Here is a 288358-nt window from a genome sequence, read left to right as displayed (position 1 = left end):
GTACGCACCTTACCTTCGCTACATTTTCAATTTATTAAGCCATTGTACCGCTACTCTCTCAACTGTAGTCTATTAGAAAAGGTATTTTATTTTATATTTATGCCGTTGCCTCTGCATGTGTGCGTAAATGTGTGTATGTATGTGTGTGTAGTGAAAAAAGTTATGAACGTGGCGAAAATCTAAAACTTTGTAATTTAATTTCGAGAAGATGCAACAAAACTTTTTGATTGATGTGCCACTCAGCATTGTATGAATGGGTGAGTGATAACTGCAGGTAATAAATAGGCTGAATGGCAGACATTAAATTGTTAGCTTTCAACGTTTAACTGTAGCTCATCAACCACTCTGCAAACATACATACATACATACGCGTATGCCTTCACATTTACCCTACTCAAAGGTTTTTGTAGTGAACTTTGTATGATATTTCTTGTTAAAGGAAACAGTGTGAAAGGTGGCAAAGTGCGTTGAGCAAAGAAATATGTAAGCTTTGAATGAAATTTGCTTTAAAGATTTAAGGGAATTGGGACGCGGTTTTTAAAGCTGGGATTTTTTTTTAATATTTGGTGCAGAGAGATCAGATTCAGTTTCTTCTATATAAGATTATCAGAGACTTTTTCCTAAAAAGTTGCCAAACAACAGTTTCGTATTATGTTACAATTTTTAGAATATATTTTGTGGCTTACAAAGAAATCATTGCGACACAATTATTTTCAAAAACACAAGCCTACGAGTGGTACAAAGCCTTCAAAGACAGTCGATCGTTAAAGACATGCCTGGACTTCTCTCTCCTTCCACTGATGAAAATATTAAAAAAGTGATGAATTGCAAGAGCGTTCGACAGCTCTTGAGAGTCCGTTCGAATGATTTTGATGGATATTTTGGGTTCTTGCTCGACTCGTCCCGATAAAGCTGTATTTTTTTAAAAAATGTACAATTGTGATCGAATTTGAAGCGAAAAACGCAATGAATACCACGAAGCCAGTAAAGAAGAAGAAGAAGTTTAAATTTTGAATGTAAAAAAATCGAAATTTTATGTTTTTATAAGCTTTATAGCAGTCTTCTTTTGAGTCAATATTAAGTTTAGTATATTCTATATACTCAGCGTAGTCTTCAGTTCCTTTAGAGTGTAGTTTTTTTACAATCACTCAATTGATTCCCACCGTGGATATTTGAGTTTAGAGAGCTAATAAGTCCATTCTGGCAAACTTTGGGTGACTTTTGTTTATATTTCTTTGATGATGTTTCTTTTTTTTCTTTTTTCATAAAATGTAAGTTACTTCTCAAAATCTCTCAAATCTATCAAAAGATACTAAATTCACTCAAAAAAAATGTGGAGAACCAGGAGAGAGATAGCAGATTTCTCTAATTCATTGCTTACGGTTTTGGAGCAGGACTTTCTTCCTGTTTTCAATGTCATTAACAGAAAAGATGGACCAATATTTGTTAGTCCAATTTACTACGTGCTTACAAAGCTAAATCTACGTCCTAATATACTCCAAATACTTTAAAAAAAAAAAAAAAAAAAGATGCCAACAAAACATATTCGGTTATAGCCGAGATATATTTACATTGTAAACTCACAACGGCATGCTAGTCGTTTTTCCTTTTCGCTGTTTGGCGCCAATTGGAGATTCCAAATATAGCCAGGTCGTTCTCCACCTGCTCTTTCTAACGGAGTGGAGGTCTTTTTCTGCTTCCTCCGGCGGGTACTGCGTCGAAAACTCTCAGAGCTGTCTCTTAATTCGCTGAACTATGTCAATATCGTATATCTCGCACAGCTCATCGTTCCATCGATTGCGGTATTTGCCAATGCGCAAAGAACCATAAATCTTCCGCTGAACCTTTCTCTCGAAAGTTCGTATTGCCGACTCAAGAGAAGACTTTACTTCTTACTTCTTCGCTCGAAAATTCGTATTGCCGAATCAAGAGAAGACTTTAATCGCCTTGATGAATTTTCCTATAACGGAATCTAGTAATCCGATCAAAACCAAGTTCTTGTATCGTAAACTTTTTTATTTACAATTTATATTCTAGAAATAGTATGTAATTTACGACTGAATTTTGATCGAAAAGACTATAAGTGTGAGTAGTTAATTTTCCTTATCGTAGAAACAGCTCAGTGGACTCAGTGTTATTTGTAATATTTTATCATCCTAACTTTTTACATAATTTTTTGTTTGCCCTCTCACATCAAAATGCAAACTATTTTTGCATCATAGTCCATAGCTTTCGCTACCATGAAGCAGTTAATTAAATAATCACTCAAATTATCGTTTCACAATCAACTATCTGGCATCTCTCGCTTGCAGCTTCGGGCATGATAAAAACGGCATAAATTATGTTTCACTGGTGATTGTTGTTGTAAAAAATTAATTTTAGTTTTTTAACCCCTGTTTCCTAGCAAATGCACTTTTTATTAATGCGAAGTGCAAATCAATGACCTCCGTTCGCTGTTTATGAAAGTCGTAATCCCCAGTGGTATTATTTTAGACACTTAACGCTTTACTATCTGCTTTAGCGCTCTTACACCTTTCTAAGCGCGCTTATTTACATACTTGCTTTCTTTAGGTGCAATGATTTTTATGAGATTTTTATGCTAGTTTTTTGTTGTTTTTTTATTATTATTTTTTTTTTGTTATTTTTATTTTTTGTTATTTAATTTTATCGCCGCTTCGCTTAGTCATTGCTCATTGTATGCTCGCTGGCATTCGTCTGTTATTTATGTCATTTATGCGCTTTGCGTTTCTTCATGATTTTGTGAATGCTACATGCGCATTATGTATTTATGTAGATCTGCCTGTCGTTATGTGTTTGTGTGTGTCTTACAACAGTTAACAATAGTCATCAAGAGCGATTGTGTGCATTGTAGCGCTGCGCATGCGCTGAGTTGCCTTAATTATATGGCACTGTTATATGTCTATCTAGATACACGTAAGCAGTTGTTAAAAATCCGTTAACTTTATCATTTAACAGCCGTTGATCAGTTACAACACCGTTACACAAATGACTGCAGACGCTTAGTATTTTAAGTTTCATTCCAATTTACAGTTACAAAATTTGATCGTTTGTGTATTTTTTATGTTTAACTGAGATCAGTTTAGAGATGACATATCATTTGTTAAAATAAATATCCAAAGTCTTCTTAATCAATCTGTGGAGATTTGGTTAGGGCGCCAAAATGTAGGCAACACTTTCTCATACTAGTTTCGGAGATATGTAATTTTTCATTACAAACCAATTTTTAGTCGATATGAATTGATTATAAAGGGTGATCCATTTCGCGGTTTCCTAATTTTTTAAAGAAAAGACACAAAGACTTCAAATTAAATAAGGAATGTATTTTTTTCATTCAAAAGAACAGTCTTTGATATTTATTTTTTGAAGATTATGTCTTTCAAATGTTGGCTGCGGCTACGTCTTAGATGGTTAGTCTGTTAAGTGCAATTTTCAATGACTCGTTTGAGCATTTCGACTGGTAACTGGCGAGTGACACGCTTGATGTTTCGCTCCAAGGTCTGAATCGAAGTGGGATTGTCCGCATAGACCTTAAACTTTACATATCCCCACAGGAAAAAGTCTAACGGTGTGATATCACAGGGTCTTGGTGGCCAATCGACCGACCTAAAATCCACTGATTGATTCGATGTGTGGGTAGTGGTACCGTCTTGTTGAAACAAAATGTCGTCGAGACCAGGAGCTTCAATTTCAGGCATCAAATAGTCGGCACGATAACAGTCGCCATTGACGATTGTGTTTTCACCGTTATCAGTTTTGAAGAAATATAGACTGGTGATTCAACCGGCCTACAAACCACACCAAACCGTCGATCTTCATGATGAAATGGTGGCGCTTGCGTTTTACTTGTTTACATATCCATACAGGCAGAAATGAGCCTCATCGCTGAACAAAATTTGACTCGAAAACGTCAGATCTTCGAGGTTTTTTTCAAGAGCCCATAGAGCGAAGCAATGTCGCTTGGGATGGTCGAGAGACCTTAGTTCTTGCACAAACTCTATTTTGTACGTTTTCAATTTAAGGTCCAGGCGTATTATTGCCGAATATTGCTGAATGCACTCTCCACGGTCTTCTTGTACCCTCTCAGCTACGGCTGCTATATTTTCTTCACTGCGTGCTGGACCTGGTCTATTCGGTCGAATATTATGCAATACTGAATGCTGGGTCTCAAGATGGGTGATGGTGTTGCCAATAATAAGCTCATTGACTGATTATGTTGACCATAAGTTGAACGAAGAGCGAAACATTCTTTACAGAACGTGAATTTTCGTAATAAAGTTGAACGATTTGTAAACGTTTTTCAGGCGTCTTTCCCTGACGCTAAGGGAAAACGTGATAAAAAAAAAAGAAAATAAAATAAATAACATGACAGTTTGACACGACTCACGCATGATCTGTCAAAAAAAGCTGTTAAAAAAGTACCTCTGAAAATTTTTAGTCCGGGTCAAATTTGATCAGATGGAATACCTTTTACAAACTAGTAATGGATTATAAACATTCCCCATTAAATTTGAAGTTACTGTTCTCTACGCAACGCGCCTCATACTGAAAACTCTAACTGAAAGATGATGATTTTTAAGCACCGTTTCCTTACCATTTTCGATGCTATGAACAGAGGTGGCTGGACGTCTAGAATGAGACAAGTTTTCGATATCGCTATCATAACATTTATAATTTTTATGATTTTTGTACAATCGAATCTTTAATACTTCAAACACTCTTATGGGTCTTCTTCACTATTTTTCATTCTAGACGCGCTTCTATTCTTCTGCTATTCTATTTTTTTAAAATATATGAAATAATTGCTGCCTCGAGAAAAACTTGACTTAATTAAACGCAATTTAACGGATCTTGAATTGTTGTAAATATTAATTTTCATTGCCTCACAGTCTGTGAGATTCAATTAACCGATCGCTTAGAGCCACCGGCTAGCCCACAAGCAAGCACACACAACAACATGAAAGCGAATATTTGCAGCATTGAAAAATTATGATCTCTCATAAGCAAATTCATAAGCGCTCCACATTCGCTGCGTGCCACATTTTCTTCATTTTCTTTTGCTTTTTTCTCGTTTTTATTACGAACTATGAAAATACAGTTACAACGTTGATCATTTGCTGTGGCCCGCCTGCCATTAGTCGCCTGTCTAGCCCCCACGGCTGACATAAATTCTTGGATGCGTTTATTATGATTGTGCACAGCGTCTGTTCTACGAAAGGCAGAATGTGGAAGAAATGACAAGTAAAAGAGAAATACAAATTAGCTGCTTAAAAGTCAGTAAGGTAGAGCTTGCATACAAATAAACGCGCGTGTGTGTGTGTATGTAAGCGGGCATAAGTGGATAAGAAAGTGAGAGAGAGGTCGAACAATGACGAAAATAGCGCCCAGACATCATAATAATAATAATAATTCTCAAAGTGCTTTAGAGCTTTGGATACTCACACATACATACAAACATACAGAATGAAATAGTTACAAATCTCCGTTTGGAGTTTACGTTTTGAAAGCATTAAAAATATGTTTTTTTATTATGCTCGTTATTACTATGCTATTTTTTCCGATGTTTTCGTGATGTATGTTTGTGTGTATGTATGTGTGTGCGTGTAGTTCCCTCAGCATGCTTATTAAGCGGCATCAACCTAGTTATTTGGATTTTCTATGCTAGCGCGTCTTTTCGTAGAATTGAGTATAATTGGAGCAAAGTGTTGCTGGTATTGTTGTTGTTGCTAATATTCTTGTTGTGGGTTTGACGATCATTGGGCGCTTGTTAATTTAACTAGCTTATTTATGAGCGTGAAAATTTTGCTCCAGTAACCTTAAATGCCTCATAATTGCGGTCTGCTGACGTCTGTCTATTTTTTTTTTTAACTATTTTGATTCTTTCGAGTTTCTATTGGCACTAGATTTGTATGAATAAAGTTAACAATAATGTTTTTGGTCACTAAGTTGATTTGTGTTATGCGAAATATCGCGCGTTAGCTAACGGTAGTTTCGTTAGTTAATTATTCAAGCAGCTACCGGCTCTCTTCAAGCTGTATGTTTTATGATGAGCCGCTTTACAAATGGACTTTCACTGAAGACATTAACATAAATTAACATTTTTGTTTCTATTTCAAGCTTCAAATAGCGGTTGTAACATTTTTTGCTATTTATTTATGCAAAAAAAAAGATGTTTCTATTATTAGCTCAAAAGTGTTGCGGTGCATAAGTGACTTTATTATTATGTCTTCAGCGCCATCTATCGAGTTGTATTTATTTTTTTTTTTTGGTTGCTTGACATTGAAGTCCCACTTATTTTTTGATGTATGCTTAATGTTTCCTCACTTTTAACTACCAATACGGAAAAGGCCTCACTTGTCCTCTATTGAATAAAAATTAATGATTTCGTTTTTTGAAAAAAAAAATTTATTAAGTGCTTACATGCGTTTACGGGTTTCAAAAAATCGATTTTTTTATTGTTTTATTAAATTCTAAAACACCTCTAGAATATTGTCCTAAATTTTCAAGTTGGTCCGAGTAAAATTTTCGGAGATACAGCCTTGAGAACTTGTGCGTTCGAGATAGCCTAAGCTAAGTGCGCCGTCTTTGAACGCGTTTTTCTCTAGACTGTGTTTTTGAAGTCGGTTGGCAAGATTTCTCGAGAACAACTCAACCGATCTTCATGAAATTTTACACAGGTCTTTGAGATACAATACTTAAAGCCTTCGACGCAGGATTTTTTTCGATTGCAACTATTTGAAGAAAAATTTCTGCCAAAAATCCAATTTTCATTTTTTTTCCTTCGTTCGACTTTTTTGACTTTTTTTGTGTTTTGACTAAAACACGTATTTAGTTCTTTCAACGAATTTTATCTAACTTGTAAAACGACGGCCCTTTGAGGTTCCCTTTTTTTGGTATTAAGAAAAAGTCAAACGGATCCATTTCTGGCGAAAATCGAGGCTGGGACGTCGTTACAGTATTGGTTTTGAACAAGAACTCACGAACAAGATACGAAATGTGAGCTTTTAATAAAGGAAAATCGCCAAGCTCATAAAAACACGCTTAACCTCAGCGGCTCCTGCAGACAAAGTAAGCAATGTATATGTATATGTAGATGAAAATGTTATCGCACTTCAGAGGCACGTATATCATATATTATATATCAAAATCTGCGAAATAATATTTAAAATATTAAAATTCGCGTGATTTTCTGAACGCACATCGTACAGCTAGAAAGAAAATTTGACTTTAGTCAGCTATGAAGCTGTTGAACGTCAATAAGACTCTCTGGTTTCATTTGGTTTTACGAAATAATAACAAATCCAGAAGGTGCTTTATTTCAAAATCTGCAAACAGTTACTGAGAAAACTTTTTTGTACCTGCTATATGATCAACTTTGTCCCCAGACTGACAAAACAAAATTATGTATTTTATTACAAATCCTTATTATCGCCTTCAAAATATGCTCTTATTGAGCCAACGCTCAAACCAATTTTTCATACACTTGATGTAAGCCTCGGCTGGGATAACGTTCAGTGTCTTCAGCGAGTTTTGCTTTCTGGGTTTGGTTTCGCTTATTTTTAGAGCGCCATTCGCTAGATTGTTGGACAGTTTCGACAACATGTTCATTACTCAGTCACCAGTAATGATGCGGGTCCTCAGCTACGTTGTCAAGCATCTCTCTACACCACGTAGTTTTTACAAATTATTTAGGGTTTTCTTTCTACAAGTCTAGCACTGACCGGCTTCATATGTACGTACATAGGTTGTGTTTTCGGGATTTGGCCACCCTAGCGTTGCAATCTGGCAAATCACCGTTTTATTGTGAAGTTTGATATTTTTGATGGGATGCATACTCAGAACGTTTTGACATACGAGCGCTATTTGTATTTTTTACAGTTACTTAAAATATTCCTCTCGGTAAACAAACGGAATTAAATCGCAAAGAGTTTAACTTAGCAACAGTTCATCGATGAACGTGTTTCAATTTTTGTTGATGAAGTTTCATCAAGGACCAGTGCTTATCGATGGTATGGTGAGTTCAATGGAGGTCGTAGATCACTCTAAGACGAATTTCGGGAAGGTCGTCCAAAATCAGCTGTTGTTCCGGAAACTATTGAGTACTCAAAACAGCAATTTGATGTCATCCAATAATTAATCAAAATGTATTTTTTAATATGTTGAATGCTAAACCAATATGATTTTCAACGTTTTTCGTTTCCTAAAGAGCCTTTTCGATACGAATCATTAGCACGCATGTTTTGAAGATACCTCAATCAGAGTGGCAAAAGTGCTTCGAATCTTGGTTCAAAAGTATATAGATAATAATGGTGAATATTTTGAAAAACACTAAAGCCTTTGCCGTTTAAATTCGGCTTTTCTCTCAGTTTAAATGGACCATATGTTACCAATGGAATTAATCAAAATTCCAAGTTCCATAATAGATGTTGAGATCATCACTAACATTTCAAAGTATGTTTCCTAAAATTTTATACTATAATCATTATCGTAGATGGACGACCCGTGTAAGCGGTTTCTACGCCAGTAAAGAATAAGAAGATGGACGACTCGCTGAAACACCTCTGCAACATTTTCAAGACTTCCGTTGCCGATTCGGCTTGCACGCTCAGTTTAAATGGACCATATGGATATACCAATGGCTGCTATATTTCGCATTCCAAGTCAACCAGACACCATCATCACAAACATCTCAAAATATGTTTAATAAATTATACTGACTGAGCGTAGCCTCATGTCTTTCTAACTTAAGCTGAGGGACCTACTTTTGTCGTCAGTTAAACTACATACGTCAAAAAAACTATTTTAATAGCCAATAAAGTCCTATCTATTTGAATCTTGAACTAATATACTCAGCCTTTTACATTGATACTAAACAGCGTTCGTCAATATCCGATTTCTAAGAGGATCGATATTCAGCTCTTCAGAATACTGCCATGTGGTCTCCATACTAGTCAAGTAGGATAAATAGTGAAGTTAATTTTCTCCTCGAGAACCCAAAAGTAGCAGACAGACTTTAAAAAGAACTTAAAAGCATTCTTTACTAAGCATCCGTTTTCATACTCAAACTATTTGCTGTAATTCCGAAATGAAAGTACGCCATTTAAGGTTTGGGAAAGTAAATGGAGTACGAGAGAGAGACAATACGTTGGTTTTTTTATCAACTTATACATCCATCAAAACCAAAGATCGACCAAATCTATATCTTAAATTTTCTACTAATTATGTAGATGTCTGTCGAGTCACCGTTCTGTAATAACATTAATATTTTTATTCTTAAGATATTATCGTCCAATCCATGCCAGAGATCACCTTTTTCGCCTCAAAACAAACTTTATAAATGCGTGGAATTGTTTTCAATATTCGTTTTGCTTTTGTTAATAACGGTACTTTAAATTTTCCGAATTAGAATACATGCCGTGGAATTTAGAAACTGTAACTTAATTCTTTAATATTATTATTCTTCACATGTCTTTTATTCCTTTTCGCTTCTGTTCTCATAATTATGCACGACCATTGAAATTCCTTTTAGCCACAATCAAACATACATACATACACGCATACAGACGACGCATGAAAATGCCTTCAGATATGCCTTGGTGTCAAGCCGATTTGCTTATTAAGTGAAAGAACACGCACGCGCAGTATAAATGAGGCAACACCTTGATTGCAATGCCAGAACAACGCCTCAACCCACCCACCCGCGTTAGGCAAGTCGCCGCCGCCACCATGCCAACCATTTAGTGGGGCGTCATTTGGCAACGCGGCCGCATTTGCGCCTTCAAATGGGCCAGCAAACGTAATTCAAGTAAATGCGAACACATTTCTTCACAGCACACACACACACACATGTCGTTCGCGCTAATTCACATGCTTCTACATATGCATGGGCGAGTATGTGTGTGCGTGTATGTGTGCTTGAGGAAGTTTTATTTTCGCTGTGCGACAAATAATGCGCTGCGCTGTGGGAAATAGAGGAATTGATTTAAAAAACTGCAATTTGAAAATTTGTTACAACAATCAGCGTTTGACACGTTTTTCCGCATAAGCGAAAAACTACATGCAAATATACCAACATATGTACATATGTACATATGTACGTATTGCCCATTACATTAAATGTGTTGGCAAAAAAGACGGTGACTCTGCATTTTGTATATTTCTACACATTAGGGTGGGTTGATTTTGTTTGTTGCTCATTATAGAAATTAAAATAAAATAATTAGATATTTCATCAGCTTGAGGGAAGAGTCTTAATATTTCAGTTATTTCCGGTCTGGTTAGAATCAAATCTGTTAAAATGTTGTAATTTTTAAGATTTTTAGCTTATTGTGATAAATATTGATCGATAAAGATCTTACTGTTTATTAGAGCACATTTTTCCGACTAAAAAAATTATTATGGAAACTTCCATGTCATTCTATTGATATTAGCTGCATATTTTTAATAATATTTTGTTGAAAATTCACAGGAAATTGAATACCTGTTGTTAATGGTGATATATTTCGAGGTTCCCTACTTTTTTAAAGAAAAAAACGCAGAAACTTGAAATTTAATGGATAATGTTTATTATCATTCGAAAAAACATTCTTTGGCATTTCGCTTTTGAAGTTTATCTCTTTCAAATATTGGCCACAGTTACGTCTCAGATGGTTCATCCATTGAGTCCAATTCGCGATGACTCGTTCGAGCGTGAGGTTTTGCTCCAGCACCTGATTTGAAGCGGGATTGTTCACAAAGACCTTAGACTTTACATATCCTCACAGGAATAAGTCTTAATGGTGTGATATCACACGATCTTGGTGGCCAATCGACCGGCCCAAAACGTGCAATTTTCTGCTCAACGAAGTGTTCTCTCAATAAATCTATTGATTGATGCGATGTGTGGGAAGTGGCACCGACTTATTAAAACCAAATGTCGCCGAAATCACAAGCTTCAATTTCAGGCAGCAAATAGTCGGTTATCATGGCGCGACAACGGTCGCCATTGACGACTATGTGCTCACCGGCATCATTTTTGAAGAAATATGGACTGATAATTCCACTGGCCTACAAACCTCACCAAACCGTTGTTTTTTCTGGATGAAATGGTAGCTCTCGAATCTCTTCAGGTTGCTCTTCGTTCCAAATGCGGCTCCGAATCGACTGTCCGCGGTCTTCATATACGCTCTCAGCTACGGTTGGCGTATTTTCTTCACTGCATGTTGGACGTTTGGCCTCAGCCACGTTTTCATGCGGTGAAGTCGAAAAGGGGCGTTCAGAGCGTCCTTGCATGCGTCATAGGCAGTGTGCAGAATACTCGTATGCGAAAAAAACTATGAATATATGGTGTATACTTGTAACTTGTTGTCTTTTGACTTTTGCCTCTGCCCCCGAATTGCACTGCCAGTAATCAAATTCAACTTTTAAGCTTCAAACATCGCACGACGTTGTCATTATCCAAAAGACCTTTTAATTTATCTATCAAGCAGTCAATAAGACTTTCCATTTCTTTAGTTTTCAAAACACATACTTTTTCTAGAAGCAGCAAACTCAGTTGAAATACATCCAATACTTCTCTGGAAAAGCGCATCTTCAAATCTTCGCCGATTGTATCCAACAGAGGAATATACACTGAGACCTTGTAGTATTCTTCGAAAGTTCTCACGCAGAAATTTTCGCGTTTTATTTGTTGGCCGCAGATTCTTCATTTTTCTTCGTCAACTTTCAATTCTACCGCTCCACATTCCGCCCATTTCCTCACTTTGAATCCGCCACTGCTATATTTGTGAAACATTTTTATTTCTGCCCTACTTACTATAAACCGTAGTCTACTTTTAGGGTTGAATTCAATTCGTAACGCTGCCTACCTTTAGGGTTAACTAAAATTTTGATAGACGCTTTCAGAGTTTCATATTTATACCATTTCTTTATTTTTTTTAAGTCTTGAAAGCAGTTTTTCTAACATTCTAAAAAATCTTAAAAAAAATTTTATTTAAAAAAATTTATTTTGAAAAAATTGTCCCACCCTAGCAGTTAGAAGTAATTACATACTATGTATGCATATAGCACTGCAGCTGGGTCCTTACCATTTGCCACACTCATTTTCTGCACATTAAAAGTTTTCCACGTTTGCATGTTTTTCATTTACATTTATAAAAATACATACATACTCACACAAATGTGAGAATGTATGTATGTAACCATGTAACGGTAAGTTGGGCGCTGGCAGCAAATGAATTTGTTACGAAAACAGACGGTTAACACATTGGCGCCCTTATTCGCTACTCGTTTTTTGCCAGCAACATTAGTATTGTTGCTTTTATTGGCCGCCTTTGTGCCGCTGATTGCTGCAGCAACAGTGGCAACGCTTGTGCTCGCACAACAAACAGCAACAAACGTGTTATCAACGTGTCGCCAGCCACAAATCGTCAGTCATTTTGGGCTGTTGTGATGTGGCTTGGCTTGACGCCGCGTTCGCTGGTCTTGCGCGGCCTTTGCGTGTCTACGTGGCAAAAGCGTTATTACTGTCATTTAGAGCGGTGAATAAAATTTTAGAAAAAGAGGGCGAGGGGAAAGCGCTACTAACTCCGTTTGCTGTTTCACTGCCATACGAACGGCGAAGTCTGTGTGTTCGCCTGAAATAAAGGTTGTAATCACAAGCGCGCAATGTAAATTAATTTTGTGGCATGCAGCAGGCGACAACAGACATGCAAACCTACAGTTTTCGACAGATAAATAATACATTTCGTGTTAAATAATAAAATCGCATTTTTTAATTCATGTGTAGCGTTAAGCTGTACAGATTTGGTGTTTATGCATGCGAATGTTGCTGAAATGAGTATAAACACGACTTGAAGTGGTTATATATAAATAAATGATTTGCTTTCCTCATCATAAATAAGATGTGTATCCTTCTTTTCTGAATTTTATATTCTTTTTCTCCCATCTCTTCTTTCAGCCTCTGATTTTTTCAACTCTCTTAAATTATTCTAAGTAAAAATTATGTGTCTAGATCACGGTTGCAAATAATTTTTTCGGTTTATTATCTTTCCCCCAATCTCCACATCAACAGATACAGTCGCAAACGAGTCGAATATACCGTTGAGTTATGTTCTATGACGATCCCCAGGCTGGGAATCACATTTGGACTGCCTAAAAACAATCCATTGTGAAGCCATCTTTTCTACCTGGATCTTATATATCGATAAAACGTCTTGTAGCCATCTCAGATCGACTAAGACTTTTCATTTATAGTCTCCTTTATGGCTGAAAGTGAGAAAACCAAGATGTTTAGCATTAGTTTGGCAAGACGGGACATTTAAGAATGAAATGTGGAATGGATTCTACCTATCCTCGTCTTCTTTCATACAACTACAGCGACTCCAGTAGGATAATGATCTGTTAAAAACCATACAACCGGAGAAAAATGAATGTTGCTAGGAGCAGACCAGCGCTAGGCAAGCTTACGTGTGGCTAAGCCATCCAGTAAGAAACGTCTTTGGGTAGCGAAACTCCAACCGATCGGACATTGATCAGTTAAAACCCCTATAACCGGTCAAAGACGAATGTTGCTGTGAACATTCAGCTCACTAGACGTCTTACGTACATATTACCTTGTTCTTACCAGTCCAAAAGTGCTAGTAGCTGACCAGCGTTAGACAAGCTTACGTGAGGCTAAGCCATCTAGTAGACAACGCTACTATGGATAGCGAAGATCCAACATCTTCCTATTCTACTGATAGTGGCTTATGATACTACCAGCTCATTAGCTATAAAATTTCCTGCGAATCCGCTGTAGCCAGACTTATAATAGTCTAGTCTTAGCTAGAAGTAGTTTGATGTCATTGATAGCAAGGCTAGGCATTCCTTAACTAAACTTGAGCGCTCGGTTGGCGAAATCTGATCTTAGATATTAGCATTCCTCAAGTAATCTTAAACCATGGCCATCGAGCTCAAGGCTGAGATCTGGTCCTAGATGTCTCTGAAGCAGAGTGTGTGCTGTCGACATACACTTCTGCTTAAAATAGGGCAGGAAGCCTAAGGGTAGAGCTTATAGGCAGTTTCCGATCATTCGGATGGATCAAATGATAATACGTCGAAATCGGTTTACAATTGCAGTGCCACTTATGGAACTATCTTAGTAAATGTCAACTTTAGTGTTGAGCTGTTTGGTCGAAGAGACCGAAATTCATATCGGCGCCTTCCACGGACTCCGACTCCTCCTTTTTGGCTTCTTCCTTCTTTTCGACAGCAGCGCCCGCACCAGCACCAGCACCAGCACCAACTAGTTTACTGTGGTCCTTGATGAACTCCTTGCAGGTAGCAGGTTGCTTGAAATCCATAATTGTGTCGCTTCGCAGCGCCATCTTCCAAGAACACCCTCTCCTTTTGCTTCCAAAGTGCTTCTTTCCGAATAGAACCGTTTCTTCAGATGCTTGTTTTGAATATTATAATGTTTAAACTTCCAAGATTTCTGTGAAAAATCCGATTCTGGAATCTAAAATTAATTTTAAACAAATCAAAAACTCAAAAATATTTCTAATCCCACCAATTTACAGCTACATAACCATATATTTCAGCCATTTCATAGTTCCAACACAATCTTCTCAAGCCATTTGTGCTAAAATGCTAAATAAAATCCACAAATAGTACATTTACTGCTTGCCGCTGGCAATCTTCAACATTAACGCCACTCGCCAGCGCAACAGCGGCATCGTAACAGCAACAGTGTGTGCGAACTTGGAGGTCAATTGCACCGGAACGCGCGAGTTCAACTCTTCATTACGCAGCAATTTACGCTGCGTTGTTGCTATTGTCTGTGTTGTTGCGTTGCCAACTTCATTTCAATTCAACGAAAACAAATTGTAGTTCAAAGGTTATTAACGCTACTGCTAATCAACCGTTAGTTGCTACTGTAAATGTTGAGAGTGAGCCTTTGCTTTATTTGCATTTCCTCACACACGCTTCGCTACCCCCCTTACCAGCTAACGGGCGCAGTTTGCTTTATAATCTCCATTTTGGTTTATTACTTGCGCTCATGTTATTGGTTATTGTTATTGTTATAGTCATGGTTATTGCTATTTTTGTATTTGCATTGGCTTAAGTATTTCTCATTTGAGGAGCTGCAAGAACTCTTCTCCAGCTTCAACTTCAGCGAAAGACTGCTATCTGCATGCAAGTTGCTTAGTTTGTGTTATTTTCCTTTTTTTTCTGATTTTCTTTTATCACTTCTCGTTGCATCAACATCACTCCCCCTCGGCGCTATTAAATCGCTCATTTGGCGATGTTCGCAATTAATTTTTATTACTCCAAATGAAAGCAAATTGTGAAAGCTGCAAACTAGCGCAGTGTTAAGTTGAATGCAAAAACAACAACAAGCAAGTAATGCGCAAAAGAAGGGTCTGCGTTTGGAGTCGTCCCTCTCTGTGTCGAAGTACTTTTATTTTTATTGTCATTATATTGGTTATCGGTGTTGTTGTCTTTCTGCTTGTCGTCTGTCTGCCATGTAATTGCAACAATTAACTGTTGAATGTACAATAGATAGCGTAAACAGATCGTTAGTTGGGCAAAAGAAACAGACAGACCACAATTAGTGGTCAGTCAACTGACCGCACATCCGCCGCTGGTACGGCGACATCGACGGCGCAACACCCTCACGGTTTTTACAAATGTTTTTTGCATTATTTCGAATTAAGTTTTATGCAGTTCTCCTTCTTTTGCGTTCTTTAAAGGTAGTGCAGCATTCTTCTTTGTTTCACTTGTGTTATCTCAAATAACAGTGACCAAAGTTTTGCTCTGCGTTTCGGAAATTTCTAACTATTATTTTGAGGTGTTATGTTCCGCTCAAGTTTTATAGTCCGTTTGAGATCTATCCACTTTTATATGCATTTGAACCGATTTTCGAAGCACTTTTGCCACTTAGATTGAGGTCAAAACAAGAGTTCAGAACACCGAAAATCATTGACCTCTTAGTTTTTTTTTAGGAGAATAAAAAGAAGTCGTTGCCAAGTCAGAACTAAACAGGGGATGACTCATCAAATCGATGTTTTGAGTGCTCAGAACTGCTGTTGTTGCAGTCGATGTGTTGCGAAAAGCAAACCGTCTTCCGCCGTTTGTTTTCCTGATTTCTGGAAAGACAACTGACAACCAAATAGTTGTCTACTACTCAGAATTTACTTTCTGCGTTGTTCTAGTTGCAGTTGCGACATAGTTGGCCAGTTTTTCCAAAAAAAAAAAATTGTTTGGGATTCGGCTCATTTTGAAACACCCATACTACTGTTTACTTCCGGGCTCATACGTATAAACGATCCACGATGCATCGCCTGTCACGTTGAAGCACCGTCATCGAGTTTTTCAAGATTTCTCTCGACTAATGCACACCGATCGACAAATTGTATGGGTTCCAATTCTATAATATTATATATACTATATGTTCATGTAAATTTGAATTTTTGGAAATTAAGCTCTATGAAGGTCCAGTTGTATCAAGGTGGTAGGATAAGGTGCGTCTAATCGACTTCGTAGATCATACATGATCCCACTAATGCCTATAGTTGTCTCAACCTCACGATAACGATCTTACATTATTAGTTTGTTCGCAGCATCAATAGTTTCCGGAAAAACAACTGCTTTTGGACAACCTTTACGGAATTCGTCTTGGTGTAATCTACGACCTCGATTAAATTCACAATACCATCGATAAAAACTAGTTCTTGATGGAGCTTTGCTGCTCTATTGCTGGGTTAATCCACTTCGAAAGTTGTAGAAAATAATCGCGTGAATATGTTTGCGATTTAATACCATTTTGTGGTCGAGATGAATATTTTAAGTGACTGTACACAACACAAGTAGCACTCGTATGTAAAATCGTTCTGAGTACGATAAAGTTCTGAATTGCCAGATCCCAACACTACGGAACACTAAGAGGAAAAAACTTTTTAGAAAACTGGCAATTTTGTGTCTAAATTTAACCAAGTTAAAAACTTCTTGCATATTTTTAAAAAGACTTGCTTAAAAGCTATGCAAAAAACTTCTCGAATACTTTCGAAGACTGTTCTTGAGCTGTGTGTTGTCAAACAATTGATAATATTCTAATAAGCTTAAATTTTTTCGATATGTGGCAACACTATGCCAAAACAAATGCATATGTACGCATCAAATGAAGCTTTCCTTAACTTAAAAGAAGGATCTCTTAAATATCCCATGTTTCTTACCTACTTCACAATATTCAAAATTGATTTTTGTGGTATGTACATACATAGGTGGCAACTCTATTCCAAAATTTTCTAAATGTATAAGTTGAAGATTTCTTTAGGTTAAAAAAAGGATCTCTTGTCTTTTGTTTCTCACGTGCTTCAAAATAATTTCAGTTCTATTTTTGCTGTAGGTGGCAACTCTATTTCGAAATATATTTTAGCGTTTCTGTAATGACTTTCCGAAAGCTTTTTTTACACTCTTAGAACACCTTTTACAATTATATTTCTTACATACTTCACAATAGTTGCAGTTTTCATTTTTGAGATATGTATGTATGTAGGTGGCAACTCTATTCCTAAAATTAAAAGAATAAGTGAACACCGCTTTCGGTTGAAGGAAGGATCTCTTGTCGTTTTTTTCTCACGTTCTTCTAAATAGCTTCTGTTTTATTTTTTGCTGTAGGTGGCAACACTATTTTGGAATATGTTTGAGCGCTCCTGTAATGACTTTCGCAAGCTATTTTTCGCACTTTTAAAACACCTTTTTAATGTATTTATATTTTTATTATTGGTGGAAGGTGGCAACCCTATACTAAAACATATCAAAATCAACCATATTGTATAAAAGTTTTGCTGAATTGGAACAAAAGTAGACATTTTATTTTATTAATTTTTATTTATAATTTTTGGAAGCCTTGGAACAGACATTATTAACGGTTTGTTAAAACTTATGATAACGGTTTATAACGGTTTGTTCGAACTTATGATATAACAGTAATCCTTATTGTCTGGAGAATTTGTTTGGGTCATCATACGTTACCGTTATTAAGTCTCCAGATATCTTAAAATGTATTGGAACCTAACCTAATCTTCTTTGATAAAATATTCGAGTTATTTTAATTGAGCCACATGACGTCGGTACTTGTATCCTTACTTTGCATCCTTAGGTGGTGGAAATTTTCCTTATGTGGTGGATACAAGTACCGGTGTCATTTGGGTCTGAAACTCTCCAACCATCTATCTAACACTGAGTTATTTTAACGTGCATTAAGTATAACTGTACTTAATAAGCTCAAAAGTAGCTCTATTGTGGGAGAAAAGAGTTGTACAGTGCGTATGAGTAATTTTTTTACCTACCAAATTCTTCCAAACTTTTGAGTGGTTATGAAAAAAACAACAAAAATATCGTATAATATTTACAAACGCTGGTTACAACTGGTTTAAACAGTCTGTCAGCCACTTCTAGCAATTAAAAGTTATTAAAATTTTTTTTATTTACTTCCAAGGACATCGCATTCGTACTGTTGTGCTTTGTAAATAACAGTGATCACTCGCCTTGCCTTACTTAATAACTACAAGCTTTCTTTTAATTGCATTAATTGGTTTTGCACGACAAACAGAGTACAACAAAAAGCAAAAGCTAAAGCAAAGACACCAAAAATTAAATTGAAGTAATCTATCCATTATCTCCGAGTGGCTTTACTCTTGTCAAAACAATTTTATTTATGTACTTCTATGTAAATGTAAGTCAAGCTGACAAACATAAAAGACACCACTGTGGTGACTTATGAATTTATGTGCCATTTACATGTGTGTGTGTGTGCATGTTTGTTTGTAAAGTACGGCAAGTACGCGCTTTTTGTGAGCGACCAACTGCTGCGGAAAGAACAGACGAACAGAGTGTGCCGCGAATGACGATGGCGATGACGACAAAGCCGAATGGATGCATAAATATAATTTATGTTAAGCTTCTTTAATTCCTGTCTGCTCCACAATGAGTAGCGGCGCGCAACAGACGCCATTACTATTTACACGCTACTACTTTCGGTGTGTCAAGCATGTGGTTGTTGTTGCTGGCTATACAGATAGCAGTAGTTAACTGAGTGCGTTTCTTTTCTGTTGCTTCCTCTTTCATTTGTTTTTTTCGCTTCTTTTTTTCGCATGCTGCGTGGCGTTTGTAGGTGGAAAAAAATGTGTAATGAAACTCTTACGAGCCAAAGCAGATTGCTTTAATGAATCAGTTTCTAAAATGAGGATTTATATGTGTGTGAGCCTATATACTTACTGCCATATAAACGAAGATATGTTGGCAAAAATATAGCAGTGCGAGCAACTTCATTTGAGCACTCTCTAGCAGCCTGCCTTGGCGCCTAAAAATGTCATAGTTTGTTGCTGGAATTTAAGGATTAACGCTAATTTCCATTTGCTTTTAAAAACATCTGTTTTAATGAGCGCAAATACGATTTGCTGCAAACATTTTTTAAACGCATTAGAAATAGCGGAGTTTCTTGTTTTGCAATCATTTTCATTTTTAATGGATTTTCCATTATCAACGGTAGGATAAGGGAATTTTGTGGAATTTTTCCGAAAATTTTAATTTGTTACTTATTTTATTTTATTATATTTTTTTTATTTTATTTATTTTTTTTTTTATTTTTTTTTTTTTTTTATTTTATTTATTTTTTTTTATTTATTATATTTTTTATTATATTTTTTTTTGTAACCTTTTCTGAAAACAATTTGTCAGTAGTCCTACTTAGATTTTTTGATTTAAGTTTTGCAGTTTTTTCTATTTTTTATTTTTATTTTTTAATTTTTACATAATTTTAGTTTTGTTGTTTTAATTTTATTTTTTTGTTTTTATAATTTTTTTTGTTGAATTTCTGATTTTTTTATTTTTTTGTTATTAATTTTTACATATTTTTAGTTTTATTGTTTTTTTTATTTTAATTTATTTTATTTACATATGTACATACATATATTTTTTTAATTATTTTGTTTTATTTTTTTTTAAACTTATTTTATTTTATTTATTTTTAATATGATTATTTTTATTTTGACATTAACTACAAAACACTTAAATTTTATATTGTTGTTTTTTTTTAATTTATTTCAATATTTTAAAAAAATTTGTATCAATATTATTATTAGATAATTTTTTATTATTTTAATTTTATTTTGTATTATTTTTTTAATTAATTTATTTTATTTATGTTTAATATGACTAATTTTGACATTAACTAAAAAAAACTTAAATTTTTTGTATATTTTTTGTATTTATCGCATAATTATTATTTTTTTATTGTTTTTTATATAGTATGTATATATTTTTTCAATATTTAAAAAATATATTAAAAAAAATCAATATCATTTGTTCTTTTTACTTTATATTTTAATTTTTTTATATGTATTTTTTTTTTATTTTTTTAATTGTAATTTTTTTTTTTTTAATTTTAATTTTTATTTGTTTATTAATTTTAAATGTAAATTTTTAAATTATTTTTAATTTTTGCAACCAAAAATCAGATTTTTAAACTTTCCCCAGTTTTTTAAAGCAGTTTTTATTATTATTGTTTTTTTTTTTTAATTTCGACAGTGACCTCTAAGATTTTAAGTAACTACAAATTTTGTTTGCTTGTTAATAATATTATTTATTTATTTAGTTTTTTAATATGACTATTTTAATTTTGACATTAACTACAAAAAAACTTGATTTTTTTTTATTTTTTACATGTTTCTCATAATTATTATTTTTTGTGTTGTTTTTTTATTTCAATATTTTTAAATTTTTTTAAATATATACATACATTTGGTTTTCTTTTACTTTTATTTTAAATTTTGAATTATTTAAATTTAATTTTTTTTTTAATTTTTGAAACCAAAAATTAGATTTTTAAAGTTTCTCTAGATTTTAAAAGCTTTTTGTATTATTTATAATTTTTTTTATATTTTTTTTGTTGTTTTTATATTATTTAAATTTTTTAAAATCTTTTTAATTAAACAAAATTTTTTTTTTTTTTGCAACCAAAAATCAGATTTTTAAACCTTCCCCAGTTTCTAAAAGCATGCACAAACATTTCTAACTACAACAAAAACATTTTACCCAAGCACATAATCTTATCACTGTGACATCGCGATTTTTGCATTTATATACCCGCAACCATACATGCACAATCACTCTTATACACTGGGCGCCATGTTTTCCATTTTAATAAGTAAATATCCCTGCCGCATTTGATGATTTTCGCTTTGAAACTCGTCTCCGCTGCCTCTACAATGCAAACTCTCCACTTTTGAAGAGCCCTTTGGGTATACCGAGCCTCGTTTTGCTACACTCAACTTCCACCGTGCTGTCGCCAGTTGAGTCCGTGTCAACGTATATACTTACAAAAGCATACATATGTACACCGATTTGTGCAGCAAGACTAGTCTTGTTTGTGGCAACATAAGAAATTATGCATACAAGTAATTTTGCTTTTAATTTGTACCAATGCCTGGCATGCCGACAACACCCACTTGACGGCGGCGCACAGGTGCACACGTGCATATCTCTGCAGTGGTGTGTGTGTATTTACTCGGCGTATGCCATGTAAGTGTGTATGCTTATGTACTATGTACCTCGAGTGGTCTAACCCCTTCGCCAATATGGGTTTTGTGTCGCAATGTTAGATTTACTCGTTACATTTGGCGCACTTATTTTCTTCGTCGACATTTTGTATGTTTATATGTTTTGCGAAAAAATACTGTAGAAATGTTTTGTGTATAATTTTTTTTATTTTTAGATTTTATATATATTTTTTTAAATTTTATTTTATAAAGGCAGGCAAAGGGTTCTTGTTATGCAGAATGGCACCGTTTTTCTGCTATCTAGGGTTCAAGCTCTGCTGCACTTGGTCTTTCCGGCCATCTCTGGCATTTACTTGCAGTCTCCCGTTTCAAAAGTTCATATAATTTGTGCTTTAATAGTTTTCTGTATATGCCGAGAGAAATATGAATTTCAAGTAAAGATAAACTTATAATAAAAGTTATTTTTGTTATCTTGTATGACAGTTATGATCTAAAATATTACGATGCTCTGCGAAACATTGAGAAAAACTGTCATTTCCTCTCTCTTAACTATTATTATTTATAAGAGATATGCTCCAAATGTTCAAAAACATGCCCTCAGCATTCAGAATACGAAATCAAAGCGCCATCTATGTTCCTCTGGCTTTAAACCTTCTTACAGAATAGGATATGGAGAAGATCCCTAAATAAATATAAACAATTCTGCTGGAAAATTTGTTGCCGTTTAGGTTAGCTCTTAGATATGATAACCTACCTTAGTTCCATATCCATTTTATTAATGGAATAATATATCGCTTATAAGTTGAATAAGTGCTGAGAGCCAAATCCCCATAAAAATCCAGCAAGAATATGCTCTTTTACTATTTGGAAAGTTAATACCTTTTAGAAAAGCAAATTCTTCTCTTTAAATTTGCTTACCCTTTGAGACCATCAATTTTGAAATATTCTTTGGCAGCACTGCCATCAAAAATTTAATAGTGCATCTCATAAAATGCCACTGCTGTACACAACGTTGAAAGAAATAACACATTTCTATATTCTATATTCATATGCTGTTATAAACATACATTTCAGCGCATAAACCGTTAAGTTCTCACAACTTTTGCCGATGCCGCTGGCAACAGAGAAGGCACTCTTGTGCAACATGCCTTTGGTGACCCTTGTCACCAGCCGGCGCTCTTATGTACTTATCTAGAATTGCAACAAATTCGCAAACAACAACAATAATAATAATAACAAGAAGAACATGCCACAATTTATGCAATGAACACAAAAGTCGTTTTCCAATTGTTGTTCTTGCATATATGTTCGTTTTAAATATATACCACATGGCAACCCTGTGGGAAAATGCAGCTGTTTCAGACAAGTTTGGTTTTTTGTTGTTTTTTTGAAAAATAAGTAGCGAATTTAATGTAACTTGTGCTAGGAAATGTCATATGCATAACTTTTATGTAGTTTCGAGTTGATACGAAGTGGTCAAATAGTCGGTTGTCGAAGAGTCGCGCCAAAAATGTAGGCATCTAGCTTTTTTGTGTGACTCCGTTGAAGTTGCTGAAAGCATTGTTAACCCAAAGCGAGTCTCGTTGATGCTACACTCCTAGTATGAAGAATTTTCACGACAACACATTCGGTTTACGTGAGTGTCGAGATTTCGAAAACTGGGGAACATCTTCAGAACTGAGAAAGTTCGGGCTGGAGCATTTTTATACATTAAACAGGGTAGCTTAAGTTTGCCACGAAGTTTGTTACACCCAGAAGGAAATGTCAGAGACCCTAAAATATAAAATATATATAAATGATCAGCGGTATGAGTTCAGTCTATATCTCTATCTCTCTGTATATGAACGAACTAGGCCCTCAGTATTTGAGATATCGCAATGAAATTTTGCACGCGTCTTTTCCTCGCCAGGAAGCTGCTCATTTGTTGGATTCGCCGATATCGAAACACTATAGCATATAGCTGTCATACAAATTGATCGATCCAAATAGAGTTCTTGTATGGAAAACTTTTTTATTTGAGAAAATATTTTTACGAAATTTAGCGGAGACTATTGCCTAAGGCAGCGCTAAAATCTTCGAAGAAATTGTTCAGATCGGACTACTATATCATATAGCTGTCATACAAACTGATCGATCAAAATCAATCCCTTCTATGAAAACTTTTTAATTTGACAAGATATTTTTACGAAATTTGGCATGGATTATTGTTTAAGGCAACGGTACAATCTCCAAAGAAATTGTTCAGATCGGACGACTATATCATATAGCTGCCATACAAACTGTTTGATCAAACTTAAATACTTTTAGGAAAAATTTGTTATTTGAGCAAATATTATTATGAAATTTGGCATGGATTCTTGTTCAAGGCAACGGTAAAGGTATTTGTTCGAACAGTTCGAGTTTTCCCTGCAAGCATACTTCAAGCTTATGCAACTATGATATGTAGCTGCGAATGCGCGCCATATTTATGCGCTTAAGAAGAGTGCAAATGTTCTACTTGCAAGTGGAGGAGAGCGTCTATGACATGCTTTCCCCAAGGCTGACTGGCTGGTGGCTTAGCTGACTTGGCTTCTAAGTGGAGGACACTCCCACACACACACACACACACATAGCTATATATAATTTAATTATGGTCTTACATAGGGCAATGCTTACAATTTTAATTTTTTTCCAATACCATTGCATACTTTTAAGCTGCACATATAATAAAGAACAAAGTGATCACCAAAATTTGTTGCAAAGAAAGTTATAATTGAAATTTGTATTTAACAACAAAAAGACTCGGGTTTATTGCTTCATTTAAGCCACCTACGAACACTTGAAAACAGTTTAGGCTGCATACCAATTTAAACGTAACGGTAATGAGTTTATCTGTGGGCTCGTAAAAAAAATGGCGCACGACCACACTTTAACCCACAAAAAATTTAACCGAAGCCGGGTACGTGTGTACGTGCGCCAGAGCCCCAATTACGTAAGCAATGAAGTGGGTAAATATAATATTTGCCTAGCACACATACGCAGACGAGCTCTAGTCTATTTCACACACACATACACATGTACCTTTATTTAAATTGCACACCGAGGACATTTTGTGTGCCAATGCTGGCACGAACACGAAGAAAAACAAGAACTTTCGTGTGTTAGAGGGGAAAAATATTTTATTTGAGCGGTATAACGGTTTATTTAGCCTCATTGTCTATTGTCTATCCGCTTTAGCGCTGTTCAGATTATACGCTTATTGTATGCCGAGCACAAGTATATATTCGAATATAGGCACACATACACACGCGCACTTGGCAACATAAGTGGTATAATATTGTTCAAACGCCCAAAAGTATGCTTTCACACAATTTGCTTTGTAACATTTTACTTATTAACAAATGACTGTGTTTACTTGCCGTGAGTTCCCTTGATATTGTTGCCAGTGAAATTAGTCTAATTGCTTTGCACCTTACAAACACACACACACACACACATACACTAATACATGCCCACCCATATATATTTCTATCAACACTAGAAGGCTCATATATAATATACACATACAAAAATACATAACGCCATCAACCCTTTCGCCACCTGTACTCACACACTCACACCCACACACCCACTAATATGTATATTTATTGCCTCTCACAGGCCTAAATCCACTGGCGCACACAAAATATACAAGTAATTCCAATTCATTTTGCATATACATGCATACATTTAGGCGCACCACATGTCATTGTCCACCGTTACACGTGCCGTTAGTCTATTTGTGCTTGCTTTTGTACATATTTCGCCATTGGGAATCCCAAAGTCGAGTGTTGTGAATGCCGTTCAGTGTACATATATACATTTGTAGCATACATTTCGGCGCTGAAGCGTGTTTACACTTTAGCTATGTGCGCTGTAGTCGCCTTTTAAAGTGGCAGCACGCACATATGTGGGCTTTCAGAATTAGCTACATTTAATGTAATGGCAGACTCATCAGTAAATCACATCACGTGCTTCCATAAAAGTGTGCGCACTCAAATGCATACACCATACATACCATACATATACACAGTGCACATGTGTTCGTTAGCATTCAGTGGTGGATTATGCAGTTTTAAGCGCTTTCAACGATTTTTGTTAAGCAGCAAGTGCTTAAAACTCAAAAGTAAGCATTCGAAAGTTTTCAACTCGCACAAAACAAATAAACTTTGAAGTTTAAGAAATGAATATGAAAATGGAAACGAGAAAGACACATGCATTAATTCCGTCGTATTAAATTGGATATTTATTTATAATTTGTTGAGTTTATAATTCTCATTTTTAATCTTTACTTTTGTAATGATATAGTTTAAGCTGGGATAAAATCGTTTCTAAAGTCAAAAATCGAACCTTTTAAGCTAAACCTTTAGAAATATATGAATATATGATGTTGAGACCACTCTCTGCTGTTTCTAGGATATGAGATTATGAGATAATAATATAGAAATATAAATAATTAAGGTCTCAGGTCTTAAAAGTTTCTTAAACTGCAAACAGAGTATAGTATGCATGAGTTCAAATGCAAAAAAACCCATAATTTTTGTGTAAATGTATTATATATTACTCTCTGTCTTCATTTGACTAAATTCTTTATTTTTTCCTTTCCAGGTAAGCGAATTACACTTTCACTTTTAACGCACAATTTCCGTAAGTCAATAAATATATATAATAAAAATATTCCAAATATGGCTGAGATAAAGGGTGATCCCTACTTTCTTAAAGAAAAAAACCTAGAAACTTCCAATATTTATTATCATTCGAAAGAAACTTTCTTTGCCATTTATTGTTTCAAGATTATCTCTTTCAAAAAATGGCCGCGGCAACGTCTCAAATGCTCCATCCGTAGGTCCAATATTCGATGACTCGTTTAAGTATTTCTCAGACCTGAATCGAAGCGAAATTATCCGCATAGACCTTAGACTTTACATATTGCCACAGGATAAAATATAACGGTGTGATATCCCACGATATTGGTGACCAATCGACCGGCCCAAAACGTGAAATTATCTGCTCACCGAAGTGTTCTCTCAATAAACCAATGGATTTAGGCGATGTGTGGGAAGTGGCACCGTCTTGCTGAAATCAAATGTCGCCGAGATGTCGAGCTTTAATTTCAGACTTCAAATAGTCGGTTATCATGGCGCGATAACGGTCGCCATTGCCAGTTACGTTTTCACCGACATCATTTTTGAAGAAATATTGAAGATTCCACCGGCCAACAAACCACACCAAACCGTTTTTTTCTGGATGACCTTCAGCTCCTTCAGCGAATTTTTTTATCTCTTCGGTTGACTGAAAACGTGTCTATATAGCGGCAAATCCAGTTAGAGTATCAAGAAAAAATAACATGAATAAGGTGGTTTTCAAAATCTTTGAATACGGTGGTTGATAACGAGAGTATTCATAGTTTTGTTCACATAACGGTTCCGTCACCTAATTATGTCGATGCGATGGTGCATTGTCATCGATAAAAATCCGGATGTCTGTCTGTCCACAATCCGTCCGTCCGTCGGCAAGCTTCTTGAGTAAAAATTGAGATATCATGATGAAACTTGGTACACGTATTCCTTGGCTCCATAAGAAGGTTAAGTTCGAAGATGGGCAAAATCGGTATCATAACTAAGCCATGAATAAAGATATTAAAGTGAAATTTGGCACAAAGGATCGCATTAAGGAGGGACATATTTGGACGTAATTTTTTTGGTTTTTGTACATATCTCGGAAACTACTATAGCTATGTCAACCAAAGTCTACAGAGTCGTTTTCTTCAGGTATTTCCATATACAGTTCAAAAATGGAAGAAATCGGATAATAACCACGCCCACCTCCCATACAAAGGTTATGTTCGGAACACTAAAAAAGTGCGTTAACCGACTAATGAAAAACGTCAGAAACACTAAATTTTACGGAAGAAGTGGCAGAAGGAAGCCACCCAAATCTTTTTTTTAAAATTGAAAATGGGCGTGGCCTCGCCCACTTATGGACCAAACACCATATCTCAGGAACTACTAGACGGATTTCAATGAAATTCGGTATATAATATTTTCTGACCCTGATGACATGTACGAAATATGGGTGAAATCGGTTCACAACCACGCCTTCTTCCAATATAACGCTATTTTGATTCCATCTGATGCCTTCTCTGTATAATACGAGTATAAACATTAGGAACCAATGATGATAGCGGAATAAAACTTTACAAAAATACGGTATTTGAAAAATATGTAAATGACGTATTATGAAATCTCGATTATCACTTTACCATGCGAGAGTATAAAATGTTCGGTGACACCCGAACTTAGCCCTTCCTTACTTGTTGGGTTTAAATTCGGTCACAATCGTGGCTCGATGCGATTACAAGCGTCGTTTAAAATCCATGAATGGTTTTTCAAATTCGATTTTCGTTGGATGTTCTCAGCAAACGCCTCAATTTGACCACATAATCATTGACCGACTGTATCTCCGGAACAAATTAATGATGTTTTTCGAAAAAAACAATCGAAAAATCGATCAACGAAGTCTATTTGGAAAAAAAACAGCTGATCAGAACATGTCGAGAAAGGAGTTGCTGCAAACAAACAAAATAATTCCAACAAACTCGCGAGAGATGTCTATCAAGCTCTCTGCCATATTTTACACAAGCAAAGATGAAATATCGTTCCCTCTTATATTTTAATCAGTTGAAGAGGTCAAAAAGGTTCAGAGAGTCTTCAACGATCGCTCGACCGTTTTTGAAAGCTTTGTATCGTATGCTTATGTTTTTCATAAAACTGAATTACCGTAAGCCTTTTCCAACATTCGCATCGATTCCGCACACGAAATTTGGTTAGAAATATGAAATTTGAGACAAATTCTTTGTTCGATGTTTTTATCCATGGAAAATATCACTGTTAGTTAGATATGGAGCATATAGTGGATACTCGATCGCAAATCATGCAATTTTGTCATCGATTTCACTGACTTGTGAAACCGTGAGCTTTGACCAAAGCTTTCTTTTGCCCAAATATTCATGAACGATATTTCTTCAATCCTTGCACAATCATTCAAAATCATTTATCATAATAGTGTCGCTGTTATTGGGGGCGTTCGGTGCTTCTATGAACTGGAATTTAGAACAAAAAAAATAAAAATTTGTTCGCCTAATGCAGAACCCTGTTAACATTAAAAAAACTCCATTTTATAGTTTTTCCTCAATAATTTTCTATCATCAAAATACCAAAACTAGCGTCACTAAAAATACTATAGCTTCCGAAGCAACTGGCTGAAAGCTGTGAAGTTTTGAATTATATTTTTTTTTGGGTTCTACATATTTTAGTTCACAATATTATGGAATTAAATTTTCACATACTCTATCACTCTCTTTTCGAAATACTGTCAGATAAAATTTTACCAGTTTCATATCTAAAACTTTAACCAAAATATGTTGAGTCGATCCATAAGAGACGTTGAGATCCACTGCTATTTCTCTCTGATGCCAGTCAAATATTTTTGTTCGTGATAAAGTAGAATTATCAAAACATTTCTGCAAAATTTTTAACGGTTCCGCAGCCATGGTTTGAATCTAGGAAAACAATTCTAGTCCGGAAAAGTTTAAGCCGTGTTCAAATGAACGAAAACTAAATATTCTTAATATCTTTAAGTGTACAATACTCTTCATACGTACTATATGTATACTATTATCAAATTAAAATGTGAATTTGGTCCATTTCATTTCCTTCAAAGTAATCCCCTACCGCTGCAATACCCTTATGTCAACGAATTTTCCAGTCATCATAGCACTTTGAAAAATCCTCCGTCGTGATGGCCATCGCGCTTTCTTCGATTCAGCTTTTATATCCTCAATTGAGTCAAAACGGTGTCCTGAATTTGCTGAATAGCCAGAACTTATACGAAGGTAAATCAGGCGAATGCGGTGATATTATAATTTTGTACTTGCAACTCAAAATACTTTTCTTCGCAGAATGTCACTTATGATAGAAATAATGTATAATTTTGAACTTTTTGGTTTTTTGTGGAGATATACTAGCTGACCGAGCTCACCGATTCCTACAAATGATTGACAGAATATAAAAATGCACTTACGTGTTAAATTTCATACGGATATCTCAAAACCTGACGAAGAAACTTTTATGATCCCTAAAAATCGCCGGTTTTCGAGCCATAGTCTCTTGTTTTTGTTTAAAATTATCCAAAAAACCATAGTCCTGAAGAAAAGTTGTTAAGAATGATCCGTAGAATATTTCCCGCATACGCGACTTCTCCGTTCTTTGGCTTCCTGTAAATCGAACTGCCCTGATATACACATATAGCAAGCTTTTAGGTTATGGTTACGCAAATTAGTCACCTCTCAGCAACTAACTACAAGTATAAGCGTGCCAATCACGAATTTCACTAATGGCTGTTGAAGTCATGAAACAAAAATTTAATGACTGAATATTCTAAATTACACAACGCTTAGCTAAACGCTTAAAGTCGTTTTGTGGTAGAAATCTGTTTCTGGTGTTAAACAAGTTTTATTTCTTTGCAAATTTTTTTTTTTATAATAAAATTGTAATTATTGAACGCATTAATTGAGTCATTGTTTCGGCGTGAAGAGCACGTTGTCGGTTTATTTATAGCACGAAGCAGACAACAATTAACAAAAGAACAAAAATGCCAAACAGATAAAACCAGAAAACAATGAGTGTACGTGAATTATGTCCGCATATGTGCGTTTCCCATTAAAATTGTTTTATTGTTTTTTAATATTAATGTACTTTACCTTTTATTTACCACAATTGCTTATTTGAGGCGCTACAATGATCGGTTAAATATTATTGAATGTGCATTGTTTATTTATGACTACTTTTAAAATTTTTATGGCAACGACTATGTCTACGCTTTCCTCGGTCTTTAAAATAGTTTAAATTGTTTGAAAGTTTTCTGAAAGTAGTATTTTTTATTGACAGAAGCAAATAAATTTAATATTAACATAATTTTTTACTATTGGAAAACAAAAAGTTCCAGAAGTTCAAGCCTTAGAATCCTCGAACTTTGTAGAATGTCGAAACGAACCAGCACCTGGTATAAATAAATAATAATAATCATGATGTCGAGCAATGAAATCGATGGCATCTGCTCAAATCTAAAGAGCTATCTCTCAGACCTTTCTCGCTTCCTCGACGTACGGAACTTAACACTCTCAACCACTAAATCGACAATGATCACAATTACAAACTGGACGACTAAATCGACAATGATCACAATAACAAACTGGACGAAGCAGTACAGACTTGACATTAATATTGCAGTCGATGGCATTAAAATTCTGTTAATAACCCTAAGATTTTATGTGTGATATTCGATAGCCTGTGCTTCTTCACTCCTCATACGACCTCGATTATTGTCAAAGTACAGAGCCGCAACAAAATCCTAAAGTCGCTAACCGATAGCACAAGGGAAGAGACAAGACAAAGAAACGTTGTTGGCAACATACAAGGCAATCGGACAGCCGGTCCTTAACCACGACACACCTCGATACAGTAACACGCTGACGAGGAAGCTATACACATATCAGAATACTGCACTCCGGACTACAATAGGATTCCTTTTGATGTCTCCCATCGAACACCTGAATAGTGAGGCTTGTATGCTCCCACTTAAGGAACAAAATTAACTCCTCTCCAAGCAGTTTCTGCTGGGGTGCTTTCTCAGAAATCATCCCTGCAGTCACCTGCTTGGAGCGGAACCGTTTCCTAAAAGCATCCGAAAGTTCTTCCTCAACTACGTCGACGACATAAAACAATACGTCGGTCAGACTTCGGACGCAACAAATTTCAGACATGCTCTGACCGCCATTAACATCATCTTCACCGTCTCCCTCTCAGTGAAAGGCGTACTTGGAGTCAAACCACCACCCATTGCAGACGAAAAGCTCGAAATGTTGCGAGTATCGAGAGTGACTCTTGCGCAGCTTTGTTCTGGATACGTTAGCAGATTAAACTCCTCCATATGGACCGACCACGTCGAAACAGCACGTTTCCTGGGCCTACCTTTGGATGATCTCGATGACAAGCTATCTAATCCTTATCATCCTAACGAGAACTAGGTACCTGTTACAACAACAAAATGCACAATCGATTTTAAACCCAGTTGAGACCATTTGATTCTGTGTAGTGTTATATTTTCGGAATCAGTACTTGGAGATGATTCTCATCTAGATCCTGATACGTTAATTAGAGGTATTAATCACTGATAAGGATTGAACAGGTGAGCTGTTATCACAAAAACAAGGAAAAGTACAGTTTTCACTATTGTACCCTTTGTTTTCATTCAAAGTAAGGACGTATGGGACCGGGCGGAACCAAACCAACTGGATGAGTTAGTGGACACTTGGGATACTTGTATATATATATACATATATATATTTTCAGTTCAGAGCTGGGATTACATAGTGATTTTGCTATATCTTCGGAATCCTGGGTGGCAGCCTGAGGGCGGATTGAAAACTTTAAAAAAATACTTCGCTGCCAGTTTGACTAGGTGTTTCTGCATTAGCTGAATATGTCGATGGCACTTGCTCTTACTGTGGATCTGTGGAATGATAAATAAATCATTAGTGTCGTTCGCTCGTCTGCAAGACAAGTGGCTGCAGATGAAAAATCGGCTCGGATTTTGGGTAGCATAACGCAGGGAAGTTTATGAACTTTGGAAATTTGAGTTCGGCTTTTCGAGTTGGTTTTGTTTAGAGAATAGTTTTTTAAATGATGTTTTGATTTAGGTAAGTTTATGATCTTCCGAAACTTCGTTCAGTATTTCAATTTGATTTTCTATAGGGAATAGTTTGGTCAATGTTTTGTTATGAGTATTATGATGGCAGTTTATGATGAATAACTGAGGGGCCATGGTTGCAAACATTGAAGATCTCGTTCCGCCGAGCAAAGCATGCTTTCGAAAGAGTATGTGCTATGGTGATGTTCCTTTAACAGTTGCCTGAGACGTTCTGATAGAGCTGACCATTTTGCAAAACAGAAAGCGATTCTAAAGACTTGTCAATTTTGATATTAAGAAAATGGGGTACGACTTTACTTAGGGCAAGTTGCAGCAGCAAATGGTTCTATTTAATTACCGTTAATTTTTGAACCATTTTACAATCGACGCAAGTACTGGCGACGGCACTAAAACCCGCCAAAGTAACATCTTACATAAGCAAAGTCGCTTCGAAGACATCGCTTTATGTAGGCACATATGTTGTATTTGGTGCTTGTGTAATAAAGTAAGTGATTTGTTGTTGTAGGCTGGCATGTGCAGCGAATAGAGCGCATATTAGCAGCTGTTGCTTGGGCTATCGCCATTGTTTTGTGGTTTTCTATTATATATTTGCTTTTTACATACACACACCCATGCATGCAAGCATTCATTTATATGTATGTACATATGTAAATACACCACTTTTAATTCATGCACATGAAATGCGTGCAGTTTGTATTTTTTTATGTAGCGATATGAAGTTGTGCGACTGCTTGCTCCATGTCGTCGGCTGATACCTGCGAGTGGCTATGTAACATGTGCGACTCCGGCGGTACACTTGATGTGCTTCTTCGCTGCCGCTGACGGGAGTCTATAAACATGCGGTACATACATATGTATATGTATATGCACACTGGGGCGTGCTAGCTTTTATTTCATTTAATTTTGTTCACTTATTGTTGTTGGTTTTTTATGCACTTCTTCGCTTTGCTTTTGCGCCATCACCATGTAATGCACAGGTATTTTCTTTGGCATTTCCCTCAGCGCTCGCTTTTGTGGCGCGAAGTAATCGCATTTGCATAAAACTTCCGCATTATAATTCGTCGCTGCCACTTGCCACAACGCCGTAGCGTCTTGTGTATTCCCTTACACAAAAAAGTATATATATTTGAAAATAATATTAAACTATAAAAAATAATATAAAAAAATTTAAAAAAAATATATGTATATTAAAAATAAAATAAAAATTGAGATAAAACGTTAACTTCGGCTGCAATGCAGCTATTATATCCTTCACAGCTGCATTTCTTAGACCATAAAAGGGTATAAAAACAACTTTATCTTGATTTTGAGCGTTCAGTTTGTATGGCAGCTATATGCTATAGTGGACCGATCCCAACGATTTCTTCGGAGATTGTAGCTTTGCCTTGCATAATAATTCATGCCAAATTTCTTGAAGATATCGCGGCAAATAAAAAAATTTTCCATACAAATACTGAATTTTGATCGCTTAGTTTGTATGACAGCTATATGCTATAGGAGTTCGTTCTGAAAAATTTGTACGCCAAGTTATAGCGTTGTTTTGGTTAGTAATCCTCACAGAATTTCATGAAGATATCTCGTCAAACAAAAAAGTTGTCCATACAAGAACTACGCCAAGTTATGCTAGTGGTCGTTGTTTTGAATAATTACTCATGTTGGTAATCCTCAAATACAATTTTGATCGCTTAGTTTCTATGAAAATATCTCGTGAAACAAAAAAGTTGTCCATACAAGAACTTGCTTGAGATCGGTCCATTTGTATGACAGCTATATGCTACAGTGGTCTGATCCAAACTGTTTCTTCGGAGATTGTAGCTTTGGCTTCCAGAGTAACATATGCCAAATTTTGTTAAGTTAGCTTGTCTGATAAAAAAGTTTTTCATACAAGGACTTCGTTTGGATCATATACATTGCATGGCAACTGTATGCCATAGTGGTCCGATACCAGCGATTCCGACAAATGTGCGGCTTTCCGGAGTGCAAAGTATATGTGCAAAATTTCGGATCGATATCTCAAGAACTGAGCGAGTATTTTGCTCCCTATTTATTTAAGTAAAAGTATATAGTCTCCGACGTTTCCTTTTGGGTGTTACGGGGCGGATAAAAGTATAAAAATAAAGAATATAAAAAATGGAAAAATCACAAAAAGCATAATAATAATAATAAAAGAAAAGCGCACAACAAACCTTTAAGAGCTAAGCTGCCTTTTGATATTCTCATTTTCTCGAATTTGCTTGCACAAATTGAGTCGGGTTGATTTTCGAGAGTGCTGCAGAGCTAAACCCAGCAAGAACGGGAAACGATATGTGGGTGGAGACGTCACTTGATGACGTAAACTGTATTAGTATGCGCATTTTCATTTAAACGCCTTAAGGTATGCTTCTGTTCTACTTGTTGTTTAGCCAAAGTAGAAGAAAATGAAGCGCAAAAAGCAAAAACAACAACCAACTGACGCAACGCAACGGCATTAGAGGGTATTTATGGCAAAGTAGCTTTGGAAAGGAGGACAGAGTAATTCAATATTTGCTTGAAAACTTTCACTTGCTGCGTGGCATAAAAGCGCTGTGCTGGAAATTAAAAATATATGTGGTGCATTATATGTAACTGTAAAACACTTGCAGCGTCCAGCACGGTTATTATACACCATTTAGCAAATACTTTATGCCCTTTATGCTATAAATTTGCTGAATCCGTATTTTTTATATGAACACACACACACATTCACATACATATATATGTATGTAGAAATGCGGATGCTGCAACTGCTTGGGAAAACTGGCGCAGGCTCAAAAGCTACAAACATATTTTACCGTTTTACTATGTGCCACAATATTGTATGACGTAGTTTTATATGTTGGAGCTCAGGCACTCAGCCGTATGGCAACGATTAGGTCGACATGTTGAATCGTTTTCTCTTCGTTTCTTGTTTTTTTTTTTTGCCAAAGAAACAAGTCTGTTGTGGAAATAAAAACAAATAAATGGAAAGGACATGAAAAATTGCGCTTTGATGTCAGATGTCGCTTTAGCTCAGCAAAGGTCCAACGCTGAGGGAAACATAAATACACTTTTATCCTAGAGGTCAGAGTGTGAGTTGTCACGTGTATGCCCCACAACGGTACACAATTGTCACGAGCCTTTCTATTTTCCTGCTGTAATTTCACTTTTTTGTTACACGAGTTCAGATGCCTCTCCAACCAGTGGCTTTTTCGTTTGATACTTGCCAATATTTCTCCGCCGGACAGCTGTCAAATGAATGTCAACTTTTGGGGCATAAAACGTTTTCATTTGTTGCCGGCGGTTTATTTGAAGTCAAGCTATTTCTGTTATGTGAAAAAATAACGAAAAAAATATTAAAATCATTTTTGAGTTAAATTGTTTTGAGACAAAGTTTTATTAAATTAAAGTGGGAAATTCTGTGACTTATTAAGTGTGCTCCATTTCGTGGTTCCCAATTTTTTAAAGAAAAAACACTGAAACTTGAAATTTAATGGAGAATGTTTATTATCATTCGAAAGAACAGTCTTTGGCATTGATTTTTTGAAGATTATCTCTTTCAAATGTTGATCGCGGCTACATCTCAGATGGTCCATCCATAGAGTCCAATTTTCGATGACTCGTTCGCGCATATCGACTGGTAACTGGCGAATGACACGCGTAATGTTTTTCACCAAGGCCTGAATCCAAGCGGGATTGTTCGCATAAACTTTAAGCTTTACATATCCCCACAGGAAAAAGTCTCACGGTGTGATATCACACGATCTTGGTGACCAATCGACCGGCACAAAACGTGAAATTATTGCTTCCCGAAGAGTTCTCTCAATAAATCCATTGATGGATGCGATGTGTGGCAAGTAGCACCGTCTTATTGAAACAAAATGTCGCCGAGATCACGAGCTTCAGTTTCAGTCATCAAATAGTCGGATTTCATGGTCGTCTATATTCAACGAGAACGTACGCTTTTTATGTCATTAACTGAAAAGAAATGAAGTTGTTGATGCTAAATTAAGAACTTCCGAATGACAAACACGATGAAATTATTTGTTGCTTAATTAGCTCAGCTAATTAACTGAATCTTGTTCTCAATTCCTACTTAAGTCACCTTGAAAACTATAGTTAGAAGACATATTGCTTTCGATGGCTTTTACTAAATTGTTCAGAAGAAAATTTTACTCGACGAATTTAAATCTTGCTCCTACCCAAATACCTTATTAGAGGGATTTTCGATATGAAGTAATTTTATTTGGTTTAAGGCGTTATAGCCACCTGCAAATCAGAAAAACGCGTATTTTTGTGATTTTTTAGTCATTTTATTTGATACTAAATAAATAAAAAAAATGCTAGCCTCAGCCTTTTGAGTTAGCCCATCTCCAGAAAGATCTCCGAAGTAAGGTTTCTGGTAGTGGCAAGAGATATATACTTAAAATTATCGGAAGTCCAAAAACTACACAAATTTATTATTATTACAGACAAATGAAGATAATGATCGAAGAACTAGTCAAAGTTTTGAATTTTCACAAAAAAAAGTCGGTTTTTATCTTGCACTTCTTGGCTTAAAAAAACGAAGGTACTTTAAAAACCTGATTCCTTCAACCATAATCTGACTAATATGTAGTTATATCTAAGAAAGTCGTGTGAAAATGGCAAGCCAATCGGTCCAGCCTTTCGCAGAAATTTCCCTGAACGACTCTGAAAACAGCGTTTCGAGAAAAAAAGTTTTGTTTTGGTTGCCGATTATACTAAATAAAAAAAATTGTTCAAAATACGCTGGAATCAACTTCATGATTTTGGAAAGTATTCTCAAATTTTTATTCAAAAACATGCGTAGGTTGCCTTTTATACATATTTCGAGATTCAAGAACAAAAACAAATTTTAATAATCGAAAATCGCTTTATTGTTTTACAAACTATTCTCCATTAAGATCTATACACTTTTGCATGCGTTTGAACCAATTGTCAAAGCACTTTTGCCACTCAGATTGAGGTATCTCGAAAATATACCTTTTTAACGCATCAAACGCCTCTTAAGGTGTAGAAAAACGATGAGAGTGATCCATCTTCGGCGGTTGGTTTTCCTAATTTCTTGAAAGACAACTGGCAAACAAATTGTTGAATACCCTGTCTTGTTCCAGAGGTATGAATGCGACATGGTCAGTTTTTCCAACGGCAACAGGCAACAATTAGCTTGGAAGTTGTTGAAATCGGCACATTTTGAAACACGATGTCGATATCGACTGTTGTTTACTTTCACTTTACATTCGTTTTGGAGTGATCTACAACTTCGATTGAATTCACCATACCATCGATAAACCTGGTCGTTGATGGAGCTTCATCGTTAAAAATTAAATTAAGTGCATCGATGCACGCGCAAAAATGTTCGCGATTTAATTCCATTTTTTGGTCAAGATGAATATTTTAAGTTACTGTAATCAACGCAAATAGCGCTCTTATGTCAAAATGTGCTGAGTATGCATAGCATCAAAAATGTCAGATTGCAACACTAGGGTTGCCAAATCCCGAAATATAAAAAGCAACCTACGTATATGCAGAAAAATCGATTTTTTTTATTTCAAAATTGATTATAAGCCCTAAACTCCGAATAAATAATCTTCAAATTGTTGCATTTTATGCATAAAATAAATCTGCATACTTCAACTGATATTCAAAAAAAAATTTTATTAAATGTGTAAGCTCAATACAAAGACGCATCTATAAACTTCTTCTTTTGTGAGGAATCAGTACTTCTGAACCAGCCTGATGTTCTATGAAGATTTTAATATAGCTTTGTTTCAACAGCCCCATTCTGTATTTATCAGACAGCTGCATTTGTGGACTAAGGGTAACCATATAGAGAAACGACCTTAAAGGAACAAGAATATTAGAACTACATTTTTGATTATATTTTCGAAAAACCTGGCATAATAAGGGAAACCAAAGCTATTCTCGGGTATTTGGCCAGAGAAGGCTTCCTATATCACATACATAACTATTGTCCAGGCTATGAAACATTGGTCGATTCTGAAAAAATGCTTTCTAATTTCAATGTTTCGTAACTTCACATGTGTATATTAATATACGAGGTGTGTTCAAAAAGTATCGCGACAGTTTGCTGACAGTTTTCTTCGATTGCAGGGGCGTGGTGCATCATGAGTTCTTGTCACAGGGAAGAACGGTCAATAAGGATTATTACCTGCAAGTTATGCGCAATTTGCGCGAAGCAATCCGCCAGAAACGCCCGGATTTGTGGAAGAACAAAAATTGGCTTTTGCACCACGATAACGCCCCTGCTCACACATCGTTGCTTGTGCGCGACTTTTTGGCCAAAAAAAAAACACACTAATGATGCCGCAGCCACCGCATTCCCCAGATCTGGCCCCCTGTAACTTTTTCTTGTTCCCTAAACTGAAGAGGCCCATGAAAGGACGACGTTACGCTTCTCTTGACGAGATAAAGACGGCATCGAAGGAGGAGCTGAAGAAGATAAAAAAAAATGATTTTTTGAAGTGCTTCGAAGATTGGAAAAACCGTTGGCACAAGTGTATAATATCTCATGGGGATTACTTTGAAGGGGACAAAATAGATATTCATGAATAAATAAATAATTTTTGAAAAAACACAAAATTCGCGATACTTTTTGAACACACCTCGTACATATACTTGTATGTAATACTTGATATTACTCGACCTTTTGTTTACTGTTTATGTAAACGGCATTTACCATTTGCGGGCTCCGTATAGTTTAATTTTCCTTATGATCTATCAACACGTACATTTGTTTACTTCAGTGTTATTACACAATTTCGCGCATTTACTTTTGAAAATAATTGCTCGTATTTCATATTATCTCACAGCCATGGACGCTTCCGTTTGGCCATATTGCCTTTGGCGAATTTTCACGCTTTCAAGTTCGCCATTAGAGGTAGAGCGCACGCACGTATTGTGCATTATGTGATGATATAATTGCATTTATATATAAATGTTTGTATGTGTATTTCTAAATAATAAATGTGCACTTAATATTGCGTTACGTATGATATTTATAACGGTTCTTTAACCATGAAATTTGAAAATGCGTTTTGCATTGAAAATCCTCTAATGAAAGGGTTGCCATGCTCATTTACATTCATCTTCAGGCTTCGCGCTGGTGAAAGTGAAAATTTTGTAAACGATCGGCAAGAGCGTGGAATAAAATTGGCTTAACGAAAGAATTATTAAAAGTGGCTCTAAAAAATATATAAAGAAATACATTTATGGAAGAAAAACTGTAATATAACAGGTTTTTCAATAGGGACGCTACAAAAGTGGATCCATAAGGACATCAAACGACGCCATATTTTTCCCGCTCTTTTGAAATTTCTCTTCTGTGAGTCGAAATTATTAAAATTTACTACCGAAATTCGGAGTCAGTGGCCTCAACTTTAAGAGCGCTACGTTCAATTTATGGTCGTCATAATCGTCCTGTCAGATTAACAATTGAGCGTCTAGTGGAAAAATTTGAATCCACGGGCACAGTACAAAATTTTCCCTTCCCAGTGAGACAAAGAAATGCCCGTAGTGTCGATAATGTTGCTGCCACTAGCGCATCAGTTGAGAAAGACCCAAATTACACGTCGTTCTCAAGCGTTGGGCATCTCTGTGATGTTGTTGTGGCGAATTTTGCGAAAAGATCTTGGCCTACATCCTTACAAGGTCAAATTGATCCGATTGAAAAATGATCCGGATTTTCATCGAAAAATCATCTTCAGCGATGAGGCCCTTTTCTGGCTGAATAGCTTCGTCAATAAGCAAAATATACGTTCCTGCTCAGGCAGCAATCCACACGTACCCATGGGTCGACGGCGTCATTGGGCCGTACTTCTTCCATGATGATCAAGATCGGCGCGTTACTGTGAATGGGAATCGCTACCGCTAAATTATAACCGAATATCTTTGACCCGAATTCGATGATATGGACTTGGACAATATGTGGTTCCAACAGGACGGGGCCACAAGCCACACAGCGAATGTCGCAATCGATTTATTGAAAACCAAGTTTGGTGAACGTGTTATCTCCCGAAATGGACCAGCCAGTTGGCCGCTTCGATCGTGCGATTTGACGTCGTTAGACTATTTCCCGTGGAGCTACGTCAAATCTATGGTCTTTGCCAACAAGCCAGCGATGATTAATGAACTTCGTACAAATATCGAACGTGAAATTGCAGCAGTATCGGTCGATTTATGCTTGAAAACCGTCGAAAATTGGGTTCAGCGTGTGGACTTCTGCAAGCGTGCTCGTGGTGGCCATAGAGAAGAAATCGAGTTCCATACATAATAGCATCGAATATACTTTCACTGGAATTAAGAATTTCATTGATATCCCAAACCTTTTGTAGCGCTCATTTTGAAAAACCCGTGTGATGTGTTTTCTCTTTGCTGTTGTCCGTCTTTGATATGTGCTCAAACAATACTAAGTCAAGCAATCACAAAACTGTCTGCAGAGTGATTTAGTAGCGAAACGCGAACGCACTTATTCAACAAGAGATATACCATAGATTACTAAAACCATCGATTGGAAAAATAATGAATTTTCTATTTATTAGACCTTATATGCATGTAGATGCCTCCCTCATTCCTTCACTCCATGAAAGCTCGCCAGATCATAATCAATCTAAACTAATAAAGCAGTACAGATCTCTGAAGCCATTGAGCCAATAGCAAACCGGATTAGTGTCTATATTGGCGAGTGTAATGCCAAAAATTAGCTTCAGAAATGAGATCTCTGTCAATTCAATAAGTATAAGAAACCACCACCTCAATACTGCAGAAAAATGAGATGCCAAAAATAGTAAGACACAATTTAATATTTCACTTAACTTGATAAATACCAACTTATCCAAATATTGGAAGTTCTTTATAATCCAAACTTGCTTTCTTTTACGCCGTCCATTCATTTTTGACGCCCTTCAAATGTTTAACTCCAACTCAACTTTGCTGAAAAAGTGTACACATAACTTGGCAAGCGCTGTAGAACTTTTTTCGACCACTCAATTCCCGTTAGTAGTTATTCAACACCTTTGTTGCAAAGTTTCGCACTTTACCTACACCGCACCCCACTAAAAGAAATGCTTTCGAAGCAACTATGTCCAAGTCCATTATGAAGAACTTATTGCCGCTGCTGCTCAGTTTTGCTGCAAACGCATTTCATATTATTTATATTTTCTTTATTTTCTCTTGACTCTTAAAAAATACTATAGTTTCATCCTACAACTCAACCATTCCAAAGTGCAGTGCCGTTACTCAGCTCGCTTCGGCTTCTACATGAATCTGTTTCTGTTTCTGTTTGTATTTTGTGTATCAAACTTTGTGCACTCGCACTTTTTTCCGTTCTTATATAATTTACGTTTGCTTTTTTATGTGTTACATGCTGCTTTTCCTTATTTACTTCACTCCAGTATTTACTCCCAGTACTGGCCCGTACTTCGCGTTTTGGCATCTGTTATCAAATTTATACGCTATTATGCTTTGCTCCCACTTTCGTTATTGAAAATGTGGAAAATTTTATGAAAGTTGCATTCTTCATTGTTGCTTGGGTGTTGTTTTGTTGCTGTTGCCAGAGTCACAGTTAGCTGACTTTGTTTTCAACTGGCTTATAATGGTCGCCAATTTAATGCCATTTCCAAAACTTTCTAACGAAAATTGACACAGAGAGTGTATTGGGGGAAATTATGTAGTGATAAGCAGAACTTTTCTATTTGTAGCTCGTTTTTTGAAAATATACCGGGGGGAGAACAATCTCTAGAATTGATTCCTTGTTTGTCGCTAATTTTTTTTTGTGAATTATGAGTACGAAGAGCTTGTCAAGCTGGCGAACAGGAGTATTGCTCGAGAACTCGACGAAAAGTTGCGGCGTCTAACAGAAGGTTACAAGACCGGAGCATACGCTTGTAGAGCCTCCAGAGATGATCTAGTGACTGATACCCAGAGCATACTAAAATTATAGAGGGAACACGTCTCCAGCCCGCTGAATGGCAGTGAAAGCATAAGGCCAGGAGATGGTGAACCCGATTCTCAATTGCTGACGATGGAGCGGACGTTCCATTGCCCGACCATGAAGAAGTTCGAATAGCAATTAGCCGTTTGAAGAACACCAAACCGGCGGAGGCCGATGGATTGCCGGACGAGCTATTCAAATACAGCGGCAAAGAACTCTTTGGAGAAAATGGTCGTTAAGTGTGCTTTGCCCAATCCACAAAAAAGAAGACCTACAATCTGCGCCAACTACCGTGGGATAAGCCTCCTCAACATTGCTTATAAGTTTCTAACCAGCATTTTGTCTGAAATATTAAAGCCCACCGTTAGTAAACTGGTTAGACCTAATCAGTGTAGCTTTAGACCTAGAAAATCAACAATTGACCAGATATTCACCATGCTCCAAATCCTGGAAAAGACTCGTGAAAAGAGGTTGGATACGCACCACCTCTTCGTCGATTTCAAAGCTGCTTTTGACAGCACAAAAAGGAGCTGCCTTTATGCCGCTATGTCTGAATTTGGTATCTCCGCAAAACTAATACGGCTGTGTAAACTGACGTTAAGCAATACCAAAAGCTCCGTCAGGATCGGGAAGGACCTCTCCGAGTCGTTCGATACCAAACGAGGTTTCAGACAAGGCGACTCCCTATCGTGCGACTTCTTCAATCTACTGCTGGAGAAAATAATTCGATCTGCAGAGCTGCATAGAAAAAGTACAATCTTCTGCAAGAGTGTACAAACTGTTCGCGTAAGCCGATGACATCGATATCATTAACCATAGCAACCGCCGCGGTAGTACTGCTTTCTCCAGGTTGGTCTGATAGTGATCGAGAAATATCTCCCGTCATCAAACAAACAGTCGTCGCACTCGCGACTTGGCTCCCACGTCACTGTTGACAGTCATAATTTCGAAGTCGTAGATAATTTCGTCTATCTTGGAACCAGTATTAAGACCAAGAACAATGTCAGCCTCGAAAGTCAACGCAAAATAACTCTTGTCAACGGGTGCTATTTCGGACTGAGTAGGCAATTGAGAAGTAAAGTCCTCTCTCGACGAATAAAGACCAAACTCTATACGTATCTCATTATTCTCGACCTGCTATATGGTGCAGAGGCATGAACGATGATAACATGCGATGAGTCGGCATTACGAGTTTTCGAGGAAAAGGTTTTGCGCATTGAGACAGAGAGTGTAAAGCTCTCTGTTGCTTAAGTTTTTTCTTTAAAAGTGATACTTTCAAAATTTAAGTGTGCCATACCACGGCAGTCGGGCTTAGGTAACCGGAACGAACCCGAATTTTTATCCGGTCAAGGACCTCTAACACGGCAGCTTCTCTAAAATTTTTTTCAAAAAAGTTTTCTGCGCTTATAACATCAACAAACACAAAATGTTTGTTCGTAAAACCTTCAAGCACACTTCTGCTATAGGAGGCTTTCCCCTTGCACTGTAATATGAGTATTTCACTTCATTTCCCTACATTTATTTTTAAGTGATTATTTAAATTAAAATTGACAATATTTATTACGCATGTAGTCCTTTTCGATTGCATGTTGCGCTCATTACTGTCTGAACCAATGGCTTTAATTTACTTTCTGCATTAACTTCGAGCTGCGAGTGTGTCATGTCTGCCACCTATGTATAAATTTAATTATGCATGCGGTATTTATTACTGCGTGCCTTGACATGTGCTCTCTCTCGCGTATGAGCGCAAATTCGTTTTGAATTTGTAGAATGGAATTTCAATTCACTTAACAAACTCACGCGTCACTTCATTAAAGCCCAATCGAACGCCGGGTCCATTAAACACGTAGAGGCCTCTAACAACACAACGGCGCTTGATCACCCTTTTTGGGGCGTAAATACGTAACTCGTTGTGCCAATGACCTTACCGTAGTGACCAGGTGGGCTGGACCACTCGACTCCGCAACTCCACAGCTTTCATTCTATACGAGTGTAGGTATGCATGTGCGTGGATAGATTTGTCTGGGAGTCAGTCATGAATAATTGATGCCCCCAGGTGGCAGCGAGTCGGGCGTAAATTAGAAAATATTACCACATTTTGTACGGTTGATTGGAAAATGTTGGTGACATTGGCAACCAATGTTATTTCTTCCCCCTTTTTGCCGTCCGTTATATGTATATACGCTTTGCCGATACACTTTGTGCGCTACAAGTGAAATATGAGCGCTACCAGCGGCTGGATGAACACGTACTCCACTTGCGTTGACATGCAATGTGGAAGGGATGGCGTGCTGTAGAGCAGGGAGAGTTGGCGATTGCGAAAATTGTAATGGCAATGTTGTAGCAAATATGAAAAAGTAATATAAAAATGGAGTTTCATACGCGTTGGTGTGTTGTAACGGTTTGTGTGCATGTGTGTGTGTGTGTTCGTAGTTGGAGGTCATTACATCGACTCCCGTCCGTCAATCTGCATTGGCATTTAGGGGAGCTTTGTTGTCGTCTCGAACGAGAGCATTAACATTGACGTTTCGACGTTAGACGTTGCATAAGCATGACCGCAATTTGCTTTAGTGGGGTGCTATTTCAGGCAGTATGGGCTAAAGGGAGTGAGTGGACTGTACACAGCATAATTGGCTGTTTGATTGCTTGCAACCGAGCAGTTGGTAGTGGAGGGGCTTACGTGAAGTGGTGCGCACACAAGCTTGCATACCTAATTGCGAGTGGAAGTTGATGTCAGCACAAAGTACTGTTAGTTGGGGAATTTCGGTGGTATTGGGTATCAGCTGATCGTATATATACAAATTTGTGCTATAAATTATATACACAGAGCTAATATTGAAATCAACTGTGCAAAAATAGCAATAAATCAGTAGCCAACCAATGCTGCTGCTGTAAATGTGAGTAAATTAATTTGAAGAAGAACGCGAGTCGGAAGATACGTAAGATGCGTTGCATACAATATACGTAATTTGGATAGATTTGTATTAAAAATATTGGAAATTTGTGACAGGACCATGTTTGAAACTCAAGCTTTTCCAATATTTTGGCTCTTAAGACGTATTCAGCTTAGCTGAATTGTTACGGAATGCTGAATGTCTAGATTACTAGATCGAGACTTGCATCAAGCCTCAAAAAACCCTACGACCTGTCGGGATTATAACAATATAAACGAGATAATTATTACTGAATAAAGATATTTTGGCTCTTAAGACATATTCAGCTTAAGCTGAATTATTGCTGAATGCTGAATGTCTTGTTTACTTGATCTAGACTTGCTTTAAGCTCCAAAAAAATACTACGAATTATTGCTGAATGCTGAATAATATATTTTGCTTTTATGATTACTTTGATCTAATGACTTGATTACTTGATCTAGACTTGCTTCAAGCTCCAAAAAAATACTACGAACCGTTGACCTGTCGGGGTTATAACAGTATAAGCGAGATAATTATTGCTGAATAAAAATATTTTGGCTCTTATGACGTATTCAGCTTGAGCTGAATTATTGCTGAATGCTGAATGTCTTGATTAGTGGAACTAGACTTGTTTCAAGCTGCAAAAAAGCAGTACGAATCATCGACCTGTCGGGATTATAACAGTATAAACGAGATAATTTTTGCTGAATAAAGCGCTGAATGCCACAGTGCCTAAATTATATTGTTTGGACTTGTACTCAAACTCCAAGTATCGTTGATCTGTAAAGAATATAACGATATAAACGAGTTTAACATGGCTGTTTTATTAAATCCAACACGTTTTTCAGACTTTTCGGCCTTAATACGTATTAAGCTTAAGATAATAACTATTGCTGAATTAAGCGCTAAAGGCGAAATTTCGAAAATACTGGGTCTACACTTGCATTCAATCCCTCAAAGAACAAGGTATAGGGGACTGGCCGAGAGTATAACGGTACATAGAAGTTAAAGGTCGCTATATTTAAAGGTCACGGTTACATGTAGTATAGGATCGCACTCTAAATTCGAAAAGACACCAGGTTTGTTGTTTTTTTTTTATGTAGAGAACACCTGCCATACATAAAATAGTTTAATCCCGATGTTTTGAATATTACTATGGCTTCTGGATTTCTTTAATGTGTGGGCATTTTATGTGACGTAGAATCGAACACACTCATAACGATGTAAACTCTAAATTCGTCAAACGAATCTCTATAATGATTATGTTTTCGTCTTATAAGAGCTCCTTATAAAGAATACCATCTGATCAAATTTGACCCGGACTTAACAAAAAAATAACAAAATCAACGAATGACTTTCAATAGCTTCAGTGGACTCATGGCACGTTCTCCGAAGCGGATTTTTCAGTTCCGAGTACCCCAAAAAGGCACAGGGAGTCATATTTGGCGAATACGTTGACTAAGCGATGATTCTCGTATCGTGCCAAAAGGTCAGTTAGAATCCATGACAATCTCACTGTCTACACTTGAATCGATATGATATATCTATTTATTTCTGGTTTCTATGAAAATCGTCCGTTCTGAAGGGTTGTATTTCGGAATATAACTTGATTGACGGTAACTACATTTTTATGACTCTGTCCTAGTCTTAATACCGAAATTTACAATCAAAAAGCCGAATAATAGTAATATATAAATATTTCCTCGAAAAAGAACCGACGGAATCATATAAGGTCATCAACGAGCTCTAACAATTTGAAAGTTGAAACAATTGTGAATTACACCACAAAAAAAAAAAAAATAAACAACTCTCTACAATGCGGTCATTTTGTTTTGAAAAATTACTTGTGAAATCCTCGTGAATTTCAAATTTATTTACCAAAACCGCATTGCAATGAGACAATCGATTTTTTCTCCTTCAATTTCGAAAGTAAACATGGAAAGGTGCCAGCAAAGCACATACTAGGCAACAGTGTAATTATGTACTGAGTAAGTTTTAGAAACGCTTGCCGGCGTAAGAAAGCTACAAAACAAACACTGTTAGGCAAGCAGCCAGCCGCGTCGCTTCGGGTACACACAGATGCAGGTGTGTTGTGTGGTTGCATGGGCGTGTGCTTTGGCTGTGTGATGTTGTGGAAACTAACAGTAAAACTAACTGTTAATGCGCCAGAGGAGCTACGTATGCGGTCTACAATAAACTGCGACACGCACCGACGCCCAAACAGCCATGAACTCGGAGTCAGTCGCTCTTCGCCAACATGCCACAAACAGCGTAGCGCAAATGGCAGCTACACATAAAAACACTCCGAGCGAATTAATATTAAAGAGTTGCAACAAATCTCTATCTCCCACTAATGTACCTTCAACTACTGGCACACTCGCCACTCTCCGCTGTTGAGCACACAAAGTAATGAAATCTGCATAATTTTGTTGAATACTTTCAGTTGGGAATGTTTGTTTGCGCTCATAAGCAAATGAAATGAGGTTAGTAATGTTGGCTGAACTCAATAGAATTACAAATTCGCTGTATGACCTCGCTTCGAGGCTTTTGTTTAACCCCGCTAACGATCTCACTCTCTCTCTGTTTCTTAACGAGGTACATTTTAAATCGGATTGCCAAGTTGTAAATTGTGCTAAGGATATATGGAGTAATTTATCAAAGGATTTTTATATATTTAATTCATTGGCATAGTTTCCCTTTAATTCTTACTCTAGTATGTATGTATGTATGTATGAGTAGATATACTATTGTATATTGTAGGGCATTGTTCCGAAGTGCAACTTCTTTCAGGGAGATGAGCATTCACACCGACAGCAGAGCGATAATATTAGCTTTGAGCTTACTCACTGTGCGCTCAAAGTTAGTCAAGGAGTGTCTGTCCTCACTATCCATAGCATTAAGCTGCTTCATAATCAGGCTCGTTTGATTGTCTGGTCATAACGGGGAATCGCTTGGAACTTCAAAGCCGATGAACCAGCAATAGAAAGTACGCTTGTCCCGATTACATTTGGGAACGAGTTAGGTCTCCGTTGTCCCCTTCCGTTCATGGACTGGACCGCTGGACTTCGGCTAAGCTTAACAGCCGCTGGTACACTACTAGCTCCTATGCTACTGTAAGATCTTTGCAACCAAATTTGTGAAAAGCTCAGAGCGCTTGGTTGACTTTTAAGGGTTTTCGATCAGTACTTAAGATCACCGTCCTCAGCAGTCCAGATGGGATTTGCTTTTGGATCGATTTTCTAACCTAAAATACTTCTGCTTTAGTGGGTATATATCTTGGTTTCTTCGGTTACTGAAGGAACAGAACCGTTAATATCATAGTAAATACATTATTCGAAAACATAAAGTATGCAAATTCTGTTATACCCAGCAAATAGTAAATTTAGTAGTATTTCCATGTCAGAGCTTTGTAGCAGGTGGAACAAGCATTCCTCAGTTAAATTAGAAATTTTAGTATGTGAAAACTCGATGAAAAGTGAGTGGCTTTTGAGTTCTTAAACAATCGATCCACTGTGCATCAAATCAATCAAAATACTTTCTCCTCCCCAGGGTTGTGTGCTGGGTTTGGAACCCGTCACATAAAAAAAACTACCAATTAAAAGAAGAAAACAGTCTCGGGGAGACACCTCCTTTTGCTGACGACCTCTGAAAACGTGTTAGTGAACCAGGGCAAGACGAAATATCTCCTGTCATCAAACAAACCGTCGTCGCACACGTGACATGACACCATCTCGCTGTTGACAGTCATAACATCGAAGTCATAGATAATTTCGACTATCTTGGAGCTAAATTAACACCAACAACAACGTCAGATTGTAAATCCAACGCAGAATAAGTCTTGCCAACGGTTCTACTTCTTTTCTCCACCTAGTAAAGACCAAACTCTACAAGTCACTCATCATCCCCGTCCTGCTATATGGTGCAAAGGCATAGACGATTAAAACATCTGATAAGTCGGCGTTACGAGTTTTTATACTCTCGCAACAAAGTTGCCAAAGAGAGTATTATAGTTTTGTTCACATAACGGTTGTTTGTAAGTCCTAAAACTAAAAGAGTCAGATATAGGGTTATATATACCAAAGTGAACAGGGTGACGAGTAGAGTTGAAATCCGGATGTCTGTCTGTCCGTCTGTCCGTCCGTCCGTGCAAGCTGTAACTTGAGTAAAAATTGAGATATCATGATGAAACTTGGTACACGTATTTCTTGGTTCCATAAGAAGGTTAAGTTCGAAGATGGGCAAAATCGGCCCACTGCCACGCCCACAAAATGGCGGAAACCGAAAACCTATAAAGTGTCATAACTAAGCCATAAATAAAGATATTAAAGTGAAATTTGGCACAAAGGATCGCATTATGGAGGGACATATTTGGCCGTAATTTTTTTGGGAAAGTGAGCGTGGCCCGCCCCCTACTAAGTTTTTTGTACATATCTCGGAAACTACTATAGATATGTCAACCAAACTCTATAGAGTCGTTTTCTTCAGACATTTCCATATACAGTTCAAAAATGGAAGAAATCGGATAGTAACCACGCCCACCTCCCATACAAAGGTTATGTTGAGAATCACTAAAAGTGCGTTAACCGACTAACAAAAAACGTCAGAAACACTAAATTTTACGGAAGAAATGGCAGAAAGAAGCTGCAAACAGGCGTTTTTTTAAAAAATGGGCGTGAACGTCCACTTAACCAAAAACCATATCTCAGGAACTACTAGACCGATTTCAATGAAATTCGGTATATAATATTTTCTTAACACCCTGATGACATGTACGAAATATGGGTGAAATCGGTTCACAACCACGCCTTCTTCCAATATAACGCTATTTTGATTTCCATCTGATGCCTTCTCTGTATAATATATACATTAGGAACCAATGATGATAGCGGAATAAAACTTTACACAAATACGGTATTTGAAAAATATGTAAATGACGGATAATGAAATCTCGATTATCACTTTATCATGCGAGAGTATAAAATGTTCGGTGACACCCGAACTTAGCCCTTCCTTACTTGTTTTTTTTATAATGTAGGAACAACTTCCGAAATTGTTCCGGTTTAAACTATCAAAGGCAAAACTATAAAAGAAAAAGTATAAGCTTAACTATAATCATATTGCTGTCTGGAACTCACGCAATCTCACGACTGGTAGGAGAAGTTTCTCAAAATGAACAATTTCGTTTTAATAAAATTTATCAAAGGCAATTTTCGACGCATTTCAATTATTAATTCTGTTACGAATCACGCTCGTTGCATAGCACATTAAAACAGCAATACGAGTTTAGTAAAACCTTTTTGCCTCAAATAGCCGCTTAAGGCAACAAAATCACTGCTGCGCCTTTTGCTGCAGCACTTAATGCCAACCATTAAGTTCCAAATAAGTATGTACTTAAAACAATTTGATTTTAAATTGGCATATTTTCGTCATTTTCTTTTGCACTACATTTTGGCAATTGAATTACTTTCTTTTTGTTGCTTTGCGCTGGCATCCTTCTATGTATGCAGCTCATCCAAGCTAAGAAGGCTGCATTGCCTTATATTTAGTATTCTTTTATTTTAGAAATTTTGGTGAATTTTGGTCTTTGATTTTTTTGTGGCGAAAATTTTTAAACATTATTTTTGCTTTTTTGTTGTTGTATTTCTTTTGCATTTTTATTTTATTTTTTTGTATTTTTTGTCGTATTTTTTTGTTTACATTACAATTTTTTTTTGTTATATTTTGCTATTTTCGGCATTTGTGCGCACTTTTTGCCGTGTGCTGCAGTTTTCGCTTTGCTCGCTCGTTCCCATCACTGCTCTAATTCTTTTCTTGCTCCGCCTCGATTAGCCTTTTACGTTCTTTGCCTACTTTTAACGGCAAATGCAGGAAAACAACTAAGCAGTTCTTTGACAGGCAGTTGTTGGAGCTTCAACTTGCTCTAGTAGGTAATGGTTTTTGCTGCCACAACTCCATTTGGCAAGTTGCAACGCTGTTGCTGACCTTATTTTTCACTTATGTACAGAAACTGAGTTACCAAATGACATTATGCGCCGGCAAATACATATTTACATATACATATATGAATATATAAGTATATCGTTACCTAAAATGCAAAACAACGTATCATCAAATAAATCGAAATTGAGTTTTATGTATATGCACAAAATTTTAAACTTCTGCTTTGAGGTATAAATAACCAATATATAAGTTATAATAACCATTTTATAACCATTAAAATAACCATAACCACTTTTATAACCATCAAAATAACCATTTTATAACCAAAAATCAAATTTTGTTTCAATATCAATGGTTTCTTTTATATCACTTATCCTTCACCGTACACTTATGAAAAGTGATGTTACGCAGTTTCCCATTTTAGCTGACAATATATTGAATCTGTATCCTATAAAGGTATGAGCAGCAAGGCCTGGTATTTAGATTTTTTCTTGGAAGCAATGGAAGTTGCGCTGTATTAGTGCAACATAGACGAACAATTAGGGTTTTATGGACCCAAAGTCTCAAAAATTATGGCGTCTTGACATCCCTTTTAGTTAATTATTGCTTACAATTTTTCACTGACTAAAATAACTATGGTATACTTGTACCAATTCAGAGTCACAACTCTATACTAAGTCATTTTATTGTTAGTGCAAGTATAGTCCTTTTCGGACTAGTACTTTATCAGTTGAAAAAAGTCTACTTATAACTAATCTTTTTACGAGTAGACCGATTTTAGTCAATAATTTTCTAGTTGCGCGGTCGCAAAATTGCACCTCTAAATGAACTAGTCTTGTTACGACTAGTCCGATTTCACCTTCGAATGTACTAGTCTTTTTACGACTAGTCGGGTTACCGGCAATAATTTCAAGCTGCACACTCGAAAATTCCACTTCTGAATGAACTAGTCCTTTAACGACTAGTCCGACTTCAGTCAACAAAATCTAGTTGTATGCTCGCAAAAATCCGCCTCTGTCAGATTTCACTGTATAATTATTATTTAGAATGTGGTATGTATGTATGTCTATTAATTCTACTTACCACCTCATCCCCCTTCGACTTATGTATGCGACTTTGGCTTGCTAGCGCCTTACTAATTCTGTGCGTCCTAACGTCAATGCAACCGATCTAACGACTGCCTAGCGATATGCTGCATTAGTCAGCTTCGAATGGTCAAGAGACGACGTCCGACAACTAAGGACAGACAGACAGTCGGACGCACAGACGAATGGACATTTTCTCGCAATGCTTTGCGAACGTTGAAGGCCAAAGTCGTATATTTCTGTTCGACTTGACTTTGTTGCGGACACACAGTGACGCATACACTACCTTACATACATACATATACATATATATGAATGCAGCTGTGTGGATATATGCATCCGTGTGTATATATCTATGTGTGCATAGGAATGTATTATGGCCAGCCGCCAGCTCGTTTGATCATCTGCCAGCTGCTCTTGGCCGCTCGTTCTTCGCTCTCTGTTGTGATTCTTATAGATTTCGCAGCTTGTTGGTCACTTCGATTTGTTTTCCCCGCTGCAGCAGCAGCTTTCACAATTATTTCTAGGCGCATCTGTGCAGCTGTGTGTGTGTGCCTCGTTTTGTTATCGCAAGAATTGTCATTGCTTTGTTATTGCCGCTACCGGGCGATGTCATAAAGTGACTTACTAGCAACAGCAACGTAAAACACACACAACAAATACAAATACAAACACAAACACAAATAGAAAAACAAAAGCAAATACATTTGCCAAACGTAATCCGTCCTGAACGACAACTGGATTTTGCCTGTTTGCTGAGCCGGTACTAGATGGCTTAGTTACTCATGGCAAATATAAATGCGAAAGTACCTGGCGCAGCACTCGTGACACACATACACACCTTTGTGCATGTCTATACGTACAAATATGTATGTGTGTGTGTTGTTGCAGCTCCATTCGTAGGCAGCGTAGTATTTAGTTGTTAGCCGGCGGTTGGTACGTGTGCTCCTCCTTTGGTAGAAGTGGGTCCCAGCTGTTGTTGTTGACTTGTTGTTGCTTGTGATTGCTAACTCTATTTGTGGACAACTGTAAACACACTGTTGTGCTAGTGCTGGTGTTGTGTGTTGTTTTTTCGGCTGCACGCTTCGATTGCCGTTCGGCTTTGGCAAATGCGGCAGCAACGCGCTGGCGGATACATGCCTGCTATTGCAATTCCTGCTGCAACACATTACACCTCCCCCTCCCCTTATAAAAGCTGTGTATGCGACTTGTTGTTTACTTTTCTTTGTTTTTTACGTTTGTTTTCTTTTTCGTGTTTTCGGTCCCGGAATTTTGTTGTTCTCGATTGCATATCGATGCCCACATAGTCAACCCTCTGTTTGCGTAGCCGTCTTGTTCTCTTGCCTTTATTGGTTTGGTTTGACTTGCAGCTAGCATAATTTTGGTTTCTGCTTTGTAATCGTTATCACTGCTTTGCAAAATTTTCGTGTAGGAAAGTGTTTTCCGGAAAAGTGTTATGCAAATACGTAATGTGTGGCTGGTGCTGAATGTTTTGCCGATTTTTGCAATTTTGTTTTTGTATATCTCTTGTTGCTATTCGGCAAAGAAAAGTTGTAACAAGCTTAGAGCCATAACCGAGAAGCATTTGGGTCTTATGCGAAATTTCTTCAAGTTAAATATAAACGCGCTGTTTATGAGTTGTCTATAGAGACACGTTAAAAACAACTCCTTCTATTATTTTAGGTTTTTTCCACTTCAGTTAAGGGGTTACATGGGTTTCCTCAGGTTAAAAACAGCCTTTTTCAACAGTTTTTTTTTGTAAAAAATTAAATATTTTATTGGAATTTTGTGTTGTTGTAAACATAAGCTATTAACAAAAAAATTCTGAAATTTTGAAAAAAAAGAAATTTTAAACTCGGATGTCCGTTGACCCTTCGGAAAAATTTCTATCTCCTCACAGTTCTAAATTGAAAAAATACATTTACAAAAAAATTAAAATTTCAGTACAAATTTCGCCACATTTTTTTCTCGAATAGTTGTAATCGAAAAAAAGTCGTTCGTCCAAGTCTTTAACAATTGTATCTCAAAGACCTCTCGAGAAATCTTGCCAACCGACTTCAAAAACACAGTTTCGAGAAAAACGCATTTAAAGACGGCGCACTTAGCCTAGCTAGCCTCAAGCGTACGAGTTCTCAATGCTGTATCTCCGAAACTATTACACGGATCAACTTGAAAATTTAGGAAAATATTCTAGAGGTGTTGTAGAAGAAACCCGTAAACCCGTAAACCCATGTAACCCCTTAATAAATCGCTTGATTCCATTTGGACTGAAATGATGAGATCAGAATTTCTCTCGTTGGAACACAATTTAGCAGAAGAGGTCCTTATAAAATAGAAACTTAAATGAACAGCATATTGAACTGAGTCGATTTAGCCATATTCGCTTTTCTGTTTATACGTGAACTAGTTAGTCCCTCAGTTTTTAAGATATATGTAGATCTAAAATTTTGAACACATCCCTTTCTCTCCAAAAAACTGTTCATTGTAACATATAGTTGCCGTGCAAACTGAACGATCGTCATAAGTTCTGGTAAGGAATCTTTTGTAAATGCGAAGGCTATTATAAAGGGTGCTTCATCTCGAGGTTTTCTGGATGAAATGGCAGCTCTTGAATCTCTTCAAGTACCTCTTCGTCCCAAATGCGCCAATTTTGCTTGTATACATACCCATTGAGTCAGAAATGAGTGTCATCGCTGAACAAAGTTTGGTTCGGAAACGTTGGATCTTCTTGGAACTTTTAAAGAGCCCATAGAGTGAAGTGCTGTCGCTGTTTGTTTCGTCGAAAAAAGACCTTTTTTCGTGAATTTTTTTAGAAAAAATTATTGCTGTTGGTTTATTTTACTTATTATTATATGAAAGTACAACATTTGAAGGATACTTAAAAAAAGTTTTATCGAAAAATAGCGAGGAATAACGGATTTATCGTCGATCTCTGCAGGCACTTCGAAAAAAAGTTGTTGTACGGTGACCAGCCTACAGCATCACTGGATCATCTGAAACCAAAAAGCTAAAATGCTTTCTTTAGTTTATTAGTTTATCTTTCAATTGACGTCGAGTTTTTTTAATTTTTCAATTTTTGGTACCATTTTCAAGTCAAAATGACGATTTTGGACGAAAAAATCGTCCTATTTGTTATTGTAAAATTCTTAGAAATTAAAATTTTTGGAAAAACTCGACGTCATTCGAGAGCTATATATGTGTAGAATATTTGTACAAAATTTCAAAACGATCGATGCAGTAGTTTTTTCTGTAGGCTGGTCACCGACTTTAAAAATGACATATTTGGGAAAATCGATTCAAAGTTTTGTACACTCAGCGCAGGTAGTTAGAGGTACCGTTATTCAACCTGCTGTAACTTCGTTAGTTTTTCTCCGAATGACCTAAAACTTTAACACAATATTCTTGAGATGTTGATGGTTCAGAAAAAAAAATTTAAAAAAAATGGAAAAAAAAGTTGTCAAACCTTACCCAACAACGCCAAAAAAACTGTTTGGTTCATCTACACAAAAATAGCCATAACAGAAAACTGAAAAACGGTCATCAGTGTTACTATAAAACCACCGAACACCGAAGTAGAGTGAAGCGCCTAAAAACCAAACTAGTCCATGTTTCTTAACTTACCTCTCAATTTTATATTGCATTTTAGTACAAAAACAAAGCAGAACGCCGCTAATTTGAAGTAACAACTAATAAAGTCAAAGTTCGGCGGTAGCAAAGCAACAAAACAAGCTGTAAAAAATTGGGTGACGAATGGTATTTAGTTTACCATAAAACTGTGGCATTTGCAGTGCTGTAAAGCGACTTGTTTGTTTGTTTATTGGTTTCACCAAAAATGTTCGAGTGACCACAACAGAAAGGAGCAGGCGAGAAGTGCGCGAAAAAGCATATTTCTATTAAAAGCAACAACTTCGCCGCAAAAACAATTTCTCGTGTCAAAAGTTTGCGAAGTGACGTCGAATACTTTGGTGCATAGAAAGTATATAGTAGTATGTATACATATATATATATATATATTTATGTATTGGCCAGTTCACGCTAAATGTCTGCAAAGGGCGACCAAAGACCGACCGACCGACCGACCGCATTGCAAGTGAACTAAAAATATGCGAATTCGCTTCTGCCCTCAGCAATAGAGTTGTTCATGTTGTCGTCGTTATATTTCCCTTCCATTTTCTTTTTCTTCCCCCCGTTCCAGCCCCAGGAGCGTTGGGGCGGTATAATTAAAATTGCTTGCATAGTGTCAAAGTGGTAAAGAAATTAAATTGCGGGCAAATGTTATTAAAAGAAATGCGCACAAATTTATAAGAATGAGCGTGTGTGGGTGTATGTATGTGTAAGTGTGTATATGTATTTGCAACAACTATTGGTATGCATACATTTTTCCAACAACTATTAGCAAGAAAGCGCCCAAACAGCCATACAACCACCCACAAAAGCTAGAAGAAAGTGACGTTTTGGCTAGATCTTGGGGAAACTCCCAGCTCGCTCTTAGCAAAGAACACACTAACACACACACTCTCTCACTTTCTCGCACAACACCAATTGTAAGCGTTGCCTTTGGCTTTAATATTTACACCGACAAGTTGTTACTAAAAGTACGAGCACAACTAACTTCACCGCCTTAGCCAGTCTAGTGGTTGAGCGCTTTCTATAAAATCAAGCAGGAATTTTAATTACGGTAATGGAAATTCATGCGGACGGAAATGCAAGACAACTGCGACTACGACTATGACAACAACAACCATGACTACGACCACAAGTTCTGGAGTGGTCGGGGCATGCTGTGAACTTCCTCAGCTTTCACACTGCGGTGGCTGCCAAGCGTTTACATAGACAAAGAGAGATTGAGAAGGAGAGCGATAGGGAGAGCGGCGCACGCCCATCCTCCAGGATTTAATTAAATTCGAAGTTTCAGTGTAGTTAATGTAGTCGAAAAATGTTTGTGCAAAATAAACATGAACAGCTTAAGTTATCAAACAAACTTGTAAAACCGCTTAATAACTTAAAAGAAGCGGAGGAGCGAGAATGGAGCGCAATAACGCGCAATAAAATGCATATGACCGTTAACATATGCAACTCTGCATGAAATGATTGCATTTGTTATTACTCAGCGACAGCTTTGGGAAGTAAATGGGTGACAGTATCTTTTGCAAATGTCACATTATGAGAGCAGATATTGAGAGGAAAAGGAAATCTTAATAAACATTTACTTGAAATGAATGAAGATTTTTATATTAGATATAGTAGTCTTTATATGTGACCTGGTCTACGAAAAGGGAGCTGACGTGCGAAAACTAGTTTTCTGGGAAACACCGTTATCACGTTATTTCTCCGTTCACCGTTATTTCTCGTTATCTCATTAATTTTGACACCTAAGCCCCCAGGTCACATATAGTGACATAATACTGTAGTCAGTTCGTGTAATGAATGGAAAAATTTCACAAAACAAAGCGTTGTGGGTCGAGTTTTGTGAATCTTTCGAGAACTTCTTCTACAGTGACATCAATGTCATGATGCGTGTGCAGCAACGCCAGCCCGATCTATCTATCTTTAAGCATGTTCGTCCTCAGCCATGTTTTCATGCAGCGAAGTTGTGAAAGAGAGCGTTCAGAGCTCGCATTCGTCACAGGAAGTATGCAAAATATGCAAAAAACACTATATGGGATATACATAGATCTACATCGCTGTTCTTCAACGTTTTCAATACACTAGTCGGTAGCTTGTGTTGTCTTTTGACTTTTGATGCTGGCTCCAAAGGCACTGCTAGTCAGCAAGTCCTCCTTTGAGCTTCAAACGTCGCTTTGAATCTAACTTTGTCTGAATCTATTTATCAAACAGTCAGTAAGATTTTCAATTTTTTTTTGTTTTCAAAGCACATACTATACTTTTTCTGGCAGCAGCAAACTTAGTTGAAATCCATCTAGTACTTCTCTAGAAAAGCGCGTCTTCAAATCATCGCCGATTGTATCCAACAGAGGAATGTACATTGAGATCATGTAGTACTCTTTGCAAGTTCTCACGCAAAAATTTTCGTTATGTTTGTCGACCGCGATTCTTGGCGTTTCTTCGTCAACTTTCAGTTCTGTTGCGTTTTTTTCGTGTACGAATAAATTGATCGAAAATGTGCCTCAGCTTTTTGACTTCGATTTCAGAACGTTGCAAGCGTAGGATCTATCATATTTGATGCCTTTGCCAGATCGATCGATTCTTTTTGAAGAATCACGCTGAGTGAATGAGTTAGAGATAGAATATCACATAGGCAAAAAATCACAATTATAAATTGAAAGTATGTTGAGTATTGTTGCTTTTCCTCCATTTTCCACTCTGAAACCGCCACTGATTATACCATATATTTTTCACTTATTAAAGTCTAATACATTTTCATAAAACTTTTACTAAACAAATTTTTTTTTTATTTTACAGGTAAGCAACCAAATAATGCTGATTTTATGAACACTATAAGTAAGTTGACATATAACTCAAAATTTTTGAAGTATTTATTATATAGATAAATGCTAGTTTTGCATTCATAAATAATCAAACTGTTTTTTGATTATTTTGACTCAGTTGCCTTCAGTATAATTTTTCCAAAACCTTATACTGTATTGAGTTGGACTTTATTTTTTTTATTCACATATAGGTTAGATTAGGTAAATAGGATGATTTTTCGTGCGGTCACATATAATCCCACTTCTACAGCTAGAGACGCCTGTCCGTTGTGATGTGTAGAACCACTAGATATGGATCAAAAAGCATATGGACTAAGCGCTCAGAACCAGCCACAAATTTATTGAGGCAGTTAATATCTATAGTATATATTATTACGGTGATGTGAATGATGGAATATCCAATTGGCGCCACGTAGCGAAAAGAAGAAACGACTGGCCAGTAAAGAAAGTGTCTACGCCAGTAAAGCTGAAGATGTGAATCTTGCTAAGAGCGAGTAGTTCAATGGACCTTTTATGTTCCACTCTGAACCAGAAGGCTTTCGCAATTCCACAAGTACTGGTTGCTAACCAACGCTTGCTAAGTTCACGCAAATAGATCCAATGCTCGAATATACGAAGACAGCGGAACACTTGCTGATCAATTTTTTGCTTGGATTGATATTTTTATACTCTCGCAACAAAGTTGCTAAAGAGAGTATTATAGATTTGTTCACATAACGGTTGTTTGTAAGTCCTAAAACTAAAAGAGTCAGATATAGGGTTATATATACCAAAGTGATCAGGGTGACGAGTAGAGTTGAAATCCGGATGTCTGTCTGTCCGTCCGTCCGTCTGTCCTTCCGTCCGTGCAAGCTGTAACTTGAGTAAAAATTGAGATATCTTGATGAAACTTGGTACACGTATTTCTTGGCTCCATAAGAAGGTTAAGTTCGAAGATGGGCAAAATCGGCCCACTGCCACGCCCACAAATGGCGGAAACCGAAAACCTATAAAGTGTCATAACTAAGCCATAAATAAAGATATTAAAGTAAAATTTGGCACAAAGGATCGCATTAGAGGGGCATGATGGACGTAATATCCCCTACTAAGTTTTTGTACATATCTCGGAAACTACTACAGCTATGTCAACCAAACTCTACAGAGTCGTTTTCTTCAGGCATTTCCATATACAGTTCAAAAATGGAAGATAATAACCACGCCCACCTCCCATACAAAGGTTATGTTGAAAATCACTAAAAGTGCGTTAACGGACTAACAAAAAACGTCAGAAACACAAAATTTTACGGAAGAAATTGCAGAAGGAAGCTGCACCCAGGCGTTTTTTAAAAATTGAAAATGGGCGTGGCCTCGCCCACTTTATGTTCCACCATATCTCAGAACTACTAGACCGATTTCAATGAAATTCGGTATATAAAATTTTCTTAACACCCTGATGACATGTACGAAATATGGGTGAAATCGGTTCACAACCAACGCTATTTTGAATTCCATCTGATGCCTTCTCTGTATAATATATACATTAGGAGCCAATGATGATAGCGGAATAAAACTTTACAAAAATACGATTTGAAAAATATGTAAATGACGTATAATGAAATCTCGATTATCACTTTATCATGCGTATAAAATTTTGACACCCGAACTTGATATTTTTGTTCTTTTAATCGTTACCAATAACCTATTTAATTCCAAAAAGTCAGTTATTATCGTCGAGGTTATCTAAGGGAATGTTGAAAGAACGTGACGTCTCAAACCACGGCGAGTCTTAGGTATGTTGGATGAGCGATGGTTCAACGTGGACTCATAGACATATGTTTAGTAAGCCGAAATCATGTTCGGATAGCGATGATCTGATATAATCCTTATTTCCATATGTATTTTCATATCTTGTAAGTATAATAAACTTGTGAATTGGGGCAGGAACAGAGCTTTCTCTGATAGATGGGCCTATGTAGCTGGAATGGACTCGGATCTTTATCCGATTAGCAGAATATTTCGAAACTTATTTCCGTCTATAACAACAACAACAAAGCAAGCCAAATAATTTTTCTGCTAGATGATGCTAGAATCAAATATCTGGATACTAAATATTTTGCTGGCCACTAAAGGCTCCCTCGTCTCTTAAAAGTGTTTCGCAAATTATTTTTAAATAATTATAAATAATAATAATTAATATTAAATATAAATACATAACTAATTATTTTTCGAAAAATCTCTGCTTCGGAAAAATCTAGAAACTTTTGTTCATTGTGGCGACGGTGCCGTGGCCAAGGCACCCTAATATACAGATGTACAAATATTAAATATTCTGTAAATGAATAAGACATTACAAATAATTGCAGCAACGAGGAAATCAAAACTAAAATTGACCATAAATATTAATATACCGTTATATATGTACATACACACATACCTATAAGTATATACTTATATATAAACACTTTTCGACCGATAAAATTAGCAAAATTACATATTATTATTTCTTAGTGGCGGCCATTGCAAGCAGCTAACGCTTACGCTATGTGGCAGAGTGTGATTTTAAAACAATTTGACCCTGAAAAGGACAAATTGTGGCGCCAACGAATCAAAATACAACCGAACTTGCGAGCAATCGAAGGCAAAAGCGACCACAAATCAGTGTCACGGTGGGGATAAAGCAAACTTAGACAATTTTATTACACAAAGAAGACGACATGAAAATGAATACACACACATACAGATATATATTTTATATATTACGGTATATAAGTCTGTATGTATGTATGTGCTTGCGTAATGCTGTAATATAAATTGAATAGAAATGGGGCATTAAAAGACAAACCTCATTCTTGCTGTGTAAGAGTATTTTATTTAATTCAATGTAGATACATATGTATATATGTATTTATAACTGTAAATATGTATGTAGCACTGCGGCATTCATTGCGCGTGGCACATTGTAAAAAATCAATAATTGGCATACTCTGTCTGTGGCAAGGCTGTCATTCAATGTGTATGCGCTTGTGTAGTCAATTTTAGCATAAACTTATACACATAGGCATGCACACACATACATACATACATGCATACATATTTACATACATACATACATACAGGCATTTACAAGCATTCTATTTACAAAGCGCCGCACACTAACCTTTATCTGCCATTCCATTATGACCGCGTTCCGCTATAAAATTAATTTGTTTGCCTCTCGGCCAGTAAAAATTTGTTTAATTAAAAGAAAAATTAATGATTTAATGATATGCCTGCAAATAAATTTCCAGCAACGAGTGGCAATTTGAACTTGAAAGGCCATGGAGCTTTTGATTCTTTTCTTGTTGTTGCTATTTATATAGAATTTTTAAGAAAACAATGTGTAAAGAGTCTCAAAGGGAATATCTTTGGTGCACACTCATGCAAATTTTATTGCTTAAATAAAAATTGTAACGGTAGTTAGTGCTATGATACTTATGCCCGCAGGTTTTAGGTTGCTTTATTATTTGATTTTATGATTTCTTTATTGCTTTGAGTTCAAATTTAATTTGCTCTACAATATTTAATTTTATTTTTTCACAAATTGTATGGAGGCTTTTGAAATATTTCATTAAATTATTTTTTTGTTTTACTTTCTTATTTTCTTTTCTATTCAAATTGAATAAAATAATTTGAAATCTTGCTTTCAAACATATTACCCAAAGTATAATAATTCAGCTAACGGTTGTTCTCAAAATCTTAAAATAATCATACATATATATACATCAAAGGATTTACAGGAAAATATATACATATACATATGCAGTTTTTTTTGTCAAAGTTACATCTACTCAGTATCAAATTTGACCCGGACAATTCAAACTTCTCACTAACATAATAAAAGGTTTTACTAATCCAGAAAAATTCAGTCTGGGTCAAATTAGCTCTTTAGTATTATCAGGTAATGAATCCCCATCGTGATGACTTTTTATTCTTAGATTTATCTAGCTGTTAGTACAACACTTCGAATAAAAAATATATGTATTTTACTGAAATTCCTAAAAAAAAATAAAATTGTCCATTACAAAAAAATCGATTTTTTAAACTAAAATATTTTATTTGAAAAATTTATTTTAAAATTGAAAAATTTATTTTTACTGAAATTCCGTTACAAAAATTCGATTTTTTAAGCTAAAATATTTTATTTGAAAAATTTATTTTAGATTTGAAAATTTTAGATTTGAGAAAATATTTTTTATTGAAAATCGTCGAATAAAATTTTCCGTTACAGAAAATTCGAATATTTTATTTTAAAAATTTATTTTAGATTTGAAAATTTATTTATTACAGAAATTCCGTTCGATTTTTTTAACTAAATTATTATTTTTTTTAAATTATTTTGAGATTTGAAAAATTATTTTTTAATAAAATTCGTCCAATAAAATTGTCAATTAAGAAAATTCGATTTTAAAACTAAATTTTTTTTTCTAATTTATTTTAAATTTGAAAAATTATTTTATTCGTCGAATAAAATTGTCCGTTGCAAAAATTCGATTTTTTAAACTAAAATATTTTATTTGAAAAATTTATTTTAAAATTGAAAAATTTATTTTTACTGAAATTCCGTTACAAAAATTCGATTTTTTAAGCTAAAATATTTTTTTTGAAAAATTTATTTTAGATTTGACAAAAATCGTCGAATAAAATTTTAAAAAAATTCGATTTTTATTTAAAAAAATTATTTTAAAATTAGAAAAAAAAAAAAAACGATTTTAAATTTGAAATTATTTTATTATTTTTTTGAAACAAACGAATAAAACTGTCTGTTACAAAAATTCGATTTTTGTAAACTAAAATATTTTATTTGAAAATTTTATTTTTGATTTGAAAATGGAAGAAGAACCCAAGAATTATGTTTTCTTAATAAAAATTTTTATATTTCCGGAACCCCGTCCATTAGTGCTTTTTTGGCAGTATCCGATAATCTTTTAGCTGCCGAAGATCACTCTCTTTCAAAGTCTGGAGAGTTTTTGGAATTTTTTTTTTGTTGCCTTCACCTCTCTTTTACTAAAGTCGATTATCTCTCAATCGGCTTTAATTCGGAACAGTTAGGTGGATTCGTTTCTCTAGATACTAAATCATTCCATTCCGTTGGAACCATTCTAAGGCTGTTTTGCTATAGTGACACGAAGCGAGGACCAAAAAAAATGACCTTGACATATGTATATTGCACTGTTGATTGTGGCCGATGTAACGAATGAGCTGCCTCCAAGTAATTTTTATGGACATTTTTCACTTTCCTGATTTTTAACTTTTCTACAACATTTTCTTGAGAATCGGCTATATAAAATTCCAGTTCATTATGCAGCATTCGCATTTTTTAGCAAAATCTTTCATCAGCTTCTTTGCTTGTTGTTTTGCGGTTTCGTTCTAGACGGCGTTTCCAGAGCTTTCTGTACCTTGTACGACCTTAGCCCAGCTTCTTTCTGCGTCCTGCGAACAAAAGATTCTGTTTACCCAGTCTTCTTCGCCAATTTCTTTCGCGAAATACTTGGGTATTTCTTGAGAATGATCACAACATTCTTCGCCTTCCTACGATCATGTGGCCCTTTATATTTACCAGAACATTTTTCCTATCAATACCTACATTTGCCTTAAAGCGTTTAATAACGCAAAAAATGCTTTTAGGGTTAGCCCCTGCCTCTTTTGCATTTTCTGTCGAGAAATAGTCAAGTCGGTCCATGTCTTTATTTCATTCCTCCAATTGAGCATCTAGCCTAAAGCATCTAAAACTGAGAAATATTCTTGAAAGTCAGTGGACATGTTTACAGGTCTTTTCATAAGATATAAGAGAGAAGTCTTTAGATAAAGAATATTATTTTACAGATATCTCGAAATATGTCACACGCTTCTAGTTTTTTAAATAAGCCATTTTAAAGTATATCTTTTTTAACGAGCAGAGCAGAGGCTCTCGACAGCTTTTATGGAAGCTTTTATTGACTCAAAGCTTATTTCGGAGGCGTCATGTTATTTGAAAATCTTTAAGTCATTAAGAACTAACTATATCCGCATATGTTAACATGTATATACTTGTAGAATTGTTATGCAATGTATGGTATGTAAATGTCTCTACATACACATACGGTCTACCCTTCCGACCGCCGGTCTTAATGACCTGTAAAGTGCCATAACATTAAAAGTCACACATACATATATGGCGAAATTCTCCGAGTTTATTTGAATTATTGCAAGTACTATGAATTTGAGTTTATTTACCTCTTCCTATGCGGTGCTTTACTTGATACATTCATCAATGCGCTGCTGCTCCCCTTTTTTTAAATTTGCCGCAACGCTAGACCTCAAGTGTGTCGTCTACTAGAGTACGTGTGGTTTCTTGTGAGCCAACGTGTTCTTTTTTTCGATTTCATATGATAACCAACCGAATTTCGTCAGGTTGACAGACAGACTAGCTGAGGCAAACAAGTAAGCCGCCAAACAACCCTCAACGCAACTTAGCGATAGACCGCAAAATGTAATTCAATCCGTTTGCGGTGGCAGATTTAGGAAATAAGGTTAGCTGCTCAGCGTCGGCTAGGCGGTGTTGCCACACATTCAAGTACACACAACGGTGCACACGTTTTGGTTGATTCACATGCCTGCCGCTAACTTCAACACCATTACTTTTATGCCTGCTACATATTTACACGCAAGTAAAGCAGACACAAAGTGTATGAGAGCGCTTGAAAAAATGCCTAAAGTACGCCGAATTCGTTGTGGAAGGGTTAAAACTGCGTGTTAAGGTTTACTCGCATTATTTATACACATAAGTGTGCGTATATATGAAGGCTTTGTGCGATTTATGCCTTCCGAAGGTGTTGCAGAATGCCTAATGTGCGTGTGCGAGGGCGTATGAGTAACCTGAAACGCGACATGTACGACCTAGCGAACTTTTTACGGTTGGCGCAAGTTTCGGTTAATATCATTCGAAACTTTGCTCGTGCAGCATATGATTAATGCGTGTTAATGTCCAAAAGATGAATAGTTTAAAAATATATGTATGCGTTTAATGTCAAGGCGAGCAGTATGTTTGTGGCTTACAAGGCATTAATGCTGCACTCATACACACGCAGTTATCATTTTATCTGCTTATAAAGGCTTAAAGGGGAGTCAATGTGGCGCAAAAGTCCTTTATTCTTCATTTTCAAATTCTAAAGATTTCAAGTGACATAAGCGTATATTTATATTTCATATAAGTAGAGAAAAGCAACTGACCTGGTCCTGTAGGAAATTGAGTGCTGCGTGTTTGAGTTGGTGGCCGGTTATAATTTTTTGTAAATATAAAAATTATTTATAGAATTGTTATTAAAAAAATTGAAAATTCTTTATTAATCTTTCAAATTTTTTTTTTTAATTTATTACAAAAAAAGTTTTTAATAATGACTTAACATACAAATTTGCTAAATAAAAAATAAAATAATATGATAAAATAAAAAAATATATGTATATATACATATATATATATAAAAAATAAAAAAAAAAATAATAAAAAATAAAATCGTGATTTACTTATTTTTCAAAAAAAAATTCTAAAATTTAAAACAAACTATGTTTTTTATGAAGATTTAACACACAAATTTGTTAGTTATTTTTTATTTTGTGAAAAACTAGAAATAAAAAAAATTTTGTTTATTTAATTAGTGTGATAATTACAAAAAATAGGTTAAGATCTTACAAATGTAAAAGAAAATTAATAATTTACTAATTTTTTTTGCATAGACTGTGAAAAAAAAAAATTTTAAACTTTTTACTAGTGACATTATTAAAAAAAAATTAAGCTAACGGTTAGAAAAATGTTAAAGGAATTAATTTAATTACTTAAAAATGTTTTTTATTTAATTTTGATTACTTTCGAGCATAAAAAACTGTGACATATGCTAAAATAACGGTTTAAAAACTGAAAATAAAATCTATTTGTTAAAAATTATGAGTAAAATGATTATTTAATTTAAATCTTAAAAATGTTAGGAAAGAAAATAGGCAAACTGTTGAAAAATTGTATAGAAAATTGTTAATAATTTCCTTCAATATAATTATTTAAAATTTTTTGTAAAAATAATAAGTTTTTGTAAATACAAAAATAATTAAATTTTTTGTTTTTGTAAAAATAAAATTTTGTAAATACAAAAATAGTTTATATATTTTTTTTTTGTTTTTTTTTTCTTTGTTTTTTTTATTTTTTTTTTTAATTTGATAGAATATTGTTAATAATTTCCTCCAATATAAATATTTTATATTTTTTGTAAAAATAATAAGTTTTTGTAAATAGAAAAATAATTTAATTTTTTTGTTTTTGTAAAAATAAGTTTTTTTTAAATACAAAAATAGTTTATATGTATTATTATTTTTTTTTTAATTTAATAGTATATTGTTATTAATTTCCTCCAATATAAATATTTTATATTTTTTGTAAAAATTATAAGTTTTTGTAAATACAAAAATAATTAAAATTTTTTTTATATTTTTAATTTTTTTTTAAAAATAATTTTTTTTTTGTAAAAATAATAAGTTTTTTTAAATACAAAAATAATAATAAGTTTTTGTGAACACAAAAATAAAGAAAATTGTAATCTTCTTTGTTTCGAAAAAATTTGAAATTTGACGCAAAACTTGCACATCACTTCAGATTTTTCTCACAGGCCACATACAGAAGTAATTTTTACACGCACACCCATGCATTTACATCCACTGTTATTTGCATATTTCGCTTCAAATGAAAAGGATACAATACATTATAAACAAAAACAACAACAAACAAACACTTCAACCATAGCGCGCATTATATCACGCTCCGCCGCCAAGGATATCAGCGTGAAGACACATAAAGCTTGTAATGGATCTGACACAGTGTATGTTAATGTTAATGACAGCAATGCAAGCATAAATTGCGTACATGAAATCTGCGGGAAGTAATTTAAATAAAAGAATATAAAATGTAAATATATGCTACATCATAACTGTTGGCTGGTATATATACGCCTCTTTGTGCCTTTGTAATAATTTAACCCCCTTCATTAACCGTATAATTCTATACTTTTCGTGGAGACTGCTCATTGCCACATCCCTTCCACTGTCTATCAGCCTTTTCCCCTTGATATTTGCACTCGGCATTTGATTCCTGCTTTTCGTTCATCTTCGTTGTCGATTTGTAGCACTCATTGTTGTTACAAATGCACTCAATATCGTGGCAAACTACTCGTAGTTCTTTCGAGTGGCTCAGATGTGAATATTAGTGTTCATTTGAAGCGCTTAGTATTTTAATGATGAAGAAGTAAATATTGATTGATGTATAATATTGATCATATTTTATTTACCGATTTAAAACAAGGTCAAAGTGCACAGCACCAATTTGATAATTTTTATACCCTGAACAGGGCTTATTAAGAAGGTTCATCCAGAGGTATGAATAGGTATGAATTTCAAGTAATGTTTGAATTGTCGTAAAAAAGCAAGTTAATATTTTTACTTTCCATTTTTAATCAGTTTTTTACTAACAATACAAGAAATACAGGAAAGAATAAAAAAATAAAAATTTCAAAAATTGGCAGGTGGTGGTCTCAAAAATTGGGATTAGATCTGAAACTATAAAAAAATTGTTTATATGGAATAATGTTCTACAGCTGCTACCTGAAACATAAGTTTTGTTCCACGATTTTTGATGAATAGTTCCCGTCATACATATGTAGACATTATTCAGTTAAATCGGTCCAGTATAATCTGAGAAATCGTTGGTATCGTTTTTCGAGAAAAGCGTGTTTAAAGTCTCGCGTAAAGTTCTCGCAGCCTAAGTTCTGGCTGAACCAGTTTGGATACCGGTTCAACCAAATACTTGTACATGTCCGAAAATAATTTGAATTAAAAAAAATCTTTTGTACACATATTCTTGAATAGTTATGTAAACTTCGAAAATATAAAAAAGAATAGCCGCTTAAGTTTGTTTCAAAGTTTGTAATCTCTAGAAAAAAACGTAGGAGACCTTATATAGGTTAGGTTAGGTTAGCCTGGTAGGCCAATAAGCCACGCATAGACCAATTATGGTCCTTTGCGATACCAGATGGAGTTTAGTTTCCAGATGCCTTATTGTAGACATTTTCTGCAGTCTCGATCTGCCATCCCTATTCTGCGGGCGTGTGTCGCCACCAGACAGTCCCTAAACTCTATATAACTATCCCTTTGTCTAGTTTCTCAGTTTTTCAGATATCGATCTGACGTTCTTTTCGCTCATTTCTCGGAACACAATAGCATCTACTAGAACCACATTCGCCTTTTTCACAACTTAATTTCGATTTTTTTTTTAGCACCCTATAGAGTTGTTCGAACATAACCCAAAATGTTTTCAGGCAATTTAATGTGTACCCTTCATGTTCCAAAGCAAAAATTCGACACGGTTCACCTCTAAACTGTATGAACTTAATGGTTAAAGGGCATAGCATACTCTAAACTCGGCTAACCAAATATACAAAATTTTAGAAACTTATTCTCCAGGGCTAAATTCAAAAACAACCATATATCACAAACAACAACACTCTTCCACACAAGGATACTCAAAAAATTCACTGTAAACAAGCTGGTGCATGTGTTAAACTTATGCAAGGATACTCAATTGATAATTCCACCACCCACACACACATACACACACATCCATTTACATTTACATATGCAAGCATTTACTGCCCTGCGTGTGTGTGAGTATACCGAGGTGTCGTCTGACATAACCTCTACAGTGCAGCATCAACGAAAACAAGTGTATGCAACGAAAACATCAACAGCAAAAGAAAAAAAACATCAACAACAACAAATAAACTTAAACAAAAGTGTAAAAAAACAAACAGCAACAACTCAACACAACAACAAAAGAACTAAACAAAATAATTTACAAGTGCAAATTTTAATAGGTCAAGGACTTTGGCCATGAATCACCACCTACGAGCTACGAGCATGAGTACATGCAATTTTGCGTAAACAACAGCAGCAGGGCCAGGTAAACAATTACGACGGCATTGATTGAATAAAGTAGGTGTAGACTGCAGGTTGCTGCGTTGCTGTAAAGTGGCGGCTTGGGAGAATAGCCCTTACATCCTTTTTATACATAATACTATCATTGTAGTTGTGGCTGCTATTTTTCACGATCTCACCGCACACTCAATTATTAATGCGACAATAAAGCTTGTCTAATCCAACCAGGCCGCAGACAGCGTTATAAGCAGTTATAATAATGGTTTTAAAATTAATTATACGACATCGCACTAGAGAACTAGTTTAAATTAAAGTTCGACTGACTTACATAGTTGGCAATCCTAATTTTAATTTATTTAAATGGGTGGCAACTTTCCAACTCTGTCTCAAAAACCTTTTGGCTACTCTACATGTCGCAGGATTTGATTTGAAATAGCAACTGAAAATTATTAATTATTTTTTTTTTGCTAAAGTGGCAACTCTGTTTGAAACATTTCTTTATGGAAATGTTTGTAAATGTTCTTCTAAACCAACTGTAATTTTTTTTAATTTATGCTACAACTACACACGGAAATAAATTTTATTTTTAAAATACGTGGCAACGCTGTAAAAATTGTAAACGTTCTTTTAAGCTTCGTATACTTGACTTCTCCCCATATTGCAAGATTTGACGTGAAAAAGCAATTGAAAATTTTTAATCTTTTTTTGAAAATTGTTTTTTAATTATTTTTATTACACACTGAAATAAATTTTATTTTTAAAATATGTGGCAACTCTGGTTCTGGTGTGATGTGAATTGCAGGATTTTATAAACAAATGGTTAATTAATTTTTTTAAGGTGGCTCTGGTTGAAAATTTTTTATGAAAATATTTGTAAATGTACTTCTGAACCACATCGAATTATTTATATTTATGCCACAATTTCAAATTGAAATAAATTTTATTTTTAAAATATGTGACAACTCTGCAAAAATTTAAAACATTCTGCTAAGCTTCTAATTGATATTCCGAAAATTTCAAAAATATCGGTTGAATGGTTTCGTAATCAATGGAAGACATATTCCATTTATAAGGTAATTTTTTAGAGGTTTAATTTTTCCTATCGGGTAAGTTGTACCATACCAAAAATTTGACTTTTTAAAAAACCAAAATATTGGATTTGACATTTATTTTCTGAATTTTCTTAGAAATTACAGTTTAAGATCTCAAAAATTTTATTTTTGAAATACGTGGCAACTCTGTAAAAATTGAAAACATTTTCCTAAACTTCTTATAGATATTCCGAAAATTTTAACAATAACGGTTCAGAGGTTTCGTAATCAATAGAAGACTGTTAACATATATAGGGTGGTTTTTCAGAGGTTTAATATTTTCTATCGGATAAGTTGTACCATATCATAAACTTAACAAAGTCAAAATATTGAACTTTAAATTTGTTTTCTGTACTTTACTAAAAATTAAAGTTCAAGATCTCTAAAAAAACACCCTATAACTCGAAAAAAGGCAAGACCATTATTTTTATTTATATATAAAGTGTATTTAATTACATTCTATAAAATTAATATATTTATTTTTATAAGCGCGATTCATTAATCCATTGCTACAGTGTACCTTTCCGCTCCATTATACCACCTTCATTTGACTACCTTTCCGCTTTACTGTTATCTTTTATAACGTCAAAAGTAATGAAATCGCATTGCTCCGCACTTCAGCGCTTTTGGCTTTTCATCGGTCGCACCCAAGCCATAAATAATATTTATTTTACTTGCAACATAAACCTGTTAATGCGTTCGCTGTTATTGCGCTTATTTTTCATATGATTTTCGTTGCTTTTATTTTCGTTTTTTTTGTTTTTGTTTTTATTTTCGTTTTTATTTTATTTTTCATTCTTTTTATTTTTGTCAACCAATATTTTATCTGTGCTTTTATTCTGCACTATGCTTTTTGTATTATTTCCTTCTGATCTATTTTCCCTCACTTTTTGTCAAACTTTGCTCCGCAGTCACACACACATCACACACACACTCTCAACTCCTCCAACAACATTTCTGCACAATTTTCACTTGCAGCAATCACAATCACGCACAAGTTTCGCATTTATTCCATGCTCGACTCCAATTTCGGCGTTGCCTTTCGGTTTCGTGCCTCCAGTTCACCAAACTAAAGTTACTTATCCTTCAGTGGCGCTCATCACTTTATTTGGCTGCTTGCTGCACTCATACATACCTGCATGCATGTGTGTGTGGATGTTTGTGTGCAGCAATGTTTTGCACAAATGTACTCGGCACTTGCGAGCGCTCCTCAGTTAGCTTCACTTATACTTGAGCTACTTATTATTTACGCCGTCAAAAACTATTGTATTAGTGACTCCTGTCGCCCCCCAATCCACTCCGCCTTCTCATGCTTCCTGCGTTCCACCCGCTTTGGCTTAGGCTTGGCGTGCGCATTAAACGCGAAATTCCCTTGGGTGTAAAATTCTATTATTCTTTTTCTGTTTTTCCTTTTTTTCTGTGCTCGAACAATGGCGCAGAGAAAATAAAACAAGAACGAAAGGAAAAGTGTGCGACACTTTCTTTGCACATCCTTAATCTGTTTGAAGCATCTAATACGACTGACAGTCGTATTCTTTGCTTTTTATTGACTTTACGTGTTTTTTTCTGGCGAACTTTTGTGCGTACTTAAGTGTATATGTGTGTGTATGTATTAAGTTGCATGATTATTTGGCAACAGACACCCTTTTTGTTTCGCCTATTTTCCTTCTATATTCTTATTTAATTTTCTTTTTTTTTTTTGATAAAGTAGTTCGTGTTATACTTTTTTGTTGCTGTTGCTTTTATCTGACAATTTCGTGTGCTTACTGCTTCACTGGGTTGGACTAACTTTTACGGCGTTAACAAGGTAGGATTTAGTAGAGACACACACATGCATACACGCATACATATACTTTTCAGACCTAGATATACTTATAGGTAAATTTGTAGTTGTTTGCGTGCAACTTGTTCGCACATACATATATTTGTTGTTGTTTTGCTATCCTTTAGATAGCGACTTCTAATTCTTGACATTATAATTAGGCCTTTTGGGCCGGAAAATATTAAATAGAAACCCTAATTATTTATTTTTAATTTCTGCTGTGAGTTCGTGGGCGCTTGTTCATCGGCTAGGTTAAAGAGTAAATGCGAAATTTAAAGGAAAGTCCTTGAAAATAAGAACTAATGATTAAAAATTATATATTGTGTTTAAAAAGAGAGTAAGGAGACTAACTGGGGATGAAACTGAAATTAACACAACAATGTTATTCGAAAAAGTTGAGTGATTTTGGCACCCACCTGCTTTCACTTTTCTTAGGGCTACATGATCTTTCAAAATGGTTTTCACTGATCCATTCGGTATTCCAACGATACCAGTAAGATCTATGACTGCTAATCGTAGGTTCTTAAGCACCAATTCCTCTATTTTATTGACGTTGATTTTGATGACCGTCCTGGACGTGGTTCGTCGTCAACGCGTTCTCGACCCTCCTTGAATAATTTGTACCAATCGAAAACACTTGCTCGTGACAGTTATCACCGCAGGCCTTTTCAAACAATTTGAACATTTCGGCACCAGATCAAATTTCTTTTCTCACATAAAATTTAATGGAACTTCTTTGCTGAACAATTTATATACTTAAGAAAAACAAGCATAATATTATACTAAACACTAATTATTATTTTGATATGGCATTTGGCACAGATGTCGCCGAAAATCATACCTGGAAAAAAATTGGTTGTTTGGCGCCAATTGGAGATTCCAAGCGTAACCAGTTCTTTTCCCACCCGGTCTTTCCAACGGAGTGGAGGTCTTCCTCTCCTCTACTTCCTACTTCGACGCAGTACTCTCAGAGCTGTCAGATTGTTTTCAATGTCAATGTCATCGTATATCTCGTACAGCTGATCGTTCCACACAGCGGTATTCGCCGTTGCCTAAGCGCAAAGGACCATAAATCTTCCGCAGAACCTTTATCTCGAAAATTCGTAACGCCGACTCATCAGATGTTGTCATCGTCCATGCCTCATATAGCAGGACGAGATGATGAATTACTGGTAGAGTTTGGTCTTTGTTCTTCGAGAGAGGACTTTACTTCTCAATTGCCAACTCGGTCCAAAGTAGCACCCGTTAACAAAAGTCATTCTGTGTTGGATTTCGAGGTTGACGTTGTTGTTGGTGTTAAAGCTGGTTCTAAGATAGACGAAATTATCTACGACTTCGAAGTCAACACTGTCAACAGGGACGTGAGAGCCAAGTAGTGAATTCGAGGACTGTTTGTTTGATGTCAGGAGATATTTCGTCTTGCCCTCATTCACTATCAGACCCATTTGCCTCGCTTCTTTTTCCAACCTGAAGAAAGCAGAATTAACTGCGAGGTTGTTATGGCCAGTGATGTCGACGTCATTGCCCGGTTGTACTAGCTTGTAGAAGATTGTTCCTTCTCGATTCACTGACGAAGTCGCGCGATAGAGAGTCGCTTTGTCTGAAACCTCGTTTTGTATCGAAAGGCTCGGAAAGGTCCTTTCAAGGTCCTTTCCCGATCCTTACTGGGCTTTTGGTTTACACAGCCGTATTAGTTTTGCTCTGATACGAAATTCAGACAAAGCGGCATAAAAGCAGATCCTTTTCGTGCTGTCAAAAGCAGCTTTGAATCGACGAGGAGGTGGTATGTGTCGATCCTCATTCACGGATTTTTGCCAAGATTGGGCGCATTAGTTAATTTACTCTAAATTCAACAGAAAAGGTGAGATACCGCCTACTCCTTTGACCTGCTTGCTTTGAAAAACACATTCAATTTTCATGGGAACAGAGAAGGAATAAATTTTCTGATAAGATGGATGGTTGAATCGAAACGTGTCTCCACAATTTAACCAGCTAGTCGCCATAACAATCAACAAAGGGTCTCTGTGGTCCTGCAAACAATTCCATTATTCTTTTTCGACAGCAATTCACTCGTTTCAACAGTTTGTTCTGCATCTGATAATCACGTGTGAAGAAGCTGACGTCAGTAAAAGCTTTTGTTACGCTTCTCTGACCTTGCCAAACGTGTCCCCCAACATCAGCGTTTTTTTTTTCATGTTTCCGTCACCTTCGACGCCCATTAATGCAAACAAAGTGATTTCAAGTGCGCGAGCGCGAGATTTATATGCCTGAAAGTCGGCGAAAGCATCAACATTTCTAATGCAACCCACAGCCGAGAACACTTGGCGGCTGGCTATATTTTATAGGCGTACACATAATATATGTACATGCATATACTTATGTATGTACAAAGAAAAGATATTTATATAAAATGTGCATGCATGCACTTAAAATTATAAAAAAGTATATGTGTGTGAGGTTTCAAGCGGTGGTAACTAGGTGTTGCTGTGCTGGTACAAAAGTTCTCAGTGGCATGCTTGATGAATTTTTGCTGAGTTTTGTTATTAAGATCTGAGTGTTGAAATTTTATGAAAGTATGGATGATGCTGAGCAGTCTAAAATAGCGTATTTTCTTTAGGGTATAAGAAAATCCACCTTCAACACTTCCAATGATGGAAACTAAAAACATAACTCTCTTTTTTAACATGTCATAAAAGCATTCGAAATTAAGTTGAATCAGTTAAGAATCAATAACAAGCGATATCTTTCAAAATCGTTCTCAAATGATCCCAGCAAGGTATAATAAGCTTAAGGGAGCAAATTTGTTCAGATGGATCAAGTCAAACTCTCCCAAAAGGGGAACACAAGGATGCTGTAAGAAATATACATATGTATACCCAAAAATCACTATTGAGATCAGTAGTAGACATATTAGAAGGCCGGATGAAAGTTTGGAACCAAATTACAAGGTGCGTTCCAAAGTAAACAGGACTTTTTAATTCTAGTGCCCCCTGGTGGCGTCATCTATATGTCGACTGGTGCGTTAGAGTCTGTTATCTTTATCGATTGTCCAGTGAGATTTTCATAACATTTCATTGATTGGAAGTGAAGTTATTGCGTTTTAAATGTCAGTATGTTTGTGTTATCGGTGCGAAAATGAGCTTCGAACAAAGAGCCAACATTAAATTTTGTTTTAAAATGGTAAAGCTTTTACCGAAGGGTTTCAATCGATGAAACAAGTTAATGGCAATGATTGCTTATCCTATAGCAGAGTGCACGAGTGGTTTCAACGTTTTCAAAATGGTAGTCAGGACATAAATGATGATCAACATGTGGGCCAATCAAAATCCGTGATCACCGGAAATTCCATCGAAATCAGCCGAAATCATCATTGAAGTGCATAGAAATGGAATTGAACATCTCCAAAACATCGATTTATCGCATTTTCAAGCGTTTGGTGCGCCGTATTCGACGTATTCGGCCCGAATATCGCGAAGATGAAAGTTGGCGTTTGTTGCACGATAATACGCCGTCTCATCGATCGACGCTTGTGACCGATTATTTGATCAAAAATCACATTTCAACCATTAACCACTCCCCGTATTCACCGGGTATGGCACCGTGCGAATTCTTCATTTTCAGAAAAATGCATTTGCTCATGAAAGGAAAGCGTTATGCAGACGTAGAGGCCATTCAAAAGGCTTGCACCGGCATACTGGCGGCCATACCGGCCAACGAGCTAAAACACTCCTTCGACATGATTTTGGACCGTGCAAAAAGCTGTATTGAAGCAGACGGAGACTATTTTGAATAAAATAAATTAATTTTGCCAGAAAAAACCATTTGTTCTGTTTTTTTTTTTTAAGTCCTGTTCACTTTGGAACGTGGTTGTATTTTGGCTTTCTCTCTGTTTCTCTCTTTTAATCTTCTGCTTCCTCCCTCTCTCTACTAAAACTTTTCGTTCCTTTTTGTTTTTTTCTGTCTCCAAATTCCTCTCTTTTTCTGTCTTATTACTAACTGTAAACACTGAGAGCTCATAATAAAGAAATAACGCTTGTTCTCAGTCGTAGTCGAAAGGAATTCAAGGCACTTTCATTCAAAGTCTGTTCAAATCAGGCATATATAATCCTGTCTCTCTCATAAGTCGAACACAAAGAGAGATATACCCTAAAAATCACTATTGAGTTCACTAGTGGACATATTGTAAGGCCAGATGAAAGTTTGGCACGAACCCTGTTTTTTCGGTTTCTCTCTCCATCTCTTTCCACGTCTCTTTATTTCAAATGTTTGCCTTATTCTCTCCATCTTTTTCTCTCTCTCTATTTCAATCCCTCTTCGTCTTCGTTTTCTTTCTTTTTGTCTCGCTTCCTCTCTTTTTTGTCTTATTACTAACTAAAAACTCTGAGAGCTCATAATGAACAAATCTCGCCTGTTTTCAGTTCTACCGAAAGAAATTCAAAGCACCTTCTTTTAAAATCAGAATCTCCCAGCCATTAAAAAAAAAGAAATAATGCCAAAATAAATCAAAATTCTCCTGACCTAAGTCCAGCTTCATAAACCCCTATTAATTCAACTCCTCCCCCAACGCCTCTGCTCTTACCACCATTTCCAGTGCACAGCCCACGCAGCAGCCGTGCATCAACTATTCAACGCAATGAAATAAATCCTTTTCCCTTTTCATTCGTTGTGTTTACACTCTTTTATATTATAGTAGTTGTTGTTTTTGGCTTTTGCATTGTTCTACCAATTGTTTGTATAAATCAGTGGCATGTGGCACTGAATTTTAATATACCGCTGGCTGAATGCACTTCGTGAGAAAACTACACGAACGCGTTAATATTGAGGAAAGCCATGCACACGCACACACACACACACACATACATACATGAAGCTTATATTGGAATGAAAGGAAAATATAAATCTGCAGATAAGTTTACATTATGATCATTAAATTAAGTGCAGCCAACTGGCAGACAACACAAAGCAGGAGAGTCCACCAACGACACCGCTCCCGCAACACAGCTACACAGCTCAAATGGGTTGGGTGGCAACCTTCAAAGTGCGCCTGGCTGTTGATGACGTTATCTATCGACGCACTCACGCTACAAACGTCCGTGCGATGGACCTGCCATGATGCGTAGGCGGCACTGAGCTGTTGGCGTACGTGGCGTCGGCGGCGCCACTAATAGCAAGTTATTGTCGAATGCTGGCGTCTTCTGCTGCTGGCTCTTCTACTTTTTCCTCTTCTTCTCTTGCTTGCTCTTCTTCTTCTTCTTCTTCTTCTTCTTGAATGATAGAGTGGAAATCTAAGTTCAATGCAGCGTTTTGCTGGCGATTTTCGATAAAGCTTTTATTGGTTTTGCCTTTGCCGCGCACCCTGCGCTTTGTTTCATTTTTCTTTTCAACACTTTCATTCACTTGAAATCGATGGAAGTGTTTTTGCCAACTACACACTCGTTGAACGCATCAGGGCCGCTGCAAATAGAGGAAGCACGCCTTGCCACCCGCTGATTTCTGCCTACGCTCGACGCTCAGTGCTTACTCCCTCACTATTTGCCAGCTTTTAAGTGTTACGTGTGCAACTAACTGCGCGTATATAGTGCGAATATCGCACGCACACATATACACATACATATATTTGCATGTGCGCGCGTGTGCAAATAAACTCGTCGGCTACAATTGCTGGTGGCCCATTGCAAATTTCCTTACCAAGAATGCCGCACGTACGCACACTGCCTCGCCATGGTCTCATTTTGCTTCCTCTTCTTCTTCATATATACACGCTTAGCCGCCCGCCACCCTCTACACCACCTTAATGCAGCCACTAACCGCTGCGTCGCTTTAACGCCTGGTTGGCTCACCGACTGACTGACTGGCGCGTTGCCGGGTCTTTGTCGACTCTCTGAAAGTGTAGCGGTCGAGTGCTTGAATGCCTGTTTTATTAATGACTTTGACCCATGACTATGCATATTGCACATAAACTAGTTTTCCTCCATTTTGATCGCAATACACACTCGTACACACACACACACATACACACGCATGCTTTGTGCCCGAGTATTCATTCTCAAAACAATTTCAAAGAAGGTAGTGCAAAAAATTACAAAAAGAGTTGTACGCTTTAGCTAACAATATAGCTAAGTATACAGTGTGCGTGCTTAAATTGCCACTTAATGCATAAATAACATGGATGCCTAACTACATACCATAGGTACTACATATATGTAGGTGTTGGTACCCCTTATAGAAGCGCACCAGTTCAGAGTGGTTCTGGACCGAGTGAATTGTGGGCCTAATAACCGTTTGTTTTCAATTGAATCCTGAATATTTAGACAAGAAATAAGAACTAGAAGATTTAATGGTGAAACAAAAAGACGAAGTATTCCAGCGATATAAGTCCAAATTTTTATGGATTCCAAAAAACATACATATCTGAAACTGAAATCTCAAGTTTTCAACAGCGCGCCAGTCGCTCTTCATTTTCTCCGCTTAGCGCCAATTGGAGATTCCAAGTTTAGCCAGGTGTTTCTTCACTTGGCCTTTCCAACGGAGTGAAGGTCTTCCTCCTACTCTGCTTCCCCCGGCGGGTACTGCCTCAAACACTCTCAGTGCCATAGTGTTTTCATTCATTCGGACGACATGATCTAGACAGCGTAGCCGCTGTCTCTTAATTCGCTTAACTATGTCAAGGTCGTCATATATGTATATCGTTCCATCGACTACGTTATTCGCCGTTGCCAATGCGCAAAGGTCCATAAATTCTGCAGAATCTTTCTCTCGAAAACTCTTAGTGCCGACTCATCAGATTTTGCCATCGTCCACGCCTTTACATTATATAGCAGGCCGGAGATGATGAGTGACTTGTAGAGTTTGGTCTTTGTTCGGAGGATGGAGTCATGTGTAGAAGTGCATGCAAGTGAGAAACTTTCTCTGAGCGCCATTCAGTTGGAAGTGGCCAGAAACGTTTCCTTTACATAAGGCTCAAGCAGCTCTCGACTTCCGGTCTTAGAGCAAGTATCCTCTGGGTAGCCAAAGAACATCCATTTGAAGGTGAGCTAAAGTAACAAGGCGAACCATCCCTCCCCAGGGTTGTGCGCTAGGTTTGGGACTTGCCACCTAAAAGAAACGCTTTCAATGAAAAGGAAACAGTCTTAATGTCATCTATATTAAGTTCAAGCCAACCTATAGCAAAGACCTAAACTCACCTACCTAAAGCACGAAGTTTGTAAAGGCTCTTCAGTTTTCATGTATGTTTCATAGGGAGCCTTCTGAAGAAGATACGCGAATTCAAAGGACGGGGGATGAGAAGATGTACTCCATGCTACTCCGCGTAGACTACCTTTCCAGATTTGAAGAAACTATAACCTTAATACCATGTTTATGATAGTTTTTAAGACCACAAAATAAGATTGAGTGGGAAAAACGTTGTGCTCTATTTCAAAAGCCAACATTTAGAAAGGCTTTATGTTCCATGAACTTAGGGTTCAAAGCTTGTAAAAGCTCTTCTGTTCTAATGTAAGTTTTACAAGGAGCTTTTTGAAGGAGTTATATGATTTCAATGGTAGGATTATCTAAAGTAAACCCCAAAAATTCTATATCCTCAATTCTAGCGACCACTTTAACTAAAATTAAGAACTAGATTACACTGAATAAAACCGAACTTTTTTTAACCGTTAGAACAAATATCTCGTAGACCACAATATAAAAAGTGCATGTGGTCCTTAAAGCACTAGTTCTTCCAAGATCTGTCTCAATTTTCGTGTCAGACATATTTCATATGTATGTATGTATGTATGCAAGCAAACTCATAGGACATACTAAAGGTAATCATATGCCCGCGTGTGTCTTCAATGTAATTATATGGGTACGGACACATTCAACGCTTCCCAATTAAGGGCATATTAAAGCTCTTTTCGTTTTTCTCTTTATTCGCATTTTTTTCTCGTTTCATTCTGCTTAACAACTTTACAGTAGACTGCACATATAATTTATATTTTGAGTTCATAATTTTGCTTGCATGTGCTTGTGCATTACGAAAGGGATTATGTCTTGGCCATCATAATTTTAAATGACCTAAAAAAAGTTTAAATACTGGCGATTTAATAATGATGCAAAATAGTGCCTAGATTAAGCTGTAGCACGATGGCAAACAAATGAATTTAACTCACGGTCGGTCGCACGACTGTTTACGCAACTGCGTTTAATGCGCCTTATGAGTGAATTTCGTGGATTATGAAAATGAAATGAGGTTGAAGTATTTATAATAATCTGTTTGATTTTCGATTTAATTTTGATCACATATGTTCGTGTGTGTTCTTGATTGAGTTTTGATCTTTGTTTATATAGGTATGTTCTGTTGATAGATTAGTTTTGTAATTCTAATTAAGAACTTGAAATCTATATTTATATATATGGACCTATATATATGTACATTAGGGTGTTTTTTTGAACTATTAATTTTTTTCAGTCCCGTCACGAAATTTCCTTGAAAATACCCTAAAAAAAATTCCCCGAAAATTTTAGCCCTTAATATTAACATTAAGAACTGGACCAAGGCCTGTAAAAATTTTCCATAGAAAATACACTACAATCGTGAGTTTTTATCTTTAAATTCCTACAGATCAGAGGTATTTTATGGCATCGCTTTGACTTTAGACGCATATTTCTCAGAATTGTTCACTCTACAAAAGTGTCCAGTGCAACAAAGTCGTAACTCGCACCGGCGAGGTAGTACGGGGCTCTAAACCCGATTTTTCCAAGAATTTCGCATTTTTTTGTATATATCTCGTAAATGACAGGAGCTATAGAAAAAATGTACATGACAAACTTGTAGGAAAATTTTATTTGCTATAAAAAAGGTTCGAGGTCAAAATCGCCATCATTAATACTTCTCGAGTTATTCAGCTTTTTAAGTAAGGCTGAATGCAACAACACCGCGCCAGTTGTTTCTTCTTTTCGCTATTTGGCGTCGCCAATTTGAGATACCAAGTGCAGCCAAGTCCTTCTCCACATGATCTCTTCAACGGAGTCGAGTGCTTCCACCAGCGGGTACTGAATCGAAAACCTTCAAAGCTGGAGTGTTCTCTTCCATCAGCTCATCATTCCAACGACTGCAGTGCTCTACATTGCCAAGGCGCAGAGATCTCTTAATCTTCCGCACAACCTTTCTCCCGAACACTCCTACGGTCGACTCATCAGATATTGACATTGTCAATCCCTCCGCACCAAATCTAGTCTACAGATAACCATATTTCGGACTCCGGCGAAATCGATCAAAACATTTTTCAACTTATTTTGCGATGTTTCATTATGGAGGCTGCATTTACCGACCGTTGTGCCAAAGATAGCTTCTTTGCCCACCCTGGCGTTAAAGTCGCCAAGCGCTCATAGAAGACATCTTTGGTCACATCGTTCATCTCTTCCGCTGGAGCGTGGGCGCAAATCAGTGATATGATGTGGATTGTGGCTAAATGCTCTTCCACCGGGGTGAATGCCAGTACTCGCCCCATCACGAATTTGCGCTCCCTTATATGGCCTCTGTAGTAAATGCCAAAATGACCTACTCGTCTCAGTCCTCGTCCCTTCCATCGCACTTCTTGGAAGGTCGCGATGTCAGCCTTTACTCTAGCGTGGACATCAACCAGCTGGGCAGCGGCACCTCCCCAATTAAGGGACCGGACATTCCAGGTGCATGCCCTCAGATCGTAATACTTAATGCGTTTGCCGAGTTGTTTTCTTTTCATTGGGTCCCAATCTCTGGGTAGGAATGGTTCGCCTTCAAACGGATGTTTGGCTACCCAGAGAATACTTGGTCTGAGCCTGGAAAGTCGTGTGCTGCTTGAGCCTTATGTAAAGGAAATGTTTCTGGCCACTTCCAACTGAATGGTGCTTGAGCCATATATAAAATAATCGTTTCTGGCCACTCCTAAGTGAATGGCGCTCAGAGAACTTTCCTCACTTGCGTGAATTCCTATACATATGACTCCATCCTCCATAGATGCTAAGCTTATTTCGAGTATTTTCAAAAACCGCTGTCAACTTCGCAGCATTTTCCAAATTTCCAACAAACATTGCTTTTGACATTTAAAATGTTTCCAGTAAAAATAAAGACCTGCTGGAGAAATTTTATTACAGCTCGTAATTGCACTAGTTCCTCCTTACAAAAAAGAACACCTCTAATATTAATAACTCTAATTATATACATGTGTATTTCTAAACCCCTTGTCCGATAAATGCGCCATTTAATTAATTCGAAAAAAAAGAAGGAAACTGTCTTCGACTTAAGTTGTCATAATCATGTGACGCTCGAGCATTATTTCAAGCAAAATCATGTCAATTAATTTCAACACATCTTTACGCGCTATTTATCACTTTCAAAACTCGCACAAGTCATAGGTATAAATTCATGTCACAAATCATGCTTCCGCAAAGGAAAAAAACGAACATTGAAAAATCGCATAAAATCCCTCAGCATTCTCTAAGTAGCGCATTTATAAGGTCACACCGCCTGCAGCAAAGCAGCATAAAATACATATTTGTCTTATATTCGAAAAGAAAGAAAAAGAGAATGACATGACATTTCATGTTGCAACGCCCGATTCCACCGATTCCAACGAAGCCGTCACATTAGTACCCTTGTGGTTGCGCTTACAGCAATAATACGCTAATAGAATTTCTGTGTCGCTATTATTTTTCATTTTTTCTATTTTTTTTTTTCTGAATTTTCTTTGCTCTCAATTTCTTTGGCGCATTTGTGTGCCACTGCTGCTTCTTCTTCTTCTAGTGCACTAAATTGCCATATATTATCTAGTATTTGTCATGGCGTGCAAATGCAACAACAATATACCGAAAATGTATGACAACAAAAACAATAGCAATGATGACTGTCACACTTTCGTAACTATTTTTAGAAAATAATATTCTTTTTTTTTGTGAAAAATATGAAATGATTCGCTCTTTAAATACATAAGCATGCAAGTGTTTCGTAAATCGTCGTCAACAGGAAAAAAGATTTTGGTATTTGAGTGGTGATGCAATTCAATAAAGTATAATAGATTACTTGAGAAAATATATCTATGTTATATTTGAGTGTAAGTTTGAGAGCTGTGACTACAATACCGAAATTTGGAAGGTTGGCGGGGTAATTTACGGTCTTTGTGAACTAATTTAAAGTAGATAGGATCGGTTGTTTTATATATTTATTTATATTTAGCCGCATCTTTTGGTAGAATTTTCGAGCAGTACCCCTGTCTACCAGCTTGCAAGCTCTTCGTACTCACACATTTCGGTCTCTCTTTTTTTTGTCTGCAAATGTGTCTCGCTTCCTTCTTCAATTCTCGGTATATATCACACCCCGCACGTGTTGTGGTCTATTGTAACGTTGCGAGGTAGGCAATCTGCTTTTTATCCACTGCGACACGGCACTCCTCATCGTACCGGCTGTTCTTTTGCATGTTCCGAAAACCGTTTGGAGCTGTACGTAAGGAGCTTGAAATGCCATCCCACAGTTCCCTTATACCGAGTTGCTGGTGAGTGCTTTCAGAGAGCAGGAGTGCAAGTCGAGTTGAAAATCGTTCGGCCGTCTGTTGTAATTACAGCTTTTCGAGGTCGAACATTCCTTGTGTTTGTTGACGTGCGTTTTTTGCTGCACAGAGGCGGGTGCGTATCTTGCCTGCAACAAGATAGTGGTCCGAGTCGATGTTAGGACCTCGGAGCGTACGCACGTCTAAAACACTGGGGACGTGTCTTCCGTCTATCACAACATGATCAATTTGGTTGATGGCTTTTCGATCCGGAGACATTGATTAATTTTTCTGTGCTAGAATCTAGTACTACAGATAACCATATTTCAGGCTCGCCGATCAACCTCAATCCATTTGAGGATGTTTCTTCGAGAAGGCTGAATTTACCGACCGTTGTGCCAAAGATACCTTCTACCTTCACCCTGTCGCTAAAATCGCCAAGCACGAGTTTGTCATCGTAATGGGGGTAGTTCTCATAGGTGCGCTTATAGTAAATATATTTCGTCGAGGCCTAGGCGATATGTTGAAGAACTTCGCTTTGATGCAAATTGTGGCTAGACGTTTATCCACTGGGCTGAATGCCAGGACTCGGCGACAGAGTCTTTCTCCCACCGAATTTGCGTTCCTTTATATGGCCTCTGTAGTAAATGCCACAAGGACACAACGCATTTCTTGGACGGCGGTGATGTCAGCCTTTAAATTTACGATAACATCAACCAGCTGGGCAGCGGCACCTTCACAACGCACAGTCCTGGAGAGGGAAGGTTCGCCTTCTCACTTTAGCTCGTCTTCAAATGGATATTCTTTGGCAACCCAGAGAATACTTGGTGTAAGACCGAAAGTCGTCAGCTGCTTGAGCCATATGTAAAAGAATCGTTTCGGGTCACTCTCAAGTGAATGACGCTCAGAGAACTTTCCTCACTTCAGTAAACTTCTACAAATGATTCCATCCGCAGAAGTCTTAGTATCGCCTTTTAATCAGAAACTGTATGTGTTAGAGTATATTTCAACTTTCTGAGCTTGATGACCATCTTCCTGTGATTTACGCAGTTTTTGAGTTCAATGTGGCAACACTTAGCATTAAACTATTAAAATTTGTTTTATAAAAACAGTCTCCTCAATTAATATATTCAGCTTTCTATTTTATGTTTGTGTCATATTGTTGTAATTAATTTCGTTTAACAATTTAGCCAAATTAATTGTTTTTATATTGTTGGCAACTCTACTCAAAAGTATATTTTTTACATCATGCTTTGTAAATTTTCTGTCTTCTATTATCCATTTCTTAATTTGTTCTTACCTTATCAGTATCAATATTTTCTTATCTTATTATTTTAAATTTTCGAACAGCTGGCAACACCGTTTGCAACATACTTTAAAATGTAGGATGTGAGAAATTTCTATAATTTGATGTCCATTGTTATTAAGTTAAAACTTTTTCTTGTTAAAAAATTTAAAATTTTAAATAGGTGGCAACCTTCAAACTCTTTTTTAAATGATATGGGTATAACAGCGAACAATGTCAAGATAATTCAAATTGGTTGAGATTTTAAAGTATATGAGCGTGACGAAATTTCGTTGTGTCACACAATTTCGTTGCATGCCTTAAATTTCAATTTAATTTAAATTAAATTATTATTTATCGCATTACCGTAATGTCGGCAACATAACCTCAAGATTTCGGGATCCCGAAAACGCTATTCACATTGACAATAGTTACATACTTATATAAGTATGTAAATTCAATCAATAAAGATGTATGAGAGCCTTGCTGTGTAAATGCATTCCAACGCTGCACACAGTCGCAAGACATACTATGAAAATCCGCCACATCGCATGGACGAAGGAAAAACTATTAAAACACCGCTGCACTTGCTTGGCATGACCGAAGTGTGGAGAGGAGGAGTAGAAGAAGGTGGAGGAGGCGGAAAGTGATTGGCGGATGTGTATGATATGAATAAAAAAGTGAAGAGCGCAAAATTAATGATGTTCAATATATTTGACCTATTTTTACCCAGTAAACAGCGCCATCAACACGATAAGTTTTCGTTCTTATTTTTCGGTCCGTTGGCTTTTTTTTATAATTTTGTGTTTTTTTTTCAACACAATGCATTTGTGCATAATTTATATGTAAATTGGAACTCAACGCATCAAATATGTAAATATAAATGTGAAAATATATGCGTCTGCACACACACACACACACACTGACAATGTGTTAAATAACTGCATCCGCATACGCTACGCACACACACACACACACACACGTGTCAGCACTCGAATTGCATTATTCGACAATCGACATGTGAATTAAGTGCGATCAAAGACTGCACCATAACAACAAAAAGCTATAACAATATTAATATGCACACACGCATACATACATATACTTCTTTACACACATATGTGCATACATACATACATACATACATAGTATATACTCTGTTTTCATTCCGAAAATAATCAGCATTATGCAGCGCGTGTAATTATTGAAAGCAAATATCCGAAATGATATGCACGAACAATCAAATATCAAGCGGAAATATAAACTTACAGTTATCGCTTACTTTGAAGAAAAACGCAAACAGCCAAAACAAATAAAAGCCAAGTGTAAGGGCCAATGCACCACAAACAGTTGGAGTTCACAGCAGCTCCTCGAATTATTACATGCAGATGTACATATGTATATACATATATATAAATATATATATATATGAATATTATGTAATTTTTTGTCTTGTCGTACTTTTTTTTGCTGGTTTTACGACTTTCGGCATTGTTAAGTTTTGAAAGCCACAATCATTAAAAATATGGTCATAAAATCGCCACACAAGGGAAATGAGTTCCAAATGTTTACGCTTTTGTTGCGCGGCTTTTACATACTATGTACGATGTACATACCTACATATGTATATATATACAGATAGACATATTTTAATTGCGCTTATCATTTAAGTGCCGAATTAATTAAGCCCAATTGCAACATTTCAAAATATTGAAACTAAAATGTGATAAATATTTGAGTGTGAAGGGAACCCAGAAATCTTTGATTTTGTGACGGCAATAAAAGTGAAGCTGGAATTTGAGCATCTTGTTTGTATTTGGATTTGGAAATATTGTACCCATTATCGTCAAATTTATTTTACGCATACTAATTTTAAAGATTCTTTGAGGTCTTCGGTATAGTTTTAAATGTTAAAACCATAATCAACATGTTCCCTCTCAAAAAAATACATATATTCTTCTTCCTGCGACCTAGTAAAAACTACTAATTCCAAAAATGAAGAGTAAGAAAGTGGAAATTAATATTATATATTAATATATATAATAGATTTTTGTTAAAAATCAAGTCCAGGTGCAACGCCACATGCCACACTTCTTCTTATAATCGAGTTGAAACTGGAGTGCATATCTGCGGGTTGTTGTCCAGGCATTACAATTGGTGGTTTGCTTTGGTAAAACAGCGATTAGCTGATGAGTTTTAATCATCAGAAAAAATGCAGATGAAAAACACAAGCAAGTATAACAACTAATTAGCAAAGGAGCCTATCATTAATCGAATAGCCGGCTGTGTGAATGACAAAAACTGGTTTTCGCAATTGTAATGTTACTAAAATAATTGTAGTCTTCGAAAAGGCTATAAGACTGGTTGATCATATTAGCGACAGATCATTTCAAGATCTTTTTCTCTTATTTCGTAAATCTTTCGTTACAAATCTCAATTAGTACATAACATCAAATTTTCTATTCCAATGATTGTGATGATAGAAACAATGATGTGACCATTCTTATTCCAATTTGGTGTCTAAGTTCAGTTGCCAATATCAAAAACAAATCGTATTGGAGCCGACACAGATTATATGTACTATAGACTCTTGGAGGTTTCTTATCATGCCGTAACAAAATTTCTGAATGAGTAATTTTTATCATTTGAATTGAGTTCAGTTTTTCAAAGTTAGAGATAGAGTTATATATGTATATATAAATGATCAGGATGATGAGACGAGCTGAAATCCAAGTGACTGTCCGTCTGTCCGTCCGTCCCTCCGTGTAAGCTGTAACTTGAGTAAAAATTAAGATATCTGTATGAAGCACATGTTCCTAGAATGTTCCAAAAAAGTAAGGCGGAGTTCGTAGATGCGCGAAATCGGATCACTGCCACGCCCACAAACCGCCATTACAGTAAAACCTTTATAGTGCCATAACTATTTACTTAATTAAGCTAATAAACTGCAATTTTGTACAGGAGATTGCAGTAGTAAGGGGCACATGTGGGCTAAAAATTTTTAATAAGTGAGCGTTGCCCCGCCTTCTAATAGGCTTAATGTACATATCTCTCAAACTGTTCAAGCCAAAATAACCAAATTCGCCCAAGATAAATCTTATAAGAACCTCTACCGATATTATGAAAATTAGTGAAACCGGACCATAACCCCGCTCACTACCCTAATAACGTCACAGTCAAAAACTGTTAAAAGTGCGATAAATCTATACGCCAGAGACATAAAATGTTACACTCGAGTTGATATGAGAGGGCTCAATAGGTGCCAGTGTAAAAACGAAAAACTTAACGGTCCGATTTCAACCAAAATCGGTACGTGATATTCTCCTCATATTCCTATGTAATGGTGCAAAAATGGGCGATTGGGCCACTTGCTACATAACACAATTTTAAATTCCATTTGATTCTTTCAATTTTCAGTGTACAAATCAAGAAGCAATCAATAAAACGGAATAAAACTTAGCATAAAGAATGTATGTATGCTAAATAGGCTAAAGTAGCCTATGCCACCTTATGACCAAATATTGTTCAAATCCAACAAATATAAGTATATATAGTACATATGTATATTATATACACATATAATTGCTTGGATACCTAAGGTATTCCCCTGGCTTTGATTCTTGTAAGTTGCAAGAGTATAAAATGTTCGGTTGCACCCGAAATTAGCTCCATCTTACTTATTTTTCAAATAAAAAAGGGCACTGCCATTAAGAAACCCAAAAGCACCTTGGGTTCTTACTTTATACTACTTGACTATTAGCAAATAAAACTTCGAGACTGTAGATCATCTGGACTCTGTTAGGACTAAAGATTAAATTAACTTATCAACTTGCCTTGACTTGTCAAAAGTACTATCTCGGACTGTGAAGGTTTTTTTAGATTTAAAATTCTCTAGTATACTGTTTTTGCTTTTCTTGTTGTAGGAACATAAAATAGGTTTCAAATATGGTAGTTTTGTGTAAAATTAATGTATTTACCACCAAGAAACCCACAAAAAAACGGACGTTGCAATTACATAGACCCAGACTTTCGTAAGAACGTCCACGTTCGCATAATACTTATATTTTTAAAAGTATGAAGCACCAGCAATATCCGAAAAAGCTTTCAGTCGTGTTTTCAAGTCGAGGTTCTCTCTATACATTTATGGACGTTTATTACATCTGTAATACAAACTACGATATCAACATTTTCACTTAAATTTTTAAAGAGTAAGGGTAGATTATGTAGCTTTACGCGTATTTTGGGGGTCTTAGGTGGTGATAGAGGCATAAGCTATGTTAAGAGAAAAACTTTCCGACTGTAAAACAGAACACAAAGTTGCGTAAATAAGATCTTCTCTCTACCGTTGGCTTGTAAAAAAAGAATTATGTATGTAAAATTGTTATTGTGAACTCAGTAAAATCGTTTATAATGTTCTAGTCTCGTCAAGGAAAAACGAGAAAATTTGGTCTTTCATACTTGCTTAACGCTGTGATGCCCATAATTAAGGCTCACTTTTTTTGGGTTTTAATAAATGCCCCTCACTTACCTTTTTAATACTCGGTTTTCTTTGGAATTCATATAAGAGTAATATTTTATTGAAAGTGGTTGGTGATTTGTGCTCTAAGAACCGTTTTCTCAATGTCTGGTTATTTATCGAAATAACGAGTTAGCTGACACACGGCTGCTAACTAGACATTGAGCAAACAGCCTTAAGGGGATATTCTGGTCTAGAAGCATGAATTTCAGGTAATTTTTAAAGTGTCATAAAAAAGGCAATCAATATTTTTATTATCCATTTTTTTTAGTACTTATTTGTTAATTTTAGAAGAGTACAGAAAAAAATTAAAAACTAAAAAAAGTAAAAAATTTCAAAAATTATGAGCTGACGAAGTGGGGGTCTCTAAAAACTTCCACGTGACCATACCCATGATTTCAACCCTCCTAGTTATCTTAAATCAAAAAAAAAAAAAGATTATTAATCTAGAATAATGTCGCAATGGCCGGAACTACGGAAAAGTGGGAAACATTTTTTTCACAAAATGGCGACTGCCTGAAAAACAAGTTTTTTTGGATCACTTTTTCTGACTATTTCGAATTTTTTAAAAATAATAAAAATAAAAATTTTTTGTGGCTAGTTCCAACCATAGATAAGCCTATAAAGAAGACTCTATAAAAATTTCAAGTAAATCGGTCCAGTAGAACCTGAGAAATCGTGGGAATCGTTCCGAAAAAGTCAGTTTTGCGAAAAACGCGTTTAAAGTTTCGCGTAAAGTCTTTTGTTCGATTAGTTCCGGCCGAACCAGTTTGGATGCCGGTTCAGAAAAATGCCTATATCTCCGAAAATAATTTGAATTTTGAAAAATCCTCTTGTACACATATTCTTGAATAGTTAAACTTTGAAAATATAAAAAAAATTTCGATTTTTTTAAATTTCGAGACCAGAATACCCCCTTAAGTCAACTTGCGAAAGCTTTGTTATGATTACTAAATCCTATATACTTCCTTTTTAAATTTCACTAAGTCGATTATGAGATCATAGCCACTAGTGGATCGCAGTTTTTATGCTCTTGAACCAAGGTGTGAACAGAGTGTGACTCAACACAGGAAGGACGGACGAAATTTTCTCGGAAATATATAAAACAGTTAATGCAATTAAAATATATACTAGATATACCAAATACCTGTATTTTTATTTAATTATAAAAGCTAATAATTTAACGGTATTTCCCCTTGAATACAAATACAAATTACTTTTAAAAAATGTTTTCATATTGCCTATATATACGTACATAAGTATATATACTATATGTACCCAAAGTCATATGTAAATATATAATAGAAAAATCCGCGGATATACCGTTTTATTAGGTATTCAAAAACAATGTAGGCGCAATAATATAAGCAAATATTTGCTTTTGATTGCTTGCTTAATATAATTTTATTTTTCTGGTTTTATTTTTGTGGCATTTTTGGTTGGGCGTAAGCATGCTTGTGTGTGTATGCGTGTGTGTTTTTGTGTAGACATGATTGTCTCTCAGGCCAATTAATGTTGCCACAATATTTCAGTGTCACTTTCAATGACTAATAAAGCAACAATGTCAAAACTACTACACACTCATATGTACATACATACATATATACTTAAGTATGTGTGTACATAGTACTCGCACATTAATTTGTCGCGTTCACCACCCGCGGACTGTCACGATGGTACACTTGCTGAGCAATCCACTTGCACGGAAGGAACTCAAGAAGACTAAGTCCAAGTGTACACCCCAAATCTGTTTGTTTGTATGTCCGTCTGCAATGATTGTGGGAATGCGAGGCTAATGCGTACAAATAAAATAAATCTGTGAGCATTAAAAAGCGATTTATTATTATATAAATGAAAGGCTCCCAGCGCTGCGCATGAATACAAACACGCAGAGAGGCACAAAAAAAATAAAAACAACAACATTATAAAGAAATTATCAAGACGAAAATAAGTAAAAAGAACACGAAAATATAGTGCGTCAGTTCAGAAAACTTTTCAACATCCTCACATGAAATTCAAATGGCTCTTCGCGGCATTCAAAAGTCACATGTGTATTTACACTCATCTACATAAATACTTGCCGTACATATACATACTTACTTATATGTATATGCTTGACATGTGTTGATAAGCATAAGTTCGTGTACTTCTGGTTTACGCATGAGCAAAGTCTGGTCAATGAACAGGCACACGTGTAGCTTGTAAATACTTGTACATATGTATGTATGTACGTGATTATACGCTGCTTGAAAACTTTACCCCCCGTTGAGTCTCATGTGTTGGCAACACGTGTTCCGCTGCTGCTAATCCCCCTCCATCAATTGCCACAAATCCATTAATAACAACATTTTTATTAGTAATTACTTTCTGCTTTTATTGTATAGGCTAGATTTCATTCATAATTTGTGTTTTTACTGCTAGTTTAGTTAGTTTATGCTGACGTCTCTCATTAACGTCGACTTCGATTCGTCTCTTGTCGAAATATTTGCATTTGAAAGCAGCAACAAAGTTCAGCAGTTGAATGAATAAAATCGTATAATCCCAGGGTATTTTTATACTCTGGACGGGGTATATTAAGGTTGCCTCGGAGCTTGGGAACAGGGAAGTCTACTTAACGAGCTAAGTCGATTTAGCCATGTCCGCCTGTTTATACGCGACCTAATCTCACAGTTTTTGAGATATCGGTCTCTAATTTGGCCAGGTCCTTTACTCCCCAAGAAGCTACTAATTTGTTGGAACCGCCGATATTGGACCACTATAGCATATATGTAGCTGCCATACAAACTGACCAATCAACCTCAAGTTAAAGATCTTTTTATACTCCTTATTTTTTCTTGTTTTGTATTAGATTATATTAATCTAACTTATACCTGTTGTTCTTTCGATGCACGGCTCTCCAAAATTCAGCGAGTCTAATTTTCACAATGATTTTCGGTCGAAAAAGTAATACGAATAATAAGTCGATAAAGATTAGGTTAGGTTAATCTGGTAGGCCAATAAGACACGCATAGACCAGTTTTGGTTCTTTGCGATACCAGATGGAGTTTAGTTGCTAGGTCCAAGAGGAGTAGTCATCCTTTAGGAGTTTTAACAGCTTCTGTAGCCTCACTACCAATATCTCGTCCAATGTATCATACCATGGGGACCCCAGATGCTTACTACGAGTCTTGTGGGACAAGTGCACAAGCTCTAGACATTTCCTGGAGTCTTCTCGATCTGTTAGCCCCATCCTACGGACGTGTGTCGCCACCAGACAGTGACCATTTAGTATTCCCACCATGTTCCTATAGTCTCTTCTAACGAGTGAGTCGCTTAAAGGGCTACCTTACTAACTTAGGTTTTCTTCATTGATTTTATATTGATTATGTTATGATTAGTTCTTAGAACGTTATGAGGGTATCATCGCTGCTCCAATAGCTGTGTATCTGGTGTATACCATGACATCTATTCTTCGTCGGCGACCATGAAATGAAGCGGAAACTCTTCGAAATTCGCTTAATTGGCGCCAAACATAGCTTTGAAGTGGTTTCACACCGTTTGTTGTCCGGAGTGAGCAAACGTGACTCTAGCGCGGTCTTTTGAGATTACTATTGTCTCAGCTATCTCGCAGACCTTCAATCAGGGGTTTGTCACTGCGAGGTCGTGAACTCGTTCCGTTTTCAGCCGATATCTGGTCATCTGTGGGTGGCTAATCAAAAACCGACGTGTGACCACTTTGACATTAGTTAAGCTATGTATGTACTTTTTGACAAACGTCAACGATGGAGAAGAGTTAACGTATATATTATTGAAGAGCTCATCGATTTCACAAGATTGCCAAAAACAGGAACTGAATTTTCGACCGATACTGGTAATTTTACTTTTTTCTGAAATCGCAAGCACGCCAACTTATGCACGTGGTCAAAATAAAACGACTAGTCCGATTCGTCGACTACGAGAGTGGAGCTACATCCTTGCAGTTTATAGAACTATTATACCATTATTGGAGGTATCTCGATCATACTGTAGAGGTATCTCGAGATCAAATATTACACTTTCATACAGTTTACTTTTGAATGAAGACTGTGGACTCCAGCGTTATAACAGTATCTCTGCCAGACTGTCGACTAGTGGCAGCTTTTTACGATTTTCTGCTGAAATTTCTTCACCACAAAATCGCAAGAAACATTTGGCAGCTTTAATCTCATGCCACCCTATGTGCTCGCTGCCAAAGCTATGTCATAACAATATAGTACATTTTGTCTTTATGTAATTTGACAATTGATCCACACGCTTGTACTTACAACACAGGCACATGCACACACACACACACACACATGACAGTGTCGATATGTCGCCCGTCTGACAATGTCGTAAATGTAAAATATGATACTGCTGGCATGCGGTTTCTGATGGGGTATTGGCAGTGTAACGGTTTCGATTACCGGATTTCTTGCATTCAACTCGCTTCCACTTTATTTAAGCTGAGAAAACATTTTTATTTGCAGTTTAAGTATTTCCACAAAACAAAAAAAAAAAAGTGAAAACCCAAATGATTGCTAAACCACTTGGCACTCGAATTACGTGCATGAGAAGGGGACAACACACACAAAAGCACACATATGCTATAGGTGTATTTCTGCTAAAATTGCTGGAAAGAAAGCAACATCTAATTACAGTTCTCAGGCAATCGGAAAGTATGGGTACAACAACAACAACGTAAAAATAAATACCAAAATGCAAAAGTGCAATAAATAAGAAATGAGTTTGTGCACTCAACAATTAACAGTTATTGCTGATAGCTTTGTGTAATCACGCTTGGTCATGGGAGCGGTCATATTCAGGGTGGCGAGCAACAAACTTCTCTCTCATATCTATTCACTGCATGCAACAGTGTGAGCGTGTGTCGTTGAAAGGTTGTAAATGCATAAATTATAGTTTAATGATTGATCCCTCATGGCTAGGGTGATATGCCATTATACTAGGTATACCGTTATACTAATCATTTGTATATTTTAGCTGGACTATTATGATATTCGAAATGAAAGTAAGAATTTTAAATTAACCTTGTACAAATGCGAAAACTAATTTCAAGCGGAAAGGATATTCTAAGCATCCATTTCTTGGTACCTAATTGTGGCATGTTAGAAATATATTCTATATATCGTCAGCTAAAATGTAAAACAAAGTCACATCACTTTTCACAAGGCGAAGGAAAAATTGTAATAGAAGCTACTCATATTGAAACAATTTCTGAGTTTTGGTTACAAAATGGTTACATCACATAGCGGTAGCTTGAAATTTATATATTGGGTAGTCGAAAAAGTCTTTTCGTATTTCTAATCAAATTTAAACTTTTTTCTTATATTTAAAAATAAACAAATATGTACCAATTTGGTCGAACACTTTTTGCCATTTTTCCGCTAGAGACATTATTCCATCAGTGTTAAACTTTCATCAGTGTAAATCGAAATATTGAAATTTCCAGAAGGGAAGCGAGCGGACCATTGTTATGCTACACGAACTGATAGAGCATCGTCTCCGTAAACTTCACAAATTTCATTCGTGGCTTGTGTGGTCAACGAATCACTATCAGCATTGTTACATGTGTAATGTTTTGTAGTCGTTGTTGTAGTTTCAGTTAGCTATTGTAAAGTAAATTAAGCTCTTGACATCTGATTAAAAATAACGTCATAGAGGAAGTTGTTGTACCGTATTGCATTCCGATTTTGAACGACTTTCCAACTTCACCTGCTCAAGTTTTATATTGATTTCCTATCAGTCATCCACATGCATTTAAAGTGGATCCCATAGATCGATATTCCAGTGTGGAATGGACACACTAACCACTTTGGTAGGGTTCGAGGCCCAACTAAAACCTTTACCGAACTTTGGGTCCGGAAACTCCACATTCAACTGACAAAGTGTCAGTTCTTCCCGGGTTTTAACTACAACAACCACGATACTCCCCGAGGGGCCAGTCGGCATAAGCAGGTTAGAGCGAACTCCAAGAGCTCCTGCTCCCTTTGGTACCAGAAATAAGTCTCTGGTCAGACCTCGTAGACGAAATTACTACCAGTTGAGCTTCCATACTGCTCTGTACTGGTGACTAGGAGTTGAACCCCATACGCATATACCATTCACACAAGAATCTAACCCTAATACTCAGTTAAACGCATTTGCCGCCTAAACAATTCACGCGCAAACGACCCTATATCTTCGGCATTCCGACTAGTGGAGATCACAACGCTAACATCTAAACGTCCATCAGACGAGCTAATCCCCATACCACTAAGATCCCTAATGTCCGAGTACATCGGGCATTCTGCAATTACATGCACCCAGTCCTCTAACCCCGCCCCACAAAAACAATTCGACTTTTCAGATAGTTGCCTCTGCTGCAAAATCCTCTGAATGCATTTTTATGCTCCGTAAGCAGAAAACCTAGACTCAGACAAAATCTGAAGGCTTGGTTACCCTCAACAAATCTAACGTCCTGAATGTACTCATAAGTCACTCGACCGTTAGGACTATTGTCCCAGCGGTCTTGCTACTTACATCTGACCCTATCATCAAGAAACTCACCGCTCCCTAAATATCCCTACCTCTCCACATCATCGTCGGAAATCCAGTCATGCCGCAGCAATCACACCTCACTCAAGTCCCCTCTTAACCTGAATGAACAACACGCTGTACGACAATTAGCAAAGGAGGAGAGGGGTGCACCCAACAGAGCCTGCATATTATCCGTTGAGACTGTGAGACATTCAGGCAAACAGGCAAGCATCATACAACGCTGTATTGAGAGGAGTTTTTGAGACCCCAAGAAACTGACGTGGCTGTTTCCCACAATACAGGGGCTCCATAAGTGGCACAGACCACAAACAACAAGCCACGATGTTTGTTATCTGCCCTTAAGCATCATTGTCACCATTTTTTTCATCGATGTCCACCCCCACACTTAAACCCCAAGTATTTACAATCTTTAAGAGTTGCCCTTCCGCCCGCTCTTATTCAGACCGCGAGCGACCCTTCGGCTCCTTGTGGAATCGATACAACCGACCTCAGCTTCAATATCCTATCCATTTTTTGAATATTTAAACCCAAAAACAAAAAAGTCATCACTATGCCAATTTATTCGACAGATTTGTTTCCTTGTGATATTTTTCTATGACCTATTCTAAAAAATAAAGTACTAGTATTGAAACTGTTATACGCACTATGAGCCCATTTAAAGCATAAAAGGAAATTCACAATATCTAAACATTTCTTGAGTTGGAAACAAACATTTTCTTGTAACCAAGTTTTTCAATAAATTTTCGAACATTTTCGTCTTATAATATTCGAAATAATTCCTCATTTAAACTGGAAATTTCATAATATCCACGAATATTTACATTAATATCTTATTGATTTGATTCACATCGACTTTAATAACTCTGAAAACCGCATTTGTAAAAACGTATTTGTGCGAAGCGAGCATTTGCGCTTCCACGTGTTTTCCGATATTCTGAGTTCATTAGACATGCCACGAACGTATGAATCATGTGATTTTAATGAATGGCGAATGAAATTAAATAACATTTATTTGCGCACGTACATATGTATGTACGTATTTAAATATGTGTACATGTGTGTAGGCATTTGCATATTTTTAAGTACATCATTAACTCAGATTTAACGCATAGGAAAATACACGTCCCTAGAACATTTCAATTACGCGTGAAGTTTGTAATGACCCTGTAAAGAAATTAATAAGGTGTAAACTACAAACCGCAAACTCAATGAATCAGTCGATTATTTTTTTTTATAGTTTGCCACGTAGTTTAAAACACTTGAAATGAAACGTCGGAGACCCTATAAATTATATATAATTATATCTGTACGCAAGTGATCAGCGTGACGAGCTGAGTGTAGTTCATCAGTTTTTGAGATATCGGTCTGATTGCGTACGTCCTTTTCCCCAATGAAGCTGAACTTTTGTTTGAAGGAGTCAGTAGGGTAATATTTTTAAATTTTTTTTTTTTTGGTTTTTTTTGCATTTTCTGTTCCCTTATACCTTATTAATGTAGAAACCCATTTTACCATTGTTTAATACCGCTCGACGTTCGAAGACCACCTAAACTTTAAACACGTTTTTCTCAAAACACACTTTTTGAAACTGGCGGACATCATTCCGGTCTAACTACTCAACCGATTTGCTTATTTTTTTTAAATGTTCACAAAACGCCTGTCTATCGTCCCTACTAGATTCATAATTTTTTATAATTTATTGAGAATGTTATGACAAAATTTATGTAATAAAACATGGGGAAAAATTAAATAAAAGAGTACAAAATATCAATTACTTTTTTATCTATCATAATTTTTTCATGATTCTAGTAGGGACGATAACCATTCACGTATGTTTTAAGAATAAATTGGGTTTTTGTGTTTCAAATGATCCAAACATGAGAAATCGTGTCCGCCAGTGAAAAAACGCATCTCATTCACCCAGCCATTTCTCCGACAGATGTCATAAAAAAATTCCGAAAAAAATTTGTTTATACACTCCACGATATACCTCATGATAAAGTTCTATTATAGAATAAAAATTTCTATGAAAAAAAAATGTCAAAAAAGGCCAGATTACCTTACTGACCCCTTGAACCACCGACATCGAACCACTATAGCATATAGCTGTCATAAAAACTGAACGATCGGACTGAAGTGTTTGTACGGAAAGCTTTGTCATTTGATGATATCTCTTCAAGAAATTTGATATAAAATAGTTTCAAAGGCAATGTTACAATATCCCAATGACTGTTCTGATCCGACTACTGGTCGATAAAACGCTCTCACAAGTTGATTGAACAAAAAAAGTACTTCTATGGAAAACTTTTTTTAGACAAGATATCTTCAATTTGGCATGAATTATTGTAAGACAACGATATAATCTCCGAACAAGTTGTTCACATTAGGCCACAACGGTATATAGCTGTCATTCCAACTGACAAATCAAAACAAAGGGCTTCATAAAATAATGTTTCCCTGTTAAGCAACTTTAATATTATTTGGAAGATTTGTCTATTTTTTGTATTTTTATTTAAAAAAAAACTTGTTGCTTCCATCTGACTCTGCTCTCTTCAGAACTAGGCTAGGTTAGATTAAAAGGTCAGTCCTAAGAAGTATCTCACCTGAACAGCTTAGAACGTCGGTCTGTTGTTGTACCTGTAAACTCCTAAATGCTGTATCAAAAGACCCTTGCGCAAATTTTTTGAGACGACTAATGTCGGTTTCAATTTTGTCTTCTGGTTCACCAAAGATAAAACTACCGATATGTTTCAGCCTCAGTCTTGCAAAGGCTGGACAAAACAGTAGATAATGCCGGAATGTTTCTACCTCACCCTTCTGCTTACAACTTTGATAACTAGCGTCCGACAAGATTTTAAGCCTTACCGAATGTATGCCTGCTGCCATTGGACATTTGTAGTGTAAGAACTTCTACCATTGCGGTTAGATGAACTTTGCTAGATCCATTGGTCCCGTGCTAATCTCAAGACGCCAATGAAGATCCACTCGGACTTCTTCCGATGTGAGCGGGGGAAGAGTGCACCCTCTGGCTACCTCATTGGCTTTGCAGTTGCCAGCGATTCTGCTTTGATCTGGGATCCAAAATATCCTGATGTTAAAGTATTTTGATGTTATTTCTAGAGAGGACAGATACTCATTGACTAGTTTTGAACGCTCAATTAGCGAGCAAGTATTACCGCTTTGCTGTCGGAGTTAATGCTCACCTCCCAGAAAGGGGCTGCACTTCGTAGATGTACGTCTACCGCTACCTTGGTACCAACCACTTCTGCCTAAAAAACACTACAGGGATCCGTTAGTCTAAAGCTAAGATAAATAGAGAGTTCACTACAACAAACTCCATCTCCAACCTTCCCTCCTATCTTCGAGCCAACCATGAAAAAGCTCACTGCGGCTCTTCTCCGGCGAATTCTCCCCACCTACATCCATTCTCAGAACTAGATCATCTAAAACATGAGTTCAATTTTAGTCATTGAACTGCTATTTTTTATAGACTAGCTTGTTGCTTCATTGGAAAATCAAGTTACTAATATAAGTACGTATGTGTGCTTACAGAATCTTCTGTGTTTATGCTGAATTAAGTAGGTGTAGCAGCCACGTTCGTCGCTTCGCCTTTTTGACTGTCGTAACTTTGAAGCGAAAAGCACATAACCGCAAATAAGTGAGCTCTAAAATCGCCACAAACTTTTGACACGTACTGTATACAAACATACATGCATATATACGAAGATGTGTCATTGTCTCTTACTTGCATTTGTGTGTTTTAGATTTTTTCTGTATCTAAACGTACCGATCATAATGACGGTATCATCAATGGCATCATTATTGTGGCATATCATCAGCCACCGCAAGTTTGTCAACGCCTTTCAACTAGCTCGTTTACATACATACATACATATATGTATATCATACAATATAATACATGAGCATGATTGTTTTCGTTTTCTATTATTTTTTTTTTTTGTTTGGTTTTCGATTTTAGTTCGCTAGCATATGCTAATCTGCGAAATTTATTCGATTACATACATACATTCATATACATATACATATATGTATATATACATACATACATAAACACTACGATGTTTAACTCTTTGTTTATTTGCTTTTCAAATTTAGTGCCTCCTCCATTTCTTGCGATTGACTTTAGCATTTGCCTTTTGCTTTATTTTGTTTGCGTTTTATGCACATTTATGTATGTATTTATTTTGGTTTTTATTTGATTTAGTTTTGTTTGTCTTGAATCCATCACACCTGCTTTGTATTCCACTTGCTCAGAGTCACACCCGTTGAGCTTCTTTTGTTTTGACGTAGGCTTCAACTTGATAGTCATCGATCTATGTTTGTATGTATGTATTATATGTACTCTGTGGCTGTGTCTTTATAGTCCGCACATGTCGCATGTAACGTGAAGACTTCGGTTACAAATTTTTTTGCTTGTCATTTTCACTTGGCATTACACTTCACTTGAAAGTTCTTGCACGTGGTGCGAGCACTTTGATTTTTAAATGGCAATTCACTGTGCCGCAAACTGTCAACTGGCAATTGATTTGCATGTCATTACCAACACATATGTTTGTCTAACTTTTTTTGTACATATTTCACTGCCTTTGTCTATGTTTTGAAATAAAAAACATTAAAGAAAGTGATATACATACTTCATTTATTATAAATAGTCTGTCTAGATTGCGATTCGTTTTTTTTCCATGTTAACAGCTTGTAAAGTATGTACTTATATATGGTTCTATGAGGAAACCGTTGACGGAGAGATGGAAAACTAACCATCAACTGTATCTTCAAGGTTCCTGGCCACTGCAATGTTTTCCAAAGAAACGTGGCTGCCATTATGGTAAAGACAGATCTTCTGCTTCGAAACCCAACCTACTACAGAGGAGTGACTATATACATACATACATACATATTAGGTAGCAGGGCGATGATAATACTAGCCTTGAGTTCACTGACATACCACTTGAGTTACTTAATGATTAGACCAATTTCAGCGCTAGGTCACAGCGTATTCGCAAGGAATTGTGAGACAAAAGAGCACACGATGAAAGGATGTTTCATTAACAGTGGAATGGAAAGAATTCCGAGCACTACTGTGCTTGCGATTCACTGTGTATGTTCAAGATCTGGTCAACTATGTGACTAGTGCTCTTAATACTTAGCCCAGCTCACCGTTCTCTAATTGTAAGAATTCTAATTGATCATTGTCCAATCAAGGTTCAGGCGGTAAAATTTAAGATTTTATCAGGTGCCAGTTGTGGAAGTTTGCTTGAAAGAGTACGATGTATAATCATTCAATAACTTATAACTACTTGACCGCCCTTGCGTGATCAATGCTGGAATACCTTGGATTTCATACCTTCAGACAACCAGATGAAATGCCTAAACAGATTTCTGATTGGTTCACAGTGCCCTGTTGATACTGGAAATCCAAGAAGGTAATAGGACTGATTTTCTTTCGCCGCGACTGTACTTCGGAGCATGCGCGCACCGACTGGATTCGGTAGCGGGCGGTAGCTAACTAACGAGCGGCTGTTCAGTTGTCTCCGAGCTCCTGAATGGATCGCTGATGAAGACCGGAAGAATGAGTAAATCCAAAATGAAAACGATGCTCATTGTCTTTTTTGACATCAAAAGCATCGTCCACCATGAATTTATTCCTCCTTGAAGACCGTCAACGTCAAGTTTTACGTGGAAGTCCTCAAGAGACTCAAACGAACGGTCAATCGTGTCCGACAAGACATCGCAGCCGATTGGATGTTGCACCACGACAGCGCCCCTCACACCGCCTTTCTTGTAAACAGCTACTTAAGCAAGGCCGGCAGACCAACGCTTCCACAGCCGCCCTACAGCCCAGATGTAGCCCCCCGGACTTTTTTTGTTTTCTTGCCTGAAAAAAAACAAGCATTTTGAGACGACAGAGGGTATCCAAGTAGTATGCAACTCGGCTCTCATGGCTATTCCGGAGAATGCCTTCCGTGACGGCTTCAATGCTTGGAAATCGCGCTGGCAGCGCTGCATCGCCGCAGAAGGAGCCTATTTTGAAAGTTTTAAAGAATTGTAACGATTGGTTAAATAATTTTTTTTTAAATCGACTCAGTCCTATTACTTTCCGGACAAACCCATTTTAGGAGCTCGCTTTACAAAAGACTGTCCTCAATTCAACCAAGTTTGAAAAACCTTTGTCTTTGTGAAATGTTGATAGACAAGGTATTTACTTGAATCGGTCTTTCGAAAAATTTCATTTAATTCATTGAGAAATACTGTTTTCATAACCCGAAAAGGAGCTAACTAAGGATCTTTCAATTTTGGCAAGCATCGCTCGGCCTTTATTTCAAGCTCTTCATGCAAAAAGCTCTGATCTTTTAATATTAGTCGGTCGACAGCGTACCTCTTAGACAAAACATCAACTGAAATGTATTGAATCCACGTTTATAAGATATTTATAGGTTAGTGTGGTGTTATATAATGTGAAAACGAAGATTTTCAACAGAGAATATCAGAGAGATAAATCTGAGAAAAATTACAGTCTCTGTGCGGGATTTGAGTAGATTAAGTTCTTGAAGATGATCGAAGAACTCCGAGTTTTGGATGATTTTGGGTAAATTTTCATATTTTGAATCTTCACACTTTTTCAAACAATTGCATTTTCATCGTTTTCCACTTTTATTACCAATACAATCTTATGAAGTTGTCTCAACGAAGGTAATATAAATCTTAATATCGGTGCAATTGCAGCGATAGTCACTCCATCAAAAATGCAAACAGCAAAAAAAAAAAAAAAAACAAACAAAATCGCGCTTACCAACCATTCTTCAGCCATTTTGCACAATGTAAAATCTCTCAATTTTTCATGACAACAATCATCAATAAAGTGCACAGAAGATCCGCTCTTAAATGGCTGCTACGGCTGGTGGCAACGGTATGAAGACGAAATCTGTTGCGTGCGCTGCATTGTTTGGACATTTGAAAAATAGACTGCCTGAGCATTAACTCAATCCCCCGTTGTCGGCTACTACGTTTTTCATGTTTGCCATTATTCTTGCACTTCCTCTCATGCCTTACTTCTCTTCTCCGCTGCTCTCCTTCCCAATTTGTTAGCTACAGTTGTCGGCATGTAAAAGGCGGTTTGTTTTTAGAGCGGTGCTGGCACCTCCCACCTACTCCATCTTTCAGCTGTTGTGCCCTGACGGCCAACAAAGGGAAAGGTAAGTGCAGAGTGGAGGCAGCAAAAAATAGGCCAATTCGTGCATTCGCATGCGTTTGTGTGTTGTAATTGTTGGCCTGAGTGTTAACAAGTGTATGCGGCTGCCTCACCTAGGCACGAATCGAACCTAGATTATGTGGCCTATTAGTCGGCCTACACTATTTTGCACTTACATTACTGTCCGTATATGTATTTATGTTTGTATGTTCTGTTGAAGCGTTTGCATGAGCTATGAGCACTCTTTTATGTTTGTTTATGAAGTTTTTGCGTGAATTTTCAAGTAATTTCAAGTAATTTGTATTTTGTTGAATCGACAGTAGGTGTAGGTCTATTTTCTCTTATAATTTGTATAACTGTCAGTACTTTCACTTCACAGTTTGCAAAAATAAAAACCATAATTTTGTTCAATTACATTTGACTTTCGAAAACAAATTATGTCAGTGATTATTTAGTAATTTCCAAAAAAATATGGACTTATGAAGCCTATGGAACTATTGTAAGGGAAAAGAAAGTAAATATTGATTTCAATGTTTTGTACTTAATAGAGAAAGAGTGGAAGATGAATGGTATATAACGAACCAATTATTGTGCCGAGTAATCTGTCACTCCCCGTTTCGTTCTCGAAGCTTAAGGGGGACACCTAGTGTGACACTCTAAAAAACGTAATTTTTTAGGAATTTTCAAAAACTGTCCTATCTATTATTTTGAAATTTGAAAGGTTGTATTTATGCATGCTTCAAGCATCAAAAATATTAAATGTTTTTCGAGTTGTACGAGATCTTCGACGGCGCTAAAAAATGTCCTGTACCGCTGCAGTGATTCCGGCTTTCTCCATAGATGAATCCTAAACATAAAATTTCTGGTTAAAGTAAAATAAAAAATTGTCAAAATTGCGGGGTTATTACATATAGTTGAGTTGAATTTTACTCCAAATTTTAACCAAAAGCTTGAACAGATCAAAAAACCGATAGCTTATTGTTTGTAGAATTATATAGAATAGGCAGAATTTTCATGATGATCGAAACATTTGCCCTCGAGTTATCACTTCAGAAAACTGGGAAAATGCTTTTCGAGCAAAACGCTTTTAAGATAAACTGATGGAGCTGATTGAACTGGGCGGCCTAACTCAAGAACTAATTGAAATGTCGTTTGAAATTTTATATTCCAATTTAAAAGTATAAACTAGCTCCGAAACGGCTGGACTGATCAACTGGAAATTTTCACACGACTTTCATAGATATATTTGCCAAGCAATGAGCGAAGGTAGTAAGGTAGAAGGGAGTTTTAAGGTTATAAGGTATAACTACCTTCCTTATACCTTATAGCTACGATCGAAGGTATTTTTGATAATAACTTTGACAGTTTAAGTTACTCTGAAGTGTAACATTTTTCATAAAAACTCATTTTTTGGGAATCCCCTATTTCAAAGTTTGACTAGTCCCTGGATCATTACCTGTATTTATCTACAGTAATAATCAATATTTTTTGTTAGTTTTTAGATTTGTTAAGCAGAAAAATCTTCCTTACTGCCAGACACCTTTTTCAGTGATCCTCCTTGAGACTGGACACGGAATCAAGGGAATTCAAAATTTTTCAAAAGGAATCGCCAATTAATAAAGTACATTAAATTCTGTAAATATACAGGGTGATCCACTTCGAGCTTCTCTACTTTTTTAAAGAAAAACAAGAAAAAACGTTAACTTCGGCTGCACCGAAGCTAATATACCCTTCACACGTGCATTTCTTTTAGTAACTATGTGTTCAGTTTATATGGAAGCTATATGCTATAGTAATCCGATCTGAACAATTTTTTCGGAGATAATATTATTACCTTAAGCAGTAATCCATGTCAAATTTCGTGAAGATACCACGTCAATGCAAAAGTTTTCCATACAAGAACTTGATTCCGATCGTTCAGTTTGTATGGCAGCTTTATGTTATAGTGGTCCGATATCGGCAGTTCCGACAAATGAGCAGCTTCTTGAAGAGAAAATGACGTTTGCAAAATTTCAAAACGATATCTTAAAAACTGAGGGATTAGTTCGTATATATACAGACAGACGGACGGACATGGCTAAATCGACTCAGCTCAACATACTGATCATTTATATACATATATACTTTATAGGGTCTCCGACGCTTACTTCTGGGTGTTACAAACTTCGTGACAAACATAATATACCCTGTTCACGGTATAAAAAACACAGAAGCTTCAAATTTAATAGGGAATGTTTATTATCATTCGAAAGAACATTCTTTGGCATTTATTCATTGAAGATTATAGCTTTCATATGTTGGCCGCGGCTACGACCTTGCTCAGTACGCCGATTATCTTGACCTTAAGTTGAGAGAAGCTCGCGAAACACAATATTTATAGAACGTGAATTTTCGTAATAAAGTTGAAAAATTTGTAAACGTTGTTCAGGCGTAAGTATTTCTTGGATCATCCGTTATATCCAGTGATACGTTATGGGAATACTTTGGTCTTGTAATTCTCAAATAATTTGCAATTTAGCTCATGCTTTTTGATATTCATGTTCTGTAGAATAAGATAATATAATCTCAAGTAATAAATGAAATATCAAAGATTCATTCTTCAACGGTATAAGTTTATAATTACAAACATATGTATGTACATACATATATACATATGTAATAGGTAAAGTCATAACTTTCAATCGAATACATCACCATCTAATTGCGTGGGCTGTTTCTACTGTCAAAATAACGGTGTTCGGCTTTCTCAACTGTCACACCAGAAATGGTAAACGATTTTCTCGAATGCAACAAAAGGAAGATATCTATTTGAATACATGTAGAATCTTAAATCTAAAGTACACATATATAAACATATTTACATATGTATCTACAATACATATTTGGATAACAATCTGCTAGCGCATCAACGGAAAGAAGAGCAATCCGACAAATGATTTGACAGTTTGTTTACCGCATTGTCGCTTGTGATTGACAGCATGAGCAAGCTTTTTGTAACACTTAACCCGCATAGCTGCACAGATACGCCGCAAATATGTGCATATGTAAGTATGTAACATGCAAATGCAAAAACAATATATTGTATTCATTGAAAGTCGGTGTGTGTGTGTGCATGTGAAGATATGAGTCAAAAGTCATTTGTAATTATCGCTAATGACTTTTGCTAACGGCATTTGAGGTCATCACTGAGGTGAGTGAAAGTCAAATTGATTTTTGTAAAATTAATTATATATATATGCATTTATATTTGCTCATTTCATCACGTGCAATAATTGTAAAATATTGTAAATTAATTCCATTAGCACTTAATCTTCAATAATTTTATTCTTCTTCTTGTTCTCCTTGCAGATAAATTTACGTTTAATACTCGTTAGTGGCAAAACAAAAGAATTCCTATTTAATCCATCAGATTCTGCTGGTGATATCGCACAAACAGTATTCGATAATTGGCCTGAAGGTGAGTGACACATCAATATACACTTAGGTATTTTCCAAAGTAGCTGCGCTGATTATAAATTAGTCCGAATTTAAGATTTTACTTTATTGCTGATAACCATAAACTGACTTTTAGGTATGGTATATTATTATGAGTTTAGATTTATATTGGTAATAATTTCTGAGTGAGTTCTGACGTTGAAGGTTCGGTGTTTGCCTTAGATTATTATAAGCTATCAAGGTTATCTGCATTCAATGATCTTCGTTGTGTTTGCAATCGATGTTATGAAAACAAATTCGACGACCTTACGTTTCTTATAAGTTTTTGATAGAGAATAATGATTTTTTCTAAGATATGGAATCGAAATACCTATAACATAACCCTATTTACAAAGAGTAACCTAAATAACAGAAGTTATAAGTAAAACGAACAGAGGGCATTAATTTCTTCCGAAACGGTAATCAGTCCCAAATATATCTATATATAACTCCCTTGCTCAATTCCAGTAGATGTACTCGAAACTTAAAAAAAAATTCTAACCAACCAATTCCTAGGCTAGGTTAGATGGCTGATGTATAGAGATCACACGAGACTGCTGTACGTAGCACTTTGTGAAACCATATAAAATAAGAACTCCTGTGTTCGAACTTATAAATTAGCAACCAATACAAATTTGCACAAGCGTTTAATTTCCATTCCCGCCAGTTCGGTTAGATGTCTGAAGGTATGCGTCCCGAAGTGTCGTAAGTATTGGCCTCCCAAACGCGGGACATTTAAGAAGGAAGTATTACGTTGTTTCCACCTCATCTTCTTCCATACAGCTTCTGCAGATGGCGTCCGGTAAGATTTCCATCTTTATAGCATGGACGCCAATAGAGCAATGGCCTGTTAAAAGCCCCACAACTAAGAAGACGCTGGCTTTATTGAAGATGAAGAGATCACTAGATCTCTTGCGATCGATCTTGGGCCAAAAGGCTTTTGCAACAGCGCATGTACCGATGCGAAGCCCAGCTATCTAGTAGTAGAACAGAAAAGGATACGGGAGCACCAACCCGCTCCCATTCTACTGATAGCGGTTCTTGGGTCCTTTTCTTGCTAGCTCATCAGCTTTACAATTTCCTGCGATTCCGCTGTGCCCAGGCACCCATACCAGTCTTATCACAAAGACACACGATGCTATTGAAAGCGAGGTTAGGCACTCCTTGACCAACTCTGAACCTGAAGTGGATGGTCACTTATCTAAAGGAAGCTGCACTCCGTGGCAGTAAATCCACTGATACCTTAATGACTGCAATCTCCACTTAAAAAAACACTGCAATAGTCTGAAGCTAAAGTTGATAGAGAGCTCCTGACGGTAAACCCCTTCACCAACCTCCGTAAAGAAGCTCACTGCCGCTCTGCTCTAACAGTTTCTTCCCACCCACAACTCCCTCGTCGGTATGTGGACAGAGAAAGAGCCGCCAGAGTTCGGTTTGGACCTTAGTGCAACACACATGCTGATGAGCGCCGCGCGTTGAACGTTTTCTAGCCACTTTGAAAGTGTAGTATTTTCTAGAGCCCTCCACCACATAAAGACTCCATAGAACATAATGGGCTTGACTATGGTGTCGTAGAGCCAGAGGACCACTTTTGGTGAGACACCCCACCTTTTGCCAAAGGCATCTCTACAGCGGTATAAGGCAGTCGATATCATTTTTGTTCTTTCTTCGATATTCTTCGTATTCGCCGATTGCAGACGGATGACTCCCATTTGTGGCAGCGGTGCCACCGGGGTCTTGCATCTTCTAACTGATTCCTCCTCTGATACAAACATTTAAGTATGTATGTATGTATGTATAACGATCCAGTGTCGAAACTCTTGATTTGGACCTATACTGTCAGAAACTGAACTGTCCGAAATATGGAATTGCTCAGATGGGCAACAAGAGGGGAATTGTGATCCGTGAGGATATCGCCAGACTACTCACATAGTGGGCGTTGCTATGAGAGAGCTATTAGTTTCTTCTTAATATCACAACAATACTGGTAGCAAAGGAGTACATTTGCACTCAACTTTTTTATAAAATAAGCACGTCCGTACATGCTTACTTATTTCTAGCAGCACTATGAATAAAAATGGTTTAAGTTTTTTGTTTCCCGCTTTCGCCAACAATCGTCTGTACCGCACTATTATTCATTGAATCAACAACCGAGCAACGAGGACGAACAAAGACACTCGCAATTATTTATAATCTTAACACAAATTAATTGACGCACTTTGCTGTCCAGCAGCTGCGACAGGAGGCAGCAACAACACGCATTTACAACTGTTATAGCTTCAAAATGATTGTCTACTGCAGACGCCCTATATGTCGGGCGCTCTTTCGCTCTCTTCTCCTGTATTATGCTGCGGAGCAGACGATTGATTGCTGTGGGACATGAACTTATACTCGTATGACAGCAAAAACAACAAACAAAGAAATTGCATCAATTGCCACTATAAGCACCAACACTTCTACATGTCCGCCACATGTAAGCGTGTGTGTTTGTGGGGTAAAGCTGCAGTAGCTAGGTCAAAGTAGAGCACAAATGCGTAAAATGCAATAAAGTGCTGCGAATGGCCGTTCGGTCGGTCGGTCATCTTCGTTGCGCTGGACACTGCTGCTGCATCAAATTCAATTAGCATGCATAACTCGAAGAATGAAAATGTGCTACGTTGCAACAGCCGGCGAGCGCCTGACATGAATTATTGAAGATGCAATGAAATGTGCACAGTGTGTGATGATATGACCACTTAGGCTCTTAAATTTTAAACTGTTCAATTGATGAACCCTTCTGTTGTTTACAAAGAAAGTACTCTGGAGTTCTAAGTTGTTAGTGACTTTACAAATCTCGTAAATGTGCCAAATATAAAATTTTCAACAAATTGGGGTTTCTCTTCCGAAGCTGTTGATAATTTTTTATTGGGGTGTTTTTTACGTGGCGGGTCCCAAACCCAGCGCACAATCCTTAGGAGGGATGGTTCGCCGTCTCTCTTTATCTCGCCTTCAAACGGATGTTCTTTGGCTACCCAGAGGATACTTGGTCTAAGACCGGAAGTCATAGGCTGCTTGAGCCATATGTAAAAGAATCATTTCTGGCCACTTCGAAGTGAGTGGCAATCAGAGAACTTAAAAAGTCATTTTACCCTTAATGAAGCTTAATGTATTAAATTTATGCACTGAACAAGACATACGGACAGACCATATATATTTAAAATCGCTAATAATGCTCTAGTAGATCTCCCAGCCCCAATTAATGTATCAGCTTGATGAAATTTCGGGCCTCTATTAGGTCTATGTTTAATCATTCCTCGGTTTTTGTAATCACGATTTGAAATTTGCTCACGTATTTTCCTTCCAAGAAGTTGTTTGTTCGCCAGAACCACCAATATCGTACTATTAAAGAATATAGCTGCTATACAAGCTGATCGAGCAAAATGAATTTCTTCACCAAGTTTGGCCAGATATTATCTAAGAAAGTGACACAATTTCTGAACAAATTCTTCATTCGGTCCACTATAGCCTATAACTTCTATATAAAGTGACTTATCAAAATCAAGTCCGTTTATGAAAAATTGATTTATTTGATATTGATCATGAATATAAAATTTGACAAAGATTATTATCGAAGACAAAGCTACAATCTCCAAAGATCGGACTACTATATACAGCTTTAGATATACGTTGCCATAAATATATTTTACACCCTTTTAAGCTGAAGTATTGTTGTTGTTGTTATAACGATAGAAAACATTCCTAAAGAATTTCGAGGAATGGTGCCGAGTTACAGTCTTCGGCAGTATAAAAATTCTGGTCCATTCCAGTTACTTAGACGTGATAGCCGTGGTAACGGAATATTATATATTATGGTTAGGCTGGGTTAAGAGGTTGATTCTAACAGGGATCTCACTTCGATAGCTCAGAACGCCGGTCCGTTGTGTTACCTAAACTACCTATATAATAGATAATAAGAGCCTTACAATTGACAAATTGGCCTATCACAAATTCGTTGAGACGGTTAATGTCAGCTTCGGTTATGTCACTTGGTTCGCCGGCGGTAATACTGCTGAGTTGCTTCATATTCTGCTTTGCAAAGACTGGACAATGGCTCCATGCAACTTTGACGACTTGTTTCCGTTAAAATTATTAGCCTTACCGCATGAAAGCCTATGGGATAATGCCTGGCGATGAAGTAACTTGATGTCATTACTAGTGAGGACAGAGATTACTTGACCTTTAAACGCATAGTTAGCGAGCTCAGCTTTAATATTGCGACTCTGCTGTCTGAGTAAATGCTCATTTGCCTGAAAGAGGCTTCACTTTGTAGCAGTACGTATACAACCACATTAATAACAGTCACTTCTGCCTGAGAGCCATTGCAGTGGGCCGGTGGCATAAAGCATATATTTACGGAGACCTTCTTACAGAAAACTCTCCTTCCAACTTTCCCTCCTAGCTGCGACCTATCCATGAAAAGGCTCAATAATCCTCTTCTGCAGCTAATCTTCCCATTCACATGTCTCTCTTCGGTATGTGAAAAGCGAGAAACTGCCAATATTAGCCTCTGGGACGCAATGATCCAAGTCTTCAGAAATGTAGTTGAAGAAGGAGAGAATTTCTACGTGAATTTTCTTGTTCGGACCCCTTCATATGGTCAGCTTCCTTGACTTAAAATTTGAAGAATAAATATGCCACATGTGGACCCATTCAATCTGGCGACAATGAACTTTTTCTCGCACGGTTGTCAGTTTATGACTGCCCAGTGTTATATAATAATTCTGACCCTATTTATAAGTGCACTACACATACAATGTATGCTGACCACTTTTAATTTATGTAGAAATATATAAAGGTGTAGATGTTTGCATTGAGCATCTGTGAGTTATTGGTAAATGCGCCAGCAAGCTGAATTTAATTGAACTCGATTGAGTGGCAACACAAAAAAAATGTTTTTATTTTATAAATAGCATACAATAAGTGCACATATCTGTATATATGTATATACTAAAACAACGTTCTATATACATATGATCCGTACAACAGCAGTTGCATTGCATCAATCACTGTACACAGCCACAGCCATATCTGCTATGTAGCCACTGTCCGTCCGCCTCTATGCACCTCGGCGACTTGCTGCGGCCAAGACCGTGAATTTCCTGCACAATATGTTTTTATGAGTACAACTTTGTTCGCTCCCTGCCATTATTGACAATTTATTTCTGATTTATTGTCACCATAGTAATGCTTTATTGCACACACACACGCTCATACAAACATACACCCATTTAGAGAAACTATTTATTAGATTTTTTCTGATTGCACCTGAAATTGATTTTGCTGCAATTGTTATTTGTTACCACATATTTGTTGTTGTTGCACTTGCTTTGAGTAACTGTTGCTGTCTACAAATAAAAATTACAAATGTTTGTACATATGTATATGTATATACATGGAGTGTGTGTGTGTGCAGTAGTTAACTATTGGAAATTTTCAAAACAAATACGAAGGTGACGTTTATTGTTAATTGCTGGTCTCAATTTATTACTAAACAAATAAACAAATGTAAGTGTATATGTATGTGTATACATTTGTACCTGTTTTGATTTATGTCAATATTTACCGAGTAAGTGAACTTGAAATGTGTTCCTTGATATTGTGCCGTTATATATTCATAGAACTCAAGTTGATACTTTCCGGTGTAAAAAAGCGCATATTACCTAATAACATAATTGCGGTTGTTATTGTTTTACAATAATAAGTTTTTGTGCCGGCCGCCGCATTGAGCGACTAATCGGTTTTATGAACTTCAGTGTCATAATCAATTAATAAAAGCAAACACTTGCATAATTTGTTCCAGAGACTGGTGGTCTTAAATGCCTATAGGCAGTATCTTAAGCTTTTTATACTCTCTCGATTATAATAGTTATTTTCACCAATTAGTGCTTTGTAAAACCTAGAGCTGAACGAGATATGCAAGGTCTGTCGCAAAAGAAATAGGACTGTTAAAAAAAACAACAAAAAATTAATATTTTTCAAAAGTTATATTTTTTTATTCAAAGTAGTTTCCTTGTGCTTCGATACAGCGTTTAGCCCGGTCAATTAGCATTTCAAATGAGTGTTTAAGGTCATTTTTCGGAATGCTCTTGAGAATATCGGTTGTCGCCTTTTGGACAGCTGAAATGTCCTGAAACCAGTATCCTTTCTTGGGCAAATGAAGCTTTCCAAATAGGTAAAAATCACAGGGTGCCAGATCAGGTGAGTGGGGTGAGTGATTAATGGTTAATATGGAGTTTTTTGTCAAAAAATCAGTGACAAGCGTCGACCGATGACACGGCGCATTATCGTGCAACAAGCGCCAGAACCCTGCCTCACTCTATTGTGGTCGAGCGCGACGAATGCGTGACAAAAGACGCTTCATAACACCAAGGTAAAACACAGCATTAATCGTTTGGCCAGGTGGGACGAACTCTCGGTGTACAATACCCTCGGAATCGTAAAAACAAATCAGCATTGTCTTTATTTTTGACTTCTGAAGACGATCGACTTCTGATCGTCACAGAGGTCCTCACGACCTTCTTGGAATCGCTTAAACCACTCATGCACATTACTACGGGATAGGCACTGATCACCATAAACTTTTTTAATCATTTGAAATGTTTCAGTAAACGTTTTCCCAAGTTTAAAACAAAACTTAATATTTGCTCTTTGCATTTTACGACCGATGACCAAAAGCTGCTGTCACTTTTTGATCGATAATATCGATTGTAGTTATCCAATTGTCTTAAAATTTTTACGAAATGTCAACAACAAGAGATCAAATTTTTTATTTCATATACCCACCAATAGGTGGCGCCACCAGAAACAGTTATATTTAAAAAGTTCTGTTTCTTTTGCGACAGACCTTGTATGTATATGTATATATATACAAAACGATAAACCTTCACAGGTGCATTTCTTGTTTGTATGGCAACAATATGCTATGGTAATCTAATATGGACGATTCCGAGCAGCTTATTAGAGAGAGAAAGACGCGTTCAAAATTTCATATCTCAAAAACTGGTAGATTAGTTCTCGTGTATACAGACAGACGGACATACGGACATGGTAATGATATTCAACTCGTCATGCATTATATAAAGATTTGTGCTTGGGTACAAATAAAACTCATCTTCGATCTTCAGTTTAACACTTAGCTTAATGTTTTGACGTACTATGGTGTAGGTTTCCAGTACCATCACCTGCCATTCGGCCCCTTACCATGATGGATCCGTCTCCGTGCTTCATACTGAAAGTAAGATTTTGCGGTTGAAGATCGTAGTTTTTTTTCCGCCAAACCATTTGTTCAGATGCTCTGAGCCAAATAAATTATATTTACTTTCATCAGTTAATAAAACCAAAAAAATAATATTAGAAACCATTCAAACCGTGCTTTCTGGGGACTATTCTTATTGTTTTGAGATTGACTTGGATATTCAGTTGATTTCGAACGGTATCGGTCAGTTTTGGAGCACTGAAAAGAGCATTTTTCTTAGTTTCCCGAACGATAAATGCATCAGCTCTCTCGGAAACGCGTTGCTTTTACTCGTTTTCTGTTTGCTTGCAATTCTTTCTTCTCTAATAAAATGACGAATTATATGCTGCACAGTTCCCCCACTTTTTTTAATGATATTCTGCTATATTCTTGGGAAATTTATCGTCTTGGTACAGTTCAATCACTCGTCTAATTTCTACACTTGTTTGTCGACCCATCTAATCATCAAAAATATCTAACAAGATTAGACAAAAATGCATATTCTTTAAAAAAAAATACCGCTATTTCAGCAAAAAAACACTTGTTTTCGTTTTTGAAGCTTTTTGAACCGTTATTGACTACAACAATAACAGCTCACCTTACAAACAAACCAAAAAATAAAGTGTGTCATAAAGGTTTGAAGTTGGCAATGTGAAGATATATTTTTGAATAAAAATTGGCTCACTTTCAGCGTGACTCACTGTATATATGTAAGTATGTTATAGGGTTCCCCTACGTTTCCTTATGGGTGTTACAAGCTTCGTGGCAAACTTAATATACCCTATTCAGTTTATAAAATTTGAATTAGGTACAAAGCTCATAATTGCAACAACAACGATATGTGCTGTAAAATTTTCGAAAAGTAGGCTTACTATTAGAAGTATAACACCAAAAATATTAATTAAATTATAACTTTATATTACAATCAGTCTATAAACTAGTTAGTCAGGGAGATACCTAACTCAAAAACGACTTGGCGGTAATGAAATTTGGTTCGGGTCATTTGTATATTATATTATACATCATCCTAATAATATATGTACAGTGAAACTTCGATAATTCGTATTTGCAAGGGACCACAATTTAAATACGAGTTATGGAGTTTTTCAAGTTATCAAGTTATACAACATATAGAATATACGAATTATAGAGTTTTTTTTATTTATTTTTTCAATTTTACATAAAAAACAAGAAATGATTGTACATATGTACTATGTTTTCGTCACGTACGGTTTTTTGTGAAAAAAAATACGAATTGTAGAGGCTTTTGAGGAAAAAATACATACACATTTTTCAATTTTTGTCTCAAGAAAAATACGAGTTATCAAAGGGACCGAAATACATGCATTTTTCGCGAATTTTTCTAGGGACCGAAGAAATACTATGAAATATCAAGGTTTTTCGCTTATCGAGGTTACGACTTATCGAAGTTTCACTGTAGTTCAAATTTTTTCCGACATCAGACCACACCCACATCTACTTTTCTTATTAAACTAATCCAGATTTATTTTGATTTTTTTACTTTTTTAAAAATATCTGCGGCGTCGAAAAATACTTCATAAAATAATCCTTCTAACACGATAGGGGTAAAGTATCAGTTAAATTTGACAATTTTTCGGTCGGTTTAAACACTTTCTAGCCCTCATTTACCAAATAGAAGGATCCCTGTGCTACCAATTGGCTTTGCGTCGAATAAAGCGATTAATTTGTTAGATGTTCCAATGAGGCATATATTTCTGACTACAATGTGATTTAATGTCAAAATGGTCAAGATCAGTTAGCGCCTTCTCCTTGCCCCAATATACCAAATATTATAGTTTTCTCCCTTCAGATTGATATTATACAGAATGTAACGTATTACCATATACAATATCGCAGGACTCAGGATCACATATCATAATAAGGAAAAAAGAAGTGAATATATTTCCAAAAATATATTGCAAGGATCCACTACTTTCCTAGCATTCAAATGATGAACATAGATTACACAATATTTAGATAAATATTTCGACCGTAAAACAACACAACAAAGCGCCTAGAAGTAGACATCTGAGTCAAATAGCAATTGTCTTTGAAAAATATTTCAACCTATATTTGTGACCTGTTGATACCTGCTTAGCAAATATATTGCCATTTGCAAGTTTTCTAGTTGCTAAATAGTAAATTACATAAGCTTATAAAGGAAACTATAATCATTAGCCTCAATTTTAACCTAAATAATATCGAATATCACTAAATTGTAAGTGAAAACTTCGACTAACTTATGCTTCCTGCATATAACATACAATTGTACATTTTAGTGCCCCATAATAAATGTGTAATGATTCGAAAGCATTCTTGAGTAGCCCTCAAATGGTGACAAATGCTACCAGTTAGTCAACAAATGGTTATAAAATGGTTATAAAGCTTTCAACTGTACCAATTTTTACAGTTTATGGACTGATCCAAATTGGAACAGAAAATTATTTAAAAATAAGAAGTCTTATTAGCAAATCCATAATTTATTTTTATTTCAGGGGTCACATAGGTTTCCTCTGGTAAAAAACAGTCTTTTTCAACAATTTTTTTCTCATGTAAAAAATTAAAATATTTTATTAGAATTTTTTATTGCTACAAACATACAATATTAACAAAGAAATTCTGAAATTTTTGGAAAAAAATATTTTAAACTCGGCCACTGCGACGCCATTTCCGGTGACCCCTTGGAAAAAAGATACGTCCGCCTTGGCAGGATAACTCCTTACAGGATCATCTAAAGTGAAAAAATACGTGTTTTAGTTAAAACCTTAACTTAGAACTTGGACGAAGGAAAAAAACTGAAAATTGGATTTTTGGCAGAAATTTTTACAAAAAAGGGAGAATTTCGCGAAAAAAAACCAATTCTTCGTCCAAGTCTTTAAGAATTGTATTTCAAAGACCTGTGTTAAAATTTCATGAAGATCGGTTGAATAGTTCTCAAGAAATCTTGGCAATCAACTTCAAAAACACAGTTTCGAGAAAAATGCGTTTAAAGACGGCGCACTTAGTCTAGCTAGCCTTGAGCGCACAAGTTCTCAAGGCTGTCTCTCCGAAACTATTACTCGGATCAACTTGATAATTTAGGACAATATTCTAGAGAGAATATAGAGAGAATATATAGAGAATAAGACAATAAAAAAATTAGACTTTTTGAAACCCGTTAACCCATTTTAACCACTAAATCTCGAATAGAGTTTGTTTGGTTAGATTTGCTATCTGAAGTTCTTAAAGAAGGCTACTTTTTAATATCTTAAGCAAAACATATTTGTGAAAAGAATCTATAAAGTTGCTATATATTTCTTCTCCGTATAGCATATGTGAATTTTTTAACTCCAGATCCTGAAAACTAAATATTTTAATCATCTTATCTGCTAGAATCTCGTAACCACCTTCGCTTTGTTTCACCTTCGTCCTGAAACAGTTGGAATTTCTGCTGGGTATACCCACAACTACAAACGTACATTAATATAATGTAGTCCTGTGCATATTTGCTGCTTAAAATTAGTATTCCGTCAGCGCAATCACATTGAAAAATGCCACTTAGTGTGTCCTGGCCATAGAGACTACACAGCCAACTGCCCACTGCGGGTCAACGGTGTTAAATTGACCGTCCGCGGGCAAAGCGAAAATTCGTGCTGACACCCAACGCGCGCAGCAATAGTGTTACAAGTATATTTATATATACAGATTGTGCTACATACACACTACATATGTACATTGGCACATATTGTTGAATTACTTTGATCACTGGACACGCGCTTTGTGTCGGTCACGCCTACATGCAGTGATACAGACATACCTATGTATATGTATATGTAAGTCTACATATGTATTTACCATACCTATGGGCTTACATATATTAATTCGTAGTGATATCCTGCTGCTTATCCCTTTCTGCGTCCCCTCTGCATCCTACCCTCCCACCTTAATAAACTCAAATGGATGTCAGCAACCAATTAATGTTGTTGTTGCCGCTTAACTACATTGACTCTCGGCTATCCCTCGTGTAACTGCTGTGTCTGTGTATGTACATGTGTCCATATGTATGCGTATTTGTTGCCGCATAGTTGCTGTTGCTTGGTGTGCAGGCGCCGCAGTGCAGCCAACGGCTCTGTTGTGCGAATTGGAGCGACTGATATTCGCCAACTGTTGTTGTTGTTGTTGTTGTGCGTAGAGACTATTTAATATTCATTTGTCGTTTGCTAATGAAGGCGCTGCATTTGTCGCTAACTTATCCTGATTTATTTACCACTAGCAAACAGCCGAACTCACGTACGCGCACGCATTGCTGTGTGCGTAACAGCACAGCAGCAGAGGCAGCAACATTTTGCCTTTGCCGTCGCCTTCGCGTAGTGGTTGGCAACAACAATGAATAGTTACAATACAATACATGTAACATTTACAATATAACAGTGGATTGTGTGCAGTCGGTCGGTCGGTCTGACATCCTTTTATCACTTTCAAAGAACCCAGTCTGCACTGTGGTAAAGTTTCGGACTTATCCTGGACGGGGTTAAAGTTAGTTTTCCATACAAGAACTTGAGCTTGATCGGTCAATTTATATGACATATGACAGTTATATGCTATAGTTGTCCGATATTTTTGCTCCGACAAATGAGCAGCTTCTTAGAATGAAAATGACGTGTGCCAAATTTCAGATTGATATCTCAAAAACTGAGAGACTAGTTCGCATATATAAGGATAGACAGATGGGCATGGCTGAATCCACTAAGCTCGTCCCATCATTCTGGCAAACTGAAAAACGGGGTTTTCAATAGGGACGCTACAGAAGTAGACCGATAGGAACAGCAAACGACGCCATGTTTTTACCCGCTCTTTTAACATTTCTCTACAGTAAGGTTTGCTATTTCATCATGGAAAGATATACGATCCAACAACGAGTCGAAATCATTCAAATTTTCTACCGGAATTTGGAATCAGTGGCCTCAAATTTAAGAACGCTACGTCCAATTTGTGGTCGTCATAATCGTTCTGTCAGATCAACAACTGAGCGTCTAGTGGAAAAAATTTGAATCCACAGACACAGTACAAAATGAAAAAACAAAGAAGTGCCCGTAAGGTACGTACTCCATGAGTCACCATTGCGTCCCGAAAAAATTACGATTTGGTGCAGTTTATGGGCCGGCGGCGTCATTGGCCGTACTTCTTCCGTAATTATGAAGACCAGCACGTTACTGTGAAGAGGAATCGCTACCGCTCAATGATAACCGAACTGATGATAAAGGTTGGACAATATGTGGTTCCAACAGGACGGCGCCACAAGCCTCACAGCGAATGTCACTATCGATTTAATAAAACCCAAGTTTGGTAAACGTGTGATCTCAAGAAATAGGACAGTCAATTGGCCGCCTCGGTCGTACAATTTGGCGACTTTACACTATATCCTGTGGGGCTACGTCAAGTCTATGGTCTATGCCAAAAAGGAAGCGACGATTGATGAACTTCGTACGGATATCGAACGTGAAATTGCTGCAGTATCGGCCGATTTATGCTTGAAAACCGTCAAAAATTGGGTACAGCGTCTGGACTTCTGCAAGCGGGCCCGTTGTGGCCATGCAAAAGAAATCCACATCCCAAACCGTTTTTGTTTTATTAAAAAAAAAAACTTTGTATCGCTCTTGCTGAAAAACCCTATACATATAAAATGTATTTAACGAATAACAGCGTTTGGGCTGATCATAAGGCCTCTAGATACACCCGAATGTGACTGTATGGCTATGCGGTTGTGTGACCATGTAGCTCCATTTCTGCCCGCATCATAATCAAAATAGTAAAATTTCGTGCAACCATGTGACTCATAGTCAACAACAACAACAATAAAGCGATAATGAAGGTCCAATAATGCGCGCACGGTCCCTGCAAAGTTCTGCATGCACATAGGAATGTAATGCACTCCATAATCGAACAATGCACTTGCGGAAAGTGAGTCCCACAGCATAAAAGCGACCATATATATGTATGTGTATGTATGTGATTAGTGCGAGGTGTGTGTGTGAAGAGGAAGTGCGGCCGAGGCGTGGGTTCTTTGTTGACGGCGTCAAAGCCCTGCCCTGTGCGTGAGTCAGTGTGGCTGGAGCTGCGTTGTTGTTGCATGTGTTGCGTTGCATTTTGTTGTTATCTGTATTATATTAAACCAACAACAACTACAAACTTCGAAATGCGAAATTTAAACAAATTAAGTCAAATATTTATCATAGTTTAGTGTATTTGCTCGAAAATGAATTCGGAGAATGTAACACCTAACACACACACACACGCACCACATACCAAAAGTGCGGGTATCTACTATTTGGTCATAATAATTCTAATTTTGTTGTTACACTTGTTTCTGTATTTGCAGATTGGGAGCGTGAAGCCGTCTCCAAGGCCGAAATATTACGTCTCATATATCAAGGTAGATTTCTACATTGCAATGTAACTTTAGGCGCACTGGGACTTCCGCTGGGCAAAACGACTGTTATGCATTTAGTGCCGCGTGATAATTTGCCAGAACCCAATTCGCAAGGTAAGTGATAATAATGCCAACAAAAATAAATATATATTACGGTTATTTAGGAAAGTTATAGTAGAGAAGTGTGTTATTAGAAAGAATGGTCGTATACGAGCTTATTGAGTATTATTGTAGCCAATTACATCAAATGTATGTCAGAATGAACCCCAACATATTCAGAATTCGAGTTAAAGTCTATAATATTTACAAAAATTGAGTTCATGTTAATATTGTACTCAGAGACGTATAATAAGATTTTCGAAAAATTATCTGTATTTTATATTTGAGTAACTTTGATAACTTTTCATCGATAATTTCCTCAGACTGCTTTTAATTGAGAAGTTTAAGGTTAAAGTCATATTATGGCTGAAAACTCATATATTTTTAACTTTCATGATGATCATGGTATCTTGACTTTTTCAGTACCTAGTTGAGAGACTCCAAACAATCTATAAATGATCGATAAAGAAAAGATTTTTAGAACATAGTGCTAAAATGCCATAAGTAAATTTTTAGCTAGAAATTTTTTCAGAATGTTAAGTTTCACAAATCCTCAACTTGTTTTGGCAACGGCAGCTCTTTCGGTCTCTATTGGAGAAGCAAAGAATTGTAAACAAAAATAGGGTATTTTTGTATGAGATAAAATTTCAGCTTAAGAGAAATACATATACTTCTCAACTTATGCTCAAAAGTGAATCTTCAATTGATCACAAGTATTGTTATTTCACTTTGAGAAGTAAATTGGTGGTGCCACGTATTCTTATAATGAAAACCAATTTTAGATCGAATTAAACTAATTTTCGAAACACTTTTCCACTACAAGTGTTGTTTTTTCATTGCTATTTACGAAATAATTGTAAACTCGTTATGTTCTTAATCGGAAGCGAACGGTCCTTGCTGTGTAAGTGTTCGAAACATCAAGAGACATCCTATATTTGTACGGAGTGCAGTTTTCTGGTACGCCTTAAGATTCTTCGGCTTCGTTTCACTACATCCAATGGACCATATCGGCGCGATGTAGCTTAAGACCAACCGACCGATTGCCATTTATGTTGCGGAAGCCATTCTGGTGGTCTGCTAGACTCCGTCGCCTTTTTTTGGCGGGTTTACCAGGTATCAGTAGTGGGATCACTCATCCGACTTTCCAGAAATCGGATATTTGAAGAGTAATCAGCGACAAGTTGAGAACCTAGGTTAGGAAGCTTACTGCTGTCGAGCGTATGTGCTTTAGCATCAGCATTTTTATTCCTTCTGGGTCAATGGACTAGGAAGATTTAGCATTGTTAATTACACTCCGAATAAAGAAAAGTAAAATAAAGTCAGAGACTGTACTTGGTATTTTGCGCAACCGTCGGGTAACACATCCTTCCGCCTTGTCTATAGAAGGGTACAGCGTGAACTACCGTCTAAAATAGCTCACGGGCTTCTTCGGATTCGAAAAAGTATGGACCTCGAAATTAGTTTAAATCCGGTCATCATGTCTCTTTCAGACTTCAGGTGCTCTACCCATTTTGTTCGCTGATGCTGATTTACCATTTGCCGAATCTCCAAATTGAGATCCCTTATTTGGGATCGTTATGGCGTAAGGTATGCGCTCCTTATCTAAAACTGCTAATTCGGCTGGGAAACAGGTACGATTCCCAAAACAGCCTGTTTATGCAAGTTGTTCCTACAATAGCACCAATTCTAATCCAACCCATGTATCAGGACGATTTCAGAAAACATATGATTATTATACTTCTATGAATTAAAAATAGGACGACCTTGTTCATAATTTTAAAATTCTTAATTTATCCTTCAAAATTTATGGTTTGAGCCTAAACCGCCTTGTCCCCAACAGTTGTTAAAGTCAAAACCTTCAATGCTTGTAGCGACGCACGTTTAATGTCTTCAATTGACTCAAAACGGTTTCGCCGAAGCGGTCGTTTGAGTTTGCTGAAAAGCGAGAAGTCACATGGAGCTAAATCAAGCGAACACGGTGGTTGCGGCATGATATGGATTGAAATTTTGGCGAAAAACTCATGAAGAATTAATGCAGTATGCGACGGTGAGTTGTCGGCCCATAATTCCGGTCTCTTTTCACGAATTGCTTCGCGCAAACGGTGCATAGCAATTAAATAGTATTCCTTGTTGACAATTTGACCAGTCGGAAGGTATTCGCAGTGCACTAGACCTCAATAATCGAAGAAAACTGTCAACATAATCGTGATTTTTAACGAATGATCGTCTGCTTCCGGTTCGTAAGCATAGAACTAAGACTTGTCGCCAGTTGTTGCTCATCAGTTGATGCTGATGCCGTCCTGGACGTGATTCGTCGTCAACACGTTCTCTACCATCTTTGAGTAATTGGTATCAATCAAAAACACTTGCTAGGGACAATTATCACCGAAGGTCTTTTTCAATATTCTGATTTTTTCGGCACCAAAAATCTGATTCCACACACAAAATTTAATGGAACGAAAAAATCGCCGAATGCACCTTATGTACTTCAGACAGACCTGCGTTTACTAAATACCAATGATTATTTTGATGTGACATTTGGCACAGATGTCAGCAACGGTAATACCAACCTAGAAAAAAATATTTCGGCGAATGGGTTTTCGCACGAAATTTAAATTAAAAAGTCTTACTATTACAGTCGTATAATTTTTCCCAATATGAGTAATAAATTTTTGGATGTTTCTTAAATTTATATAAATTTTTTATATAACAATTTTTAATATAATTACTTAAAATAAAATGTAAAATAGTACTTTCACACTGACAATCGAAAAACTTTTATTTCTCTCTATCCTCCGAAAATATGTACAGATCAAAGGCAGAAAAGTAAAGGCGGTTCCAGTAGATGCTGTTCAACGACATGCTGTATTTTGTAACTAAATTAGCTCATAGTAAATAAATTAATTTAAATATATATATATTATAATAATTATAATACATACATACATACAAAAATACAAAAAAAAAACAGAAACGGAGGAAAAATATATTTTCTAATAAATGAAATAAATATAACACAAATAACCGAGCATAGTTTTAAAATCAAAACTAAATAATAAACTTAACTAAAATAAAATTGATATAAAAGCGAAGACGTGAATTTAGTGGACAGTTTCCAAATGTGAAGCTTGTGCAAACGAGAAACGTAGCTGGCAAATTTTTAAAACAATAGTGAAAATTAATAAAAAAAAAATTACTTATATATGTATATCTAAAATTTACTGAGAAAACTGAAAAATCGCAGCACGACTCAAAAATAAAAATGAAAACCAAAAGATAATAATTAAAAAAAAAGAAAAGCAACAACAAATTATAAGCAACAGTTATGTAAGTGGGTAGATACGAGTAAGTGTAGGATGCTAAGGGAACTTAGAGGTTTACAGTTGCCGACCGGTGAACTCTTCGTGCAGAACGGTTATAATATTTATATGATAACACAATATTATATACTAACTTGTAATATTTAAACACTTCTATTTATGTATGTATGACATGTAATTGTAGATATAATATTTATGTTAATAAAAGTAGTGAATTACAAAGAGAGCCGAGAGCCGAGAGCAGAGTTTAAGATATGCGATGAAGAAGAAGGCGCAAGCTGTTTTAAAATAACAAAATGTAACGGGGTTATGGCAAACGGTGAATGCAAATTTACAAATGTATAAATGCTAACTGCTGAATAACGGTGTTGTGTGACAGTCGAAGAAGTGGAAAGTAGGCGGAAAAGAGAGCTAGGCGGGGAGGGGAGGGGAGTAAAGGTGGCGTGTCGAGGTGAAATTGAATTTAGACATTGCGTTATTCCTTCCATTTTCATTGAGTTGTTATTGTAAAGTGTTTGCTAGCTAAATTTTACTTTAAATTTACATTTAAAATATATAAATATATATATCTACGATTTACCGTTACAATCGAGCTGTATGTGATTGATGATTGTTTGATTGATTGTCTGCTTTATAAATGCTATGCCGCTGCGAAACAAAAGCGTGAGATGCAAATTTTAAAATAAAAGGAAAAATAACAAAAAAAAAAAAATAAATAAATAAAAACGGAAACACAACAGCGGTCAATAGTGAATGCGAAAAGGGATTATAGAAAATGCAGAATATGTAATAAAAGGCAAATGAGAAGCATGAAAACCGTTATGTATGTATTTAGTATAGAATTTGCGCTGGCAACTGTTTTGTGTAGCTGATTTATATAAATATATATTATATGTATGTATGTAATTAAAAGTGTTATTTGTAAATTCTGTTAAGTCGACGTTTTTTTTCGGATGCAAAAACAAAGAAAAAAGTGAAACAAAAAAGTAACACTAAAGCAATTCTCGCAGCATGTCTTTCACATATACACATATGTACATACATACATGCAAAAACATGCACATGGTTGGGTGCTCATATGTATGTGTGTCATATGCAAAGAAATTATTAAACAAATTAAAATATTACAAACAAAAAACAAAAAATAATTTAGAAATACAAAGCATACTAGCCACGGGTAATAAAATGCAGCCGCGTCAAACAAAAATAAAACGTAATATACCAAAAAAAATATGGCACTCACACACATACACACAATGAAAAATTTACAATATGATGCATAAAACACAAAAATGCTCTATATACATACATATGTATGTATTTTGCATTACAAAAAATCAGGAACTTACCAAACAGCAAAATAAAAGCGTAAAACAAAAACAATAAAATAAAAGGCATAATTAAAAACATTAAAACAAAATGCATAATTAAAAACAATTGAACAAAATTATATATATTATATTACAAATCAAATAAACAATAGTCAAAAATGCTAATTTAGTGTTCATTGCCGTGTTTATAGTTACCAACATCAAAATAATTTTTATGAAAAACAAAACAAGCATAAAAGATTGCATACAAACAGAAAAACTAACAGTTATGTGGAAAACTTATAAAAAAAATATTTGTAAAAATGTTATTATTAATTTAAAAAATATTTTTTGTTCAATTAATTTCGCCCAATTCATAACCTTAAAATAACAAAAAGAAAAGCTTTTGTTTTAACAAATTCTATAAGTTGCTTCTATCCGAATACTTTACCAAAAAAAGTTGAAAGGCTACATCTTTGAGGGTTTGCTTGCCCATTAGTATTTTGCTGAATATTAAGGGCTTACATAAGTTTACTGGATTCAAAAAATCGATTTTTTTCATTGTCTTATTAAATTCTACAACACCTCTAGAATATTGTGTTGTTTTCTAGTTGATCCGAGTAATAGTTTCGGAGATACAGCCTTGAGAACTTGTGCGCTCAAGGCTAGTTAGGCTAAGCGCGCCGTCTTTAAGACACACTTCTTTGAGATACAATTCTTAAAGTCTTGAACGAAGGAATTTTTTCGATCACAGCTATTTGGAAAAAAAAAATTCCCGAAATGGGAAACATGTCTGCCAAAAATCCAAATTTTCAATTTTTTCCCTTCATCCAAGTTCTAAGATAATGTTTTAACTAAATAAAACACGTATTTTTTTACTTTAAATGATCTTGTAAGAAGTTTTCCTGCCAACGCAGGCACATATTTTTTCCTAGGGGTCACCGGAAATGGCGTCGCAATGGCCAAGTTTCAAAAAAATACTTTATTTTTTTCAAAAAATTTCAGTAGAACCAATAAAAAATTCTAATAAAATATTTCATTTTTTATTTGCAAAAAAAAAAATTGAAAAATGCTGTTTTTACCCGAGGAAACCTATGTAAACCTTAACTTTTTTTCCTACTTATATCGATAGCTATCTATAGGCTTTAATTTTCGAGCTTGAAATTATCCATCAAAATCAAAAGTATCATAAAAGTCATTTCAATCTCGACGAAAATTTCCTAACCCCAAAATAATTCTCATTGTAGTAGTTGTCTACTCCAATAAAGAAGAAGAAGTGGTTATTTCAACAAATACATATATATGCATATTAGGGTACAACAACAAAAAATTTATGTATTTATTAAAACCTATCTCCGAAAATGTCTCTATTTGATGTAAAAAAGACCAGTATCGCTCAGCTCTAACGGATCGGGTTTAGTTTCTGATATAATTAGCTTAGGAAAGATAACGCAAGTTTTTAAAAAGGTTTTTATATTCTAAAAATTGAGTCTTTGAGCATTCATAAAGTCTATGGCACAATATGATTATATTTACCGGAAGCGAAGGAGCCACTTAAAAATTACTAAATTCGAAAATTTGAGGAGGGAATTTTGTACATGAAATAAGAACAACTGAGATGGTGGGAATCAAAAACAAAATTATAAGAAAAATTGGAACACCCTAATATATATTGAAACGTGTAATTTCTCTAAAATATATATTGAAATTTCCTCAAACGCTGAAAAGGTCTACAAAGTTTCGCCTCTCGCTCTTTAATTATTCAGAAAACCGTTAAAAAAGTTTCTAAGGCAACAAGTATTATAAAAAAAATATTTTTGAAAGACGCTTACGATCCAAAATTGTCCCTTGAATATTTTCTAACATTTTCTGTTAATGAAACCTGAAAGCAACCTTTCCTGAAAATACCTAATACCGTTTCACCTACTCTTACAACGGAATAAGGAGTCAATAGACCTCAGATCACGGTGCAATCCTCATCTATTTATCTTATAACGGGATATTTAGATATGAACTTTGAGCACCCTTTTCGATTTTTAGTCCGTCATTGGGTCCAGTCTAAGAAATATCTTTGCATAATTCTGAAGAAAGTATTATTTCCGAATATTTATCGATGGTTTCGCGGGCAATATAGTGCGATATCTTACTGAAACTAAAATAAATGATAGCCTTAAACCATATTCTTAATAATCTTCCGATTACTTGCTAATTTCAATTAATTTTTCGTAATTTAACTTTTTGAGAGAAATTCTTACAAACCTCCATTAATATTGTTATTGCCGAAAAAGCTGAGCGAAAAATGTGAATCGAATTGCAAACAGCTGTTCGAAAGTACTCAGTAGAATTTAACTGAGAGAGCACAATTCTTGAGCATAAATAAATTCGACATTCTTTCTTCCTTTTAAATTGTTTTCATGAAGTATTCTCTTCTTATACAGGCTTATCACAGTCTCGAACGAAAAATCATCTATATACTTATTCTCAATTCTAATTTTTACGGCATAAAAATACCGTTTTCGTTAATATTCTCAAAAATAAGCAATTTCCTCTTACTGTTTTTAAGTCTAACGGTGTAAATTAGTATCGAAAAAATGTAAAGAAATCAAACTCCGCGCTCGAAAAATTATAAAAAAAACCCAAAGCTTTCACACCAAAATTTATTTACATATTTTTTCAATTATTTCAATCTCACGCTCTCGCTCCGTGCGGAAGTTCAAGCACCCCCTTTTTCTCAACTTTTATATTACTGCATACAAACTTACATGGGATTTTTATTCGAAATTACTCGGTCGCAACTCCAACCTCTGACTGATTAGTTTAATTGCTGTATATTATATGATATCCCAAGCTTTGACTCGTTTCTTATATATTTATGTATGTATGTATTTTTGTTTTGTTTTACCATAAGATATATACTTAATTTAAAGTTCATTGCCAAGTAATTTATGTACATGCAAACTCGTTCATTTGCATGTACATTTGTTTGTATGCATTTTTGTTAAATTGTAAGATAATTATTATTTTTAACGTCGTTTTCTTCATTTTTGTCCCATTTCCTATTTTATGTATGTATGTAAATTTTTAAATGTGTAGCAAGTAGTAAATCTGTTAAAATATGTAAAATTTTATTATATGGAAAAAATGGCAAACTTATTGACTAAATAAATAAATATGTAAATCAAAATTGTAAAATATATTAAATTTAATGAAAAAATATAAAAATAATTGTTTTTGTTTAATTTGTGGTATTTTCGATTAGAAACATTATTAACTTTTTTATATAATATTTTTATTTAAACATGTATTTAGTTTATTTTTATTAGAAAAATTTCTGAATTTTTTTATTATTATTTATCTATTTTTATTATTATCTATCTATTTTTCAGTTATTGTTTTTTTTAATATTTTTATTTTAACATTTATTTTGTTTTTTATTTAATTTCTATTAGAAAATATTAATAATTTTTTTGTTTTTATTTTTTTACGCTATTTTGTAATTTGTAACATTTAATTAAATTTTTTTAATTGTATTTTTTTAATTGTATTTTTTATTATTTGATGATAAAATTGTTTTTGTTTAATTTCTAATATTTTCCTTTAGAAAAATTTAGTAAAATTGTTTTTTATAGTAATTATATTTTTATTTAAACATTTATATTGTTTTTTTTTTATTTTAAATTAGAAAAATTTATTAATTTTATTTTTCTTTCGACTTTTTTTTATTTTTTAATATTTTTATTTGAAATTTTTTTTGGTTGTATGTTTTTATTATTTTATGGTAAAACAGTTTTTGCTTAATTTCTAATCTTTTCTTTTAGAAAAATTTAGTAATTTTTTTTAATATTAATTATATTTTTATTTAAACATTTATTTTTTTTTATTTACTTTCTATAAAAAAAGGTTTTAATTCTATTTTTCTTTCCACTTTTTTTAGTTTTTAATATTTTATTTTGATTGTATGTTTTTATTATTTTATGGTAAACTTGTTTTTGTTTTATTTCTGATATTTTATATTAGAAAATATATTAGAAAAGTTGTTTATTTTTTATGTTTTTGTATTAATTATTTTTTCAATTTTTTTGTTTAAGAATTTTGTTTTTTATATTTAACTATTAGAAAAATGTTTTAATTTTTTATTTTTTCGATTATTTTTCAATATTTTAATTTTAACATTTTTTTTAACTCTTTATATAGTTTATATATTTTTTTGAGTTGTTTTTATATAAGAGTTTTATTAAGTATTTCATGGCCGATTTTAAGTGCAAAATATATTTTTATTTATTTATTAATTTTTTTTAATCTTATAATAATATTTCTTTTTATTTTTTTCTCACATTTTTTTATTGGTTTCATTTTTTTGTTATTTTTTTAATTAATTTTTTGTTAAATATACCATTATTAATTTAATAATTGTTAAATATTTAATTTTCCAAAATTTTTATTTAAATAATTTTATATGATGGTTTCTTTTTTTTTTTATTTGTTATTGATTTTTTGTTAAATATTCTAATGATTTTTGTTTCTTGAGAGATTTTTAAATATATAATGTATTTTTCTATAGTAAATTTATTATTTTTGATTTTTGGTCCATGAGACTGGATTATTTTTTATTAGTTTAAAATATTTTGTTATTCTTTGTTATGTAAAATTAATATTTTTTTTAACATTTCAAAGTTTATGCCCTTTAGATAAATTCAAAAAATATATCCTCGGATTTTGATAGAGGGACATATTTATGTATCTTTATTTTATTTTATGAAAACTATGTATTTTGAGTTTATGTATTTTATAATGTGACTTTATTAATTTGTTTTAAAAATTCATATTATTTATTTTTAAATTCTTTAAAACAAAAAATTTAATTAAATTATTTAATTTTTAATTTTTTTAAATTTATTTTTTTTTAATTAAATAATTTTTAAAATAATTGTTTTAATTAAATAATTAAATTAATTAAAAAAATTGTAAAATTTAATTTATAAAAAAATATTTTTTTAATTTAAAAATTAATTAAGTAAATTATATTTTATTTTAAAATTTAATTAAATAAATTAATTTTTTTAAGTTATAATTTATTATTTCTCTATATTTTCTAAACGCAATGCTAAGTATTAATGAAAAAAATATATTAAAAATTGTGAGATTCTTATGCTTATAGGTGTATTAGTATGTTAGTAAGAAAATGATATTAAAAATTAAATATTTAAATATACTAAGAAATGGTTTTTACCGAGTTGTTAAATGTATTTCGAATTTAATGATTTTTTGATTTCCTATGAACTATGAAAAATATTTATGTAAATTCACAAAAAAAAAAATAATATTACAAAAACAAAAAACAAAAACAAATAAAAATGCAAACAAGGTTTATGTAGATGTTTACTAGAACGTTTAAGTATTCCGATCTAAAGAAGCCGTGGGTGCTAACACAGAAGCGAGCTAGCACCTTAGTGGAGAATAGTAGGTAAATATATACATATACTTATATATATGTATATATAAATATATAGTATAGTACATAATATACGAGTATATAAATACTTATGTTATAATTTAATTAAAGCAACTATGATGATAATAAATACATATGCACATGCATATATATATAGTATATGGTATATGATATATATAAGTGAATATCTAGAGTGATGAAACTGTGTTTGTAATATTTCTTTTCAATACAACTGATTTGGCAACATTGTACGCAAAGTACATGGAAATAAGGTTTACTTAGCGTAGTTTTTTTCTTCCCCTTCTAATAAAATGATTAAGTATTAAATTATTACAAAAAAAGAGAGAAATAAATGCAAAAAAACAGAACAGACAAAAGCCACAACAAAAAAGAAAAGAACACAAAAAAAAACTCGAGCAAAGTGTGTAAACTTACGCAAAGCAACATGTAAATGTCACTTAATTTAATGAATACGATTAAATTAATTGAAGAAACAATAAACGTGATCATAAGCATAGAATAAATTAAACTTAAATACAAAATCAATAAATGCAAGCATTGTTTTATTTGGCATTTTTACCTTGAGATCAAATTTGACCCGGACTGACGAAAACTCGAAACGAATTCTTATATTCGTGTGAAGTTTTATTTCGAGAAGTCAATTAGTGAGTATTTGATAGCTGTTTATTGACGAGGTGAAAGATTTGTCTGGCGATTTTTATAGTATATTGGGTCAATGGACTCTCACTTTCAAAATCAGAAAAAAAGGGCACAGGGAACCAAATCTAGCGATTTCGATGGCTCGTTTCGCGTTTTTCAAATTGGCGAAAGCTTTTGAGCTGTCACTATGTCATATGAGTGTAAGGCTTTGAGCTTTAGCGCATAATAACGGAAAGTTTAAAAAACGGATGAAAGTCCCTTAAGTTCTTAAAGTTCAGGTCAAATACATACATACATACAGATATATTGGAGCTGTGAAAGTTCAAGTATTTGTCTAACCTAAACTCAATTGCATACTGAACCACCCAAAAATTATGAAAAAAGCTTTAAATTCACAAAAAATTATCGAATAGAATCTGGAAAAAGTTTTCAAATAATGTTAAGGCCAAAATATTTTTCTAACAAACATTTTTTAATTTGTGGTTCAAATTGAATCTGAAGAGGTTGTAACTCTATCTTAAGGGGTTACATGGGTTTCCTCATGTAAAAACAGCCCTTTTCAACAATTTTTTCTCATATAAAAACTGAAATATTTTATTATAATTTTTTATGTTAATATTGGAACATGTAACAACTCCTCTAAAACATTATTATATCAATATAAAATAAAGAGCTACATATGTATGTACATACATACATTTATCCGATTGCGCCTTAAAAAGGTGGCAACCCTACTCAAACCATTTTCAATTCTAGACTTTCTAAAAAATTCTATATATTTTTAATTTAAAAAAAATTTCTAATTTTATTGATTTTTCTAATAGGTGGCAACCTTCTTCAAAAATATTTTCATCTCTGAGCTTTCTCAAGTCTTTTCTTTATATATTTTTATATTAACATAACTTACACATTTTATTTTTTTGATTTTTTGTATAGGTGGCAACCATCTACAAAAATATTTTAAACTTTAAGCTTTATAAAAATTTTCTCTTTATACTTATATACATTATTTATTTATTTTACACATTTTATTTTATGAATTTTGGCAACGTTCTACAAAAATATTTTCCACTTCAAGCTATCTAAAATATTCTCATTTTGATAGCGCATCATATTTTATTGATCTTTTAAATAGATGGCAACTTTTTAAAAAATATTTTCAATCAGCTTTCTTAAGTCTTTCCCTTTTAAAATACTTTGCCTGAAATATTTTTTGTTGATTTTTTTATAGGTGGCAACTTTCTTAAATTTTTTTTCAACTTTAAGCTACCTAAATATTTTCAATTTGATAGCGTATTACAGTTTTTCTTATTCCATGTACATATGGTAATTTAAAACAGGTGGCAACTCTCTTATACGCCTTTTTTCGAATATTTTATATATTTGAAGCATATTAAAGTTGAAAAAAAATGAAGAAAGTTGCCACCTTTACAAAAAAATTAATAAAATAAAAAAAAATCTAAAAAACTTAAGTTATCTAAAATATTTTCAATTTCATAGCGTATTACATTTTTCTTCTTTCATATACACTTAGTGAATTAAAACAGGTGGCAACTCTCTTATTGAATTTTTTTTTTCGAATATTATAAAAATATTTAAAATATATTAATTTTTTTAAACATAAATATATATATTTTTTAATCTTTGGAACCACATATTTGTCCTTCTGTTCAGATTTTTCATAGCCTTTCGAACAGCAGTATAAAAAACATACATACATACAAGTGAAGCTAATAAAAGCGTATTAAAATTAGACAGTTAAATTATTAACTTCTCCACGCCCATAAGGTTCAATCAGTATTTATTTACTGTGCGTACTGAACAAATTATTGACAGTTTAAAAATTCAGCTAACATTTAAATTGCACATCACCCGAATGAATGGCCACACAAAATCGAATAATTAAAAATGCCGTTTGTGCGGCCGTCTCACATGATTGACAGTTAAAAGAGAAATGCTGAGTCCTTTACACGCCCACAGCAATTTAATTGCCGAAAAGGCAGCCGCCCCATCCCTATAAATACCAGGAAATGCCGATTGATTGCCAGTTTTTAGTGTTTATTTGCCCGTTAGACGTCATAAAAAAAGGATCTCTGAAAAAAATTTAAGAGTCCTTAACAAAAATTCAATATTCTTTAAGATGTTATTCAATCCGAAACCGTCGAAGGATCCAAAAACCTTCAGATTTCCCTTACAATGCATCTGGCTAAAACTGAACGGATCGTGGCCGCTGAAACCCAAAGTGACTGGTGAGTTTGAGAAATACTTTCGCTGGCTGTACAGCACTTGGGCCTGGTATGTGGTGGCCATGGTTGGCATAACCATCGGTTTTCAGAGTGCATTTCTGCTCAAATCCTTCGGCAATATAATGGTCACCACGGAGAATGGTTGCACCACATTTATGGGTGTGTTGAACTTTGTACGCTTGCTGCATTTGCGACTGCATCAACGGGACTTTCAACAATTGTTAGCACAGTTCGTTAAGGACATCTGGATTACGAGGTACATATGTGAGGAGTGCAAAATCAAATTAAGGAGTTAAGTGTAAGAAATTATTATTTTTAATGCACTTTTTCAACACAGCTCCTCCCATCCTACCGTTGAGCGCGCTTGTGCCCGCAATATGCGTGTCTTTCAAGTGATCTCGGTGCTCCAGTCCAGCCTCATTACCATGTACTGCATTTTGCCCTTGGTGGAACTTTACATGCTAACGGTTAATATGGAACCCGATGCCTTGGATACCGTACCGAAGCCATTTCCTTACAAAATGTTATTCCCTTACGACGCAAATCATGGCTGGCGTTATGCGCTCACCTATTTATTCACCGCTTGGGCCGGTGTTTGTGTGGTGACAACACTCTTTGCTGAGGATTCGCTATTTGGCTTTTTCGTATCCTACACTTGTGGCCAGTTTCGCATTCTACACACGCAAATTGATAATATTATACCCGATTCGTATGCAGCGACGCGAGCTGGGCGTGGCACAGAGGCGGTCTTCCAACGGGAATGCATTCGGCGTCTGGATAGAATTGCCAACAAGCATTGCGTATTATTTAAGTGAGCAAAGGCAGGCGGAAAACTGGAAAAGTAGATTGAACGTTTTATTTTTTTTTTGTTGTATACCATTTTCAGTTTTGTCAGTCGCATGGAAGAGTTCTTCAGTCCAATTTTATTGGTGAATTTCTTGATTTCATCGGTTCTAATTTGCATGGTGGGCTTTCAATTGGTGACGGTGAGTACAGCACTGATTGGAGTAAATACATTTTTAAAATGAAATAAAATTAAATTTTATATAAAAAAAATATTTAAAAAAAATATTATTTAATTTTTATTTAAAATTTAATATATCTGAGATTTTCCTTTGGCTTTCATCTATCAAATTTATATATTCTTATAATTATTTAATATAATTTTTTTTCAGGGTCAAAACATGTTCATTGGTGATTATGTAAAGTTTTTGGTTTACATTCTCTCATCGCTCTCTCAATTATTTGTGCTTTGCTGGAATGGTGACAATATAATTCAAAACGTTTGTATAGAACACATATGTATGTAAATACAATATTTCGCACTAAAAGTTCTCCCAAGATTTTTATTAAAATATGTACATATATATGTACATATATACATATACATATGTATGTATATGTAAATATAATTATTTAAATTAATATTTTTGTGTTAAAGAGTTTAGCTTTTTAGAAATTTGTTAAAGTTGGCAACGCCTTCAAAATTTTTACCGAATCATATGTAAGTCTAAGAAAATTTTTAAGGCATATGTATGTGCAGTGAAATATTTTTCAAAATATTTTTGTACATTATTAGCAGATGGCAACCATACAAAATAGTATTGTTTAAATATTTTATTTGATACCTACATATATTATATTTTTTTAAAATTCCAAAAAAATTTTCTCTTTCAAAAATACTAACTTTTGACAAATTTGATAAGGTTGGCAACTCTATCAAAATGTTTACCGAAACACAAATCTAAGAAAATGTTAACGTATGTGTAGTACAATATTTTTCAAAATATTTTTTCATAAAAAAAAATTTGTTTATTATTAGTAGTTGCCAACCCTACAAAATAGTATATTTACAATAAAAATTGTTTAAAAATCTTTCATTTGATACCTACATATATCGGGTGATTTTTTAAGAGCTTGATAACTTTTTTTAAAAAAAAAACGCATAAAATTTGCAAAATCTCATCGGTTCTTTATTTGAAACGTTAGATTGGTTCATGACATTTACTTTTTGAAGATAATTTCATTTAAATGTTTTTCGAGCATTCGGCAATAGCCCGAATTTCTTCGGAAATGTTGTCTTCCAAAGCTTTTGCTGGCTTGTTCAGATTTAGATTGACGTAGCCCCACAAAAAATATTCTAAAGGCGTTAAATCGCATAACTTACGGGTATTTTTGAGAAATTGTTCTCCGAAAAAAAAAATTTGTGTGGCATGTAAAATCTTGTTGAAACCACATGTGAACCAAGTTCAGTTCTTCCATCTTTGGCAACAAAAAGTTTGTTAGCGATCGCCATTCACCGTAACGTTGCGTCCAACAGCATCTTTGAAAAAATACGGTCCAATGATTCCACCAGCGTACAAACCACACCAAACAGTTCATTTTTCGGGATGCATGGGCAGTTGGCCACCAAAATGCGATTTAACGCCTTTGTATTTTTTGTGGGGCTACGTCAATATTTTTCAAAATATTTTTTCAAATTCCAGCTTTGGAAGACAACATTTTTATTAAATGCTAAAAAGTTGCCCAAAATTGTTTCCGAATGGACAACCCTATCAAATAATAAATTATTTACAATAAAAATGTCATGAACCAATTGTTTAAAAAAAGAACTTTCATTTGAAATATATATTCACCCGATATTTTTTTTAGAAATTTTCAAAAAATGTTCTATTTCAAAGAAACTAACTTTTGTCAAATTGGATAAGGTTGGCAACTACATAAAAAAATTTACAGAAACATAAGTCTAAGAAAATTTTTTAAAGCGTATGTGTAGGGCATATATTTCTAAATATTTTTTCCAAAAAAGTATATACATACATACATATACATATGTATTTTTGTATATTAGCAGTTGGCAACCCTGCAAAATAGTATATTTAAAATATAAATTGTTTAAATATCTGTCATTTGGTACCTACATTATATTTTTTTTTTGATTTTCAAAATAATGCAATTTTAAGTTTTTCTATTGAAATTTGAATTAATTTTTTTTTGGTAAGGGTGGCAACCCCATTAATTTTTTTGCAACAACTCAAATCTCTGTAATTATTTTAAGTACATACATATGTAATAAATATTTTTTCGCAAATTCTTTTTAATGTTTAACAGATGGCAACATCACTAAATAGTATTTTTATAAACAAGATTGGCTAACTATAAATGCTGTTTGTTTCATACCAACGTGTATTATAATTTTTTTAAAATCTCAATTAATTTGCAATTTTTTAATTGACATTTTATTTTCTAAAACATATTTGGTGTTAATGAGGGTGGCAACTCCATTTACATTTTTGCATAAAGTCAAGCCTTCGAAAACTTTTAAAGAGTGTGCCGATTAATTTTTTTTAAATTTTTTTTTAAGAATTTTTTTAATACATTTTTAGCAGATGGCAACCCCATAAGAGTATTTTTTTTTTGATAAATTTTAGTTAAAACCCTTTCATTTGATATACATACATATGTATATGTATACATATACATATATTATAATTTTAATTTTTAATTAGCAATTTGTCTACTGGAATTGCTCTCTCCAGCTTCAAAATCTTCCAATTTTTAAATTGTTATTGTCTTTCTTGTTTATATTTTCTTTGTTCAAATTTTTATATTGCTTTTGTCTTTCTTATTTATGTATTATATTTCTTTTAAAATTTTCATTGACTAACTATAAGCCTATGTTCTATATAAAATTTACGTGGCAACCCTTATTTTAATTTTAATTGCATATCCTTTTAAAAATATTCAATATTTTTAACACCAGTATTTTTATATAAATATGTATATGTTCTATAAAAAAATTAGATGGCAACCCTTTATTTAATTATTTTAACAATTTTTAAGGCAAAAATTCAAATTTGCGAAAAAACGAATTTTGACAGTATTTCAAGATTTACATATTTTTATGTGGCTACCTTGTTTAGAATTTATTTTATTTTTATTACCTTTGAAACATATTTTTTACAAAAAAAATTGTCATGTTTTTATTTTAACTTTAAACTAACACTTTTTTTAATTTTAAAAGATTTTTTTTTTAATTTAAAGTTTATTTAATATGCAGTGAATATTATTTTAGAAAATTACAAATTTTTTAAATTTTTTCAATGCCTGATTAAAAATTATAAAAATATTTTATATTTTAACCATTTTTTTTTATTTTAACAAAGCTGTTTTAAAAAAATTATATTCTATATTTCGTTAAAGAAAACAAAATTGTTAAAGGTTAAAGAAATTAAAATTTGTTCCTTCTAACAATGCCCACCCCTAATCCAGCAGCACAATAAATTTAACGCAGATTGTCAATTCACAAATTCCACTAGGCGCGCAGAATCGCGCAGAAAGTTACTGCAACATATGTTTCTGGCAACATTGTTTCGCAACATATGCTGCTGGCAACATTGCCACGCAACATTGATGTTGCTGTCAACATTGCCACGCAACATTGATGTTGCTGTCAACATTATCCCGCAACATGTATGTTGCTGGCAACATCTAATTATGTACATGTTGCAGAGCAGAATAAGTAGAGAACGATGAACGATTTTCGTAAATAAACACAAAAATGACAATTTTTAATCAAATTTACGATTTATTAGCGTTCATAATTTTAAATAAATATATATTTATAACAATTATACTAATTTCTATTCGAATCACTGCAGTCGCTTGAGATGGCCAACCATTTGTATGCCTGCAACTGGGAGAGTAGTGTCAAAGTAGCTGCCGATGAAGAAAAAAAGGAATCCTTTCCAATAGTTTCTTATTCCACCAGCGCCGCCTTTCGCAAAAACTTGCAATTCATGATTATGCGCAGTCAACGACAGACATGCATAACGGCGATGAAGTTCTCAATATTATCGTTGAACAGCTTCTCCGGCGTACGTATACATATTAGTTATAATACATTAAAAACAATATGTTTAACTAAATTGTACATTATATAACTACATATCATTTATGATTTCAGTTAATCAGTTCGTCGATGAGCTATTTCGCACTTTTGCAAAGTTTCTATGAGAACGAAGAAAACTAGCAGTGGCAGTGGCTTCGTCTGCAGCAAGCATATGCGCTTTGGAACACTTTTGTTGTACAACTTGGCTGTGCGTTGTATGTATGCTTACACCTACATAACATATTGAAATTCACTTTATACAATTTTTTGTCACATTATTTTAACAATAATACATTAGCTAAATTTACGCAATAAAAATGGTTTAGAAATATGCAATGAAATATTTTTTCGTGTTTTCGTTAACTATATCCGAGCATTAATCAACAACCAAGTTATATTGCCGAAATAGGGAATCATTGTATGGGTGTGGCAGATGACTCCTTAGCTTCTGTTAAAGCTCTAGCTTGGTGTGTAAATACTGGCACATTGATGCCCTGAGAAACAAAAACAATTTGTTAACTGTATAGGAGAAAACAAATATTTTTTGTGAAACACACCTGCATTTTCGCTGAGCGTACGAATGCTTTATTTGAGGTCACAGTCACCGCTTTCATTTGCATGCCGAAGGCGAAAATCTTCAAGCTCCTCTGATTTATTTTGCCGCTAAATTTAATCACAGCTAATTCATCAGGCACCGCAGTCACATCGGGCAAAATTTCCACAATTTGCATTAACTCCGCCGCACGCTTGTGCTCTTGCGGACCCGCCAACAAAGAGATAATCTCTTCGAATGATTTGTACGCTGTTTCACAACATATGAGACGCTTACCTTAAAATGAACAAAAAATCAATTAAAATTCAAATTATTATAGCTTCTATTCTACCTTTAAATAGATTATCCAAGACAGGTTTTAATGGTGTCTGCCGCTCCTTTTCTGCCTGCTCGGTAAGTATGCCCTCACGGAATTGCCAATTACAGCTGCCATTGCACACGTTGCTTATATACGCCAATAATGTAGTTATATCTATATTTAATGTGCTCACACTAGAAATATCCGCACTCTCATTTATTTCCGAGGGTTCCGCAATTGATGCAATTTCAACGCCGATTTCTTGCAGTTCTACAAGTAGCGTGTTATCAATGGTTTGGCTGAAATAGAAAACCACCTAAGCGATGTGTTTGATCAACGGCATATAAAAGGAAAAGTATAAAATCATGTACACATACTTTTGGTGGCTTGAACATGCATAAGTGTTGGGCGCTGGCATCTACAAATTCCTCTGCTTGGTCCAGTATGCTACGCGCTCCATAACTGGCCTCACCTTTTGCTGCATCAGCCAAAGATTTGGAATTACGTGCAATAGCTATACGGATTTATCGAATAACTCAAAAATACATTTGGATTATATTTATACTTTCGACGCACCTTTAATCCACTTCAAACCATTCTCACAAACAATATCTACACGTAGTGGATTACTGCGCGCTTCCACTGGAAATCCACAATCGAGATGTACTACATCCTGCTGTAACTTCAATATTTGCACAAGGAAGTCGTAGTGTGTAAGGTTGCTACACTGAACATGATTTATCTTTAGCTTTTCGTTTTTAATAACCTGCAAACGTTTAAAAGCTCAATAGTATATTTGCGTATTTGCTAAACATTTTTGTGATCTTCAATTCAGATTATTTTACTGCAAACCATGAATGATCCATATGTTTACCTTCTGCAGAAACTTCACTTCTTGACTGATTTTTCGTTGAATTTTATCAACACCATTTATTTGTCTGTATTCCTCTAATTGTGAGATCAACTCATAACCAAGCTCTATTTTCTCGTTGGCACGGTCAACAAGATCCTCGAAAGGTATTTCCTTATCCATATTGGAGTTAATTGATGCAAGTTTTAACTGGTGAAAAAATAAATACAATTTAAACAGCTGATGCGGTCACAACAACGTCAACATTGACAACTGAAGCAGAGAACGTAAATTATATACGGTCTATGGCTGAAGGAAAGCGACACTGTTGCCAAGCATACAATGAAAACTCGAAATAAATTAATATACAAAATATAATTTTAATAAAAAAAGAAAACATTAAAAAGTACGCGAAATTATATAATATACCTTAAATTAAGTAATTTAGTTGAAGTTCAAACTTTAATTTTGAGGTTAGATTAGGTTTCGCACATTGATTTTACTGAAAATCGTTAACTTATAATAAAAACAATTGCTGGAATTGTTCAAAACATTAAAACAGGGACTATTCAGTATTGATTTAATTTTTTTTTATTCATTTCGATTTTATCAAACGCTATGCTTTGTAAAAAATGTATACAGTAGTAGAACATTACGCACATTAAAGTGAGTAATTAACATTTTAAATCTTGGAAACTGGCTTTAAGCCCAAAATATAGAAGCATTGCTTCAGTACCGCAGCGGTAGCCTCGCATAGCAAAATGCGGCCTCGATTGACCTTGACAATTTCGCCACTCTTATTTTTCTCAATGCAGTAGCAATTGTCGTAGAATTCGGAGAACACAGTACAAATTTCATAACAGAATTCACAAAGCGTGTGCAACAGTAGGTCTTTTGAAATCTTGACCAGCACATCGGGGAACTTTAATAGTGTCTTCGCCAATTTCCATTCCTTTTCATGTGCCAAATCAATAGCTGTGCCACTATCCAGTATTTTAGCAAGGTCGGAAAAGTCCTCGCCACAGTTACGTGAAATTGAGCATATGCGGGTAAATGCATATAGTAGATATACGGCCGTGTTGCCGCGATCCTCCAACATCTTGTCGAAGGAGAACACATATTCATTTGTACGATTGTGACTTAAATCGGCATACTTGATACAACCATAGGCTACAGATTCTTGTGCTGCTTTTAGTTCTTCTGGTGTAAGCACCTTATCACGCTCTTTTTCCAATAATTTATCTAGCGCACGTTTTAAACCTTCGTCCAAGAGATCAGACAGTTTCACTGTCTCACCGGAACGGGTCTTGAATTTTTTACCATCCTCTCCTAGCACTACGCCAAAGTTCACATGGTCAGCACGATGAATTTTCGGATTAAATATACCCGCGCGTTCAGCAGCACGATAAATATTTTGTAAATGTGTGCTCTGGCCAGAGTCTACAACATATATCAACCATTCAGCTTTTTGTTCTTCCAAACGATAACGAATTGCAGCCATATCCGATGTGTCATAGGTGAAACCACCATCAGACTTGACAATCGTTAAAGGTATGCCCGATGAGCTTTCGTCAGCCCACATAATTTTGCGACCATCGTCTTCCTCAAGTAGATTTTTCGATGCCAAATACTTGACAACTTCTACCATACGTGACTGATAGAAAGACTCGCCGATTGGTTTGAGTGTTACATCTAGGCGATCGTAAATTTTTTGGAACTCTTGACGTGAGACATCGCAAATTTGATTCCAGGCTTTTGTGGAATTTGCGTCACCACCTTGCAAAAGTACGACACAATTGTAGGCACGCTTCTTGAATGCTTCATCTTCGTCAAATCTGAAAAATGTAAACAAATGAAAATATAATAACTTATAATTAACATTAGTTAATTAACGGAAAGGGATTTGATTAAAAACAGGAACTACAAGAATTTTATAAATTGTTCGCCTACTCAAATAATAAAATTAAAAATACTTTGATTACCAAATAAAAATATAATATGTTTGTTATTATTGCTTTATTGATCTCACCTCTTTTTCGATTCCTTATAGAAGGCTTGTAAGTCACCAATAGGTGGACTTTCGTTTAAGAAATTGGGAAAGCGATCTTCCAAGTGCGCAATAAGCATACCAAATTGTGTACCCCAGTCCCCCAGATGATTGACACGCAGAACATCGTGTCCCAGAAACTCGAGCAAACGACATATGGACTCACCAATAATTGTTGAACGCAAATGACCAACGTGCATTTGTTTTGCTATATTCGGTGAAGAAAAGTCAACGAGTATGCGTTGCTTCCGGCAAACCGGTGGGTTAACGCCTTTACGCAAAAGTGTATCAATAGCGCGCACTGCATAATCTCTGAAAAATATAATTTTTTAAATTTTTGACAGTTAAAATATAGTGCCTTGAGTACTTTTGGAGGAATACGTTGATGAAACCTGCACCAGCGACCTCGGTTTTAGCTACGAGTGGCGATTGTACAACATTCTTAACAATTTCATTAGCTATATCCCTAGGTGATTTATTTACGCCAGCAGCTTTTAATGTCTTCGCAAGTGACATTGCACTGTTGCATTGATAGTCACCAAACTTAGCAGCATTGGCATTCACCGGTGATATGATTGCTTGGGTACCGGCAAGCTCTGGGAATGCCAAAGCAATAGCATTTGTAAATAAATCCACAAGATGTTCAGTTATTGAAATCATTTCGTTTACTGCAACTGGTAATTCGGCAGGTTGATATTTTGTAGTCACTTCAGCAGCCACACCTAAGGTATTTTTTTCTGCCGCAATAGCCTGAATTATTGAGCAATATAATTTAGTAATGACACACTGTTATTATATGATGAAATATAACCTTATTCAAAATCGCTAACCGGTGCTTGAGTTTTGTGTTCTCGGTTTGCAACTTTACGTACTCTTCATCCTCTTCAAATTCAAGTCCCTCGCCACGTTTTGTTTTTTCTATTTCTGTGCGCAAATGGGCTGTTAGACGCTCCTACATAGGTAGGTGAAAAGTTAAGTCTCCAGAATTTTATTCAATTTAATGTTCAACACAAACCATTTCGCTGAGCGCAGCTGTTTCATTTTCTATCGAAGACATTTTGTGTCCTTGTTAATTCAAATATTATTAACTCCTTCAATAATATTAAACACAAATTACTGGCACACGAAAAACTTTACTCAAATAGCCACATGGAGCAAAAACAAAATTGTCAATGGCATGAAATAACTCAAACCGCTATTTAAACAGCTGGTAATTCTCTCTCTCTCTTTGCTTCTCAACAGCTGTACTCATTCACAATTGCATATCAAGCTTTGAATTTGCGAAGCAAATAGCGTACCGAATCACGTTCATATTGTATTTTTCGGTACGCTTATCGGCAGTTAAAAAAGTTGGCAAACATCAATTTTACACAATTAGTTCATTTGTTAGCATTATGTTTATTAAAAATTACCGTAAAGTTCTACAAATTTCGAGCTACATAGATACAATTCCAATGAATTTTGTTTCAATTGAGATGTCTTATTTAAAATTTCATAAATATTTAAGATACATACAATATTTTATTAATTTTTATTGAAGTCAGCACTTTTGCCACCTCCGCTCATTTAAATAGCGATTATTTCCATTAGCATTAAGGATTTCGGATTGCACTTAACCCTCTCGTTCGAAAAGCTGTCAACAAAGCCTCGTGGTATATTCTGTCAAGCATATTATCACGATCATATTCCGGATTTCTGGACACTAATCGTCGTCTTTGAGCAAGAGGTGGGGAAATATTAGCGTTATTATCTGTATGACCATCATTTTCAACGTTCCTAATGCTATTACTACTGCTGGCGCTGGAGATAGGTCTGTGATCATTATTTCCCATTACATCCGGGAGCCGCAGTCCATGCTGCCGTATTGCAGCATCAATTCCAGGTAACTCAGAATGTGCCCGATTCGGCAGTGTCAATAGGTGTGTTCGACCAGCTTCTATCCGTCTATTAATGAAATTATCACATTCACACTCGAATATGGCATTTCGTTGCCATAAACGTAATTCTTCCGTATTCATTTGAACTGTAAATAAATACACATACATATGTATATGAAGTTTATTGAGTGGCCGTGTCTACTAGATATTGATATTTACAATTTGTTTCAGGTAGAGGTGCAAACAAAAAATCCATAATTTCCCTTAAAAGTAGCTTTTATATTTCATACATATATATAGTGCTATAACTTTACACACATAATCTAAGTACGTAATTTTATATTTTAAAGGAATTTTAACAAATTAACTTCTGTATCTACTGCTGCTTTTTGTTTTTCTTTTCTGCTTCACTCACTTGACATTTATTATTGACAATTTCCTTAGAGATGTGAAACGAATTATTTGCTATCATCGATTTACGACTTGAATATGCATTTTTAAATATATATGTAAATCTTTCTAGAAATTAAATTTTAAATTAATAAATCTATCTATATTTTTTATAAATTTATTTATAAAAAATTACTAAGGATAAAATAATTCTATAGCAATAAAACCACTCTGTCTATCATAGCAGAGAAAAGGGACCCAAATAAAAAAATAATATGTGGTCTAGTTTATGATGGAATCAGTAGCAATTGTTTATTTAAAATATATTTTAATAAGAAATTGGAACTTCAATAATTCAATGTGTTAATTGACTTTTTCATCAAAATTGATTGTAATTGCTGTATTTACTTAAAAATATCTAGATACCACTAGAAGAATTAAAAGACAAATATTTTCATCACTTATTTATTTATCTGAAACCATCAATTTATGTATACAATAAACAATTATGCAATCATCTCCTTAACACAACTTACTACTTATCTCAGTGTATAATATGTATAAAGAAATACAAAAACACTACAAGCCAACGCTTGATGTCCAGTAAGGTCTGTGTGGCGCTTCAGATGGCCTTAATATTAAATTAAGTTGATACAAATTTTATCTTTTTATCCTCAAGCTGCAAATAGGCGTTGAGACACTAGTCATATAGTGGGTAAAAACACCAAAAAATGTACATGTGTTCGTGTGTTTTTTCATAAAGTTTATTATTTCTTTATTTGTTTGTGTATATTTGAACTTTATTTTTTTTATTATATTAAAACATTCGCTGTATACATTGCAATTGTGAAATGTACTCGTTTGTAGTGTGTATGTATACGACAAAATAACGACTTTTGAACAAAGTTAAAGTTAGATAGCTTAAGATATAGAATATGTACAATCTCTTGTAATTAGGGAAAACGCAGTTAACTTCCATGCTTCACAACTAACAATTAATATACACATGCATATGTACATATGTATATTACGGTGTGAGTTATTTCCCCCAGTTTATTGTTTTTTTTTTTTTGCAAACGCCTCCTGAAGTTGAAGATTTTCCATAAAAATAGGGTTAATATGTTAACAAGCTCTTTATTTTCAATTTAAAACGTGTCTGAATCATCTTTCTTTTCCTAAGTATATGACATGGGATTTTTTGATATCTTATAATCAATACATATTCTAATTCAAAGTTTTTCGTTCTACAAAACAGTCTCATTTTTTTTTGCATAAAAATATTGGTTTAAAAGTTTTACACAGTTAAAGTTATACATCGAACTTCATGAATATTCACACAAGTGATTTGTACATTCGGTGTTGCTCATACGACATGGTGTACTATATCAATACTGTGCACCTGGTGGCTAACTTTAACTGTGTATAACTTTAAAAGGATGGTTTTCATGCAAAAATCAATTAGACCTTATTTATGGAGCTGGAAAATATAAAAATATGTGGAAAAACGTAAATTGAAAAAAAGCGCTTGTTAACATTGTACCCTAATTTTTAACGCAAAATCAGAAATTTCAGGGAGTGTTAAAAAAATTACTTTAGAAATAACGGACACCCTAATAATGTATATACGTGCATATATGTACATATACATATTTGTATGTAAGTTCCATATAATAATTATAAGTCAGCGTTGTTTATTCGTCTTTGTATTTTACTTTTCCTCTTCAATCATCTTAATTTAATGCATAATGAACATACAGGATTAAAGGCTATGTTTAATTTTTTGTTTTTGTAAACAAAAAATGGAAGAATTCTGTTGGTAGAACATATTACGTATGTATTTATTATTAATTTTAAACTAAATTTAGTGATGATTCATGTTAAAAAAATTAAGAAAAAAATTTAATTGAAAAAATTAAATTAAATTAGAAAAAGTTAATAACAAAATAAAATAAATAAATGCCATTAAAATATAAGTAATGTATTAAATGTTGCTTGAAATGTGAGTGGCAAAGTATTCTTCAAAAGGAAATCTAATTGTATGTTTCTGTTAAGTTTTGCTAAATTACTGTTGTTCAAATTTTAATTAACATTTATTAGAAATTATTTATTTAACAGTTACGTTTACAATAAACTACACAATTTTTACTCCAAATTTAATTTAGATAAGTTTGCGTTTTTAAACACAGATACATACACATATTCAGCACTGTATCACAATTAATAACCACATTAACAACTACGCATAATTTGCATTTCCATACAGTTGAATTTAATGTTTTTTTTTTTAATTTTAGACAAAAAAAAAATAATAGCAATGCTTGCCATTTCGTAAACTTAAAGAAATAGGAAAGTAACAAAAATTAGTATTCATATTTTTATGGAGATTTTTGAATTTTTTCGTTTCAAATACAGTAATTTGTTGTTTTACGCACAAACATGCCTATAACAAAAATAAATGTATGAGTAACTCTAACTCTCCTAATTCACGACAAATTTACAAAAACAAAATGTGTTATAACATAGAAACTGCTCAAAATACAATTTTGAAAATCTCCATGAGTGCCTTCCATATTATACTGTAATCTGTTTTTGCGAAACGCTTTAATCACTCAAAAACGCACATTAAAAAGTCCACTTATAATTTAAATGTAATCTTATATGTAATGCCTAAGCTATCAGTGTAACGCAAAAATAATTTTAATTAAAAAATAATCATATTAACGAACTATCAAAAAGTCTTTTTGCAATATTCTCTCAACTTTGTATAAATATTTTTTTTAAGTTTTTATGCTTAAAAATTTTGCACCAATTTGTTTTGCTTTAGTGAACGTTTTTTTTGTTTTTAGTAAGTTTTATATATTTTAGTTTTAATTTTTTATTTTTTGTTTTTAATTATTTGTTTTTTATTTTTAACTTTTTATTTTTAATTAATATTTTTTAGTTTTATTTTAAATTTTATAATTTTTAATTTTACTTTAATATTTTTTGTATATTAATTGTAAGTGCACATAAAACGCAGGTCACTGTAAACATTTAATCCATTCAATAATTTAAGTGCGCACACTAGCCAAACAGCATACAAATTAGTTATTCTACAAAACAGTTACTTATATATAGTAAACATGTATGCATTACTATTTTACTTCGAGCCCAATTGATTTAATGTTATATATAATTTATTTTGTATAACTAAAAGTTTCAACACACTCCTTTGCAACATTTTTAACCAACAATTTAGTGCAATTCAATAATTTAACGTTCACTTTTCCACTTATTGACCATATTTGTAATGCAAATTCGTTTGCTTGCAAATTATTGTGTATATTTATAAGACTTATTCAATTGTTATTTATATAAATATTATTTCTGGTGATTTTTTGTAATTTTTTTTTGTATATGTTTGTGTATATAATTATTGTAATAAATGTATTAATCAGATACATAGTATAGACTTATACAAAAATACGTATTAGATACTATATTTCAAAGCTTGACATTAAAAACTCTATATTATAAGGTTTTATGTATAGTTTTAGTCTCGTGTATATTTTTTGTTGCAATACCGACGAGAGTAGTACAATTCAAATCATCAAGTTTGTTATTTTAAGTTTAACAATAATAATAACAGTAAGTGTTAGCTCAAATCTTCACTTGACCTATGGCAGTAATAAGTAATCTATTAATTATGCTGAGATAATTTTACTTATGTGTTTTTGTATTTATATATTTTTTTGTATGCAGTTTTGTGCTTTAAGCACCAGAGACTTGTTTTAGATTTTGTAACAAATCGCAAATATTTCAGAATCAGAAATTAGTAGAAATTCTCAAAAATGTATGTAAATTTTTTAGAAAAAATTAATTACGTCACAATTATACAACTAGAAACGCATGTGTCTAAAATATTTCATACAATTTCACATTACTTTTTCAATTCAGTTATCGTTACGCAAACATGATTATATAACAATTGCAATCGCAATGTAGTTAAGGAAAATCTTTAGTTCTCCGCTAATAACGTTTGACATCAAAACAACTTTTTTTTTTTGCTCCATTCAACATTTAAACACGACGAAAAGCTTAAATTTAAGCTCTACATGGTTTCGCTGCCAACATAACAATGTAATGTTAACATTGACACAACATTTATTTGTGTGTATGTGTTTGTGTGTATGCATGTTGTATAAATTACTTTTATGATTTCTAATGTTGTCAATTTATAGTTTAAGTTTGTTGTTGTTTTTGCAGCTGCCATAGCTGCCTCATAGCTCCACCCATCCACACCACATTTCTCGTGTGTCACAATTGACAAACTGTCAATGCTTCCGGGCAACTAGTAAACTGACGCTATAGCCATGAACCATTCTCTGCCTCCAATCAATGCCTCTGAATGCTATCAGCGGTGCACAAAAGTTGTACGCCACTCGTTCCTTCACTTGCCGAAATCAATTAACGCCATGTTTTTAGACTGCAAGTAAAATAGAAACAGAAAGATTTATGAGAAATTTATATATTTTAAAATAAATAGAAGTTCTAAGTTTATAATTGACAAATCAGTTTTTGCCTTTTGCACAGCCGGGTACTCGGTTATTTCGTATTTTTTATTTTCTATTGTTGAAAATTGCTCAGCTGATTGCAATTTTATCAAAGCACATAGGCAAATTTGCGGACTGGATTGGAATTTGCAGTGTGGACAACAACTCGTAGATTTGCATTCCAGTTTTAACTCGATTACGAATTAATGTAGTAAAGCAAGTCGCTATTAAAATAAAACTACATTTTTTTCTTGAAGGGAAAAATAAGTTAGAGATCCGTATATTACTAAACATTTTTTTTACAACTTTGGCTAAACTTATATTGGAATATGGCTCAGTTGTATGGAACCCTAGTTACCAAATCCATTCTGACAAGTTAAAGTCGGTAAAAACAAATTTTTACTTCTCGCCTTAGGGCATTTCCGATGGGATTCAAGATTAAGTCTACCTTTATACATCAGTCTTTTAAAACGTGCGAGATAAGTTCGAAAAAATTTAAAACAAGAACAAAATGTCAACTTCAATTGCACCAAAGCTGTAATACCGAAATAAAAAATATTCCCATATAAAAATTTGATTTTGATCGGTCAGTTTGTATGGCGGCTATATGCTATAGTATTCCGATCTCAACAATATCTTCTAAGATTATAGAATTTTCATTGAAAACTATCTGTGCAAAGTTTCGTAAAGATATCTTGTCAAGTAAAAGTGTTTTCCTTACAAGGATTGGATTTTGATCGGTCCGATCTGAAATATTTTTCAAAGAGTTGTACAGTTACGTTAGAAATATTTCGTTAAGATATCTTTGATCGATCAATTTGTTCGACAGCTATAGGCTATAGTAGACCGATATCGGCGGTTGCGACAATGAACAGCTTCTTGGAGAGAAAGAGCTTGTGCAAGTTTCAAACTGATATCTCAAAAAATTGAGGGAATCCTCTCGTAATGCTGATAATTTATAATTATACGTTACGGGATCTTCATAGTGTTTTTCTGGGTTTAACAAATCTCGTGGCAAACATAATACAGGGCGTTCAGGGTCTGCAAAAACAATCAAATAAAAATCCACTTACTTTGATCAAAAGTGCTTGGATTGATGTAGCTAAGCAAATCTTGATCCGACATGGTGGTCAACTCTTGCGGAAGAGGCACGGGTCCAACGGCAGCACCGGGCAGAATACCGGCAGCTGGAGCGGTAGTTTGTTGCGTAACAACAGCGCCATTTGTGGTCACTGCAGCTGCGGCTACGGACTTTTGCATTGAGTTTTCGGTGGCCAAAGCGACAATGAGAGATTCCTGCGGGGCAGCTGTGGGCGGACTGCAAGGGAATCGAATATTATTGATTGATCACAAGTAATGCAGGTGGATGTAGAGTAGTGAAATGAAAAATACTCACATGGCCAATGAGAATTGCGACTGAACTTCGCTGACAGCGGCTGCTGCCACTGCGGCCGATGGTGGCGCGTCGGGATGATTTAAAAGCAAGTTCACCAAAGGGCTGGTGCTGGCAGTGGTAGCAGCAGCGGCACCATTGATTAATGCTTGCGTCGGCTGATGTTGTTGTTGCTGTTGCTGTTGCTGTGCCGCTTGTTGGTGATGATGATGATGGCGTTGCTGTTGTAATTGTTGCTGCTGTATTTGCTGTTGTTGTTGCTGTATTTGCTGTTGTTGCTGCTGTATTTGCTGATGTTGTTGCTGTATGTGCTGTTGTTGTTGCTGTTGGATTTGCTGATGTTGCTGTTGTATATGCTGTTGTTGTTGCTGTTTCTCTTGGGTAGATATCAGATCGGCAGCGGCTTTAATAATCAAATTACTAACGGCAGTCGAAGTGGCCACCGTAACATCGGCCGGTTGATCAACAGTCTGCTCAACACTGGCCACATCATCCACCACCGCACCCGGTGCACTGGTCGGACTCATTATGATATTGCTAAGCGCAAGCGCCGCAACGGCAGCATGTTGTTGTGTTGGTTGCGGTTGCATGGCGATATCATTCAAAATCGAATTGGCCATGGTGACTTGGTGTGGCGCCATAATATTCGGCACCACAGCCGTGGCAGCACCGTTAGCTGAACAAAGTATCGTGGACGGCGATACAGCGGGATTCATGATCATTTCCGTGGAAATGCCGCCGGTAGGATCCGCGACGGCTGTGGCATTTGGCGTGCCTTGTACATTGACGGACGCCTCGACCACAACATTCGGCGACACAGCTGCGTTCGGGCTGCCACCCATAGCTGTAGGCAAGAGTTGTTGCATCGGCATGGCATTTAGTACAGCCGCAGGTTCTGAATTCAATATTATATCCTGTGTAATGGGTGAATTATGGCCATTCAACGAGTTATTTGGTGAGACAGAGAGTGTGGCTGTGAGACCAGTGTGTGGCGAAGAACCACTCGAACTGTTAGAATTCGAGGAAGAGTTGCTCGATATGGACAAACTACGTTCGAGTATGGCTGGTGGTTGCTGTTGCTGCATAATGTCACCGAATGGATGATCAATAACCGCACTGACAGCGCTATTAACGCCACCGACGCCGCTAAATAGAGTTTCCTCTACAACAGCCGCCACAGTGGGATCATCTGCCACCGCTGTGGATTTGGTTAAATCCGTAATGAATTTGTCTACAGCGACAATTTGTTGTTGTTGTGCCACAGCTTTAGCGATTTTAGTCTTGACGGCCAACTCAACGGCCGCCGCTACGGATGGCGGCGCTACGGCAGCTACTGGAAACGCGGACATGCTATTCGAATCGAACATCATCGCGTCCATGCTGTTCTTGTGATCATAATGTGCGTGAAACTGCATGGCCGACGGACTAATGGGTGCGCCGCAATTAGCCATAACCACATCGGGCGCTTGTATGGCCTCGGCCAGTGAGCTTTGCGATGTCTCATCGATCAACTCAGTCTTGAGCGTGTCAGCTACGTTCAGGCGCACCAACTGCTGATCCGTCAACATGGGCGTGGCGGTGGGCAATGAAGGGCGGCGCACACCCATCGGCATTTGCGTGGTAATTGGTGGTGGCATCATGCCGGAATCGATCTCCTGTTTGGTCTCCGTGCCGGCAGGCCAAAGCACTGCGCCAGCGCCACCACCAGCGCCTGCAGTACCACCCAGTGCGGGCGCCAAAGCGTTCGTTGTATCCATAAATGTGTTGGCATCTACAAATATACATAAGATTCCGTTAATAACGCCCAGAGAGGGGGAAGAAGTGGCAGCATGTCATTTGTTATGTAAGAATAATAAAAAATAAATAAAAATTGTATTTCATTGAAAATGGACAAACATATTTAGTTACTCTTTGTTTTTTCGTATTGTAAATTTATATAGATTTATATTATATATATATGATGTATATATACTTTTTAACAGAAACTTATATATGTGCTTAAGGACTAAATTTTATGTGCTACGACTTATAAGTAAGTTTTGTTCAAATCTAATGTTTTTATGACTAATTTTGTTAAATTAAGTTTCCAATTATGCTATTTTGCTTGCAGCAACTATATTCATCAGCCAAATTGCTTGCGTTTGTTTGAGAAAATCTCTCGGGATTTCGTTATATTTTGATTTCACTCTAATAATAATGGTTAAAAAAATATATTCCATATAACGGTTTATATATAATTCAATTTCACTCTAATTAATTGATAAAAAATGTTTTTCATATAACGGTTTTTATATAGTTTTGACTGCATTTGGTTGATGAGCTGGGGAAATTACTTTGAGTGCATCATAAGTACACACATACACACACACATTCACTAGTTTGTTAAATTTGTTTGCAAACAAACACATACCGACACACATGAGCACATAGTGAATACGAGTACAAAAGCAGTAGGTAAAGAGCTACACTAGAGCAGATTAAATTTTATTGATAACGAAATTTTATTAAAAAAAAGTAAAAAAAAAGGAAATATGTGGACGACTACTGAAAAGGGGAAAGTGTTAAGTGCCGTTTGTTTTTTATGATTCGATTACGTAGTGAAAGTGAATACAAATGTTTTGAGGTCGACTTAAAATGTAAAAGTTGCAAAATTCACTTCTTTAAATATTACAAAATAACAAATAAATAAGTTTTCATATTTACCAATAAATATGTTTTTTAATAATATATTATTTATCGTTAATTTTGAAATTTTTTATTTAAAATTTGTTAAAAGCATTTAACTTTTCACTTTCTCTCTGATATATTGACATATTTTCCAACTAATATTTGTTAAAAATATGGCTTAGTAATTTTTCACTTTAAGCTAAGAGCTCCTGATTTGACAAAGTAAGCAGCAACAATTGGATACATTCTAATTCTAAGGCATTTTATAACAAAATGATCCGAATTTTGTATTTTTATTATTAAATTATTATAATAATTTACATGAAAACTTCCAAAAACTCAGGCAAGCTTACATGTCACTGTTATAACAATTTATATGAAAGCTTCTGAAAGCTCAGGCAAGCTTATATGCAACTTGCTATGAGTAAAATTTTTCACTCGATTTTTATCAATAAATGCCAAATTGGATGAATTAAATAGAAAACTTTAATGAAAGCACCTGAAAACTAAGGTATTATATGCAACTTCCAATATAAAATATTTTTCAATAACTTTTAAGCGACTTTACGTATGTATGTACATATGTATATTCCAAAATAAATATTTATGTATATACATATGTAGGTAATAGAAAATTTCAATTTCAAATATTCTAACGATATTTTAAATAAAGCTTTGGTTTGTATTAATTATAATGTAATAATTGTTTAATTCTTTTTTTTAATTAAATGTCAATATATTAATAAAAAATTAAATTTCATAAACTTTTTTTGTTAAGGATATTTTTTTAATTCTCGAAACACTTTCATGTAAAATGGAGTACGGAAGCTTTGATGAAATTATTATATTACAGCTCTATATGAAGAACTAAATTCTATCAAATTTACATTTTCATAGGTACTTAATACTGCCACACACTCACACATACTTACATACATACAAACTTAAAATCTATATGTAACACATGGCATTCATTCAAGCTCTCTCTCTCCCTTCGCCAAAATAACACAACTCAAAATAATCTCCAACCACTTTGAAATCGAATCTCATGTCCAGCATGATCGACAATTTTGGTTACAACTAAATTAAGAAATTACAAATGTTTATTTTTGTTTTTTGGTTTTTTCCAATACTTACAGCTAGGTTGTTTAAATTAAATGAAAAAAATTAAAAAATAACCGCACCGCTTAACTTATGAATAACTATTCTCTAAGTGAGTTCACTTATGCTATGCTTGTTGTGTTTGTGTTCATGTTCAGGTGTAAGTAGTTAGATATTTATATATTATATATATATATGTAGATATATATCGGCAAAACTATGTAATATATAAAGTACGATTATAAGAATTATGGTAAGTGTGGGGGAATAATAAAAAGAGTTGCATTTGAAAGTTTGCTTTGTAGTTGCAATGGGTTGGTTCACGTACGAAAACGTTTGGAGCGCGCTAAGAACCTGTAAAATAGGAATATAAAAGAAAAGAGCCCAATTTGATACTGAGTGAATGGGAGGACGACCAACGTTGATGATCTCGCACTATTGCCACTGCCAACTAGCTATTGTAGAAGCCACTGTTTGAAAAGAAGAAAACTTGATTTTTTGGTTTGTGTTTTTTTTTTTGTTTTTGTTTTGTGCCTAACAAAATGGTTTGTTAATTTGAACGAAAAAGTGTAAAAAAGCAAATAATATAGAAAAAAATACACAACATATGGATGTTACAACTATAAACCACAAAAAGTAAAAAAAGAAGAATAAAAAAAAAAGAAATCAATAATGAAAAGCAAAATTTAAATGTTAATGAAATTATGAATATTTTTGTTTTGGTTTTAGAAAGATTAACGCAGAATCTGTACATTACCGAAATATACATTTATGGTTGAAGCACGTTTATTGGACGGTAGGGAAGTTGTAGCAGAAGATATTCAAGTTGTTGTTGTTGGATAATGACGTCAAACGCTTGGTATTATTTAATTGCTGGAAAATTTTGGTTAGAATTTTGAAGAAAAAATAACGAGCGCGTTGAACCGATTGAATGTAGTGTTTGTTTACATTAGATGCCTTCGACTAGAGCCGAAGTTGAAAGAATGCTCTGCATTAAGACATTTGATGGAGCTGTGCCGAGTTTTGAAATTAATTAAAAAATGTTTATCTATCTGTTTTAATCAAAATCAATAATTACCAATATTAAAAAAAAACTTAGTATAAATTTATTTTATCTTAAATTAGTATTAAGAATATTTGAGCAGAATGAAAAAATTAATTTACTCTAAGACAATAATTACAAAAAATTATGCAGTTACTTTTGCATATCATTATTACCCATATTAGAAACAGAAATTTTTTTTTTTATATTCGTATTTCATATTTAAATTTTCATGAATTTAATATTACTTTTACATATTATTATATTATTACCAATATTAAGAAAAAAAAGTAAAATAAAGAATTCCTTAATATTCGAAATTCATATTTAATTTTTCATGAATTTAATATTCGTTACTTATTTAATTTACTTTATTAATTTCTTAAAATTATTATTCTTAGCCCGGAAATTAAAAAAAAAAACTTTCATACAGAGCACCCTGCTTTGTTGATGAATTGCCATGAATTTTATTGTTATGGAATCAAAATAGAACAAAAAAAAAATTATTAAAATGCATTAATAAATTGCGGTTGTGGGGTGAATTAAAATGTTTTAAGTTAATTTTATTTGCACATCATACAACAAAGTAGATATTTTTACACACAATTTGGTTTCAAACATTTTTATGTTATCTAATTCAATTTTATACAATTATTTTAATTTATTTGACGGCCAAATCTAGATAAAAATTTCTAATTTTTGCACAATGCATCTTAAAAATATTATTTCAAAATATTTGTCTTTTCAAAAACGTCTACAGATTCTATAACAATAATTTTTAATTAATTTAGGCGCGCATAAAAAGCAAATCAAAGTAAATAAAAGCATAAAAAAGGAAAAAAGTTATTAAAAAAGTATCATTAAGAAACTGTAGTAAGTATTATGTAATAGAGTAACAGTAAATATGTATGTAGGTACTGTAGTATGTACTATTTAGGACATGGTGGCTTAAATATATAAAGAGACAAATGCGAATACTAAATTATGTATTTTTAGTAGCTTAAGGAAAAAAAATGAAGTAAAAAATTGTTTGAAATAAGTTTTGTTTGAAATATTGTTTGTTTTGTTCTATAAACCAGTACCCTAATGTACAGTTGGTGAAGCATGTGCAGCAGGTGTGACGAGATGAGGCGAAGCTAGGCGAGGCGAGACGAGACGAAACGAACCCTGGTGTGGTGACGACAGCAGATAACAGCCAGCCGCTACGGTGTGGAGCAGTGAATAACCTGGTGTTGTGACAGCATATAAACTATTTTTTTTCAACTTTCAATACTGCAGCTGGAAAATCGATAAGCATGGTTGCTTGTATGCCTTCATTTTTAGGCTTAATTTGTCTTATTTACTTTTTTTCTTCCATACAACTCGTGTATCTATGCATTTTCTTTGCATACCGGTTAGTCAGCTGTTGCAGTAGAAATGGAAATATAGCCAGTTTAGCAATTTTTTTAACGCAATCACAGCCAAATCGGTCTCCTCAGTGGACATCTACATGTGCGGTGTGTGTGCGCTTGATTCTGATAAACTTTTGTGGCAAATGATTTCGACGACAGCAATTGCAGCATGTATGTTTGGTGTTGCTCTTTCTATAGATCGCTTTAAATGTCATTTAAATTTATTATTTTTTATGTACGTTTTTTTTTTTTTTGTTTAATTTTTAATATACGCGTATATTTCAAGAGATTCAAGTGTTTCGCATTTGTGCATTTGCAAAGTAACGTAGTGTTTTTGGTGGCATCGTTCGACGCGCAACATTTGCAATTGTCAACATTGAAACAGCTTGAAGTTCAAATATGCATTCTCAATATATATAGATATTTATATATTTTTATGTATGTATGTGAATATACTTTCGCTTTTCAATTGATTTGATATCACTCACAAATACCTAAATTGCTAGGAGAAGGGGAAAATAAAGTAAAAATATTTTGTGATTAGTGTTGAACAAAATCCTTTTGGGAGTTAATGACTTAGCTCATTATTGTGATTTGCTGATTTTTTTTTTAATCTTTATTCTTTTAAGTTTTTATTTTAGAACACAGAGCTTTTTTATTTTTGTATTTTTATTCTTTTTTTTTTTTTTGTTTTTGTCATTCTTATTTACGTTCAACAGTTTTATCAGGTGAACATTTTGGTATTTTTCTTACTGTATGTGATTAAATCTCCTAATCACAGAAGCAATCAAGCCAAAAAAGACTGAACGTTGAAAAGCTGCCTATCAAAGAAAATTTGGGTCCTGTGTGAAAAAAACTCTATAAAAGTTTTGTGTTCGTTGTGGCTTGCTTGTTGAGAATTCAAGTCTTCCTTCTCTGAAAATCCAATTCGTTACCGCTGTTTGTTATTTCTTGATACAAATATTCAAATACAATTAAATATTGTATACAAATAGTAGTGAAAGCAACTGCAAATCAAGTAAATAGCTTGCGGAAACAGAGCTGTTTGTTGGGTATAAAGTCTCATCTAGCAGTTTATTGTTGTTTGATTAATTGTGATTCAGAGGAGAACACAATACAATGCTTCTTTTCAGTATTAATATTTTTTTTTGCTGCATCGTTGGCGGTCTACCGCATGCCAAATGTAACCAAGAAAACTCTGCGCCAACATTCAAACATCACACATTCACACCGGCAAACTGCATTGGAAGTAGTAAATTCGACTAAATTCGCACAAAAATTCTTTTCCGATTCTTCAACATAACAAAAAACTAGAATTGTGTTATTTGAGCAAAACGACTACCGAAAAAAACTAAGGAAAACGTTAAGCCAACACACTAAACGATTACAAGTGAAACCAATATTGTATGCTAATAAATAGAATGTATGAGCTGCAATTTAAAAAAAACTCAATTAACAGAGTAAGCAATCACACATCAAAGTTGTCTGGATTAGATTCGGCGATGGCGGTGGCGGCAGCGACGTTGTCACAGTGCATGATAAACGTCGAATGAAATATTCTGCTTCTGGACTGTTGTACTTGCTTTGTGAATTGTCGCTTTCGAGTTGTGTTTTTGTGGTAGTAAGCCCAATTCGGGATATCCTCAGTTGATTAAAATGAAATAAAATCCCAAAAACTGTGCATAACTATTACTTTAGAATAGCTTTTTAGGGCTTCGTCGGCAATTGCTGGTTTGTATATACTTAGTTTTTATATAAATATTGTATTAATTTAACTGCTATATAGTTTGCACGCTTAAAATTAGATTTTTTATCGTTGAACTTAGAAATTATATAAGTAAAATTTATGCGATATTTCAATTGGTTGCACTTTTTCAATGATTTACGTGTAGTTATGTATTTGCAAGCGTATAATAAGTATATAGAACGAGTTTAATTACTTTTTCTTTTTTTCTTTCGCTAACTTTATAACAAAAACAAACAAAGTATAAGCTATAGAAGACAAATTTTTAAAGGAAACGGTTTTAACAGAAAAAAAATTGTAATTTGCATGAATCGACATCAGCGATTTAATTTAGCATTTCAGGAAATAATAAATTAAACACGTAAAAGCTAGAAATTATTGCCATATCTATGAAATATCGCAGTAAATTTCACGCTGCCTGTGAAAGATGTATGCAATTATTCCGATTGTGGCACGCAGCTCTGTGCAAAGTTGGGGGTATATGACAACTGGATTTTGCTGCTATATGGTAAGTAAACTGCATATATGTAAGTTACGTAAAGGTACGTACTACTACTATATATAAAAAAAATTCTGCCTTATATATGATTTTTTGCTATTTATGAAACAGTAACCTCATGCTATAAACTATTTAAGTCTTATATATGACGTGTCATAATTTTAAAAATATGTTTATTATTTTATGCTTTATTTTTTATATAATAGTAATGTTTCCAATTAATATGCAATTGCGTAGTTTTCATTTACATTTTCGTTTGCTTTATATCGAAAGTATTCTTTTCTAACCTCAAACTGCCTGCCTGCCAACCTGTCTAATCTTTAAATGTACTCTCTCTATCTTTCATTGTTTTATTCGCCTGTTTCCTATATTTTTTTCACTTCTCGTTTTAAATAAAAAACGTTTTAAAAACAAAATGTAAAATAAACAAATAAATACCTTGTGCCGCTGATAAGCTACCATGCAATGCCGCTGAGCTCAATGTGGTTGCAGCTGCCAAGGTCGTGTAACTACCTTTTGGCGTGTAAACGAAAGCGTGTGGCTCGCTCTTTTTGCCACTGGAAATAATTACCAATTGCACAGTGACTGGTTTGAGTATATTCTGATGTATATAGGGTGGCACAACGCACACTAAATGAGTCTGTTTGGGGGAGATAGAGATATTGTTAATTAAATTTTAAACAAATAAAAAACAAAACTGACCTGTTGTAAATATTCCTTATCGGGCAGCACTGTTTGCTCCCACAATGCACCGCCTAAATGCTGTCGCACAGCTAATTCAGTTGCAACTTCATTTGGCGGTACACTCTCGTAGGTCTCTTGGAAGAGCACATGTGTGTCTTTGAGAAAATTCTTGCCGATAATGAAAAGTTCGAGTCCACCATCTACTGGACATGAAGTCAGTGACTTTTTGCATATTTCCGGCACACCTGGTGGTTGTGCTGCAGGGAGAAGGAAAAATGAGGTTATGATGATGTACAGAAGAATATAGATTTCTTATGCAGGGTTAATATTATAAATAACTTAACAGAACCACACCTCACTTTTTATGCTAAAATGTGCTCAATAAAATTTCTATATAAAAAAATGTAATGTTTGAATAAATTTTGTCCTCTACCTTTACTATCTCTCAAAAGCGAAAAAATAAGAAAAAAATGTTAATTTCGCTTTCATCGATTTTTTATGCAATATTAGTACTTTAAATATCTTTAAAGATCACTCTTTAAGTTAAAATATCTTAAGTTAAATTTCTTTATAAACTAAATAGTATTTTTTAATAAGTTAGCCCTGTTCCTTTACTTTATATTAAAGGCGAAAACAAAAACATTATATTTTGGACTTATTGTGTAGTAGTTTTGTTCGTTTTTAGCTGGATTTAGAAAATATCGATATACGATATACGAATTTTTGGAAAATTTTTAAAATTTTATCTAATTAAAAATGATTATTATTTTTTTTACAATTTTATACTCTTTTATCTTTCTCTCTTTACAAATTTCTGAATATACAGTAAATTAAAGATTGGGATAGTTGAGAAGTTGAGTCAGAGACATCGTCATTGTCACCCAATCATTCTTATAAAAATATTAAAATTTATCTGGGATTTAAGAAACTTACTGCAAATAATAGGATTTGAGCAGACTTGTAGCATTTCCAAGGTGCCATCATCATGTGTTAGCTGTGTGCGGAATACCATGCGGCAGCGTGTTGATTTCTTTTTATTCTTCTGCGCCAAATGATCCGGAAATCGGTGTTCCACATCAACGTTGCGTTCCTAAAAAATATATGACATTTAACAAAATATTAATATTAATAAAATACTTAACACCGTGGCGAGGGAACGTACCTTGAGTATGCCAACGCAATCGCAGGTAACTGTCATATCAGACTCTGGTTTAAAATCGATCTCAATGACCATGGTGCCGTCCACTTTCTTCTCATTACACTGTGTGGAGTTTTTACCAGCAACTTTGCAGGCTTGATAGAACATGTGTGGTGCCACGCGGCCGATATCAGTGCCAATGAATACTTGCAGCACAGCAGGCTTGTTGTAGCCGGTGAGACGCACAATGGGAAAACCATTGCCACTGCGATCTTTAACAGCGCCACGGCTGCCTTCAGTCTGATAACTGCAAGAAATGAAATGAGAAAATATATAGTCAAATAGTGAACACATAAAAAATGGTGTAAACCAACTTACCGCGCACGATGCTGTTGCTCTGGCTGAGAGACAATTTCCAGCTGCACACGTCCATTCGATGAGGTCACTATAGTATTTTGCGGCACCGCCGGCTGGCGCTTGTGTGCCACTCTGGTCATGGCGCGAGGACCTGTTGGTATAAATCTGCAAAATAGAGAGAGAGAGAGAGGAAAAATATTAAGAGCGCTTGGTAAAAAATTGATAAAAGTTTTTACGTATTTATTTATTTTTTTTTTTTAATTTTCAAAAAAGTTAAGATGAGCATGAAATGGCAGTGACTATAGTGTAGCTTCATGTACTTCGTGTCGTCTTAACACAGACAGATAATGATACAATTAGAGGTTAGGACGAGTTGAGATAAATATATAATATGTATGTTTATGTACATACACTTTAAGAAAGAAACAGAAAGCGTAAGTACATAATTTTTTTTTATAAAAATTCACACAAACTTTTTTTCGGCACAGAAAACTGTTAATAGATAGTAGATAAATAAAGTTTCAGGTTTGCGCTTTCAGCAATTTTGTTTAGAGAACACATAAAAATATATACATACATATACAAATTGAAAAAAAAATCTTGCATACAAATAAAATTTTGGTTTAAGTTGAAGCAAAATTAAACAAAGCAAACAAAATTCTCTTACTTTGTGGGCGCCACTGTGGGCAACAGCATCAGTGTTGGTGGCGGTGCTTCAACGGTTGGCGCTTCCAAATTGGTGGCGCTGGCAATTTTTCGTATAAAAGCATCTTCGCTACACGCATCGTCATTGTCGAGCTCCACAAAGCTTTCGAGCTTTCTACGCTTCGTGCTCGTTGAATTGTCTTCCGCATATTGTGGTTGTTGTTGTTGCTGCTGTTGCGTGGTTTGATTTTGATTATTGCCACCAAGCGGCTGACTGTTAGAATCCGAATTCAAGCGCTTGCGATAGTAATCATTGGAGTCATCAGTGCAAAAATCTTCGAAATAGTCCTCATCGTCCGTGGAGTTGACAAATGGCAATTTCTTGCTGGGTGTTGAACTACACACAAGTACATGCGTATGTGGCGTTGTGGTTGTTGGTGGCATAAATTGGCGGTGGCGTGTATTTATGTTTATTTTGGTATATTTTTGTCGCAGGCGTTGTTGTTAGAATGTATGTATGTGTTTGCATTGAATGGAAGCAATTAGTTTTATGTTTGTCAATAAGCTTTTTATAACATTTAAGACGCACGTGTATTGCATAAGTAATATAAATATATGGCGAAAATTTTGTGCGTAGAGATTTTGCTGTTTATTGTATTATAATACTGTTAACATTTAACTCCCAACTTCTTAAAAATTTAGATTGTTTGGAAAATTATAAAATATATTTTTATTTTATTTTATTAAAGCTTACATAATAAACAAATTATTATATAAACTAAAGTACGCAGCGCTAGCATCATAGGCTTTCGGCTGACTGGTGGGAAAAATTAGAAACTTGTTTAATATAAAATATATAAAAACATATGTTTTAAAAAATACAGTAAAGTATTTTTTGCAAACGTTACCAATTTGGGAAAAGATAAAAAAAATCACAAAATTAAAAAATAAGTAAATTAATAATGTATTATTTTTTATAGTTAGATGCAGTATCGGTAAGACTGAAATTTATTTCATTTTATCAGGAATAAAATTATTATTTCTCCTTTCCCTTTTGAAATAATATTATTTGAAATTATAATTTTACAAAAACCAAAATTCACATTTTAATCGTGTTCTCAATTTTTATAATTTTTTTTTTAAGAACTGTCACTCTTATTGTTCATTTAGCTTATAGGGTGATACAAATTTACGGTAGTTTTTGGAAATCAAAAATTAGTCACCATTCCAGGTTGCATATTAGACGTTCATATTTTTAAACGATTATGCTATTTCTTTGTATATACATACATACATATGAGGTCAACAGAACCCAATAGTTTTCAAGATGAAACGACGATTTTTTAAGTAAAATACCTCTTAAAAAACACAAAACATGTTTTTACTTGAAGTAAATATAATTTTTTTAACAATTAGAGAATGGTGCTTGAAGAAAGTGTTTCACTTGAAAAAATCAAGTTTATCAACTATGACGACGTTAAAAAATAAACGGCTTTACAGTAACCTATTTTTTTTTTCATAAGGAAGAAGGAAATTTCAGTGGGAATCCAAATACACATTTGTACGTATACGTATGTACATTTTATGTACATACATACATATGTCTGCATACATGTACATATGTATGTCCATGAGTTAGAAACTCAAATTGATTTAGCCCTTAATTTGCACCATTAGCACTTTGTTGTGATTTTCGGCTATTGACCTGGCTATGAAGCCTATAATCAAATATATTATATGTAAGTATGTACGTACTACGAATGTTCAACTAAAACACTGCGACACGTGCCGATATGTGCCTAATAGCTTGATGGTTGCGTCTATATACTTAGATATGTACACAAACAATTATATACAGCTATATGTATGTAAATATACTTATATATCCGGCGGTTTCATACAAAAAGCACTTTTCACTTCCCCAACGGGAATTAAGGTAAAAATAAACAGAGCATACTCTATACATTAATTAGGCACAAGTTCAAAAAAACAGCAACAATGTACCATATATAAGTTTGTTGAAATGTTTGTATAAAAAACTAGCACTGAATATATGCATGATTGTTCTAATAACCAAAAAGCCTTGGACAACTGGGCACGTGTTAGGCTCTGTCAACGGAGCGTGGGCATTCAATTGGCAGAGGCAAGCACATGAAATTTAGGCATTTATGTACATGAATATAAATAACGATGTTTGAAATTTATTGATTTTTGAAAAATGCCTTGAAAGCAGCATATCTATGCACTAATTTCACTAAATGGAATAAGTATGTATGTATACAGAGGTACACCACAGGGTGGGCAGGATGTATTAATAATACAAATTTAAATTAATAAAAAAAAATGTTACCTTTTTTAATTTTACTCAAATAAAATCATAAAAAAGTAATTACTTGACGCTTCTATAATTCACTACTTTGTAACTTGTGTCATTAAACATTTCCTCAACTAGGCCAAGTTGCGTCAGCTATGATTTAAGCGCTTTTCCTTGCGAAATTTCATACTGAATTCAAATAAACTAGAACAATTTATCAAAATAAATACTTATGTGTGTGCAATATAAATGAAAACTCAAATATGTAACTAAGGTACTGCCGTTTACCTACTTTAAAGTAAAACAAATAAACAGAAAATCAACAAAAAAAAATACGTATTTACGTAGAAACTCAAGTGAAGATTTCAAAGTGGCGATACGGTCAGACAGAAAACCTGAAAGTGCGATTCGCAAACTCTCATACATACATATCTATATTTGTATGTATGTGTATAGTATGCCAACATGCATATGTATATACAATATAAAGAGCGGATAATTCATACTTAGGAGCTTTTCGATTGGAACGTTTGTGTGACGCCAACAAGCTGCATTCATGAACTGCCTCAACAAAAATAAAAATAAAGATTAAATTAAAAAAACAACAGCTGTCTACTCGTATATTTCACAAATGCATACACATGCATAAACAAATAAATGTACATGCATATGCATGTGTGAAAATCCTAAACAAGCTATTGGCCATTTGATTTGAAATTAAGCATTGACGCGAAGCACATAGCAAAACAAAAACTAAATAAAAAGTATTTAAGTTAAATAAAATAAATGATAATACAAAAATTAAAAATCAACAACTTGAGTAATTTTCTAATATATTGCAAAATAAGCTCCCGGTGTCTCGTGTGTGTTTCGGCTCACTTATTCGTTATCACCTGCAGACTTCCAAAATTATTTATCTATGAGTAACTAAGTGCGTATATTTGTGCTTTGGCGGACCTTAAAGCTTTTTATTAAATAGAAAAGTGACTAAGTTCGACAAGACGTTTATTAAATATTTGGATATAGCAAATATTTTCGGGGAGCTCAGAAAAAACGTTAACTTCGGCTACACCGAAGCTAAAATACTCTTCCCAGATGAAAATTTAAATATTATGTATATTATGAGTTGCGAGAAAAGGACATGTGCAAATTTTAAATCGATACTGCGGTACAGTTCGCGTATATACGGACGGACTTAGCCATATCGGTTTACCTTGTTACCCTGATCATTATTTTAAATTAACATATAATACTTTCGTGCGACATGCACAAGTTTTTTCCTCATTAATACACCCTGTACTTTCGAGGGTTATTTACATTTACTGTTGAAGTGTAAATAATTTACTCAAAAAACAACGACAGTTAGTTTTTCAAAGATTACAAAATAAGTAAATTTAATAAAATATCTACATATATACATATATGTATGTATATAATATTCTTATTGATAAATAATTGATTAATGTAGTTCTTTAAGGCAGCATTCTTTTTACATGTACATAAGTATGTACATACATGTCTGATAGACGAGCACTTCCACAAATAACCTAGACCGTTTAATGGGCCATCTGGAATACATACAACACAAAACATATCCAACAACTTTTATTGCTTTGTTTGGGTTATTGAAACTTTCATTTTTTATTTAATCCCCCACCATTAGAAGCACTTTCGGTTGACAACAATGATTTGCGTCGAGCGAACTCCATACATGCATTAATACTACGAGTATGTACACTTAACTGATAAGCCGGCGGTTTATTACCTGTTACCTAGCGTTAGAGCCGCTATTTTACTGCACTAACAAACAACAATAATTTTCGTGATTTTTCTCCCCGTTGTCGTCATTATGACTGATAAGATATTGATATGTAGCGAGAGTCTGCTATATGCGAGTGTATAACATTATTGCTCTCATGCAACGATCCGTTGCAAACACAGTAAATGTAAACAAATTAAATAAAACTGCTGTAACAGCGGCGTAGAACATGAACAACAGCACCTGCTTAGAATCAACAACACAGTGTGTAATATATGAATTGTTTGCAAAAATAAAATATATACATATGTACATACATATGCAAAATGCAATTACTAATACACTGACAGTAATGCACTTGACGGCCGCTCATATAGATCGCCGCACATAGCCACGTACACACACAAACAGCGGCAAAAGGCTCTATTGTCACCATGACCTACAATCATTCAGCTTGCTTGCCCACTCACCTCATGCCAAGTTATCGCAGCAACGCTTTTGAGTTGCGTGCAAACAAACGCAAAGTGTGCCTCAATTACTTTGTAGTTACAATAAAGAGTGAAGATTGTTCTTTGTAGATAGGCATGTAAAAATCTACAACAATAGCAACAACTCCTGTAGCGTCTTTCATCACTCTACAGACAACAACAAATCGAGTGAAGTAACCCTCCAACAAGAAAAAATGTGATTTGTTTGAAGTTGTTGTTATTTTCATTTTGGCACTGATAAGGGCAAACGAATTTTAATCTCATTTTCGTACTAGAAAATTTCATGAGTTATACAATTGAAGGGCCGCTTTTAAGATAAGCAGAAGTTCACGTGAAGCGGATGTGGGCCTTAAGTACGTTATTTACGGTGTATACAATGAAGAATAGGTTGGATGGGTTACGTTCTTTTGGAGATACGACACTTTTGTTATTAGATACAAAAATGTAGATATGTAAATAATATACCCAAATGAACAATAATGATGTGTAAAAATTCAAGAGGAGATTATATGAAGAACAAAAACTTTTTTAAAAATTTTGAATTTTTTCATGCTTAATTAATTTTTTATTTCAAATATTTGAAACTTTATTTTTATTATTTTTTGTAAAGTTTAAGAAAGGCTGTAAAAGTTTATTTCACCACATTATATTTATTATTATTTAAGTTTAAATTTTAGACTTAATTATGTCTTTTTTATCAATATCTGAACATTTAAATGAAGGAAAAATATTAAGTATAAAAGCTTTTATATTCAGTTTAAAATGATAAAAGTTTAAAGAAGCCAAAAATATTTTCTATTTAGTATTTTTTAAGTTAGGTAATTATTTTGAAAATAAATTTTGGCAAATTATACTAGTTTTAATTTATATTTTAGTCTTAATTATGAATTTGTTAATCTATTTCATTGAATAAATATTAAAAACTTTATCAATTCAGTATATAATTATTATAAATTATTTTCTTTAATAGTTTCCTAATTTTTTATTCACTTGCCGAATCACTAACTCTAGTACACCCTGTACAATAAAAGTCAAAATATTAGAAAAACATTTGATTACAAAGTTGATTGGCGTGCAAATAATGTATGCACAACTACAAAGCCGCATCAACAACTATACAGAAAATGTAAATATGCACCCAGAAACAGTGAAAATTATATAGACAATATAATATACTTGAATTGCTTGGCAGAACCAACTATGTAAACAACACGGTTGCAAAGCAACTGAAAAAAAAATCAAACAAATAAACAATAAACTAGAAATGCAACCAAATATATGTAAAAATATCAGTTAGTGAAAAAATTGCAATAAAATGCAATGGCAATAGCAATTGTGAATTTATAAAAAAAAGTCGACATTTAGCTGCTTTTATAAATTAGTTAACTACGACCGCAGAATAACAACAAAACCCAGTAAGTATTAAATTTTGATCAAAAAAATTGGCAAAATTTGTATAAAAAATAAACAAAAGTACAAACATTTTCCAGAAAAGCTACATGCTAATAAAATAATAAAAAACACACATATGGCGCCTGTTTCAGAGCGTGCCATCAGGGAGAAAGAGTTCGTGTAAGGATGGGCATGAATGAGCATACAATCATGATTAAGACTAAACAAAGTCTATAATATCTCTTTATAATACTCTGCGCTGTGTTTGTACGTACCTTGAGGCCGGTATGGCACGTATGACATGCGCCGAGTGCGGCATTGCCGACGAGCTGTGGTGATGACCATGTCCATGATGATGATGATGATGGTTATTACCGTGATGATGACTACCGTTGCTACTGGTGTTATTATTATTGATACTAAGATTGGTGGCAGTGTTGTTGTTGTTCTGCATAATATCGCTACTATTGCCTGGGCTACCACTACTACTGCTGCTGCTGCTACTGCTGCTGCTGGCGCTACTACCACTGGCCGAATGCAGGTGATGATGGGCTTGCAGTTGTTGCTGCTGTTGTACTTCAACATGCTGATCGAAGCCAAAACCGCTATCATTGGAATTGTCGCAGGGCGGTGGATGTGGTCGTGGTGGGAAACGCTTGCCAGGCACCAATTTACCAGGACCAATCTAAACAAGAATTTGTGTGTTGGTATTAGAGAACTAATCAATTTTACTCAATAATATAGTAAGTTAAGGAATCATAAGCACTGTAGTAGTTCACAATTTTCGATTGAAATTGTTATCACTGTCAATTTAAACTAATTTAACAATTTTTTTTGTTTCAAAAATAATCTTTTACTTAAATTTCACTCTAAATTTTAAACTACATGGCAAACTAAATGTAAATAAAATAACACAGGGCGAACATTGTGACAAGAACAAATATTTTATTAAAGAGAAGCTTATTTATCGAGATAAATCGATATGACATTTAGTATAATATTCATAAATATTAATAAAATTTGACTTTTTTTACAAGTAACACAATGAAAGGGGAATCGAAGAGTAATTCATTGTTGGAATAAGACATGCTACCACTTTAAGAAGATAATATATTTTCTATAATTGTACCTCAAGGGGGTGGGGGAGTTACGGACAATACCTTCTAGTTTAATGAGAATTTTGCGGAGATCGGATTTACTGCGAAAAATATTTAATATTTGTTTTCAAAAATCTTACAATATCTTCTCATAATATGTGTAAATACATACATATATTTTCAAACTTTTAAAACAATTGATCTCCGTCCCACCACATTTAGAATCATAAATCAGAGTGAATACTACCTTAGTGCTAATTTAAATGATTTCGTTTCACTAATAACTTTATAAAATATATGTAAGTATATTTATTGCATATTTAAATACATACCCGCGAAACAGAATGCAATTTACTCGGTATCGCCTTGCCCGGATATCGCTTCGAGGGCGTACGAAAACCTTTTCGTTGAATGCGTGCTGTCATCGTTGATGCCGTCGACATGGTCATACGCATACCTACAAAAAAAGAAAGAAAATAAATAAATAAATAGCGTGAATTAATAAAATAATTAATAAACTTATCAAAAATTATCACTAGACACACATTATCAGCCGCATCTGAGGGTCGAGCGCCAACAAAGAATTGCAAATCGTAGAAAATGCTTAACGGCAGGGAAAGGCTACACACATGGTGTGTAGACATGTGCTACATACGAGCAGACAGCATTTTTAATGTTGATAAAAATGTAAGTACAACGCCCTCAAGCAAAAGCAATGGGTAAATATACATAATTAATAACATTAAATAAGCATACACATATGTACATATGTATGTTTATATGTTTGTAAAATTTTATATTTGTTAAATGTAGAAGCCCATAATAATAGCACGCTATGGTATGACAGCGCCTGTTATCGCAGAACCGAGTTTCAGTGATGCCTAAAGCGGGGCGCCTGTCAAAGCGCAGACAGTCGTTGAAAGCACGAGTGCCATGCACAATAATAAACAACTCTATATGTGCATATGTATGTATGTACACGAGAGTGATAAGTGACAGATCAGCAAGCCAAATCCCGGCGATAATCAATGAGTTTTTAATTATTTCATAGGCGTAATGCACTAAGTATTTATAAATATGTAAATACATATTTACAAAGCGCGGGTCGAAGCCTAACTAAAACTTTAATAATTAAATCAGCTTATGGCAATAAGTAATTAGATTATTAGAGATTGTGTAAATTAGGGTGAACTGATGCAGTGATTTTTTTTTGTTAGTCTTCTATTTAGAATTTTCTTTTTTCAGAAATAAATATAAAATAAAATATGAAAAATATATATAGAAAAGAAAAAAATAATAATATACAATATTAAAAAAAAATATTGAAAAATATTAAAAAAAAAAAATTTAGATAAAAAAAATTATTAAAAAATGTTATGTTAAATATTTGTTTAGGGTTTTTTTGGGTTTAAATTAGATTTTTCCTTTCAGCAATTCGAGAAAAATAATGGAAAACGAGATTTATACAATCTTATCGCAAACTTTCAAGAAAAAATACGTCAAAAGAAAGCAAATAATTAATTGTATTCAAATCAAAATTAAGAAAAAAATAATAATAATAACAAATCTAAAAAAATTTTAATATATAAAATCAAACTATATTTAAAATATTATAAAATAATAAAAAAATATTAAATAAAATTGAAAAAATTAAATAAAATAAAAAGAAAAAAATAGATTAAAAAAATAATTTACAATTTTTACTTTGGATATGTTTTAGTCAGATATTTTAGATTTGTAATAAAAAAATGTTAAAATTATAAGAAAATATATCCAAAAAAGCACATACATACATACATAGAAAATATAATTATAAAAAAGCAGGAAATAAAAAGTATATTGAAAAATAAATTAGAAACATTAAAAAAATTAAGAGAATAACATTTAAAAATTAAAAAAACATATATATAAATAATAAAAAAGAATAACTATAAAACAAAAATTAAAAAAAAAAAATTTTAAAATTAAAAAAATAATATGTAAAATTAAAAAAATTTATAAAAAAAAAAGCAAATTGTTTTAGGTGAAAAAATTCTGACCATAATTTATGCATACTTTTGGTTTCAAAAGTTTCTTGCTAACGCAAACATTACATTTACGCTTTTTCGAAAAACACTGACCTACCCTAACGTTAACTCTTCATACCATATGTATGTGTGTATGTATGAATGTAAATATGCATAGGCATTTAGACTTGTAAACAATGTTAATTAAAATGTGCGCTATTGTTGTTTGCAAATGATTACTTGTTGCGATTACAAATATGGACCGACACACACACAAACACATGAATATAGTTTATATATTTTTTCAATGCAATCAAATCGCTGCAAACTACAACTATTATAATCAGCAGTAATTGTTGTTTTTCGAGGCACAAGCTGCCTCTGTGGATCATTAGCTGTAAATCAAATAAGAATTTAATTGAACCAAGCCAATGGGTTACTTTTCACAAATACACATTTATGCATCTGTACATACATATGTATGTATGTATGTATGTGTTTATAAAGTAGCACGCAGAGCAAATATGCATTTGCAACTCTGCAAAGGCACATCAAGCAAGTATACATATACACGAATTTGTTGGCAAATATGGAACTAGTCAGAAAAGCATTAGAGCAATAACATTTTTTGGAAAGTCGGCTTGGAAGCAGAACATGGTGACGTGGGCGCATAGGTGTATGAACATTTTAAAGTGTGTTATCTATTTTGAACTATTATCAACTAGCGTATTTCTGGTAAAAATTTGACAATTCATAAAATTTTGAGCAGCGTCATCTAAAAACTACTGATTTTGATCGATCAATTTGTATGGCAGCTATATGCTATAGTGCTCCGATCTGAACAATTTGTTCGCAAATTGTGGCAGTGCTTTTTATGATAGTCTATGCAAAATTTCGTGAAGATAACTTTTCAAATAAAAAAGTTTACCATACAAGGACTTCATTTTGATCGTTCAGTTTGTATGGCAGCTATATGCTATAGTGATCCGATCTGAACAATTTGTTCGCAAATTGTAGCATTGCTTTTTATGATAATCTATGCAAAATTTCGTGAAGAAACCTTTTCAAATAAAAAAGTTTACCATACAAGGACTTCATTTTGATCGTTCAGTTTGTATGGCAGCTATATAATATAGTGGTCGGATATACGCGGTTTCGACATATGAACAGCGTCTTGAGGGGAAAGAAACGTGTGCACAATTTCAGAACGATACCTTAAACATTCACGTAAGTATATACAGACGGAGAGTAGGAGATCGAGTCAGTTCGTCTCGCTTCCTCAGTTTCGACGTTTCTTTCTGGGTTCCACAATCTTCGTGACAAATTTAATATGCCCTGGTCAGGCTATAAAAATTAGTTATCTTACCGGTTTACGTTGTTACTAGTTGTAAAGTAGTTTGTAACTAGTTACTTTCACTGCGGGGAATTTATAACCGAATGCAAATTTAGCTTTAGCCACAGCATTTGTGTGCGTAGACTGATTAGAATGCAAATTGTTTTTGAAATATGACAGTATACACATACATATGTATGTATGTATGTAAATATTGGACTAAGAACATTATTCTTACAAACAAATGTGTGTTAGCCTATGCAAACGTTTAACAAAATTTTAATCGAATTTAATCTAAATTTAACATAATCACGTATTTAGCGCTAAAATTAAATACTTCACTTGCTTGTGCGCATATTTATAACTTTCTGATAGCATGAAAGGTTATCAAATTCTATTAATGAAATTTTGCGAACTCTGTGGTGGTCCGCTCCTCTCCAGCGGTTGGAAGCGTGCCCGCATGCAGGCGACTATTGCTTAATACACTACGTAATAATTTCACAAATGCGCGGCACAGATAAGAAAAAAGTAGATTTTATGTTAAATTAACCCAATTGAAAGCGTAATATATTTTTGTGCGCTGCAAATTGTTATAAAATTGAATTTTCGCAACCAGAATGCTTTGATTCCTACAAAGATGAACTAATCTCAGGGATGCTTTGGGCACTCAGTGAAATATAAATAAGGGAATCACTACAAAACAATGTTAGCATTGACTATAAAATGTTTTGTTCTTTTTTTAATTCCAAGAAATCGCTGACAGCACTAATAAATTCATTAATACAAGTATTTAATTGGTCTAATTAAAAGTTACAGCGCAAAATAATTGCCTGATGACGTGAAATGTTTTCATTGATATTCGACATTTCTGAGAAATTCTTAGAAATGCTTTTATCCAGGTCATTATCTCACTTTGTGCAATGAGAATTGAAATTACCATTTTCACTTTTAAGCTTTTCAATGTCAAAGTACTTGTTTTTTATAGTCTCGAAACTAGCTTCGTGGAGAGTAATAGTTTAAGTTACCTAACGATTTTTTGTAGTATCTATATACATACATACATACAAATATTAATGTAATAGTGGCCTTTTGCTTCCCCGCGAAGCTGTAGCTTATAATATACATAAATGCAAAAATAAGCGAGAAACACACCTTACCTACCCATAAACGTAGTTTGAATTCCAAGTTTACTAAAAAGAGTTCAAACATCCCCTAAATTTTCGAAACCATATAGTAGTAGTATATTTCGTATCACTGAAATCTGCTCACAGATATCGATTAAAAATAATTTTCGCTTCAATGGCAGATCTTCTCTGCATTGTGAAGGGTGATACATTTCGAGGTTCCCTACTTTTTTAAAGAAAAAACACATGAACTTCATATACATATAATGGGGAATGTTTATTATCATTCGAAAGAACATTCTTTGGGACTTATTAAGGTTAGCTCTTTCAAATGTTAGCCCCAGCAATGTCTCATATAGTACAACCGTTGGTTCCAATAAATCCATTGGTTGATGGATGTGTGGGAAGTGGCGCCTTTTTGTTGAAACCAAATGTCACCGAGATCACGAGCATCAATTTCAGAATCAGGGGCGATAACGGTCGCCATTGACGTTTACATTCTCACCGGCACCATTTTTGAAGAAATATGGACGGATGATTCCACCGGCCCACAAACCACACCAAACCGTTATTTTTTCTGGAATAAGTGGCAGCTCTTGAATCTCTTAGCTTGCATCTCAAGATGGGTGATGGTGCGTTACACATTCTTTATAGAACGTGAATTTTCGTAGTAAACTTGAACGATTTGTAAACGTTGGTCAGGCGTAAGTCTTTCAATGATGAAATCTTAAATAATACTGAACAAAAAAGTAAAGTTGACACGACTCACGCGTGATCTGTCAAAAAAAAGCTATTGATAAAAACACCTCTACTTGGATCACCTGTTACATACTTATGTATGTATGTATGTACATAAAGTAAAAAGAAGAAAAGACCAAAAATTAAATGTTTTGAATGTCGAGAAATCAAAGCTTCACATCAAAGAATTCCAAAAAAGATTATGCGAAATAAATAAGAGCAAAACGAAAAAACCAAACAAAAGCTTTGGAAAATAAACATTTGCATTTTTTGCCTAAATCAAAATACTCGTTAATATTTCTGTAGTGGAAATAAATAAAAAAAATACTCATAACATTTGAAATCGCAAATACTAAAAGCAAAGAATTTCTTAAAAAAAACTAAAAAAAAATATAAAAGTAAAAGCAAACAAAATAAAAAAAATTAAAAAAAAATTAAAAAATTAAAAAAAATTAAAAAAATGAAAAATATAAAAATAAAAAAAATAGTATTAAGAAAACAAAAAAAAAAAAATAATAAAATAAATAAAAATTCGAAAAACTATAACAATTAAAAAAATAAGAACTCAAAAAAAAATTATAAAAATTATGAAATTAAAATTTTAATTAAATAAAATTTATAATTTAAAAAAGAACATTATTGGTTTCTTAATAGCAGAAAAACCTTCTTCTAAAAAAGAAATGAAAAAGTTGAACGTTTATAAAAACTTAAAAAACAAGTAAGGAAGGGCTAAGTTCGGGTGTCACCGAACATTTTATACTCTCGCATGATAAAGTGATAATCGAGATTTCATTATACGTCATTTACATATTTTTCAAATACCGTATTTTTGTAAAGTTTTATGCCGCTATCATCATTGGTTCCTAAAGTACATATGTATATACTCGTATTATACAGAAAAGGCATCAGATGGAATTCAAAATAGCGTTATATTGGAAGAGGGCGTGGTTGTGAACCGATTTCACCCATATTTCGTACATGTCATCAGGGTGTTAAGAAAATATTATATACCGAATTTCATTGAAATCGGTCTAGCAGTTCCTGAGATATGGTTTTTGGTCCATAAGTGGGCGACGCCACGCCCATTTTCAATTAAAAAAAAAAAACTGGGTGTAGCTTCCTTCTGCCATTTCTTCCGTAAAATTTAGTGTTTCTGACGTTTTTTGTTAGTCGGTTAACGCACTTTTAGTGATTTTCAACATAACCTTTGTATGGGAGGTGGGCGTGGTTATTATCCGATTTCTTCCATTTTTGAACTGTATATGCAAATGCCAGAAGAAAACGACTCTGTAGAGTTTGGTTGACATAGCTATAGTAGTTTCCGAGATATGTACAAAAAACTTTGTAGGGGGCGGGGCCACGCCCACTTTTCCAAAAAAATTGCTTCCAAATATGCCCCTCCCTAATGCGATCCTCTGTGCAAAATTTCACTTTAATATCTTTATTTATGGCTTAGTTATGACACTTTATAGGTTTTCGGTTTCCGCCATTTTGTGGGCGTGGCAGTGGGCCGATTTTGCCCATCTTCGAACTTAACCTTCTTATGGAGCCAAGGAATACGTATACCAAGTTTCATCATGATATCTCAATTTTTACTCAAGTTACAGCTTGCACGGACGGACGGACAGATGGACGGACGGACAGACAGACATCCGGATTTCGACTCTACTCGTCACCCTGATCACTTTGGTATATATAACCCTATATCTGACTCTTTTAGTTTTAGGACTTACAAACAATCGTTATGTGAACAAAACTATAATACTCTCTTTGGCAACTTTGTTGCGAGAGTATAAAAATGATGCCCAATTTACTGTTTAAAAAGTATCTGAGTAGTAATTGTACTGCGTGTATTTGCATATACATACAACACTTTATTTATACATATGTATGTATATGTGTACATATGTATGCACAGGTGTGCGAGCGTACTGTCTCAAAGCCTTATTTGCATGTCTACAAACATGACTTCACTAATAAGTAGTGTGTTAAAAGCTTATCAGCAACACTTGCCCATACTTATAATACACACACACACACACACACATAGAGATAGGCACCTATACATAGCGTGTGACTTCATGCCGTCTTTTGCGGCATGATTTCGATTAGATTGTCTTGCCACGCACTCGATATGCACTGAGAATTGATATTGCCAATAGTAATGTGGCGCCAGCAACAACAACAACCACAATATATGTAGGAGTGTTGAAGAAATTCGCGAAAAAAGGCTCGTCGAAATCAGAAATCAGTCGTACCTAACACTAGACGAGCGCTAATAAGCGACTTATTACGATTATCTATATAATTAGTTGATAAACAATACGATTTTTTTTGGTGTTGTTGCTTTTTTTGGCAAAAATTATAATGGCATGTGATTTTCTCATGCTCCCAAGGTTTTGCGATAATGCAAGATATGAGTCAAATTTGAAAGATTTTTGGCAAGCAATATGTATCATATATGCCTACATATGTATGTACATATGTACATATATTTATGTAAACACGTGGGTGGGTGCTTACGGAGGTAGCGCATAAAGTTTACTTAGTTGGCACTAGTTTGCGAAATGTTTGACAAATAGAGAAGTGTGTGCGGAACTGTTTAAAGTGAACTGTGGATAGTCAAAGCGATTTTGTTTAAAGATTAACAGCTACAGTGAGAAGGTAGTTTCATTTAACTCTCTAACAGTACCCTAGCTAATTGCAAACGGTCACAAAGCCATTAACCTCTCACTGATAGCTTGAGAGCAAAATAAAATCGTAAATAATTACTAAACAGCTGTTTTCATAAATATTTTTCGAAGCCATTAGGAAGCATAAAGAATTTTGAATTGGTAGGCTGGCAATGGCTTGAGTCATAACTTCGAAGTCGTAGATAAATTCGGCTAACATGGAGCCAGCATTAACAACAACAATAAAGTCAGCCTCGAAACAGAGTAACTCTTGCCAACAAGTGCTACTGCGGACTGAGTAGGCAATTGAGAAGTAAAGTCCACTCTCGACGAATTAAGATCAAATTCAACACGTTATTCATCATCCCCGTCCTGCTATATGGTGCAGAGGCGTGACAACATCTGATGAGTCGTCGTTACGAGAGAAAGGTTCTCTGGAAGATTTATGGTTTTTTGCGCATTGGCAACGACGAATACCGCAGTCGATGGAACGATGAGCTGTACGAGATATATGTATGACGACAGTGACATAGTTCAGGGAAGAGACAGCAACTACGTGATGTCTGGTTGGTTAGGTCATGTCGTCCGAACGGATGAAAACGCTCCAGCTCTGAGAGTATTCATCGCAGTATCTGCCGGGGGAAGCAGAGGAAGAGGAAGACCTCCACTCCGTTCGAAAGACCAGGAGGAGAAGAACGTATTCCCCGAAGTAGATTTTTCAGTTTCGAAAACAAAAAAGTCACAGCTCGGCTTGCTGGCGAATACCATGTCCAAGTGTTGACTTTCGTTTCATGTTTGGCCAAAAAGTCAGTCACAGCGATGCTAGAATCTGATGGCGCATTCGGGTTTTTTGGCACGAGGGTAGCATTAGCATGCTTCGTAGCCAAAACATTAACCAAAATGTGTTGTACTGAGCCATAACGATGTTGAGTTCCTATGCGCTCTCTGTGATGCCAACAAGAAGCACTGCTTCCTTAAGGGGTTATGTGTGTGAATTTTCAAAAAATATTTTCACTACTTTCTGAGAAATCGTGCTAACCGACTTTGAAAACGATGTCTCGAGAAAAACACGATCAAAGACTGAAGTAGCCGATCGGTCTAGTATGACGGGGCACTTTCCCATAGATTATATTTCCTCAAATTTTACAGCGATTGCCTTGAAATTGTTTGGAAAATATTCTAGACATATCATAGTATTAAAAACAATAAAATAAACGATTTAATAAACTCAATTAAAAATAAAAAATAAAATTTCACATTTATTTTATTTTTTTATGAATAAAATAAGTATCTTATAATTGTATTGAAAAGTAGGCAATCTTATGCGTGGATCCCATTCGAGCAGGTTTAGAAACGGCCGTTTGAAACTTCTCCTGCAAAAAAACGCCTGTTGCTAACTTAATCTAGTTCAACTTGTAGCATGCGATCGAAGCATATTAGGAGAAGGCTCGTCCAGTCAAGCATAGAGCGCCGAAATTAAACCGATTTCAATATCGTGTGGCTAATTAAATGGTTTGAAATAGTGAAAAGAAGTTTACGCAACTTCTGAGCATAAGTATGTGTATGTGTGTATATACATGTGTACATATGTATGTATGTACATATGTATGTATAGTAGATTTATTTTATTGTATATAAAATAAGCAAGTGTAGATATTGCGGCTAATTAAGCATGTGATGTTTAAGGGCGTGTGGCACCCAATTATAATATGTATAGTTTTTTTACTTATTATTTTTTTTGAGGGTTAACATTTTAGGAAACCATCAGTTAACTGCGAATTTCACAACTTGTTATCTTATATGAATTCTCAAATTATCACGAGAATGTATTAAATTACAAAATAGCGCCATAAAGCAATAAAAAAAAACGAAATGACACCGTAGCGCTAAAGAGACGAATGAATGTTGCCATTTCAACGCTACATTTAAGGAAATGGCAAAGAGAAATTAAAAAGTATAAATAAACAAAATGATTGTTAGACAAAAACGAAAAAACCGTACGAAAAAGCGCCACTTTCACGAGAGTAATGCCGTGGCACCCAAAAAATTAAGCATAATTGACAAGGTGGCAAACATTTCTGGGCCTTTTGGCAATCGTAGCACACTTATCACATTAGGCGCACTCTTAAATGCGCTCTTTCGCTGCGTGAAAGAAAAGAAGCGAGCGGAGTAAACATAAAAACGAACGTCAAATGAATGAAATTTTAAATTTTACAGATAACACGGTACGTTTGCTATGCTTTAGACCGCTACTAAATGGCCACTTCTGAGAATTTTAACCAAAATCATGCACACACACGCCTAAACATGTTATACATGTACACATACAACTAGTAGTCGGTTTAGTTAATCACAGCATGTGTAGTTTCTTTTGTGCTCTGCGTCAGCTGCTTGTAGAAACTACAGATTAACAAGTATTCCAGACATTTTTCACACATATGCACATACATATGTATGTGCATTTACATATGTATAAAGTATGTAGATATAACGCTGATAAACGCCAAAACTAGTAATGCGAATTAGTGGCTTGACAAACTCACGGTAGATCAACGGCGCGTTGAGTCCATTGCGTATTAAAAAAATAAATAAAACTCTTTCAGCAAATGTACGTGTCGAGAAAAACTAAATCACAAATTAATGCTTCTTCTTCTATGACACGCGCACGCGTTTTGCTTGGCTTTGGCCCAAAATAGTATTTAACATCATTATCTGCACATACTTAAGCCAATCACTTATTATTATAATTTCCGAGGAAATAAATCACAAGGTGTTTAAGTAGAGCTCTTATGCATGAAATTTACGCATTCTTGGCGACTCTTAACCGTTAGTCACACGAGTGGAGTACTGAAGGTAACTCTCTTACGTTCGTTTCATATTACAAAGCGCTCGCATTCAATTTGCTAGAAAAATAAATTGAAACATATTTGCTTGGATAAAACTATATGTGACCTGGTCTACGGAAAGGGGGCTTAGGTGTCAAAAAATCAATTTTCTTTAATGAGATAACGAGAAACTGACGAAACGAGTTGTTTATTTTTAACAGCTGTTTCCCAGAAAACTAGTTTTCGCACGTTAGCTCCCTTTTCGTAGACCAGGTCACATATTGTGATATTAGTTTAGTCTACGTAGTGCTTAGATTTCACTTCAGCACCTTTTCACTATAATTAACCACAGAAGCCGAGTCGCTGATTCTTTTGCTTCACAGATAGCTTTGTGTGTGGTTAATTTGTCATTATTCAAGCGATTTACTAGATGTATTATCAATTTATGAGGTCCTTAAGTTGTATTTTCAGTGCAATCATAATTTTAACTTTATTAAGGTGTATCACGCTGATTTTTCGGCAAATCCATTCCAATTTTTGCCGAACCGATTGTTAGAAAAAAACCTCCAGACTATTCAGAATAAATCTTCAATGAAATCACCCTTAAAAGTATGCTCATAGGCATCACTTTCGCACTACCGCAAACATCAAATTACAAAAAGCACCCGAAAACTGTTTAAAATCACCTAAAAAGTTGGTAGGACTGTTCTGAGTTTTGTATTTCTAACCCAATTTCGTGTGCGGAATCATTGCGATTGTTGGAAAAGGCTTACGGTTATTCAGTTTTATCAAAAACACGAGCCTACGAGTGGTACAGAGTCAGAGCAGAAAAAGAGAGTCGAAAGATCACTGAAGAGATGCCTCGTGCTAGACGACCTGCAGGAGGTCCTTCAACTGATAAAAGTGTTAAAAAAAAATAAACGATATGGTGCTTGAATATTGTCAGGCAAGTGGTAAAGAGATGGCAAGAAAGTTCGACATCTCTCGCAAGTCCGTTCGACTGATTTTGGTGGTTATTTTGGGTATCAAACGCCTTCTTGCTCGACTCGTCTCAATAAATCTGAATTTTTTCCGAGAGTACCGTAAACAGGTCTTTTCGAACATGCTTGATTGTGCGAATTCTGATCCCACATTCAAGGAGAGCATTATAACTATCGATGAGACATGGGAATGGAGGAAAAAAAAAGAGCCGAACCCAAAAAAAATCAAGTCAAAGCCGCTCAAAAATCAAGGTGGTGCTTATTGTTTTTTCGACATTCGTGGTTTGTTCCGGAGGGACAGACGGTTTATGTATATAAGGTTTATGTATGTATATAAGGTTTATATATGTATGTAAGGTTTATGTATGTATATAGGGAGTTCTATTTGGCCGCATTGAGGCATTTGCATGGGAACATCCATCAAAAACGCCCGGAATTGTGGAAGAACAACGATGATAATGCACCATCACATCGAGTCACGATTGTGATCGAATTTAAAGCCAAAAATGCAATGAATACCATCGATCAACCCCCGTATTCACCAGATTTGGCGCTGTCTGATTTTTTCTTTTTCCCCGAATTGAAATTGTCGTTCCGTTGAAACCGTTTTCAGTCGATCGAAGAGATAAAACAAAATTCGCTGAAGCAGCTGAAGGTCATCCCAAAATGTGCTTATCAAAAGATTTTCGAGGGCTGGAAAAATCGTTGGCATAAGTGTATTATGTAGATCTTGTGGGGATTATTTTGAAGGCGAAAAAATAAATATTGATGAATATTAAAATATTTTGGGCAATAGAACGCTGAATTCGGAAAAAATTTTGCTAAAAGTGTACTACAACAAGCTGGCCAGGTATCAATATACATATTTGGTATTTTGTTATTTTGAGATCGCGTCTGTTGAAAAAATTTCATTTATTATTTTTCACATTACTGTACAATTTTTAAGGTCGCTTATTTTTGAACCAAATTAGCTGCTTGCCAAAAAAAAAACGAGTTGTAATATTATTTAAATGCATTTTCTTATTTTAGCGAGTGTTCTTTTGCCGCTTGCTTGCAAATTAGTATAGAATATATTGAAATATAACGGTATGCGTAAACATTTTTACTACGCGGTCAGTTGAAATACAATAAATATTGAAAAAATCTTCAAAAATGTTACAAGTTTTCAGCTGAAAATTTAAAGAGCAGGAACGAGCCAGCATGACATTTTGAAAAATGCAATTTTTTAAATAATAATAGCGCTAAATAATAAAATTACATATGTATGTATGTATATGTACTTTAAAATATAAAATATAGTAACTGCATTGCAGCTTACCAAAATTACTTCTGTAATGATGCTGATGTGCGGCCGCCAATGAGCCGTTACCCGCGTTGTTGTTGTGCATCTTGGATGGAATCCGATAACCGGATTCGGAATAATTATACTGATTGTAAGTGAAACGCATTGTTATGCCTTTTGACTTGTGCCGTATTTGACGATGATGCTCGCTGGTCCGTTTGTTATTGCAGCGGCGGATACAATGATAACAAACAAGCGCCGAGAAAATCGAGAAGAACTCGACTGCCTGCCTGCTTGCCTCTGTAGTTTATATGGCAACGTTGCAAAAAAGACTGTTTCAATGTTGTTTTTATTTTTATCTATACGCGTATAGTATATAAGTTTGTTGTTATTATTTCAGTTTTTGTTGCGGCTTGCTGTCCGCTGCGTGCCTACGAACTGGTTTCTTTAACTTGGGCGCGCTTTTTCGGGTTTATTGTTATTATTGCAACTAATCGATGATATTTTCACTCACAAGCACTTCTCTGTTTGATTGTGCGCGTTTATTATTATTTATGTATTTTATTTGTCACTAAATTTACTTGCACTCAGTTAGGTGGTTAAAGTAGTTGTTTTTGTGCCACATTTAGGCCGATTGTCTTTATCTCTGTCTTTGTGAAAAACTCTGATTTGCGGCATTTACTTGAATCACTTCAACTTCAAAAAATACAAATACAAAAACGAAAATGAAACAAAGTAACGAAAAGTATGAGTTTAAGGAATGCAAATTTAAATAAATGCGTATTTAAAGTGAATATCAATTGGTTTTGAGCGGCACAACAAATTTCGAATGAATAAAAATGCATTTTATTTGTGTTTTATTTTATTTTTTCTTCATTTGCCACTTTTGCCTGTTACTGTGGCGTCCGTAGAAAGCCAGCAAGCTGTCATCAGTTGGCGAGTGCAAACAGCATGAGCTTGCAATTGCCAAGCGAATGTGCAACAAATGCGGCCACTATGACCATAGCAACATTGGCACTGCAGTGTTGTTGTAGCGGTAAATATGCGCGCCACTGCAGGCGTTGGTGGGTTTTTAGGTTAGCATTTGCTTTTTCAGTCTTTGGTATGCGATAAAAATTGAGCAATAAATAAAATAAAAAAGTTAAAAAAGTATAAAATTTTCGAAAAAAAAATTAAATTGAGAAAAAAAAAAATAAAATGAAAATAAAAAGAAATGAGAAAGAATATAAAGAAAAAAAGTAAAAAAAGAGAAAAACTAAAAGAACCGTTGCGACTTTGCGAAATTTTGCATTTTCCACAACTTGTTTTCACACAAGCATTTAAATTCGTCGTGTTTTAAGCAAGAAAATACCAACTTCGTAGACTTGAAAAAATTAAATAAACAGTAGAGTACTTGAAATAAATTAAATAAACAGTAGATTTTTATCGTCAGTTTATAAACGTTAATATTTTATCAAACTGATCCAAAATTTCATGTATTTTCTCAAATATAAAAGTTGTTCTTAAAAGAACTTGAGTTCGATCGGTCAATTTGTATGGCAGCTATATGCTATAGTGGTCCGATATCGACGATTCCGACAAATAAGCAGTTTCTTGAGAATAAAAGAACGTGTGCAAAATTTGAGAGCGATATCTCGAAAACTGAGGCACTAATTCGCTTATATAGAGACAGACTTAGATGACTAAATCGACTCAGCTCGTCATGCTTATCATTTATATATTAATATTCTTTATACAGTCTCCGATGACGCGTTCTTCTTGGTGTTACAGGCTTCGTGGAACACTTATATACCCCGTTCAGGGTATAAAAATAAAGCTCTTCCCCAGCGAATATTGCAAAATCATTTGAATGTATTTATTTGCCGCGTTTTTTCTCAACAATCTTTGACTCATTTTTTTTATAATATTTTATCAAACTGTCCTGCTTTGAAATCTCGTCTTATTTGCTGTTTTCATGAATTTAGCTTTATTTAATTTTTTATATATGAATATACATATTTGCAATGTTTGTCGCGCTGATTTCCTCTCATTCTGCTATCGGCGCAGTGTCTCAGCCGGCCACTTGCTGCACTTCTACGCACACACACATGCAAAAAGCGCACATATTATATGGCATATTTGTTGTAGGCATTTATCTGGCTGCCTTTGAGTTAATCATACTACAATTATACATACGTTCATACGTACAGATATTGCAATTTAAAGGATGTTAACCTTGGCACAACACAGCACAACATATTCCGTTGTGTTTTACACGCGAGCGCCCTTTCGAATAACTGGAATCCCTTCACTGTCAACGCTTGGTTTTGCATTTAACTGTTTTTTTTTTTGTTTTGGTGTTCGCGAATATATATTTTTTTTCTGTAACCTGCTTAACAGTATTTCGTGTGGTTTTATAAGATGGAATCTTGGCGATTGTGAAAGTGGCAAAGCCAGACCTTGATGCAATATTTTTAATACTTCCTACTATAGCCAGCAGTTCGACGACCGCAACCGTTAAGAACTTGCTAGAACACTTGCAGTCATTTGTGACTTGTCACAACTGTGACCGGACACTGTCTAAGTTCAAGGTTACTATAAAATCTCAAAACAGACACAGACAATTAAATTACTTTGGAATTAAATTGGAGTAGTTGAGAAGTTCAGCAGATACTAGTGGGTATTCTACTTGAGGAAGTAATACAAGTCGCTAAGTGTCGCGCTTATAAAGTTAAGTAATTTAATAAAATTCGATTTAATAAGAATCCTGAAACCTTTTAATGCATTAACTGATCCGTAAATTGGAAATTCTCGGGTGTTTTTGCAATGAGTAATGTGAAATCTTAATTTTTACACCAGTTAAACTACACCCTGTAGTGTTCTTAGTTTACTTCGTATTTGCTTTTGTCAAAACCAAAAACTTTGAAAAAAAAAGTTTATTAAGACAAATTAATCACTAGAAAATGTGTTTCGGTTAAGGAATGTAGTTTTTCGACAATTTCCCTCTAGATTCAAGTATCTCCGGTCTTTTGTACCGTTAATAAAATTAATTAATGAATGTGAAAATGATGATTTAACGACATATTTAGCTTGAGAATAGTTTTAATAAAGAATAAATAGTAATCAAACTGACTTTTAGAAAAAACTTATTTCGCAACAAATTCAAAAAATTTAATTATAGTTCTTTTGACAGCATATCGAGAGATTATAGAATCACCAATATTTAGATTTAAATTTTGAAGTACGAATATTTTTTATCTAGCTCTCGAATTAGTGAGTAAAAATTAACGTTTTATGACCGCCGAAGACTCAGTTTTCATACTTTATACAATAATTTTCGAAAATTAAAAAAAAAATAATGTTTCAACATTTTTTTAATAATGCAAAAGCTATAATCGCAAAAAAATCCAAGAGATATGTATTCACTTTTTTATATAAAATCAAAAAAGCTTTAAAAAATATAGTTTAAGACACAATATTACCGAACCGACACCGAGCAACATACTTATACATACATACGTAGATCTTAAAAAGTTACTCAAAATCGACGAGAAAGTTCATTATTTAATTTGTATTTAATAAATTCAGCAGCAAAATATTTTATTTTTATAATTTAATTTTACTTTCAACAATCGAATTAAAGCGAAGAAATATACATACATAGTATGTATGTATGTTATGTATGCCATTTTCTACAAAAATGAGCTGTTACTGAGCCTAAATATAAACAGTTATTTCGTTCTATTTATAAAACATATTTTTTTGCCTTCACTTGGCTTACGCTTAAACGGAACGAAATCGGAGACTGGCTTAAGACATTTATTTACTTTTAGAATGAAGACGGTTGATGGAGTCGAATGGTATAAATAATATTCAAATGCAAGCCGGAAACACCTGTGGATTATGCAACTAGCAATTCGCTGGCATTATAAACAATTTTTTTTTATATATGAATGTATGTATGTATGTATATGCATTGACATTTTTATTAAAGAATTTAGCGATTGTTTACTATAATTTCACCTGTGCGCAAAACTTGTGGAAATATTTAGAATGAAATGCTTTGCTCAGCTGTGGGGAATGAGCGTTAATTGATTTTTTAGAGGGAGAAATAGTTTTTATTTCTTATTTTCCATAAGTATTTTTTTTTTTGTTTATGAATAAAAACATTTTTTATTTTTTGCATATATTAGTAATTTGTTAATAAATTTGAAATTTTCTTCTTTCTTTTAATATTAAAACATTTTTTTTTGCATAAATTAATAATTTGTTTATAAATTTGAAAATTTTTTTTATTTTTATTTTTTTTGCTGGTTGCAAATATTTTTTATATAAGTTCATATTAATATGTAATTTTGACCGCTCATGTAATTTTTATTTAATTATTTTAATATATTTAGAATAAAACGTTTTGTAAATTGTTGGGAATGGTAGATAACTGGTTTTGTTTTTATAAAAAATATATACTATATACATATTTATAATTTTTTTATTTAATAATATTTATAATTATTTAATTTAAAAATGATTTTCGTTCTTAGAGGACTTCAGAGTTAACTTCAACATTAACCTTAGCATTAGAATTAGCATTATTATTAATATTTTTGTTGTTATTAATAATAATAATATTATTAGCAGAATTTTTTAACAATTGTTTCATTTTTATTTTTAGAAATTTATTATTTTTTCATAATTTTTTTCATAATTTTTTGTTATTTATGAATTCAAGATTTTTTTATTATATTCTTTATTTTATAGTTCTGGTCATAAACAGTTTATATTTTAGTTTAAGTATAATTTTAGCCGCTCATATTATTTTTACTTAGTTTTTATAGTAACATTTTATTAATAGCCCGTTTTATAAAATCATTTTTTTAATTGTTTCTGATTTGAAAAATTATTTATTTCTTTATGTTTACATATTTTTTTTAGTAAAATTATCTTAATGACCTTTTTACAAATCTATTTTTTTTTAATACGTTTTTGATTTAAAAAAGTTATATTTTATTATTTATACATATTATTTGTAGTAAAATTTTATTATTTATAACTTTTTCAATAACTCATTTTTTGATTATGTTTCTGATTTACAAAAAAAAATTTATTTAAATTTAAATTTTATTCCTTTTCATAATCACAATTTTTAATTTAAATTATGTTTGTGATTTAAACAAATTTTATATATGCTTTTATATCTAAATTCCGCCTCATAACAAATTATTATAAATTATTGTATATTTCTGAATTTAAAAATTGTATATTTCATATTTTTTTAGTATCAATATTAATATTATTTTTCTTATAATCTCTTTTATTTTTATTTTATTATGATTATGATATAAAAAAGTTTTATATGCTTGTATATCTATTTTTAACGCTCATAATGTTTTTATATTGTATTTTCATATATTTTTATTTTTGTACTAAAATATTTTTATTTATCTTTTATTTTAAATACTTGTATATATTTTTTCATGATGATAAATATGTTCAATAACTCGCAAATATTTTTTTAAATAAATTATATTTTCTTCAGATAAATCTTATTTTTTGTTCGCTCACTTTCAACATTTTTCTCAACACTTTTTCAATTCAAGAACCACTGTCATTTTCGGTATTATTTTTTTTAAATTTGTCGCACTGAAGAAATGTTTGCAGTACACTTTATGCACTTGCCACTTGCCACAATCTATTCTTTTGAAGTGATATTGTAACTCTGTGCGATCGCGATTTTCGCCAACGATTGCTTGCATTTAATTCTATACCGAGCATTTTATACCGATCAAATGCGTTTTTGTAGAAATTATGTTATTGTTGTGGCGCTTTTTCTGCGTTAGTGTAAACAAAACTAAAAGTCACAATAAAAAAGCTACCACCAGCACACGCACATCGTGATATTTATGCATGTTCAAATGTATGTATGTATGTATGTATATAAATCAGCACCATCTCTGGTTGGCATTACATACACACATATGTACATATGTCACGAATCGCACAATTCAAATCAAAGTGAGCATTTATGTATGCATATTTCTATATGTATGTATGTATGTACATGCATTTTTGCATGTTTTGATTAATACCCTGCTCTGCCGCTGCTGCTGCTGTTGGCCGTCCGCCTCCTTTTGCGACGTTTCCAATTTATGAAAGAACTTTTGGCACAACGATTTTTCAGCTTTTTAAGCACAATTTTGTCTGTCGGCGGTGACAGTTTTGCGACGGCTTTTTGCGAAATTTTATTGAAAACTCTCAATTTGCTCTTAACACGATACTCGTATCATACAGCAAGCAAATGCTAGATTTCTAACATAGCACAACGAATGAGGACGAGGGCAAGTCTGACGGACCACCGACGATAGGCTGCTGTTAGTCGCTGCATACGCATTACACGATGATACGAAGATGATAAGATAAAGTTCTTAAATAGATGTCAAAACAATCTACAATGTCTATATATGTATCGCAGCTAGCTGACGAGCGAGCGCGAATTTACGAATTATCGAAACAGAACACTGACGAGTGTTTTTTCAGCTGTTTTTTGTATTCACTACACACCGCAATGCTTCGCAAATCTAATTTCACACAATACCACTACTAGCTGTATAATTTTATATCATATTTAAGTATAACGCGATGTTATCTCGCTTGCTTGCTTGCAAGTTCTGCGTCCGATCGCTTACGTTGAGATCGATGAACTGAAATGAAAATCGTGAATTTCTGAAAAGCCAGCAGAACCTGCCCGATAGCTTTCGCGTTCGTAAACTCGCAAAGCGAACAAATCACTAGAGTGCAGTGGCTGAGCTGTATAAAGCGGCAAGCAGCGAGCGGCGCTGAATAATAAAAATACAAGTAGCAGCGGCAAGTGAACGCACTGATAAAGTCAATGTAAAAAAACACGAACACGCTGTTTCTCACTAGCCGCTAACATGGTAAATATGTACACACAGCCAAATGTGCATACAGTGGGCATGAAAAGTATGAGAACAGTGGTCACTGATACAGCGGTGATTAAAATATGTAATGTAATGAGTTTTCTATTACGAGGCTCGAAAAGAATAAAAAAAATTACATTACATAAAATTATAGTCTTGGTTTTGATTCGGACATCGAAATAACACAACAAAAAAATAAAAGTAAAAACTAAATGTTATATAAAAAATCAAAAAAGAATTCAAAATAAATTAAGTAGAAGTTAAAAAAAATTATAATGACAATAATAAATATGTACATATGTAAAAATAATGTAAACATGCATATGTATAAAATAAAAAGTAACAATTAAAATTAAGAAAAAAATTAAAATTAAATTTATAATATATGTAAATGTATGTATATATATGTATGTTAAGCAAACAAAAAAAAATAATACAAAATTATAATGTAAAATAAAAAATAAAAAACAGAATAAATAAAAACGAAATTAAAAAGAAAATAATAATGATAAAAATATTAGGACTATTAAATATGTATGTATATAAAAATTAAAATAAACATTAATGTATACAAGAAGTATCAATTAAAATTAAAAAAAAAAATAAAAAATTAGAAAAAATAATTCTACTGAAATTATTAACATGTATGTACATATGTAACATTCATTTGTATGCTTTTTATAGTTTAAATCAAATGAGAAGAACCAAACCTATGCTAGTACAATGAAAAATTAAAAAATAAATTATTTTTACTAAAATATTGTATAATAAATGTCAGACTCAGTGGAGGATTTATTAAAATACACCCTTTAAAAAAAATATTTTTTTCACATTTCGATAAGTTATACCTTTAAAAATTACAAACTAAAATTTCAAATCGATATCCCAAATAATTTTTGAGTTTCAGCCTTGAAAGTGTAGTCACTTAGTAAATCAATCAGTTTACCTTTAAATGCGTTTTTCTCAAAACTACATTTTTCAAATTTGTTGGAGTGATTACTTGGAGACAAATGATCTGATCACTAATAAATTAAAAAAAAACCGACAAAATTTTTAGTAAAATTCAACTTTTTCTGAAACGTTCCCATTTTGTAAATTTTTGATTTTTTTCGATCGTAATACACAATGTCTACGCCAATAAAGAAAAAGAAGTACACAATGTCCTCTAGTGAGAATTTTTGTCTTAGGCTTCATTCCCGAAGTTGCAGCAGTGGATGAACTTCTTTTTACCGGATGTAACTCGAAAAAAATTTTAATTTTTGTCTTCAAAATGTTCACTTGTATTGTTGAGATTTGTATTGATTTAGTATTTTTTTTAATTATCATAAACCGATTTTTAAGTATTACAACCTAGATGTGTCCCTTAAGGCGAGCGTAGATATTAATTAAAAAACTATTTCAAAATACGCACATATACTAATTTACCCAGATATAACTATTTTTAGTTCTAAAATGTTAGATTTTTCCAAATTTCCATACTCATACTTTTGTCAACACACTGTATGTTATAATAGTGTTAGATTGCTAAAGATACATATTTCACGCTCCAAATCAAATGTTGACGATAGTATGTATTCAAAGAAAAAAATTCAAATTATTCGTCAAATATGTTGAGAGGCCAAAACACTTGATAACTTGGCGTCACAACTAGTTTAATTGACCGAAATGAACGAATAAATTAAATAACAGCAACAGCAACGACGGCGGGTACTGGTTTGGAATGTAAACATTTCGTTGACTACAATAGTCAACATATGCATGTACGTGTGTGTGTATGTGTACTGAAGTACAAACAGAAATATGAAAGTATGTAGACACACCTGTTAATGATTGTTGTATGTATGTAGATACAATAGTTTATATACTCTATGCTTCATTATGTGCGACAACGTATTGAAGAGTGTCTATAGAAGAGCACGCATTCCGTTTAGAGCGTCCAGAAGGCGAAAGAGAAGAGTATTAACCAGAAAATAGAGCACAGCCAACTTAAGCTAGTGAGTGGAAAAGAAAAGGTAAATAAATTTTAAATAACGGTAAGCTTTCATTTTAGTGTTGAACTTCTTGTTAAATTTTAACCAAAAATGAGAACATAATTACCAGATTGCGCGCATTATCTCAAACATTTTACTCAAACTTAAACAAATGTCTAATAAAATACTTGGCAAATTTGCTGACGCCGTTGACATATTTCATACACATTGCAGCGCCCTCAAACACACACACCGATGCATATCAAGCAATTAGACGTATTGCACACACACACAAACACATATATGTCAACGCGCAGAAAAATCATTCATTTTGTTTTAATCACAACAAAATGACGCACGATCGCGTGCCAAATTCACGTTTGTGTACAGATTTGACAATAACAAAACACACACAGGTCCGTATGAACGAGCACGACACGGCGCAATGATCGGCATCCTTCAACCGCGAACACATGTACATATATACAATTTAAACAGAAAACGTTTAGCCGACCAATAGGAATGCAGCTAACATTGTAGGCGATACGAATCATACATAGATACGAGGAAGTAGGCACATACACCCACGCACACGGACACAATAAATTTGTTTATGACGATTTTGGTATGAAAATTTCGGCAAAACCCGTATTTTAGTGTTACTCCCTCCGCTCGGTGTGTGTGCGATTTGGCTTTTGAGCAAAACGGAGATGTTTAATTTTGATTGGCCAGTTAAGGCATAACGTACTCGTACGTATATTACGGTTTTATGAGTACGCTTATGTATGGGCAATGGTGCGAATGTATGTACATACATATGTGCCTGTGTTGTCTTCGAAAAGCGTAAACGCGATGGTAAATATAACACTTATCATTGCTTTTGTATTCGCGCACATCCACACTCATATATACAGGCGAACACAATTTATATTGGTTTTTTAAGGCGGCAAAATGGAGTGAATGGTGTAAAAAGGGCGCGTTCCAGAGCAAATATGCTTTTAAAATTTGTTTTACTTATGACAGTGCCATTTTGAATATACTATGATAATATGTGTAAGAGGATAACAGGAATGCTTTTCAAGATTTTTAAAATTGAAAATTTAAATGTGCTTCGCGATTTGCAAACTTTGCTTTGAGATTATTTCAAAAATGGAAAACTTTTGTCACCCTTTAAAAATATATATATTTTTTAAATTACTTACTAATTAATTTTTGAAATAATTATTATTAAAGAAAATTCATCGCCCTTAAAGGAATTCTGTCACATATGTATGTTGTTCTTAAGTTGTTTTGGAGCAAAGAGCAATGAACAATTTGAAATAAATTAAATTAGTCGGTAGTCAAAAATTTAAATTTTGAAAACTTTAGTCAACTAAATTTCTAAAATACATATAAACACTGCAATATTAGTATCAAAATAAACAGTTTTAAGTAAGTAGGATATATGTATGTACAGTGGGCGACAAAACTAAAGCACGGAATCTGCCTTGTCGGTATTTAACCGAATAAAAGCATAAAGTAGGCATTACGTGATGTTTTATTGATTTGTATTATTAGTTCATGTATTCTTCTTTTAAAATTAGTAAAAATTAAACAAATTAACTTACTAAAATATTATATAAAATTAAATATATGAAGAACTCCAAAAATCTGGTGCGACAAAACAAAAGCACGAAATGGTTTTATGATTGAAAAATTTATGTCTTTCAATATTTGGTTGCGTATCCCTTATTTTTCAATACAGTTGCACATCGGCTAGGCATGGACTCAATTAATTTATTTGATGTGTCCCAGGAAATGCTTTTCCATGCTACCTTCACTTGAATGTATAAAACGGCCTTATTTTTACAATTCTCAAGTCTGATTTTCGATCTACAATTTACCATTGGTTCTCTATGGGATTGAGATCAGGTGATTGTGCGAGTCGCTTCAAAACCTCATTCCTGTTATCAACAAACCACTGTTTTGCACAAATAGCAGTGTGTTTCTGGTCGTTGTCATGTTGATGACTCCATTTTAAAGCCATTTCTTCTGCAACATGTGGCAGCATTAATATTCTGAGAAATATTTTTATGCTTATATTTGTCCATTATACTGTTTATATGATGAATTTATCCCATTGCATTCCCTGGAAAACAACCCCACACTAGTACATTGTCTCCACCATGTTTCACCGCGCTTGTTTTATAACGTTGATTTAGGCGTTGTCCCTTCGGTCTGCCTAACAGCTTCAGCCCATCTCAATCTTTGATATTAAACTTCGATTCGCCAGAAAAAAGTACAGTTTGCCATTTGGTAATCGCTCAATTTATGTGCATCCTCACAAATTCCAATCACGCCAGTCTGTTCTTTAAATAAATAATACGGCTTTTTTGCAATAACTTGCTACAGGTAGCATGAAAATTCCCCATCGACAGCTCGACGCTGTATGGATCTCTGTAATATATTTAACCGTAATTGTCTTACAATAGATATTGCCGATATAAAAGGGTAATTTTTTATTGCCCGAATGACTCCCTTATCCTCTCGTTCGGTTGCTCTCCACGGCCGTCTACCTCTATGCGCTGTAACCAAAGAGCTTGATTTGCCAAATCAGCTAAATGTTCGGGAAACATTAGGATGATTTATTCCAAACTTTTTTGTAATAGTCATAACCGATTCTCTTTTCTTAAAATCCTTAACAAATTTTTTTCTAAAATGAACAGAATACTTATTTCGAGCCATTGAAATATCTTTCTCTATAACATACAACCAACCGTACTGAATGACGAACTGCAACTGAATATGCATTAATATTTTTCTAATTAGGTAATAACTACACATATCCAACATTTTTGATCATTAAAAACCGTTTGACAAACAATTAATGTGCAATTAATGTAAATTCTTAGTTATGTGCTTTTGTTTTGTCGCACCAGATTTTTGGAGTTTTTCATATATGGTATTTTATATATTTTTTTAATAAGTTAATTTGTTTAATTTTTACTAATTTTAAAAGAAGAATACATGAACTAATAATACAAATCAATAAAACATCACGTAATGCCTAATTTATGATTTTATCCAGTTAAATACCGACAAGGTAGATTCCGTGCTTTAGTTTTGTCGCACACTGTATATTTTATTTTATTTTAGTCTTTGTTTTTGAAGAAAGTTGCCACCAGCTTGGAAAAAAATTATATCCATTTATGCTCTATTTAATGACTAAAATAAATTTAATTTACGGTTTGACGAACAAACCAAATTTTTCTAAAACATATTTCCGTTGTAACTTTTTTGAAAACGGTTGACCCCTGTTTGAAAAAATATATTGTTATGCATTTTTTTGCTATATTAAATGAAATATTGCAATATGAGCATCAAAGTAAGCAGTTAGTTATAAAATATAATTTCGTCATTACTTGTTTTTACAAGAGTTGCCAGATGTTTAGAAAAATCATTTCATATGACTTGTTTAAGGAAAATTAAATGATACCAGATTGGTAACAAATAAAATGTATTTTAAATATATTTATCAGCAAGTAACTAGAAATACCATACATACATATGTACGTTACCACAAACATATACATATGTACATATGTATGTATGTATGTCGGTGGTAATATTGGTATTTTATGGAATGCTTCATGCTAAATATTCAATAAAACTTTTTAATTTTATTTTTTATACATAAAAGAGTTCAATTGAGAAATACCCTTTATACTCTTCCTCCTTCGTTCTCATTAAATTCAACGCTTGGAAAAGAGCCAGAAATTTTTAACTTCTGTCGCGCGTAGTTTTAAGCAAACATTTTATTTTTTCTTGATAAATAATAATTTCGCTTATTATACAACCAACAAAAAAAAAAAACAAATAACAATGGCACCGAAATAGCAACAGTTTACGAAGCCACATCAAATTTGCCATAATAATTTGCGAATTTATTTTTCTAGACAGCGAGCAGACATTTGTTTATCTATGAACATATGCACATATAACATACTGTATGTGTGTATTTCAGTGTATCTAAGTACAGACAACCAGTGCATATGAAGTGCAAATGTTAAATCTTATCTGAACCAAAATTTTAGTTCGACATTGGCTGGCAATATATTTATAGTTCACTGAATTTAGGAAAAAAACAGGAAGAACGACCGGTGCGCTGTTGTAAAGACGGCTATAACCAATAAAAGAAGAAGAAGAATTTAGGGAAACAAATGTGAAAGCGGAAAAAAAATTTAATTAAAAAAAAACTCACCTAGAGAGAAATTAAAATTAGTATAAATAATGTTTTATCTTGCTTTATGTATTTTTTTAAGATTTCAATTTCAAATTAACTTTTTACAATCCAGGTCTCATAAACGAAGACTCACATCACCAACGTCCACAAACTGTGTCTTAAACAGGTTACCATTTCAGAGAACTTGCAGATACTGAATAGTACGATTCAAGAGTTTTAAATGTCAAACAGGTAAGCCTGAAAACCCGAAAATCTTTGATGGATCCAACGAATAAAGAACTAAGAGTGTTCACGTGAGAACGCGCTAAGCTTTTTTGATGTTTGATAAAGCTTTGAAAATGCCGCACACAAGCTGAGGTAGCTTTTTTTTGATGTTTGATTAAGCTTTGAATAATGCCGCGCTGACGTCTAGTTTTGACACTGAAGGGTTCAGCTGTTCGATGCTTCCTCCTCGTAAGCTTTTTGATGTTTGATTAAGCAAAATGCCGCGCTGAACTAAGGTAGAGAACGTCTACTGATAGATTTTTGACAACAACATGTCAAATTTTTTTGTTTTAACTTCAATATCAACAACTTTACGCTCAACATTTACATAATTACATGCACATGTTATGATATTTGTAGTTGAAATATTGTCAAAATACTATTATTTACACATACATATGTATGTACATACAAACATTTGCACAACCATGCAATTTCCCAAACAAGCAGAATGGGAAAAAGAAAAAAAAAACATTAAATTTCTGCCTAGAATGAGGCAAATATGGAAAATTCCGAAACAAATGAAACATCGTATAAATAATTACGAATCAACTACGAAGGCGACGAAAATCACCAAGTGGAAAGGTCATAAAAAGGAATTAACAGTTGTTTTTGCGCTTTCCTTTTTATATTTGCACGCTATTTATTTCTTATTTCTTTTTTTTGTTTTTTGTTTTACTGTAGGCCTACACACATAATTGCAGTAGAATTTATTTCTAAATATGAGAGTACAATAAACCGTGCTAACAGGAACAGGCCATAACCTTGAACCAGTTACGGCCCCAAACCGCTGCATCATAGTATTTATGCATTATTAATTACCCACCGGCGACAGGGATGGCAATGCGACAACAGCCGGGTGACGGCGGCTCTGGCGTAGGGTATAATATAATACATTCATAAACAGAAACAAAAACAGATATTGTTGTAATAACACAACAGTTGTAATCCGTCACAAAAAATGTTATAAATTATACATAACTGAATTTGCTTGGTGCGCGTCGCGGCGAGAGAGAGCGCACGGGGCGCGCATCATAGTACGCGAATACAACAAACTTAATTACGGGCGCGCTTACGCAAAGGCGATCGTCGCGCAAAAAACACGATAAATTATTTTTATTTAATTGGAAGTTTACACCCGGCGCATAGATAGCGGCTTACTCACGTCTAAATGGCGTATATGCTGATAATGAGGGTGAATCGCGCCAAATGATCATTAATGTCCTCGACGCCGGCGCAGCGGCAGCAGCGTCGAGTGATTTGCAATCACATAAAATTATTGTGATTTTTATTATTATTAATTCGTATAATTGTTGACAAAATTAACGAGCCATTTATGATGTAAAATTACACAATGTGTATGTAGTTAATTTATTTGGTATTAATATTGCTAAATCGCTAATTTTTAATTGCATAAATAGGAGTCGATAAGCAGGGGTGCATAAATGAATTTATAGTGTTGTTATTGTATCGGAAATATTATGCCAACCTAGTGGTTGTTCTGCTTTCTTTTGTTGTTGTTGTTGTTGTTGTTTTGTACAATAGTAGCAGCAAATGCTGACCAATTATTTTTGCCAAAATCTTTAAATTAATATACTTTTCGGCTCTACGTCCTAACACTCCGAAGGACCATGCGTTTCTCGGCTAAATAAAATGGTAACAGTGATTCTAGATCTTTCTTCTTCTTGTTCTTTACTGGCGTAGACACCACTGACACGGTTATAGCCGAGTTAATAACAGCGTGTCAGTCATTTTTTCTTTTCGATATTTGGCGCCAATTCAAAATACCAAATGCAGCCAAGTCCTTCTCCACCTGATCTCTCCCACGGAGTGGAGGTCTTCGTCTTCCTCTACTTCCACCGGCGGATACTGGCTCGAAAACCTTCAAAGCAGGTCCTTCCATCCAGACAACATGACTTAGCCAGCGCAACCGATGTCTCTTGATTCGCTGAATTATGACAATGCCGCCTCATCGTTCCATCGACTGCCAATGCGCAAAAGACCATAAACCTTCCGCAAAACTTTTCTCTCTAACACTCATAAGGCTGACGTATCAGATGATGTCATTGACCATGCCTACGCACCATATGGCAGCACGGGATTGGCCTTTGTTCGTCGGAAGACAACTTTACTTTTCAATTGCATATGTTTTAGATTCTTAAATGCTTAATATACATAGGACTTGCTGACTAAGTCCGTATGTTCTTAACTTGACATACATTTTTGGAAAGAAAGCGAGTTTCGCGAAAGAAAGTGTTTAAAGTTTCTCCTCCTAAAGCTGACTGAGCAAAATGTTTCGACACTTCATCGGATTGGATTGGAATATAAAAATATTATAAATATATGGATCGATAAGTAGTAAGTAAGTACGAGTATTTACCTTCGACTTTGATCTAAACCAATTATTCCTATTCGATTTCCAATAACAATGTATTTAGAAAGGTTAGGAAGGAGAAGAACTTAAACTTTTTTCATGCACTGGCGCTTGAGAATCGACGATTAACAGTCAGAGATCTTACTGGCATCGTTGGAATATCGGAGGAATCAGTGAAAATCATTTTGAAAGATCATTTGGGTCTAAGAAAATTGAAAGCATGATTGGTTCCAAAATCACTCTATTTTTTCGAAAAACAGCGTCGAGTTAACTTCTGAACGTCTGTGAAATAGTGCTTTCTGACTACTAGGATGTCATGAAACGTAATACATATATACGTATATCTACAAGTATGCTTACTACCCGAAAGCAGTCGATTAATCAGCCGAATGACTACTAGGATGTTATGAAATGTAATTTTTCTGACGATGAGTTTCAGATCTACAAGTATGCTTACTACCCGAAAGCAGTCGATTAATCAGCCGAATATCGCGGCAAAGGTGAACCGAAGGCAAAAAAACGTCAAAGCAGTCAAAAATCAAGATTAAGTTGACAGCTTTCGTTCATTATCGAAGTGTGGTGCACTCTGAATTTCAGGGGATTACTTTGAGGAGGACGACATAGATTTTGAAGAATAAATTAATAATTTTAAAATTATAAACAAAGTCTTACTATTTTTTGCTCATAGCAGTATATAATCGATCTACCGGCTAGGTAAACGAGTATTTGGTTATACTAGTCTTTGGAGCTTAGGCTCAGATATAGAGGACAGACTTTAAACAATATGTTAAATAATATAATTTAGTACAGTATAATCCGTCTGTTATATTATTTAGCTTTAATATTCCTTAAACCAACACAGTTTGTCTATCTGTCCCGTTAGCGATAAGTAAGGGCTCATCTGACAGAAAAAATAATACGTTTTCAAAAGTATTGATCCATAATAACAACCATATAGAATTAATCTGCTCCATCTCAAGTGCTATCAACAAATCACGAAATTCATATATATATGTATATGTACATATAAATATAGGTATGTACATACAAATGTAAGACTCTTTAATGTCCGCATGAAAGTTCAAAAATTATTTTCATTATAAATTTAGTGTAATCCAAGCATGCCAGAAAAACACCTCGAGTGTCAATTAATGTGTCACGACTGCGATGCTGTATCCGACGGTAGACAAGAACGCCAGCAACAACAATATAAACAAACAAGAGAACTCAAATTTGCCGGTGGGTTAAATATATGTATATTATATGTATATATGTTTTATATTAACACAACTACAGATATATAATTTTTATAATAATTTTTTTTCATTGAGTTATAAAATTCATAAGAAATAAAAATTTTTTCCAAAAATAGTCAAATTTCAACCGTTAATATCTTTTAAACGGTTGGGTTTACGAAAAAATCATAAGAGACCATATTTTAGAGCATTCAATTTCCTACAAAACCTAATTAACAAGATATTTTTTCAAGTAGTTGGAAGCGAGATATAAATTTTTCTATCTGATAATAAGAAAAAATAGAAAACCGTTAGGCGGAGGACCTTCCCGTTACAATTAAAAACTCATATTTGGAGAGGCTTTCTTAGAGGTGTCTAGGAACCTATTTTTGCGAGTACCAATTGAAAAAAAAAAATTTTTTTTGAATCACCCTAATGTACATATGTATATCTATGTATGAAATGCAATTCACATCAAAGCTTAAGAAATAAAACCAAAATATTATATATTGAGTTTTTAAAAATTGGGCAGCAGGAATGTTAATTTTCAAATTACCGGAAAACTTAAATTTGCGTAAATGGCACTGTCGACATTGTGAGCGTAGTAACAGCAACAACAATAAATTAATTTCTTTTTTTAACTTAAAAAGAAAAAGCTGCAAAGTGATCGTTAGCGACCCTGTAGGAAATTGTAAAGTCATGAAAGTTTCCGTTAAGAAATCATGCAAGCTATGGAAAAGACTATTATCGCTATTTGCAAAGATATCACACTACAAAGAATTTTATAAACAAAAAAAATAAAATTGTATAAATAGTTAATTTTCTTTTTAAATTTATTTAATAATATTTTTTTATATTTTATTATTTTTGTTGAGTTAGAATTAAGTAGCCTTTGAATGATTATTTTTTTTAAGTCCATTTATACTTTTTTATCTTTTACTTATTAATTATTTGCATACTTTTCCTACAAATAATACAAAAAAAATATTTTAGATAGCTTAACCGATTTCGCGCAATGATGCTTCTGTCTCTTTAATATGTACAGCTGTGTTCACGAAAATAGTAGTGCCGCTGACTACTAACTATTTAACAGTCAAATCACATGATAAGAACAATATTCGATCAAAAAGTTATAAAAAACCTAATTTTTAATTAATGTATGATATATTTACGGTTTTATCTACCAAAAAATTTTTTAGTTTACATACAGTTATTAAATTAAAATAAAATTGAAAAATTATGCTGTTCAAGAAAATAGTAGTGGCTATTAAAAAAGGCGAAAAATCTAAGAATATGAAAGAAACAGTAAAGGGTCTAATATTTTGTTGTAAATCCGTTATTGTTTATAACGGCTAGGCATCGACGTCGGATGGAATCAATAAGCTCCCTACAACGCTTCACAGAGACTTGAGCCCATACCTCCTTAAACACTTGCCAAAGCTCTGTGCTTCTTGATGGTTTTGCTGTTGCTACGCATCTCTTGACATCGCCCCATAAGTTTTCGATCGAGTTTAGGTCCGGAGATTGTGCTGGCCATGGTATCACGTAGACGTTTTCAGATGCAAACCACTGATTAGCTAGTTTGCTCGTATGTTTAGGATTATTATCCTGCTGAAATGTCCATTTTAAGGACATTTTCCAACTAGCATACGGTAGCATTACATCTTTCAATGTATTAATGCACACTGCTTGGTCAATAATGCCAGTGATCAAAGAGATTGGACCATCACCAGCATACGAGAAACAAGCCCACCATAGTGTTTAGCTCAACATACTTTACTGTCTTTGTGGTGTACCTTGGGTGGTATTCTGTGTTTGGGAGACAACGAACACACTGCCTGGAGCCTTTACCACCAAACAAAACAATTTTGATCTCATCCGTAAATACAATATTGTGCCACTTTTCGGCGGGCCGATACATATGGTCTTTCGAAACTTTTTATTCTTGCAATTGACGTGCTTCTTCGTCAAAAGGGGTACTTTTCTCGGACTCCTTGCATGTAAATTAGCTTCTATTAGCCTTCGGCTAACTGTGACAGCACTGACCATTAGATTCAATTCATTTTTAATTATTTTTGACAACGCCGAAGGCTTCGCTTTGCTGTATCGCAAAACTCGTCGGTCCTCTAGAAATGAAGTCTTGCGCTTACCACCACGAGTTTCCGACTTAATAGTATGATGAATAGCATTAAATATCATCGGAGCAGTGCAACCAATCATTTCTTCGATTTCTTTATATGTCTTGTCTTCATCTCTTAACTTAACTATTAACTCTCGCTTTTTGATTGAGTAATGCTTTTTTTCAACCGACTGAACAAGAAATAAAGAGCGATTTCAATAAATTTATACATATCATACAATTACTATATTATTTTAATACACTTACTGATGTCAGTTAAAATTAAAAAAAAAAAATTAAATTTTTTTCAACTATTCCCGTCAAGCACTACTATTTTAATGAACAAGAGACTTTTGGTGCAAATATTGAAATATACCATAAAGAAAGCAACGTAAAATAAAAATAACGGCATTTTGGTGTTTTTTTGTTAACAATATTCTGTTCTACGAAAGTATTGTAGAAATGTTCAATTTGCAAGATAGAACATGTCAGAAATAAGATTAGAGTGTTATGTGCTGTCGCACTACTATTTTCGTGAACACAACTGTATATTGTATGTATGAGAGGTAAGTATATGAATTTACGAATGAATTAAATACAATGAAAACAAGAGAAAATTGGCACCGGTACGACACCGAACAGAGTGGTAAATAGTAAACAAAGAAGACGAATAAAGAGGAATAATGTACTAACGAGTGTGCAAACCGTCTGGTGGCGAACACTAAATTATAGATATACATATTTACATATTGACATACTTAAAATTAAATAAATATAAAGCAGGCGTGTGACTTGAAATATTTATTTTGCTGATTTCGCATTGATTTTTCTTCCTGCTGAGATTTTATGATTCTATTAGTTTGGCGAAATTGATTTGAAATATTATTTTCAAAACAAAATTGAACGATTTCGTTAAGATTCTGCAATTATTGGTCAATCGTGATGACTTTCAAAGCATGTTTGCCCGAACTAAACACTGTGTTCTGTAAGTTTCGATAAACGACTTGTCTGGAGACGATTTTTGCTTGAATTTCATCGGAGACTTTATTTTGTTTAACAAAGTGCGACTAGTATCAAGGTCTCGGTCTAGAATTGAATTAACGACACATTGACCACCCAACCCTTGTATGTACATATTAAAGGGTTGCAAGAATTAATTCACGCTATGAATGCAACAGAGAATTTATGAATTCATCTCATAACTCGAGTTGATCGCCGACGCTGAGTTGGAATTATGTGAATGCAGATACAGAGAAGACATTGTAAGTTGTTGTTTATCGCTAGCAGGTAGACTCAGCTCATTCTTCTCATAAACAAACCCAACTCACACTCATATCATCAACCAGCAGTGAATGCAAGGCGTTAGCGTTCGCTTAGTAGTGGAATAGTGTGTGATCGTCACTTATTGTTATGTGAATTCATTGTTTCTCTCATTCTTTTAACAGAACAGGGTGCACCCATAGTGTTCAGCTAAGCAAGCAAATAGAGAAGATAAACGGAAGGGTTTTCCCCACAACATGTTTGCCTGCATTGTACTGGCCGTAGACGCTTAACCGAGACAGTTTATTAAATATTTAAATTCGTCATTTGTTTTGTGTATACGGAGATAAAAGGGAGCAAAATTTCATATTTTTAACCAAAAATAATGGATGTAAGTAATTGACCGCGAAATTCAGTGCAATTGTTTGCTATTTTGCCATGTTGTAATACAATTTACAAAATATTTTGTTAAATCTATTAATCCCTAAATAAACTTCATGAAAAACTGCAATAAAATTGAATATTAGAAACATTTCTTTTATCCACATTCGTATGTAATTATCTATGCGTATTTACATACTTCTTTCTAGTCGTGCAACTAGAATAACTCGAATTAACAGTTGTTAATTCACACGAACATCATTCACTCAGCCAACATCCTTCTTGTACAGAATTAATTCACACCAACACAATGAAATGCTTTGGTAGACCAATTCTGCAGAGAGTGGATCGTTACTTGTGAGAGTGCTATGAGTTGAGCGAACTCGTTGTTGTTCTCACTAATGAGACTCGGTCCTTATTTTACCCAAACATCAGAATTCATTTTTACGTTGTGTGAGTGAGTGCAAGTTGAAATTTTTGGACAGTGACTCAAAGTTTGTTTTTTGCGTATTCATGCAGCCCTTTAGTACATATGTCAATCGAACGAGAGTGCGTAAAGCAAAGCAACAGTGGTCACTAGACCTAAACTAAACTTTAGAATCAATAAGTCGTATGTACATAAAGAGCTAAAACCAAACTATAACCGAGTGGTAGCGTTCTTTTGCAGCTGGAATACGAACAAGAAAAAACGTTAACTTCGGCTGCACCGAAGCTAATATGCCCTTCACAGGTGTATTTCTTTTATTAACTATGTGCCCAGGTGTATGGAAGCTATATGCTATAGTAATCCGATCTGAACAATTTTTTCGAAGATTATGTTATTACCTTAAGCAGTAATCCATGTCAAATTTCGTGAAGACACCACGTCAAATGCGAAAGTTTTCCATACAAGCCCTTGATTCCGATCGGTCGGTTTGTATGGCAACTATATGCTATAGTGAGCCGATCTGAACAATTTCTTTCAATCTTACATTACTTCTATAAACAATAAACATTCAGTTTGTATGGCAGCTATATGTTACAGGTAATTTGGTCAAATTTTGGCATTTTAAAAATTTGTGTTTATTTAAAAAATTGAGTTACCCAAATCGAAACATCTCAAGTTCTAAAAAGTATCCTAGGCATGAGATCATCGGTGGTCACTATCAAAAGGGTGATCTTTCGTCCCAGGTTGTTTTCTACTTTTCATTCGAGGATGTATTTTACGTGGCGGGTTCCAACTCTAGCGCTCTAGCTTTCGTCTACTAACTTTAGCTCGCCTTTAACCCATTGTTTTTTGACTACCCAGAGGATACTTGGTCTAAGATCAGAAGTCGTGAGCTGCTTGAGTCATATGTAATAGAATCATTTCTGGCTACTTTCAAGTGAATGGCGCTCAAAGAACTTTTCTCACATGAGATCAACAGGCAAAAAAAAATTCATGTTAAAAATTGTGTGCTGTGAAACCACTGTGCAGTGATTGATACACGCTTGTAGGTACATTTGTTGTTTATATTTGTAAAGCACAGCGCACTGATTGATATCAATGAATTGAAATTCAAACCAAATCGATGTCAAATAAATAACACTTTATCAATAAATATGAAATAAGATTTTTTTTTCAAGTTTCTGGAATGGAATTAGCATTAACTAGTGATGTTCGGAATGAAGGAGTACAGTACGCGTAAAAAACCTTACCTTACCTTGATAAAAATCCGCTGTTTCGATGCTGAATTCGAATTTCGAAATCTTTCGTGATCTGTGAAACACTAAGAGAGACACTTAAACTTTATAACCCCAACTTTTTTGGTACTTCGTTGTTATATGAGAACTTCAAGCGAATAATGAGTTTCTAGCGAAAGATTTTTACGCACTAACTTAAATATATTCGAAATTTCAATTTTGCTATTAAAAAAACAAAAATTTTGCGATTAAACCATAAAATCTCATAACGACCTTGAGCTCGGGATTTTGCTGCATTGGCTGTCTGCTTTTGAACTCGTGATGCTCATTAAGCCGTCGCGACACTTCGTGCCTATAATCTCAATTAGACATGAAAACAAATTAAATTATTAAGACGAAATAATTAGTGTACAAGCTATTTAATAATTGGAGTTATCGGCAAATTGACGGCAATCACTCTATATTTCGAACACTTTTATGGCAATAAATTAAATTTTTGCGAGCTCTTCTGCAAGATTTGGCAAAGCGAACAAGCAACTGGCATAAAACAAGTATTTTATGATTTTTTTTTTCAAGATCATGATAAAATAGTTTTGATTGGTTTATATAACTGTGCCACATTCAATCGAAGGACTCTTATGACCTAATCCCAGATTTTGATTGATTGTAAATGTTTTGTCAAGAGTGTAAGGAAGCTCAAACAAAGCGAGCAGAGAAATGGCGAATCGAACACAACTATTATAAAAGCTGTCTCTTTGATTCCGGAGCTACTACTGTATGGCATTTCACGCCCATTGGAACGACAAATCATTCATGATTCGGAGATTATACATATTATTTAGTTTTCAAACCGGAAAAAAATTGTTTAACTTAAATTAAGCCACAATATTCATATCTATTTCAACTAAGTAACTCCTTCATAGTTTATATTTCAACATAAAAACTATTCGTATTTTATTAATCCTCCACTAAATTCCTAATCCTTCCGTCTTTTTGCGAAGCAGTGATTAACTCGCGAATTTACTGTTGTCATGAAGGCGAGATAAGCGTTGGCGGTTTTATTTATAATTGTATAATATTCTATTATATATTTGTTGTTATATTTAGGTGCGCTTGTATGGCAAATACTTTTATTTTGTAATGGTATTGTAATACTTTTCGCCTTAATTTTATTGCTGTTTTTTGCAAGTGTTTGTGAGTATGGATGTAAACTAGCGCATACAAGTTTTTTCCAGTACAGAGCAGAATTACTGTGATTTGGAATGCACATTAGGGTGTGCAAAAATAGACGAGTTATATTTTTCTAACCAAGATATATGGTAAAAAAAATCACTACACAAAAAAGTGTTATTATTCAAACTAACATATAATTAAAAACTATTATTTTTTCTTGGAGGATGGAACCATGCGTAGAAGTTCACTCATGTAAGGAAAGTTCTGTGAGCGCCATTCACCTGGGAGTGGCCAGAAACAGTTTTTTTTGCAAATGGCTCGTCTTCCGGTCTTAGACCAGCGATCCTCTGATTAAACGAGAAGATACAATCTTCTATAAGAGAGTACAGCTGCTGGTGTAGACTGATGATATGGATATATCTCCAGATTGCATAAAAAAGCAAAGCAAATGGGACTGGTATTGAACGAGGACAAGACGAAATATCTTCTGATATTTAAGTATTAACGTCAACAAAAATGTCTTGCCAACAGTATCACCTGTCCGGACTGAGCAGGCAATTGAGAAGTCCTCTCTCGACGAACAAAGACCAAACTCTGCAATTCACTCATCATTCACAACTGCTATATGGTGCAGAGGCATGGACGATAACAATATCTGATGAATCGACGTTACGAGTTTTCGAGAGAAAGGTTCCGGAAGAGATTTATGGTCCTTTGCGCATTGGCAACGTCGAATATCGCATTAGATGGAACGTTAAGCTGAACGAGATACGACGACATTGACATATTTCAGTGAATTAAGAGACAGCGACAACGCTGGCTAGGTCATATCGTCCGAATGGATGAAAACACTCCCGCACTGAGAGTCTTCGACGCAGTACCCGCCGGGGGAAGCAGAGGAAGGGAGAGACCTCCACTCTGCTGGAAAGACCAGATGGAGAAGAACCTGCCTACACTTGGAATCACCGATTGGCGTCAAACATCGAAAAGGAAGAACGTAAGCGATGTCTATGCCAATAAAGAAGAAGAAAAAATATTTTTCTTAATATCTCCTCAAATCTCCCAGCGCATTGACTTCGAAAAGTATTTTTTAAATTTAATTCAAAAATGTAAATATCGATGTTGTCGTCAATGATAAAACAACGCACACCCTAATGTGTACGAGTATGTTTATGCACAAATTCTGCCTAGTCAGTCAAAGCGAGTTCAGTTTAGATTTCCTAATCTAAATTTTCATTTGCATGTTCCACAAAGCCTAAGAAAAACGGCTGTTGAAACCTTGAAGGATGGTAGCAAAGTAATTTGAAAAAAAAAACATATTTTTTGAAATAATAGAATACCCTATAAAAATATATATGTACATATAAGAAAAAATAACTATTACTATCATTATTAGTTATTAATGCATATACCAGGCATATACTCTCAAAATTATTTTAACTTCAAAACATTTTTTCGAAGTTCTTCAAATTTATTTATGCAGAAAAACTGCCAAAGTCTGCAAAAACGCCAAATTCGAAAAATTTTGGAAAAAATTTAACTCGATGTCACTTAATTATTTAAATGTCTGGTATAACTAACTGGTATATGGACTACCATTTACTTTCCAATTAAATGTATACATATGTACACAAATACATACGTGAATGTACGTAGACAACTAATTTTATGACAATAATATAAAATTGTGGAGCAACAAAAGTGAGCAAATAGGTAAACAACATGCAAACTACAAGTTTATTTGTTGTGCTTTGGGTGCACGTAATTTGCGTAGATTACAGTAGTCACGTGACTGACTTACCATAACTACAAATAAAATAAAATGTTACAAGTCGTTTTAGGTCCGCTTTTACAATGCATTCGGGGGCTCGTTCTATCATTACACTCACGGGCATATTTAAAAGATTGTATTAAAATGGATAATGAAAATTCTGAGTTTTATGAAAGCGTGCGACGAAAATTTATTGAAAAGCGTTGCCTATTTATGCACGCTATTTATTTAAATTTCATTATCATTTAGGCTTTTTAGTGTTCTCCAATTTTTTGTAAAAGTTTTATAATACTTAATAAATAAGGAAAAAAATTATAGAGTTGCCATCTATTTAAAAAAATTAACACTCAACAAAAAGCAAAAAAGTTGTTTGGAATAGAGATGCCACCTATCGGAAAACTTAACCTGATAAAATCGTAAGTGAAAACAGAACATTTATTTACGGTCTACAGCACTTCATCGAAAATGAATCTATAAATGTAGAGTAAAACAAAATTATGCATAAAATATATTAAGGGGGTATTCTGGTCTAGGATTTTGAAAAAATCGATTTTTTTTTTTGCATATTTTGAAAGTTTAGACTTTGAAAAATATGACCTTGGAAGGATTTTTCAAAACGACTTATTTTCGGAGATACAGCCGATTTTGTGACGTGGCGTCCGTGTTCACTAGAATTGTCTCCTGAACTTTAAACGCGTTTTTCTCGAAACTACTTTTTTTAAAGTGGTTGACATGATATCTCAAGTTATACTGAACCGAATTCTTTGAAATTTGGTATATACATATCTTCTTTATACAATGCTCTATCGTGTCTGCCTTGGATTTCCAAAAATTTTGATTTGAAGTATTTTTAAAAAATTCGAAAACATTGGGCCAAAAAAAAATTTTTTTAAGTCGATAATGGTCAACCCGATAACGGCATCCTTACTAATGAAGAACTTCTTGTTTTTTGTGTTTTAGTTCTCTACAAGGGTTTAATGCCCGGTTTCACAGTCCATACTTATGTTGTACTTAAGATAAAACAGGAAAATATTGTTTTACAGTTCATACTTATGTAATGCTTAAGTACTGAAAAGGGGAGACTTAAGCAGTGCTTAAATAACAGCTGATTTTTGTTTTGAATTTGCTTTGAATTTTCAGCGACATCTTTCGTAGCGTAGGGCAAGTGTCCGTTCGTTTGCCCTCAATAACAGCTTATACTTTTCCTTCAGTTCCCATAGGTGCTCTGACTCGCTAGTGATGAAATTTGGGGTTCTTTTGTTGTTTTCATCAATTTTTGATATAATTTTCCTCGCAAATTTATGTATTGTCTGTTATAATTTAAATATTTCAAACATATTTTTATGAATGACATTTGTAAAACATATGTTGCCCATAACGTTGCCATATATCATAATAAAATTTTATAGAAATTGAGCATTGACTGTGAAATGCAAACGACCACTCAGTTTGCAACAATACTTAGCTAAGATTTTATTTAGGCACAACTTAAGTATGGACTGTGAAACCGGGCATAAATCACGTCAACTAGGACGCACCGTTTTTTCGCGCACCGGCCCGTATCTCGACGAATTTAGTTTTTTTTTTTGCAATTTTTTTATATTATTAAAATGTCAATAAAAAACATATAAAAAAATGGACAGTAAAAATGTTTTTCATTTTTTTATCTTAGTTTAAAAAATGCCTAAAATTCATGCGTCTAGGCCAGAGTACCCCCTTAACTAATCCGATTAATAAAGGATCTTATATCAAACGAAGAACAAGATATATGGACATACATACATACACAGGTATATATGTACATATATTTGTACAATAAACACCTTTCAGTTACCTAGATTATGATTAGATTGATGTCACTAGGAGTGGAGCCATTCATTATAAAATTAGATAAGACATACCTGTAAAGAAAAATAGAAGAAGATGTAGAAAAAATTTTGATAAATCAAGAATACGCAAAGAAAACAAATAATAATCGTAAATATTGATTTAGAATAGGATGTAACTTAGATTGGTATTATATAATATGTACAATTGTTAGTAAAGTAAGGGGCAGTTTTTTAAGGGATTATATTCCTTCGAAGGCATTTTATTTCATAAATGAATAAAAAACAGTGGATTTAAGGAATTTAATATATACTTTAATAATAGGCGATTCATTTTGAAAATTTCGTGTTGCCTTGATTCCATGCCGATATTCTGGAAACCAGCGAAAAAAGGTGTCAGGTGCACAGAAGATTAAAAAATATCTGCTTAAAATTGATTGATATATGAAAACAGGTAATGATCGAAATAACGAGTGATCCAAGTAGAGGTACTCTTTTCAATAATATTTTTTTTACAGATCACGCGTGAGGCGTGTAATGTTATTTTTGTTCCGTATTATTTGGCATTTGATCATGGAAAGACTTACGCCTGAACAACGTTTACAAATCGTTCCGCTTTATTATGAAAATTCACTTTCTGTAAAGAATGTATTTCGCGCGCTTCGTCTAACTTATGGTCATCATAATCGAAGATCGAACTCGGACTGACGTATGGAATGACTTAGGGTATTTTACGCTGAGATCTTAAGTTGAAAGGGTACAAAATAAAGCTTGTGCAAGAACTGAAGCCGCTTGACCTTCCCAAGCGACATTGCTTCGCCCTATGGGCTCTTGAAAAGTTCCAAGAACACCCAAAGTTTTCGAGCCAAATTTTGTTCAGCGATGAGGCCCATTTATACAAGCAAAATGGCCGCATATGGGCCGAAGAGAAACCTGAAGTGGTTTAAGATCTGCCATTTCATCCATAAAAACAACGGTTTGATGTGGATTGTGGGCTGGTAGAATCATCGGTCCATATTTCCTCAAAAATGATGCTGGTGAGAACGTAATCGTCAATGTCGCGCCATGATAACCGACTATTTGTTGCTTGAAATTGAAGCAGGTGATCTCAGCGACATTTGGTTTCAGATCGATTGGCCACCAAGATCGTGGGATATCACACCGTTAGACTTTTTTCTGTGGAAATATGTAAAGCCTAAAGACTATGCGAACCATCCCGCTCCGATTAAGGCCTTGTTACTAAACAACACGCGTATCATTTATCAGCTCGAACGAGTCATTGAAAATTGGACTCAACGGATGGACCTTCTGATACGAAGCCGCGGTCAACATTTGAAAGAGATAATCTTCAAAAAATAAATGTCGAAGCATGTTCTTGCGAATGATAATAAACAATCCCCACTAAATTTGAAGTCTCTGTGTTTTTTTTTTAAGTAGAGAACCTCGAAATGGGCCACCTTTTTTTTTGATTTTTGAACAATATTTTTTTGGGCGAAAAATATACACTGCTTAAAAATTCTTAATTATTATCATTTTATTCCTCCGATTATTGCCAGAAAAAATATCTAAGAATATTTAAGTCAATCTAGCGTTTCGAGGAAAAAGTTTAAAATTTTTCGAGCCAATTTCACTCCATTCGCTCATATCTGGTACAACGCTTTAAAGCTTCTGTTTCTTGTTCTTAAATTCTTTAAGAAATCAATGACATTAGCATACGAGATGTAAACATACCGCAGTTTAGAAAGAAGAAGAGAAACTCGCTTCATCAGTGGCCGCCAAATGATCATTGAACAAAATTAATATACATACATATGTACATATATGTACGTATGTATATAATTTCGGGTTATCAATATTTTATTTTTAGCCGATTAACAATGATGTGTAATCCAACTTTGATTTGTCATAATATATCTCGAATGTAACGCAAATTTGGCGATAAATATGATTATTGATAAAAAAAAATCGAATGGCGCCATCTATTGGAACTCTATCAGCATATACCGTTCAATGAGTGTACAAAATGTTATCGAAATACCATTTCATTAGACATGCCCACATAATATCGGCCGGCTATCAATCTCAAGTGCTAAAACACTGCAGAATGACTAATAATCTAGTCCAGACAGACAATTATTAAATATTTTAATTAAACACTTATGAAATCAGTAATCTTACAAACATGCGTCGACACAATCGTACAGACAAATCTATTAGCCAGCTCACCGAAAATAAATGCGTGAGCAAGCACGAGCACAATAACGAGAGTATCATGCCCAGAAGTGATAACTTTTTGATTTAGACGCAAGTATGATTGACGTGTATGTAATTAAGGGGCACAGCTAAAGAGGAATTTTGAAAATAAGTATTCTTATACTCTTGGAACATGTTGCTACAGAGTATAATAGCTTTGTTCACCTAGCGGTTGTACATATGTATCACCTAAAACTAATCGAGATAGATATAGGGTTATAAATATACACCCTGTCCGGGAAGTATCGGGAATTTATAAATAAAACGAAAATTTTTCTATCATCATTCAAATTTAATTTATCGCCTTCAAAATAACATCAATGCTCATGTGCCAACGCTTCTTTTAATCGTCAAAACATTTTTTATAGGCACTTTCAGGGATGGCCTTCAGCTCTCGCGTCGAATTTGTTTTGAGTCGATGCGTGGATGCAGGGAGTGGATATTTCAGTGTGGAGAATAAGAAAAAGTCACAGGGGGCCATATCAGGTGAATGCGGTGCTTGCTCAATGATATTTGTGGCAGTTTGGCCAAAAATTCATTCACAATGATGGCTTTGTGCGATGGTGCGTTATCATGATGAAGAATCCACGAATTTTTGGCCCACAAACTCGGACGTTTACTACGGATAGCGTCGCGTAAGCGCCTCATAACATTAAGATAATACTCTTTGTGGACGGTTTGACCAGTTGGAACATATTCATAGTGGACGACACCACGAATAACGAAAAAAACAATGAGCATTACCTCTACGTTTGATCGGATTTGGCGTGGTTTTTTCGGCTTTGGCGCTGGTTCGTAAGTGTGTTATATTCGTAGACCCATGTCTCGTCACCAGTAATTATGCGTTCCATAAAGGTGGGATCCGAATTGGCTCGATCCACCATGTCTGCAGCTATCTGCTATCGATACCTTTTTTGAAGGAAATTAAGCTCTATCGGAACAAGTCTTGCAGCAACGCGTTGTATGGCTAATTTTTCATGCATAATCGTACGTATACTCTTGTGTGACATCTCCAATTTATGGGCAATCTCTCTTGGCAGATCTCGCTAATTTTTAGCATCATAATTAAGGACAACTCTGCCAACCTAGAAAAAAAAATTTACCTGTCTTTCAAATAAGCGGGAGATTTAAATGAAGAATTCCCGTTATTTTCTTGACAGGGTGTATAAATGATCAGAATGACGAAACGAGTTAAAATGCGCCCGAACGTGCAAGCTTGAGTAAATATATCTTGATGAAAGTTGGTACACATGTTTCATGGCAGAAAGTAAAGCGGAGTTCGTAGATGGACGTAATCAGACCATTGAAAGAAAACATATAAAGTTCCATAAGTAAGCATTAAAATAAGATATTTAATTGTAATTTGGCACAGAGGATTGCAGTGGCAAGGAATCAATTTTGAAAAAGTGGGCGTGGCCCGCCCTCTTTAATATACATATGTACATATGTATGTATGTATTAGACCACTTAAGATACAATAGCTGACAGTGTGGAATTCGATGAAATCGGGTAATAACTCCGCCCACTTTCCATAGAACAGTACTGTTAAAAACTGCTAAAACTCTATAAATCAATAACTAAATACGCCGGAGACATTAAAATTTACCCTCGAAATGGTATAAGAAGGCTTTTTACGAGCCGGTGTAAAAATTGGGCGATGGGCATGGCACCTCCCGCTTTTAGGTAAAATCACATATCTCAGGACCTGCTCGATCGATTTCAACCAAATTCAACATTTTTTGTCACAGTGCGAAATCGGACTGGACTTCGTATGTAAATCGAAAAATATTGAATTTTTTTCCTAAACATTTTTACTGTATCTTCTTTAAAGTTATCTTTTTTTTAATTCCCCAAAATCGTGTTTTTAAGCTGTCACACTAGGTGTGCCTCCTAAAAGAAAAACGTTTGTATTTATGTATACTTTTACTTATCTACAATGTAGATATGTATGTATATCAACTGATTTTAGCACAAAATTGCGTGTGTGTGTGTGTGTGTGTGGAGTTGATATAATTTGCGTACACAAACAATTAATGGCAACAACCAGTCGATGAACGATAAGCGACTAAACGCACCGACCATTGCCGACAATATTCATCATTGCCAAATTCACACACACACATGCTCACGTTTGATAGGAATGAGTAATGCTGAGACTCGAAACGATTAAAACAATCTCCTATACATTTCATTAAATTTGTATTCAAAACATGTTCATTAAAGCAGCCACTCAGACACTCAGCCATTCAGTGATACCGTGAATTAGTTGCTGTCACAAAAAAATAACAACAAACAAGTGCTACATATTGTATTTTGTATAGATGTTTGTGCCAACAGGAGCTGACAAGTCAATTACGAGTGATTATAGTCGAAAAAACAAGAACAACAATAAAAATATAAAACCAAAATTAAATTATGTAGATGTGTATGCTTGAAACAAATTCTAGAAAGTCCAAGCACGTCCGTAAAAATTACCCATTAAGATGTTTTGCACACATAATTGAAGAATTTCTGGAATTATTGAGACATACGGCAGACAGCGATTTGTTTTGCCGATGATTGCAACAAATACGTCGCAAATTGTACTTAATAGGTTCTCATAGTTGTGTGTATAATAATAATTTGACACTTAGACTTTTTTCGGACTTCATAAATCGATCACGAAAATACAATAGAACAAAAACATTTTGAGGCAACAAATTTTAGAAGAACAAAATATTAAAATTCTTAAGCTATATTTTCAGAGCAGTTAACTCCGTTTTTACAGCTATTTTCATTTTTAACCTCAAGCGGCCAGAATATCATTCGATAACACCAAATGTTTTTGAATATTGATTTTTTGCTTAATTTTTGACTTTATATAACGCCTAAATATTATTTGAGATCATCCATAACCTAAAACGCTTTCAACATATCAACGAAAAAGATGAGCAAAAATCTTTTCGGCACATCCTCAGACAGCGTTAGAGTGGGTGCAATCGGATGGTAACCTCGCTCACTCTCCATATAACGGTGTTATTGAAAACCACGGTCTCATTGGAGTCGAGGTCAAAGTGCTCGCTCAATTTCACGAAAATTTTGTGCAAACATTATCCCGATGCGCTTATGTCACGAAATTTGACCTTGACTTTTCAAACCCCTAGGTACAGAATCACTGAACCGCAGTGCCTATGGCTGACTTGTTTTCAAAAATATTGGTTAATCTGTGAGACATATCACAAGCGGCATAAAGGCAGCTCCTTTTCGTGCTGCCAAAAGACCTTTGCGTCGACTTCAAAGCTGCTTTTGACTGCACGAAAATGAGCTGTCTTTATGCCACTATTTCTGAATTTGGTAACTAATACGGCTGTGTAGACGTCAGTTTAAATACAATACCAAAATCTCCGTCAGGATCGGGAAGGACCTATCCGAGTCGTTCGATACCCAACGAGGTATCAGATAAGGCAACTCCCTATCGTGCGACTTCTTCAATCTACTCCTGGAGAAAACAAACTGCGCCGTGTATACTGCTTTCTCGAGGTTGGACAAAGAAGCGAAGCAAATGGTTCATGTAGTGAACGAGGGCAAGACAAAATATTCCCTGTCATCAAACACTCGTCGCACTCGCGAGTTGGTTCCCACGTTATAAATTCGTCTATCTTGGAACCAGCATTAACACCAATAACTGCGTCAGCCTCGTAAGTGGTGTCTACGCCAATAAAAAAAGAAGAAATAAAACTGGAAAAGGACGTACAATTACACCGACAAACCAACTAGTGGAACATCTTTGTTCGAATCGGCATGCAGACCTCAAAAAAAAAATCTTCGGTTTTCGAGTTACTTTTTTTAAGAATTTGCAGCCGCTAAGAAAAATAAACTGGCTTCAGCCTAGTCATTTAAACTTTTTTATCTAATTTCGCTTTCATAATATGCAAACACAAATTTATTTACGTCAGAAATATTTAGTATTTATTTATTTATTATCAATAAACTATTTCGCCTTTTGTACAATTTTATTGCTGCTGACTTCCAGAGAATCAAAATAGCAAGCTTCCTTACATCAAAGACACACCAAAACGAATTAAAGAATTTAAGACAAAAATGTAAAAATCTTTTAATTTTATGACATGAACTTTTTAAATTCTCACTGCTATCCCAACAACATTTAACGCCTTAATGTAGGTCATAAAATTTTTTCGCTGAAACTCAATCATAAAAAAAAGTTAAATGAAATAAAAAACGAAACGACCGATCATTGGCGGTAGCTTATTAAATATGTACTCACACGGACACATACACATGCAAATACACAAAATCAAAACAATCAATGCCGCTTCTTCTTTTGTACTTTTGCACTCACCTCGCCAAACAAATGCATACATACAGTATAACGAACCAGCAAACAAGCACACGTACATACATATTTGTGAATTTATTTGGGTGTGTGTGTGTGTGTGTGTAAGTAAACTGCACGGCGAACGAATAAAATATGTGCGCATTATATTAGCGAATTCGTAAAAAGTATCACTTGTTGCGCTCTTTGGTGTTTGACTTCTTGTCATCGTCATGTGGTTGATTGTTGTTGTCGCCGTCGTCGTCGTCGTCGTCGTCATACCTGTCTGCCGTCTGCTGCCGCTGTGTGTTTTTCTCAGCTAAAGTTCACGCAGAGTCCATTATTTGTTTATATAAGGCGTTGGCCCCGGCAACGAAGAATATACACTTCTGCTTCTTCTTCTTTCTTTGCTTTGGCGCTTTTTTGCTAATTTTTTGTTAGTGGCTTTTTGCCTTTTTTGTTTATAGCTTTTGCTGCTTTCATTGCATTTAAATATTCGTACAAATAATACAAACAAATGAAATTATCTGTTTACATAAGATTATAAACAAAGCGGCGAACGGCGAATTTCTACAAATTGTATGTATGCGTATAAGCATATTGTACTCGAGTACAGCAATACGGCAGTGTGCTCGTAGAATACTCCTTGCTTGTTTTTTCTTCTATGAATTCTGGATTTTTATTTCAAGGTAAAATGTGCTCGCAGCATTTTACCGCAACATGGAATTAGGCATCGCGGCGCAGGTGAGAAGCGATAAATTGATTTGATTTCGCATAAAAAGCAATAGAACAGCAAATAAGTTTGGGTTATTCGCCATAAAAGATAATATTACGAGTAATATCAATAATTATTATGTAGACGACGATAAAAAATGTTTATATAGGATGTATGTATGTACATACATAAAATAAGTATGGTATACATAAGAACATACATATGTATGTATGTGCAAATTGCTTTTCTTTTCAGTAAAATTCAGTTACATAGGAGGTTACATCCAGAGGGCTAGGATAAAAGCCTCATAAATCAAAGCACCAGTGCGCAACATAAAACTGATAAGGAAGTTAATTACATTTTCAGCTTAGTACTTTAACTGTATTACTAAATAAATACTTGCATACATGTTTTAAGGCAAAAGCGCGAGAGTTTATTGACGTTTGACAAGATTTTTGGCTTTTTCGCTTCGTTGCCAATCGGACAATGGTCGGACCGAAGACTTATGTTTTGAGAGCAACGCATTTTGCTGATGCCAAGTACACTCACAGAACACTTGTGATTCACGTGTTTGTTCAAAGAATGAAATGGAAATCAGTTTATGGATACATAGAGGTTAGGGGAAGTATCATCCATATGTAATTTTATTGAAATATTTCACGTACTGTTCGATTTAAAGGAACTCATGGAAGATTGATTATTTTTCATAATCCAGTTTTATTCAAACCAAATCAAATTAAGCGTACACATAGAGTGAGCACCAAAAAAAGTTAATTTTGAGAATATTTTAATAAACCGACTGCCTGAAAAATGTTTAGTATTTGTTTATATATATATATGTACATATTTACAGAAACAAAAAAATTTCACACATAAATTTAAGTTTTAGCGAGTTTTCGCTATTTCCCTGTTTGTTAAAATGCTCCACTGTTGAAGTGATTGCGGACTTTACCGCGGTTTGAAACACAAAAAAGAAGTAAGGAAGGGCTAAGTTCGGGTATAACTGAACACTTTATACTCTTGCAACTTGCAAGAATCAAAGTCCGAGAAATTCTTTCAAAAAAAGTTGGATTTAATATTGACCCGATGTTATATATTTTTACCAGTAGCACACACTTACTATTAACATGTCCATGCGCGGATCCACGGGGGAAAAGTTAAGAGATATAAATTATATCCATCATAAGTGAAACTCCGCGAAGAAAAAGACTGTGTTGCAAGTACAAAATTATATATTATCAGGAAAGGTTTTTCTCTGAATTTTAATTGTATTTCCTATATATTTATATTTTGGTCAAAAGTCAACTATTGATATTGGAGTCTACATTTCCGATGTTTGGGGGCTTGAACAGTTTCAATTGGATTTGAACGAGTTTTGGTCATAAAGTGGCATACTTTCAAGATAATTATTAGTGCAAAGTTTTACTTTTGAATCGAATTTAAAATTATGCTGTATGAGAAGAAGACGTGGTTGTAGTTTGATTTTGCTCATTTTCACAATGTGAGAATAATATCACATACAAAATTTAGTAAAAATTGGTCGAATGAATCCCGAGATATACAATTTTACTTAAAACTGGGTGGTGCCTATAAAGCCCTCTCAACAAATCAAGGCGATCGGATCATTTGACTCCGAGTAATCAAACAAGAAAATTTCAAAAACGTAGTTTTGAAAAAAATAGGTTTCAAAAATAAGCTAATTGAACTGAGCGGCTGTACTTTAGAAGGCTGTGACTTAAAAAAAAATAATAAAAAATTCATAAAGAATTATATGATATTATTTTTGAAAAATAAAGACTTCTGAAATACGCAAAAACAATCAAAATATTTCTTATGAAAGAACACACTAAGTAAATTAAGGAATTAGACCAGGATCAAATTGGAAGATAAATGATACTTAGTTTTTATTCTTGGCTTAAAGTGCTGACTTCAGGGTCCTAGAAACCTTGGTCTTTTTTCAAAAGGATTCTGACTTTCCCAGTCAATTGAAAAATCTGAGTATAAACTATTTATAAATCGTAAGTGAGTGCTGAGTTCTTGAATTTGTGATAGTTGGTAATCTTTGCTCATTATTTCATATATTCGGTCTACCTGAATAAGGCGAATTCGATAGACTTGATTCAATTCGAAGTTTGAATTGTTCGTTATTTGAAAATCTTGCAGTTTTACCATATATTATAAAAATAAATGATAAATGTAAATCTATGGTGCAGGATCATATGGTATGGAACATTGGTCGCAGACAGTTCTTATATTAGTCAAAATGTTTCCTCTTGAAATCATGTCTACGGTCTTCTATACTTGTATTCGAACTTTAGCCCAGACACAGTGCGACCAACAAGCCGGATAGAAATCGAATGAACGACATTGCAGCGCATATAAAAAAAAAAACAAATCCAAAACAAATAATCAATCATTATTTAATATTGATTTGATTTGAATACATTATCAGCACAATTACGCATAATTTATTAGACTAATAAAAAGTGTATTACTTTGTATTATGGCAGGATTTTATTATTTCGAGACGTGCTCAAGGTCGTGAACAACTTTGCAAAAGTTCAAAATTTTTGATAAACAAATAATAGTACAACAAAAGCAGCAAGTAATCAAGATTTAAATAATACACTGAAGTCAATTTAATTTAGGCTGATAAAGAAAAAAGAAAATTGCATTAGGCAGACAGTGCTGATATGGACATTAGGGTGTGACGAATATTTTTTGTATACTAAAATTGCTTATTGCATGCAATTGCTAGAAGAAAGTTAAAGAATTTTTCGGTTTTCAATGTAATACACCACCCTAATGTACTTAAATTAGCTGAGTCCATTAGTATGTGTTAAAAAGAAATCGCCCACGTATCAACTAAAGATAAACAATTTTGTATAATTTCGATTGCGGGGAAATCAAAAATGCAGTCATAACTTGCAAAAAAACGTCCTTGCTGTTTGCGGACAGACACTGATTAGATGCTTAGTGATAAAACTAAATGTAGGTTAAGCGTCAGTTTCATAAGATCCATTTTGTAGTATACATATGTATGTATGTGTTTGTATTGTGACAATTTGAAAACTAGCAAACGTTAATCTGTCACAGAACTAAATGGAAATATTCGCAGAGATTTCTGCTAGAATTTTCCATTCAGTTAGAAACAAAAATCAAAAAGTTAAATTATTTAATGTCGAAACAGCTTTTCTGCGAGCAGATTTAAAAGAAAATCAATTTTACTTTATTTTTGAAAAATTTAAATAATTTTTTTTTTTTTAATAAAATTTAAATTAACCTAACTATAATTTATGGGTTAGTTAACTAAGAGAGAAATTGATTTCTAAAATAATTTAAGATTTTTTATTAAAAATTAAAGTGGACTATAATTTATTGCTCACGTAACTAAAGTTTACTTTAGAGGTTAGTTGAAAATTTGATTTTCGGTTTTTATAAAATTCTAAGATTTTATAAGAAGAAAAAGTCATAAAAACATTGGTATGCATATCGTATATGTTTACAAACATTTTACTATTTATTTGCACACGTCTACGCAGTTAATTACGTCTAAATGTATAGGTATGTACATATGTAAATGATATACAAACGATTCGCGAGTTCACGAAACCGAAAACCTTGAAGGTAATATGCGAAATCGCAGATAACTTGGATAAACTGCACATTAAAAGAATACTATGTACATTTATGTGTGTATATATGTACATATGTACATTTATCTACTCGTATTTAGATAATATGATAAGATTTGTAGAAAAAAAATCCTTTCAAAAAGTAAATAAAGGTGCAATGGTCGCTTGACTTCATGAAATCGAAAACAAATAGACAATAAACGGCAATAAAGAGTGAAAACAAAAATATTTGCGATTTTGGGTTTGTAATAAAATAAGGCTATTTTCTGAAAGTATCACGAAAAGTGATATGACATATGTACATATATCCATTTTTGCAACAAATGTATTATTTTTTTAGTTATAAATAATTTCATTATAAAGGGTTATCCATTTCGAAGTTGCCTACTTTTTTAAAGAAAAAAAATACAGAAACTTTTTTCTCAGATGGTCCGTTGAGTGCAATTTTCGATGACTCGATTGAGTATTTCGACTGGTAACTGGCGAATGACACACGTGATGTTTTGCTCCAAGACGTGAAACTAAGCGGGATTATCCGCCTAAACTTTAGATTTTGCATATCCCCCAGGAAAAAGACTAAAGGTTTCTTATCATACGATCTTGGTGGCCAATCGACCGGCCCAAAACGTGAAATTATCTACTCACCGAAGTGTTCTCTCAATAAATCCATTGATTGTTGCGGTGTGTGGGAAGTGGCGTCGTCTTGTTGAAACCAAATGTCGCCGAGATCACGAACCTCAATTTCAGGCATCAAATAGTCGGTTATCATTGCGCGATAACGGTCGCCATTGATGGTTATGATCTCACCGGCAATCATTTTTGAAGAAATATGGACCAATGACTCCACCGGCCAATCCGTTGTTATTTCTGGATGAAATGGCAGCTCTTGAATCTCTTCAGGTTGCTCTTTGCCCCAAATGCGGGACTTGTTTACTTGCCTTGAGCCAGAAATGGGCTTCATATAGGAACAAAATTTGGTTAAGAAACGTCGGATCTTTTTGGAACTTTTCAAAAATTAATAGAAGAAAGCGATGTCGCTTGGGAAGGTCGAACTGCTTCAGTTCTTGCACAAGCTGTATTTTGTATGCTTTCAATTTAATATCTCGACGTAAAATGCTTTAAGTCATTTCATATGTCGTCCGACTTGCTGCGAACGGCGCCGAATCGACTCTCCACGGTCTTCGTGTACACTCTCAGCTACGGCTGCTATATTTTCTTCACTGCGGGCTGAACGTGGTATAGTCGAATATTATCCAATATTGAATGCTGGGTCTCAAAATGGGTGATGGTGTTGCCAGTATTATGTTCAGTAGGCCGATTATGTTGACCATACGAATACAAGGTGCGCCATCTTTTTTACACCTCGGCATTGTCATATTGTATCATGGTAATTTTTTTGTCACTATTTTACCAATTTAATTAGGTTCCTGCCACTTTTATCAGAGCCAAACCATGCACTGACCACTATAGAACATAATAGATTTCAGATCATGTCCTCAATTTTATACAGATTTATCTAATGAGAAACTTCTCATTAAATTGCCGCACAAAAAGGTTTTGTAGGGCGAGCACGTCCTTCGTACACAATAAATTTAGTAACTAACTAGATTTTTCGCTCGCTTTTCGGCGCGTCTACTCATTAAATAATTGCCCTACTTTATTTAATATTTTGCTCTGATTATTATTTTTTTTTATCGCAGAATGAGTGCAATCGTTATCATTAATGGGAACACATTAATAAAGATACAATAACATTTTCATTAAATATAATTAACTAAACACAAATACACTTACACATATACATACATACAAAATATATTGATTTCTGAAATCATGACAGACTGTTTTCCCAACTCGTTTACAATACAGTATGCAAAATCATGATATTTAAATATCTGGCTGCTGTCGGGTTCATCCACCCAAACCCTGTTTCTGCATATACTAGAGATTTTTAAGGAGAAAGCGAACTGACGCAAACGGTAGCCAAACAAGGATTTATGGTCCGGAAGGTTCTGCACTGTGTTTGGTAGGCTAGAGAGGAAAACAATTACAATGAGTCGCTCCTCCATGGCTAAACTCTTAATTCGGACCTGTAATGTTAAAAATTTGAACGCCTGACGGCAGCATTCGCCCATAAGCAGCCAGCTTTGGCCAATAGGAGAGGAATTGGCTTTCATCGCACATATCGATAATGTTTGTTCAAAAGCTTTCTTGGCGGGTCATATGCATTCATATTGGTATAGTTCGGATCTGACACCAAGTGATTACTACTTGTACATGTCTATGACTAATAACTTGGAGGAAAATTCGACCATCTTAGTGTTTTGCCAATCAGGTCTACGGTTTCTATGAGAGTGACCTTTTGAAATTACCTTCAAAATGGCAACAAGTTATCGAACAAGACGGTGAATATTTGACCTAAATCGAATCATATGAACTAAGCTTAATTAAAACTTCAATTTGATGCAAAAATAAATAATTTTACTTTACTTTCACTAGACCTTAGATGATTTTACTATGTGAACTTGTTTTTGAAACAAACCGATTAAATATCGTAGAGAGCAGAAGAAGATATTCGGTGTATATTCGTTAATGCGATAAATTGGTTTCACAACATCCTTGCATTCATTCGTGATGACCGACACCGATCTACAGCAACTACGAGTCGACATCGCTCAACGAGTAAACGACATAAGAGCATAAGCCAAGATGCTATACGACGCAAAGCATACTCAACCGAAGACTTACAACGAAGGTAATCTCATATTCACTATGAACGAAACAATAAATACCGGTACGTCACTTGAGGACTTACCTCATGAACTAACACAACGTCATTAAACGGCCGTATTTGCATCAGATAAGATTAAAACTTGGTGTGTGTTACCGCTTGATGCTCCAGATAACATGGACTTTGAGAATGGCAGCAACCGGGCGAGGGCGCCACGAGGGGTCAGGAGACCCGACTGTAAGCAACTCTGCTTCCTAATCTATGACAGGCGAACGCAAGGAAGCCAATGACAGCAACGAAAGGCGAAAGTTAGTTAACAATAGTCCGAGAGACCACACGTAAATCAAAGATTATCTTATATAAACAGTATTTGTGTTTTATATTGATTAATGTACATACATATAATAATAATATAATTTTTATACCCTGAACAGAGTATATTAAGTTTCTCACGAAGTTTGTAACACCCAGAAGGAAGTGTCGGAGACCCTATAAAGTATATATATAAATGATCAGTATGTTGATCTGAGTCGATTTAGCCATGTCCGTCTGTCTGCCTGTCCGTCCGTCTGTCTGTATATATACGAACTAGTCCCTCAGTTTTTAAGATATCCTTTTGAAATTTTGCCTACGTCATTTTCTCTTCAAGAAGCTGCTCATTTGTCGGAACGGCCGATATCGGACCACTATAACATATAGCTGCCATATAAACTGAACGATCGGAATCAAGTTCTTGTATGGAAAACTTTCACATTTGACAATGTATCTTCACGAAATTTGGTATGAGTTATGGTTTGTAAAAATAATGTAAAATCTGAAGAAATTGTTCAGATCGGCTTACTATAGCATATAGCTGCCATACAAACTGAATGATGGGAATCAAATGCTGGTACGGACAACTTTTGCATTTGACAAGATATATTTACGAAATTTGGTATAAATTATTTTCTAAGGCACCAATGTAATCTGTGAAGGGTATATTAGCTTCGGTGCAGCCGAAGTTAACGTTTTTTCTTGTTTTGTTTATTTATGATACTTAAATATGTGGCCTTCGTATATATTAAGAAGCCCACAACCTAGTGTGAAATTTTTAAAGGAAATTATTTTTTACATATTTTGACAGGATATACCTTAAAAAATAACATACTAAAATTTCGAATCGACATCTCAAATAGTTTTTGAGTTACATCCCCTCCGCTCTATTCGTTTAAGGTATTTTTAAATGCTTCTTTCTTCAAAGAATATTTTTCGAATTTGCTGAAATGATAATTCGAAGAAAAATGATCTGATAATATTTATTCTGCCTGTTCTGTATATAATTCTAAGAATGAGTCGCTGTTTTGATCTGATCAAAAATCGAATTTTGCCAGGCCAAAAGCGACTTAAATTTGTGGGAAAAAACAAATTTTCTTTTTTACCGTTGCCATTTTGTAAATTTTTATTTTATTGTAGGTCATTGTATGGAGCATACGAGTACCTTCTAGTTTAACGAGAGTTTTTTAGTTTTAGGTTGCATTAAGGAAGAAGTCGGAATCACTGCAATAGTGGAGGACCTTTTTTAGCGCCCTCGGCGATCGTACAATTCAAAAACTATGATTTATTTTTTTTTAATTTCATTACGTTTTCTTGAAACATGTATAAATATACCCAGAAAATTTGAAAACAATCGATACAGTATGTCTTTTTTAATTCCTAAAAATCGTCTTGTTTAAAGGGCAACACTAGCTGTACTCGTTAAAGGGTAATATGGGTTTACTGGTTTCAGAAAATCGAATTTTTTTATTGTCTTATTAAATCCTACAACACCTCTAGAATTTTGTCCTAAATTTCAAGTTGATCCGAGTAGTAGTTTCGGAGATACAGCCTTGAGAGCTTGTGCGCTCGAGGCGCCGTCTTTAAACGCGTTTTTCTCGAAACTGTGTTTCTGATGTCTATTCAACCGATCTCCACGAAATTTTACACTGGTATTTGAGATACAATTCTTAAAGACTAGAACGAAAGATTTTTTTTTATTTGAAAAAAAAAAAAATGTTGAGCAATTTTCCTTTTGTTTGTAAAAATGTCTGCCAAAAATCCAATTTTCAGTTGTTTTCCTTCGTCCAAGTTCTAAATTAAGGTTTTAACTAAAACACGTATTTTTCACTTTAAATAAACCTTTAAGGAGTTATCTTGAAAACGCGGGCGCATCTTTTTTCCGAGTGGTCCCCAGAAACGGCGTCGCAATGGCCGAATTTATTATATTTTTTCCAAAAATTTCAGAATTTTTTTTGTTAATAGTGATATATGAAAATACATATGAGAAAAAAATTGTAAAAATTTTATTGTAATTATTTTTTACCTGAGCAAACCCATGTGAACCCTTAACCATCTACCGCATATGGAAAGCCTGATAATCAGGGGATTTCTCTCTCTTTAGAAAAAATATATAATATTTACAAAAAATATTATTATTTATTTTTAAAAATTTTGTAATTAAACAAATTCGTTTACCTAAATGGTTAAAGTAATCGTACATAAAAGCACAATATTTTGTTTTTGGCTTTCCCATAGTTTTCTCAATCGTTTGCCAACACACGCATTAGATTTTGCAGTTTATACATATGAAAAGTGTGAGCACATTCAATCTAAATTTTCTCATATTAAGTTAATGCTTGTAGTGGTCGTCGATTTCTACGCCACACATACAAACACACACACACACGCATACAGAGAGACAGACATAACTCGCGCTTATTGCTGTTAATTCGTTCAAATTATGCGGCAACATTGACGTTCACGCACGTCTGGGTAGTCAAAACTGGTACCGAACGGTACATTTGTCCATAAAGAAGCCACGAGTAAGTACTCACTCATATGATTAAATACATATGTACATGTATGTATGTAGGTATGTAAGTGTGTATTAATATTTGTTCACGCACATTTATGTATACGCTTTTATTAACAAATATGTAAATATGTATACTTAATCTTTTAACCGGTAAAAAGGCGCGTTTCTCTCACACCACACGCACACACATATTTTTTTTTTTACAATATTACAGTGACTGGTGAGTTTACCAAATCAAATACAATACTAGCGGCGGCCTTGTATTTGTCATTTCGATAATGAAAATGGAATAGATTATGGTTGTGTGTACATAGTATACGCATTGGTATGTGGGTATGTCCGTATGTGCCACGTAACAAAATTGAATTTGGAGCGGCACGTGTAGGGTTCCGTGAAAAAAGTAGAATGAAAAAGTGAAGATCCAACGTAGGAAGACGGTGATAAGTGAAAAACTATAAACAAGTTGGAAGAAAAATTTACATGCACACAATGAATGTTTATACTAGAGTGTAATATTTGGGTTAGACACCGTACGTGTAACAGTACAATAGCTACATAAATACAATTTTTTTATATGAAAGATCTTTGAAAATTTCTAAGTAAATTTTAAGAAAGGTAGAAATGGGTGTAATAGTACTTTGTAACGCTGGGAAATTTCAGCGAAGAATATTATAATCGCGATTGTTAAAGACAGCTATACCAAAGCGGATATGCTGAAAGCCACAACGCTAAGTATAGTTTTTCTACAGACTACTGCTTTTCAACGGGTAATGCCCGCAGTTCCGATGAAAATTTTTATGTTATATGCTTTCGGTTATTTTACAAGCATTCCTTTAGAGTTTAGACAAAGAATTGATGATTGTTGTTTGCCATTTCTCAGGCAAGCCGTTAACGGACATTTGGATATGAGGTAGACACATCTCTTAATAATTTTTGCGCTTGTAATCTCAGAATTTCAGGAAGTTACAGAAACCTGGTACTTCTGCCTTTAAATAGACATGGCTACTGTGTGATCGGCAAATGGGAAATCAACACCGGACAGCTTTGACAGTGAAGTTGGACAAAAAGAAGCCTGGTCCAATTAGACTGACTGCGCAAATAAATCGATGAAACCAACTTTCCTATATTGGTATAACCTTTTTTACGATCGTCTGAAGCTCGATCTCCGTATGTCAATTAGTCTTTGTTCGGCAGCTGTTGTTACGCCGCGAAAAGTTTGTTCGGCGATTTTTACCACAAAAAAAATTGCTTTCTAGAAATTTTGTGTTTTCAATGAAATCACTGCTACGAAATCGTGTCTTGAGCTGTATATTTATCACGAACAGTATTTGTGTGACACAAACGTATTCACTGAAGGTCGTGAATTCATCGAAAATTTATCTCAAGAGAGTCGTCAATCCGCCTTTTTTGAAAGTTAAAAAACAGTGCTTGAAAATTATTAGAAACAGAGAAATAACAAGGGAACTCAACATCGCTTATGGATCGGCTCAATACATTTTGGTTAATGTTTTGGGTATAAAGTGTGTCAATGCTAGACTCATACTAAAAGATCTCAAGCTTTTGCAAAAACGACACCGAGTAGAAGCCGCAAAAGAGATGCTGGACAATGTAGCTGAAGACCCTACAGTCATCAAACGCGTCATTTCTGGTAACAAAATGTCAAAACTAAACAACATTCCATCGAATAGCACTTCAAATGTGAGCAGAAACCGAAAAAAACCAAAATTAGAAAATTGGATTAGCCATTGACTTGTATTGATTCAAAAGAAGCATATTTTCAAGACGATAATAAAGATTTGTATTAAAAGACGTGAATTTTTTTTTATCAGTCCGGTTCAAATTTGATCATATACATATGTATGTATGTACTTAGGTCTGTCTGCCGACAAATTCATGACAAATCGTTCATGGGATACTTTTAGGATTTTGTGTTAATGTCTACATACATAATATATTATCTTAAGCTAAAAGATATTAGAATGAGCTCATTAAAAGTATAAAAAAGATCTTGAGAAGTTTTATAGTTTGAAAAGTACATGACAGAGATAAAATAATTAAAATCATGCTCTTTAAAAATGACTATGTCGAGAAGCTAACAGCTTCTTATATGAAATATATTTTTAAATGTTTTATATTGACAAAAAAAAAATTATTGAAATGCATTTTTTTCTCATTAGTCGCAGCCGCGCTCAAAAACTCAATGAAAACAAAGCGATAACAAATGAGGAAACCACCTGATTAACCTGCGTACCGAAAGTCGGTATGAATCACTCTAATAATTTTATAAGAACAAGTCACTTGAATTTTTTTTATTACAACGTAAAAACCAATGGAAATTACATCAAAAACAGTTCGATAAAAAAATATTATGCATAAAATGAAAACAAGTGCAATCTTTTTGGAACCGATGACGGCAGAAAATATAGAAACGCAAAAAAAGACAGTATTTTTAGTAGAAGCATAACAGTTAATTGCATTTTAATGCAAAAAATTATAGCAAACAATATTGTAAGTACAGTGGTATTAAAACTGCGCAAAATCAGGTGTCTCCGTAACAAAATTGGCAGACTTAACAGTACATAGTAGAGTTTCATAAATTATTTTTCTACTATTCTTTTCATTCATTTTATTTACTTTGTTTTTATTTTTTATTTTCAACTGTATAACATTAAACGGAGCTTGGCCGACACTATGCTAGACAACCGAAGAGGAATTACATTAAAAAAAAGTTACTGCGCAAAAAAATCATTAACTCGACTCATAGCAGAGTTGCATACCACAAAACAAAATCCCCCAAACGACAACAACACATTTAAAATCGAGACGGGAATCCAAGTTTAAAATACCAATTAGCATATTGATGTGAAAATCGACAATAAAACGCAAAGAAAAGAATTTAAAAAAATGTAAATTAATAATGCTTAATACAAGTCGTATATTTTACACCGAAATTTCAGACCCAGTGAATTTTAGCAACGAATTTAAAAATAAACAACTAAAGAAAATTGTTCTCTTTTTTCTTTCTTTTTTAGTTGTTTTGTGATTGCTTTTTTGTTGGTTTGTTATTGCGTTTTTTTTTATTGCGTACGAGTTATCATAAAAGTGATCGAGTTAAATTGAATTTGTGAGCAATAAAATAATTGCAAATACCTGCGGCGGAACGAACGAACGGCAAGTGAGCGAATAACAATTCGAATATTCGAGCACTTAATCAGTTTAAGAAGTAAAGAAATGAAATCTTAACTTTTTCTTCGTATTAATAACTATATTTTCAGATACCTCATACCCCGCTTTTGAAATATATTTAGTTTAAAAGCAAAATTTCATAAAGTTGGTTTCAAAAAAGGCGAATTTCTCGATTAATATTATTGTGATATTTTGACTGTTCGAACAACAAATGTATGGAAATGTATTGAGATATTAGTTGGATAGGTTAAACTTGATCGTAATATTTAAACTGTCGATAAAGATCATTTTCCGGTGACCACAATGAGAAAATGTAAACTGAATTTGGTACATGAACGCATTTAATCAAAAATAAAAATAAAAAATATAAGTATTTGTCATATATGAGTGTTTTTATATGAAATCGGAAAGATAGCAACTTTTTATTATTTTACGTTTCTCTAAAAGACGACATGATAATAAAAAAAATAATACAATTAATTATTGAAAAACCAAAATTTATGAAATTAAAAATTAAAAAAAAGTTCTCGATTTTCAAGGGTTAAAAATCTTCATTTCATGTGATTTTTATCATAAAAATGAGTAGAAATGCAGATTTCAATTTTTGGAAAAACCTTAACTTTCAATTTAAATTATAAATTTAAAAATATATATGCATATGTATGTACATATATGTAATTTCATAAAAAAATACTCAGTTTTTTTGATGAAAAATAATTTTGATTTTATCAATTTTTTTTTTAAGTTGTTCAAAAAACTAATTAATTTTGGAAAAATCTGTATGTTTAAATTATGTATGTATATGTATACATGTATTTTAGAACTGCAAAGGATTGAAATTCTTATCTTCATATAAAAAAGTATTATGTTTTTTAATGAAAAATAATGTTTTATAAAAACTATAGCATTTAAATTATAAGTTTCAAAAAATATTTTCGGATTTAAAAAAATGCAAATTTTATAGAGAATCTTAAAAATTTTTTTTTTGATTGATCAAAAAACAAATTCAAAAAAATTTAATTGCAGAGACTTGAAATTCTTAATTTCATAAAAAAATACTAAGTTTTTTTAATGAAAAATAATTTAAATTTTATCAAGTTTTTTAAGTTGTTCAAAAAACTAATTAATTTTAGAAAAATCTGTATGTTTAAATTATGAGGCTTTTAAAAAATATTTTTGGATTAAAAATAGCAATAAAAATGTAGATTTATAGAGAATCATATACATACATACATATGTATATAGTATGTATATATGCTAATATTTAACAAAAGTTATAAAGAATACATAGTTTAAAAATATTTTTTTAAATTCTTCAAAAAACAAATTTAAAAAAAATTAATTGGAAAGCTTTAAAAATAAATAATAAAAAAAATTATGCAAAGTTTTGAAAATCGTAATTTCATAAAAAAATTATTCCAAAAAAATATGTTTCTTTTAGAAAATATTTTATTTATTATGAGATATTAAAAAAATAAAATTTAAATTTAAAATTATTTTAAAAAAATGTTTTATTTATTTAAAAATTATTTTAAAAAACATATTTTTTTTATTTTTATTTATTATAAATGTAATTTTTTGTAATTTTCAAAAAACGATCAATTTTTAAAAAACTGAATTTTTAATTTAAATTACAAGACTTTCCAAAACTATTTTTGAATTAAAAAAGAAATAAAGAACGAAATTTCATAGAGAAACGATACTTACATATGTATGTATATTTATTCAATAAAAATATGAATATGAATAAATAAGTTTTTAGTTTTTTAAGTTTTTCAAAACACAATTAATTTAAAAAACTTTATTTAAAATTTGTATTACAAAGATTTCAAAAAATATTTTTACAAATACATAAAAATAAACAAACACTATAATAAAAGACAAAAAATATAATAAAAAATAATAATAATAAAAGAAATAATAATAAAAAAATTACTTGCAATTTTTTTTAATTTTTTTAAATTTGTTTTATTTTTTGTTGACTTTTTCTAATATTATTGGATTTTATTCAAAATTAAAAAGAAAAAATTATTTAATTTTTTAATTTTTTGCGTATAATACGCATAAAATTACATTGCATATACATACATATGTATGTATGTACATATACTTAGTTTGTATTTCGAAATGCGTACTAGAAAAAGCTGAGCCCAGCAAGATATTTCTGATAGCCTTACTTACAAATCACACTCAAATATAAATGTATTAAACATTAATCAATCAGCAAATACATAAAAATTTAAGTGTTATATGTATAAAGAAACAAACACACAAGAATATGTACACATATTCATACATATACTATATACATACATATATTCAAATCAATCGATGAACGACCTTAAATTAGTGAGTCTATAAGCAAATACATTTGTATTTAGCATATTTATAATACGTATGTAGTCATATGTATATATATGTACATATGTAAGTACATATGTGTGTACTATAGGTCCGTGTATCTACGTATATGCAATCAATTCTGCACTGAATAACGCTGAAAGTGCGTTTACATGGTCGCGATTTGCCAACTGCAGTTGTGTTATGCATTTCCATTTATTTATGCATGCATGTGTGTGTGTGCGAATGTCTTGCTTCAAATCTCGGCTGATGACAATGACGACAACATCTAATTGAGAATGAATTGATATTGTTGTAGAAGAACAGTCAGTGACTTGAGCGCAGATAGGGTCAATGGTCATTGGCTTCATTGATGCCATTGAGTGAGTGAAGTGAGTATTTATGTTACAATATGTATATACATGTATGTTTGTATGTACATATATATAATATATGTTTGTAGATATGTGAAGGCAAATATTTAATTTAACCGTATTTTTCCATTTAATAATTTCGACTAATAAATAATATTTAAAATAATGTAAGCCGCTTCACAATATGTACATATGTATGTATATACATACATATGTGAACTCATTTAAAATGCTTATATGTACATATACTTATGTCTACATACATATGTATATATTTATGTGTGTATTTACTCTTGCATAATTAACTAAAACTCTATCTACTAACTTACATATTTCATTTCAAATTACATTCTTGAATTCTCTTCTTCAAATCGATTGTTTGTATTACATATGTACATATGTATGTATGCCAATATAATGTATATATGTATACATAAAAGTCTTTGCATTTTAGTTCTTTAGCGGAAAGTTTCAATCCATTTTGTCTTTTATTTTTTTTTCAACTTGCGGTTTGCGGTTAGACATCGATTAAAATTCCAAATGAACTTGAATAAAGAATCAATATTAATTCGATAAGACTTACGGCTTCGCCTTCTTCTTTAACTTAAAATTACTTGCTAACCCATTAAGGACGTTTTCGACATATGAGCGGTTTCTTTGAGAGAAAAGAACCTTCAAATTCAGATCGATATCTCAAAAACTGAGGGACTAGCTCGGAAAACTAAATTCAAAATAAGTATTTACTCCAAGCAGTCAAATGCAGACTATTGTATATTTAAAAAGCAAATTCCAACTGAATCGAATGACGCGCCGTTATGTACATATGCAATTTATGAAATATTCTTAAGTGTTTCTGAAACACTAATTAGCACATTTAGCACGAAATTAACGTGCTACTCAGTAATCAAGTGTTTTTCCTCAGTTTTTGTTTAAACTCTTATACTAATTAACTCTATTACGGGTACTCGTTTTAAAAAAGTTAGGAAACTAAAGACTTTCTAAGACTACCAAAAGTCCAGCTAACTTTGAAGCTGCACAAGGAAGACAAGAGAAGAACGGCATTTGGGCGAGTAAAGTATTGAAAAGTTATATCTTATATATAAAAAATGAAAGGTATTTCGTTATGTGCCCGCATAACTTCCGAACCGCACCACCGAAAGGCGAGAAAATTTGCCCAGAAATTTCTTTAGTCCTACAGAAGATACTATTTATACAAAATCTCCGTCGAAAGTCAAAACAATTCATATATAAAAAAATTAGTTAGTTCAACGATTCCTAAGCAGTGAACCCATTGGAAATACAAAACTTGAAACCAACTTCATGTTCATATTTATTTTTCCTAGTAAAATTTTTTCGCGTCGTACACAAAGAGCTGCCAAACACAAATTAATACTCTTAAGGAGATTAAACTGCTTTCGTACATAAAAAGTCGATTCGGTTTGCGCGCACATTTGAAATGAAATCCGAGTCAAATTTGATCATATGCTAAATTTTTTAAACTTTGGACTGCCTGAGCACCAATTATAGCCCGGTAGCATTAGTCACAGCATTTATATTTTTATTTTTGTTGGCACTGTAAAGAAACTGGTTTAGTTGCGGTTGAAACCAAGTGGAAAGACAAGCATAAGAATGTGACTGAAGACACAAAAAAATTCATAACACTCAAATTTAAAGTTGTTTTCATATTTTTCAGATTACAACTGGTTTTTGTTCAAAAAAAAATTATATATGTATACGTACACGAAGAGAAAAAGAATAAAAAATTGCATAATAGGTCTAGACTAAAAAAACAACAATAATAATAAAAAACAACTCAAAAATGTGATCGCAAAAGTGTTCGACGCCAGTAGACTTTAGAAAACAGAGTTGCCAAACAAAAAAATTAAATAAATAAGAGTTGCGAAACATAAAAGCCATCTAAATTAAAAAAAGTCGTTTATTTACTTATTTAAAAAAATGATCAGCAGTATAGAATAAACAAAAAATACCTGCTATCCACACTTTAGTATTCGAACTTCTTAAGTAACCCGTTTTTTTCCTCGATAAAGGTATTTTTATTTGATTAATACCAGACAAAAAAACCTTTTGACGTTTGGTAATCAATTCTTCCGAAAATACTTTACAGGCAGACATTTGTGATAGCTACAAATCTAATCGTATTGGGTACTTGATTTTAAATTTTATCGTTCATATTTTATCTTGATATTGATATTCCCATAAATTGAATGCATTGCTATAACGAGTATTATCAAAATCATATCTTTTCTTTTATGCTTTTTTTCTCAACTTTTACCGTTGCGAATTCCGTACTTAATGATAGAGACGACGTTTTCAACAACTCCTAGACCAATAAATGTTACTGTTATAGAAATATTTTGGGATCATAAAAATTTCCACTGCAAACGAAAAATATTACGGTGGGTGTACCCTTCAACAGTTGTTCTCTCAAGTGTGGATGGAAACAAATATTTATCGGTGAGCTGAAAATCGAAACATTTATTGGTCAAATTACGGCAACTGAAAACACTGTGGAACATTTTTGGGATTATTGTCTGGGGGGTGAGAAATTCCAAGTCATAAAAAAAACTGACACATACGAACGCCAAACCATTTGAGGGTTTTACTATACTGACCTAGTACCATCACCCTGACTTGGAATTTCTCACCCCCCAGATTAGCTGTTGTACTGTGAAATATAATTTTATGGTTTGTTTGTCAAAAACTATAAAAAAATATGTAATAGATCAATGAGAAGAAAAAGAAAGCCAACTACGGGTTTTATTATCGTATCCAAAACCGTCGAGTTTACGAGACAGGAACGAAGAGGGATTTTTTTCAGGTTAAATGCCGTCAGCTCGGCGGTTTTCTTAAAATTATTTGTAGAATTTTTTTCTTTTGAAAATCGAAAAAATATTGTGGAACTAAAACTTTGGTTTAATTCAAATTTTATAAAAATATAATATATTATTTTTAGAACTATTTTCTCACGAAGTGTTTTGAAAAATTGTCCGTAAAAAATATCTTAAATTTAGAAAAGCTGATTGATTTTCAAGAAATGTCTCTCAGCGTTACTTTTAAAAAGACGGTATATTAAGTTTGCCATGAGGTTTGTAACCCGATTCGGCGATATCCGTCTTTCTGTCCGACTATATGTAAGTCTATCAGTTTTTGAGATATCGACTCGAAATTTTGCACGCGTCTTTTTCTCCCCAAAAAGCATATCATTTGTCAGAATCGTCGATATATGGCTTCTCTAGTATACCGGTATAGCTGTTATACAAATTGACCGATCAAGCTCAAGTTCTTGTATGGAAAACTTTTTTGTTTTACGAGATATCTTCACGAAATTTCGCATAAATTATTGTCCAAGACAAGTCTATAAATTGCGAAGATATTGTTCGAATCGGACTAATATAGCATATAACTGCCATACAAACTAACCGATCAAGCTCAAGTTCTTGTATGGAAAGCTTTTTTGTTTTACGAGATATCTTCACGAAATTTCGCATGAATTATTGTCTAAGACCCAACAACCGCTGAACATATTCTTCGGATGGGACTTCTATAGCATATAAATAGCTCCCATAACAACTATATATCCAAACTCAATATAACTCCCTTTTTATTCCTTTTTTTATACGAAATGCAGCAGTGAAGGGTACGATGATTAGACTAGTTGTTTGCACTAATGTCGTAGATAATTATATAGCAAAAGCAAAAACAAGGTGTTAAGTTATGACGTCTGTATAAAAAATTAGTAGTTACGTACTCGAATATTCACACATATTTAATTGACCATAACAATGGCGTTGTTGTTTTTACTTTATTAAATAAATATTGCTGAAATTGCAATGTGTTTACTTTTTAGAAACAAAATAACTAGTTATTCACTATTTTCGCCAAGTACATACATATGTACATACATACATACGAAAGCTCGTAGTCTTTTTATTGCCGAAACAATTATACTAATTCGTTGGTTAATCAATGCGGAATTTCATTTCATAACAAACAAAAATCCCCAACAACAGGGCGGGTGGACTTTTGAGCCGATCTCCAAACGCCGCTCTAAGCAGCATGATATTACAACAACCAAGTGAGTGAGAGCGCAAGGTGTTTGCTCGGCTACATGCACACACACTCGTCTCGTTGGATACATATTCGTATGTGCATATCGCCGATGAGTGTAAATAACAGATAATTGATGAATGCATAGTGCAATTTAATTGGTCAAACCTACGTCATTGGTTAAAGGCATTTCCGCATATACACACACTCATGTACTTCGCTTAGCTATTTAGTTATGCACTCATGCATACATAAACAGTTGTAATGCCGCCGTCGAGAATGCGATTCTATGAATTAAGATCTCGTTTTTGCTCTTCAATGGGAGACGATGCCAAAGTGCAAAAACGCTACGGCCCACTCATTCCAAGTCAGACTGTATCGGGAAGTGATTCTACCGTTGGCTGACTAATGTTAGCGGTAATAAAATGCAAAAAACAAATAAAAACAAAAACAAAAACAAAATATCCATATACATACATACATACATATACGTATACATATATGTACATATGTGCTAAAACTTAAATACAAAAAATAAATAAATAAAAGGCAAAGCCGATCATGTGCAAGGAAAATAATAGAGTAATGGCCAATCATGACATGCAATTTAACGAGTTGACTACTATTAAATGCTTACTTAATACGAGTATCTGCTGCCAACAACAACCAGACAATGGTGCCGACAAATTGCATTAATCACGCTATCATGCAATATATGATTGCTTGTATGTGTGTAAGTGCAAGATATTTGCAAAATTTTAAAAATATGTTTTTATGTATGTATGTACATACATACATATACATACATATATTCGACGATATATAAAAACCTTTTTTATTCGATTGTGTTAAGCAGTAATTGTATGATTTTGGAATGTTTTAACTATTTTAAAAAATATCGCGAAATTTAAATTTTTTTGTAAAAATGTCTGCCAAAAATTCAATTTTCAGTTTTTTTCTCCTTCGTCCAAGTTCTATGTTAAGATTTTAACTAAACCAAATATTTTTCACTTTGAATGATCCTGTAAGGAGTTATCCCGCCAACAGCGGGCACATCTTTTTTCCGAGGGGTCGCCGGAAACGGCGTCGCAATGGCCGGGTTTAAAATATTTTTACCAAAAATTTCAGAATTTCTTTGTTAATAGTGTTTGTTTGTAACAATAAAAAATTCCAATAAAAAATTTCATTTTTTATATGAGAAAAACATTTTTGAAAAAATACTGTTTTTTATACGAGAAAACCTATGCGACCCCTTAATCAAAAAATTAAGGCACATTTTTGTGGAGCAGCAAATTTTCTACAACTTATTATAGAATTTTCATTGACTTATTCTATTCATATAAAGAAATAAAATTGCTTAAAATAACCAAACTTCAAACGTTAATGTCTTTTAAATGTTTCGGTTTGCGAAAAGTCGTAGACGACCTTTTTGTATAACATTCAATTTCCTACAAAATGTATGAAACGATTTTTTTTTCAATTAGTTGGAAGCGATATTGAATTTTTCTAACTGATAGTAAGAAAAAACTAGAGAACTGTGAGATGTTCTTCCATCTCGTTAGAATTAAAAGCTCATACACGCAGAAATTTTCTTAGAGATTATTCTTAGATTATCTAATTATCTATTTTTCAAAGCATCAAACGAAAAAAAAATATTCGGATTTTTTATCCACCCATGCTTATATACTTTTAGCTGCCGAAAATAAATCAAAAGTCTCAGCTACTATTTCAGCAAACTATTTCCTCATGCGCACTTCCACAGAATGTTTTGTTAATTTATTTTCTCTAATCATTTAAATAAATATTTATCCATATTCAAATTGTTAATAATCTAATAATAATATCATTCATACTTATGTGCATACATATGTAGGCATATAAATACATTTAAATATGTAAATACCTATTTGGCTTACGAGATCTACTTGCAACAACACAAATATCCCACTGAGCAAAATAGAGGCGATATCCATAGGTGTCTACTGACTGAATTTTTTAGGAGATTTTTTGAAGACATTTGTGTTTCTTTTGCTATTTCAGGAAAATACATACATATGTATGAATGTGTGTGGGTGTATGTATGTATATACATTTTGATATCATTCGAAAATAATATGGAGAGCGCAACGTAAATGATTTGTTTACTCACTGGGTTCGGTGGAACAGTGAGAACTATGTATGTAAATGTGTGTAATTATGGATGTGTTTAGCCAAGACGGTGTGCCACTGACGTCAATTTATAATTGCTATTTGCATTGGTTGTTGTTTTATAAGTATGTAAATACATTTTCATAAATATCGCGTGCGATGTCTGCAGAGCGATATTAAAGAAACATACATTTGCACATTTATTTAAGAATTTTGATGTTTTTGAAGATTTCCTATAGTATGTACTTACATATGTAGGCATACAGATCTGTATAAGTTTGTACCTACTTATGTATGTATGTATGTATGTATGTATGTATAACATGTAATAATTGCATTGAAATTGTAAGATTTGAAGTGGTAAAAAATATTATTACACCGGTCAACAAAAAAAATTTTGCGGTTTCTCTTTTCATGCTCAAATTCTGAAAAATAATGGGGTTTTTACTTTTATCTTTTAAAGTTTGCTCTTGCTTGATGCGAACGGTGCTGATTTGGTAATACGAACATAAAAGAAGTAAGAAAAAAAATCGACTTAAGCAAATTTCCATAAAAAAAATATTTTTCCCTTATTTTTGATGTAGGAGAAACTTAAATTTAACATGCAAAAGACAGACTCAAAACTCGTTTCGATCGGTGTCATTCATAATATGATATTTAAAAGCATAATTCTAAATTGAACTTAATCACCCTCAATTTCACGAGGATACTTTGAAAAAAAAGCATACATTTTGTTTTTGGTCGTACAATTTATATGGCATTTCTATAATGGTCCGATATCGGCGGTTGCGACCAATGCACAACTTCTTGCGGTAAAAAACACATTTCATAACTATATCTAGTCTAGTCTAGGCTAGTATACAGACAGACAGATGTATGTATACATATGTACATATATTTTTATAGAGTCTACCAACTCGAAAGCGCAAACTGTGAAAAAGTACATTCCAAAAGCTGAAAGGTAATTTTATAGCTTTCCTTTTGTTATTTTTTTTTAGCCTTTGGAAAATAAGTACAAATCTGGTCAGTCGAAAAATCCTCCACAAGTAAATGTTATGCACACACATGTACACAAGAAGGTTGACACAAGTAATTTGTCACACAAAACAATTAACGTAGTTGTAATGAAGGCAATTACGGATAATTAAATTACATCTACAAATTAGATGCGATTCGCATCCATTTCAATTTGCCATTCTGCTCCTCCAAAACAAGTCGTTATTTACATCGACATACATACATGTATGTATGTACATATAAGTTTATGGGTATGTAAGTACATGTGGGTATTTATATGGATATATTTATAAAATGTCATGAAATTTTTCTTCAACTATTTGCGTGATAAGCTAAAAATATCCATAAAGTCTTAGAGGTAAGTCTTCATGATTATGTTGCAGAATAGTTTAGATTGTTATAATTATAGAAAATATTTTATTAAAAAACTATTTTCATTAGATGCAACTTTTTCATTCATGTTTTAGCTTTAAAATCAATACAAAATAAACGTAATGATTAATTCGTTTAATTTCGTGTTTTAATAAACAGCAAACATTACTTTCATTTCTTACATTTCTATATACGAATATTTTCTCATATTCGTTTGGAAAAAACCAAACACTTAACAGTACTTGAATTATTATATATTTGGGTCAGTCACTCCAGTTCTTTTTCATAACTATTTATGAATTTTCACCGGTTACTTTCTTCTTACAACCCATTCTACTTATCTCTACCTTAGGTGAGTACACTTTAGAAAACAAACCTGTTACACGGGGTTTCGCCGCAATTGAAGAACTGGTGCTGCTTTCTGCTGCATTGCTTCCGCTGGTTCGGGCACACTTCAAAAGCATTTTCAATGCTTTTTTTTAATTTACAATATTTACAGTTGTATTGTTTGTATGCAGCACAAATTTTACTGCAAATGCGTTAATTATTATCAATCAATTAAAGATGACCCAATCAGTTGTTCTGCAGGAGGACCCTCAAGATGCCGAAATAATTGTATATTTCTGTTATGCCACTACAAATTATGCATTACTTTGATAATTGAATTATTTGCTTTGTAATTAATTTTCTTTAAACACTTATCGTTGCATATTTTGTTTATATTCAACAAAACTATTATATATTTCCACTTCAAGCACTTTGAGCACTTTATTTTCGCTTCTACATTCGTTACTATTTTTAGCAATTTTCTGTACTGCACGTTTTATTTTACATGTTCATTTTCTTCCCTGTGCTTAATGGGCAATCATTTTTTCCTCAATTCACACACACACGTTTTCAGGACTAGCTTGACGAGTTCGCCACCACACTGTCCCATGTTTTGCATTCCAACAGCCGCGATTTAGATTTAATTTGTTTTCAACAGCTTAGGAAAGTTTTAAATTTTATTGAATTCCTTTTCAACGATAAAATATTTAATGTTAAACAATAATATTTCTAATTTGTTGAAGAATTCTTGGACAAAATCTACTAGTTACGATACAAAATAGAATTTACGCTTTACTTTAACTTCCTATAGACGAGTTTCGCAATTTCGCTTTCGACTGACATTCCAAAAGTTGACAGGGTTGCATGGCTAAAGTAAGTTATCAAGTAATATTTAGTATTGAATAAAACAAGTTTTTAAATTACACAAGCATGAACAATTCATAATACTTGACAAAACTAGATTTTAATTCAAAATTATTTAAATGCATTAAATGTTTGGAAATCTGTCGTAACACCAAATCCAAATACATTGTAATAAGAAACTTACCAACACTAAAAACATTGTTTACCTATTACCATATGATAGCAAGAGAAAGCATAACATTTGTACCGTATGTCAAACAAGAAACGGAAAGAACTGCTGCTGGTAGGCAAAATCTGTTTACCTTCCGATTGGAGTGTGTTACACATATCTACGGATTATTGCTAAGAATGTGTCGTTGTGATTAGATAAGAAATTAGTGATAATTAGTAAAGAATGTAATATATAATCTTTAAATAGGGGAAGTTAGTATTATTCTCTTTAGATAATCGACTGTGCCACATCTCGCAAAACAATCTTAAACGCACTATATATGTGAATACATAAAGACCTCTAAAGAAATTTAGACAATTGCCTTCGGCAGTACTCACGATTTATTCGCTCCACTGACACGTTTAGGATTTAAAACGCAAAAAATAAGAGAAAACTAACAGCATTTTTCCACAAATATCAAAAAATATGTGTGTGATATTTTTTTACGTGAACTCAAATCCAACCTCCGGCGGTTATAAGCTTATTCTAGCATCAAATCGGGATGAATATTTCGCCAGAGATACACAAGATGCAGCAAAGTGGGCTAACGCCGAACATGTTTATGGAGGTGAGTACTGACATACATAAATATGCAACAATTCATGCAGTATGTTTTCTTTGTTTTGAATTTTCGTATTGCACATCAGGCATTGACCTCGAACCTGGACGTGAAGGTGGCACTTGGCTAGCTATTGGTGGTCATGGTGGCGTATTTAAAATAGGTGCGTTGCTGAATTTGACTGGCGAACCAAAACCAAGGAATGCTGCGGGTAAGCATTATCAAGCCACTAGCTAGATATAAAATGTTGTCATATGCTAACCTTTGTTACTTTACTTACTACGGCTCATTGACCCCTAACTGCATACAAACGTACATTCACACATTAACGTTTACTTATCACGAATTGAACTTGCATGATGCCTTTGTGTGTGGTTCGTATACAAAAATATTTATTAACCACTTATTTTTGTCAATGCAAATAAATCAATGTTATTTACGCTAATCTCTAATACGCTGATAAACAATAATTCATAAAACAACTTGAAACATATATATATGCGCATAGCTACACACCATAACATAATGCACTTCAATTATGACAACAATAAGGCTGATACAACAGGGAACAACACTCCTCCTACAGACAACAAACCATTACTACTACTGAACAATGAAAATTTTTTGTTAGGCCGTGGCATGATCGTCTCAAATTTTGTCTCTTCCACGGATGATTGCAATATAAAATCTTACAACGCTGAACTATTGGCCGATTGCACCAAGTACAGCGCTTTCAATTTTGTGTCAATCGAAATTGGGTTAGTAACATTTATATTTTTATATATTTATTTATTAATATTTATATTTTAATCTTATAAAAACATTATTTTTATTTCAGTGATGCGAATAGACCTGCTGCTATAACGCTGTTAAGCAATTCGCCGCCCACTTTGGAGCATTATGCTGATGGCAAATCTTATGGTTTTGGCAACAGTCTGGATGCCGTACCTTTTCAGAAAGTCATCCACGGACGTCAACGTTTCCAAAACATTGTCGAGAATTTCAACAAAAAGCTGTCAAACACGCCGTTAGAGGATGCGCAAAATCTACAAAATGAATTAGTGACAAATTTAAAGAATTTGTTAAAGTGTAAACAAAAGTTTTGGCCAGATGCGGAATTGAAACGACGCGCGCCCAATTGGGGCGAACACTTGAGTGCGTTGAATGTGAATGTGCCGTTAGCGGACTACGGCAGTCGCACACACACCGTTATACTGATTGATGAGCACAATAAAATGCATTTCTACGAGGAAACAATGGCTGGACTAGATCCCGAGGGTGAATGGCGACAAACACATATCGAAAAACAGTTCTTTCAAAAACTGTAAATAAGTTGGCAACGCGAAAAAGTTTACAATGCTTTGGTGTGGTGCGCTGCTAATTGGTTGTACAAAACTCAATGCCTCTTAATAGAAATGTTTGTACTCAGGTGTAATGACTAAAATGTTTTTTTTTTTGCATAAGGATCTAACAAATAGGTGATAATAGAATTGTGTACGTGTGCTTTCATTGTAGTTGTTTAAATAATGATTTAAAGTTTTATTCTCTGCCACTGTTTTGATTTATAACTCTTACTAGTTAACAAGATAATTTTATTTTATTTTATATATATACATACAGTTAGTTTGCGGTTTATTGCATTACGTTTTATTGTTTTATTATTTGTAAGCCTTGGCGACTCTTTGTTTGACACCTTTCAGCGCGCCTTTGCGTGCGCCGTTCACTATGTTCTTAAACGTGCCTGCATGTTTTGCGCGTTTTCTGTAAAACAACAAAAACAAATAGCAAATAAATAAAATTATGTAAAACAATGAAATGAATGAAAACTGTAAAGTTAACGTACCGTTTGTTCAGCGTGTTTCTAGTGAGCGGTATATACGCAAATGGATCGAGTTTGCCCTTCTTCTTCATATCACCTTTGGCTTTCTTAGTCGTGTAGTCGCTCCCAGCGTACGCGGAGGCGGCTGCAGACTTTCCAGATTTAGCTGTTTTTGCTGAGTAACCGGATTTCATGGATATCGCATCACTGGCGGCGCCCAAGGGACGATGTATACCCTTACCACCGGCCACATATTTGGAGGCCGATGTTTTGCCCGAACGCATGCTGGTGGCGTCTGTTGCTTTACGTTTACGGCTCGTGGCAGGCATTTCTTCTTCTACGAAATTAAATTGATTACAAAAAAGAAGAACAGGAAAAAAGGTCAACTAAAGTTGCGCCGAAGCTATGATACCCTTCACAAATAAAAAAAGTTTCCATACAAGAATTTGATTTTAATGGGTTAGTTTGAACAGACTCACGGACCGTATAAATTGACCCAGCTTACTGATCCGTTAGTTATACATATGTATAACTTCGTAGCAAATTTAATACACCCTGATCTGGGTATAACAATAAAATTATATAAAAAAAAACAACCAACCATCACTTGAGTCCACCTCCATGCCACGCTTAGGCGCTTTCTTCACCTCGACACCTTCGTCTTCGTCATCCTCATCATCATCATTGCCATCGCTGCTGCTCTCGTCGCCACCAACGCCACGCAATGCTTTATCGCTTATAATCAGTCTTCCATCTTCGGCGGTTTTGAAGCCACGATTTGGATCCTTATTCTTTGTTTTTGTGCTGCCCGCAGCGTTTGCATTCTCATCGGGACGATTTGCTGTTGGGGGCGAAAAAGTGGAACCGTTACATAAAAAACACATAACGGATATATGCAATTATTGCAAACGCACTCAACACATTTCCGACTGACTTAATATCAGCCAAATCCACAATGTCCTCCGGATCTTCGCGTATAAAAGTGTTGGCGCGCTTCTTGCTCTTCTTTTCAGCCTTATTGCCCTCGTCGTCGTCTGTATCCATGTCTTCGGGCAAATCGGAATCGGAGTCGGCCAAAATGTCATCAATGCTGCAAGGGGATTACATAAGTGTTGGTATTATAGACGGAAGTAAAACAACAACAACAAAAAAAAAATAAAAATAAAAAAAAAAAAAAAAAAAAAAAAAAAAAAATAAAAAAAAAAAAAAAAAATAAAAAAAAAAAAAAAAAAAAAAAAAAAAAAAAAAAAAAAATAAAAAAAAAAAAATAAAAAAAAAAAAAAAAAAAAAAAAAAAAAAAAAAAAAAAAATAAAAATAAATAAAAAAAAAAAAAATAAAAAAATATAATAATAAAAAGTAATAAAAATAATATATTAACAACAAAAATAACAACAGTAAAACGACAAAATTGTAATATTAACAACAACAACAAAATAATAATAGCAACATACATATATAATACCAATAATAATAACAACAGTCACAAAATCAAAAATAGCAACATACGTCACACTCTTCTTTTCTAGCCCAGCCACGAATTCATCCTCTGATTCCTCTTCGTCCTTCTTATCCTTTTCGTTCAGCTGCTGTCTGTTCTCACGACGCATTTGCTTGCGTATTTTCTTCAGACGTCGATGTGTCACCTCATCATCGCCAGGCACGAACTTGATCAGCTCTTCAGCTGTGAAGCGCTTGCAAAGCTTTTTCAACAAATAACCGATTTGTATGCGGCAATAACGTTTTGTGTCCTTCGCCATGGCGGAGAGCGCTTTCATCTAAATTTTTCTTTAAAATTAGTTACTGCGACACTTAAGTCATAAAAGAAACTTACAATCGTTTGCAAATGGTTGGCAACCAGCGGTGAGGGCATTACTTTGATGAATGTTATCAGAAAGGCGACCGACGCTTCGGCCAATGAGCGTGTCTTCTGCACGAGAAACACTAGTATCTGCTCCATTATGAATTCGAGTGTGTTAATTGTTAGATTTTTGCCCTGCTGTTGGACCACAGTGCGGAAAGCCAATATGGTGTTGGTAATAAGCGACTCATCGCCGGCAAAACCGGCCGTCAGTATATCGACGAAATCATTCAATTTGCCAGCCTCCTGTGGTTTAGAAATAATAAAATAATATTAAATATTTGGAAAATTACTATTCATGGGACAAAATAAATACCTGATACAAATTCACCAAGAATGTAATGAGTTCTTCGGAGACATTTTCTTTGCGCGTCGAAAACTCCTTATATGAGATCACAGCTTCCGGTATGGTTTTCATAACAATTTTGTCATTCACAGTTAGAGATTTACGGTTTTCAATAATAATTTTCAGGCATCTAAGTTGCAAAATGCAAAGTTTATAAATTAGTTAAAATTCTAAATTTCCAAATCTCAAACCTAACCTCAAACGGGCGGCCTGGCACACAGCACAGCTTGTGGCAAATGCGTCCAGCAGCAGTTTCTGTAAGGCTATGCTATTTTTGCGTGCGAATTTCTGACACGAAGCTGCCTCGGAAGTGAGTATATCACGCAGGAGTCTGTAGTAAAAAAAAAATATTATTAATAACGGTTATTTTCAAACAAATTTAATACTTTTTAACGTACTCATATGTTCTGCGCTGTTGCTTTTTCAATTTTTGCTCATCTTTGGCGACCAGCTTGGACTTTTCGTTCTTCAGCACGGGTACTATGAACTCCTCGAAGAACACACGTATGATTTCGCTGGTTTGGAAGAGCAGCAAAGCAGCGTTGATGTCGAAAATCGAGTCGTATTCGAAGGTGCCGACGGCCGTGTTAGAAAGTTGTGTTTTGGCAGTCTCGAAAAGCTCCTTAAGCACATCCTCTGGTGTACGCGTTAGATAGAGCTGTTGAAATAGTTTGAATGAATGTAAGAATGCTATATTTACACAAATCTTCAAGCTAGCTTCGTACCTTAATGACGTCCAACGTCTTTTTGCGCAGATCCGCCTCGTATGTGGTGTTTGGTTTCTGCGCGTAAATATTGAAAAGACGTGGTAGGAAATTTTTGGAGTATTTTGCCAAAGCTTCTTTGATTTCAGCGCTCTCCTCGTTCGCTATCAGCTCGGTCAAGCCATCGAAGATGGGTGCACGAAACTCTGGATTATTATCCAGCGCATTGCCCAAAGTGGGCGCAATCAAGCGTAAGTTCTCCGGATCTGCGGGCTCGCGACAAAAGCCTGGGAATAGACCCCACAGCTGACAACACAACAGCTCGTATGTATGTGACATGGACTTTTGTTGGTCTTGCGCGTGTTGATGCCATTTGTTGTTGCAATCCAAAGCTAGTGGCAAAACGAACTCTTTGAAGAATTTAAAGGTGGCGCCTTTGGCACCTTGACGTAAGAGCGGCAGCAACCAGGAACGTTCCAATAAAACTTCGCCTTTGCTGTTTGTTAACGGTATCGTCTTCAGCGCATTCTCCGGACCCATCGATTGTATGGCGGCAATGATGGTGTGTTCGATTTGTACGCGCAGCGCGCTCTGTGTGTCATAACGCTTCGACAGGGTCAAAAGTGAGCGCGAGAGTTCCTTGCTGGGGAGATGATAGAAAAGTATTAAGAGAGTAAATTCAGATTTTGGCATAACTTAATATTCACATGGTATATACCTGTAATGCTTGCCACAAACTTCGAAAACAATGGAAAATACTAAAATCACGTGTTTGGCCATTTCACCGAATGGCGCATTCAGCGCTTTCTCGAGCGACGCGATAATGCGCGTAATCGACATGCGATGAACTTCCGCCTGCTCAGCTGTCTCACTAGCCGGCTTCACGCATTCGTATAGCAGCTCTTTTAAACAATTCGAAACACTGCTAATTATTTCCGCGCGTTCCGACATCCACAAATCTGTCGCGCAGATGTCGATGAAGCGCGGCAATGCATTCATGCACAAATTCAAGTCCAACAGCGCCAAATGAATGTGACCCTCTTTGAGCACCGTAACCCAAGCTACCGTTTGACGTATGTCAGCGCGATCGGGACGATATTCGTGTATGGCGGCCAAGAGTTTTGCGCATAACGGGCCATTCAAATTTGTCGTACGCGAGGCGAAGAGCGCATGCAGCGCTTGGAAGCAATTGGTGCGTATGAGCACGTTTGCAGCGGTCATTATGGAGAGAAGGCTTTCACATACCGCACGTATGTCCTCGGTTTTAAGCCCACTCAAAATGTCTTTGAGTAGTGTTAGTGTATGCAACACGGTTGTTTGTGAGTTGGTCAGGACTTCGGGTTTAAATTGATTTAAACAGAACTTCGTTATGCGATTGCTGGCCGGATGGCTCTTAACTTTCGGTTGCTCCTCACTGACGTCCTTCTCAGCATCTTCGCCCTTGGGAGCACGCATAAAGGAGCTGCCGTGTATGATGGATACAATAGCATGTTGAGCGGCTTTGCGCACCTAAGCAAATAACGGTAATTTGAATGTTATTTTTAAAATATTTATTTTTTATACACCTTTGGCTTCGAGTGTATGGTAAACGAAAGTATAGCGTCAATATACTGCCAAGTTGACGAGTAAGTCCAAGTGTTGTAGTCCTGCGCACAGAGTAACACCGACAAACAACCGATTATCTGTAAATGTTATTCACAAAAATAATATTACTAATAAATTTTACTTTTCACAAAAATGTTGTGTTACGCACATATTTGATTATAGTCTGATTTGTGGACTCTATAAAACGTTGCAGACACGTTAAAAAGGTTTGTGCTGTCTCTCCAAAACGCTTACGTAGCACCGTCGCCGGCACTGACTTAATGCCCATAGACAACAAAGAAATACCAGCAATGATGTCATTGTCTTCCGTGCTGGCCTCAATCTGTTCCATAAGTAAGATAAAATACTCTGTTGACGATTCTGTGCCACCACGTTCGCGTATAACTTCGGTAAGTGCTGTTAGTATGGCTAACATTTCTTTATGCAAATCGGAGGAGGCACGGAAACCTACTAACAAACGTTTAAAGCTCATGTTGCTGCAGGCGCTATAGTTCGAAGCGAATGTTTTGAAAGTTTTAAAAGTGCCTTGTTGTGATTCCGACATACTCTCATCTTCCAGTCCATCGTCATGCAAGCTGAACGACTTCAGACTACCTGCAACATCATTGACTGTAGTCGTTTCAGCGTTGTAAGCCAAGCGTTGATCATGTTTCATGACAGCGTCCAGTGTGAGTGTAGTCGGATCAGAATTCGCTTCTGGTGGAGCTATGCGTTAAGAAATAAAGTTAAATAAATTTCTAACACAAAAGTCACATTTGTTTACCTACCTAAACTCAAATTGGGCTGAAAGAAGCGCGACTTGGCTTTCAGACGATGCTTCATTTGGTCAGGATTTGAAGTGGACGACTGCCCTTTGCTCCATGTTTTGCCTTTAGTATGGCGCTTTAGTTTAGAACGAAATTTTCCCATTTTACGCAACGTTTTGAAAAATGAAACTATTTAAAACTGTTTCAAGAATTGAGAAAACAAAAACACGTGTCGGCGAAGCACTGTGCTGGTTTAAGAGAATTATTTTAGTGAAGAATGTCATGCAAAACGGAATTGAATTGCATATTTTGCTGTCAAGGGTTACTGAAGCAAAATAAATTTGAGCAGAAGAAATATGTTGGAAAAAAAATTGAAGTTATATGTTGATTATGAAGACGGATATGATTTGCTTTACATTAAAATTATTATTTTTACATCTAACACAAGAAAAAATGAAAATAAAAATGTATAAAGCACTTAAATCTCATTTCATTATAATAGTACTTTTTTTAATAGTAAATATTTTTTCATACTTTTTTGGTTTTTACTTCACAAAAACTGTTGGAAACACATCACTGCTGTTAGAACAGCTGTCATTTGTGTTTGTTTTTGTATTCAGTTGATGTTTTGCCATTCGTGGTTGATGTTCGATTTTCTTATTACGATTGTATAAAAAGAGAAGTAAACAATCAATTTTGCAACAAAAAGTGTGATAATGAAAAATAGGAAACGCATGTGTAATCATTTGCAGAGATATTAAAAGAAAGGCCAAACTTGAAAGATAATTGTGTGAAAGTTAATTGTGAAATACATAAATAAATAACTAAATATTTAACATATGAGTTAAGCAAATCTATAAAGTATTTGTTAGTATCAACTAATTCGGCACAACGGCAGCGCAGCGAAAAGAAAGTAATTGGAAGTTTAAGTGAAAATTAGGTCAGAATAGTGGAAAAAGCGCAAAAACGTACATAAATAAAATAACTACGTTTATTTAGGTTGACCTTAATGCCTTACGGTGTGCTGGAATTGTGTAAAATAAGTTTTAAAAGAAATAAAGCACTAAAACCGCAAGGGAGTTGAATGACACAGCGCTGTCCACTGCGATTAGTATACAGTGGATAGCATTTTGTTTTGTTGGCGCATACGCAGATCCAAAAGGCGCTATCTAGTTCTTTGTGTTGTTGCGGTTAAAAACAAGCAGTAGAAGCAGCATTGAAGCACAGCATGGAATATTTACAAGACTTGGCCAAAAATCTGTTGGATTTTCTATGTAAGTAACCAATTTTATATATTCTAGAAGCTTTTTTATTAAAGAAAGTTCTTATCCATATATGTATGCATCCAAATTTACGCTTTAGCCACCTACATTGACTTGGACTACTCGCTATGGCTTTACCGGCTGCTTTGGCCGCTAATTGTAACATTCCTGCTTCCGATGGTCTTCGTGGCACTAATTTACATATCATTTGTGATGTTATTCATTTACAAATTGCACAGGTAAGATTATTATTTTATTTTTGCCATAGTTAGCATTATATGGTAGGGGGGTAGCAGCGTTCCACTCGTGCAATTTAAGCATATTTGACGCATATTGGACTTGTCTGCAATTATTGCAAAATAGTGAAAAAAAAATTAACCTGTGCTCTTAATGGGCAGTTATTTCCATACATTTTATAAATCAGTGGGCATTATGGTGATTGAACAGTTTGTCATATTTGTATATAATTGGATTTGTTTTTGTTGTAACAACAAAAGCTGTGCACAAATACTTAATAAGATACGAGCTTGCTTATATTCAAACATTTTTTTGTGCAACAATCAGGAAGTAAATGATTTGTGCTTTTTGGTCAAGCACCCAAAAATTTTTCGGAAAAAGTTATGAAATAACACAAAGTACATATTATTTATTAGCCAGAAATTTAAGTTTAGACATTTAATTAGTGCAAATGAGCGTCATTAAATTATGGCTGTGTCTACACACATAACTACGCATGATTGCTTTCATTTCTTATGCATATTCATATACCATAAGTATGTATATCTCAATAAGTGTACAAAAAACTGTGCTTAGAGCGTTTAGATTTCTTTATCGCTTTTTGTTTTGTTTTACTGTGATACTAAGTATTATATATTGCCCTTTTAAACGTATGTCGTTTTAATTTAATTTTAATAGCTGCTTGAGAGTGGAATTTGATTACTGATTTATGCACAGGTTGTTGGCTAATAGTTTTTATATTACTATGCTATTGTATTGGTGACTTGTACAACACCTGTTTTTAACCATTTCCAGCTGATGAGTGAAATTTTGACAGGCCGAAGAGGTGAAGGCATAATAAAATCTTGTAAGCTTGATGCTACACATTTGCAAAATCATAATTATGACAACGCTACTTTTTTAATGGCATACAGATATTTTTTTTTATATTTCTTGTTATCTAAATATGTTATTATATGTATTATGTCATTAACCTGTCTTACAGGTTAGTTAAACATCACAATTTCTGGTCAAGGCCGATTTTGTAATCTCGGAATGCCTGCACGTTCATATTTATTACACAGATGCTTGTATGTTTACATACATATGTATGTGTATCGTTGCAAAATTGTTATAAAATGTAGAATTGTAATTTCTTGCTCATATGTTTGCCTAGCTTACGTTTTTATTGCGTTTACAGGCTACTTGTTGAAAGCGTCTAATGTAAACAAATAGTTTTTGCTTCTATTTAAAAGAAAACTAATAAATTTGTAATAGCACAAGTAATCATTTGCATTTCACAACATTCAAACCTGCGTTTTTTCTATTTAAACATTTTTATATGTATTTTCGAAGTATTTCGTCAAACAATTTTGCTTTATATGGAGAGTTATGCCGAATTTCCTTAGTCCAGTCCATTATTAACATGCGACCTTCAATGCGTTCACACAAATTCAAGTCAAAAAATTTATTATTCAAAAAACCATACTTTTAAATAAGCTTTAAGTTATCAGCATGCGAAGGGATTTGAATTTGGAATACGTACATACATATATACTTGTATATGTACATGCATCTACATATAAAACATTTATATAAAACATATAATTTATAAACCTAGTAAATAACATCACAAGGCATTAATTAATATAACGAGTATAATTGTTATTAAACTAGTTGAGAAGGGCTAAACTTAATTTTATTTGCTCGGTGCATGTTTCAGAAAGTTATAATTAAAACTTTACAAAGTCAATGTAACATTTCTTTTCATAATTTAAAATTTATAATGTTTACATATTTTTTCTACTTAAAAGTTTTAGATGTGTCAATACCCCATTACTCATCAATCTTTTGTCATCGCTTTCCTTATCTATAGAATTTTTTATATGTCAACTATGTAAATAAAGCTAAAAACACAGTGCAACGTGAAGCAAGAAGCAAAGCAACCGTTTCTACGACGGTCGGGTCTATCTAACAGGAACGGACCCGTATCTTTATACGAACGAGAACTGTCAATCCCAGAATACCTCCAAATTACTTCAGGAACTTTTTCTGCCTTAAATAGTCGTTAGAGTTCATGCCGACTCCGGTTACGTACACCTGATTGTTGTATATGAAGTTTGGTTAGCAATAAAGCTTTAGGAATTGAGTCGAAAAATTTTGGCTTTTAAATTGCATTTATTTTGTTGTATTTCTAACGTAAAGTTACTCGAAAATGCTTTTCTCTAATCTTTAATATATTTTCGGTTTACGTTTCACTATGCACCCAGCCTTAGTTTCTAATTAGCATGTATTGTATATATAAAATACATAGTATGTGTGTAGCTATAAGCATTCGCTTTCGATAATGTATTTTCTACGCAATAACTCGCATTTTTTTTTATCAGTTGCGTCGTTTTTATTTAAGTGCTGCTGGACATATTTTTATTACTATTATTTTGCAACAAATGTTGTCGACATCTGTCGATATTTGTATCGTTACTGAAGCAGATTTTAATAAATCATAGCCTGTAATTATAAAATAATTACTACTAGATTAATTCAATTGTAGTTTTGATTTACGAATTGATAATTTAATTTTTGTATGGGTCTATCATTAACCATTAACCAAAATGTGCTGAGTTGATCGATAAGGGATGTTGAGATCTTCTACTATCTCTTTGATGCCAAAGCGAAGATTTTCAAGCGCTAGTTTATTAACTCTTTCGATGTTGTCGTCATTAATAAAGGTAGTTGGACGGCTCGTATGAATATGAGCTGTGTGATGACATATTCCATACTATAAATTTAAGTTTTGTAGGATTTTTCCAAAAATAGAGATTACGATTTCAATTATTCACAAATAATTTCAGGTTATCAAATTAATATGCTAATTTCCTCACTGTCATTTACACTTTTTCAGGGAGGTGATCATGCGCGCCGTACGCACCGATCGCAAATTCTGGGAATTCGGTCGAAAATTGGTCGCCGCATTGTGGGATGCACATGCGCGCATTTATCACGGCTACGAAGTGATCGGCATGGAGAATATACCAGAGACTGGACCAGCACTGATTGTATATTATCATGGCGCTATACCCATTGATATGTATTACTTGAATTCACGCATAATATTGCAAAAGGATCGGCTAATATACACGATTGGCGATCGCTTTCTATTCAAATTACCCGGTTGGGGCACAATATCCGAGGCATTCCATATAAGTCCCGGCACAGTGCAATCGTGTGTTGGCATACTGAAGGAGGGCAACATGCTGGCCATATCGCCGGGTGGTGTTTACGAGGCACAATTCGGCGATCACTATTACGAGCTATTGTGGCGCAATCGTCTCGGTTTTGCGAAGGTCGCATTGGAGGCAAAGGTGCCGATAATACCATGTTTTACACAAAATTTGCGTGAAGGTTTTCGTCAATTGGGTATTTTTCGCACTTTCTTCCTGAAACTCTACAATGCGGTGCGCATACCGGTCTATCCGATCTATGGTGGTTTTCCGGTGAAGTTTCGCACATTTGTCGGTCGGCCGTTGGAGTATGATGGCACGCTAACGCCGGAGGAATTGCAATTGAAGGTGTGTGTGTATGTTCATTGCTAGTGTTTTTGTATAAAATTAGTATTTCTTTTATTTTAGGTGGCAGCCGCTTTGGAGGAGTTGATAAACAAGAACCAACGCATACCGGGCAGCATATTTCACGCGCTGCTCGATCGCTTTCCACCGTTTCGTAGTAAAACAAAAGTGTAAAAACGAAATTTTGTTTAATTGAATTATTTATGTACTTAGTGTAAAGGTGTGTTCCCATATCAGCAATTGATTACACCGATTGCAGCAAATCTCCATAGTATACTCTCTTGTGTTATTTAAGTTTTTCTTTCATTTCTTTTGAGGGGAGGGAAACGCAAAGACTATCCGCTATCTATAGAAGTAATTTTATTGCGCGTATTTTTGACAACTTTGAGGAGGAAAAATAAAAATGTAAACAAAGTATACAATAAATAATTATAAGTAATAGAAAAACAGGATTATAAAACGTCAAACTGCATCTATAAATACTATTTATGACATACTAGTGTATCACTAATCCATCTACATACACGCTAATTAAAGTTCAGCTTTCCATGTTTCCATAAATAGCCATAAGTGTACTTAATACAGCAGAACAATTTTCTATTAATTTATTATCTAGTTAATTTTATACTCTAGTTAATTTTAGCTTAACCAGGGGGTTTAGGGGATTCCTATTTATACATATGTATGTATGTATTTGCACGTCAGTGCTTTCAGTGAAATTAACAGGCGCCACAATGCGTATCATACAATTAATATGTTTCAAATACGTTATAATTTATGTAAACATATTTTTTTAAACAAATATATCAAAGAAAAACAATTCAATTGTATAGCTTAATAGTAGATTAAGAGTGTGTACACATAAATATTTACTTATTTTACTTACATTCATACATACATACACAGATATATGTATTAATTCAACGGTATTGACATTGTTGTCTCTGTAAATGCTTAGCGTGACGTAAATAAGAAATGAAAATAAATATCTTAATTTATTGCGTATTATATGGCGTGTGGAAATTAATAGTACATAAAACATTAAAAAAAATGAAATAAAATAAATAAAAAATATAAAGATAAAAATGGTATCTTATTTGCTTATCACCTATGCATATTCTAAGCAAAAATTAAGTAATGAGAGCATTTTGTTGTTGTAGTGGCAGAATTCTGCCGAGTTGACAATCTTCGGCCGAATAAAAAATCCGAGTCCGTTTCGGTTACGTAGGCCCGACTGTCGTGCGCGCGGTTCTCTTTTGTACTTTCACTCTCTTTCCCTCTTTCGAAGTTGATGTTCGAGTTCGAAAATTCTATATCATATTAATGCTGTCCATAGTACGGCCTAAACTACTTAGACGCGTGCAGAAGCCTTTGAAAATGGTAAAAAGCGAAAAAAACAGAGTAGTTTGAAACCCATTGTACTTCCCCATTCAATTCCCACGTCAGTCTTCGGAACGGACCTGGATTTTTATCTGACCAAAGACTGTCAACTCGGCAACATTCCTCCAAATTGTTTCAGGAATATTTTCTGTCGCGACAATTCATTAGAAAAGGAGCATAAAATAACAAATATTAAAAAAAAAACTTATATTCTTATATTAAAAATGGTTTATCCCGCTTTACGCAAAACTAAGAGTATTTTGGAAAAAAGTTATATTGGAAAGTTGTAGGGAATGAAATATAGACATTTGTATTAACACCTTTTTCATATAACCTCAAACATTTGCGCGTTCCACTTACGTAAACCCAACTTTTAAGGGTTCAATATCGTCGATAACAACAGTGGCTAAAATGCATTTCTAACGCCTTAAAAATCAAACTCAAATCAGTTTTAAGCATTTCTATGTTTGAATTGATTTATTTCGAATTAAAATTATACAATTTTTGGCCTTAGTATTTTATTATTTCTAATTGTTTTTGCAAGTTGCGCGAAACACAATTTCTGAAATATTAAGAAAATCGGCAGACTATGCTTTTTAGTACGAGAGATAAACACTACGATCTTCGATTCACACTGAACAATAAAAACTTACATAATACATACATATGTACGTTGGCATGCATATATAGCGTACAATTTCTATATGCGAAATAAATGATATAAATATTAATTTTAGTATTGCTCCGACATAATAAGTACTACTAGAGAAGTCCAACCCGTAAACGGATAGCAGCCTTTGCCCTGCCCTGTGGTGTCGTCATATTGCTCCCACAGATAGCCGGTTCTTTGGTATTCCCTGAATATGTTGTCTACAACATTCTCACGCAATTCGTTGTAGATTTCACGCGCCAGCGCTGTATATGGACCCTCGACGGTGCCGTAGTGATGCAATGCCCTAATCGCTAGATAATTGATATTTATCCAGATGGGACCACGCCAATATGGCGGATCATGCTCCGTATTACGTTTCATGTACAATGGTGCGCTCTTGGATAGTGAACGTAGACCATAATTGGTCCATAACATATTTGGGTCGCGTAAATCGCGCAGCAATTTGCCTAAATAAACTGAATCGTGGTCGAGTATTTGCAGTAGGAAGGGAAATAGATTCGCATAACCATATGTGGTGTCGACAAATTGACGTTCTGGCTGCTTCATGGTGACGCGCACCATTTCCAATTGTTGTTGTTGATATTTTTTCAGATTTTGCTTGGTCACTTGTGGACGCTTAAGCACCACGGCGTCTGTGTGTAGACCCCAATCGGCATAGGTCTCGGTGAAGGGACTCAAATGCTGTTCATTGAGCAATTGGTTGTCGGCGAGAAAGGAGGCGGTTTCATAATATTTAATACTATCTTTACCCAGTATGTCGGATAGGTCGCTCATCACTCTCGCGGCTAGCGCTATCCAGCAGCGCAAATCGACATGACGTTCATAGTTGGTGGGATGAGAGGCACGCGGGTAATCATCTAAGCCCGAAGTGAGCGTTTTTGGGTTCAATTCAGTCTCACTGGAGGCATTACGTCCACGCCAATAGTAAGTGCCTAACACATCGCCACGCTGCGTGGTATTGTACCAGGCGAACCAGGTTTGCAGACGTGGATAGAGTCGCTCCAATACGTCGAGCCGTCCTTTTACCGACAGCTCCTTTTTATGATGTGTGAGTATTTTGTCTAGTGTGAGGAAAAATGTGGGAGGATTGGCGTTGGTGTTATGTTGTACAACGAATTCCTCCGGTACTTTAGCTAATGCCTCGACGCCTAAGATCTGTTCTCTGGGTATCCAGCCTTCTATGTTCAGCAAATCGAACCAATGGCACATGATATCCAGCGCAATGTCCAGGTCCCATGAGGATATGACGAGTGCTTGAAAACCTTCATCCCACAAGAAGCCACGTGGAAAGAAGGAACGCGACGGAACGGAGGTGTAAAGCGGTGCTTTCCAATATGGTACTGGTTTCTTCGTATAAACCGATTTCACTTTACTGGAGCCATAAAAGTAACCAATACCACCTATCAAATTGCTAACGGCATATTTGGCAAATTTGATTTCATTGGCTGAATAACCCTCGGCAAATAAATGGAATGTGTCCTCAAATCGTTTATCGAACTCGGATAATTTCTCTTGTAAGGCATTTGTAAATGCCCTGCCTGTTGGCGGCTTTGACACATTCTCATTCGAATATCCGGTAGTGGATTGGTATATAATATCCATGGTGAAATCCACTTCGGCGGTGATTTGTATGGCAATAAAATTGGGATCAGCTGCAACTACACCGTTTTGTGAGATCATTTCACCGGGTAAACCGACAAAACGGTTGTCACGTTTATCCGTAAATACACGGAAATGTGAAAAAACGGTTTCCTTTAATTTGCTAAGCGACGGTGCCACTGTGCTCAAATAGGATTTGTGCAGTATTCTGCCTTTAATTGGTTGAAAACGCAACTAAAATAACAATTTCAAACAATTATAATCAAATAAATTTTATTATTGATTTATTGCAAAACACACCTTGAATTCGCCCAGACCCAGTGTCTCGCCATAGACACCTGCTTCGGGACTGTTGTCGTTTGAAAGATACCTAATATGACCATTTGTGCGCTCATCGAGCGCCACATACCAAATTAGAGATATCGAGTGATCCCAGGTTTTCGTTACATTACGCACAGAAATACGCGCTGTCCAATCGCCACCCAGTTTTCTGCCACCAGGATACTTAATAAATGAAGTTTTCAACTCGAATGGCAGATCGTGTATTTCTTGCACACCAAATGTACGTCCATCATGATGCGTCCAGCCGTATTTGTCGAGATTATCACCGATTTCACACCAATGTCGTATGCCTCTACCACCGTGTCCCAAATTGGACGGTGTATACCACATCAAACCCATTACTAGCGAGTGTGGATCGCGTGTTTTCATACCGAAATATGTAAGTGGCCGATAGGAGCCCCAATAGCGTTCCGGATCGTCCAACCCTGAGCGTGTCACCATTTTTTCATTATCAAACGGCGTGTTTACACGAGTTTCCAGGTAACCTAAGTAGCCAAAATAGGACGCTACACCCAAACAAACAAAACCGATCAGTGTCTTCCATTTATCCAACATTAATTTGGGCCACAGCGAGAAACTGCTACGTTTTTTATGTGCTCCCTTATTTTTATTCGCCCCAGACGTTGACGAAGAAATCGTACTAGAACTTGAGCCGCTGTTGCCGCCACTGCTGTGAGTAGAGTTTGAATCATTCTTTTTGTGTTTTCCCGAATTTTTGGTACTTTTGCTGTTATTGTTAGTAGGTGTTTGCGGATTGCTAGCTGTAGCTGCATTATTTGTGTTATTAATATTGTTTGAGTTTGTGCCAACACCGGCTGTGTTGACATTGCGTCGCTGCCTTGCCATGATGCAAATCGATTAGCTGTTTCTCACGTTTACGTGTCCGTTTACTTATCTATTGTTGAACGCTGTTTGCACTAAATTCATTTACCCCAATTAGACACAATTTTAAGGAGTATTTAGTTCAATCAACTCGATTTGGTTAACTTCTTAACGCACAATCACTCGTTTAAACATAATTTTATGAATTTTCTAAACTTAGCTGGTAAACGTCAAAAACTATACAGCTGTCACTAGTGTTTTTTTTCCAACTATTTCCTGAGAACGTTCTCTGACGTGTTTTCTACGCTCTCTGCTACCAAATTCATGTACGTTCTCTGCTACTTCATGTGTACCAGTGTTGAGCAACGTTCTTTACTTTGCGACATCTGCTGACAACATTGTGTGTAAAATTAATTTCAGCAGAAAAAATGCAAAATTTTTTCAATTTAGCTAAGATATCAACACTTTAATTTTATTTTGAATAGTAACTGCAGATGTCACCAAGCTATTGAGATATTCACCAAATACTTTCTTATTTGTCTTCAAAATATTAAAGAGGTGTATTGGACATTTATATATAAATATTGTCCATAGCCCAGTTTGCTTAGTAAACCTTCATATAGCTAGAAATCACACAGGTTCGACGCCCATTGCGAGCAAGTTTTTCAATTCTTATGGATATATTCTCAAATCCCTCTTCCATGTACGCCACACGTCATTTGCTACAACCCTTGCATCTAGGACGTGCCAGGGAAGTTGCAGGGAGATAAAATTCTCGGAAGGAAGCCAAGTGATCGCGATTAATTCAAATAGATACTTGGTGCCACAAGATGAGAAACACTTTTTGCTATTTTTTTGGAATCAAGATTCCGTTAAATTTTCAGAGGAAAACGTTACTATTTGAAAAATAATAAATATATAGTATGTGTCCCACTCAGACGATGCATTTACAAGAACTTGGCTCTGATTTCTTGTTTTTGTTGTAACGGGTACATATTCCGCGTTGGGACGGTAAGGATTAGATAAATTGTCATCGAGGGCATGGCAGTCCCAGGAAACGTGCTGTTTCGACGGGGTCGGACCATATGGAGAAGAGTGTCAGATGTGTAGGGTTAGCAGGGCATGCAAAGAGGTGGTTAGTGTCATGCGGGGACTCATTGTACGCTGATAATATGTTTAATATGCCAGGGTCTATTATTGATAAGTAGTAGTTTAACCTGCTACAGTATCCAGAACGAATTCTTCAATATCCACGGAAGAGACTTCCTATTCTCAGGCCATAAAAGAATGTTTTTGGAAATACATTTAGCGACAATAGAGAGGTAATCGCCGAGGCTGGGGAGAAATAGTGATCCGAAAAGTGCTCTTCTCCTCTTGAATTATATTCTAAACCACAATCACCCATCTTGAGATTCATTATCGAATAATATTCGACCGAATAGAACACGTCCATCACGCAGTGAAAAAAATATAGCAGCCGTAGCTGAGAGTGTACACGAAGACCGTGCAGAGTCGAATCATTCGCCAGTTACCTGTCGTAATGTTCGAACGAGTCATCCAAAATTGGACTCAACGGATCAACCATTTGAGACGTAACCGCGGCCAACTAAATGCCAAAGCATGTTCCCTCGAATGATAAAAAACATTCCCCACTAAACTTTTAGTTTCTGTTTTTTTTCTTAAAAAAAGGTAGGGAACCTCGAAATGGATCACCATTTAGAAGCATTGATAATGCAATTATAATGTTTGATGTTCAAAATCTGGAACACTTTTAGTGGATTAAAACAAAACTGGGTGTAGTCATGGAAGTATTTTTTGGCTTTCCGTTTATTAAGAGCTCAATATGCCTTCGGAATGTATGAATCTAGCGCGTTTTTCTAACAAATAATTATATTGTTCTCAACTTTTTTCGCCACAACTAATCCCTTCAACTCATTCGTAAACAATTCAACTGCTGCATAGAGTCGTTAAAATATCTCGGAGACGAGCGAAAATCTGCTCATTCACACGCGATGAAATATGCGCACACCGCATCTGACCATTTCGTACACCACAAAACATATAATTTGGGTTTTACGCTGACAAAAGTGGCAGAAGACTGAATGGAGAGAAATGGCTTAGTTGGAGGAAGTCAGCTTTTTCTTCATTCAAAATCGCAGCTGAAATTTAATGGATGAAGACATCAACACATCGTTGAATGTCGGCGAACGAAGCGCGAAGCGGCGACAATTGCGCGACAATGCCGTGCGCAGTCGGTGACACAAAAAGCGATTACAAAGAGTCACAACAAACGAATTAAAGAGTCGACTCGTAACATTTTCATTTCCATGCGCCTTTGCTTCGCTTACAAACTATTATTATATTTTTCTCCCTCATTTGCGTTTCATATGCAAATCCGCGGCGCAACTTTGTGACCACGAAACAGCACTAAAGGCATCCAGCAGTGAGCGGACGAGCGAACGCATGCGCATGGGGGAAATATGGTGGGCGCTGACACGCATGCGCAGCGGGTAGCAGAAGCAGCGAGATCAAAGAAGGAGGAGGAAGGGGAAAAGTAGCAAAAATTTTAACTTTTTTTACTATATATGAAATTTTAAGGGCAGAAGCAGTATTCCACATACGAAACCTCGTTCTAAACTATGTATATATTTCTAAAACTCTTTAGTTTGAGGAAGCATGCGTGCGTACAAAATGTGTATGTATACCCAAGTACGTTCTCTTTTAAGTTGAAATGCATATTTCTAATTCCGCTTTACTCATGGGCGTCAGTCATTCACACAGTCCAGCGTCGCTTGACCATTGAGGTCCACTCGTGTGGCAGCTTGTTAGTCGAGAATTTGCTGGGTGCGGCTCTACACTCAACATGCCGGGCGTCAATAGCGCCTAATAAGCGCACGGCAGAGCTGTGATGGCATACAGTAAATTGACATGATCAATGGGTGTTCTTAAATGAGCCGAACGCCTGGCCAACTACTCTCGACTGCCTGCCCTCGCTTCGGCTACGCTTTGTACTATGAGCTGGAGTGGCGACCATTCGGTCATTATTGGCCATTCTAACAAAACCGCCCCAAATGACGCCTCAATTGCTGACCGCCGGCGGAGACACGCATTCACACACACAGGCGCACGCGCGCACTCCTCTCACAATCATCAGCATTTAACGGCGCGTTGAAAGGCTAGCGAAGCTGTGAAGCGTTCTGGCTGAAAGGTGTAAAGGTGTGATTTGCTGTGAGTGTGTCTTTGTGCCGCCTTCTTTCATTCGCTTTGTTTCGGCCGATAAATAAATGAATCGAATCGAATTTTGCACATTGCAGCGTCCATTAATTTCCACATATGTATGTACATATGTATGTGTGTTTATGTTGATTGCATAATTACCCTCCTTAGCGCCTCTGGTCGATTTTGGCTTACCACAGTGGCCAATGGAGTCGAAGATCTGTTAGAATGAGTCTATATACACACATACAACCAAGCATTGGTTCTGCTTTGTATGGCTGCCGACAAAGCGGTACTCTTTATAGTACCGTTGGGTGATGCCTGTGGCGCCTTTTTCGCAACGCGTTCTCTAATGTTGCACTCCTGTTTGAGGCAACATTTTTTGAGCAGGTGACTTTTTCTCTAAACCGTTTTTGGCCTTTTTGCGCATGCGCCTACCAGCGTGTGGCCGACACAGCAGCAGCCAAGGTGTCAAGGTGTTCTTCTTTTCGAAATTCAACTGTTAGTTTGGCTATTATTTAATATACCAGTAACTATGTAGACCCTTATGTAATATATAATATTATACATAGGTAATACAAATGAGTTAAGATAAATGATGTGTTGCAGGTTTAATTCTTTTTTCAATGTTGGAAAATGCAGTCTTCTGTTAATGGCTGGAAATTGCTCGACTTCACAGTGTCACCGACCGAGAGTTTTCAAGTAAAAAAGCTTGGTTTCCCAATTATTTCTGCGTTGTCGTAAGCACCTTTTGGCCCAAAATCGATTGTAAGAGATCCAGTGAGCCCTTTGTACTCAGTAAAGCTAGCCTTTCTCTAGTTGTGGGGACTCTAACAGCTCTTTGCCCTGTCGGCGTCTTCAATGTAAGTTTGAGACTCTTACCAGCTGTAGAAGGTGTATGGATGAAGACGTGGTAGAAACATCTCAACACTTCTTTGTGGTTTCTAAACACTTGGGAACACACACTTCTAGATATCTTACTGAGATGGTTAGGAATGGATATAAATAGCCTAAGCAGATTTGTATTGACGCTTAAAGATTTATAATATCGGATACATTAGTTCTATTTCTAGAGCTTTACAAAAGTGGGATTTCCATCTTGAGTATCAGCCGTCGAGCCTAACATTATCTAACTGGCAGAAATTCGCTGAAGGTCGTGTGATTTTTGAATGTGAACTAATCCAAATCAATCAAATGCAACCCTTTATAAGAACTTTCTAAGAATTTCAATATCGTTGTGGGCCAAACAACAGCGAAATCTGTGACTTTTTCTAGATTGGATAAGGAAAGAAAATTAATGGTTGTGGTGAACAGTGAGAATGAAAAGAAATAATTCAGCGAATTCACACTTGGTCCCAACGTCACTTGGCAACTGTCGAAATGTAACGAAAGACTCTAGCTCTGAGAATATTTAGTAAAGTGCCAGACAGGCCTTTTTGTATTTTTTTTAAGGGAAACACGCATTTCTTTGGATAAATTCGATTTATTTATAGACCAACGCGACTTTCCGATTAAAGCCGAAAAATTCAGAATTCTTTACAATTTTTGTAGAATTTTTTTTGTTTCAAAATAGTCCCTGGTCTCGACGATTACTATTTATTGTTGTTATTTTTTTACAAGCGTGTGATCTCTTAAAGACTGAGGACTGGACTAATTTCGGAATCTTGAAGAAATTCTTTGTGTACATGAGCCATTGTTCTCATTTTCATTGACATATCAGCTGTCTTGAAGAAACGGTACACTTTTTTATTCAAATGGTTGTTCCGTGATTTCATACATCTATCAAACATTCCAATAATCCATAAATATACTCTATTACTCTGCTAACTGACCGCAGAGTCCACTTCGAGACTCGAGAATGAAATGATGGAGACATAGTTCATTCTGAGTTACTATCAATGCTGAAATTTTGCGATTATTTCGAAGGAACAGCCGATTAGGCCCATCAACATTCCGAAAAGATTTTTTATCAAACAATCAAATGGTCGTTTTAGAAAGCTGACATTGTCCAACACTATAAATTATATACTATACTAGGAGATTCGCTCAACGATTTTTTACTCGAGACTCAAAACGTTTTGCTTTGACGTGGTTTTTCGGCTTCGGCTCACCTTTGCCACGATATTCGGCTTATTGATCGTCAGTTTCCGGGTCGTAAGCATAGATCCAAGACTTATCGGCAGTACTAATACGTTTCAAGACATCCTGGTAATTGGAAAGCATTGACAATGCGACGCTGTTTTTGGAAAAAATTTAGTGATTTTAGAGTCAATAACATTTTCACTTTCCTTAGGCGCAAATGATCTTTCAAAATGGTTTTCACTGATCCTTCCGATTTTCCAACAATGCAAGTAAGATCTCTTACTGTTAATCGTTGATTCCCAAGCACCAATTCCCTCCAATCGTGTTGATCATCAGTTGATGTTGATGATCGTTTTGGCACCAGAAACGTGATTCCGCTCACAAAATTTAATGGAACTTCACCGAATGCACATTACACGCTTCAGAAAGACAAGCGTGTACTAAACTTCTTCTTAATGTGTACTAAGCACCAATGATTATTTTGATGTGACATTTGGCACAGATGTCCTGACAATCATATCAACCTAGAAAAAAATATTTTGACATGTGTTTTTGGGCGAACTTTAAAACAAAAAGTCTTATGATGATCTGGATGATGAAACAAGTTGAAATTCGAGTGACTGTCTGTCTATCCATTTGTCTGTTCATCCGGCCGCTCAAGATAAATCGTATAAGAATCCCTACCGATAGTGTAGCAATTATTGAAATCGGATCTTAACCCCGATCCATTTGATTCTTTCACTTTCCGGTATACAAATCAACAAGCGAGTTATGAGTTAAAACTTTGCACTATGAAGCATCTTAAGATCAAAATTGTCCGAAACGAAACTAGATATCGAATATGCGAACCCCTATATATATGGTTGACATTTGAGCGAAAATATCGGAAAATATGTGAGATACATATATATTTGCATTGAGAGTAAATAATTTCCTGATAATATTATATGTGTGTATCAAAAATGGGTTAAGTTGGGTCAATACTTCCTTCCTATATGGGATCTATACCTAATATAAAGATTTTCGAACTTCCTGGTGACTTTATACCGCATATACATATATAGGTCAATATGTAAGTTCTTCTTTATTGGCATATGTAAGTTATCTTAATGAAATTACGAGAGCGTATTTTACTCATAACAATGTGTCTTTGTGCCTAAAATGGATGAAATTGGGTGAAAACCTCACCTAGCCCCCGTATAAGTAATAACGCGATTTTTGAATACCCCGATGACTTCACGCTATATGATTGGTGATTGTAAGTATGTGAGGAACCTTGGGAGTATTTTATTAGTCTGTGGACTGTCTGCGTAGATTAGTATAAAGCTTTGTCAACACCTGAAAGAATTTCGCTGGCTTTGATTCCTGCAAGTTGCAAGAGTATAAAATACACGGTTACACCCGAACTTAGCCCCTCCTTACCTGTTTGTTTTTCGCGCTGAATTCACGCTGTCAACATGAAAAATTAGCAATTTAAAAGCTACAACGAATGGCGCTCGCGTCTCGCCTAGTATCTACGACATCATGGACGAGACGGCTCAGCACCTGAACTAATAGTAAGCAACAAGGAGTACACGTTTTCAGCACAATCAAATTACAGTTACAACTTAAAGTGACAAAAAAATATGAGAACAAGCAACAACAACAAGTAGAGGAACTTGTAATTCAACAAAACTGCTACAACAACAACAGAAACAACATAAAAATGCAAAGCAATTGTAAATTGTGATTACCAATGAGGAGACGGTGGCTGGAGAATGTTAATGGAGCGAGCTGTGTTTAATTCAAGCGCCAAAAATAATGTACAACAACACAATGTCACAAAAACGACGACAGCCAAGACAGATATCCTTGTAGCCAAATAAGTATAGTGGGGAGAAAAAGTAGAAACACACAAGGCTTCGGATGTGGGTGCTTGCCAACTCACACTCCAAACAACTCCCCTACGCTTTGCGCAAACGATTTGGTCATGTCAGAGGGATGAACGGACTCAAGTGATATGTGGCGACGAGTGACAGCCATGGCAAGTGAATGTCATCAATGTCAAATGTCACGGAATAATTTCACAAGGCGTCATCGTTAAAAAGTGAATGAAACTGCTTTGTTTTTACATGCACAGGCGCGCGTGTATTCGTGTGGCGATTGGCCGGTAGGAACTGGTTGGAATAAGAATTTTTCGGTTAAGAACTTAGGCTGTGGTCAGAAGTGGTCTGAGGTTTCAGAGGTTCAAATCAATATTTTTGAAAATCTCGGACTATATTGTAAGAAATCCAGTAACGAGAATCCTAAGATACTGAAGCTCGCAATCTTATTTTATTCTTCTAACTGTGAATTATAAACAAATTTTCATGGCGTCGCGAAAGTTTAGGAGTATTTAAAGATCAAGCAAATTTTAGCGAATTTTGCGATCTTCATTAGAAGTATTTTCACGAGAATTTCGTTCTCCAAAGCCCAACAGGGGCTCCTCCTCTTCAAACACAATCACACTTATAAGTACGAAGGAGCCGCGTGAAGGTAGTCTAAAATACAAATGTGGTGTAGAGTGATTATATAGTTGAGTGGATAAGCGTTGAGTTGGAAGCGCTTGGCAAGTATCTAGACAGACAATTTGGTAGTGCTTATGTTGCAAGTCACATAGTAGCCATTCATATAAGTTGAGAGTATAATTGCGCAGAGAAGTGCCAACAAGCGAGCGCATTTGCAGCGGCCAGTTAGTCAAAGCTCATTCATTATCCTTGTCAGCGTCGGTGATTATCGTTCGAAGTTAGTTGAAATTGTTGGGACAGTGGATCGGTAAAGCTTAGCAAGGCCAATGGCTGCGATAATGCTGCGCTATTTGACAAATGTGCAAAGAAATTACAACACTTGAGATGAAGAAATACCGTAAAGTGTCTCCTTGCTGAAAAGTGGGTTGGTTAAGGTTTACTGTCTTTAAAATATGTATAATAATATATTTTTCGAATCGGGAATTAGTCGACATTCCGCTTTAATATCCGCAAGTAAGGCAGTAGTCGTTAGGCACTTCGAATATTATGGTCAGAGAAGACATTACATAATACCGGATCGCTTCGCTCTATGGGCTCTAGAAAAGTTCCAAGAAGATCCGACGTTTTCGAGCCAAAAATTGCTCAGCGATGAGACCCATTTCTGGCTCAATGGGCAATCGGAAGAGATTCAAGAGCTGCCCTAGCATCCAGAGGAAACAACGGTTTGGTGTCGTTTGTGGGTCGGTGGAATCATCGGTCCGTATTTCTTCACAAATGATGCCGGTGAGAACGTAACCGTCAATGGCGACCGTCATCGCGCCATGATAGCCGACTATTTGATGCCTGAGATTGAAGCTCGTGATCTCGGTGACATTTGGTTTCAACAGGACGGCGTCACATTCCACACATCGCATCAATCAATGGATTTATTGAGATCACGCTTCGGTGAGCAGATAATTTCACGTTTTGGGCCGGTCGATTGGGCACCAAGATCGTGTGATATCATACCGTTAGAGCTTTTCCTATGAGGATAGGTAATGTCTAAAGTTAATGCGAATAATTCCGCTTCGATTCAGGCTTTGGAACAAAACATCTCGCGTGTCATTCACCAGTTACCAGTCGAAATGCTCGAAGAAGTAATCGAAAATTGGACTCAACGGATGGACCATCCTAGACGTAGCTGCGGCCGACATTTGAAAGAGATAATCTTCAAGACATAAATGCCAAAGAATGTTTTTTCAAATGATAATAAACATTCTACATTAAATTTGAAGTTTCTGGGTTTTTTCTTTAAAAAAGTAGGGAACTTCGAAATGGATCAGCCAGCAAGATGTCTTCTCGATTTCGGAGAAAATATTTCAACGGTAGTTTCGAGCAATATTCTGGAAACCAGTGAGCGAAAGGAAGAGTAATACTGCCTGGAACAAGCACATAGCCATCTATCTATTATCTCCACCAGTTGATGAAACCAGAGAATGCCAATGCAGAGTTCACTCGAGAAGGAAAGCGAACTTTGTGAACTACGAGGACAGAAGTAGATGACATACTACTTTATGTATATATGTATGTTTGTATATGTGCATTCATATATATATTAACATAACAGTAAATTGTAGATATTTAAGTTCCGCGAGCGCAACCCTCATAAGCGCAAGGATAATGATGATGACTCCATTTGACTCAAATTTCTTAAATATTTCAACAAAACTTATGAAATTTCTTTCCACCCTGATTTGGTCGGTATTCAATTATTATAGGTTATGTAGAGATATAAATTGTGTGTGCGCACTTTTGCTTCTGAAAGGCAGTTATGGCATAATTTTCTTGTTATTTATTTTACTGCGGCCTCATTTGCGTTATGAAGTCAATGGTCCATACACGCAGTTTGTTGGCGCAAGTATTGAGCTATTCCAATAATTGTTTGGCTCTTTATTATTAACTTTCGCATGCCATTGATTTTAATATGTATACAGAAAAAATTCTCGGAAAGTTTAAATATGAATATGTACTTCTACCAAGCTTGATAGAAATACTTAAATTTGTTAAGTAAATTTAAAAAATACCAAGGAATCTCAAGATAGATTTTTATATCAACAGAGGAGTTTGATAGATTGGTTCTTCTTTTTCTTTATTGGCGTAGACACGGCTTACGCGGTTATAGCCGAGTTTACAACAGCGTGCCATTCGCTCTTCATTTTCGTCGTTTGGCGCCAATTGGAAATTCGAAGTGTAAGCAGGTCCTTCTTCTCCTGGTCTTTTCAACGGAGTGGAGGACTTCCTCTTTCCCTGCTTCCCTGGCGAGTACTGCGTCGAATTCTCTCAGAGCTAGAGTGTTTTCTTCCATTCGGACGATATGCAAGTAACCGAGCCAGCGTCTCTTAGCTTGCTGAACTATGTCAATGTCGTCGTATATCTCGTACAGTTCATCGTTCCATCGATTGCGGTAAAGGCAGCTCTTTTTTGTGCTGTCAAAAGCAGCTTTGAGATCGACGAAGAGGTGGTGTGTGTCGATTCTCTTTTCATGAGTCTTTTCCAAGATTTGGCGCATGGTGAATATCTGGTCGGTTGTTGATTTTCCAGGTCTAAAGCCACACTGATAAGGTCCAATCAATTTGTTGACGGTGAGCTTTGATCTTTCACACAATACGCTCGATAGAACCTTATATGCGGTGTTGCTCTTGGTCTTATGCTTCCCTCCATCATTTCAGTATGCTCTGGGTATCAGTCACTAGATCACTTCTGGGGTTCTACAAGAGTATGAGTCCGATCTTGAAACTTTCTGTTCGTCGCCGCACCTTTTCGTAGAATTTTCGAGTATTACCCTTTCAGCGAGCTTGTCAAGCTCTTCGCCCTCACGCATTTCGACCTCTCTCTTGTTTGTCTGCAAAAGCGTCTCGCTACCCTCTTCAATTCCCGGTATTGAGGTAGTCAGTCTATTTTCTTTTCTCTCCACTGCGACACAATGCTCCTCAACGTACCAGGTATTTTGCCTTGTTCGAAAACCAGTGTTTTCGTTTACAGCTGTACGCAAGGAGCTTGTAATGCCGTCCATAAGGAAGTAAGGAAATCCCTCAACATTTGTTTTCAGGTTTGCACTAAGAAGTAAAATGATTATATTCCCGATTTTGAGTGCTCAGCTGAAGACCATATTCGGACGCTTCACATTCTCATCCCGCCACTTTGAATATTTCTGTTTTATTTACCATATATGGCCGAGCTTGTGAATTACATTCGGTAATGATGTTAGTTCGGGAAAAGATATTCATTCCCGATTTAATTTTGGGATTTCCGGTATGGATACAGATATACAAAATCGCTAGAAATAAGAAAGAAGAAATCGAGAAAAAGGGAGCAACAAAAATTGACCTAAAGATTATATACTTGATTTTGGTGTCTGAGCAAAAATTATGAGGCTGAGCGAAAAACTGATTCAGGCACCTCAAGAGCTGTTTTATGCGAAAGGAGGTTCCAGATAGGTCAGTTAACTGTCGTGGGGTTTCTCTAAACTTATGTAGGAGAAAGGAAGAAGCTTCTGAAAAAGATTATGTTTGTTGTTAAGGAAAAATGATATAACCGATGTTTATATCTCTGCAAAGAAATGTTGTATCCATCTAATATTATCACTATAACAGTATCAACAACACAATCATATTTACTGTGGAAGTACTTGGGGTATTTGAGAAAAAGAAGACTATTTTCATGTTCTCTTAAGTCCTCCCGGGTTGAAAATGCGCTTTAAGCTGGCATGATGAGTTCTGCATTGTCAGTTAGAAATCTGAAAACACTGAATTCGTAGCTCGGTTGCCAATTCAAAATCACTGCTTGAAGACTAACTGGCTATATTGTGTGCCTTAATAAAAAAAAAGACTTTTATAAATTTAAAAAAGGATTAAAAAATGCGCAAACATATGAAGTAAATTAGTAAAAAGTCAAATTGACACCGCACCGACAAAAAAGCAGTCCATAGACAGCGTCCATAGACATAGATTGACAGCGTCACAGTCTGGCTACAAAGAGGATTTCAAAGGCGCATAGCTAAGTGAGTATGTGAAACCCTTACGCACATAGCGCGTCTATTTACTTTTCGCAAAAATATTTGTTTTTGTAAATGTCATGTAAATTTGCTAATACAATTGTGGGTAGCAAACGAGAAGACCGCGGTAGAGTGGGTGGATGAGTGCAAAGGTGAAACCTTTTGTATTTTTCGCAAATTAGCAATTGTTAACTGACCAATGCCTTGTAAGGGTTCATACAAGGGTTTCATTGTTTGTATTCACCTCTTGTTTTTTAGAATTTTTGCGCAAAACTGGGGAAAATTGACGCGAAACAAATATGTGAAAAGTGGTAACCAAGCTAATTAAATGGGGTTGCTGATGAGGGCCATTATCCTACGTCTGCCTAAAGCTAATGAGTGTGTAATTACAGATGTATGAATTTGTTTCGTGAGAGGGCTGTTGGGTTTAACTTTTTTTGAAAAAAAAAAACTTTTTTGGGGTTTTGGATATATTGGTTACAGTAATTTGGGAAAGATTATACGACATTCAAAAAAAAATATTTTTAAAAATTATACGAATTTCAAAATATTTTGAAAATTTTTACGAATTTCGAAAAAAAATATTTTTTGCTCGAATTGAATTTTTTTCTTTGAATTATTGAGTATTAGATTTAACTTATTTTCGAAAAACTTTTTTGGGGGTTTTGAAAATATTGGTTTCAGTTATTTGCGAAAAATTATATGAATTTCAAAAAAAAAAATTTTTTAGTCGATTTTAACTATTTTTCTTTTTGAGTTTTTGGACTTAACTTGTTTTCGAAAAATGTTTTTGACGATTTCGAAAATATTTGTTATTTTTTCGAAAAATTATAGGAAAACAAAATAAAGAATATTTTTTACTCGAATTAAATATTTTCGTTTGTTTTCGACTTTTTTGGGGTTTTGAAAATATTGGTTATAGTTATTTTCGAAAAATTATACGAATTTCAAAAAAAAATTTTTATTCGATTTTAATTATTTTTCTTTTTGAGTTATTGGACGAAAAATGTTTTTGACGATTTTGAAAACATTGGTTACAGTTATTTTCGAAAAATTATACGAATTAAAAAAATAAAGAATATATTTTACTCGATTTAATTTTTTTTCGTGTGTTTTCGAAACAACTTTTTTGGGGGTTTTGAAAACATTGGTTACAGTTATTTTCGAAAAATTATACGAATTTCAAAAAAAAAATATTTTGAAAAATTATACGAATTTCAAAATATTTTGAAAATTTTTACGAATTTCGAAAAAAAATATTTTTTGCTCGAATTGAATTTTTTCCTTTGAGTTATTGAGAATTAGAATTTCAAAAAAAATATTTTGAAAAATTATATGAATTTCAAAAAAATAAAGATTTTTTGCTCGATTTAATTTTTTTCTTTGAATTATGTTTTTTAACATTTTTGAAAAAAACTTTTTTGGGGTTTTGAAAATATTGGATACAGTTATTTGCGAAAAATTCTATAAATTTCAAAACAAAATATTTTTTACTTGAGTTTTAAATTTCTAAGAGAAAACTAAATTTCATAAATGAAATCATATAATGAAATTGTTGCAAATAATTTTACAGTTAATCAGACGTTCTTGTTTGCGATTCGCACAGTTGTTGTAACACAACCCCTTCCACATCCCCTCAGCTAAACTTCAAAAACTCATTGTCCACTGCTTTTTCACACTTCCCAAATGAACTTCCAGCTGATTTCACCGCCGAGTGAATGAGCAAAATCAGCTCACGCTGTGTCAATTCATATATTTGCACAACAAAAATCAGTTGAAGCACATGCTGAAAGAGTGTAACGCATTCGAGAGGGCATTCATCCTGGCCAAGCCACGCTGTCAACTGTGAACTTATTAAATAAGAAAATCAAAACTATTAAAAAATGCTAAACAGCGAGTGAAAGAGAGAGAGAGAGAGAGACACACACCCGTGAATAGAAACCAATTCGATTAAAATTACATTTTCATTGTGTTGCGACGCGCTCAGCGTGATTCCTATTAAAGTGGAATCCTTTCGATTTGCAATTGTAACACTAAACAACAAAGCACAATTTCAAAAAGGTATGAAATAAAAAGTAAAAAAAAAACATTGAAACGTAAATAAGAATGCAAGTAAAGCACACGGGAGGCCAACGAAACGCGTTGACACCCCTTTTTTTGCATGCGAAATCCTCAGCGCCGCAGACGAGGTGTGGTAGACAAAGGAGCCGAGCCGAGCCGTTTGGCATGTTCCACAGCTAAAAGGAAGCCACATTGCGGGCTCGCGTTCGTTGGCCACAACCGAGGTCTACTCCAGTTGTGACACAATTGTAAAATTTATTTCTGTATTTATGTATTTTGTATTGTTTTTTGGTCGGCATTGTATAAAGCTTGCTTTTATTAGAGTTCAGGACAACGGAACATCCCAGGTAAAAAAGCTACGTTTCAAGAGAGTTGCGGTAAGAACGATTAGAGGTTACACAGCTGTTTCAAATCGATATTAAAAAACCAAAAATTCCTGGGATTCCAATCGACCAAAATTTATGACGTCTGCCGACTTCGTTTGCGAAGTAAAATGTAGCCGCATTTTGAACCTATTTCGTTGAACTATTTATTTCCGACGACTCAGTAACCATTACTTAATGATCTTAATACTGCAAATAACGGTACTTTGACATTCAGTAATTTAAAACTCATAAATAGTTTTCGTTCCGATTATTGTCTTGAGGTCGAGTTTACTACCGATGGCCAGTTTTGAGTTGTGAGTCTTAATATTTGTTAGTGATTTTTATACCGCAAAGTTGGATATCCTACCTATTTATAGACAATTGACTTTTCCAAACACAGCCTCAACAACTTAAATTGTATATAACTCTAACCATGTCGTGTTCACTGACAGCTGAAAGACGATCAACGGCTCTTCCAACTGGAAGCTACTTTTGGACAAAATTTTTCTCCATATTCACTATATTTTAGATTTTGGAGGGAGCATGCTTTTCTAATCTCACAGAGCGCTCAAAGTCTTCAGAGTTATGCTAGATACCTGGTTTTCCAAAATAAGTGTCAGTCGAAGATTTTTTTGCTTTACCGAGTTGTGTACACTGACTACTAGACGTCAGAGTTTCAAACCCAGTAACCAGCTACTGTCAGTTTAAAAGGCAATGAAGTACGAGTTATGTTCTTTTCTATGGCTTCACAAAGGACAGTATATAACAGCCCAAGTGCGATCTCTCCAGATCAGCCATCTAACTTAACCTAACCTAACCTAATCGAGTTATGTATTTTTATAAAAATTGGATGCCTTTAACGGCTATTCCAGTCTTGCAGAGATTACTTTTGGATTGAATTTTACTCTTAATTTCGGAGGGTTTCCCAAAGCGTACCTTGTATTGGTCGAGGGTTTTTGTAAACCACTGGTAATATTTAGGGAAATAATACTGAAAATTACATTTCGGGCTAAGGATTACGAGAAACAATATATTATGTCTTTAAGTGAGGCATTCTAAATTTTTCAGAACTTAACCTGAGCGCACAATCTAACGCAGTGAATGGTCTTAAACAGTTGTCGGTGACACCATTAACTCTTAGAGAACACTAAACTTGCTAAAACTTGGAAGAAACTTGAAAATCCGACATAAAGATTGTCTCCGACAACCGAAAAGTATTGCCCAAAGGCCTCCACACCTATATGAGAACGAGATCCCGAGTCGCAATGACCACTCAAGGCCTTTTAATGGCAAAACTGGTTTCAAATATGATGTTGGAAACCGCGACATACATACATATCCAAAACTAGTCGAGATACATATGTTGCAACATTTTTCGATTTTGAATGAGCTCATAAAGTCATCGAAAAATTGTCTCATGTGAGTCGTCCTTCCAGTTCTATTAATAAATATAACATCGAAAAATTTAAAGAAACTGTGCTTGAAAGTCATCGTGCTGGCATCCAAAACTTTTAATGGCTCGATTTAACATATTTTGGTTAATGTTTTGGGTCAATGCTAAACTCGTACCGAAAGACTCGAACCTTTCGAACACGATGTTAAGTCGATGCCGCAAAATAGAAATTTGACAAAGCAGATGAGGACCCTACATTCATCATACGCATCATTACTAGTGACGAGTTTAAGAGTATTAAGTCGAAACTGTCCAACAATCTAGCGAAAAGCGCTCCATAATTGAGTCGAAACTGAAAAAAAAAACAAAATTCCTCGGGTAGAGTCGCAAAAGACATACTTGACAAAGTAGCTGAAGACCCTACAATTATCAAACACATCATTACAGATGAAGGGAGGTAGGTTTGTCAGCATGAGATCGAAATTGTTCAACAATCTAGCGAATGGCTCTTTAAAAATGAACCGAAACTGAAAAAATCAAAATTCGCTGAAGCCACTGAAGACCATCTCAGCCGAGGCTTATATCAAATGAATGAAAATTTGGATTGAGTTTTGGCATGTTTGTATTGATTCAGGAGCCTACTTTAAAAGCGATTATATAGTATATATTAAAATACTAGAAAATGTACTATTTTCTTGTCAGTCCGGTTCAAATTTGATCATATGATAAACTAGCAAATATGGTTTTAAAGTCAATTCTTGTGAATTCTTGTAGAGTCCTCAGCTTTGAAAATAGTTAGTGTTGGTTGTAGCAGGGGAAATCAAGTTCAGAAGGGCCTTGCTTTATTTGATGTTACTAATTGGTGGACTCAGCCAAAATCAGTCCAGCTTTTACATTGTCAAGTCAAGATGAAGGATTTATCACTATCACATTTATTAAGGCAGAGTTACCAGCACATACATGCTTCTATACCTTCGTAATTCGGTCCAACGGCCGCCTCCAAAACTCCACTAATGCCAAATTGAAATATCGCCTTGATTCCATCATTCAAATATAATAATAAATCCGCTTATCCAGCTCAACTTCAAGTCAATTTCAGCTGACAACGTTGACACTAAATAGTAACGGTATACAGGAAACTACTGACAAATCCACACGCACGCTCCCACAGGATATGGAGGGCACACAAAATCAACAACAAAAACACATATGTGTCCATATAAAAGTATGTGTTTGTGTGTCAGTTTATAAGTATGCCATCGAAGTGGATAAATTAAATGAAGAAAATAAGGCCAAATAAAATGGAATAAAGTGTGGCACATTGCACACCATATGCTACCGAAACGCACCGTTGGCACGGACCCGTAAGGCGAGTATTACCAGTGCCACAACAACAAACATGCGCACGCATTGACCAGCTACTATGAAGACATCCTGTGGCATGCCCGGCAAGGATATCGAAATAAAAATTGAGATCAAGCGCAAAAAAAAAAAAAACAAAAATAAAAAGAGAGGATAAGAATGATAGCAGAAAGGAATAAGGCGTAAGGACGACGCAGTAAATAAAGAAATCGGCTATGAGTGATTTCGAACGCATTGTCCTACATCATTTTTGGCTGCCTTCCGTCTGCACAGCAGCTGACTGTGGATTTCACAACTTACAAAAAAATTAAGAACAACAACAACAAAATATTTAGTGCAGATAAAGCAGATAAAGTGTAGGAAACTGCAGCAAAGAAGATGTTACAAGTAGACTAATAAATTAGTATCAAGCGCCTACAATCTGGCAATAAATTTTGTGGAAATCCTTGCGATAAGAACAATTGGCCTCAATCAAAATACGAGTTGTTGGAAAATAGTGACAACTTAAGCAGCAACAGCAACAACTTAAACGAAGTCCATTCAGTCTTTAATTCGGCAGCGAAGCCAGCTGTTAAGTGATATACTTAAATATCGACGTCTTTGTAAAGTTAATAAAAAATTAAAAAAAATGAGGCGAGGAGAGAAGAGAATATTTTGCTCGTAATTTTATGTCTCTATTTTATAGTTAGAGTAGATAGATAGATAGCGAAAACTACATACTCACCTACGGGTCAAAGGGTGATATGGAAACAGGAACCGGTTTCTTCTGTAGTAATCTATACACAGAAGCTAGCTTCAAACTAAATGACAACAATACAGTCTTTCAAACCGAAATTGTGGGCGTACCAGTTCCAAGTGGACTTTTGCTCTACCAATAAGTCTACAAGTCTTCATATCTATTAGTGATTTTATACCGTAAAGCTAGAAATCCTATCTATTTATAGACAATGGACTTTTCCAAACCTAGCCTCATCAACTTAAATTTTATATATATAAGTCTAACTGTGTCGGGTTCACTGACTGCTGGAAGACGATTAACGGTTCTTCCAACTGGAAGCTACTTTGATCACAATTTTCTTGATTTTGGAGGGAGCAGGATCTTCTTATTATGTTAGATACCTGCTTTCCCAAAACGTACCTGTGTTGTTCAAAGGTTTTTTGTTTTGTAGTACTTAAAATAATATACCGAGTCGTGTACACTGACTTCAAGACGTCAGGGTTTCAAAGGTCATGAAGTTTCAAGCGTACCTTGAGATCCAGATTTGCAATAACCAAAGTCTTTTAATACCAAAATTGATTGCAAATATACTTGTAATGTTGCAAACTTGATAACCTTACCAGTCGATTGACCGAAATGTACTCGGATCTTGGACATACATATCCAAAACTAGTCTTTTATACTAACCAGCAAGTTCACAAACCTTCTGGCGGATAGCCAAGCGACAATTAAAGCTGTCCTTAGCGGGCAATAACTAGACTCTCAATCGGTAACTCGGATGCTCGGGGGCATCTGGAGATGTGTATCTCTTAGCTGCCTAGGTAATTCAACTCTTTCAAAGCTTGTTTGAAACAATGGACTCTAAAGGAACACCTCAGGTTTTAGGACACAAGCAACATAGGGCAGACCACAAAGTTACTTTGGTGTAGTGTTGATGGTGGACAGACCAAAAGGGTCTTACTTCTAGGCAAAAGGGAGCTTAAAGACTTAGATCACATGGCACGTCACCTTAAGACCTCAACTTCACAAAATGGGAAGAGTGGACATTTCATCATGGAAAGACTTACGCCTGTTACGTTACTTCATATGGTCAGTATAATCGGCCTACTGAGCATATTCGCAACACCATTACCCATCTTGAGACCCAGCAAAGTGTACAAGACCGTGGAGAGTCGATTAGGCGCCGTTCGCAGCAATTCGGACTGACGTATGGAACGACTTGGGGTCGAGATCTGATAGAGGCGTACAAAATACAGCTTGTGCGAGAACTGAAGCCGCCCGACCTTTCCAAGCGCTTCGCTCAATGGGCTCTTGAAAAGTTTCAAGAAGACCCAAAGTTGTCGAGCCAAATTTTGTTCAACGGCACATTTCTGACTCAATGGGTATGTTAACAAGCAAAATTGCCGCATTTGTGACGAAGAGCAACCTGAATAGAATCAAGTGCTGCCTTTTTATCCAGAAAAGCAAACGTTTGGTGTGGTTTGTGGGCCGTTGGAATCATTGGTCCATATTTCGTAACCGTCAATGGCGACCGTTGTCACGTCATGTTAACCGAATATTTGATGCCTGAAATTGAAGCTCGTGATCTCGGCGTCATTTGGTTTCAATAAGACGGCGCTACTTTTCACACATCGCATCAATCAATGGATTTATTGAGAGAAGACTTCGGTGAGCAAATAATTTCACGTTTTGGACCGATCGATTGGCCACTAAAATCGTATGATATCATACCGAAAGATTTTTTTTGTGGGGATATGTAAAGTCTGAAGTCTCTGCAGACAATCCCGCCTCGATGCAGGCCTTGGAGCAAAACTATCACGCGTCTCATTCCCCAGTTAACAGCCGAAATGCTCGAATGAGTCATCGAAATTAGCATTCAACTGATGGACCATCTGAGTCGTAGCCGTGGCCAACATTTGAAAGAGATGTCCTTCAAAAAATTAATGCCAAATAATGTTGTTTCGAAGGATAATAAACATTCCCCATTAAATTAGAAGTTTCTGTGTTTTTATTTAAAAAAGTAAGAAACCTCGAAATGGATCATTCCTATGTACATATGCATTCTCCCCTTTTCCTTTTTTTGTTACAAAAACTTCTTGTTAATAGGTAATCAAAATTAAAAATATTATCTTAAGAGCCTTGTATAGTTTTTGTCTTCTGAAAATTCAAATTCTTCTATTCACAATCGGAAACGTACTTTGCACAATTTTACGTTTAAAACGAGATCTTTTCAAATAATAAATAATTCAAGGAGCTCTTTTTAATCCTATAACAAAGGAAGTGTCGCCTGCAAATAACCTAACAATGTTTTCATGTAATACCTTCACGTCTGCGTCTACATCTGAGGCTCAATTGAAATTAAATTCAAATTACCGGCAACAAGGCGTCTCAAATTAAGTGTCTAAAGAAAGAACAAAAACAAGGCGTACAAATGCCAAATAAATAGATCCAATTACTCAGTTTACGTATATTAATGAGTAGGTGTTGAGGATCACAAACAGCAACAACAGCAAATACAAGTGAAAAGTAGCAGCGCCATATTACATTGCTACTGCCACTCCTGTTCGCTCAAATTGCATGAAATCTCGTCTTCCAATTTCGGTGTCATTCTTCCGCACCAATATTTTGAATATAAATGCAAGCAAATTGAGCTGGCGTTGTAAGCGAGCACCTACGCCTCTTGTCAAAACACATGTAAACAGAGCGCGAAGTGCGAGCGCAGACCGACAGTGACGCGAAGGCTGATCAGCCGGCAAGCAAAAAATGTGCTGATCTAGTTCAAGTGAGTGATTCCTGGTAGGATCACAGCGATGCACGTCATTTGGCAGCAAACAAATTGCCACAGAAGATTACACAACATTGCCGCTTCTCGGAAGCAGTTCTTACGAGATTACAGCAAAAAGAAGGCAAAAAGTGTGGACATATGCTTGAGTGTTCACCAGTAATGCCAATGACGTCTCAATTACATTTTTTTGCTTTTTCAAATATCGCGCAAAGTGTACTAACACTTTGGTCAACAGCTCGAAGTGTTTAGTGGAAGTGCATTAATTGGTGGAGAATACATGGAAAGCGCCTTGTTGCGATAATTTATGTCCGACAAATGTTTCATTGTTTAAATACATGCTTTACATATTTAAGTATGTATATGTACTATATATGTACATATATACTAATACCATACACCACTTTTTTTTAGTTACCCATTACTTTACCTTTTTTGCTTGGCAATAAATCAGCGCAAAGTGTTTGGGGAAATTTGGTTGCGACATTTTGGTCGTGTTTCGAGTGGCTACTGGCGCCACGAATTCTTTACATTCTATGGAATTCCAATATTTCTTTTGTTTCAAATAAGCAATACGAACTCGGATGATAATTTTGTATATCTTCGTGTTTGGTAGCTGGCATTGTGAGAATAGCTGAGATTGTCTTTACCAATCCCGCTCATTCCGATGTAAGTTACCTATAAACAACTTTTTCCGCTATGAATGTCTGGATGAAATATTATTCTCTTAATAGAGATTATTTAATGATGTGAGAATAATCTTTAGTATTATATAACAACAGGGACTTGGATAGAAACCCACAGCCCGGGTTTATTGTAGTGATTTTTGGAAGAAAAAATCTGTAAAACGTTATGAAAATATTTTACCGGGCATCCTGAGAACTCCGAGCCCGGAAGGATCGTCCGGGAGCTCTCACTTCCCTTCCCGCGTTTCCTCCTTCACTGTATAGCAGTCTTCTTCTGTATTATCGCTTCAACCACCTAAGTGACTTTGACCAAGCTTATAATAAGTTAGGTTAAGTTAATCTGGCAGGCCAATAAGCCACGTATAGACCAGTTTTTGTTCTTTGCGATATCAGGTGGAGTTCAGTTGCTGGGTTTAAGAGGAGTAGTCATCCTTTAGGATTACTATCGGTACCTCCTCCAGGTATTATACCGTGAGGACCCCAGATGCTTACAGCGTAGACTTGCTAATGCAGGACAAGCGCACAAGAGAGATGCTCAATAGTTTCACTGGTGCCCTGCTCTAGACATTTCCTGCAGTCTTCTCGATCTGTCAGCCTCATCCTGCGAGTCTGTGGCGCCACCAAACAGTGACCCTCAGTCGGGTCGGCAAAAATGTCTCTTACCTGTATCCTCCGCGCGGGTGTCGACTGGCAAATAGTTGTCGCTGCTTACAATGTTACCATCTCAAGCTGATGTCAGAGTCATTACATTGCAGGCAGGCGGCTCCCAGAGAAGGCTGACTGATCCCAATTATCAGCTTATGTTGAACTGCCTTATATGCATCCTCAGAAGTAGGTGAATGGGTAATTCAACGGCTATTGCTAATGAGGTACCTGGCGGTAGGTATAAAACGATAGGGATGGAATGAAAAACTCAACATGAAGGAAAACAAAGGAACGAAGCGGACTGGGATATCGATCCAAACGTCGGTGGGAGACGAGACTGCTACCACCGGCGGCACAGCGATGTTATGAGTTGTGTTGCCAGCGGCCAAACCTCCACTGCAACGGGCGCAGTTTAAGGTGGTTGTAGTACTACTGCCAAACGAGTTTTACAACGTACAGGTGCCACAGTCCATGAAGATGCAGACCAAAAAAGCGCTGTAAGCATAGCGCAGAAAAATAAGCTTCTTCGCTCTCCTGTGGCAGTGTTTGACGGAGAGCGAACCGAAGGCGCCCTCGAAAAAGAAGAAGTACAAAGACGTAGCCGGGTAACTAGATGTCAAGCATGCGGATAAACCGACAACGTTCAAGGCAGCGGAGGCAGCCAATGAGACCGTTGCGCTCATAGACCGCGGTAATCCGCTGGGACATACTATATGTCACAAGAGCAGTGGAAAGTTGTGGAAATGAAGCTATTGGAAGCCCTCTTCTCGAGAATGGACGCCGAACCGTGCGTACCCTTGCCGTTATTTGACAGAGCAGGATGGCTTAGCGGAGTCAAAATCTTAAATTTAAGGACGACCCGACGCTAACATATGTAAGGGAAGCGGTCATAATACTTCCAAACCTGTGGGAAGGAGTGAAACTGTAGTGGACCGCAGCAGTATTCCATCGGTGCCCAAAGCGAAGGCAACCATACCTAGTGTGGTGGACTCGGAACATGCTCTGCGGCTGCCGCAACGACACAATGCTGAAGTGCCAACTAGCGACTGGAGGCGAAATCCATCAACGAAGATGGAGAAAGAGAAGTCAAAAAGGAGGAAGCGGTGTCCAAAGAAAAAATCGGTATGGATTTCAGTTTCTTCGAACAAAGAAAGCAACATTAACGTTTTACAAAGGCGTGGTTTCAATTTAACATAACGTAATTTATTTGGTGCTACCACTTTTCATATAGAGAAAATCATGGCTTAAGCTATCTTCTTATGGAAATAAACCCTGCAAACAGCCAGCTAACATGACGTCACAACTTATTTGAGCCTCAATACCCACATATCCTCTTTTAATTCATGGACTTTAGTATCACTTAGCTAAATATGGTCGGAACCGAGTTGGTCAGTGATAAGAGGAGTGCGTCATAACGTTACAAGATAGGTGAGTGCCTATTCTGTTCGATTTTAATATGTTATAACGACTGTCATACGGCTGGAAAGGTACATATGTATATCTGAGGAAGCTTCTCAGCCGATCTTAGGCTGCTGAAGATTTTTAACTCACCCACATTCACAGGCATTCTGGAATAAATCGGCAAACATTGAGTGACGTGCATGACTAAGTGGGCCCAGCTTGCCGTTTACCAAATTTCGATACGCGCAATTATTGAAGGACTCACTTCTTTTTCCTGTTAATAAAAGCAACGTGACGAATTAACTGTTCTATTACCTGGAATTTATGGAGCTAAACCTCAAACATAATTAATCCATCAAAAAGTACAAAAACTTCAGCACAAAAACTTTATTGCCGAGCGTGAAAATTACATTTTTACGCATGAAAATTTAAATTTTTTATTATTCGCCGCATTTTTCACGAAAAAATTGTGCAATCGAGTACATTTAAACATGAATATGTGACGATTTCACACTTTTAAACCAACAATCGGCGACTCTTATGGCAAGCTATGTGTGTGCGCACACCGGTGTGCAAAAAATCACACTCACCACTTGGCGGGGAGGCAAGTCAAAGGAGCCAGCACAATTGATTCGGCATGGCATCGGCATTGCGGCGTCGATCAGACCACAGTGAATTGGCCACAATGGCTCAGCTAACTACTCATGCACACACACATACACTTATAATGTATTGGTGCATAGTGACAATTGTCAATGGCGAAATTTTGCAGCTGGTCCGGGTCGCCGGCTTGGCTTGCTGCTCTCGATCAATTAGGAATTTTACAATTTCAATTATGCTCAACTGTTTGTTACAATAAACGTGAAAATTCGATTATTCACGGCATTACTGCTGACGACGTCTATCGCTTATGTAAGTCGTGCTTGTGAACAAGATAATAAGCCAACATTGGTTATTGAGTTATCCATACATAGGGAGCTGTGTGATTTTTATAACATGTCAATTGTGCGAAAATTCAAGTTTCAAGCATTAAATTTGCTCATAAAAAGGATAGAAAGGAAATCGGTGGTGGAGATTTATGAGACTATCGACACATATTCTATTTCAGATATATGTACATACATATATGGTTTCTTCATAAGAAACCCAAAATTCTCAACCGTGATGCGAAGAACATATATTTTCGCAGTGAATTTAGCTAATCGATCCTTAAAATATATATTTGAGCAGAACTTAGGATAACTTATGTTTCAAGTTTTGTTTTTTTTTCATTTTAGACTCGTGTGGGCTGTCGATCAGATAGGAATCGTCGGAAACAAAATCAATACAAAGTCAATAAGCTTGCTAGAGGAGTGTATGCTTACTCTAATTCCATCTGATTGGAAGAGAGTCGGTTTTCCGATGTGCTCTTGTGTGTTTGCGCTAGGCTTATGGGCCTCCAGCGAGCTCGGCAAGCGCTGGTCAACAGCCAGAACTTGTGCGACTCCAATATCCGTGAGAGGTGATCCAAACTACTTTGTTGCCCGGCTTTTGCCAGACTGAGATTTTAAATCATTTTAAATTGAAATTGTTCAAAATATCGATAAAATAATGGAAACAATAGTAATGGTCGCAGACCAAGACAGTACCGACGGTCAGGAATGGTATGAGAGCAGTGGAATTAGCAGAGAATCACCAACTATAAACCTGCTTAGCTTTATAAGCTCGGTTGAAAAAGTTGTATGCATCCATCTTAATGTCCGGACTTGGCACCAAAAGATTACTTACGGGTTTTTCAATAAGAGCGCTACAAAGGTACATTTGATGCCATTATGTATGGAACTCGGAACTCTCGTACGAAGTTCATCAATCGTAACAGGCTCGTTGACATAGACCATAGACTTGACGTAGCCACACAGGAAATAGTCTAACGTAATCGCACAACCAATTGACAGGGCTATTTCGTGAGATAACACGTTCACCAAACTTGGTTTTCAATAAATCGATTGTGACATTCGCTGTGTGGCTTGTTGCGCCGTCTTGTTGGAACCACATAGTGTTCAAGCCCATATCATCCAACTCAGGCCTAAAATATTCCGTTATCATTGAGCGGTAGCGATTCCAATTCACAGTAACGAGCCGGTCTTGATCATCAAGGAAGAAATACGGCCCAATGTTTCCGCCGGCCTATGAACCGCACCAAATGGTAAATTTTTCGGTTTGAATTTAGCCAGAATGATCCTAGTCGCTGAAGATGATTTTTCTATAAAAATCCGGATCATTTTCAAGTTGTTGCTCAGCCGAATTGACGAACATACGACGATTCTGGTGGTCAAGCTGCTTCAGTTTTTCAATTTCATTTTGTAAGGATGTAGGCCAAGAACTTTTTGCAAAATTCGCCACAACGACGTCAGTGAGACATGAGAACGACGTGAAAGAGTCTGTTTTAGGTCTTCCTCAATTGTTGCGCTAGCGGCAGCAATATTCTCAACACTGCGGGCACTTCTTTGTCTCGCTGGCACGGGAAAATTTTGTACTGTGCCTGTGAACGATTATGACAACCATAAATTAGACGTAGCGCTCTTAAAGTTGAGGCCACTGTCTCCGAATTTTGGTAGAAAATTTTAATAATTTCGACTCGTTGTTGAGACCATAACGCAATGGCAAACCTTTCTGGAGAGAAATGTCAAAAGAGCGGAAAAAAATATGGCGTCGTATGATGTCCTTATCAGTCGAGTTTTGTAGGGATGTTTCGAAAAACTCTTTATGTTAAGTAATGTTTTTATCAATGAAATTGCGAAGATTTGTTTAGATCATATTAATTTTTTATTACATGCCATCTCCGAAAAACTCCCAAGTAACTTATCTTTTTCTTCCGCTGTTAATTTTTTAACGAAGATTGAACCGAACCTTACATAAGTAACAAGTGATAATTCTGCCATTAACTCCTATACATATTTATCTATGGCAATTAATTGACAATCTCCTATAACCACTTGGCCAAACGAAGCGCGCTAAAAAATGGTGTGTATATGTAATTTGTTGTCATTACCGACAATTGGGCGAAATCTCATAAATTTTATACTCCATTTACTTGTTCTTCCTGCACATACATTTCTGTACTTTAGTATTTCCTCAGAAGCCAACACTCATTGAGTCTTCAATCCGCGTTGTGTCGCATTGCGTTACACTTCCCTCGCTTTGCGGTTTCATATTACGCCGACACACCCATTGCTGCACTTTGATCCCAAGGGCGCAGAAGGACTTTGCTTGCGTTCTCCTTCTCATCGGCGATGTGGTGCATTTAGCTAACGAGCGAGTGTGAAACAAATGACACTCAACTAACGAGCATGTAATTACCCGTGTGACTACAAAACACTACTCACATCAATCGTGGACACGAAAACAAAAAAGCGAGCGGCCAAGTGTTGAGTCATATCTGACACTTTGCTGGGTGTTAACGTGAGTGTCAGTGGAAAGTAAATAGTATGAGTGTTTATGCCGTTGACAATACAAAAAAATCATAGAAATTTTGTTAAAAATTTTACATACAAACTACATTTGTAATTTAGAAATTTTTTTAAACATATTTTCGAACTAAATTTTGAAGATTTGTTCTTACTTCGCTGAAAAATATTTTAGTTTGACCCTTTTGCCAATATTGTAAAGGGTTGCGTTGTGGATTCAATGACACTAAGGACGTTGTACTGTTTAGGTTGAATTAATCAGAACTCAACTGACAGATGACTGCTATGACAGATGACAGCTAATCAGACTTTGAGAAAACATTCCTTACTTTATTATCTAAGACTAATTTTGCCTTCTTACTTGTAGGGTATAATTGATATTGTTTTTATTTTGTGTACGAAGTGCTTCTCCTTTGGCCACTTTAAAATGTGAAATTGCGGTTTCGGTTTCTTAGCGGGAACTCCTTAATTTCCGGCATCCTGGCGCCGTGTCAAGTGGCTTGGCCGTTGTTCATTTGAGGAAAATTGTTTTGAAAACAAGATAAAACAGTTTCTGTTTATGACTTCTTAAAACTAATTAGGTTCATGTGTTCTTCTTAATTGAGTCATTATTTTTAGAAGAAACTAATTTCAAGATTTAACGGGTCTTATCCAGCTTCATTTAGATTTTGCATATCATAATGCGGAAAAATTAAAGTACAGAGAGTTGGAGACTCCTTAATTTATTAAAAAAAATCCACTTCAAAGCAAAAGACTGTTGTGCCGTTGTTCCAATCCTTATCTAGAAATATCTAATTGCACATTTTTGACTATAGATCTGAATAGAGACGGTACATTATTCTATAAGAGTGCACAGTTACTGACGTACGTCGATGATATTTATATCATTTGTCACAAAAACCGTGCCGTTAGTTCAGCTTTCTCCAAACTGGATTAGGAAGCGAAGCGTATGGGTCTGATTATCTCATGTCATCAAACAAACAGTCGTTGCACTCGCGACAGTCTTAACTTCGAAGTCGTAGAATAAATCTTGCCAACAGGTGCTACTTCGGACTGAGTAGGCCATTGAGAAGTAAAGTCCTCTCTCGACGAACAAAAACCAAACTCTATAAGTCACTCATTATTCCCGTCTTGCTGTATGGTACAGAGGCATGGACGATGTCAACATCGAGTGAGTCGGCGTTTCGAGTTTTCGAGTGAAAGGTTCTGCGGATGATTTATGATCCTCAGCGGCAAATACCGCAGTCGATGGAACGATGAGCTGTATGAGATGTACGACGACATTGAAAAAATAGCTGAGATGCGGCCGACTAGAAAAGGAAATGTGTCCCATTAAGGCAACGCCAAGTCACACACAACGAGTTTCTGGTAAAACTTAGCATAGTAATCTTTTAAAAACCTTCGTTCTCAAATTCCATAGAGATAATACATATAATAAGCAGAAAAAGAAAACAAAAGATCAAAAACGAATAACAAGTTTTAAAAGGAACCAGTCTAGATTAAATTTGAAAATACAATTTTCATAAAACTTTCAGTAGGCTTTTGTTGCAAATAGCCGCTTCAATTTGGGTTATCATTTATGAATAGCTTGAGCTCGCCTGTTTGTACGCTCGAGACCAGTGAGAGATTTCTTATGCCTGACATCGAGTTACTAGACTGATTTTGGTGCTTGAAAACAACAGATTTGCTGAAACAGCAAGACTGATGATTTCACAAACGCTATCCTTGGTCCTTGTGGCAGAGAGTCAATTGCTAGACGTCTAGTGAGCTCTTCGCCTTCAGCATAGTTCACTTTGTAATAGTTGTAGGAGATACCTGTTGCATAAGCTGCTTGGAAAAATAATCATCAAAATACTTTCCTGTCGTATGCCCCGCCTTACTTCGACATGCTTTTATTAAAGGTTGCTTCCAAAAGTAGGACAGGTGTTTTTTCAGTCCACTATGGACCACTTGCTTTGTTCGCAGACTCACTCTGAAAATGTATCTGTTCCACAGCTTTTGCACCACGTGATCTAATATTCTGCTTATCTTATACAGATAACTTCCTCTAAGTGTATCTCTACTTTGAGACAATCTCGTTTCTGTATTTAAAATGGTCGAATTTCCTTTAAGCGCATTGCCAGCATTTGTTAGCATAAATAGATTTAAACCTCAGATACATACTTACTAAATTTCGTTCTTTCAAAAATAAATGTTTGTCTCTGTTTATGCAAGCGATAGGATTACGCCGTTATCGACAGCGGCAGTAGCAACCTTACGGTTCCGGCTTAAAAACGAACATATTCTTCGACATATAATACAGATACAGAAGCAGCTTGTTTTCTTGAATGAATTTTTCTGTTATTCTGCAGCGAACATACTCTTTTACACTTTGCCAGAAATATTTCACCAACTCAGTGCATGAATCCCTCAATGAAACATACAGTCATTCATGTAGGATTAAGTAATCCTTGGTGCAATAATAGTATTCATTACGTAAAATGAATGAAGTGTTCGTGATACTCGTTTTTCCGGCCAACTTTTGTTTTCCGCTTTTTGTTAATTCGCATCTAGATATGATTTACATGCGACATAATTACACCGATCGTCGAGATTGTGCGCGAAGGTTGGCAAAACATATCACATGTCAAAAAGCAAATTTCGCTCGGAGATCCGAAAGTGTGATTACTTTAGGTATGCTGGCTATACTTGTACCATATTTGAGCAGCAAAAGGTCTGTTGTCATTCATTCATTAGCAGAGATTTACGCGCTTATGGACCGTTTCACGTTTGCGATCGTTGCGATCGTTGTGGATGCTGTTACATTTCTGGGGGTTGATCGCACCGGTAAACGATCGTTGGGCAAGCCGGAACTGGGTTTAAAACAATTTTGTGTGATTTTCGGTGTTTGTGTGAATAGCTTTGTATATTTGTTAGTATCATTCGAGAAAGCGGCAAATAATTTGATAAAAATCTATTGCGACCTTCGTAAAAAAGGAGGTGGATACTCGTATTTCGTGAAACAGCGAACGGTATTTCGAATTTTTAGTTTGCGAACTTTTTCGCCATAGTTATGAGTATAAATAATAGTTAGTGCAGTTATTTTGAAAACCAAAAGAACTGAAAAGACTTTGAGATTGTAAGAATTTCATTATTTTTATACTCAGATATTAAGTTTGTCACTTTGTAACACCCAGAAGAAATAACGATATATAAATGATCGAATTAATTTTTATCGCGCTGTCTGTATATATAAACTAGTCCCTCAGTTTTTAAGATATCATTTTGAAATTTTGCAAACGTCATTTTCTCTTCAAGAAGCTGCTCATTTGTCGGAATGGCCGATATCGGACGACTATAACATATAGCTGCCATACAAACTGAACGATCGGAATCAAATGTTGTATGGATTTCATATTTGAAAAGATATATTCATTTGTATACGTTATATACTTTCTACGTATAGTATAAATCTTAAATATTTTCAAACATATTAAATTTTAAATAAAATAAAATTTGAAATAAAACTTAATTTTAAATAAAATAAAATTTGAAATAAATCTTAAATATTTTCAAACAAATTAAATTTTAAATAAAACAAAATTTAATAGCACAAAGTCTATCGCGCAGCTACCAAAGCATCTTCCGCA

The 288358-nt window shown here is 34.8% G+C and overlaps 10 protein-coding genes across 18 annotated transcripts in view; 4 read left to right on the top strand and 6 right to left on the bottom strand.

Moving 5' to 3' along the window:
* The window catches only part of LOC126758829 (myb-like protein AA), a 143397-nt gene extending 17140 nt beyond the window's left edge, over positions 1–126257 (top strand). For all 4 annotated transcript variants that reach the window (XM_050473222.1, XM_050473220.1, XM_050473221.1 and 1 more), the window contains exons 3-5: positions 106977–107085; positions 120755–120919; positions 123716–126257. In XM_050473222.1, the coding sequence (XP_050329179.1) occupies positions 106977–107085; positions 120755–120919; positions 123716–123780 (339 nt within the window). In that variant the 3' untranslated portion in view covers positions 123781–126257. The remainder of the gene's footprint in view (positions 1–106976; positions 107086–120754; positions 120920–123715) is intronic.
* A 7150-nt stretch (positions 126258–133407) lies between these two features.
* LOC126758830 (odorant receptor 13a) lies at positions 133408–139124 on the top strand. Its single transcript, XM_050473225.1, has 6 exons — positions 133408–134148; positions 134230–134703; positions 134779–134878; positions 135068–135175; positions 138554–138769; positions 138859–139124. Exons 1-6 carry the CDS (start codon positions 133787–133789, stop codon positions 138922–138924), a joined length of 1326 nt encoding a protein of 441 aa, XP_050329182.1. The 5' UTR covers positions 133408–133786; the 3' UTR covers positions 138925–139124.
* On the bottom strand, positions 139104–140707 carry LOC126758831 (UPF0415 protein C7orf25 homolog). The gene is made up of 6 exons (XM_050473226.1): positions 140509–140707; positions 140211–140400; positions 140012–140148; positions 139668–139950; positions 139341–139612; positions 139104–139277 (listed from the first exon to the last, which is right to left on the bottom strand). The coding sequence occupies exons 1-6, from the start codon at positions 140665–140667 to the stop codon at positions 139197–139199; spliced, it is 1122 nt and encodes a 373-aa protein (XP_050329183.1). The 5' UTR covers positions 140668–140707; the 3' UTR covers positions 139104–139196.
* Positions 140708–141052: 345 nt separating this feature from the next.
* On the bottom strand, positions 141053–143708 carry LOC126758827 (probable arginine--tRNA ligase, cytoplasmic). The gene is made up of 5 exons (XM_050473216.1): positions 143547–143708; positions 143343–143483; positions 142899–143281; positions 142514–142843; positions 141053–142319 (listed from the first exon to the last, which is right to left on the bottom strand). Exons 1-5 carry the CDS (start codon positions 143586–143588, stop codon positions 141167–141169), a joined length of 2049 nt encoding a protein of 682 aa, XP_050329173.1. The 5' UTR covers positions 143589–143708; the 3' UTR covers positions 141053–141166.
* Positions 143709–143909: 201 nt separating this feature from the next.
* On the bottom strand, positions 143910–144845 carry LOC126758834 (uncharacterized). The gene is made up of 2 exons (XM_050473231.1): positions 144628–144845; positions 143910–144554 (listed from the first exon to the last, which is right to left on the bottom strand). Exons 1-2 carry the CDS (start codon positions 144662–144664, stop codon positions 144124–144126), a joined length of 468 nt encoding a protein of 155 aa, XP_050329188.1. The 5' UTR covers positions 144665–144845; the 3' UTR covers positions 143910–144123.
* A 404-nt stretch (positions 144846–145249) lies between these two features.
* On the bottom strand, positions 145250–240272 carry LOC126758824 (nuclear factor of activated T-cells 5). Of its 4 annotated transcripts, none has more exons than XM_050473208.1 (13): positions 188067–188666; positions 182038–182697; positions 169374–169498; positions 168220–168629; positions 162014–162388; positions 161368–161511; positions 161014–161296; positions 160785–160941; positions 159870–160108; positions 159606–159807; positions 150727–152494; positions 150404–150648; positions 145250–149263 (listed from the first exon to the last, which is right to left on the bottom strand). In XM_050473208.1, the coding sequence occupies exons 2-13, from the start codon at positions 182165–182167 to the stop codon at positions 149259–149261; spliced, it is 4083 nt and encodes a 1360-aa protein (XP_050329165.1). In that variant the 5' UTR covers positions 182168–182697; positions 188067–188666; the 3' UTR covers positions 145250–149258. The 4 variants fall into 4 exon arrangements, with proteins under 4 accessions (XP_050329165.1, XP_050329166.1, XP_050329168.1 ...); XM_050473209.1 differs by having other exon boundaries at positions 182047–182697; XM_050473211.1 differs by lacking the exons at positions 182038–182697; positions 188067–188666 and adding an exon at positions 239530–240272.
* Positions 240273–240592: 320 nt separating this feature from the next.
* LOC126758832 (transport and Golgi organization protein 2) lies at positions 240593–242661 on the top strand. 2 transcript variants are annotated; one of them, XM_050473227.1, is made up of 5 exons: positions 240593–240731; positions 240788–241123; positions 241203–241325; positions 241623–241872; positions 241953–242661. In XM_050473227.1, the coding sequence occupies exons 2-5, from the start codon at positions 240982–240984 to the stop codon at positions 242440–242442; spliced, it is 1005 nt and encodes a 334-aa protein (XP_050329184.1). In that variant the 5' UTR covers positions 240593–240731; positions 240788–240981; the 3' UTR covers positions 242443–242661. The 2 variants fall into 2 exon arrangements, with proteins under 2 accessions (XP_050329184.1, XP_050329185.1); XM_050473228.1 differs by having other exon boundaries at positions 240594–241123; positions 241746–241872.
* A 31-nt stretch (positions 242662–242692) lies between these two features.
* LOC126758823 (RRP12-like protein) lies at positions 242693–248429 on the bottom strand. The gene is made up of 14 exons (XM_050473207.1): positions 248215–248429; positions 247596–248152; positions 247408–247524; positions 246561–247351; positions 245864–246485; positions 245537–245796; positions 245335–245469; positions 245109–245268; positions 244766–245038; positions 244441–244709; positions 243848–244023; positions 243535–243774; positions 242958–243270; positions 242693–242875 (listed from the first exon to the last, which is right to left on the bottom strand). Exons 1-14 carry the CDS (start codon positions 248354–248356, stop codon positions 242773–242775), a joined length of 4158 nt encoding a protein of 1385 aa, XP_050329164.1. The 5' UTR covers positions 248357–248429; the 3' UTR covers positions 242693–242772.
* A 396-nt stretch (positions 248430–248825) lies between these two features.
* Positions 248826–254245, top strand: LOC126758833 (transmembrane protein 68). Of its 2 annotated transcripts, XM_050473230.1 has the most exons (5): positions 248826–249133; positions 249193–249467; positions 249556–249694; positions 252574–253240; positions 253301–254245. In XM_050473230.1, exons 2-5 carry the CDS (start codon positions 249422–249424, stop codon positions 253409–253411), a joined length of 963 nt encoding a protein of 320 aa, XP_050329187.1. In that variant the 5' UTR covers positions 248826–249133; positions 249193–249421; the 3' UTR covers positions 253412–254245. The 2 variants fall into 2 exon arrangements, with proteins under 2 accessions (XP_050329187.1, XP_050329186.1); XM_050473229.1 differs by having other exon boundaries at positions 248826–249467.
* Positions 254246–255066: 821 nt separating this feature from the next.
* Positions 255067–258307, bottom strand: LOC126758826 (mannosyl-oligosaccharide glucosidase). The gene is made up of 2 exons (XM_050473215.1): positions 257190–258307; positions 255067–257123 (listed from the first exon to the last, which is right to left on the bottom strand). The coding sequence occupies exons 1-2, from the start codon at positions 258075–258077 to the stop codon at positions 255351–255353; spliced, it is 2661 nt and encodes an 886-aa protein (XP_050329172.1). The 5' UTR covers positions 258078–258307; the 3' UTR covers positions 255067–255350.
* Positions 258308–288358: the final 30051 nt, after the last annotated feature.

This window comes from Bactrocera neohumeralis, chromosome 5 (assembly GCF_024586455.1).
Source record: "Bactrocera neohumeralis isolate Rockhampton chromosome 5, APGP_CSIRO_Bneo_wtdbg2-racon-allhic-juicebox.fasta_v2, whole genome shotgun sequence".
NCBI lineage: Eukaryota > Metazoa > Arthropoda > Insecta > Diptera > Tephritidae > Bactrocera > Bactrocera neohumeralis.
The sequence above is the reverse complement of the archived record's forward strand: the minus strand, read 5'-3'. Positions and strand labels throughout refer to the sequence as shown.

What these genes read in the sequence shown, in the direction of transcription:
- LOC126758832 (XM_050473227.1), top strand. Translation starts at nt 240,982, where the DNA reads ATGTGTGTGATATTTTTTTACGTGAACTCAAATCCAACCTCCGGCGGT. An exon ending in CGCCGAACATGTTTATGGAG is followed by an intron (nt 241,124 to 241,202) that starts GTGAGTACTGAC and finishes ATTGCACATCAG; the next exon opens with GCATTGACCTCGAACCTGGA. An exon ending in AAAACCAAGGAATGCTGCGG is followed by an intron (nt 241,326 to 241,622) that starts GTAAGCATTATC and finishes ATATGCGCATAG; the next exon opens with CTACACACCATAACATAATG.
- LOC126758834 (XM_050473231.1), bottom strand. Translation starts at nt 144,664, where the DNA reads ATGGATTTTTTGTTTGCACCTCTACCTGAAACAAATT. An exon ending in ACCTCTACCTGAAACAAATT is followed by an intron (nt 144,555 to 144,627) that starts GTAAATATCAAT and finishes ATTTATTTACAG; the next exon opens with TTCAAATGAATACGGAAGAA.
- LOC126758833 (XM_050473230.1), top strand. Translation starts at nt 249,422, where the DNA reads ATGGAATATTTACAAGACTTGGCCAAAAATCTGTTGGATTTTCTAT. An exon ending in AAATCTGTTGGATTTTCTAT is followed by an intron (nt 249,468 to 249,555) that starts GTAAGTAACCAA and finishes TTTACGCTTTAG; the next exon opens with CCACCTACATTGACTTGGAC. An exon ending in CGGAGGAATTGCAATTGAAG is followed by an intron (nt 253,241 to 253,300) that starts GTGTGTGTGTAT and finishes CTTTTATTTTAG; the next exon opens with GTGGCAGCCGCTTTGGAGGA.
- LOC126758827 (XM_050473216.1), bottom strand. Translation starts at nt 143,588, where the DNA reads ATGTCTTCGATAGAAAATGAAACAGCTGCGCTCAGCGAAATG. An exon ending in GGTTAGCGATTTTGAATAAG is followed by an intron (nt 143,282 to 143,342) that starts GTTATATTTCAT and finishes TCAATAATTCAG; the next exon opens with GCTATTGCGGCAGAAAAAAA. An exon ending in ATCAACGTATTCCTCCAAAA is followed by an intron (nt 142,844 to 142,898) that starts GTACTCAAGGCA and finishes TATATTTTTCAG; the next exon opens with AGATTATGCAGTGCGCGCTA.
- LOC126758831 (XM_050473226.1), bottom strand. Translation starts at nt 140,667, where the DNA reads ATGGATAAGGAAATACCTTTCGAGGATCTTGTTGACCGTGCCAACGAG. An exon ending in TGGTTTGAAGTGGATTAAAG is followed by an intron (nt 140,149 to 140,210) that starts GTGCGTCGAAAG and finishes AAATCCGTATAG; the next exon opens with CTATTGCACGTAATTCCAAA. An exon ending in GCATGTTCAAGCCACCAAAA is followed by an intron (nt 139,951 to 140,011) that starts GTATGTGTACAT and finishes CACATCGCTTAG; the next exon opens with GTGGTTTTCTATTTCAGCCA.
- LOC126758824 (XM_050473208.1), bottom strand. Translation starts at nt 182,167, where the DNA reads ATGCGTTTCACTTACAATCAGTATAATTATTCCGAATCCGGTTATCGG. An exon ending in AATTGCATTCTGTTTCGCGG is followed by an intron (nt 168,630 to 169,373) that starts GTATGTATTTAA and finishes ATTCTTGTTTAG; the next exon opens with ATTGGTCCTGGTAAATTGGT. An exon ending in TCGCAATTCTCATTGGCCAT is followed by an intron (nt 150,649 to 150,726) that starts GTGAGTATTTTT and finishes ATTCCCTTGCAG; the next exon opens with TCCGCCCACAGCTGCCCCGC.
- LOC126758823 (XM_050473207.1), bottom strand. Translation starts at nt 248,356, where the DNA reads ATGGGAAAATTTCGTTCTAAACTAAAGCGCCATACTAAAGGCAAAACA. An exon ending in GTTTGTGGCAAGCATTACAG is followed by an intron (nt 246,486 to 246,560) that starts GTATATACCATG and finishes TCATCTCCCCAG; the next exon opens with CAAGGAACTCTCGCGCTCAC. An exon ending in TGCCAGGCCGCCCGTTTGAG is followed by an intron (nt 245,269 to 245,334) that starts GTTAGGTTTGAG and finishes TTTGCAACTTAG; the next exon opens with ATGCCTGAAAATTATTATTG.
- LOC126758830 (XM_050473225.1), top strand. Translation starts at nt 133,787, where the DNA reads ATGTTATTCAATCCGAAACCGTCGAAGGATCCAAAAACCTTCAGATTT. An exon ending in AAGGACATCTGGATTACGAG is followed by an intron (nt 134,149 to 134,229) that starts GTACATATGTGA and finishes TTTTCAACACAG; the next exon opens with CTCCTCCCATCCTACCGTTG. An exon ending in GTGACAATATAATTCAAAAC is followed by an intron (nt 135,176 to 138,553) that starts GTTTGTATAGAA and finishes GAATCACTGCAG; the next exon opens with TCGCTTGAGATGGCCAACCA.
- LOC126758826 (XM_050473215.1), bottom strand. Translation starts at nt 258,077, where the DNA reads ATGGCAAGGCAGCGACGCAATGTCAACACAGCCGGTGTTGGCACAAAC. An exon ending in TGGGTCTGGGCGAATTCAAG is followed by an intron (nt 257,124 to 257,189) that starts GTGTGTTTTGCA and finishes TTGTTATTTTAG; the next exon opens with TTGCGTTTTCAACCAATTAA.